The following is a 267,267-nucleotide window of genomic DNA, read 5'->3' as shown; positions in this document are numbered from 1 at the left end:
TTCTTTTGCATCAGTTCATACAAGTCTTACCATGTTTCTATGAATTCTTTCTATTTGTAATTTTCGATGGTCCAAGAATCTGTTATATTGATACACCATAATTTGTTCGGGCATTTCCTTAATGAACGTGTACCCATTTTGTTTCTTTTTTTACTTTTTTTTTTTAACTTAACCCTCAGTCTTTTAGAGAGAACTCACTTTTCAAGATATTAGCTATGTACTATGTGCAACTATGATTCATGGATGAAATGATGCTGACCCTTTCACTGGGTAGTACTCAGCAAGGTTCCTGATGCCTTCCAATTGGCAAGTTTTCCTATCTGTGATAAGAGTTTTCTAGATCTTGTTCTAGGCTTAACTGTTTCATTCTAAGTGAAACATAGTAGAAAGTATAAATTTAGAGGAGAGTAGCGTTTTTGAGCTAAAAGAGGCCTCGATATATCTAGTATGATCCCTTCATTTTACAGAAAAGGAAACTAGTGCTTGAATTGGGGAAGCTAATGAAATTCACACAGCAAATCAGTAGCTCTCTCGCTTCATTAACTCTTATTTTGATTTTTTCATATTAAAAGTGCCAAACAGATTTACTCTGAATCACAAAAGCATTAAGGACATTAAATATTTCTATTTCTTAGGTGGTATTGGAAGGTTATCAGTACAGTAAGAATGGCTTTACATCAAGACAATAATTACCATGTGACACTGGAAGGATGATACTTAGATGATGTGAAATTGGATACTTTGAGATCTAGGCCAGTAGTTCTCAGTAATCCCTGAGTAGCCCACACAACAGGCCAGTGATGGCCAGCTAAATGCCTTCTTTGGGGCTGAGTTTTTAATAGGTCAGCTGGCTGAGGTAATAGGTAATACTTAAATGTTATGCTTTCCTCATTTGTTGATACAGTTCATGTTCATGTCATGCTTATAGTATATCTTTATCAGTTAAGTGGCCCCTGACCAATGAAGGAGAGGAGAGGAGATGTACTTGGGTGGGGGATTTCCTCCTTGGCCAAATTGAGTATTTCAGTTTTTACAATCACAGCAGTATATTATGGGTCATGAGCACTGGGCCTATGAAAGACCCATGGTTTTGATGAGGTTAATGGGTGATGGGAACCCCAAAATACCGACGGTCCGGGTCGTGCTCGAATGCATTCGACTCAAGCCTTCTTAAAGCCAAAGAAAACAAAGTTTATTAAGGATTCGCCTAATTGGGTTGCCTCTTAAGGAGCCTAAGCTTTTGTAACGCTTGTATTCACAAGCGGGCCAGACACAATCCCAGCTAGACAGAGTCTGAGCTGGATTGTATCTGAGTGCCTTCATGGAGGCAAGATGGGACTTAAATACAGAAAAGAGTATAGGAGGGATCTGGGGGGTGGTCTGGTAGCACAGGGTGATGGGAGGAGGGGTTTAGAAAGGGTCTTGAGAAGTCCAAAGAGGGTCAAAGATGGGAAACACCTGGAGGCTATCAGGAGATAGACAATGGAGGGTTTGGGTGGGAAGCAGGTAGGGCAATCAAGGGATAACAGACAATGATCACAGATCTGTGTATGAAAGGCCAGATTCTGTGAGGAGAAACAGAGAGCACAATTTGAGTATGAAAAGCCAGGTTAAGTGAGGAAATTCCAGGGGAGCTCAAGGAAGTTCCTAGAGTCTGAACCTCATCAGTTTTACTTACTTAATATGTCCCTTGTGGTATCATAGATTAAGAGCCCAATCTATTCCAACTCCTCTCACCCCCATTATACAGATGAAGAAAGTCCAGATTGATGAAAGTTCCATTTAATTCAATAACCATTTTTAAGCACCTACTATGTGCCAGGTATTGTGACTTGTCCGGGGTCACACAGAAAGCAAGGGATGTCCTCCCATTCCAAATCCAGTGCTTTTTCTTTCTTTTTAATAAATATCTTTTGTTTTTACAAATCCAGTGCTTTATCCTCCACCACTATACAAACCAAACATTGTACACAATTAAGAACATCAGGAAGATGTCGTGGGTGTTTTATAAGGCTGCCACTTATTACCTGTTTGACCTTAGAGGGATTTAGTTTTCCCATTGATGACCTCTAAGGTTCCTTCCAGCTCTATGTGTATGGTGCTATTATGTAAGCTCCTCCAGGGCAGGTACTATTTTCCACCTTTTGTCTTTATATTCCTAAGGCCTAGCATAGTGCCTTGCATATAGTAGCTACTTAAAAATGTTTTGTTGAATTGTTTGTAAGTTAATACCACCCAGGGTACACTTAGAAAAGTTCTTGGCAATGTCCGATGGGTCAGCTTGAGAAATTGGTTTTATCAACAGAAATGGCATGACAAGAAGAAGATGGATTGCGTGTGATTTCCCTCTTCACCCTAAGGACCATTGGGCCTTTCCATCTGCTGTACAGCAGAAACTTCCTGTATGTATTATCTGCTCTAATTAGAATGTGAGCTAGAGAGCAGGAACTGTTTCAACTCGGTATTTGTATCCCCAGCTCTTAGCGCAGTGCATTGCATACAGTAAGAACTTAATAAACGCTTTTTCATTCATTCATGTGCATGGCCGGTGTCAGTGTGGTTGCTCTCACATTTGAGCTGAAGGGTCCTCAGACTTGTTTGTGTATTCATTCTGGCCTCCACCTTCTGTCTCTGGAGATGCAGTCTGAGTCTGTCAGGGTGTCCAGGCCAGTGCTTGCTGGCTGAATGACTTCGCTGGTCTGGATGAATACTTAAAAGGGTCATGTTGCTTTACCCATTGGTTGACACCATTCCTCAGGTGCTTTTAGAGTATCCTTTTCAGGAGAATGTCCTTCATTTAGGTAAGCCCTGGCCAATGAAAGGGGGCAGAGGAAGAGGTGGGAATTCCTGGGTGAGGGTTCCTCCACTAGTCAAATTGAAATATTTGGATATTATAAGCAGAACAGGAGAATGTGTGTGAGAATTGGAGAACTTACTATAAACTTTATTTTCATTGACTCAATATAGCAGCAGAGCTCAGCCTGGACTCGATCTGACTCCTAGAAGCACCTTAGTTACGATGAATTTGGAGTCAGAGGACCTGCATTTAAATTCTGACTGACGCTTCTTACGTGTGTGACCTGAGATGGATGCCAACCTCTCTGAGTCTGAGTGTCCTCTTCTGTAAAATGAAAAGGTTGAATTAGATGACTGCTGAAGTTGCTTCCAGCAGTGAATCTATGATCAGTGAGAGCTTTCTACCTTAACTGATTCCTTACTCTTGTTGCCTCTACTGCCCATTTGAGCACCAAATTTTCAATTGAATTAAGGTTAGGTTGTCAAAGTACCAAACTTAACATGACAGGATTTTCTTCTCTGTCACCATTTGGAACCCAAGGGAGAAGAAACAAAATGTACTTAAAATTCACAGTAGTAACACAATAACTGGGGAAGCTTAGGACACAGAGGGAGAAATAACAAAAAAACAAGAATCATAGAGTAGATTGGGATGACTTTTTTTAAGTGGGTGTTAATAGAGGTCCTGTTCTTTTGTACTCTTGTGGGGTGTCGGTCTTAGGTTCTCAAAGACTGCCAGCAGCATACAAGTCCTGGCAGGTCTGACCAAGTTGGAAAGGCTTTGAAGATGGGGCCAATGATGGTCTGTATATCTGTTGTCCAAGTACCAGTCTCCCCAAGCCAAAAGAGCCTCATCTCCAGATTGGCAAGAACCAGTTTAGCTAAATTTAGTGAGGTTCATTACCAGGATGTCTACAGAATGATTTTTTTTTTAATCGTAGAAACTCCCGTAGACCTTTCCTATCACATTTTAGTGGGATTGTGATCTGTGTTGGCAGATTTGTCATGCTGACAAAAGCATAGATCCTTGAAATATTGGAAAAAGATAGAAGTAAAAATAAAAAATCCCTGTAAACATTAACTTAAAAACATTGAATAATTTGTGATATAATCTCTTTATGGAAGAAATATCTTCTCTCTGAGTTCATATGGTGGGTAACTGCTGCCAAACATATATTTACCACAAGGCAAAAATTATGAAGGTAAAAACCTAGGCTATATTATTATGGCCAGAGGCCTCAGAGAAAATCTGAACAGTCATTAGGATTCTAACCAGGCTTCTTTCAAACAAAATTACGTTAGAGTAACAAAGAAGTAATTTTTTTTTTTTTTTACGTATTGCAATCTGTATGTTCCTCTGAGGCCATCAAAATTAAAAGAGAAGATAGCTTCATAATCTCATACTTCTTTAATGTCATAAAAGTTAAACACTTAGTTCAGCAGAGTCATAATCTTATGCATCCCCTAAAGAAACAAACTTCATCCAACTATAGGTAAACTAAGTCAGATTACAGATTAAACTATATTTAGAAGATTCACAAATAGGTTAATTGAAGAGGAGGATTTACATGTTGCCAAGGAGTTAGGAATAGTTGAGAATATTCCTCTGGCTTCTTATCTAAGGAATAATTAAGACTTTTAAGTAAATTTTTATATCCTATGGGACAGATTTTAGTCAGATGAGGTTAATATTAATCAAAAGATGCAGGAGGAATAAAAGGAAATGAAAAAATCCCATAATAATCTCTCATTTTGACCATTTAAAGGTCTGTAATACCTGTCTTTGATCACTTACTTATAAATTATATCTATCTGCCCTGGGCATATTTTCAACTGGATTTATGCATGTGTTCCTAAAGGCAGACATTAAATTGGAAAATATGGGATATGATAGTAAACCAAGAGTAATTTAAGTATGATCATCAATATTAAATAATATTAATATTAAACATATTAAATAAGTATTAATATTAAATAATAAGTCTCTTTGATTCATCTTCTTTCTGGTGACCCACTCCAACTGTCCATTTAATAATTTTATTTCATCTGCCTTGGAGATTCTGCAATAGGCTTTGTTACCAGGGTGGTTCTGGAGAGGAGTTCCTCTTAGTAGATCTGTTTCCCTGGTTTCAGTCATTTGCAGAAGTTCCCTAGGTTAGCTAGTTCCTATAATGAAAACCAGTTTAAATGTTATGGAGATAACCTTATTAACAAAAGATCTATAAGATGAACATCAAACTACGAACCTATCATTCACTTGACAGTTCAGAAAATTTCAGTTTTTACATGCGGCTTACCTTTTTATCTTAAGACAAATGAAAAACCCAAAGAGGAAGTTTCTGAGTAACTAACAAATCAATTTATTATTTAGGCTAGCTGGCAATCAATAAATTGATGGTCATTAATTTCTCTCATAATCAAAGATGCCAAGGGAGACCCTGGGAAGTGAATCCATCCTGGGAAGGGGGAAGCCATCACCATTCAGATCACTAGCGGGTTTTCTCCTTCACAGTGTGGGTCACCCTAAGCTCTAATGGAGAGAATCAAGGACATGGGTTCCTTCCTTGAGGGTAAGAGCTCACCCAGAGTGGATTTTGTTTATACTCTAAACCAGACCTGCACAACATACGGCTCTCTGAAGCCCACCCAAGGATTTCTGGAGGCCCATGAAAAATGTAGGGTTGTTACTGCTTATGCTACTGTTTTTCACGTGACCCAAGGCAACCAATCATGATCAGTCTGTCTCTAGTCTAACCTATCTGTGGCCCAAAGGAGTCCAACCTTTTTTAATTTTGGCCCCTACCTACTGCCAAGTTTTGCAGTTTTGTTCTAAACAGAAATTAGGTCTCCCAGTTGAGTGAGGTCCTACCCCAAATTGACAAGCATGTTAAATCTCACCAATCAATCATGCCCTTTAGAGACTGACCAATCTTAGCAGGAGTTGGGCCTTTTCCTAGAAAGAAAAATGGGTGAATCACAATGACTAGTTATTAATATAATAGTATAATTTTAATTTACTCAATATTTACTTGAACCCTGCACCTGATATGGCTAATTCTATCTATAGGATGAAGGAAGAATCTTAAAAAGAATTCATGAGGTTCTGACTTATAAAAGGAGCCCTTCTGTCTCTTGATATTATCAGAGAAAGACTTCAAAATAGGAAAAAAGTCAATGATTTTAAAATTTCTTTATAATATGAATGCAATTTTATACGTAAAATTTTTAATCCAATTTTGAGAACTTATTACTAAAACATAATCAAAGAAAGTCTATTCTATCCCAGAAAAAAAAAGAAAGAAAATTTTTAATTCATCTGCATATATTCCATTGAACCTGAGGAATATTCAGTACTTTGTTCTACTTTTACAGTATTTTTCTAAATTACCATCAGATCAAAAGAAAAAATTTAAAAATATATGTCATAAAAATATATCATCCAGGAACATCACTTTTATGTGAACTTTTGCCATTGTTTTTAATAGAAATATCTAGGCACCATTCATATTACACACACACACACACACACACACATCCTAGTTCTTAGAGAAAACAATCTAATCTTGTTGTTTTTTTCAAATTTACTACTCCATTAAAATTGAAAATTTTAACATAAAATTTGAAACTTAAAACTTCTATGTCTTACTATATTGCATCTTTGAAACTATCCCCCTTTGAGAATATGTATGTCCTTAGAAATATATACATACTTGTGTGTACATATATATACATGTATTATACACACACATGCACGCACACACACATACACACACATATATATTCTCCCATTAATCTAGAAAAGAGGTGATTCTGTACAGACCTGATCATTCATAAGAGGATGGATGACAAGGCTTAGGATTTATTTAACTAGGTGCTAAGGTTAGGAAGTTCAAAAAACAGAACAAATTAAGAAAAATAAAATGTAAAACATGAAGGTCTTCCATGTTTGCATCCAATTATAGTAACTCAGAGATGTTTGAATATCCAACAACAAGATTCATCATTAAACAAACAAACAAACCATCTTTTACAGCTCTCCCACCATGGTTTTAGAAGTTTGCTTTGAAAAGTAAGGAGGCACATTGTTATAATAAAATCAAGACTGTCCCTTCAAGGGCACAGATCATCCTAACATAACATCCTAACATAAGCATAACAGGATAAAGCTTCCTTAAGTTTGTTTAATTCCAAGTGATAGTCACAGTTAGCTTTTATTTTTAAACAGTCATTCATGCAACAGTGTTCCATATTATTCATAGGGTATCAAAGCCAGGCTCAGGTAAGAAAATTTCTTGTTCAGAAAGGAAATAGTACAATAGGGAAACTGAGTAACAGGCTCCTGTTTTTGCCTATTCAAAGTCATTCTGTCTACTTTCCCAGGCACAAGCATCCACCTGTACCAATTCTTAAATCATTCTCTTTTGAATGACACATAGCATTTCCCATGAATTGTGGATTACTGACTTAATGATAATTCAGACAAGCCTACCTGAAAGCAAAACTGAAAACAATATCAAAATACAGCCCCAGCAGTGCTTATGTCAAATTGTAAGCTCCCCTAATCACAGCTTAGGGCTAGGTGTGGTCATTTTTCTTATTGTTGCAATGGGTTAGTTAACAATAAGCACATAAAAAGAAGGCCTTATCTCATTTGTCCTTTCTAGTTTAAATCCTTCCTGAAGCAGAAAACAATTAGAAATTAAGAAAACAACCACTTTCTGTAATTATATGCTTACAGTGAAAACATGATAGTTCACTCAAAACCCAGAAAAACACCGGTCACTATAAGCTTACACTTTGACAAATAGCTATTATCTTAAGAAATTGCATATTAACCCCAAAGCAAAAATAAAACCTTTAAATCTGGAGTCTGTTGAGACTAAGCTGGTTTAAGGGTATGACTTCATTACGTATTCCAGGTACAATTATGAAACTTTCATAAACCGTAGCCAAAAGTCTATCAGATAAAAAAAATCATTCTTTATAAAATAAACTTGTAAACATTCTTATTTCAGCTGTGAGTGGTCCTAGTTTCTCAGACCACTTCAGTATTTTAGAACCTCACGTTCCTTTAGTAACTTCTCTCAGAGTTGATAAGATTTTATGACCTCACTAAAACTGAAGATCTGAGGGTCTGAAAATCTAGCAAGCCCTCAAAGAAATTTACAGAAAAACTTTTGTACTATCCCCAAACACTGAGTAAGTATTATTATCTGTTTCAAAGCAAAATATACTCAATTAAGTACTTAAGTTTTTAAACATCATGAGCACATCCTAATAGCTCAACTCATAATCTAACAGTATCCAGATTAGAAAAGAAGTTAATTTCCTAGTATACAATTATATCACTCTCTAGGTATCATTTTTCAAATTCACAGTATTTCATATACAATGATTTCTCAAAAATCACAATGCAAATATGAACAGGAAGTTTTCAGAAGAAGAAATTAAGGCTCTCTATAGTCATATGAAAAAATGCTCTAAATCACTATTGATTGGAGAGATGCCAATCAAAACAACTCTGAGGTACCACATCACACCTATCAGATTGGCAAACATGACAGAACAGCAAGATGATAAATGTTGGAGAGGATGTGGGAGAGTTGGTGGAGCTGTGAGCTGATCCAAACAATCTGGAGAGCAATTTGGAACTATGCCCAAAGGGTTACAAAAATGTGCCTACCCTTTGACCCAGTAATATCATTTCTAGGACTGTATCCCCAAGATTTCATAAAAATGGAAAAGGGTCCCACATGTACAAAAATATTTATAGCAGCTCTTTGTGGTGGCCAAAAACTGGAGATCAAGGGAATGCCCATCCATTGGGGAATGACTGAATTAAACTGTGGTATATCAACGTAATGGAATACTATTGTGCTATAAGAAATGATGAACAGGAAGACTTCAGAGAGGCCTGGAAAGACTTATATGAACTGATGCTGAGTGAAAGGAGCAGAACCAGGAGAACTTGGTACACAACAACAACCACAGTGTGCAAGAGTTTTTTCTGGTAGACTTGGAACTTCATTGCCATGCAAGGACTTAAAAAAATTCTCAATGGTCTTTTAAGGCAAAATGCCTTCCACATCCAGAGAAAGAACTATGGAATTCAGTCACAGAATGTAGCAGATCATTTTTTTGTGTGTGTATTACATTTTGGTTTGTTATATGATTTCTTCCGTTCATTTTAATTCTCCTACACAGCATGACTATAGTGAAAAATGTATTTAATAGGAATGTATGTGTAGAACCTATAGAAAATTGTATGCCATCTCGGGGGGGGAGGGGAGAGGGAGGGGAAAAATCTAAATTATATGTGATTGTATATAAGTGATTGTAGAACACTGAAAATAAATAAAATTTTTAAAAAATCACAATACCAGAAAAATTAGAAGCCAAGCAATATTATAGAATTGAAAATATAGAACAAAACTTATTGGACAGTCAAATGACATCAATTCATTTGAATGCATTTCCGAATCATCTTAATATAGAAAATCACTTCTTCCATCTATGAATTTAGTATTCTATACTAATTGCATTCAGAGGCCACTATAAAGTAATTACATCTTTAATTCTTGTTCATGAAGTTTCCAAGCATATTGCCTTAATGCCAAATATCAAGTGTATTTTGCATTAAGATGTGGTCTGCCTATTGAGGGTCACACATCACAATTATCCAAATAGAACACATCTCATTTTAAATGAGACCACATTATAATTTAGTCTTAGGAAAAATTCTGTTGAATCTGGAATTACAATCAATCACAAGTAGTATCATTCAAATCTCGCTTTCCCCAAAAATCATTAGCTGCCAGCACCCCAACTTATAGTGCCCACTGCTTTCAGTTGGCTTGGTTGTAAAGATTTATGACAACAGTCCTACATTTTCATTCCTTTCTTTTGGGGTCCATAAAATTCTCCTAAAATATGGAAACTGTAACATAGTGACATTATGACTATATATACCACACATAAATATTGGAACACCCCCTTCAAATGGTCCTTCAAGGACAGAATTTTAGCATGATATATTCAAATAATTCCACACTGCAAAACAATATAGTTTCCATTTGGTAAATGTTGTAATGTGACAGAATATTACTGAGCTCAAATTGCTTACAGGTACTTCTTTAAAAAGTTTCTCATATCTTTGTTTCTCAATGAGATAAAAAAAAAAATCTCCTCAAACCTTCTCTTTCTAAAACTCCAAACTCTTTTCTTTCTTTTTTAAATTAAATGAATTGGTTGTGGTTTATTTTTTAAAAGTTTACACAAGAGGGCCTCATAAAGTTCCATTTTCCCTTTGAATTTCAACTACATGCAGAAGAGCTAGCCTTTAAGAAGATATACTGAAGTATAGCACATTACCTGGGGATATTCTGCAAAGAGTAGTAAATAATTCTCTGATAAAAACCTCTTAACAAGGAGAACTTCTTACAACATAAACCACTTCAGTTCACATTTGAATTTACATGCTACAAATTTCCCCTTTAGAGTCTACCCTTTTTTCTACAAATAATGGATGTTCCTACATAAATATTATCGATGGCTAAATGTAAAAACCTTTAGCTACCAAACACAATGTTTTGAGGGAAAGAAGAATAAACTATATTTAATTGGTTAACCAACAGACTTTAAAATAAATATCTGCAATGAGACAATAACTTAGTAGAACTATTTTTAATCAAGCTCAACAAAAAAATTGTTCATTTTCTTTGGTATCTCTATTATATTGTCTCAGTTTTTATTCAAGTGACATTACTTAATAAAATTAAATACAGGAGAAAGAGAAATGGAGAATTGAACAATAAAACTACTCTTGCCTTAGTTTTCTTATCAGCTGGGTAGCTGATAAAATAGTCCTACACATGGGAGAAGAATGTCAGATGATAGATAAGGATTAGTTCAAGTTTATAGTTCAAAAACTGTGAACTAGAATTCTAAGTATGGAGAACTATGATTCAACGTGGCCACATTTGGCAAGGCTAAGGTTGAAGAGGATTTAGAATTATATTTTTCTCACATGGTTTCTTCTATTTCCATTCTAGCATGATTTTTAAATAAATGAATGTTGAACATTATTTTGGTCTCCTGTTTGTAATTCTTCAAAACATTACTAAGAGAAGCCAGTGAAAATGATGGCAGAATTCAGGTTAGAGAAGAGACATTGGAAAGATAAAGAAAGTAGGCATTAAGGATAGCATGCTTAAATAGCTCTGTGACTTATTAATGCTACAAAAAGAAAAAATAAATTTGTTGTGCTTAATGTCAAAAACTGGTAGAGTATCCATGGTCCTAGGAGTCCCTAATAAGGAGAACTAAAAAAAGAAAAAACCAAACCTTTAGGCTGAAATCACTGGTAAAATCAATCTACTAACTCCCTAATGATCCATGGAGCAAAAGACAACTGATAAACCCTGAAATAAAGACCAATGGGGAAAAATGTATATTGTTTCTCATGTCGATAAAGATTTATTTCTTGGATTATAAAACTTGTGGAAAATCTCAACCTACATAGGCCATTCACCTTTCAACTCACAAATTTTCCCTTCTATCTGTCACAGACATGATCTTGTAAGACATATTTCAATGCGCTTATGAGATTCAGAAGTATTGGAACACAAAGGTTTAGAATCAATAATATTAAAAGTCTGTATTTATATGTTTTGCATGACTGCATATGTATAACCTATTTCAGATTGCTTGCCTTCTCAATGAGGCAGACAGAGCAAGGAGGGAGGGAGGGAGAAAATTTGGAACTCAAAAATTAAAAAAATGTTAAAAATTGTTTTAACATATAATTGGGGAAAAAATAAAATATAAAATTAAAAAAGAAAAATTCTGTATTCTTGATCTAGAAGTTATTAGAGGTTTAGGTTTTTTCTTTTTTTTTGTTTTTTAGCAATTCTTGCACAACAGAATAGTATATTTAAACTAGAATAACTTCAAGCCATCAGCTAATATGGAAAGTAGATCATTAGAATATTTAAAAGTTTAAAGTCTTAAGAAACAAGTTGGGTAATAAAATCATGACATTAAGTCATCGAACATTTTATTTGAACTTTCAAAATATAGGTCATGTGGAACTGCTAGATGACTAAATTCAATGGGTTTTCAATTACTTGAAAAAATTATTTCAATGTAATTCCTAATCAGTAAACTAAGTCTAGACTCACATGACAAAGCATATGATTGTATAGGGTACGAGACTGAAATTTTATATTGTGGAATATATAGCTGAAGCAGCTAGGTGGCAGAATGGATAGAGCACTGACCTAGAGTTAGGAGGACCTGAGTTCAAATTGAGACCTTAAACACTTACTAGCTGGGTGACCCTGGGCAAGTCACTTAACCTCTGTTTGCCCCAATTGTCTGAAAAGATAAAAAAAAAAGAAAGAAAACTGACCTCTAGGACATATTTCTTAAAGAGACATACTTAGAAAAATATATTAACACTCTTCATCCTACAGAAAAAGTTTATGCTTAATTATGTTTTGTTTTGTTGGTGAGGCAAACAGGGGTTAAGTAACTTGCCCAGGGTCACACAGCTAATAAGTGTCAAATATTTTTAGATATTCTTCCAATATAACAATGATAAAAATATCTAAATGTGTGGCTAATTGTTGTAAAGTAGACCTTTAACTAGCCAAAAAAGTATTCCATATATTAAGAATTTATACAATCCAGGAAAAAAACAAACACAGAAGTATAGTATCTTTTGTCTCAGCAAAAAATCTTAGAAAGGCTCCTCAAATTCTTGATTGCCACCATCATACTGAAATGAAATGCTTCTGTTCTTTAATGTATGGCTCACCTATTTCACAAATTCTGCCTCAAGGAAAACTGCACACTTTTCTAATGAAGGATCTTTATCAATCAGCATTTTCACAACCATCCCAAAGTTTCAATCTTATTGATAAACCTGTTCAATTTCTTGGTCTTTGATGCTACTGCTTTTGAGTAACTGGCTACCTGGTTGTCTTCAAACAATTTTATATTAACCATGTCATTGGTCTCGGGTTCTTCTGGGAGGTCATCATATAATGGTTCCAAAGATCCACCATCATAATCAAAAATTTCTGGTAAGTTACTCTCATCAGTCTTCTCTAATTTTTCTGCAGCCCACTTGTTTGCAGTCTCAGCAAACTCCTTTTCAATTAGCCTGCTAGGTTTATCCAAGACATTTGATGAGGGAACTACTGTAGAACTCCAGGGAGTTTGTCAGATTTATGGAGAATGGAGAAATTTTTGACCAAACAAGAGATAGAGAACATTATGAAGTGCAAAATGGATAATTTTGATTTCATTACATTGAAAAGTTTTTGCACAAACAAACCTAAGGCAACCAAGAATAGGAGGGAAGTGGAAAACTGGGAATTTTTGCAACTAATGTCTGTGATAAAGGCCTCATTTCTACAATATATAGAGAACTGAGTCAAATGTACAAGAATACAAGTCATTCCCCAATTGATAAATGGTCAAAGGATATGAACAGGGAATTTTCAGAAGAAGAAATTAAAGCTATCTGTAGTCATATGAAAAAATGTTCTAAATCACTATTGATTAGAGAGATGCAAATCAAAACAACTCTGAGGTATCACATCACACCTATCTGATTGACAAACATGATGAAGCAGGAAGACGATAAATATTGGAGAAGATGTGGGAGAGTTGGAACACTAATTCATTGTTGGTGGAGCTGTGAGCTGATCCAACCATTCTGGAGAGCAATTTGGAACTATGCCCAAACATCTACAAATAAGTGCATCCCCTTTGACCCAGCAATAGCTCTTCTAGGATTGTATCCCCAAGAGATCATAAAAATGGGAAAGGATCCCACATGTACAAAAATATTTATAACAGCTCTTTTTGTGGTGGCCAAGAACTGGAAACCAAGGGGATGCCCATCAACTGGGGAATGGCTGAACAAGTTGTGGTATACGAATGTAATGGAATACTATTGTACTATAAGAAATGATGAACAGGAAGACTTCAGAGAGGCCTGGAAAGACTTATATGAACTGATGCTGAGTGAAAGGAGCATAACCAGGAGAACTTTGTACTCAGCAACTACCACAGTGTTTGAGGAATTTTTCTGGTAGACTTAGTCTTTCACAGCAATGCAAGGACCTAAAAAATTCCCAATGGAATCTTGAGGCAAAATGCCTTCCACATCCAGAGAAAGAACTATGGAACTGGATCACAGAATGAAGCAGACCATTTTCTCTTGTGTTATGTTTTGTTTTGTTTTATGGTTTCTCCTATTCATTTTCACTCTTCTATGCAACATGACTAAGGTGAAAATGTATTTAATAGGAATGTATGTGTAGAACCTATATAAGATTGCACACTGTCTCAGGGAGGGAGTGGGGAGGGAGGGGAAAATATCTAAGATATATGGAAGTGACTGTAGAAAACTGAAAACAAATAAAATATTTTTAAAAAAAGAACCATAAGGAGAAGTTATCTCTTGATGTTTTCAAAGACTGAATAGAAGGTCTCTCTTTACTTCTATGCTGAAACTGGTGGAAATAATAAGATTTGCTATGTTCTGGAGAGTAACTTCTGCGCTGACACTGGAGCAGATCTGCTGTGTGAAGAATCTTTGGAATTTATAGGAGATTCCTGAAGTAACAGATTGTCCCTTTTATAAGGACATTGTTCTCTCATGTAGTGGAAAGAGTAGAAAACTTTTCTTCTAAAATCATCTCTAGTGTCCCTATAGTCAGGCTGTCTACTTATGGGATGATCATCCCTTGTTCATCAATAGGTGGGTTCATAGCTGTATCAGTAAGCACCCTGACATACACAAGAGGGCCTACTATCACAGGTTGTTAAATCTGCATTTATAAGAGGAAAGGCAGCTTTTGAGGAGTCAACAATCACTTTAATTACATTCAACATTCAGAAAAATATAAGCAGAGAGATAAAGACCAACAGACAGGGCTCTTACTGCCTGAATCAGAGCAATATTGACTTATAATTTACATCCATTCCCAGACTGAGAGAGCCTTTACATCTGAACAGTCCAGGAGTCTGAAGATGCAGCCACTCAGAGTCTTGATCAGGTAATCACAAGATCCTTCTCATAAGTGAATCCCCCAAAGTAAAATACTAACCTCCCAGTATACATAATGAATACTTGGCTTCTGATTGGTTCAGAGTCAGCAGGCACAAAACCCACATGACTCAATACAGCTGTGAACCATCAGGGCTCAAAGGGGACTGAACCCTCTGATGCTCACAATCTAGCCTGAGCCTGGAAAACAACTCCAAACAAACAAATCCCACCCCACTTACTCCCAAAATAGCCTCTGTGGGGTGGACCACTTCTTTGATCATGAGAAAAACTGCAGCCCTCATTATATTCTTGGTAATCAACGTGACAATAATCATATTTATTATAGCCTCTTTCACCAGGTCTGTCTAGCAGTGGGGGTTTCTTGGGTTACAATATTAACTTCTCTATGATAGTTACCCTCAGGATTTCTTTGTGGAGGAAAGCATTCTCTTGTAAGTCTGTCATACTCAATAGTGTCCTTTAGACCACATACCCTCTCTTCTATATGCCATTGTATCTTTTCAGGCATGAATTTTAAAGGGCTCAACAAGCTCCTGGGGGAAATTGCCCCATGCACAAAGCTACTTCCCTCAAAAGCTGAGAACCTTCACTGCCTGTGGACCCACAGGAAACTTCCAAACCCTCTTCAAACCCTATATTCACATTGTTGGTACAAATAGAACCAGAATCTGAGTGATCCAAAAGAAAAATTATTTTGGAACCAAATTTTCCTACCAAATCAAAATTACTGAAACCAATTAACTAAAACCAATTTACTGAATGCCTCAACATAAATTTTTTTCATGTTGAGTCTAAGCTGTGTTGTTGTTGGCGATAACAACACTGAAAAATAGATAACTGAGACAGTTAAACGGAAGGAATGAGATTTCCAGATGAATTCTGACCTATCCTCAATATAACACTGAGTCATATGCCAGATGTGCATTCTTACCAGGATCACTTAACCAGTGATGAACCAGAACCAGACCTGAAAGGGGATATCTAAGTAACACACTGTAGTACTTTACAGAAGACAAGAGCTGCAGAACCAGGACCATTAAATCAACAGTCAGAACCACAGCAGCAGATGCTACCCAGTTCCAATCAAAACCAGAACCAGAAAGGCATTCTCTGAGTAAACCATTACAGAGCCCCTGAAGTAGGAGCAGTCAATACCAGGATCACTCAATCAGTTAACAGCACCACAGTGCCGGACTGTACCTGGGCCAAACCAGAGACAATAGCCACAACACACAAATAAGAGTCTCACTTATGTACTTGCAAAAAAACGAGGTTGAAAAAAAGGCCTGTTCAAACCCATAGCTCCTCAATACAGCCCCTGCTTTAGACACCTAAGTGACAGTGGCTTGCTCATCAGAATGTCTGGGTGGCTCCTAGACTAGGCACTCCAAAAGTTTCAACAGACTGATTATTCAAATGCAAGAGACAAAAAAAATATACAAAATAAATATACAGGACACATATAGAAGGTCAAACTCATCCCCCTTTCTGTGATTTTTTTTTTGAACAGTAGTCTCTATGGTCTGGGAGGGTTTTACCCTTCAGAACTTCTCCAAGGTAAATGTACCTTTGTGTAAACTGGAGATTTTCTAAAGTGGCAACCCTGGATTTTCCCACCTCACTGCCTGTTCCTTCTGATTTGCCAAATTTGTTATGGGAGAAATATCTTCTCTCTGAGTTCATGTGTTGGGTAACTATTGCTGTTCAATTGTCTGATTTTTCAGGACCCCATGGACCATAGCACAAGAATGCTGTTCATGGGGTTGTATTAGCAAAGGTAGTGCGGTAGTTTGCCATTTCCTTCTCTAATGGATTAAAGTAAATGGAGGTTAAGTGACTTGTCCAGGGTCACACAGCTGGTAAGTGTCTGAGGCTGGTTTGAACTCAGGTCTTCCTGACTTTAGGCCCAGTTCTCTATTGCTGTGCAACTTAGTTGCCCCCTAAGTAAAAATCTAGGATTTATTATTATGCTCAAGCTTAGGTTCAGGCCTCAAAGAAATTCTAAACAATCATTAGGATTCTAATCATGCTTCTTTCAGACAAAATTACGTCAGAATAACAGGAATAATTCTTTAATTTTTTTCAATCTTGTACATTCCTCTTAGGCCATAAAAGTTAAAAAGTAGATCCATAATTTCATACTTCCTCCAATGCCATAAAAGTTGAAGAAATTTAGTTAAACAGCGCCATAATCTCATGCATCTGCTAAAGAAATAAACTTCATCAACCAATAGGTAAACTAAGTCAGATTACAGATTAAACTACATTTAGAGGATTCACAAATAGGCTAATTGGGGAGATGGATTTACATGTTGCCCACAAGTCAGGGCCAGTTGAGAATATTCCTCTTGCTTCTTATCTAAAGAATATTTAAGGCTCTTAAGTAAATTTTTACATCCCATGGGACAGGTTTAGTCAGATGAGGTTAATATTAACCAACAGATGAAGGAGGAATAGAAGGAAATCAAAAAGTCCCATAACAAATCCAATGATAAAATACATATAACTTCTTACCAACTATTTGATTTTTGATACTTCTTTATTAGAATTCAGTTTCTTACATAGTTTTTTTAAGTAAACAAGGTGACATGGAAATTCATAGCTTTATAGTGAATCCTCTTTTTATATTGTGCTGTGTACATGGAAATGTTCTTTGTTTCTTTTTGCTTAAGTTCCTTTCTTTTTGTTTTAAATTCAAAGTGAATAAAAAAAATTTTTAAATTAATCTTATTTATTTTCCATGTTCCACAATCACTACCATACAACTTAGATTATTGTTTTTCCCTCCCTCCCGCTACCTCCCCCCTCCCTCCCCGAGACACCATACAATCCTATGTATGTTCTACACATACATTCCTATTAAATACACTTTCTCTATAGTCATGCTGTGTAGAAGAATTAAAATGAATGGGAGAAATCATCTAACAAACCAAAATGTAATACACACACACAAAAAATGATCTGCTCCATTCTGTGATTGAATTCTATAGATCTTTCTGTGGATGTGAAAGGTATTTTGCCTTAGAAGACCATTGAGAATTTTTTTTAAGTCCTTGAATTTCAATGAAGTTCCAAGTCTACCAGAAAAACTCTCACACACTGTGGTTGTTGCTGTGCACAAAGTTCTCCTGGTTCTGCTCCTTTTGGTTAGCATTAGATTGTATTAATTCTTTAAAAAAGAATTAATTTTCCATGTTTGGTCAAATGCTCAAAGTATCTGTTACTATAATGGGCATAAAATATATTTGAATGATTTTTTTTAATGACCACTTTTATTTCTTTGTTTCACAAATAAAACTGGCTCAAATAATTGTTTCTTATAGAGCAATCAAACAGCCCAAATCCCATATTGTCATCGGATTCCTTTGACTCTTCTTTCACTTCTACCTTGGCCTGAACAACAGCAGGAAGTGCTTCAGCAGCTGGAACTGCCACTGCAGATGCTGAAGGGTCAGCCAGGAAAGCCTTAACCTTTTCAGCAACTGGAAAGGTATAATCAGTCTGCACAGCCACAGTCAACACCTGCTTGTACCTATTGATGATAGAATGGGGTATGGATGCAACAACTGGGTAACCGATCTATGAGGGAGAGCTGTGCAAGGTTACCAGCCTCACTTTCTCCTCCTGAGTCATCTGGATCCAATGACCAGATATTCAACAGGATGACTGGAGACAGCCCAGGATGCAGTGGAAGACTTTGACTTTTTTTGACTAAGCCCTGTTCACGTACTCACTTAGAGTGAGGTGATGCCCATTCAGTGAATAGGCCTCTTTAAGAAGTAATCAGGGAATGGCCCTTTTAATGAGCAAAAGAAAAAAATATATAAGTAAATCAAGCTGGAACGGAAAGAGCAACAGTTATTATTGATAATCACTCTTAAGCCAGGAGAGTCCAGAAAACAGCCATTAAGTGGAGTTTGGGCAGGGATCTACTGGGGTACAATCTATGGGCTTCAGAGTGAACTGGGTTTAAGGTTTGGGAAAGACAAGAAAAAAAGAAACAGAGAGAAACAAAGAGGGGAGGGAAGGGAGAGAGAGAAAGAGAAAGACAGAGAGAGAGAGAGAGAGAGAGAGAGAGAGAGAGAGAGAGAGAGAGAGAGAGAGAGAAATTTACCTTTCTTTGGAGAGGAGAAGGAATGGGGTAGGGGACAGAAGGGAGAAAATGAGCTGAGTTACCCAGCTAGCTGGATCCCCAATCAGGCAGCTCGATCTACTCACAGGTTTGTGTTGGTCCTTCGTTTTGTGAGTGGAAAGGAAGTCTTGAAGTAGAGGAGAAAGAATACTAACCTGATCCTAGCTTTTTGATTTGGTTCAGTATCTTATTTATTACCTGTGTGACTTTGGGCCAATGACACCATCTGGGTCTCAGTTGTTCCATCTCTAAAATAATATACTTGGACTAGAAGATCTCTTGAGATCCATTTCAGTTCTAAAATTTTATATTTCCAAGTAATCTTCTAAGTATATGATTTAGGAATGTGCTTCTGAAGAAAAATAGACTCACCTGTCTCCAGGATAGCAAACTACACAAAGAAAGATTTGTTTTAGTAATTTAAATAAAAAATTTCCCCAATACTTTGACCATCTGATTCGACCATCAAATCAGATGTCTTTCCCACTGCACACAAGTTCTCTTCTTACATTATGAAGAGTCTTAGGCATTGAAGCTTTTTAATAGGAAAATCGGTTGGTGTCTCAGAGCTAGCTCTAAGTTAGATAATGTTTATTTCTCATAAGCCAGTGGGAATTCAATTAACGATGAGATTTTTTTTTAAGAAGGAGGAGGGATTCTAAACTTAAGAGGATTATTTCATAATTGAAACATTTAATACATTACTCTTCCATCTACTAATCATTTAAAAAGTTGTTACTAGCACCAACAGGGTTGTGCCAGGCTTTTTCCTTCCTAGAAATGGAACTACACAGTGCATTTTTATCTCAATACGATTATGAAGTATAATACAGAAGCACAAAAACTAGCAAAGGCCCTGTACCTCTTTTTCTTATAAAGTACAAACTCTTTAATTGTGAAAGATCAACATAATCTAAGCCAAACCCATCTGATAATTAGCTAACATCATGACCAACAGCAGAACTAACTATTTTTTATGCCTGGGGCAAGTTGTAATCACACAAATAAGCAAAGTTAGAACCAAGCAAAGGGTACCCCCTGTCCACTTCCAGCACAAAACAGCACATCCCTACCTTGATCTACTGCCACGGAGATAGAAAAAAAAGTGGATGACCTATGATTTTCTATACCAGACTAACCTACCGTATCAGAAATAGTACAGTCTAAAAATATTTGACCCAGGGTTTTCATTTATGATCTCCCTATCTCTCTATCTAAAGCATGCAAAATTAGGTTTCTTGATGTTCTAGAATAACTTTTTGGCTAGGTCTGAATCTAACAGACAACCAAGGTGACTCATAATTCCTAATGAATTAGAAGAAAAGTAAGGTGTTTTACATATTAAATAATCACAGTTTCATCTGAATTCCCCTTTTTTGTGTTCTACCATGTATAAGGAATTTATTCTGTAAGTACATTCCGAATTTAAAAAAAAACTAATTTTACAACAAGTCAACATCAATAGTTGTTATCCTCCACTAATGCCTCCTCATGGAGTTTGGGGTGAGTATGGGTTCTCAAAAGCTCTACACATGGAGCACGAGTCCTGGCCCAACTTATGAAACTGATAGAACTTTGAGCCAAGCTGGACAACAGACTATGGCTGCAATCTGAGGGACAAGAAGGACTAAGTAGAGAGTGACTCGTCATAAGGTTGGCCATAGAAACTCATAAAATTGTCTACTGATGGATGGCACAGCAGGAGGCTTTAAGGCACTTATAATAGTGTTCAATATGCATTTTGCCACGTGGCAATTTCTTCGGAGTTTAGCAACCACAACAGCACTTTAAGGTTAGCAATATGCTTTACAAATATTATCTCATTTGATCTTCACAACAACCCTGGGAGATAGGTGCTAGGGTTAAGTGACTTGCCCAAGGTCACATAGCTAGCTAGAAAGTGCCTGAAGACTTTTTTGACTTCAGATCCAAAGCTTGATCTACTCCACCACCTAGCTGCCTCTTTATACATGTTTTTATGCTGAATTCTAAAATGCAAACAGAATTTCTGTAAATGTTTAAAGGATCATGAATCTAGAACTAGAGGGGACCCCAAAAGCTAACTAGTCCAAGGACTTCATTTTATAGATGAAAAAATTGGGATGGAGGGAAAGGATGTTCCTGGGTCAAGGCCAGATTTGAACATCAGACTCCGGTGACACAGCTACCTCCAAGCCTTGCATAGAAGAGCAAGTGATTTTTTACATCAATTATACATTATGAGGCAATAATAGAATATATTTTTAGTTGGGGTGGGGATAATGAAAAGTTACTAGTTGACTTCCATACATACTGTGTGTAATTCTAGCTTCTGTGCCATGTGGCATGGCAAGGGCACATTCACTCATGTTCAGTCATGCCATGAAATCCCCAGTTTGTAGCAACTGTTTAGTTTGTATACAGGACATAATTTGGTAAACTCCATTATTGCTTCTAATCTGGTTTTGTGAAGTGTTTTGTACTTTGCAGATACTGGTTTACATTACTTAAGTTCCACAGTCTGCTTTTTTTTTCTTTTTTTTAAAAATTTATTTATTTAACTTTTAACATTCATTTTCACAAAATTTTGGGTTCCAAATTTTCTCCCCATTTCTCCCCTCCCCCCACCCCAAAACACCAAGCATTCTAATTGCCCTTATCACCAATCTGCCCTCTCTTCTATCATCCCTCCCTTCCCTTGTCTCCATCTTCTCTTTTGTCCTGTAGGGCAAGATAACTTTCTATACTCCATTACCTGTATTTCTTATTTCCTAGTAGCAAGAACAGTATTTGACAGTTGTTCCTAAAACTTTGAGTTCCAACTTCTCTTCATCCCTCCCTCCCCACCCATCCCCATTGGGAAGGCAAGCAATTCAATATAGGCCATATCTGTGTAGTTTTGCAAATGACTTCCATAATGGTCGTGTTGTGTAAAACTAACTATATTTCCCTCCATCCTATCCTGCCCCACGTTGCTTCTATTCTCTCTTTGGATCCTGTCCCTCCCCAAGAGTGTTGACTTCAAATTGTTCCCTCCTCCCATTGCCCTCCCTTCCATCATCCCCCCACCCTGTTTATCTCCTTCTCCCCCACTTTCCTGTATTGTAAGATAGGTTTTCATACCAAAATGAGTGTGCATTTTATTCCTTCCTTTAGTGGAATGTGGTGAGAGTAAAATTCATGTTTTTGTCTCACCTCCCCTCTTTTTCCCTCCACTAAAAAGTCTTTTGCTTGCCTCTTTTATGAGAGATAATTTGCCCCATTCCATTTCTCCCTTTCTTCTCCCAATACGTATCTCTCTTACCACTTAATTTCATTTTTTTAAGATATGATCCCATCCTATTCAATTCACCCTGTGCTCTCTGTCTCTGTGTGTGCGTGCATGCGTGCGTGCGTGCGTGTGTGTGTGTGTGTGTGTGTGTGTGTGTGTGTGTATGTAATCCCACCCACTACCCAGGTACTGAAAAGTTTCAAGAGTTACAAATATTGTCTTTCCATGTAGGAATATAAACAGTTCAACTTTAGTAAGTCCCTTATGACTTCTCTTTGCTGTTTACCTTTTCATGCTTCTCTTCATTCTTGTGTTTGAAAGTCAAATTTTCTTTTCAGCTTTGGTCTTTTCATCAAGAATGCTTGAAAGTCCTCTATTTCATTGAAAGACCATTTTTTCTCCCGAAGTATTATACTCAGTTTTGCTGGGCAGGTGATTCTTGGTTTTAGTCCTAGTTCCTTTGACCTCTGGAATATTATATTCCACGCCCTTCGATCCCTTAATGTAGAAGCTGCTAGATCTTGTGTTATCCTGATTGCATTTCCACAATACTTGAATTCTTTCTTTCTAGCTGCTTGCAATATTTTCTCCTTGACCAGGGAACTCTGGAATTTAGCCACAATGTTCCTAGGAGTTTCTCTTTTGGGATCTCTTTCAGGCGGTGATTGGTGGATTCCTTGAATACTTATTTTGCCCTCTGGTTCTAGAATCTCAGGGCAGTTTTCCTTGATAATTTCATGAGAGATGATGTCTAGGCTCTTTTTTTGATCATGGCTTTCAGGTAGTCCCATAATTTTTAAATTGTCTCTCCTGGATCTATTTTCCAGGTCAGTTGTTTTTCCAATGAGATATTTCACATTCTCTTCCATTTTTTCATTCTTTTGGTTTTGTTTTGTGATTTCTTGGTTTCTCATAAAGTCATTAGCCTCCATCTCTTCCATTCTAATTTTGAAAGAACTATTTTCTTCAGTGAACTTTTGAACCTCCTTTTCCATTTGGCTAATTCTGCTTTTTAAAGCATTCTTCCCCTCATTGGCTTTTTGAACCTCTTTTGCCAATTGAGTTAGCCTATTTTTCAAGGTGTTATTTTCTTCACAATGTTTTTGGGTCTCCTTTAGCAAGGTGTGGACCTGCTTTTCATGCTTTTCTTGTATCTCTCTCATTTCTCTTGCCAGTTTTTCCTCCACCTCTCTAACTTGATTTTCAAAATCCTTTTTGAGCTCTTCCATGGCCTGAGTCCATTGAATATTTATTTTGGATGTTTGGGATACAGAAGCCTTGACTTTTATGTCTTTCCCTGATGGTAAGCATTGTTCTTCCTCATCAGAAAGGAAGGGAGGAGATATATGTTCACCAAGAAAGTAGCCTTCTATGGTCTTATTTTTTTTCCCTTTTCTGGGCATTTTCTCAGTAGGTTACTTGATTTCTGAGTGTCTTCTCCACACTCACCTCCCCTCCAGATCCATCCAGCCTCCACCCAGCCAGTGCTTGGGGTCCAAGATTCAAATGCTGCTTCCCAGCCTCAGGGCTTTTGGCGGGGGTGGGGCTGCTATTCAGTGTGAGATCAAGTTCAGCTGCTTGGGTGGGGGCAGGGCTGCTGCACGAGGCTCAGCTCCCTCAGGGGGTTTATGTGGAGACCTTCAACAATGGATCCCAGCTCCTGCCTGCTTTGGGAGCCCCTGTCCTCTGCTGCCTCCTCTGCTGCTGCCTCCTGAGGGAGCCTGAGTTATGGGGGTACCCCTCTCCCCTCTCTGCGAACTGAAAAGCCCCTTTCACTTACCTTTGGTGCCTGTGGGTGGAGGGACCTTTGCGGTCACTGGAGATTCTGTCCCTGAATCCTGCTCAGATCTGCTCCTCTCAGTGCAGTGGGGCCAAGGCAGGGCTGGGCTCTGCTCTGGGTCTAGTGCACGACGGACCTTTCAGGTCAGTTTTTCAGGTCTCTCTGGAACAGAAATCTCCTCTGCTCCATTGTTGTGTGGCTTCTGCTGCTCCAGAATTTGTTGGGAGTTCTTTACAGGTATTTTATGGGCTGTGGGTTTGGAGCTAGCATATGTGTATCTTTCTACTCCTCCATCTTGGCTCCTCCTCTCCCCACAGTCTGTTCTTAAGTATTTTTCCACATAGTTTTTGTTATGTATGTAGTGAACTAACTTTTAAATATCAGATAAGAAACTTTATTCCTCTAGTTAAGAAAGCATATGAACTCTATGTTAGTTCAAAAATAGGTGATCAGAATAAGGTTCAGGCACACCACTTCTGATGTGTCGCTTATGTAAGACCACTAACTGGATGGATACATGTGGAACAGGCTGGAGCCAGCTCAGACCAGAGCTGGTTATTACATTTTCTGGATGAGCATTTAAACTTTGAAAATCAGCAAATACCACAAATCATAGTTTGATTTATTGTCTTGTTCATTGTCTAGATTTAAGAAAGAGAAAAATGTTAATAATGTAAATTAAACTTAAAAGTGTATCCTATGTACTTTCCCCCCAGAAAGCTGGTTATTGGACATTTGTGACACTCTAGATACATGAATCTTATGACGTGCTATTTATGATTCCTTATAATTTGAAGATAAAAAGTTCATTGGACAGAATGCTATTTTTGCTTAACACATATAGCAGGGACTACCTCTACATCTCAATGTAACATATAAAAATACAAGTTTACCATTATCTATAAGGTTTTATACTTGTTCTAAAACCACCAGAAACCTGGAATTTGGATAAAGGTGAACTAATGATTCAGAATGAAATGATAAAACTCAGTATAAAAAGATAAAAAACTAGTAAGGTAGTGATTCCTTTTTTGAAGGAACTTTTCTGTCCTCAAATTCTCATTTAATAAGTAAAGCAGCTTGAATTATTAAACTCAATTAAGTGACCTTACTGTGAATTTCAGTTCTAAGAATTAAGCCGAACTGACTAAAGGACTTAACTCTCTTGCCAGAGAGCACAAAAATATATTTAAAACATGAAACGTATCTTAAAGAGAGCATGAAAAATAATTGTTGAATATCTATGAGGATCTGAAAAGGATTGCTTTTTTTTTTTTTTTTTGAGGATTACAATTTGGCTATATCAGAATCCACTGCTTTATTTGTAAATGAACTGGCAGAGATTTTAAAAACTACAACCACCAAAATACTACCACATTAAAACAACAACACTGGCTTCAAAACAAAGAACCAATTCTGAGAAAGAAAAATATATAAGGCAATCATTAGTTAGTCTTGAAAAAAATTTCTTACCACAATTGCACATTAAACTTGGTTTGATTAAAAACAAAAATTAAAAGTGATTGATCAACATGGATGTTTTTTCTATCTGAAAAATAAACTTCCAAGAAGCAATGAGTCAAAAATCAGAGGAGACATTAGTGAGTCCAGAAATAAGGGAAAGTGATGAAGTTGAAGCTAAGAGCTGCACTAAAAAAATAAGTCACTAAAGAAAATTATCAAGAAATTATTATAGTGATCTTCTCCAAGCCTATAAAACCTGTGTAATTCAAAATCTATTTGTTAGATTCACATTTGGACTTCATCCTGAAAAACCTAGGAGTTACTAGAGATGAGCATAAGGAACAATTCCATCCAGAAAATCTCTGCAATTGAAAAGGGATTGATACCAGAGCTCATGGAATCCAACCATACTTGCTAACTACATTTGAACACTGAGGCGGCCTGTCCCACAGGTCAAAAACAAATCATCAATAGACATATGTAGGTGATTCAGAAAAGTACAGTTTTGTTTAGTAACAAACATTTTAAAAAATATAAAGCTATGATTTCCATGAAATCATATGGATGATAGACAAAATCTTAAGTTGTATATGAAAATTAGTACAAAAATACTGTAAAATTCACCTGGTTTTATGGGTGTGACAGAGTACTTTGGCTTTCTGTTGTCCTCTGTGAGAATACCTCAGATTTCAACAACTTTAACCAAAGTCAATAAACCTTTGACTGCTGAGTTAAAATCCAAATACATAATTACTTTCACTCTTTTCTGTAACTCAACATTACCATTCTCTAACTCAGACTTTGGTAAGTAGCTAAAGTGTGTCTATCTTTAGCCATTTAACTGTAATAATGTTGAAAAAACTCATTACATTTTTCAGATGGATAAGATAATGCTCTCATGCTTTGAGATACTTTGATGAAAGATACTAAGAACACAACTCATTAGTTTGATATATTCTAGAAATCCAGATTTTGGCAGAGATTTTTGGCTAGCCTCAAGGGATTCATCTTGGGTTACAAGACAGAAACATAGTGCACTAGGGAGAGTGGCAGTTTGCCCAAATACAGGAGATGAATTGCTTGAGTTTTGCCTCATTTAACAGGCTGTACCATTGTCACCTGTGAGAGTTAGAGTCCTGCTGAACAACGGTTCTTAGTGTTCTTTTTAAACTTACCTTGGTAACTTCAGAAATTTTGATATTTCAGCAGTTCTCCCCTCTGCACCCTTCAGCTGGGTAAATTTCCTAATTTCTTTTTTCTCATCCTTTGAGGTTCACTCAACCTATATCTACCAACCAATCAGAATTTCAATTGGCTGTTGCTGACCAGGCTTCAGAATGTTAACTCTTTTTTCTCAATAATTTCAGTGTTTGGCTCACAGTCTGTTCCTCCCCATCACACATTACCCTAAATGCCTTCTGCCACTATCTCCTCCCTCACTCATGTCTCACATGAAGAGGTAGTCCTTCTCCTTGCCAAGGCAAACCCGTCTACATGACAAAGTGATCTGGTACCATCTTGTCTTCACCGGCAGATTACCCCCTCCATTATCCCCACTCTCTCACTTATCCTCAATCTCTTTTTGACTATGAGCTGCTTTTCTACTGTCTATGAATATGCTCATGTCTCACCTATTCTCAGAAAACCCTCACTTGGATCCCTCCATCCCCACTAGCTATTATCCCAAAAATCTTCCCCCTTTTGTGGTTAAACTCCTGGAGAAAGTCAAATAAAACATATTCTTCTGCTTCCCTTCCTCTCACTTAAACCTTAACTTTCTGCAATCTGACTTTAGACTTCATCATTCAGCCTAAATGGTTTTCTTCAAAAATCACCAATGATCTCTGAATTGCCATATTTAATGGACTTTTTCAATTCATATCCTTCTTGGCTTCTTTGCAGCCTCTGACTTTACTTGTCACCCTTTTCTCCTTGATACTCTCTACCTTCTAGATTTCCATGCCACTACTCTATCCTAGTTCTCCTACCTGTCTGAGTGCTCCTTGTCAGTCTTCATTGCTGGATCTTTATCCAGGTCACAGCCTCCTAAAGGTCGGTGTCCCCTAGGGCTCTGTTCTGGACCCTCTTCTTCTTCTATACCATTTCACTTGGTAATCTCCTTAGCTCCCATGGCTTCAATGATCTTCTGTCTGACGATGATTCTCAGATCTATTTATCCAGTCCTAACCTCACTCCTAACCTCCAGACTTGCATGTACAACTAAACATTTTTTTTAAACATATACCACTGTTTAATCATATCAAAACTGGGTGTGTACACACCAAGAGTATATATGAACCCTATTTCAAAGCAACCATTAGAGAAGGTAGTGTATCAATTATTTGGATGGAGAACATAGGGTCAACTCTAGCTGTAAACATTTCTAAAGCATTAGACACCATTGTCCAAAGCACAAGTAATGACAAAGAATTTAGAACATGGATAATATTATATGAATTTTAAAAATTCATATAATTTAGTATATTTACTCGAAAGAAATTCAAATGATTCAGAACTGAAAATAATAGAAACCCACATATAATTTTTTAAAAGTAAATTAGCCAACTTCAAGGACATTTCCAGTTAAGCATTCATCCAATTAATATTCAGTTTTTTATATTCCCACACACACACATACACACAAAAATTCTGGCAAAAATCAGAGAAAAACATTCTCAAGTTTTTCAAATTGTGAAATAGGTTCCAAAATCAATATTCTATATGACTGTAAAACCCCTGATTTCATGCCTGTATGCATGACTGTTTTAAAAGATATAAGGAACATAGTATATTGACTTTTTCAAACACATTAATAATTAAGGCTTCTTGCTTTACACAGTGTCTCTGTGAAAAAATTATCCATTATTTGTTAAATTGTCTTAAAAAATCTTTTTAAAAATTATTTTATTTGTTTTCAGTTTTTACAATCACTGCCATATATCTTAGATTTTTTCCTCTTCCTTCTTCTTCCTCCCCCCCTCCCTCCCCACTTCCTCCCTGAGACAGTGTGCAATCTTATATAGGTTCTACACATACATTCCTATTAAATACATTTTCACCTTAGTCATGTTGCATAGAAGATTTAAAATGAATGGGAGAAGCCATATAACAAAACAAAATGTAACACAAGAGAAAATGGTCTGCTTCATTCTGCAATCCAATTCCATAATTCTTTCTCTGGATGTGGAAGGCGTTTTGCCTCAAGATTCCGCTGGGAATTTTTTAGGTCCTTGCATAGCTGTGAAGGACTAAATCTACCAGAAAAATTCCTCACAAAGTGTGGTTGTTGCTGCATACAAAGTTCTCCTGGTTCTGCTCCTTTCACTCAGCCTCAGTTCATATAAATCCTTCCAGGCCTCTCTGAAGTCTTCCTGTTCATCATTTTTTATAGCACAGTAGTGTTCCATTACATTCATACACCACAACTTGTTCAGCCATTCCCCAATGGATGGGCATCCCCTTGATCTCCAGTTTTGGGTCACCACAAAGAGAGCTGCTATAAATACTTTTGTACATGTGGGACCCTTTCCCATTTTTATGATTTCTTGAGGATACAGTCCTAAAAGTGATATTGCTGGGTCAAAGGGTATATACATTTTTGTAGCCCTTTGGGCATAGTTCCAAATTGCTCTCCAGAATGGTTGGATGTCTTAAAAATCTTTAAAGTATTTTCAATATGATTGCAAAGTAGCTGCACACATTTAGTGTTTTCTCTTTTTTATAAAACATAGTCTTAAAAAATATTAATAGTGATTGTTCTTTGTGATTCCTAGCAAAATGTCTTGCCCATTTTATCTTTTCACATCAGTATAAATTACCTTTTTATGCAATGTGAAGTACTGCAATAAGACACAGAAGCACTTAAACAACTATCCCCCAAATAACCACACAATTCCCAAATGCAGCAAAGGTGTACAATTTTCATACCTCATTGAAGTCAGAGATGCTCCTTGTGTATATTTTTCCACTTCAATGCGAAGTAGATTGTTAGGATTTCATTAGTGGTTTCATTAAGTGGCATTTTGGAAGATTTCACTTCCTTCTTTGGTTCATAGTTCTCAGAAGACTCCTCTTTCTGGAAGCTTACAAAGTCCAAGAATGTTTTGAGTAAAGAAGTTCTCTTCAGGTGGTGATACTTCTCAATGTAATTGAAATAAATAAGCATCTACATCCTTAGCTATATTACCAGTGTATCCTGGAACCAACGTAAGATGGTTTTCTTGTTTCCACAATCCACTTACTTGCTGTTTTAAAATATGAACATTTCCATCTTTTGCAATTTCTGTATTAGCAGAACATATATATTTATGTATATATATGCATATATATATACACACACACATACATATATATATATATATATATAATCACCTACCTAACAGATTTCCATTTCTATATATTTCAATAGAGCCAAATCTACTGCTGGGACATATGCTATATAATTTCCTCAAGGGAACTCACTGTAAGACCCACGTCTGGTGATCACAATTAGGAGTGGAGAAGAAAAATTTTAAGTGGAAAACTAAAGAAAATAAACAAATCTTTTGGGGTTAGGTAACTAAAACTGCATATACGAAAGTATAACATTCCTCTCCAGGGTTATTTCCCGAACTCTCCCTTGCATTGGCAAGTGGGACCCCCAAAGGAAGCTACTTTTACTATTCTCAGAGTTCTAGGAGCTAGTAACTGTGAGGAGCTAGAGTTTCCAGTATTGTTGATCATGAGCGTCTACCATTGTATTTCCCATTGATTATCACCCAGTAGCATCAATTAGCTTTTACAAAAAAGATTTGACTAGGTAGATGTAGAAAGGACAGTTGTTACTATTTTTCTTTATAGTCCTTTTAAAGCATGGTGCAGAGGTAGAGTAATATAAATGACCAAGAAAGTAATTGGAGCAGCAAGAATAACCAGCTTCTACAAGGAAATGTAGAGAATGCCCAAATGTAGGGAAGGACTTAACTGTGGTGAGGGCTGAAGTAGTATGGCTCATAGGGAGGCACAATAGACATCCCTAGCCTCTTCTCCCTCTCCCCACCAACCTTCTCCAAAGGAGACTTTAATTCTTGTCAGAAGAGGAAGCAAGAAATTGGGACTGGTGGCCACCCTGATCTCCTCAGAAAGAGGGGGAAGAAGGCTAGAATTATATCTCCTCCCTTAAATATTATTAGTCTAGGGACTATGATCAGGTTCAATATAACTTCTTTTTTTGGAAGCCATATTTAATTTATTTTCTCTTGTAGATTATATATTTTGATAAATATTTACTTTCATCTGAATTACTACTAAGCTTTTGTGGTTCTAGTAAGCAATTTCACTATGAAACTACCTTAAGTCAGTAATTAAAGACACTAAATAATATTGTCATTTGACAGTCATTTTGTTGGCAACTCCTACCACTCTACCTTGTCTATGAGGCAAAGCGGGTCATCAAATACAAATATATTTAATTTAGCGTTTATCCACATACTGACAGGACTTATTTCTTTTCTTAGTCTTCGTATGAATGAAGCCCTTATTAAGCAGTTATTATGGGCAAAGCTCTGTGTTAAGCTCTAGACACATAAAGAGAAAACACAGTTCCAGTTCTCCAGGAGCTCACATTCTAATGAGGAGTATATTTAACACATATAGAAGGTTTCAGCTGCAAGTCAGTCCATCTAACTTCTGATCACTCTGTCTCACTGTTACTGAGGGAGGAGAAGGATGACTCCAAGGTTTATATCCAAAGCTTGGCCCCTTTTCCACCTGATACCAATTCCACAATGAATAACTAATGGCAAAGAAAACTCATTTATTCAAATCAGTAGCAAAACAGAAATCAAAAAAGGCATATATAGAAAGACATATACCAGACAATACACAATGAAGGAATTCTCATATTGGGAAAGAGATATCTCAGCTCAACCAAAAGAGAGTTGTGGATCTCACCCAAGGGGAAGTTCCCCCAAGTCTCTAAGGTAGCAAACTAGAGATAGGAATATGATGGAGACTGCCCACTCTTCACATGTCTTCCCAGTGTCTATTTCTTCAAGCAGGGGTTGAGGTGGGATTGGCTTTGTCTATCTTTTCCCTCAAAGTCAGAAGCATTTAAGCTACTGGATGCTTGAAGATTCCTGAAGAGGACTTGCAAAGGTTAGAGCTGTCCTATTTGTTCTATGAAGTTTGGATTCAGTCAAAGGGCTACACTTGAGGACTTAGAGGCCTCAAGACCACAGGGTCCTCACTCTTGCTCTATACCACTTCACTTGGTGATCTCATTAGCTCCCATGGATTCAATGATCAATTCTCTGATGATGATTCTCAGATCTATTGATCCTGCGCTAACCTCTCCCCTAACCTCCAGAATTGCATGTCTAACACTCTGTTAAATATCTTGAACTGGTTCTTCAACAGACACCTTAAACTCAACATGTCCAAAACTGAACTTATTGTCTTTTTCCTCAAGGTTTCCTCTTTTCCTAACTTTCCTTTTACTGTCCAGGGCACCATCATCTTCCCAATTAACTAGGGTTACAATCTAGGCGTCATGTTATTCCTCATTCTTCCTCACACCTCATATCCAATTTGTTGTAAAATCCTATCCATTATAACTTGACAATATCTCTCATATATGGTCCCTTCTCTCCTCTGCCACTGCCAACACCCTGGTACAGACTGTTATCTCCTCATGCCTGGACTATTGCAACAGACTTCTGGTTAGTCTACTTGCCACAACGTTCTCCCCACTCCAGTCTATCCTCCACTTGGCTGTCAAAGAAATCTTTCTAGAGATCTGGCCATGTCACACACCCTCCCTCCCCCCAATAAACTCCAAAGTTTCCCTATAACCTGCAGGATTAAATATAAAATACTTTGACATTCAAAGACTTTTATAACCTGCTCCCTTCTGCCCCTATTCCAGTCTTCTTACACTGTACTCCCTGCCATGTACTCTGTGATCCTGTGTCACCAGCCTCTCTGTTGTTCCTTGAACAAAATACTTAAATGTCCTGACTGGATAGTTACACTGGTTCTAATTCTTTAGAATTCTCTCCCTCCTCATTCTGCCTCCTGGCTTCTCTGGCTTCCTTCAAGTCACAAAAATCCCTTCTATATGAAGACTTTCCAGATTCCCCTTAAAGCTAGTGTCTTTCCTTTGTTGTTTGTACATACTTGTTTGTATGTTGTCTTCCTCCCACTATACTCTATTGAGAGCAATGACTTTCTTTTTGCCTTTCTTTGTAGCCCCAGACTTATTACAATGCCTGGAACATAGTAGGTGCTTGTGAAATGCTTACTGATTGACTCATTTTTACAGGCTTTAATATCTGTGTTAGAGATTTTTCTAACGACCTGTCCTCAGAGGTTTTCAGCCTCAGATTCTGTGCTCTGTGTCTGAAGTGCTGCTGGAGAGCACCAAAACTGTACTGATTGAGCCCTCTAGAAATTCCTGCTACTTAACCTCATATGAGCTCTCACTGCCATTCAACAATCTTGTAATTCATTTCAAGTTGCCTCTCTATCATATTCCCCACAGTAGCTGCTTCAAATAGGCACTCTCTTCAAGTTCCTAAACTCATCCTTGCCCTGTACAATAACACAAGATCTACTTGACTGAGATGCTTGAGATCTTTTGATCCATGGGCAGGCACTTAACTTCTCTGTAAAATGGGGATAATAGTAGCTGTAGTACCAACTCTCATTTCAGTGTGCCAATTTCCAGGGCTTTCTGGAGGCTCAAATAAGATAATAGCTGAAATGTGCTTTGTAAAACTTGAAAGTGCTATTATAAATCTCAGCTATCGCCTATTTAAAAAATTCTGTGTCTTTGAATCCTCCATTTTCCCCTTCCCCTCCTCCCCTACTATTCTAATCTAAATCCTGTCAATTTTATTCCAGTAATATGTTCTGGGTCCATCCCCTCCTTCCCATTTCCACTTCCTAGTTAAGCCCCGCCTTATGGCTCCAGTGCATTATAAATAGGTTCCTAAAATGTCTTCCAACCTCCATTTTCTACCTCTTTCAATTCGAAGTGTGTACTACTGCCGAATTCCTCTGCCTAATGCACAACCCCTCTTCATCCCTGCTAGTGCTTTAAGACCTTCCATGGTTCCCTAATTGGCTAATAAGTCCAATCTTATCCTGGCGTTTGAGGTTCTACCCAATTTGGCTCTAATATGCTTTTTCAGTACTCTCTCCCTTATTTTCCTTTCACACATCCCAGGAAAACTGCAGCCCATCCCCTGGTTTCTTCCCTGTTCCATTCTCTGATTGCCCATCTTTCAGTCGCCATAGCAAGAGTAGCGACTTCTCGAACGCCCCTCCCCCCCCTCTCTGATGCAGAAGAGATTTTTCCCCTCCCCTCCCACCCATCCCCACCCCCACCCCCGCTTCCTTGACCCATTGGAGTCAACATTTCGCATTACACTACATACATTCGCATGCATCTGCCATCTTCTCGCCTAGATTTTAAGTTTTGGGGGGATTGAAACCCTGCCTATCCCTTTTGTCTTTGCGTCACCCCCTGAGTATCACACCCCTAGGGCCTTGGGCTGATTGAATGCTACAGGGATAAGAATGTTGTTGGCCTTAACACATCACACTGTTAGGGAAGGGGACGGCAATGAACCGTCAGGATGAAGGGAAGACACGTCATTACTACTTTCAGGCCACTGTAGACTGCTTTGGATCCTTTTGAAAATGGGTGGGGCAACCAAGTGACAAGGCCAGCCCTAGCAACAGGCCCCAAAAGATGGTAAATTGTGGGAGCCAATAGGAATCTATCCCGGCCAAGGCGTTAGCCAATGGGCGGTGTCGCAGGGCGCGGAGGGAGGACGCGCCAATTCTTCGGCTCGAGCCTCGGCCCAACAAAATGGCGGCAGCGGCGGCGGCGGCGGCGCTTTGTTTCCGCGGCTCCTGCAGTGGCTTCTGAGCTGTGGGACGGGAGGCGGGGCGGCGACAGCGGCGGGGACGGTGACGACGACGACGACGACCACAAGCAGTCCTGCGCCTTTTGAGCTCTCCCGGTCCGGCCAGGAGTAAGAGCGGCGCCCTGCGGTCACACAAGCCGGCGCGGCAAAGGGGAGACATGACCATTGAGTCCCTGAGGTAGAAAATCGCCCGGGCCTCGGCGGGAAGCGCCCTGGGTGTCTGGGCGGGCGGGAGGCCGGGGAGGGGGGGGGGGGGGCTAGCGGGGAGAGACTGGCGGGGGGGGGAGAGCGAAAAAGAGGGGGAGGGCCGATCGTCCGTTGGAGGAGCGGGAGGAGGGGGAACGGGAAAGGGGGAGGGGGAGAGGGAAAGGGAAAGGAGGAGGGAGAGGTGGGTAGTTCCGGGGGCACGGGGGGGGGGGCGGTTAGCGTTCTGGCCCCTGCACTGCCTGTGGGATGCGGTCCCTGAACTGGGGGCAAATCCATTCGTAATTTCACCGGGGCTCCTGCGCGCGAGGGGAAAAGCCCCCGGAACGTGCGCAGAGCCGAGGTACTTCCGGACCGGGAGCGAGCGGGGGGCCTCGCCGGCGCCTCAGTCTCCCGAGCCCCTGAGGCGAGGGCAGCCGCTCTGCGGGCTTCTGCTGCTCGCGGCGGCTCTATCCTGGCCGAGATATTGAAAGCGACCCCCGGGTTGTCCAGATTCGAGCAAGGTGATGTTTGCTTAGACTTTTATTCCCGGGGGACAGTAAGAACCTTCTAGTTGGGGAATTTTGGTCAAACCCACGCTCCCGTGGTTGGGAAAGGGCGGCCATTCCCCAATGTTTACCCGCTCCCTCTAGGTAATCACCAGCCCAAATTCCCTCCCCCTAACCCCCGTTCTGTTATTTTCCTCACGTCGGGGCAGGTTTCGTTGTGGGGGGGGAGGAATCTGGGTTAGCTCGATCGTGTTTATCATTGTGGAGAAGTTAGGTTTTTTCCCCCCCAATGCCGCTGACCATTGTCCTGCAGTTCAAAAAGTTGACCCAAAGTGGACTCACGTTGACGAACGATTATGCCCAATTTTCTGGGCAATCCTTAATATCGATATTTTTTTCCCATCCCATCAAATAGTTTAGTAGCTTGGATTGGAACCTCTAGTTTATATTTGTTAAATCTAGAAAGTTGCTGAGACGATAGAGTGCCCCTCCCCCACTAACTCCACCCCTTCCCCTGCCCAAAAGTTGTATATTTTCTAAATTTATACTTGGAGTTAAGATTTTTTAAAAAAATAACAGTAGCCATAATATGTAACTGAAAAACAAGCATTTAAGAATGTTTACCAGGCCTTTAGTAATATAAAAGTTCTTAAATATTTGGCCTATTTCACTTCCTTAAGAGAGGGCTAAAACTTGAAGTTAGTTCATATATAGGCTTGGGTGAAGAGATGGGGGGAGGCATTGCTTGGAATTTGTGTTAATAAGTATAAAAACGCAAAAGTGTTATAATTCTGTACGGAGTGTGTAATAATAGCTAAATAAAACTTGTTTGGTTATTGGGCACCGCTTATGCTCACATGCATGTTATGTGCCTTACAGGTAAATGTGGATTCCAGTTTTTGCAGAAAACTGAGGAACAAGTGCCATAATGGCTGCTCTAAAACCTAAGTAAGCAAGCCCTTTTTCTTGGGCCATCTCTTTTGCTAGCCAGTTAACACCTGTTTCTAGAATTTAAGCATAAGGTTCACTTAATCTCAGAGCCAGTTTTTTCTTACAATCCTGTGGGTGTTTGCAGTGTCCTTTCAGCTGGTGAGTCTTACTCAAGTAATAATTTTGGTGATTGTATTGCTGCCAATTGTTAGAAGTTCATGATTCCTTGGCTCACTGTCATATCCTATACCTTTTGTGCCTAGAGACCATTTGGGTCAAGCGTTTGAAGTGTGTTCTTTCCTGAATGAAAATATAAGGTGTGTGTTCATTTACTGGACAAGAACTAGAAGCAGTCCTCTACTCAAACATCTTCTGAGGCTTCCTGCTGCCTGTAGGATAAAATTCAAGCTACTCTGGCTGGTATTTAAAACCCTCCACAATATGGCTTCCACCTATGTTTCCCAATCTTACTTCATAGAGTCGAACAAACCTGTTAGTTTTTTCCCATCTAGTACGTCTTCTGCCTTTGTGCCTTTGTACAGAAGGTCTGCATTTCTGGAATGCAATCCCTCCTTCTGCCTTTTACATAGCATATGATTAGTAAATATTTGTTGAATTGACTAGAGGCAGTATTGTTTGATATTAAGAGTGCAGGAATTACACTTACATGGGTTAGGACCCTGAGTGGACAAGTCACTGGATCACTATGATCTGAAGTTTATAAATGTGTAAAATGTGGATAATAATGCCTGTACTATCCACCTCACTGGGTTGTTGGGGAAATGGATTTGTAAACCTTAAAATGAGCAGAAATGTGTAGTCTCTGGAAGTAGAGGTAAAGAGGAACTCTGTTAGATTTTGATATTACTAATTTTAAACCATAAACATAGTGAAGAGTTGTCCATTGGGACCCTTGAGTTGACTAATTTTAGAACGCCAAATGCTTAGATTTATAGTAAGCTCTTGATTTTGTCCATGTGGAGGACAGGAATGGCATGGATAATTTTGTTAATGCCACAATTTACATTTTGTAAGGTAGGAGTTAACACTTTTTTCTGAACCTGGCTACTAACTAGTACCACAATTGATGAATGCTTATTCTTCTTTATTTTCTCCCATTATGCTCAAATGATGCATAAGTAAGTAGCCCAGTGGAGAAGAAGTGAATGGCTTAGCTAATTCACAAATTGTATCTTTGAATATTTAGTCTCTGGGGTACAAGTGAAAAAATTCTGCATTTGGGAGTCAGAATTCCTGGGTTCAAATCTCAGCTTTGTTATTTAGTTCCTACGTGACCCTGGGCTATTCTCAAAGGGCTTTTTTCCCCCTTTTTAGATGACACTAATTTGTTTACTTAGATTTTTGACTATAAGAGTCATACTTTTGAGTTGACTCTATCCTTATTCCTGGTAAGATTAATAGAAATCGTAGAATTAGGAGATTTTATAAACCTGTTAATTCTAATCTGAACTGTAACTGATGACTGTTTAAACGTTGAGCTTAAGCATGGTTTGACAACCCCACTCATGTATTGAGGGACTATATTGAGGAGCATCTGATAAAAGTAATGGTTGACAAACACTTGATTGTATTTTCTAAGGACTTTTTAATGAAAAATCAGTCACATTTATTAATGTGACTTAATTTCCTTTGGGCCAATCTTCAAGGTTGGATTTGCTCTACTATACTGTCCCAAACAATGGGTTAAAGTAGCCTTAGTAATGGTAATAATATGGAATTGTGTATAGCCTACCCTCTGGACTCTGGGAAATGTTTGGATTATTATCTCTTGACCTATCCATGATTTTTCTGTCTTCAGATTGGTAGATGGAAATCACTCAAGTACATTATTTTCATCAGTACATATTACTCAAACTTCATTTAAATTTGTTAATATTTATTGACTTCTAATAGAGTGCTAGGTTAGATTCAGAATAGAGAATATTTAAAAGCCAACCACATATTTTTTTGTCCCAAGTCATGGTCAAATCCGTTTTTATTGTTAACTTTTTGGATGTGATGACCTTATGTGTGCTAATTAATTATTGTGCTAACTGCTATGAGATGAACAAAAAAAGACCTATTTAAATAGGAGTTGGCCTTGGAAAGCAGTTACATAGGTGAGGGATGAGAGACATTCATGCCCTTGGATTTTGATCAGGATCTGTTCCCTCCTCTGTCTCTCTCTCTCTCTCTCTCTCTCTCTCTCTCTCTCTCTCTCTCTCTTACTCATATTAGCAATCTTAATGTGATTAGCCATCACTTTTCTAAGAAGGTTTTTTTTTCTTTTTAAAGTGGAGGGGAAAGATGTATTCTTACCCCCAAAATGGGGAAAAAAAAGATGCATAACACTAGTATTTTTTTGAATCATAAAATCTTTCTTGGCAGTGGTGAAACTGTTTTGTTGCTAATTTAATTGTTAATTTAATCTAGCATGGTTTAGGTTCCAAATAATTATTGAAAATGAAAAATAATATCTTAAGTGAGATTTTACTATAGCTCAATAAATGTGCTAGTTTATGGGACTGTTTCCATATCCCGAGTTCAGTCTATATTGTTCTTTTGCCATTGAAGATGACACTAATGATGATGAATACTGAAGAAAACCAATATGAGACCTATACAGCCTTTATCACACTGAGGCAAGGGGGGAGACAGGGATGTCTGATTTGTGGCTGCAGGCCACCTCTCTATGTGAGACTGCCTTCTTTTCCTTTGGGCCAGTCTTCAGGGTTGGATTTACTCTACTATACTGTCCCAAACAATGAGTTAAAGTAGCCTTAGTAATGGCAATAATATGGAATTGTGTATAGCCCCTCTGGACTCTGGGAAATGTTTGAATTATTATCTCTTGACCTATTCATGATTTTTCTGTCTTCAGGTTGAAATCACTTATGAGTACATTATTTTTATCAGGACTTGTTACTCAAACTTTATTTAAATTTGTTAATATTTGTTGACTTCTGATAGAGTGCTAGGTTAGATTCAGAATAGCGAATACTTAAAAGCCAGCCATGTATTTTTTGTCCCAACTCATGGTCAAATCCGTTTTTATTGTTAACTTTTTGGATGTGATGACCTTGCTCCAGCACATGTGCCCTTGTGAATGAGGCTTGATTTATTTTAAGTTCTCTTCAGAAGGACTTCCGGCAGTGCTGCTTTATTGTTTGCAGATTTTGCAGAATTTAGCTCACTGATTTTGAACAACTGTGATTGTTGAATATCCACCCTGGATCCTCTATTTTTGGTACCTCTGAAGTGGTGAGTTGACTTTGAGCTGATTCCATTTGGCTTTTGAAACTCAACAGAATGAGAAAGAAATTAATTAGAAATAAGACATGAATCTTACACATGACTCCTTTGAATGTGAGTTTACCATATTTGTTTGCTCTGTAGCCTTTCAAACCTAAAGGCTATTTTTCTACTTGGAAAATTAAATACTTGGGTGTCTGAAAAGTTTTTTTTAATAGTATAAATATAGGTCAACTCCATCTGACCATTTCCCAGACTGGTTAAATTCTACTTATTTCAAGCAGTATTTCATAGAATCATGACCCTTAGTCCTGGAAGGACCCTCCAGATTATCTGATGTGCTTTTATTGATTTATTTTATTTTGTCTTTTAAAACTACATTAACTTTGCTGTACTTAGGATGTAAGCTCCTTGACGTGTCAGGGACTGTTTGCTTTTTCTTTGTATTATGTTTAACTTTGTATCTTTCTCATTCCCTCTTCTTTCTGCCCTGCCACTACCCTCTTACTGTTGTAATAATTTACTTTTATATTTGGCTAAAGAGTGACCAAAACTGCTTCCAGCTTGCCTGGATCACTTAACAAATGCTTGTTGATTGGTAATAAGACGGAGAGGCAGTGTGACATCATGATTAGAGAGTCATCCTCAGTTAAGACCTGGACTCAATTCTAGTTTCTGGCAGAGTGACTCTGTGCCAGTTATTTAACCTCTCAGTGCCTCAGGCAACTTGCTAAGTCTAGAGGTTACAGAACAGTGCCCATTTTATGCTGCTGGAGGGGCTTTCCTCACTAGGATTTCCCTACCCAGGTGAAATCACAAATTGGGTCCAAAATAATCACTTAAGACTATTGACCCAGTTGTCTAACATAGAATTGAGAGGTCAGGGGCTGGCCTTGATTAAATCACAGAAGGAAGACTTCAGATACTTACTCTGACTGGGAATGCTTGTGTTCTTATCTTATACCACTGCCCTCCTGTCCCCCCAATATGCTTCAAGAATTTCTGGGCGAGGAATGACCAAAACTTCAAATGACTCATTGGAGAATTGGGATTAATAATATATTCTGCATTTATTAGACTTTTAACATAACTGTTATTCTAAACTCAGATCTTGATTGCTTCCTTTTTGAGAAAAATGTGTTGATTTTGAAGAGAAGGCAGCAAAACTTAATGAATTTTCAGGTACTAGAGACAGCAAAATGCTTGGAGATACTAATGAACTTGAGGTTTGTCTTTTTCATTGCCTAAGCAACACATATCACCAGCGTTTATCGAATGACTCATATATAAGCAGTGCTAGATATTGGGGATCCTAGGTGATTTAGAACATGAACTTTTCCCTTGAGGAACTTTTGAGTATTGTAAGGAAGCTATCATGTAAATTCATAAAAAGATATTTAAATACCAAAATGCAGACTTAAAACCACAGAACAATCCCTGCCTATTAAGAGAGAAAAAATATCACAGAGAGGTCAGACTTGAAAGAGAACATAAAAGGTGACACCAGAACCCTGTGTTCTCCCCTCAGATATCACAGTGAAAACTTGATAAGCTATTTCTGGTAAACTAACTCAAACATCTCCCTTGAATGAGTCCTTGTCTCCCAACATCTCTGTTTCTATTGATAGGACTGCTATTCTCTTGGTCATAGAATCTAGAAGAATTTCAGAATTGGGAAGTAGCTTAGCAATCATTTAGCCTAAGCCAGACCGGAAAAGAAGCCCCATTTTAATACATACACCCAACAAGTGGGCCTTCAGCCTCTTCTTGGAGAACTTCCATGAGAGTGACTATATCACCTCCTGAGGCAATCTGTTTCATTTATGCCTGGCTCTAAATCTAGGGAATTTTTTTTGTGACACTAAGCCTGAATTTGCTGCTTTGCAGTTTTCACCTATTTTCCCTCTGGGGCCAACTAGAACAAATTTAATAATCCTTCCATGTGTTAGCCCTTTAAGATACTTGGAGACTTACTATAGCTTCCTTGAGTCTTCTCCAGGCTAAACATCCACAAGTTCCTTTAACCCCACCTTCTTCATTTTTTATGGACTTTCACCATCCTGATTTTTCTCCTTGAGGCTCTTCATCTTATGAATGTCCTTCATATAAAGGTACACAAAGCTGAACAAAGTACTCTGGATGTAGTCTGACCAGGGCAGAGGCTAGTGGGATTTAAAACTTCTTATTCCTTGAAACTGTGTCTCACTCAGTATAGTTCTAGGCCTCATTAGCTTTTTTGACTGCTATATTATACTGACTCAGTGATCTGGCAGTCTACTAAAACCCTCAGATCTTTTCCATATAAACTAATATCTAACCAAATCTTTTCCCTTTTCATACTTGTAAAGTTGACTTTTTAAAATCTAAGTTTAAGACTTGACATTCCTATCAAATTTCATCTTAAATTGAGCCTTTAGTAGTCCTACAAATTTTTTCTGGGTCCTTACTCTATTGTCTTAGCTGTCCTTCTCAGGTTTCTGTCATCTATAGTTGTGATAAAATTATTAAATAGCAGAGGACCAAGCACTCTGTTGTACATACTGCCAAACTGTTCAAACCATTAATAACTAGTCTACCTTTTGAGTCTACCTGGTGCAGCTAAGTCACGTAGGCTTGAATCTTAGAGCCTTCTTTTTAATATAAATTTTTATTAATGTCCTCTTTTTTTTTTTTTTTTTAACATTGCCTGCATCTCTCTCAGAGAACCATCCCTTAAAACAAAGAATGTGAAAAAAGAAAAAAAATCAGACTTTTCCCTTTATATTGTACTTGGGCATATTGTTCTGTATTTGCTTCATCAGTTTGTGTGTCTTTCCAAGCTTTTCTGAATCCTTCAAATCCATCATTCCTCCTAGTAATACCAACATAATAAAAAAAACAAACCTTAATTTACAGATTTAGTGCTATCATAAATTACCAAGGAAATCTTTTAATGGCACTAAACAAAATAGTAGCAAAATGCGTTTGAAGAAGCCAGAGGTCTAGAACCTCCAGGGAAATAATGAGAAAAAGTGAAAGAACCTCAGAACTCAAATCATTCTTTAAGGCTGTGATTATCAAAGCTATTTGGCCCTGGCTGAAAAATAGAGAAGTAGAACAGGTAAGATAAAGAACAATTACAAATAATTGAATTCAACCCAGTGTTAATAAACCCAAGATCAAAAATTGTCAAAACTCCTCTTACTTGACAAGAACTTCTAGGAAACCTGAAAAGCAGCTAAGTAAATATTAATTTTAGTTAATATCTTATACCATATACCACAAGAAGCTCAAAATGGAAATATGATCTGAATATTAATAATATTTATTTGAAATTTTCTACTTAAAAAAATAAAATGTAGCCATTAAAAAGTTAGAAAACTAGATCAGGTACCTTCCCCCTAGTTATCTTAAGGAGCAAATTTTAATGATCTGAACTCTTATATAGCCACTTGCTTCTACCAGTTTCTTTCCTCTCCACACTACCCATCCTATTATTAATTTTTCTAATCCCCACCTCCAATCCCTACCTGCTGAAATTCTCAAGTGCCACTCAGGTGCCATCTCTTCAGCAAAGGCTCCTCTGATGTCTACTTCAGAATGGTTTTTCTTAAATCTCTTATGCTGTTTTGTTCTTATTTCAACTTCACTCATGTCCCTTACTAGGTAGTCCCTGTCCTCAAAAGAATTTCATCTTTGATATGAGAGAGACATTATGGTGATAAGAGTGCTGCATTTGGAATAGGGAAGACCTACCTCAGACACTAGTTGTGTAACTGTGTTTAAGTTATGTTGCTGAGCCGCAATTTCCTTGTCCATAAAATGGGGATAATAGACATACTTCACAAGTTTGTGAAGATTAAATGAAATAACAAGTGTAAAATACATTATAAATGTTACCTATATTAATTTTTGTATTACCTGTACTTACCACATCATAGGTGATATTTAAATATTTGTTGAATTATTTTCAGACTAGGTCGACTTTTCTTTTGGTTTTCCTGGAATTAGTCTTAGACATGCAGGTTTCCCTGTTGCTACTTCACTTTTTCTTCTCCAGTCCATCTTCATTCAGTTTCTAAAATGATTTTCCTAAAACACATTAGGTCATGTTGTTCCCTTTTTCAATAAACTCCAGGGGCTTCTGTGACTTCCCAGATCAAAGTCAGAATACTGTGGCATTCAGAGCCCTTCATAACCTAGTCTCCTCCCACCTTTCCAGACTTCTTAAAACTTAAATCCTCAACACATACTCTTTAGTCCAGTGACACTGGCCTCCTGGCTGTTCCACAAATAAATGCTGTGTCTTTTGGGAATGCTCTCCCTCTTTTAAGCTCTACTGTGCTCCATGACTTTTCCCATCTAAAATCCCACTTCCTACAGGAAACCTTTCCCAACCCCTCTTAATTCCAGTACCTTCCCTCTGTTAATTATTTCCTATTTAATGTGTATGTGTGTGTAATACATATATATATATATATATATATACACACACACATATCTATTCTGTATATTTGTGTATATATATTTATATTTATCTATTTAACCTATACATATACTGTATATATTTATCTTTATATATATAGATACCATATATATATATATTTGCAGTTGTCTTCCCCATTAGATTGTAAGCTCCTTCAGGGTAAGGGCTGTCTTTGGCCTCTTTTTGTGTCCTTAGTGCTGATCCCCTGCCTTGCTCTTAGTAGTTGCCCAAGAAATGTTAATTGCTTGCTTGCTTGCTTGACTGGTTCTGCCTAACAGGAATTCAGTGAGCTGAGGGGTAAATGGGGTCTCTGAACATCTTCTTTCTTGCCACTGGCCATTAATTCCCTAATTTTCAGGAAAATGAAGTTCCTTCCTATCTAAGAGTGATACCCACCCAAAGTCTCTAAAGCTCCCTTTGTCTTATACCATTAATGACAGGAACATGATCCTTTCCCTAGTCTTTTATTTGCCGTTTTTGACTTTGAGAGCTCTGCTCTCCCTCAGTAATTTGGAAAAAGGTAGATGAAACAAAATCTTAGAAAAGATAGAAAATTATTAGAACAAATAGAAAATTACTTCAGACACTTTGTACTTATTAGCTGTGTGACCCCAACAAGTCATTTAACCCTGATTGCCTTGAAAAAAGAAAAAAGGAAAAAATAGAGTACACAGTAACAACCCCAGTGTTACATACCCCAGTTTGCAAGGCATTTTTCTGGTAGACTTAGCCTTTGACAGCAGTGCAGGGACCTAAAACATTCCCAAAGGACTCTTGAGGCAAAATGCCATCCACATCCAGAGAAAGAACTATGGAATTGGAAAGCAGAATGAAGCAGAATATTTTCTCTTATGTTATGTTTTGTTTTGTTTGAGTTTTTCTCATGGTTTCTCCCATTTATTTTAATTCTTCCATGCAACATGACTAATGTGAAAATGTGTTTTAAATGTATGTGTAGGAAAAAATAGAAAATTATTTGGGGAAATCATGTGCTAGGACACAGAAATTACATGTAAAACTAAGAAAGTAAAAATCCTAAGCACATTCTTTGTAGAGCATCATGTAAGAAAAACAATAATTAGTAAAGGCAAATGGTAGGCATTATGGCAGAGTGGATGTTAAGAAAATCAAAGTACCATACGAAAATGAAAAAGGTGAAATCACAGCAGGGAAAAACAAAAAAGATGCAGAACCTACTGTGTACAGTTATAAATCAAGTAAACGGAGAATTTAAAAGAAATGGAGGAATAGTTGCAAAAATAAGAAATACCCAAATTAACTGAACATGAAATAGATATCTTAAATCTATATTCAGAAAAAGCTTTAAGAATTTTAATATTCCCTTTCTACACTAGCCAGTTTTGGTCTTTCCCTTTGAATGCTATGGACGAAAAATAATTTGTGTATTTTTTCAAAATGGTACTAAAACTTAATGTTGTATATAGGTTATATAAAAACAAAGGTTTTCAGCTTCCCTTTCTATTCCTCGACACATCTCCCAGAGAACCATCTCTTATAATAAGGGATAAAAAAGAGGAAGAAAAAAGTTTAGCAAAACTGGCTAAATAAAATAAACTAATAAAAAAGCCCATGGAAAAAAATCTGATGTTTGATGGGCATCTGTTTTGTTTTCTGTTCTTGGCTAACACAAACATGACTGTATAAACATTGGTGTATATGGAGTCTTGTAGTCATTGACTGTTGAATTAAATGCATAGCAGTTGGAATCTCTGGGTTGAAGTGTATAAACAGTGTAGTCACTTTTTAAACATAATTTACACCTTCCTTTCCAGAATGATTGTCCCAGTTCACAGCTCCACCAAACAATGTGTTAGTATGCTTGTTTTTTTAGCAACCTCTCCAATTGTTTCCATCTTTTGTCATAAACTGCCAGTTTATTGGGTTTGAAGTGAAATCTCTGGATTATTTTGATGTGCATTTCTTTCTGTTTTAAAAAATAGATTTTATTCATTTCTTTTGTTTCTGCATCACCTAGATTTCCCCCTGTATCCCTGCCACCCAGAAAGCCATCTCATATAACAGAATTTTTTGGGGAAAAAAAAAGAGGAAGACTAAAAATTCATCAAAAGTGATGAATACATTGAGAAATTCGACATTGTATGCATTGTTTCACACCTGTGAACACCCCTACCTCTGCAAAGGATTGGGTGAAGTATTTCCTCATATTTCTTCTGGGGGCCAAGCTTGTTCTTTGTGATTTAGAAACTTTTATTTTCAGTTATTTTTGTTGCTGTTGTTTTTGTGTGATGGTTGTCCTTTCCATTTACATTGCTGTCATTTTGTATATTGTTTTCCTGGCTTTTGCTTTACTTTTCATCAGTTCATAAAAGTCTTCCCATGTGTATTCATCATATTTCTTGGAATCCAGTAATCTTCCATTACATTCATATGCCAAAGCTTTTTTTTTTTTAGCCATTCCTTACCCAGTAGACATCTACATTTTCCAGTTCTTTGCTCCCACAAAAAATGCTTTTATAAACATTTTTGTTGTATACAGAGCTTTTCTTTTTGTCATTGACCTCCTTGGGATATAGGCAGCATGATGGTGGTATAGTGGAGCTGTATTTGGGCTGGATTTGTAGTCAGGAAGACCTGAGTTTGAATCCTGCCTAAGACATTTAATAGCTATGTGATCCTGGGCAAGTCAGTTAACCTCTCTCAGCCTCAGTTTCCTCATCTATAAAATGGGGATAAACATAGCACCTACCTCACAGGGTTGTTGTGAGGATAAAATAAGGTAACATAAAGTCCTTTGCAAACTTTGAAACACTATATAAATGTTATTATTATTATTACTATTTGACCAGCAGTGGAATCTTTAAGAAGTTATGGATATTTAAACTACTTATTTGTATAATTTGAATGGCTTTTCAGAATGATTGTTCCAGTCCACAGCTCTGCTAGTAATGCATTTGTGTGCCTCTCTTTCCACAGTCCCTCTAAAGTTGAATTTTATTATCTGAGTTAAAACCACAAAGTTGTCTTGATTTCCATTTCTTTTTTTATTGCTGATTTGGAGCATTGTTTTATGTGTTTGTTAATAGTTTGGAATTGTTTTGAGAAGGGTTTGCTCATCTCATTTGACCATCTATCTATTGGCAAATGGCTTTTGGTCTTATGTATTTCTGTTATTTGTCTATATATGTTGGTTATTAGACTCTTATCAATGATATTTGCTGCAACATTTTTTTTACCAGTCTACTGCCATTTTATTCTTGTTATATTAGTTTTGTTTACATATAAGTTTTTCAATTTCATATAATCAAAATTGTATATTTTATGTTTTGTAATCAGCCTTGTTTGGTTAAGAATTTGCTCCCTAGTCTTAGCTTTGAAAGGTGAAAGAAGATGAAAGCTGTGAGAAGGGTTTGCTTCTCTTCTAGTTTTTTTTTGTGATAGCATTTTTAATATTAAGATCATGTATCTATTTTGATTTGTGGTGTATAGTATAAAATTCAACAAGGCATTTTTTAAAATGGATTTTTATTGATATCTTGTTTTTATGTCACCTAAATTTCCCCTGTATCTCTCCCCCTGCCCCCTTCCAGAGAGCCATCCATTATGACAAAGAATTTAAAAAAAAAAAAAGGAAGAAGAGGGGGAAAAATGAGCAAAACTGATTAATGCAACAAAAATTGACATTTTATTATGCAATGTACCACACTTATGGAACCCCCCTTCTCACCTCTGCAAAATGAATGTAATGGAATATTACTGCCCTATAAGAAATGGCAAATATGATTAACCCAGAGAAGAATTGAAAGACGTACATGAACTGATGCACCGTTGAAGTAAGCGGAGACCAGAAAGCAATATATTTGATGACTACAGCAATGTAAATGGGAAAAAAAACCAACTACATAACAGTTGAAAATGGATGTTCCAAAATTACAAAGGATAAATTTGTTCTCAAAGAAGAGCCATGAGAAGACATGAGGGATTTTTAATGAGAATTTCTGAATGATGTTTGTGAATGGTGCTAGGTGGTATATCTAAGGCAAGCCTTTTCATGCTTAGCTTTAAAGTGCTTATGAGTAAAAAATATAAGTTCTTGAAGTCAGGAATAGTGTTTTTCTCTCCCCTGTAACATTAGTACAGTGCTTGTTACGTGATGTTTCCTGAATGAACAAACTTAGGAGATGCAAATATTAAGTGAACTATTTAAATTGATTTCCTAGTGGTAAAAATGTCAGCTTGGTTTATTTGAATATATCTACAGAGCTTCGAAGGAGATTTAACTGTTTTTTAAAAGGCATTTCTGTGTTCTTATGAGTGATGGACAAAAATGAGAAAAAGTCCACAGGAAAAGTAAGAGTTGGATACATGGGGACCAGAAATGCAGTTGAGGTAATAAAATATTTGAAATATGGGCAGAAGGGAAAGTGATTAGGAGGATTGGGTAGGGTGAAGCCCAGAAAATAGAAGATTAGGTAGTAAGAGATATGGTATGAGAAAGTAAAGATGAAGAGAAGGAAGGGCAAATTCATTTGATGCCATGGGAAGGGAAAAAATAGACTCTTGCTCAGCATTTTCTCAGCTTTGATGTCATTTCCAAGCTGTTGCCACTCCTGAATCTTGGAGGTCATTAGGGTTCAGAGCAAATGTCTTTTTATAGTGCTCTGGTCTCAACAAATATTGAATGGTTTAGAGAACAATCTTCTGAGAAGAAGACATGTGTAGGTAATCTAAGGGCTGTGAATTGAGAAACAGGACCATTTTCTTAGCTTCAGATTAATTTTTCATTCTGAAGCAGGATACTCTTGCTAAAGTGCATAGTAATTACAAACCTCAAGGATCTTAGGTTTCCATTTTAGAATTGAAACTCATACAACTCAAGTTAGCCAAGTTACCAAGTACGTTATTGTGAGTTATTCTTTTACATGAGGAGAGTTATTTTGAAAGAGACTTCTGTAGTAGACATTCTGTAGTGGAAAGTACCTGAAACAGGTTTTGCAGGCAGTTAAGATAGAGTTGTGGTTCTGTGATTCATTACTAAATTTTAGCCTTTGGTTCAATGCCATTAGGATGTAGTTTAGAAATATTTCAAGAATGGAACATAATTGAACATAGAATGTAAGCTCCTTGAGGGCAAGGATTTTACAGATACACACACATACACACACACACACACACACACACACACACACACACACACACACAAATTTTATTCCAAGTCCTGGCACAATGTCTGGCACATATTAATGGTGTGAGAATTACTTGATATAACATGAAATAATGAAATTTATTGCTTCATACAATAAACCTTACAACTTTTGACACATTTAAAAATTTTTATTATGAAAAATGTTTTACTGTAGTTACATGATTTGGCATTTTGTTTACAAGATTTTGACACATTCTTTAATTCATCATACAGCCACACATCACTTGGGATATGAAGTATTTCCATCTTTCTGTTAAATTTTCTATCATTTTGTAATGTGTTGCATTGCACAAGCTTGTGTTGCAGTGTTCCAACTCTTATTTGGGCATTTTTGTAATTCTGGAACAATTCTACTCCACATGTCAGTATATTTAACAGAGTTCCTCATTCTCTTTATTGAAACCAAACTTTGAAGTTAAGAAGTTAAGAAAAAAAAATCTACAAACTGCTTTTGGTGGATGCAGTCTGAGGCCTTTCTTGGACTTGTTACCATAGGTTTTATATGGCCTTCAATGTGAAAGTAAATTTCATCAGTGAAATTGATCTTTTTCTAATCTTCAATAATACAGTCTTGCTATCGATAAGCATTTTTTTTCTTCATAGTAATGGTAAATAGCTGTTGTTTACTAGTCTTATCACTTTTTTTAACTTCAAAAAGCTTATGGCTCACCGTAAAGGAAGTAATAACCCATCCAACTGTCAGGTCCCTCTGAAGGTCTTCGCTTGTTTTCTTTGGATTAATTTACTTGTTTAGAAGCAGTAGTTTGTCACTTCTTGGCATTTGCTTTTTGTTTTGTTTTGCCTTATATTTCCCTTTCCAACCACTATTCTCTTTGCACTTCCCATATAGTTGATCCTGCTTAATTTATGGACTCAAGTGATCCTTGAAAAGCTAGACTTCCCCACACTAACAGCCATTGCACTATCTCTAATGGTCATTCAGATATACTCTTTAAAATGTCAACTTTTGCATATTTCTTTGGAGTGGTATTCATTTTTCAAAACTTCAGAATTAATATAATGAGCAGTAAACTGAAAGAGAAGTAGCTAAAGTTGGGGAAACAATCCCAATCTTGTTTGATCTGGTCTGTGCCAGAAGTTCTGAGTCCCTTTAATATCAATAGACACATGTACATGACCATTGCTATCACAAAATGAATCTAAATCTGAATTATTGTTGGTCATAAGTCATGCACTGTTTGGTGCTGTTTAAATGTTTGTTGAATGAATGAATCCTGGATTTGCTTATTAATTGCAAAATTTGGTACCCTGAACTCAGGAATATACATGTATGGGTTTTTGTTTTTAATTTTGAAGGGACATTAACAAGTTTGAGAAGCTAAATATCTGACTGATCATTAAGCACCCATTTATCAAACACTAGCACTAGGTGCTGAAAATACAAAGACAAAAAAGCAACATCTCCTGCTTCCAAGAAGCTTACATTCTATTGTGGGATATATACAAAATCCTGTTACGTAATAATTGCATGATGATGTGGGCTGGAGTGGCACTAGCAGCTGCAGCATCAGGAATGGCTTCATTTAGAAAGCCAGGGTGAGAAGGGGGGGTATGGAGGACTGGTTGGTATAGAGATATGAAAATGGAAGTTTTATGTGTGAGAAAGAGCAAGATAACTAGACTGCAGTGTGCAGAAATGAGGACTAATGTTTTATAAGACTTGTAAGGTAGGCTGAAGTCCTGTTGGGAAGGGCTTTAAATGCCAAACACAGTAGTTTGTATTTCAACTTAGAATTAATAAGGAGTCATTGGAGTTTATTGAATTGGGAAGTGACGTAGTCAATTCTGGGCTTTAGGAAAATGACCCTGGATGCTATGTTATGTGGAGAAATACTAAAAGCAGAGAAGCCAATTAGGAGACTGTTTTAATAGTTCTTATGGGAGAGGGCCTGAACCAGAGTGGTGACTATATGAATGGAGAAAAGAAAACCAGATAGATGGTTTGTGAGGAAGATTAAAAAGTAAGTTTAGAATTTGTGAGTCTAAATCAGTGTTAGGATGATAATATTTTAGACAGAAATAGGGAAGATTGAAGGAGAGAGGTTGGAGAGGGGAAAAATAACATGTCCACTTTTTGGATTTGTTGAATTTGATGTGTCCTTGATGTATCCAGTTTTAAATGTTTAATAGGCAGTTTGTGAGGTAGTCCTGGAGTTTAGTTAAGAGGTTGCGACTGAGTCTTCTGCTTAGACATGATGTCAGCTGATTGGGTTAGCTAGAATTGAATGAGAAAAGAGGGCCAGGGACAGAGCCTTAGGATACACCCGTAGTTAGGGAGTGTAGCATGGGTGATGATCCAGCAAAGGAGTCTTAATTCAGCAAAAATTTATTAAGTTTATGCAAAGAACAGGGCATACCAAAAGAGGCAAAAGACAGTTCTTCCCCTCAAGGAGGCACAGTCTAATGGGGAAGACAACAGACATATATACAGGAAAAAAAAAAGGAAATAATTAACAGAAAGCACTAGATATTAAGAGGGATTTGGAAAGGCTTCCTATAGAACTATGATGTCCAGCTCAAATAAAAAGGGAGAGGGCATTAACTGGCCCTAAGGATCCCTGAGGGTACTACATTGACTTAGAAAACCACATGCTAACATTTATGGTCTGTTGTATTCTTGATTCTGTTAAATATTTCTCACATTTTCATCTGGTATGTATTTGGCTACTGAAGATGGAATGTTAGTTGGAATGTAAAGCACAGGAAGATAGGTAGGAGAACCAAGAGACAACAGCAATGATGCCAAAACCAGTAGAGAAGAGGTTACCTGTAAGGTGAGGGGGTGGTCAGTAGTGTTGAATGCTGCAGCTACTTTAAGGAAGAGGAGGAAGGATAAAAGGCTATCAGATTTGTTAAGAGATCACTGATAATTGTGAAAACAGCTTCAGTTGATTGAGACCAGAAGCCAGATGGCAAAAGGTTGAGAAACGAGTCAAAAGAATAGAAGTGTCTTTTTCCAGGAGTTTAGTTGTGAAAGAGAGATAAAGATAAAGGCTAGGTTGAGGTATCAATTGAAGATTTTAAGGCTCCTGGAGTTCTAGGTAAACAAAACGCATGGAACCACAGGATAAGAGGGAAGGAGATGAGATGATTTGGGGAGGAGGCTTGGGATTAAAGGCATAAGTAGAAGGGTCACCTTTTCATTGACAAATATGGAATGATGATAAAAGATTTTGAAATATAGAGAAGAAAAATCTCCTTTTCCCTTTAGTTTTCTCAATAAAGAATGAGTAGTGGTTTTTCCTTAATAGGGAGGTGGGAGGCTTGAGAAGAGATTTGGAACAATGTCTGGGAATATGATAAAGAATCAATTAGAGAATAATAAAATGATTGCCTCGCTGTAATGAGAGCCCAGTTCATATTTGGTAATGAATCCATGTTGGACTCAGTCTAGTTATTGTTTTTTTTTTAACTTTTTATTTAGAGCTTATATGAGCATTTCCATATTCAAAGTACAACAGAAAGGAGTGCACATAAAATTTTCAATCTCATTATAATACAGCTTGCTTTCAGGTATATATAATAAATTCAACATGTAATTTTCAAAGTTGTCCTGTTTATCTGTTTTTCTTTTTGGCCTGCTGTTTCTGTGCATTTAAAAAAGGGTCCAATGACTATCCCCTCCTCCCCCCCATTCATATTGCTTACTCCCTTTCCCTCCCAAATTAAACAACAGAGAAAGATAAAATAAAAGCCTCATAACAAATATGCACAGTCAAGCAGAAGAGATTTTTACACATGCTGTGACTGAAAATGCACACCACCACCCCCACCCCCCCCACCACAGAAAAAAGAAAAAGAAAAAAATGTACATCTTCTACACCTCTAGTTGGTCACCTCTCTGCCAGGACTTGTGCAGTGTGATTCATCATTGACCTTCTGTAGTTATGCTTGGTCGTTGAATTGATAAGAGTTCTTTAAGTTTCAAAATTGTTTTCCTTTAAAATATTTTGGTCCTTGTATAAATTATTCTATTGGTTCTGCTCATTTTATTTTGTAACAAACAGTACATTCAAGTCTTTGATTTTTTTGAACTATCTATTTCATCATTCCTCAATTGATGGGCACCCTTTAGCTTCCACTTCTTTGCTGCCATAAATTGTTTTATGCCTCTGGATCACTTTATTCTTTTGTAGACATCTTTGGAGTATACTCCTAGTAGTGCTGTCACTTGATATGAACAGTTGAGTGAATTTGGGGGGCATAGTTCAAAATTATTTAACGAGTTCCTGTACCAATTTACAACTCAGCCAGGAGTAAATTAGTGCACTTATTTTCCTGTAGCCTCTCCACCATTTATTTGTCTTTTTTTGCCCATTTGAAGGTTGTGAGGTGGAACTTCACAGTTATTTTAATGTTCATTTCTCTAATTATTAGTGATTCAGAGCATTTTTTCATATGATAGTTGGAAGCTTGGCTTTCTTTTACTACTGTTTGTGCAAATCATGACTCTTGTTATGAATTTGAGTCATTTCCTTATATATTTTGGAAATTAGTGCATTATCGGAGAAATTTACTACATATTTATATGGCTTCTTCCAACTCAGTTGAGTACTTAGTATTTTCAGCTCAATGCAGGTTTTGAAATTCTTTTTAGCCTTCTCTCCCCAACCCCAGAAAGCGTATTTTATTTATGATTTAAAGAAGGATTAACATCAGTTGTTCAGTGTGATGAAAGCCAACTTTCAATGATTTCAATATATTGTCTTAATTTTTTTAAGTTATAATTTTTTTTTTTAAATTAAGTGTTTACTAATGAGACAAAAGAATGTTGGGGAATGAAATTGGGAGTAGTCCCTATTTCAGCAACTAAATATCATTGGCTGGTCATGCTGTCAGTCAACATCTGACCAGTCTCAGTAGTTGTAACTGGTTCTGTCTGGCCTGTTTGAAAGCATAACCAGTCAGGTGTTTTCTCCTGCTTCCTTCTGATTGAATCCAATAAAGACCAAAGCCTTAGTCTAAAGATGCTGAGTTTGTTGCTGCTTTGGAAATGCCTAAACAACACTGGATAGTATAAAACAAATCCTCATATTACTGCCTATCATTCAGGTTCAAATTCCTTTCCTTTACATTGCAGAGTCCTTTGTGTTCTCCCCTCATGTTCCAGTACTAGAGGTTCAGAGAGTTGAAAGACTTGCTCAATCCCTTAATTTTACATAGGAACAAACTGAGGCCTTGGGAAGTTAAGTCCAAGGTCTCACAACTTAGTAAGTAACAGCTCCAAGATTCATACTCAGTGCCTAATTTTTCCACTGCACTACAATGTACCCTTCCTTGAGTCTTTGCATAAATCTTAATTCTCAACATGGACACTCCAGTCCTTCACACTGCCCAACCATGTCATTTCGTTTCTTATCTCAATAACTTTTTGTTCATATTGCTTCCTCCTGTCTCCTGGAAAGCCTTCCTCTTCACTTTTCTAGGCCATGGTCTGATATAGTGGAAGAAACCTGAATGAAGAGTCAGTAAATCTGCTGTTTATTTCTACATCTGCTAGTGAGTGATACACTTGCTTTGGATAAGTCATCCAACTTCTTTGGTCCCTCCAGTTCCCCCTTCATAAAATGCTGGGATTAGACCAGATGATCTAAGGGCCATTTCAGTTCAATAATTCTCAGATTCCTTGATAAATTTTTCAAGGCCTATGTGAATAATAGTATTGTGAAGTCTTCCATAAATAGTCTAGCTTACATTTTTTTCCTGAATTCTATAGCATATTTAGTACATATTAAATAATATCAGCAGTTTGCCAATCTACTTGAGTATAGGGAATTTCTATATACCAGTGAAACAATATGCACCCTCTCTTTGTTTTTTTACCCCATTTTCTTGAAGACCTTGTCTATGCCTTCTGATACATTCGTCAGTTAAAATCAGACACCAAGATGTAATATTAGCATTAGAATGTTATTTGAGGCTTGGATTGAATCTTAATTGTAGTGGAAATAGTGTTGGATTTGGAGTCAAGTACCCTAAGATTGAAAACTATCTCTTTTTTTGTGTGATCTTGGGCAAGTTACACTCTTTAGTAGTCAGTTACTTAAGTGATTCTCTCCTCTCTTTTTCTCTCCTATTCTTCCCCCTTTTTTCCTCCTATTCCTTGTATGCCAGCATACTTTCCAGTGAGCCTCCCATGCCAGTCTCTCATTTTGGACTATTACTGTCTATTTCTAACCCTGTGGTATAGAGTGATTTTGAAGGAAGAAAGTATTTAGATCTGGCCTATTAGAAATTCATTTTGTTCAGTTTCATCTTATTCCTTGCTGCTGCTTCATGCTTCATAATCCTTCATTTTCTAAATGAGGAGATTGGTGCCCAGGGAGGGGGAAGTAACTTGCTTAACATCCCACAGTTCATTAGTGGAATAGCTGAGACTAGAAGTCAGGTCTCCTGATTCCCAGCCCAGAGCTCTTTCCATTCTGCCAGCTGTTTCTCCTACATCAGTTCTGCTTGCCCTGTAGTTTATCTTTGTTCTTTCTATCTTCTGTTGCCTCTTTTTCCTCCTTTCGCCCATCAAGAGATCAACAGAGCAGAATCCACAGGATCTTCATAGAAGTGCCATAAAAATGGGTTGGAGGAGAGGATATAGAAACCATGGGCTGGACAGTTCACAGCACTGCAGTTTATAGATCTCACAGGGCAATTGCCTCTGCTTGTAACAGGTTTAAGTTTGCTGACCTTCAAATGCTATATAGGGAGAAGTTACAGGATGAGGAGAATAATTAGGCTTTCTGATCAGAAAGAGAGCAGGGTGTAAGAATGGTAACTAATATTTCTATAGTATTTTAAGTTTTGCAGAGTTATAAAATTGTATTATCCCATTTCATCCTCATAGCAGTCCCATGAAATATGTGCTGTTATGATCCTCATTTTATAAGTGATGGAAATGAAGTCCTTGCCCAGGATCACACAGCTAGTTTGTGTCTTTGACAGTATTTGAACTTGGGCCTTCTTAATTCCAGACCTCTCAAACTGCCTCAGTAGAAAGAACGTTGGGTTTAGAGTCAAGTTTTAATTCCTTCTATGCTACTTCGAAGCTATGTTATCTTGGGCATTGATTTCTTTTTCTTTCTTGGAGTATGGGCTGGGTTGGATTAAATCTTACATTCTCTTCCAGCTGTAAGAGCTTTCTGTGTGTGTCTATCCCTTTTCGTTGTCTTTTTGTTGCCATTCTAGCAAGTTGAGCTGATTTTTCCTTTTCCATTGAGTTCTTTGTCTTGCAGATCACATTGGCTTCTCCTCTCTAAAAACTTTTTGTTTAATTCCTGCTGCCTTTTTCTAGCTACTGACTTCTTTTTATTTGCCATACTTCTTTTTTTTTTTTTAGTTTTCAACATTCATTTCCACAAGATTTTGAGTTCCAAATTTTCTCCCCCATCTTTCCCCTCCCCCCACCACAAAACACCATGCATTCTGATTAACCTTTTCCCCAGTCTGCCCTCTGTTCTATCACACCCCTCCCTTCAGTAGATATGGTTAGGATGAAGATAAAAGTAGGGTGGTGTGGACTAGGAGAGGTTCTGGTTTTTAAGGAGCAAACTGGCAGGCTAGACAGGAGCAGAGGGTACTGGAGCTTCAAGGAGAAGGCTTGATTTTGGCAAGAAAGGCTACCTCTTCATCAAAGACTGGAGGAAAGAAGGAGATGATAGGAGATAATGTGGAGGAATTTTAAGAGGTAGGATGGAAAAAAAAGGGAGTTCATTGTGAATGGCCTATGTTTCCTTAGTAAAGTATGAGGGGGTTAGGGGGAGGGGTGTTATGGGAGGATACAAGAAAAGAGAGATCCAGAACAGTTGCTATGGGAAGTATTAGTCAAATTGAGAAGAGTTAAAGGATTTTCTTAAGCAGGTAGAGCCTAGCTGACATTATATAAAATACATTTTTAGGGACCTAGTCTTTATGGTTGTATGATTTATATGACTGCCACCATCTGAGTTTAGCAGATCTTAAGTCAGAGCAGAAGAGATGGATGGCAGGGGTAATCCAGGGTTGGGTTTGTGAAGGCATCAATAATGGTAAAGAAAGGGATCTAATAATAGAAAATAAATTGAACTGGGTAATTGGTCTCAGGATTGGATAGGGAGAAAAGTGAAACCAGACCAAGGATTGAGCCTAGGAAAGCACTTGAGGGATGATGAGATTGGAGGACTTGATGAAAATTCAAAAGAGGCTTAGGAGGATCGATACATGAGGACAAATTGATCTGCTTGTGGGCAGAGGTATAAGGTGTATGTTATGTGATGCCAGTGCTCAGTCGTTGGTAGGATGGAATTTCATTGGGCACAGTGAAGCTGGCAGGTGGATGGAATTAGATTGGGACTTTTGAGGGTCAGGGTTAAAGTGGATAAGAGATGAGAAATCAGGGAGTAGGAGTAGGGGTTTAGGGGTGGCTTTTGCTTAGGCAGTCCATTCGGCATCACTAGGATTTTAGAGAGGCAGCCAGGAGGAGGAAATGTTTTGATGGGATTCCTGCCCTTGATTGAATCCTGTGAATGGCAAAGCATGATATCCCTTGTCTTTTTTCTAGGTCACTTTTTGCTGTAAGGTAGCTTAGATTTTCTTCCATATTTTTAGTCTTTTGACTTTGTTTCACATTTTTTTGTTGGCTTGTGCAGTCATTGACACCTGTGTGGACCACCATTTTAATTTTTAGGGAGTTTGTTGCTTGGGGAAATATAGGTTATTTTGAAATTGAGACTCCTGAAAGGACAGTGCTTAATAGAGTTGGTGTTGAATCAGCTCAAGGCTTGGCTAAACATTGAAAGCCCTAAGTGATGTTACTAATTCTTTAATACCATTTTTTTTTTTTTGCTAGTCAAGAATAATGGGGTGATCAAGAGTTGGTCTGGGAGAAGATATCGTGTTTCATAATGAAAACTTTGTAGAGTTTAATTATACCAGGATGGGATATGTAAGAGGCTCTATTCAAATTTTAAAAATAATTTTTTTCACTTGTTTGTAGACAGTGAAAGTCCTTGGTAACTCTTTAGCAAATTATTGTAGAGGGGCTTAGGTTCACAGAAAATATTATGTCATCTTTAGTCTGCAAATTCTCCAAATACTTGATTTCTTTTTGATTTACTGATGCATCTTTTGGTAGCTCACTGCCTATTTTGTGTTCCTTTAGTTATGTCCATTAGATTAAATGAGATAATGTATAAAGGGCTTTACAGACCTTAAAAAGGTCTATGGAAATTCAGGTGACTAGATGGCAGTGAAGAGTGATGAACTAGAAGTTAGGAAAATCCGAATTCAAATCTTGCCATATATACTTAACTTGCTACGTGATTCTGAGCAAGTCACTTAACCTTCCCCAAACTTAGTTTCTTCTATAAAATGAGAATATTACTACCACCTACCTTCTCAGGTTATTGTGAGGATCAAATGAGAATTTAGTATTTGTAAAGCACTTTGCAAACCTGAAAGTGTTATTCATACATATTTATTATTGTACTACTTGCCAGTCTGGGATAGACTCAGCAAGTTTTGTTTCCTCCAGATTGAATTGGTACATTTCCAAATTTCCCTAGGTTGGCTCTTGTGAAGTTAGTCTAATACAGTCTGAAAAATATGAGTGTGATGCTTGAGATATTGGGAGTATTCAAATATTCTATCCAGATCGACGACTACCTGGTTCATTAGGTATTGATAGATGCCATTAACAAAATGTGGATTGTGGATTTCATAAACTGTGAAGGACTTGCCACTGTATATTCAGACTACACATACTAGATCTGAAATGTGGTCTTTGACCTGCTTCTTCTCCCTTTCACGTACATTACATTTCCCCTGTGGGATCAGTTTCATAATAATACTGTGGAATCTTAGTAAGAGAAAGGGATGTTTAGATGAGCTCCCTGTAGAAATGTCTGTTTCTTTAGGGAGAATAAGGGAGTATGGGTTCGGGCCCCTGGCACACTTATTTGCATCTTGCAAGGGAACAGACTTTAATGACATTAGCCAGATGACCAGACAATGTCTTTCTGAACTCATGGGAGCTGTATGGAACTGACCATTGCATTGCTAGGCACAACATTGCAGTGCTAGCCATTGTTGACTGTTGGTGTGATCATATATGCTGTTCTTTTGGTGTTCTTTCTCTTGTTTTGCATGATTTCTTATGTATTCTCTTATTTCTTAGAATTCTTTGTATTTATGGTTGATGTTACAACAATATTCCATTCTATTTTTATATCATAATTCAGGCAAACTTTCCCCAACTCATCGTCACCTAGTTTGTTTGTAGCTTTTGCTATTAGAAACAATCCTGTATTCTCAAAAGAAAAATTGGAAATTATTGATGATATGAAAGAATGCTGTAGAACAAATTATATACACAATAAAGAAAAAACGAATGAATATGGTAAACTGGTGTTTGATAAACTCAAAAATTCTGTTGGGGTAAGAACCTACTATTTGGCAAACACTGCTGGGAAAACTGGATAGAAGTCTGGCAGAAATGTGGAACATACCAACATCTCACAGGATATACCAAGATAAACTCAAAATGGATATCATGTTATTCATGACAGAGGGTGTGATATCATAAGCATGCTAGTATGGAAGAAATTGTCTGTCAGATTTATGGATAAGGGAAGAAATCATGCCAAGTTAAAAGTAGAGAGGTTCATAGCATATAAAATAGATAATTTTGGTTACATAAAATTAAAGTTTTTGCTTAAGCCAAAACCAATGCAGAAAAAAACAGAAGAAAAGTGGAGAAAAGATCTTTGCAGCAAATTTCTCTCACAAAGATCTCATTTCTTAATCATATAGGATATGGAGCCAAATTTATAAGCATAAAAGCCATTCCCCAGTTGATAAATGGTCAAGGGATACAGAAAGACATTTTTCAGAGGAAGAAATGCAAACTAAAAATGTTCATGAAAAATTTTCTCAGTCACTAATAATTGGAGAAATGCAATTTAAAGGAATTCTGAGGTACAATCTTATACCTGTCAGGTTCGCTAGCATGACAGAAAGGAAAATGGCAAATGCTGGAGAGGATGTGAGAAATAGGTATACTAATGTGCTGTTGGTGTAGCTGTGAACTACTCCTACAATTCTGGAGGGCAATTTGGAACTATGCCCCAAAGAGATTAAACTGTTTTGACCCAGTGATAGCACTACTAGGTCTATACACCAAAGGGATAGAAGAAAGAGGAAAAAGACACATGTACCAAAAAATGTTTAAAGCATTTCTTTTTGTAATGACAATAATTAGAAACTCAAGGGAAGCCCATCAATTGGGGAATGGCTGAGCAAATTCTGGTGTGTGAATCTGATACGGTACTATTGTGCTATTTAAAAAAATGTTTTAAGGTGATGGTTCCAGAAAAACACATATGAACTGATGCAAAATGAAATGAGCAAAAGTAGGGAACTATTTACACAGTAAAAAACAATATTATAAAGATAATTAACTATGAAAGACTTAGTCATTCTGATCAATATAATGATCTACCACATCCAGAAATACTCATGATGAAAAATACTATCCATGTCCAGAAAGAAAATGGGTGGACTCAGAACAAATTGAAACATTTTTTTTCTTTTTTTGAGTGTGTGTGTGTAAGGGAAGACATGTCTAATGCAGAAATATGTTTTGCATGATTTCATAGATGTAATGAATTTTGTATTTCTTGCCTTTCTCAGTGGGTACAGAAAGGGGTGGAGAGAGGGAGAGAATTTGTATTTGAAAATAAAATAAGTGAATTTTTTTTTTAATGAAAGAATGTTCCAGTCCAGTGGTTCTCAAATGTTTGAGTCTCAGAACCTTTTTACACTATTAGAAATTGAAGATACCCCAAAGAGCTTTTATTTTTGGGGTTACATGTATTGATATTTGTTGTATCAGAAACCAAAATGTTATAGTATTATCATGAAAAATTTTGGCCTTTGGATCTCCTGAGATACCTTGACCACACTTTTAAGAAGTTCAACTGTAAACCACTAATACTAACCCAGGAAATAAGCAGTGATGACAAAAGATAGGAATAGTCCGTGTTGGAAGAGTTGTCGAAAGACAAGCACACTAATGTATTGCTTGCGGAGCTATGAATTGATTGAGCTGTTCTGGAAAACTATTAGAAATTATTGTAACAGAAGTGAACAGAATGTCCATAACCTTTGATTCAGAGATTTCACTATTAGGCATATAGTCTGGGAAAGTCACTGACAAAAAGGGAGCCCTTCATATACTCTAAAAATGTTGATAACAGCACTTTCTGTGGTAGCAAAGAACTAGAAACAAAATATTTGCCCAGTGATTGGAGAATGGCCAAATTGTGGTACGTAAATATAGTGGATTAATAATGTGGTATTAAAAAAAAGCCCAACAAGTATGATGAACACAGGGAAGCAATGAAAGACTTAAGTGAATTGCAAAGTGAAGTAAGCTGAGCCAGGAAAAAAATAAAGAAAATGACTACACTAATGTAAATGGAAGGAACAGAAACCACAAAGCAATTGAAAGTGAATGTTTTCATAAGGGATGGGTGTCTGAGAAAGAAAAGTTAGAGCATTGTATGATAAAAATCTTTAAAAAAGCAGTATTACAAGTAAATTTTTCTTCTAGAATGATCTTTTTTTCTTACCATAAGTTTTCAGTGTGATTCCAATGGTAGGACCACCAGATTAAAGGGGCTTTAGAAGTTTTAAGATTCAATTTTTTCCCCCTAGAATAGATTATATTAATTCACTTCCCAACAGTACATTTTACAGCTAATGCTGCACTAGTGTTGAATTTCGTAATTTTTTTTTTTTTATCTTTACCAATTTGGTAGAGTAAATATCCTAGTTGTTTTTAATTCACCTTTCTCTGGTCATGGGACAGCTTAAACTTTTTCATGTGTAGATTGCTAAATGGTGATTAATACAAGTTTCAACATCGCAGAATATATTTTAGTGCAAATTATAAAATGAAGCAACAGCTAAGTGATATAGTGGGTAGAGTGCGAGGCCTAGAGTCTGGAAAACTTGTCTTCCTGAGTTCAAATCTGGCTTCAGATACTTAGTAGCTGTGTGACACTGGGTGAGTCACTTAACTCTTTTTGCTCAATTTCCTTATCTGTAAAATGAGCTGGAAAAGGAAATGGCAAACCACTCCAGCATCTTTGCCAAGAAAACCCTAAAGGGAATCACAAACTGGACACAGCTGAAATGACTGCACTACAACAACAAAATGATACCAGGTTGCATTTAATGTGAGCCAAGATTAGTTAATGTGAAACGTGCCAGCTATTTTAGGGTTTTAATACTTCACTGTGTCATTGGCCTGCACTTGACTATGGTTGCATGTGGATGTGATGTGCTGCTGCATGCCATGTTACCAGTAGTTGTGGTTTTTGGTTTTTAAAGAACCCTTAACAAAATGGACAAAAGGAAAAATACTTCAGATAGAAGCACTGCCAGCAAAATAAAGAAGGCTCTTTGTTATTACATTACAACAAAAATTTGATGCTATTTAATAGCACAACCATGGTTATTGTAACTTTAAAAGAATGGAATATTATAAAGCATGCAGGCAAAATAAAAGAAAAAAGTGAAATTATGTCCACCTTTTGTGGCTTGCAAACAGCTACTAGGAATAGAAGTGAGACAGTAATAGAAATGGAGTGTTTTTTAGCTGTATGGATTAAAGATTGTGATGAAAAACATATTCCTCTTAGCAAAGCAATCATGTAGACAGGAGCTTCAAGGTTATTAAAGGCAATGCAAGAACATGGAAATGAAGTGGAGTGAAGAAACTTTTAAGTGTTAGTTGGTTCAGTCACTTCTAAAATTGAGTTCAGTTGCATAATGTTAAAATTACTGAAGAGGCAACCAGAGCAGATGAGGTATCCTGAAGTTTTGAAAAAATGAAAAAAGGTGGACACACTGATCAGCATGTTTTTAATGTGGATGTGACTGGGTTGTTCAGGAAAGGATTCCTTTAAAAACTTAAATGTCCAAAGGAAAAAAAAAAAACAGTTCCATCTAGATTTAATGTATTTAAGGAATGTTTAGCACTTGAAGAAAGGGATTGAAAATTAACATTATTGCTTGTTTATTGGTCTCAAGATCATTGCACTCTGAAAACTTAAAACCGTTGATCACTTCCATTTCTTTGGTGTTCAGATGAAAAAACTGGGGTGGACAATGCTGTTTTCAAAGACTGGTTTTCAAGTTATTTTAGCCCAAGTGTTGACATCCTGTTTAAAGCATGGATTTTAGATTTTCCTTTAAGTTATTCAACTAGATTTGATTCATTATGTGAGAATATGAGCATGGAAATTTGCTGAGATGTGAATGAAGTTTTCTACATCTGCCAGCTTATGTAAGTCTACACTGCTGAAATATTTTAACAGACAGCAGTGTTTTTGTTATATCTTCAATGTAGCTTATCTCTAGGTAACATTCAGTAGTTCTTAATTTTGTAAATTTTGCTTTCTTGAAGTATCTTATTCTACAATAAACTTGACTCAGAAAGGCATTTTTCTTATCTTTAATTTTATGTTAATCAGATAAAATACTTATTTAAAAGATTTTTATTGCATATTTCCATTGGGCTAGAACCAGTTACCATAACTTTGAATAATATAAACGTGAATGTTGTGACCACTTTAACCGGATTCATTATTATCTCTAAATAAGACCTAACTACTTACTGATGTTTTTTCTTCTTTGGAAAGTGACCTGTTCATATTGTTTGACTACTTATAAATAAAAGAATGGCTCTTATGTTTTCAGCATAAAATAACCGGTCGTAGTTTATTATGTGAGCATTTTGGTTGTATAGTGACATGTTTGTTGTGTATGTGTGGTGTTTCAATTTCCTTTAATGACTGACCCCTTCACTTCAGGGAAGGATGTAGGCAGCTAGATAGTAGCATAGGGAGTATTCATTTACTGAAGGCCCCCAACCTGGAAAAATACTCTCAGACCATTATATCAGCCTCCTCACTGCCAGGATCCAGTTTATGCCATGTATGGGACTTTATCTGCTGGTCTGGACTTCACATTCTAGAAATGGTGACATTGTTAAAAGCGTTCCTCCATGGTTTGGTAGCTGGAATGCTCTGGTGATGAGATTATAATTCAAGAAGGACCAACTGAGCTCCTAGGTGAAGAAGAACTCAGCATACCATGGGGACCAACTGTTTACTTCAAAATCTTCCCATATGGATATGGCAGATTTAATCTCAACCAACATAAAAGGCACTCTAGGGCAAGTGTGCAAAGGGATCCTTGACCATGTGCTCTGCAGCCAGAGCATTCTTGAACTCATTCAACTCCTCAGGGCCAGGAACTGTGATTGTTCTCCTCTTCCTTTTTCAAATGGGCCTCTTTATCTTTTTGTGGAGTTCCCTTAGACTGATTCTAGGTAATACTTTTGGCATCACATTGTACCATCTTCTCAGAGTTTCACTTAAGTGCAGCCTGGAAATGAGGCTGGTGAATGCAGCTTCAATTGAAGCTTCACCCCCAGGTGAAGAACTTGTGATTTGTGTTGAAAGTTTGCCAGACTGAGTACTCTAGGAACTCCTTAAAGAGCCATAACACACTACAAACAATTGGAATGTCAACCAATGTTACATCTTCTACCAGACAAAATCCTAGTCTTCAGGTATACATCTAGTAGCCCAAGGATTTGCTTCGTCACCTCCTTTGTATTTATTTTCTGTAGCCTGTTTGTTAGCTTGCATAATTCTGAATGTGGGGGTCTCCAAGGTATTGACTGGGAAGACTATATCATTATCAGCAGACTTCACCGACTGGACCATACGGGATGCTACATCTGATATGTAGCTTACAAAGCTAGCTTATCATTTCTCATCTAGTGAGTATTGCTTTTGAATACACAGAATATTTTATCACCTTAAATGCTAGACATTTGTCAGCAGGAAATTTTACAAAGCATTCAGGATGTGGTCTAGACTAGAGTGGAAGTGGGGAGGAGTGGACAGTGTGAGGATTCTACTTCATTGTGTAGCAGTGTGGGCCTTCAGGGTCTGCCTGTTTTCAAGATATCTATATATGGTCCAAGTCATCATGATGATTCTGTAGAGAAAGAATATTTGTGCTTATTAATGACTAAATTTGCAATAAAAAAGAAAAAACCCAACCTTCTGTTGAAGTTGCAAGGCAGTTGACCTTTCAAACTCATTTTCCTCATCCTTGGTGGTGGGAATACCATTTTTAATAGTTTCCATAAGCATGAAAGGATATAAAAAGAGAATTGTGTATGAATCTATGACTCTCCATTTCATATATTTTACTTTTTTTTAAAGTATATAGTAATTCACATCTTATTTCAGAATTGTCCTGCTTGTCTGTGCTTCCTTGTAAACTTTTTTCTGTTCACTTTTATGCAGTCGTCATCTTTTTTTTTTTTTTTTTTTTGCATATGTGGCATCATTATTACTTCCGTCCTTTAGCATTAGGAAGTTTGTTTTGTTTGCTTGTTATTTCTGAGTTCAAATTAAGCCTCAGATATTTACTACTTTTGTGACCCTGGGAAAGTCATTTAACCCTGTTTGTCTCAGTTTTTCATTTGTAAAATGAGCTGGAGAAGAAAATGGCAAATCACTCCAGCATTTTTGTCAAGAAAACCCCAAATAGGGTCATGAAGAGTTGGAGATGACTTAAAAGATTCAACAGCAGTAACATGAGTATATTGATTTCCTCCTCTCTCCCCTTTTCAGGATAGATTCAATCCACCCGCAGGACCTCTAGTTCTCATTTAACTCCCTCAATGCCTTTCAGAAACCTCCAGGTTCTGAAGGGACACTTATTTCTTATAACCCTACTTGGAGTGTTAGTACTACATCATCATGTAGCTTCTTCCAATTGCTCAAGTGAATTTATCTTTCTCATCTTTCTCTCAATCCTTGTGTTTGTATTTCTTCCTCAGATCTTTTTGTTAGAAATGCTTAAAAGTTCTCTATTCAGCTAAAGGTTCATTTTTCCCTTTAGGAATGATGCTCAGGATTTCAGGCCAAGTTATTCTGAGTCATAAATCTTTTATCTTTTTCTTTTAGAATAGTGTATTCCAAACCTTCTTTGGGTTTTGGTAGAAGCTACTAAGTTGCGTGAGATCTTGTCTATTGTTCCTTGTTACTTGAGCTGCTTCTTTCTGTGTGCTTTCAGGTTTTGTTTTGTTTTTCCAAATGTGAGATCACTGGATTTTGGCTATGAAATTTCTGATATTTTTCCTTTTCGGTTTTCGTTTGAGAATGGCTTCTTTCTCTCTTCACTTTGCCCTCTGGTTCTAATAGATCCAGGAAGTCTTAATTTATAATTTATTGATATATAGACTCCAGGACTTTTTTCTGTTTTCTGTTTTCATGGTTTTCAAGGAGTACAGTAATGTACTCCTGGTTGTTGCTGCTGGAAAATGGAGTTACCTTGAAAGTGTCATTCTCTTTTGTGTTTGTATCTTCAGCATCTTTGCCCCTATGTTAACTTATGCTGTGCTTCTTTTTTTGTTTACCCGTTCTTCCAACCTACTTCCTAACTTTGGATTTATGCTAGGGCTGACCTCTGCCACTCTTTTGGAGGGAGGGTGTGGACTGGACCTGTTGCCGCTTTCTTTGAGTTATTCTAGGATGTGGGGCACACGCTAGGGACTTTGAAAATTTTCCATGCTCCCCAGAGGTTCTACTTCAGGGCAAACAGTCCGATTGCTGTCCCTCCTGGTGAGTTCTGCAAGTTGCTGACCTGTGTTTGTGTCTGTGAGCACACAGCTCTGCTAGACTCTGCCCCTGGCAGCTAACTGGAAAACACTGTTGGTTCAAAGTGGCAGAATTGTAGATTCCCCTTTGATTTGGGTTTCTTAGCTTGGTTATTCCTTTGCAGCCTGGGTGAAGTGCTGGAAGTACAACCCTTCTCTGAGCTTGAGGTCTGAGCTTTCCCACTGCAGCTGCTGCCATCTGAACTTCTCCATTTCTGTATATCACCCAGGGTCTCCATACCTGGAGCACTGCTATTTTGCACAGGTTCCCTTCTCATTCCACCCTGGACCTGGGGCCCAGCACTAGGTGACAAAGCTTCCTGTTGCTATTTGTGCTGTGTGCAGTGCCCCATATGTATCTTGAGGTGTCCCAGGATGGTTCTGGAGCCACGTTTTATGCTGGTACATAGCCTCTTCCTCAGCACTGAAGCATTCTGTGAATGGTATACTCCTCAAACCCTGTATTGCCAGTGTCTGTAGACCTCTTTATTCCTCCCCATGCTGAATCTGGGTCAGACAAGGACTCACTGTGACTTTTTCTGAATTTCTTCCTTCACAATTCCATCTGATACATTTTATAGATTGGTTTGGATCCAGTGAATCTTAGATTATTAATTCTTGACATTTTCCAGATCACTTGTTTTTGATACTACATTTCTTACATTTTCTTTGTCTTTTTCATCTTTTGATTTTGTTGTAATATTTTTACTGTTTCATATAGTAATTGATTTTTCTTTGATCTTATCTAGTTTTTAGGGAGTCACTAATCTTGGAAAAAATTTGTCATTTTTTCTTTCAAGCTATTCTCCTTCCAACTTTGCTTCAGGAGGTTTTATTCCATTTTTTAATCTCTTGCTTCATTTTACCTAGGTATTCCTGTTATCCTTGCAGAAAACTCACTTTTTCCTTTGGTTCTATGCTTATATTTGTTAGAGAGTCACTTTCTTTTGAGGGATCTCTAGATTTACAATTTTTTTTTTTTAAATACTGATCAGTGTGTTCTTCACTTACTTGTCTGTCCAGCTTTAGTTACCAAATTGGGGCTTTATTCTAGGAATAGGCACAGCCTTCTGCTGCCCTTTTGGATAAGGTCATCTGGCCTGCTTGGTCTTGACCAGCTCCCCTGTATTCTTGGCCTGACCTCTACTTTCTGAACTTGGGCCCCCATGAATCTTTGAGGGTCTGGGTACTGGATTTTGCAAGGCCCTCTTAGGTGCCTCGAGGCAGTATGCTCTGGACCTCAGAGTCCTTGGGCCTGGGTTGTCTCTCAGCAGAGATATGCCAGTCTACTGCTGTAGTTCCTGCCATTCCCTGGGGCTTTCAAGACCTCCACCTTTGGGGCTTTCTTCTTTTTATCTTTTTCAGGGTGCCCTCTATCACAGAGCCTTTCAGGCTACATTCTTCTCTGGTCTTTCCTATTTCCTTCATTTTATAGATGTTTCTGATATAAGGATTTCCCCTCAGATTTGTTTATTTGCTCATTTTGAATGTATTGCCTTTTCTTTTATAAAAGTTTTAAATTTACATAAAATTAGATTCATGTATTTTCTACCCTTTTCTGTTCTTCAAGAGTTTTTTCAGCACTACTTTCTCCTGGTCCTCCACTTACATCTCAGAGTCTCCTCAGACTATTTTTTCTGGCTCATCATATATGTGTCACCCATAAGCATGGACAGAGATTAAGGTCTATCCTGGGGACTTTGAGTATGTGTGAGTTCAGTTCCCTCTGTGCTGTTGCCTCCCAAATCTGTCTGTCTGTATGTATGTCTATTACCATCAGGCTTTTCCTGAGCTCTTATTTCTTGTTACTAGCTTTCTGTTGTACATTTTCATATGGGTGTTATATAGACCTTGTAGCCTCAGCATGTTAGAAACAGTTATGGCCTGTTTTCCCCTAAACTGTCTCCTTTTTCAAACTTCTCTGTTTCCAGGGAGAGTAGGGAAGCACCATCATAGTCATAACAGTCTGGCAGTTATCCTGCTCTTTTACCTTTTCCTCACCCCTATAGTCAAACTGTTGGTTTCCCATATCTTTCTCCTCTCCACTTAAACAAAACCACTTCTCTTCAGAGCCTTATCACCTCTCTCCTGGACTATTGCAGTATCTGCTAGTTGGTCTCCTTACCTCCAATTTTTCTTCCCTAGTCCCTCTTCTATAGAGCTGCCACATAGCTACTCCTGAAATACGTATTTGACTATGGAAACCTCATGCTCAAGATTCTTTATTGACTTTCCTAGTGCTTCCAGGATAAAATATAAACTCCACTGATTAACTTAGTACCTCAATTTATTTTTTGTTGTCTTATTGCTGTAGTTAGCATTTCAAGAACTACATTAAATAGTAGTGGTGACTATTCACAATCTTACTTTATCCCAGTCTTATTGGAAAGGCTGCTAAAATTTATCCATGACAATTAATATTTGCCCTTCTTTTTAAGAAACACACTTAGTCATATTAAGAAAAAGTATATTTTTTTTATTTTCAGTATTTTTAGGAGAGATGAGTGTTTTTTATAATTTTCCTAAAGTTATATCAACCTGGAATCACTGATAGAAGTACAAACTCATCACAGTGTGTGATCTTCTTAATGTGTTGCTGTAGTCTTTTTGCAAATATTTCATATTTTTGCATCAATATGGTTATAGTTTTTTTCCCCCTCTCTCTTGGATTTGGGTTTCAGGACCACATTTGTTGCAAAAGGAATTTCATAGAATCCCTTCTCCCATTTTTGCAAAGACTTTCTATAGCAGTGGAATTGTTTTTTGAATGTTTAATAGAGTTCACTTGTAAATACCCTTGCTACTGAATTTTTTTGGGGGGGGTTCCTTTATGACTTGTTCATTTTCTTTTTTGAAATTGTATTACTTTTTTTGTCAGGGGGGGTGGGTTCTGTTAATCTGGGTATTTAGTATTTTTGAGAACATTCACTCATTTCATTTAAGTTACTGGATTTGAGACCAATAGGGAAATAGTTTCTATTTCTATTTCCTTTATTTCCCTTTTGATTTGTTGTGAATTACTTTTAAATTTTAGAATTTCGCCATTTATTTTTCCTCATCCAATTAGCTAATATTTCGTTTTATTATTAATGAATAGTTTTTTTGTTTTCACTTTTGCATATCGATTGAATTTTCAAATAATATACCATTTTGTGCATATATATTAAGTATTGATTCATTATCTGTTCTGCCGTTAAGCCTAATGTAGTTTCCCTGCTTATCTCCTCTAACTGTAGTAATTTTTTCCTCTTCCTTGTGAGATCATGATTGCCACCCCTACTGTGAATTTGCTGGAGGCATTATAAATCCTCCTGCTGATGGTTTTTGGTGGAATGCTATGTTGACAGCTGTTTAAAGGACTGATCAGAGATAGGAAAGACTGGAAACAGGGAAACCAGTTAGGTGGGTCTTACGACATCTGAGTAAGGGAGATGAGGGCATGAACTGTGGTGATGGGAATATGTGTGAACAGAGAGAAGGGGAATGATATTGGATCTGGAATGAAAATTATTTGACCACTCTTTTCTAATCCTCTTTCCCCAGTCAAAAACAGCTCTTAAGGTGGTATTCTCAAAATAAATTGTCACTTTTGAGAGTAAAAGGCAGGTTTAAGGGACAGCCTGATTTCAAACTTTTCCATAATGAATTCAAGTTGTCCGTGGGAACCGTCTTAGAATTCCAGGTTGACATGTTCAGCAGGCAGTAGGAGGTTTGGGTTCCCTGGAGAGAGTAGTGTTAGATACAGCTGTGTGATGATGTTTGAACGAATTGAACGAATAGGCAAAGAGAGCATAATAAGACAAAACAGGCATCGAGTAACAGGAGCATTTTAACATACAAAGAAGAACACAAAAGAGAATTTCTGACACTACCCATATAGAGGAGATGTGACCTATTGAAGTTATTACAAGCATTTGACTCTGATATTCTGTTTATCTTCCATTTTAAATGGAATTTTTCTATCTCTTGCAGCTGAACTTTTTGGTAATATAAAGGAATGCTGATGATTTGTGTGGTTTTATTTTTATCCTGCAGCTTTTCCAAAGTTGTTAATTATTTCAACTAGTTTTTTAGTTGATTTTCTATTTTATATTCATTTTCAAATGAAATCTACTCATTGCTTTTTTTCCTTCCCTACTCCTCCTCTACTTGAAAACCATTTATTTCATTTACTTATTTTTTTAAAGTTTCATAATCCTTTAGTTTAGATTTCCCAGCGTTTTTTAGACACTAGGATTATGAGTTTGGTACTTCAAGTGTTATTTTCACTCTTCAAAGAAGAGGAGGCTGAGTCTCAATTCCAAAGGGCTAAAAGCAGGATTTTAGTCCTGGTTCTTCCTGTCTCTAAATTCAGCATTTTCTCTACCATACCAATTTAGTGAAGTCAGGACTTGAACCACAGCCTTGAGACTGGAAGTCAAAACTTACTGCACAGCACCTCCATATCTTTTTCTTTGTCATATTCTACAGGCTTCTCTCATGAGGACCTTATTGATTTTATGAATATAAAGAGATATTCAAGAAGAATCACTTCCATCTTAAAGTCCACCTCCAGGCCAGTGTTTCTGCCTTAGTGTCCCCCTCAGGTCATTCATGAACTCCACTCCATGAAAAGCCATTTATTTTAGAACAACACTTCAGTAACAGAACCATTGTTCTGTTAACCGTGGAAACTTTATATGTGACACCACATTATAAATACTCCCAACTAATGAATAGATATTCCTTTTAGGTAACAAATGAAATCTGTTTAGGAAGGTAATTTGTATTATAACAATTTGACTCAGTAAGCAAAAAAGTGGCATGAAGTACTTTTGAATTATGGGGATAATATGTCTAAAAATAAAAAAAAAAGTCCTGAACTATGAAAATAAGGAAAATATTCGTAGGATTGCAGATTTATCCTTGGAAAGAACCTTAGAGTTCTTTGAGTCCAAGCCTCTTATTTTACAGATGAGGAAAATAAGCAACAGAGAGATTAAGTCACTTGCCCAGGGTTGTGTAACCAGCAAACATCTGAGGAATTATTTAAATCCATTTCCAGTCTGCAACACTGCCTCTAGATCTATCGCTTAACAGAAACTATTAAATCAATTTTAAAACTTGAATTAAACCTGAATTTCAGGATTGATACCGAGCCAATTTGTATTGAGGTCTTGCCCCTCTGAACAAGTTCTTTTCATAATGGAGGTGCACCAGAAAGCTTCTCTTGGTATGGATGAACACTTGGGAGTACACCTCCCATTGGCTCTTAGATCTTAGCTTCATTTAACTTTAAGATTTTTTTTTCTACTTCTTTGCTACTCACTCTCACATTTACAATATTGTTATTTTCCTCATTTCACTATTTCTGCATTTCTCAGGATTTCCTTGTGTGTAGTCTGATGGTTACTTCAGCATTGGCATTTGGCAGTGTTCTGAAGTGAGGCAGTCTGTTCTTTGAAAAATTTTTAGCTATTCTAGGAATTCTTGTTGAACTTGTGTCCAATTCCCATTTTTTTCTTTGAGGCTTTGCTTGTTACTGGTTTGACTTCATTGTCTTCCTCAGAATTTGTGTCTTGATTTTTCCTTGCCACCCTAGTAGCTTTTTATGGTCAGGTCCTCTTTTTGTTGTTTGCTCATTTTTCTTTTTCTTTTTTAAAAAATATTTAATTGCTTTCAGCTTTCTACAATCACTTCCATGTATCTTAGATTTTTGTCCCCCTCCTGTTCCCCTCCCTCCCCGAGACAGCATGCAATCTTTTTTTTTTAGCTTTAATAGGGTTTTTTTTTTTAACTTCTAAAAAGCCTGGTATTTAAAAAAAAAAATTATTTATTTGTTTTCAGTTTTCTACAATCACTTCCATAAGTCTTAGATTTTTCTCCCCCTCCCTCACCCCTTCTCCCCTGAAGTGGCATGCAATCTTACATTATTATTAACCATATTTTCACATTAGTCATGTTGCATAGAAGAATTAAAATGAATGGGAGAAACCATGAGAAAAAACAAACTAAAACTAAACATAACACAAAGGAAAATATTCTGCTTCATTCTGCATTCCAATTCCATAGTTCTTTCTCTGCATGTGGATGGCATTTTGCCTCAAGAGTCCTTTGGGAATGTTCTAGGTCCTTGTATTGCTGTGAAGGACTAGGTCTACCAGAAACATTCCTCACACACTGTGACTAATACGGTGTACAATGTTCTCCTGGTTCTGCTCCTTTCACTCAGCCTCAGTTCATATAAGTCCTTCCAGGTCTCTCTGAAGTCTTCTTGTTCCATCATTTCTTATAGCACAATAGTATTCCATTATATTCATGTACAACAACTTGTTCAGCCATTCCCCAGTTGATGGGCATCCCCTTGGTTTCCAGTTCTTGGCCACCACAAAGAGAGCTGCTTATAAATATATTTTGTACAAGTGGGACCTTTTCCCATCTTTATGGTCTCTTTGGGATACAGTCCCAGAAGTGATATTGCTAGGTCAAAGGGTATGGACATTTCTGTAGCCCTTTGGGAATAGTTCCAAATTGCTCTCCAGAATGACTGGATCAGCTCACAGCTCCACCAACATTGAATTAGTGTTCCAACTCTGCCACATCTTCTCCAAAATTTATTTATCTTCCTGTTGTGTCATGTTAGCCAATCTGATAGGTGTGATGTGGTACCTCAGAGTTGTTTTGATTTGCATCTCTCTACTAATCAATAGTGATTTAGAGCATTTCTTCATATGACTATAAATAGCTTTAATTTTTTTCCTCTGAAAATTGCCTGTTCATATCTTTTGACCATGTATCAGTTGGGGAATGACTTATATTCTTGGAAACTATTTGCTTTTTTTTCCCTCCCTTTATCTTGATTTGGAACTTTATGTTAATGTTGCACTGTGTCCCAGGTGTGTGGTAGGAAGGAGCAGTGTCTCAAGTTGCAGGCTTTTTGGCACTGCTGTTTTCAGAGCTAGCTCTAGGGATTTGGAAGTTTTTGGTGATTCCAAGGTGATGGGATCTGGGGAGATGTTTGGTTACTGCTATCTTATTCTGCACTGTGGTCCTTATCCAGTAAGGGCCCCTGATCCTTTGAGATTTCAGTCAGTTAGTTGGTCATTTAGAGCTAAATTGGGCTTCAGTTATGTACAAAACAGGTGGTTTAGGATAGTTTTAATTTTCCTTTGCCAATCTATGAGGAAGCATGTCCAATGTGGGGCTGGCTTTTATCCAAACAAATAATCCGGGGAAGAAAGTTTGAAGTTTCTTTAAGGGAAGTGTGAGATAGCTCTCCTGCCTCTGGGAAGTTAACTTTGTTGGGCTTAGTTATCACAAAAATGTAACCTCCATCCCAAGTTGTTTGACTTGCATTTACAATGAATTCTGTACTTGAGAACTAAATTTCTAGGCCAGATTTTATCCATTCCTCTCTTATCCCTCTTCCGCCAGACTGAAAATTGTAGTTGCAAGTTACAGTAGGTAATTTCTCACCTCCTTGGAATTGTTAAGGGATGTAAGAGTGAGGTAGCAAAGGTCCTAAAATTGAAACTTAATGGAACTGAGATTTGTAGTTTATAAATAATATAGTAAATATGTCAAACACAATTGTTTTCCATTTTAAGAAGAACAAAACCAAGTGATAATTTAAATATGCACTAATATTGCTTAACTTGTATATTTTGATCTAGGATTTATGTTAGATGTGTGTTTTGTTGTCACTTATTCTCTTGGAAATTGTCACTGGTAATGGTTTTGTTTGGACAATAAGATATGTAGAAACATTTTCTAGAGCTCAGGACCCAAGGCTATTTTAACTTTTATTTTTGTAGCATGTATACAATGAAAAGGAAAGAATTACCTTACAATTCTTTGTAGTAGTAATAAGAATTGAAGTAGGGCTCACTCTCTCCTCTCACCAGTCTCCTCTGGAAGGTTTGTAAATTAGGAAAAGGGAAGAGTAGATTTAAAAAGCATGGAAGTTAAGAAGCAGGTAGTTTTCATATGAAATGTGGTTTCTAGAAAGTCACGGAATTGTGATTGTCCCCCAAGGCTTTGTCCTAGGCTCTCTTTTCTGTGTTCTTACTTGGTGACCTCATTATCTCCCCTGGGTTATATTTTCTTCATAGTTGCATGTTGTCTTGTCCATTAGATTCTAAGCTCCTTAAGAGCAGGAATTGTCTTATGCCTTTTTTTTTTTTGTATCCCCAGCACTTATCACAGTGCCTGGCACTATGTTTAATTAATACTTATTGATTAATTGCAGGCAATTTCTGGATTTATTTATTTACTTCTGATCTCTCTTCTGAGCTCCCTTTTCAATTCACATTTCCAAGTACATTTCCTCTAGGCACTTTAAATGCAACATACCCAAAACAGAGCTTAATGTCTTTCTCAAATTCTCTAACTATAATTCTAACACTAAACCTTCCATCTTCTGAACTCTTCTATTATATATATGTATATATATTATTATTATTATATCCTTTCAGTCATCCAGGTTTGCACTGTCACTCACCTAACATTTTAGGAACTGCTTTTGATCTCCTTTCTATCTCCTGCACTGTCTGACCCATTTTTGTTTAGTTGATTAATCATGTCTACCTCTTCATGACCTCATTTGGGGTTTTCTAGGCAAAGATACTATAGGCATTTGCCATTTCCTTCTCCAGCTGATTTTACAGATGAGGAAACTGAGGCAAACTGGGTTAAGTGACTTGCCCAGGATCACAGCTAGTGTGTATGTTTGTCCTTCATTGCCGAAGAAGACCATGCCATCAGAGAAATGATGACATGACTTGCATTTGACTTTGTTTTGAGTGAGGGAGGGCTGTGCAGGTCACCATCCTTACTTCTCCTCCAGAGCCATCTGAATCCAGTGACCAGATATTCATCAGGGTGACTGGAGATGACCCAGGATGATGCAATTGGCATTATAAGTGACTTGTCCAAGGTCACACAGCTAGTGAGTGTTGAGTGTGTGAGGTGAGATTTGAACTCAGGTCCTCTTGACTCCTGCACTGGTGCTCTATCCACTGCACCACCTAGCTGCCTCACAGCTAGTACATATATACATAATAGGTGTGTGTGTGTATCATATGAAAAATATGTATATATTCATATACATACATATGTAAGTGTGTGTGACTATCTTATCCTAGTTTTTTCTACTGAGCTACAATTCCGTAATACTAGCTCTTTTTCACTTCTTGAACTAGATGTCCTATTAATATCTCATACTCATCATGTCCAAAACAGAATTCAGTATCTTTCTCTTCAGATATCTTCAATATCTTCATCTTTCAGTTTTTTTTATTATCTTCCAGTCATTTAGACTAGCAACCTCAGTATAATCTTTCATTATTCATTTGGACTCCTCCCATATATCTGTTGCCAAATCATGTCGTTTTGGTCTTTAGGCATTTTTTGTACGTATCTCCTTTCCCCTGTCTACGTAACAGTCACCAGTCCATTTTAGACGCCCATCACCTCTCATTTCGACAACTGCAAGACCCTTCTATTTCTGCCTCAGGTCTCTACCCCATTCAATCCTCCACTCAGCTGTCTAAGTGCAGGTTTGTCCATATTACCTCTACTCTGTTTGATATTTAAAGCCCTCTACAACCTAGCCCTTTTCATTCCTTTTATGCTTTATTCCTTTCTGTGTGCCCTGTGTTCCAGCTACCCCTGTCAGCTTGCTGTCTTCATCTCCTCCCCCAAAGCCTTTATCATCACTATTTCCTATTCCTGGAATATTCTTCCTCTTTACCTCTGGCATTCTGCCTTCCTTGACTTTCTTCAAAGCTCATTTCAAATCCTACATTCTCAAGCATATCTTTCTTAGTCCTCCCTACTTCTTCTGCCTTACCCCTGATACCACTTTCTATAATTCTGCATCTGTCTTGTGTGTACCTGATCATTCATATGTTGTCTCTCATGTTAGAATGTGAGTTCTTTGAGGACAGAGACTATTTTCCCCTTTATTTGGACCTCATTTGCTGATCATAGGGCCTAATGTAGTGTTTAATAAATGCTTGTTAAATGGTGCCCTGCCAAATGTGCTAGAATTTATCCAAACTGATATTCTCCCCTTTCAGTTGGTACATTGGGAGGTTGAATATAAACACTTGTTTTAAGACATTTTTTTCCTTTCCTCTTTTGGACTAGGTTTCATAATCTACATCATTCATTGGGAAGGCAACATGATGCAGTAGAAGTATTGCTGGATTGGGGGTCAAAGGACTTCAGCTGAAATCCTGGCTCTGTCACTTAGTAACCATGTGACCTTGAATAAATCAAATTTCTTATCACAAATGATCATTTGTCTACAAATAGGTTTTTATTCCTGTTAGTAGCCTCCTTCAAACATAGTGAGATATGTGTTTGACCATATCAAGAGTTTACTAACTTTTCTTTCATCATTCCAAAGTTGTTTTGTTGTACAGTTGAACCAGTTACTTTTGCCAGCAGTGAATGAATATGACTTTGTTTCCATAGATGCTCTGATGAGTTTTCTCATCTTTTTTCATCTTTGCTGGTTTGATTGGTGGTGAGAGGTAGCATGGCATAATGAATACCAAAGTTTAAATTTTGTCTCTGACACCTACTAGATTTTGGGCTGTAGTCAAGTCACTTAGCCTTTCGTTGCACCAATTTTACCTCTGAGATGGTAAATTTAGGGGCAGGTACAGGTACACATTAATGGAAGTTTTCCACCAGGACTTCAGACGCTAATGAAATCACATATCTGCAGTTCCTTGGGATTTAAATAATTTTTTTTTTTAGGTGACTATTGGCAGACTATTTCTTGTTATGGAAATTGCCTCTGTCCTTTAATCACTTGTTTAAGGGAGGATAGGTTTCAGTTTTCTATCAGTTTTGCATAGCAAGACTTTTGTCAGTGATATTTAATGCAGAGGTTTTGACCCCAGTCTATATCTTTTTCTTTTGATTTTAGATGCATTGGTTTTTATTTTTGCAAGAGCTTTTAAATTTTATATAATTGAGATCCCGTATAACAAACATATATAATTCATTTATTTTTTCATGTATTCTTGTCTATGCGCAAATTTTTCCTCTAGTCATAATTGTGAAGTTAACCTTTCAAGTCCCTATAATTTTTTTATGGTGTACTTTTATATATTTACATCTTATATCCACTTGAAATTATTATATGATTTGTCCAAACTAACTTTTGCCAATTTTTCCTAGTGGTTACTGTAAAATGGAGGTCCTTTCCCAGGAATTTGTCTTCATAAAATTTGAAATTTATTGCAGGAAGCATCCTTTAGAGGTCCTTAAATCCTATCACCTCATTTTATTAATGATGAAACTGAGATCCTAAAAAGGGAATGAATTTGTTCCTATCACATAGGTTATAAGTATTTTAGGCAGGAATCAAACCTAGATATTCTTGACTCCCAGTTTTACCTCTGTTTTTTGTTTTTATTCCATAGTAATTTCCTGATATCTTCCTGTGTTCCCCAGCTCTCACTCTTAGACTATATCTTGTATCAAAGAAAAACATTAAGCAAAATTAATACACACAGTGACTAGTAGATATTCATCATTTCTGGTTTAGATTCCCTATACCTGTATAATGGAGAAAGTTATATTTTTTATCATTTTTCCAGGACTGATATTAGCCATTGTAGATAATCTTCTCTTTTTTTATTATTTCTGTTTACCTTATTGTAGTTACTAGTTGCACTCTTGGTTTTGCTTGTTCCTCTCGATGTCACACCATACAGGTTTTCCCATGTTTCTTTGAATTGCTCATTTATGTCATTTCTTAGGGTAAAATAACATTCTATTACATTCATATAATCACAGTCAGTGGTTTTGTGGGCCTACCATAACTCAGAGTAGTCTTCTGTACTTGAGATCTAATTTTTTAAATTTTATTTATTTTTATTTTACTTATTTTATTTGTTTTCAGTGTTCTACAACCACTTATATATATCTTAGATTTTTTTCCCTCTTTCCCCCCTCCCTTCCTGAGATAGCGTGCAATCTTATATAGGTTCTACACATACATTCCTATTAAATACATTTTCATTTTAGTCATGTTGCTTAAAAGAATTAAAATGAGAGAAACCACAAAACAAAACAGAACATAACATGAGAAAATTTTAAGTTCCAGATCTTTCCCCCCCTTACATCTCTCCTTCCTAAGATGATAAGCAATTTGATATAGTATATTATGTCCACTCAAGTAAAACATATTTTTATATTAGTCATGTTGTAAAAGAAGAAACAGACCAAAAGAAGAAAATAAAGTGAAAATAATGTTTTGATCTGCATCTCTGAATGTGGATAGCATTTTTCATCATGAGTCCTTAGGAATTATCTTGCATCATTATATTGCTGAAAATAGCTAAATCATTCATAATTGATCATTGTATAGTGTTGCTGTTACTGTGTATAATGTTTTCCTGGATCTGCTCACTTCATTGTGCATCAATTCATGTAAGTCCAGGTTTTCCAAGACAATCCTGTTAGTCATTTCTTATAGCACAGTAGTATTCCATTACATTCATATACCACAACTAGTTCAGCCATTCTCCAATTGATGAACAGTTGATTCAAGTCTTCCCAGATTTTTCTGAAACCATCCCTTTCATCATTTCTTACAGCATAATGGTATTCCATCATGTGCATATACCATAACTTTTTCTAGCCATTCCCTAATTGCTTGGTTATATCCTCAGTTTCTAATTCTTTGCTACCACAGAAAGAGCTGCTATATATATTTTTGTATGTATTGACCCTTCTTTGATTTTTTTGAGGTATAGAACTGGTATATTTTGTTTGGTATAGTTCCACATTGCTTTCCAGAATGATTGAACTAGTTCATAGCTCCATGAAAAGTACATTAATGTTCCTGTTTTCCCATATCCTCATACTTGTGATTTTTCTTTTTTATCAGCTTTGCCAGTCTGATGATTATGAGTTGTATGAATAGGCCTTTTTTGCCCATAGGTAACCCGGAAACCATGTCATCAGGTGGTCACAAGGACATTTTTGTGGTCACAAGGAACCTGCCAATGGCAAAGTTCCTTGAACCTTAGTCCTCCGGGACAATCAAATCTTGCGGACATCTTCCTTGCATTTTAGGGAATGATCCAACTTAATCTATAAAGTCACAATGGGATCCTAAGAGATCCTGATGGTTCTTTGTCACAAGATCCTTCAGGACTTCCCGAGGACCTTCCACCCTTTAGTATCCTTTACTTTAGTACCCTTATGGAACAGCCTTATTCTGGGTAATGTACAGAACCTGGTAGGCAGTGCTTTTGGAAAAAGAAGGGAAAAATTGATGGCCTCCTGAAGAATTGACCAAATGTGGAAGAGAGTAAATACTAGGCATCCAACACTTCCTCTGCCACTAACCCTTCACTGAGAACTGAATCCTGGATCTTAATGATCTGGTACTTATGGTTGGTCATGCTGATAATCTGGACCAGCATCAGGAACATCAAAGCCCCAGCAGAGATGATAGCACCTGCAGCACAATCACCAATTTGGATCACTGCCTGGGTCATCTTTAGTAAGATTGTTAGAAATTCCCCTTTTTCATACAATCTGTTTGAGTGCCAATGTTAACTTTGTAACTTGCTCTGTATCACTACCCTCTCATTTTCATAGCCCACCAGTCAGGATGCTCCCTTCTCTGGGAGCACCATTGAAGGAGTGATAACAAATTTCCATTCCTTTAGAGGCCTCAGCTGTGACAGACTGGCTCCTTCTTTCTCAGAAGTTGAATAAGGTCTCTCTCCCTCATCTTCTTCCCAGAACTCAGGATTGCTAATTTAACAAGGTGATCTTCTTTCTTCCATATATGTAAACATTCATCATAATTATTTAGTGACAGTTTTACTTCCCCCATGTATCTCCAAACAATATCACCCTTTGATCCTTTAGACCTTTTATGGGAAGGAGTTGTCCACATATTATTCCAGAGAAGAAAGAACTGCCAAATAAGAGGGACCCAAAGCTGTTTTCCCTAGGTGTGTGGAGCCTCTTAAGGTTTTAGGAACCTCAAAGCACGAATGACAGTTCTGTGGGGAAAAAAACAAAACAAAAACAAAACACTGTCCAAAATCAGTCTTTAAGAGGTTATTGGAGGTTGGATCTGAGAACTGTCAGACAGGAGTGCATCTCCTCCCCCGCTAAGGTGGCATTGATTTTTCCTGGATTTGGCTTCCTGGAGTTGGGGCATATGAATCTGGCAGTAAGAGGTGGGATGATGAAGCTTTGATTAGCAAAGGCAAAACTCTTTCCCTGAGGTGGGGTTTAGAGGTCCAATTTGCCCACCAGGGACTGTTTGATGACCTCATAGACTAAGTTGGTCTTATTAGCATTAAGAACCCAGTTGGGTAGTAAATAGTTACCTTGTCTTTAGGAATATCATGATCCCATTGGTAGGACAACATAGCATCATGGGCTCTGATGCCCCTGTTTTCACTGGACTTCAGCTTTGACAATAGCTTCAACATGGTTTTAGTTCAGTAAAGGGCTTTCTTTAGCCATTATGATGTCTCTTGTCCAATTCAAAATTAAGGTATCAATATTGTTATGTACATCATTTCTCTACATCTGTTTTAGGTCTCTGTCCCCTTCAGTGTGGCAGTGAGGGAGAGTTCATGTAACCTAGTGGAAGGATGGTGAAGGCATACTGTATTTTCTCTAATGTACTGCAAACTGTCGACTGCCACCTGCCTTTCTCATTGGATTGTTTTGTGGGGAATTGGTATAGCAAAGTACTCCAGCTTCCTTTTCACCTTCCTGGGGACCTGATATTATTTGATGTTAACTACAATTCCGTGACTCAGGGAACTCTTAAGTTTTTACATTTTGCTTTGTGCATTATAACTTGCACAGTGGTTGCTAAAAGGTCCCATATAGGTACTAATTTCTAAAACCTCCTGGTGCCTTTTCCCTCCGTGGCCTGCCCTTTACCACCTCCTGTTGAAGCTGCAGTTCCCTGGTGGGCCTTTTGCAGGACCCTTGCTGTGATAGTAGCTTGGCTAACAGTGTTTTGCAGTCTCATATCCAAATGGGATGGTGCTTAGGTAGAACTAGAGAACCCCTACTACTTGAGTGCTAGATTTCATGGTATAGTTTTACTAGCACTCCTGGAATCTCAAGATTAATTGCTTCCTTACTGTTTTATAGGAGCTACACTCATGACACTCTCTCCAGGAGGATGTTTCTACTCTCCTCCCACTTAGAACTTGGGCCTCTGCTTCCATCTGCACCCCTTATTAACTCTTCACTCTTACAGCAAGCAGTATTTATTTATCTCTTCCATCTCTGTCCTGATCTCCTATTTTACTAGTTGATCTGCCCATACCTAGGTGGTGTTGGGGAGATGCAGAGCTAAAGCATGATACCATTTGGGTTGCTCTTTGAGATGAGGATAGGATCTTGTTGTCATGTGATGTGGTAAGCTGGGGAGAGATCCAAATGATCAAACCATTTCATTTAGCAACTTGACCCCCTTCCTTAACTGCTATCTGAGAGCCAGATGCAATGGGAATTAATATTTATGGAGCCAGGTAGACACAAACTTAGCCCTTGATGAACATGTCTCCATCTGGAGTTTTTAACTGATTTACCTGCATTTGCATGAGTAATTCACCTGAGAGCTCCCCTTGCAGTTGGAACTCTACATTAGCTTCAAGACTTCGGTAGCCATCATTCTAATGCAGAAGTTCTTAATCTTTTTTGTGTCATGGACCCCGCTGGCATTTGATGAAGCTTATATATGTCTCAGAAAATTGTTTTGTTTCCTGTGTTCATAAATGAAAGAATGCAAAGTGACCTGCCCAGAATTACACAGCTAGTGTCTGAGTATTTGAATTTACGTTTTCCTTACTCTAGGCCTCGTGTTCAATCCACTGTCCCATCTAGCAGCCTCTAAAACGTTGCTGTGAGTGTTTTGGTATGTTTTTGTTTTGGGTTTCTTTTTCCCAGTGGTGGGTTGCTATGACATCTATTTCTTTTCATTTTTGTTGTAGGCTGGATAATTTTTTAAAATTATTTTTTCTTTTTTAGGTTAACATATGTTTTGAAAACAAACAACTGATCATCATTTTCCCTGTGACTGAGACTTTGAAACCTCTGAGCTGTCTTTTTATTCATCTGTCTCCCTGATTTTCCATATTAAGTCAGTTGACAAGTCCTGGCCTCAGGTGTTTTCTATCAGTACTCCCTCTTTTCCATTCCTATTGCATCTATTCTATTTTAGGCCCTTTGCTATCTTCCAATCTAATGTGATATAAAGCCATCATAATTGTCTTTCCTTTAGTTTCTCCCTTGTCTAATCTGTGCCTTCATACTGCTCTCTTAATGCATATCTCTTAGCCCTGCTTTAAAAATCTTTAGTGGTTCCTCTTGCTCTATTAAATAATACAACTTCTTTGTCCTGGCATTCAGGGTCCTCCAAATTTCACTTCTCAACTTGTGTATTTTTCTCTGCCTTCTAACTAAAATGAAATCTTTTTAAAATTTTTATTTATTTATTTATTTTTAGGTTCTACACATACATTCCTATTAAATACATTTTCACCTTAGTCATGTTTCATAGAAGAATTAAAATGAATGGGAGAAATCATAAAACAAACCAATACGTAATACAAAAGAAAATGATCCGCTACATTCTGTGATCGAATTCCATAGTTCTTTCTCTGGATGTGTGGAAGACATTTTGCCTTAAGAGACCTTAGGGAATTTTTTAAGTCCTTGCGTTGCAATGAAGTACTAAGACTACCAGAAAAATTCCTCACACGCTGTGGTTGTTGCTGTGTACCAAGTTCTCCTGGTTCTGCTCCTTTCACTCAGCATCAGATCATATAAGTCTTTCCAGGCCTCTCTGAAGTCTTCCTGTTCATCATTTGTTATAGCACAATAGTATTCTATTACGTTCATATACCACAATTTATACCTTTCATTTTGTCATCATTCTCCTTGGCGTTTAAGACTAGTAGAATCTCTTTGTCAAAGGGCATGGACATTTTAGCAATTTGTGAAATTGAAATTGATTTTTAATTCTATTTTGTTAAGAGTTAATTAATCTACAGTTACTATTCAATCAGTTTAGTCAAGCTCATCATGGTAGCAACTTTCATTGCCTGTGTGTCATTGCTTGAAGACTAACCCCCATCATCTGAGAAACGATCTCATCTCCCAATGATAAATGGGGAAGAGTTGGGATGACACTTATCCCACCTCCTCATTCAAATATGTACCAATTAAAATTGTCTTCCCTTTATCTTGTGATCTGAATCATATGTCTCATTTGTGGTTAAGGGGGTTTTAGAAGGGAAGGTCCAAGCAATCATAGCACACTGAAATTAGAGGGTATTTTTACTTTCTGGTCAATTATAAAAAGACATACCTTTGTTGCTGAAAATGTTGCTCTGTCATCCTGTTCATCTCCATAAAAGACCCTGCCCTCTCCGACTCTGGGTCTCTGACTACTGAGGAGTCATTGATCCACTCTATTGGCTACTGCTAGCCTAGCTAAATAAATTAATGGTGCTGGGGTCTTTGCTACCTTAGTCTACCTTCTTTTCCATGGAGGCAAACTCCATAATAGTTGTACTAATTTACATCACCAACACTGTATTAACATGCTGATCTTTTCTACTACCCTTCTTGTCATTGATTAGTCCTATTTTTTTTTATCTTGTTCAGTTTCTAATTGTGAGGTACAACCCTCCAGGTTATTTTGATTGGTTTTATCATTGGTTTGGTACATTCTGTCCTATTATTGTTCATAGTTTGTAACGCTTCTTTTGTTCATATCCTTTGACTCTTATCCATTGTAGTGCAACATTAATAGTATTGTAGAACTCAACCACCACTTTGTTTATTGGGAGCATTTCTTGATGTAATCCTGGCCCTGGCATTGCCTGGTGCTGGCATTGGGTGTTTCCCCTCGCTCCACCCTGTCCCACCTTGCATGACCAGGCAATGTAGTTAATAGATGAAACTAGTGGTAGTTTCCTTGGTTTGGGACAAGTTTGCAGCCAACATGATGTCTAAGTTCCCGGATCTGGAAAGATCTGAAGATCTAAGGCCTATTGCCTGTATGAATCCCCAGATGTTGATTTGCTGAAGAATTATAATAAAGAAGTTGGTATGTGAGTATTGCAAGATGTGAGACCATTTGGTATAAAAATCTATGAATTTGAGGTCACAGAACCTGGATTAAAACCCCATCTCTGCTGCTTCTCTTATCTGACCATGTACCAAGTACCTTTGCTTCATTTGCTCATGTGTGAATTGATTTTAAGATCTTTTCCAAGCTCTAAATGCTCTGATTGTATTTCAGGGGTGTCTGTAATTCAGCCATGAGTTTAATACTACTTTCTCCCCTCAATAACGCTCTTGATTTTATCATTGGATAATAGGATCATGGATTTAGAACTGGAAGAGGCTTTAGTAGCCATACAGCCCCGTTCTTTCATTTTGCATTGTAAAAAAATTAAGCAAGAGAAGTTAAATGACTTCCCCAGGGTTACTCAAATAACCAGGTTAGTAAATATCTAAGGCAGGATTTGAACCCAACTCTTACTGAGTCCAAATCTAATGCTTTATCCTTTATACCACCTTGCCTCTCCCAGTAGTTTCTAGTATTGATTTTTTAAAAAGTGTTTTGATTAAGCAATGAAATAGGAGGTAGGTTGATGGTTTGGTAGATTCTTGCTTCCACTTTTCACAAAATGAATAAGTAAAATTGGTAAATAACTTTATTAAATTGTTATTGAAAAACTTCCCATGTTAAAATAACCAGTTATGTTAAATATTTTAATATACATTGCAGTCTAAAAAGTGATTTTTAAAAAGAAATTTAGACAGCTTGATTTCAACACTTAGCACTATCTTTTGAGAGCTAGTATACTTTTATTTTAGCATCTTAATGCGTTGCTTTTGGTCATTTTGATTTCCTTTGTGAATTAAAGGGCTAAAAAGTCCTTAAAAACCTTTTGGGATATATTTGGATATTCAGGTTTTGAGGAATTTTACTTATTTTTGATAAATCTTAAGTGTTAACCTCAGAGACTAAAGTTTTTTATTTTTGACAGTGAAAGCAAGTTGAATACATTGGTGCAGAAACTTCATGACTTTCTGGCACACTCTTCTGAAGAATCTGAAGACGCACATTCTCCTCCAAGACTGACTTTGAGCAAGGTTATAGGTAAATGGGAAAAATCTGACGGGTCCTATCTTGTAGAATCTTGGAATATTTTCCAATAATTTAACTTTCTGTTTGCCATTGTATGTTCTGTTAACAAAGACTTTACTTTTAGTTGAGTGTTCCTGGTTATTCAGAAACTTTCTCAAGAAGCTCAACTACCGTGAATAAATATGTGAAGTATATAACATTTACATTAAGAAAACTTTCGATGTGCCATAGGGTTGATGGTACTTATAGATCACATAGGCAAAACTTTAATCACTAAAATTGTAAGAGTCAATAGAATTTTTTACAGAAGTCAAAGCTGTACCAATGATAGAATAACCTTACTCTGACGGTTCTCACCTTCCCTTTCTTAACAAAAGTGAAGCAGCCAGAAACACTTGGCTTTAGTCTTCAGAAATGTTTAAATTCACCATATGACTTTATTTGAATAGCGTAGAAATCAGGCATTCCTACTGCTTATTTTTTTATCTTCCTCTCTTACTGTACAGTGCTAGAGGGAATTTAGTTGTCTTTTTTAAACTTTGTAGTTGACTTAGTCCTACCTAGAATTATAACAAGAGATGGTCATTGAGACCATCTTTAGTAGGAATTCTTAGCCTTATAAAGAATACAAAAGAAATTCAAAATAGAATTCTAGTCCTTTAGTCCTTTAAAGCCTTTTTGAGGATGTTAATCTTTGGGCTTGTGTGTAACGAATACCTCCAATATTGTCTGCTGTGTCCTCTTGCCTTTGAGATGATGCTCATTATCCTCTTAGGTACAGAGTTCCCACAGTAAGCTCCTAAGACTCAATTAAGTCTTAACCTTCCCTGACAGATTTATATTTCTGTAAAGGCAAGGATTTACTAGCAAGATCTGATCTCATAGGCAAACAATTCCCTTTTTTACTAGTGTCCTTGCTGTTAATGTTTGGGAAGGACCCTTCTGCTCTCCCTATCCCTGGCCAATCCCCACAATTCCTTGAGAGAGCTCACTTCTGTTACCTTTGGGCACAGTCAGTCTTCATTCTAGTGATTGTGCACTCTCTTTTTCTCTGATCATAGAAATTTGTAGAACTTTCCAAACAACTACTGTTGCTGGTGCTGTATGTACATATTTAAAAGTCTTTAAACCTATTAACCATTAGCTTTTTATCCACTAAAACCAAAAACACCCTGTCATTGTTCAATTTCTGCTTGGACCTTAGAGATGCTGTCTTTATTAGGATTTAATTTTTCTTATTTTCAACCAGAGCTTTACCCTAGTATAAAGTCAGTTTGACATTAGGTGTTAATATCACAGGTAACTAAAATTTTTGGATTTTAGCATCTTTTGATAAAATTATATGATTTTTATTGTTATTACTATGGTTTATTATATTGATTGTTTTCCTAATATTGAACCAATTTTTTATTCTTGGTATAAATCCAATCTGATAATGGTATATCATTTTTGTGATATGTTACTATATTCTCCTTAATATTTTATTTTAAAATTTTGTCTCATTTGTGCGTAGTTTCCTTCTTTCCTCTCTCCTTCCCACCCTCTCTTTGGTTGAGGTATTCTCTAGATTTTAGTATAGTTCTTCCTATATATTCATTTGCCTTGCATTTAATAAGTTAGAGCACTGAATCTGATTGAATGACATTTTTAGGTTTTTGCTTTGCTAGATCCCAGTGAAGTTGTGCTTCAGAGACTTGCTTAGGGGAAGTCAGTCCTTCCAAATGTTTATTTGATAAGTTCTTTCTTACAGCATCATGAGCACCCAGAACCTCCAGGATCAGAATTTGCATATTTTGTTTGTTTCTTTTTTGGGCTGATCAGTGAACTCCTTTCCATATTTGACCTTTTGATGCTTTTTATCACTTGATGATTTTCATATTTTTATAGTCCAGCTTTAGAGAGGCTATTATTTTCTCCTTAATCGGTTAAATTTGTTCTTATAGGGTTAATGGTGGTACCTTGAGAAAGGCTTACAGGGGCCATTCTCTCAGGTTTTTGTATGTTTCAATAGCTGAGAGAGTGGCTTTATAACCCATTCCAGTCAGTTATTCTTCTTTCGGCAAAAATAAGTGTTATTAAAATATCAGTAAAATATTACCCAGTTTCTCATTATTAATCACTTGTATGTATTTTTCAAAAAAGACTGTCCAATTGAATGAGATATGTACCAACATAGAGCTAGAAATTAAGTACCTTGCTAACAGTCTACCTAATCACTGCCTACTTTGACCCTTCTTTTCATAAATAGCTTCACAATAACTCTGCTTGGTAGGCTATAACTTAAGAGCTTGTCTTCCCTAGTATTCAACAAATAATTAATACTTATGTACTATGAACAGTACACTTTGACAGGCTTTTAACATGGTATAGAAATAAAGAAGATTCAAGTCCCTGCCTTAAGGAGCTAACAGTCCAGAAGCTTGATAAGACACGTCCCCAGAGAGGGCCCTGCTTGAATCTTAGCAGTACTTAAGAGGAGTATAAAGTGCTATGTGATCTCTCTTCCCCTTTGGGTGTATTAGGCATACATCCCTTCATATAATAGGGGACATTTGAGCTGATCTTTTAAGTATGGTTGTCTTTCAATTGGTAGAGATAGGAAGAAGTTACTTGAGGAAGTGGGAACAGTACAACGTGTTTGGGAATGGCAAGTTACTCTAGACTAACCGGGCTTAAATATTGTAAGGCTTCAGAGATAGGTTGGAGTTAGGCTGTTTAAGGCCTTGAATTCTAGTGCTATGGAACTTGGACTTGATTCTTTAGATTATTGGAGGCCATTGAATGTTTTTGAACAGTAAATTGACCTCATGAGAGCCAAAGGATAAAATACATTTGTGGAAAAGGAACCAGTAGGGTTGTTGCCCTGTTGTGGGGTTGCCAAACAGTCAGGTAAGACTCAGGGAGGGCCTGAAAAGTTGGCTGGTAGTAAAAATGATGTCCTAGAGACAAATGAAAGAGACATTGTGGAGATGGAATTACTTGGACCTGATAACTAGATTTGTGGGATGGAGGAAGAGTCAAAGCACCAGTGAGAAAGGTAGGGATATCATTAATAAAATCTGAGCATTCTTTCTATGGAGCAATTCTTTTTATCAGTTTGAGCTTTTATATTCCTTCAGGTTTAAAGATTCTGGGATTCTGTTTGGCAAAATTTCCTTACTTGTGTTCCATGGAACCATGGAATTCTGGGCTAGAATTTCTATATTTGCGAGATATGTCAATGGTATTTATTGTCCCTACTTTCCCTTGAGAGACAATGAGACAGGCAGGTACTAGCTGCCCCATATTTGTACAGGCTAAGGATGTTACAATAAGAAGTCGTCATTCTTCTACCCCAGAACTGTACTCCCACCCCCCCTCCCATTCTACCCTCTTTTCTCCCACCTCACCATATTCTGAACCAAGAGCTTGCCAATCAGAAAACATAATATCACAAGTAAAGATGAGACATTGTGTCTCCCAGCTACTTTTGGGCGGATAATTTGAAATGTTCTCTTTCTTTCTCCCCACCCTATCTTTTTAAATTCAAATTGATATAAAAGTTACTTTGGATAAAATTGGTCAAAATTGAACATTAATCACTCTAGGCCTTACTCTTCTCTTTTTCTTCTTGTGCTTGCTTGGGGACCCCCCTCTCTCCCCCTGCCCCCCAGCCAAGCAATTAAACTATTTGAGCTGAATAATTTGGGTTCCTCACATACTGGGAGACACATAAGGGGTAGAGACTGGATCTGTTATTTCTCTGGTATAGAGAACTCTCAGATAAGGAAGCACCCTTGACCAGTACAAGTTGACATCTCTGCAACCTTAGTCTTAGAGAGCTTGACTAGGCCCTGAGAGTAGTGACAAAACTACTTTGACTTTCAGTTCCCTTAGTGACAGTTTCTACAATAGGAATTGAGTTGTAATATACATTTTACTTTTTTGTACTTTTAGTGACTGTGTAGTTTAATGGTCAGTTTTTTAAACAGTCATTTAGTCATATGAGAATATTAATTGTGTGTGTGTGTGTGTGTGTGTGTGTGTGTATTACATTGACAGGATTTTTGAAGGAAATGGTAAGATTCATGAGCTTAAATTGTGGAACTGATGGTTTTTTCTTAGTGGAATAAAGTTCTCATAGTTTTAATGAAAGTTAACAATCATTTGCTTCAGTATTCTTTAGGAATCTGTCATTTCATTCCTGTGAGTACTTCCTCCACTCATGATATGATATATATATATCATAGATCATAGATAGATCATTACTCTTCAGCACCTCTAATGTAGATGATGTTTCTGAGTTCCTTTGGCCAAAAAAAATTCCTCCCTTAAGAGTAGTCTTGTGGCCATAGGCCTTTCCAAATTTAGCTAGGCCAGGACTCATACTTGGCAAGAATGTCCATTGAAATGCCTAGGTTTGAAGCCTTTCTTACTTGTTAGGTTAGGCCCTGCTGTACTCCTACTGCTCTGCTTGTACAAGCTTTATGAGAACAGAGTCACCTTGAGGGTAAAGTATCATTCATTACAGTTTCACTGTACTGGGAGATTCTTTACATAAAAATGACATCACTTTTTATGAAATTATCTAATGCTTACACCATAATTAATTTTATGGAGGAAAAGGGTGAGAGTAGCCTGCTAGTTGGTACAGGGGTTGTATTAACTTTAAATCTAATGTGGTCACAGCAATATCACCTAAATACCACACTAATTAAAGAAATCAGAGCAGAAATTAATTTTTGTATTGGCAATTGTATTTATTCTTTTGTAACATTATTGAGATAATGCTTTTGAAACATAAATACTGTACTTGATTGGTTCTTTTTTCTAGATAAAAGCAGTAGGTCTGGAAATAGTTCGGATCCAATGGAAATCAGCAAGGAGGAGGTAAGAATAATTTGAAGTATTTTTGAGATAGTTATATGCTTCCAAGATATTAAGTAGGAACAACTTTATACTGAGTGCAATTAATGCAAATCTTTCCAGATATAGAGTATTTAACATCTTATAAATAACACTGTTTACTAATGCAATTCAGAATATTTTATTATTTTTTTCTCTACTTTTATTTTTCCCTTTCTTTTAACATTGTACCCATTTGGGAAGGAAAGGAAGCAAATGACATTAGCTGTCCTTTTTTCCATCTCTAGCAAATAATTATGCTAGCTTCTTCTATTTGTGTAAATCTGTAGACCTCTTGAAAATGGTGACTTTCTTATGTCCTTTATATCAATGTTTCTTAGTAAATATGTAGAATGTCTTTTGATTTTATTTTGCAAAAAATTTGCTGTGAAACTTTTCATGCCTAGAGCTCTAAGTGCCTTCCTCTCAAGCTGTCATTTTATGTATGTCCTCCTTTTCACAGCCAAACTACTGGAAAAAGTTTTCTACATTCCTTACATTAAATTGCTTTTTTAAAACTTACATTAATCTCCTGCATTCCACCTCTTTTACCCCCCCCTTCCATATTCCACATTCCTTGCTAATACTTAGTGTATCTTGAGCCAGTCATTTGCGTGGATCTTTGCAAGTATAGCATTGAGAAAGTCATCAAGAAAAGAAAATGGACATTTTTCTTGCCCTCCCTTTTCCCTCTTTGAAGCTTTCTGATTGTGTGTAGTCCTCTTCTCTAGTAAATATTGATAAGTATCTGAATCAGATTGTTGGATAAGGTAGGATGATTTGCATAGTCTGAACAGATACACTTTCATTTTAATCAATTAAGCTCAGCAAATGCAGCATTTGTTGTTATTTATTCATTTATTTATTGTTGTTTAGTCTCTTCTGACTCTTCATGACCCCATGGAGCATAGTACATCAGGCCCTTCTATCCTCCACTATTTCCTTAAGTCTGTCCAAGCTTGTGTTTGTTATTTCTGTGATACTATATATACTTTTTATCCTCTGCTGTCTCCTTTTCCTTTTGGCTTCAGTCTTTCCCAATGTCAAGATCTTTTCCAGTGAGTCCTGTCTTCTCAATATGTAGCCAAAGTTTGACCTTCTAGTAAATAGTCTGAGTTAATGCCTTTCAGTATTGACTCAAGTATTGATAGTACTTAATGAAAACATCTCATTCTGCACACTGAGTCCTTCACATCTGAACGTAGGTGGCTTGTTTCATCATTGGTTCTTTTTCTGATCAAGAGTACCTTGTTCATTCAGCATTGTTTATCTTTACTGTATTGTTGTCATTGTATAAATTGTCTTGGTTCTGTTCATTTCATTCTGCATCAGTTCAGGTAAGTCTTCCCAGGACTCCTTGAAGCCATCTCCTTCTTCATTTCTTACAGCACAATGATATTATTTCACATTTGCATGCCATAATCTTTTTAGCCATTCCCCAATTGATTGACATCTCCTCAGATTCCCTTTCTTTGTCACCTCTAAATGGGGTATAAATTTTAGTGTGTCCTAAGAGTTTGTTTTGCTTGGAAATAATTCCTCTCTTAATCTATGTTTTATTCTCTAATTTTCCCTTTTCTACTTTCCCTCTTATTTCCTTGTTTACTGAAATGTAGTTCTATACCCAACTCTGTATGTGTGTATATTTTTTTCTCTGACTAGTCCAGGTGAGAATGAGCGTCAAGTGGCAGCTGCTCCCCCATCCTTGTTTGTAAGGATTTCTGCTTTTATGCCATGGTTATGTGAGATAATTTTCCCTGATCTTTTCTCCCTCTACCTCTTCCCCACCATATTCCTTTTCCCTTCTCTTTCCATTCTTCTCTTAAGATCATTAAGACATAGATTAAGCACACCCTTGTCTTTTCTAATTAGACTGCTTTAACCCCTGAGGATGCTAGGGTTCAGAAGGAACACATTTTTTTCCCCCATAATTGAATGTAAGTAGTTTATTCTTGTTTGATCTCTTATGATCCCTTATGCTTGTTTTTGTTTAACTTTTTACGTTTGTCTTAACTTCTATGTTTGAACTTCTGAGTTTCTCTGCAGTTCTGGTCTTTTCACCAAGAATGCTTGGCAATTCTTTTTCATTAATGGTCCATATTCCCCCTGTAGCATTATACTAAGTCCATGTCTTTTATACTCCAAGCTCTATGTTCCTTGATAGTCCTGACTCCAGGAGCTTCTGTTTTCTTGGTTTAAACAGTGTATGTACAGACAAATAATTGCCAGATATATATACACAGTAAGACTAAGTTAAATTTTTTGTGATTATTGGGTAACAAGTGTTAGCTTGCTAAAAGCTAGAGGAATCATAAACACAAGCACATAGTGAATGCAGAAATCAAATAGAAGTTTAGGGCTTTTGGCTCAAAAATTTGGTTTTCTTTCCATTGTAGGCCATTGCTTAACATCTCATTGTTCTCAGGGCCCTGGTATGAGGGGCCACGGAACTTATCTGCATTGGCTGCTGTAATACTGTTTGACCAATTGACCCTTCTATTATCTTCCTCTTATGGAACTGATTGATAACTATAATGTCATTTTTCCCTTAATATTTTGTTTGAAAGTTTTAGGGTAAACTGGAACTGTCTGTTCATTTTTAAAATATTCAGATACAAGGCACTAATGAGGTAAAGTATTCATAGTTCCTGGTTTCCTATCTTAGAGCAGTTTCTAAGTGGTTTATCACCTGGGAGGCATTGCTGGCAGTGAATTTTGGAATACAGCTTAATGATTACAACCCTCTCCTGCTCTGGTTTACCTTTTATTCCCACAGCAACAATGCTCATGACTGTCTTCTTTCTCCCTCCCCCCCCCAAATAAATAACAAATTAATTTTTTGGGGCTCATTGTTTATTTAAAGCGACATTACTACAGTAAAGGGATAACATTTATTGAAGGATATTTTTTCACAAATTATGTTTGTTGTTTAGGCACATACCTCTTCAGAGAAAGCCAAATCTGTAGGACCATCCCGTTCAAAAAGGTTAGTTGATGGAAAAGAAATCATTTTAAGTTCTTTTTCATTTTGAAACATTTTTGAAAACCAGCAAAAATTAACGATGAAAATTTTGACTAATGTCATTCTAAGTAAATTATCTTTACAAGTTTTTAGAATTATGAACTTTATGAAGTTGGTAGTTATTAACTCATATAATCCCAAAATAATTTTAAAACAGTAGTGCTTTTCAGACATTAATGTATAAAATGTTGCAGTGTGGTACATGTGATGTATTGCTCAGCTCTGCTATTGATTTTAATATTCTCAGGACAGGTGAGTGATGGGAATCAAGCCCCAAGTTTTGTGAGTGTACCAACTCTAGGATTTCCATGAATGGTAAAATGTTTCCTTTGTCAAAGGAGAGATGGGTAACAAGGTTATCTAAGTACTACAAAACATACACAATGAAAATCAGTATCCAGATCAGGACTGAATCTTAACTGGCCCTTAGGATGTGTTTGACCACCAAAAGCTTCTCTTCAAGCCTATTTTAAAGTTTATTTTATTTTTAGTATTGGAGCCTATGTGGACTCCTCTGTCTTCTAAAGCCCAACGATATCTGTAGCTAAAACTATGTTTAGAGGTGTTCAAAATATTTTCACTTTTAACAGTCTGTTCTATTTTACTTGGCTTTATCAAATTTCCTTATTTTTCTTACAGGAAGCCTACAGTTGTAACAAAATATGTAGGATCAGATAGTGAACAAGGTTTTGATGAGACTATAAGTACCGATGTTCCCATTGACACCACAGAAACTGATATAGCTATGCAAAGCTTGCCTAAAGGTAACATATTATTTGTGTGTGTATAGATGTAAAATAATTTCTTTTCTTCAAAAAATATAATATCTTCAGTGTCTCCATAATCAAAATACATGAAATTGTTTCTATGAAATGACCTGTTAGAGCCATTTTACTACTAGATTGTATCATATTACCAGATGTAGCATTTTAATAATTGTGTTATAGTTCTTATTGTTCCAGATTTGTCCAGTGCTATTATGCTCAGATAGCTTTAAAGAACTTTATATTTACAATCATTTAATTCTCCGTGTACTTCCTAGCAGATTCAACTTTATTTTCTTGTTATAGTGCTCAACTCCCCTTATTATTTGCCTGGCTTTCCACCAAATGAACTTTATTTCTCTCTCCCTTCTTCCTTTAGTAAGGATTTATTGTTTGTAAATCTTGTTTGAGTACCAAAAGTATGTTACAAAGGTTACTATTATTTTACTGAAGATTTTGGTTTACTAAATATTTTACTAACAGTTTTAAAATTTGGTCAGCTCTTTGCTTTGGTATGGATATGAAGAGAATTAAATATATTTGAAATTACTTGTTTTTATCTTTGTTACTTAAAATCCAATGAATTTTTATTATTAGAAGATTATTGTTGCCTGTATTATCATCAGATTTATTATTTCTAAAAGTTTTTAGTGGTCAACGGTTTTTGAGAGTTAGATTTCAGATTATTATCTTTTAAAAACATTTTAGTTTCCAATTTGAACTGTTGTTCACAAATGAAATAAATATAATTATTAGAGCAGAACCAACTGAGTTGTTCTTGCCTTGTACATTGCTGATGTACATGAAATGATGAACATAATAAAAACTTGTGGAAGCTTTTCAGATATTTTGATTTCCCCCTTATGTTTGAGTGAATAAAAAGTAGAGAAACATAAGTGTATCAGTCAAGGACCATTGTTTGAATGATGAAAGAAAAACAGAGGAAAGGCTAAAATCTTGAGATGGATTTTAAAAAAAAACTAAAATTTTATTATTGTCCCATTGTTAAATATTTAATTCCGTTCTCTTCAGACATCCATACTCAAGTTCTTCTATAGCAGTTTTTCCCAACCCATTTCCTTCTGTTTACATACCTCCTAGATCTCTGAATTCTTTTTGATATGCTTTAAGTTGTAATACTTGTAAACATGTTGGTGAAGGGTGGGAGATTGCTCTTAGAGCTAGGTATTGGAAATGACCTTATTTGACTAGAAATATTAAGGAAGATGTCAAGGGACCAAGAATGGAATAGGGAAAAATAATGGCTGAGAGGATTTAAGGAGATAGAAGAATGGATTTTTCTAAATAGCTGAAGATAATTCTCTGTAATGGTTTTGATGAATTAAGTGTATGGGTAGTTGATTGAAGGGTGAGATTGGGTCCCCAGGGGAAATGGACCCCTGGAGATTATATTGTTGTTGAGCTATATTTTCTCTGTGGTTGCTTCTAGGAAGACCCTAGTGGGTCAGTTTATGATAAGAACTAGGAGTTTGGAAACTGCAGATTTTGAACACCATGATAGATGTGGCATTACTAATAAAATCAACTGCCACTGCTCCCTTCAACCTCAGATTCCTACTTTCCCCTATTTGAATGTGTTTCAATTCTAAAGCAAAACTTAGGAAAGGATTCTCTTAATCTTTGTTACTGATGCAGAGATATATTCATAGTTCCTCTAAAGTACAGGTGTGTTTTGAAGAAAGTAAAACTGACGTCCTGTAATTAAATGTCATTTTATGAAGTTTAACCCCTGCCAATATTCTTATTCCTAATGTGTTAATTGGGGGACATTTCAGTTTACTATATTCTTTATTTCCCTGGTAACTCTCAAACTCTTTAAAAAAAAAAAAAGCTAACTTCTATCATGTACTGCCAATTATTAGCTGTTTCCCTTGAAAAGCACAAGAAAATATCAAAAAGACAACAGTCCCTGCAAATTTCCTTTTTTATTAGACTTATGTGCTGTTCTAGGAGCCCCTGCTTCCTAAGGTGACCTTATATTGCAAAGGAGTCCCTTTCTAAAATTTTGTCAGGGACACAATTTAACCCTATAATGTTTACCTTTAGCTTACTTGGGCTTCAATCTCTTAAACCTTGCTCAGATTTCACCCCTCTGTTTATGGCACATTGAAACCTTTGAAGTATGTCAGAAACTTGGGCCACCCTTGTTGGGATATGCTGATTTACAGAACAGTGTAAGCATCTGATAGCAGTATACACTACTTCAGTGCCTGTGGAATATAAATCTTTTCTGAGTTGATCACCTATAAGTGCAAAAGAGGAATTTGGTTTCCAGGTTGGATCATTTATTTGGCCTCTTTAATATAACTCCTGTAAAGTCCATTTTTTGTGATTATTTTGTGTGATATGAACAGTAGAGTATTAAGGATTGGACTCAATTCACACGTTATTTTATGTTCAAGTCATAATTAATCATTTTATTCAGTCTTTGTGAACTGTATTCTAACAGGTAACCTGGTTGTTAACACTTGGCCCTTTTTCCATTGCCCTATTCCACTTGTTTCTAAGTTCCTCATAAAAGAGTGTTAAAAACTTGAAAGAACAAAGTTGTGTTAACGGCAATGTTAGCTTGATCTGAACTGAAGTCTTGCACTTCACGTGCACATTTAAGATGTGTAATGGTTTTCAATTTCTAAATGAAATCATTCTAGGTACAGTGGTTGTACAGCCAGAGCCAGTGCTGAATGAAGACAAAGATGATTTTAAAGGGCCTGAATTTAGAAGCAGAAGTAAAATGAAAACTGAAAATCTCAAAAAACGCGGAGGTAAATACAACTACAAAAAAAATAAAAACATAAGTTAAAATGGCTATTTATGACCACATCGGGAAATCTCTGTGCTTCCTTAAAAATACCTCCCATTTTCAGCTGTGTTTATTAAAAACATCGCTTGAGAATAATCTCTATTTCTCTCTGCACTTGGAAGCACAGAATAGAATGGTTCATCTTGTGTCAGAATTCCTTGCCTTTAATGGCTAATGGGTTACCTCTTGCCTTTTTGTATTACCTTCTTTCATCTTGGATTATTTTAACAGTGGTCAGCCCTGGGAAGGGGTTTCAGGCCTGTTGATAGTCTTCATGTTCCTTTAAATAAGGAGATACCTATATAAATATGTCTTTATACATATTGGTTCATGGGTTTACCATAAACCAGAATGGTTTTTAATGGTTCATAGGGAAGCCCCAAGTTTTATGTAGTTCTGGGGTCTTCATTCTGGGCTTTTTCCTCATGTCATCAATGAAGTATTCTGATTGAAGATATTTACCAGTGTTGCCTCAGTCCTGATAATAGAAGAACTAGGCAGACAGGGAAGGTTTCTCTATCTTAATAATTTCAGGAAATATCCTCTTAATAATTAAAGAGCAAGAATGAAATTATGAATTGCCTAGCAGGGGCTTCTCTTACCTAAAATGATAGCTCTCCTGTACCTACCTGCCTTGTACCATTAAAAAAAAAAAAAGACAGCTAATTAGAAAGCATTTACATTAGAAGATAGCCTTTTCCTTTACCTGTAGATTGACAGGTAGATGAGTATGTCCATGAAAATGTGCAACCAAACAATTCCCCAAACCCTAGCACCTCTCACCACTCTCTCACCAACTACTCAATCCATTCCATAACTGTGATTTAACCTTTAAAGAATAATAGCTTGGCAGAGGCTGGGTTCATTATGAAACTTATGACTGTGGAGTCTGAGTTGTGTAGGGTGTGGGGTATTTACATAACTTCATGAGGGGCGGGGGAAACCTCCTTTAGCAAGTGTCATCTCTAACCCCCCCATGAAGTTATACTGTCTCTAAGTTTTGACCATCTTAAAGACAATATTTAGCTTTATCAGATTTTTTCTTTAAGTATCACTTTACTATATAGTACATCTTATGTTATGTAGATATGAGTTATTGAAAGAAAATACTTTATTAGTGAAATCATATTTATTTGGATTTAAGCTATTGAAAGCACCTGCCTCAATGGGAAACTAGCAAAATGTATTTATCAAAAGGGTACAGTACTAGTTGTCTAAGTAATAGCTTCTGTTGAAGAATGGCAAGGAAACGGTTTTCATTGTTCATGTTCACAGAGGGCTGCTATACCCTTGTTCTAATTTTGATGGCATTTGTAGGGAATCCAACACAGGATGATATATTAGCCCCCATTTGGTGCCAGTGAAGGGGAAGTGCCAGTAGCAGCAACTGACCAGTCATAAACACAGTTCCCTAAAGTGTAAGAGAACTGGCAGGTTGCCAGCATGGACTAGGACTTGTAGGTCTCTGAGCACTCTTTTCCCAGAATACTAATGTAGTCTTTGCTTTTGGTTTCCCAACTCTGAGACTGAATAGTTGGCAAAGATGAGTAGAGAAGCAATAGTTGGAAGAGATCTGGGACAAACACTGCTAGAAAGAAGTTTTAAGTAGGGATTGTTACAGGCAGGGGGTAAAATAAAATGGTTGGTGATGATGGTGTCACTTTCTTATGCTCCTGGTGGTAGGCTCAAGCTATCCTTTCCAGCCCTATTTTTATTGATAGATTCATAGCTCTGCATAACCAATGCTGTATACATTTGTAGTTACTGTGGTGCTTAGACATCTCATGTTGGTTTTTAATGTTTTCAAACTCAAGAAAGGTAACAAAATTCACATGGAATTCAACTTGTGGCTTCTGCAAACACTTACTAATATTTACTTTAATGCTCAAGGATTTTTAAATTCATCTTCTTTCAGTGATGCAGGTCAGGGTCTCTGACTTGCTGTGGCCAAGAGATTCGTCATCTTATGGCCAACATGGTGATGAACCACTTGAACTTAGCTAGCCATGCTGGTCCCCAGAAAACATTTTGTTGTATGTTAAAATAGGTTTGGTTGTTGCCACAGAAACTATTAGGTGTATGAAAAAAGGTCTCCTTGCTTTTATGTATATCAGCAATAAGGCCTTGATTTTCCATGCCTTGTTTTACAGAGTAGAGAAGATTTTTCCAGGGGGTCACTGACAAGTTCGTTGCACATATCGTCGTTTGGTAGTATGCAAACAAAAATCGAATATTCGTTAGAAAAGTTTATAATAATATTTGACTTTTGAAAATAATTTAATTTGATTGCTATTTGGATCAGCATGTTAAGGATGGTTCAAACATTGTGTGGGTCAATGTGCTTTACTATATTTCATGGTCACAGGTTAAATTTAGCAAATGCATCCTTGTCTATAGACTGTGGTTGATTGTTGGGGTAGTGTTTTTAAACATCATTTTGAGAAATGATTATCTGTCTTCCTGGTTACTGGTTCCATGATCACTTCATTATTACGTTCACATAGCAGTCTGATCATTATGCCTATCCATGATTTGACTCATGATTTGAGGATTTGGTGTTTCTTTTTGGATATTGTTGCCCACTAGACTTGCTCATATTAATTTTAGTTACACAGAATACATTTTAGTCTTTTCTTAGTATCTCTTATATATCTGGTTTCTTCCTCAATAATCTAGTTTGTTTTACTTTTATTGAAAAATTAAAGGTCTTAAACTTAATACAGGTAGTATCTTATTTTAATGATAGTCATTATAATGCCTTTTTAAGCTATTTGACATTTTGCCGGCTAACACATGACTAATTCTGTTTTACTCATGTGGTCCCAGTGAATCTGTTATACACGAAATCCTCTATAGGAGATAACTCTTCATTAATTCCTATTTACTTATTGTAGATGGTACCTTTTGGGATCAGACCTATGTCTCTAATACCTATGTTTGAGTACTTGTTTAAATATTATTGATACAATTTAATTTGTTTATATAAATAAATATTATTGATACAATTTAATTTGTTTATATAAATAAGAATTTCTGATATTTGTATTATCAATCACAAAATGATAGACAAGACAGCCCAGATGTAGTTGAGTGTTGGCCTCAGAATTGGGAAGACTTGTGTTCAAGTCTTGCCCCTGACAAATATTGGCTTTGTGACTTGGGGCCAGTCATTTAACGTCTTGGTATCTCAGACAATTCTCTATGAAAATAAGTTGCAGAGAAGGTGTCCATGTACATTGGCAGATGAATGGAGCTTCCTATACCAGCAAAATCACAGGTCCTAATTAAAAAAAAATAAGATGGTACTCTCCTTGAGAGGGAAAGCAACTGTGGTGTAGAGTTGATTGCTTTATGGAACCCTATGAACTCATACGGTAGCAAAATGTGTGAAGGATGCTGAGTACTTTCCCATTTCCCTTCTCTGGTCTCACAAGTGACAAAGCAGTGAATATCATGCCACAGTTTGTGTTCACTGTGAGCTGTCTTTGATCTGAGCTTGAAGAATTAAGAAAGAAATATCTTTGCTGAAGAAAAAATCACAGTTATAGTATACTAAAATTAATAACATTAATATGAATTTTATTGAGAAAGTCTTATAGTGCATTGAGACCTGGTACAGCCATACAAATAGTTCATTTCTTATGGATCACTACTTCCTTTTGCCATCCTTCCACTTATCTTATTGTTGCTTTTACTCAATGTCCACCTGACATTCAATTTCCAGAAATAATTTTTAAAGCTTTCAAAAAACATACAGTCTCCTGTATCTTGTATAAATTGTGATGTTTCCATTTTTATGGGACTGATATTCAGTATGCCCTTCAGGGTCATTAAAACATCTGGACAAATGGTCTTCTTCACATGAAATTCTTGAATGATAACATCTGATGGGCAGGCAATTAAAAACTAAATTTTGTAGGGAACTTTTGAATTGAATCACCTTACTTTTCATTAAACTTTCTTAACATTGAAACTATATTTTTTGTTTCTAATTTGTTTGGAAACTCTTTTACTGAGACAAGTTAACTAGTTTTTGTATGTCAAGTGAAACTCGTACTTTTTTAAAGCAATGATTGTTACATGAATGGTAGCAATCTTTTTTTTTTTTTTCTGAAAAAGAATCTACTATTTAACTTGAGTTAACCTAATAAATACAGGGAAATAGTTTGCAAACTGGATCTTGAAGCTTTCGTGAAAGTTGATAATCACAAAAGACAATTAAATTGGGTGATATTTTGACCATAACATTAAGTAAATATACTGGGTATACCAAAGCGCCACTAATTATTCCTAGAATAGTTTATGCTCCTCCTCAGAGCTTGCAAGTCCAAACAGTTTGCTCTGATTGATCATGACTGTGCATTAAACAGAGGATCTTGCATTTTTATGGACAAAGATGTAGTGATAGGTGATTCCTTTTATTTATATTTGTTGCTGCTTTGAGCCAGTTCCCTTGAGGTATTCCTGAATATAGTTTATTTCCTGTTTTCCTGGCCTTTATGAAATAGTAGTACTAGTACACATTAAGCAGCTCCTTCTTTGGAATAGAGTAATAGTCAGCAATGTTGACAAAATTGTTTGACTCAAGGAAACCATTGATTTCAGTTAAAGATACAATTTATTAGGTAATTTTGGGGGCTCCATGTGGTTTTGTAGCAAGAGAATATTTGTAGCAAAATCTAAAGGAGCATAAAAGTACGATGATCAGGAACCCCTCGAGTTTTCTTAAAATCATTTGAAACAATTTTTGAATTCGTTTTTATAATTACTGTTAACATTAGAAAGTAAACATAGAAAAAACAGAATCTTACTGAAAATCTTTGACAGATATAACTGAACAGATACCTAAAAGGCAAAGAAAATGCTTTTATTTTGTGACCTTTACTTGCCAAAGCTCTGTCAGCTTTGGCCTTTTCTTTGCTCCCTTCCCCATTTCCCTACTTTTCTCTTTCTCCCTTACTTTGTTTTTTCTACACCAATTGATGTAGTGGATAGAGAGCTGGCTTTGAAGCCTGGAAGACCTGTCCTCAGGTTCCATGTCTTTCTAGATGTATATCCCTGGACAAGTCACTTCACTTCTCAGTGCTCTAGGTAACTAAGACTATAACAGGTGAGAAAAGTGCAGTCCTACATTGGCGCAAGGAGTTTTTCTCACCTCGGGAGTTTCGAATACCAATGAAACCCCTATCTTTTCCTCTTAATTTAAAAAAATAAATTTCCGTCTCTATACATTTAGATATGTATACATTTCTGTTTTTGCCTGGTTCATTCTGAATCATCTCATTGAATCTTCCTGTGTTTCCTTGTGTGCTTCATTGTCACTGTTTAATTGCCATGCAATATTTTGCCATGTTAATAATGCTGTTCAGTCATTCTTCTGTTGTTGGGCAGATGTCATCCCCAGTTTGTTACTAGGAAGACAGAAGTCCTTTATTATGATGATTTTGAGATAGCACCTCATTGAAGGAATTGCTAGCTAAAATGGGATGAGCAGACTTTTATTTGTTCTACAAAACCATTTCACTGTTCAGGAGTCCTATCAGCAACAGAGTTTAGCCTCTGCTCATTTGTTTCTAGCCTTGCCAACCCTGAATCCATAGCATTATAAGACTAACATTGAGAAACTTGAATAAATACTTGTATGTTTGGGGGAGGAGGGAATATAACTTGATATCTCCAGTATTTCTGTAGGAACACAAAGATAACTAATACATAAATTTCAATTTTAATAGGGCTGGGGAGGGAGGAAAAAAAGTATTTGTTGCTATCTTGTTAACTTATGAATAGGTTTGGCATAGGTTTTATCCCAGGTTTCAGCAATTTTAGAGTATTATAAAAAGTGAAAGCGTATATTTGTTTTGTTGTTGCCACCCTACTTCTAAGAAAATATGTTTTATAACATGGCACTAAAATTTCAAAGTTTAGAATGGTCATAAAACAGTGAATTCTATGTATTCAAACATCTTATTTGTGAGTGATGGGAATGTTTTTGTTCTAGAAGAAGGGCTGCATGGAATTGTGAGCTGCACAGCTTGTGGACAGCAAGTGAACCATTTCCAAAAAGATTCAATTTATAGACACCCTACACTGAAAGTCCTGATTTGTAAGGTATGTATCTGTGATTAGTGGAGAGTGATTTTTTAGAACAAATGTTTAAAGAGTTCTATGTTTATCATAAAAGTTACTAAGGATAAATCAGTGAATTGCCCTCTCTGATATTTTAAAAAGAGGCAATTACACTTATTTTATCTACATCATAGGGAATTTAGGTAGAAAGGATTTTGTAAATCTTTTAATTATTTCTTTGGATTTGTGATCTTCAATATGAGTATTTCCTTTTGGTGATAATCTCATCCATCAACCTTTTCAAAGGAATTTGGATTAATAGAAGTGACTTTTAAATTATTAATATTCAGTCAAGTAGTCTGGAACATATTTTGTTGCATGTTTTATAAACCTTTCTGCTTTAAAATAGAAGGCTTTACCATATATGTTATATGAATAGTATTACTTTGGGAGAAGTGAGCCTGATTTTACTTATCTCTGAATCCCTTATACTTCCTCTTCTCAATTATCTGCAATACACATGTCATTTTATATAAGATATGGTAGAATTTCAGAATTTTGGAACAAGTTTGGTATAGCTAGACTGGAAAAACTGTACTATTGTTTTATATTTTGAGTATGTTGGTGGCTATCCATAGCCACCATGTATATTAGGTACATTAGTTTTTCTTGTAGTCTGTTGGGGCAGCTAGGTGCTGAAGTGGGTAGAGCACTGGTCCAGGAATTCCAATCTGGCCTCAGACACTTAACAGTTGTGTTAACCTGGGCAAGTCACTTAATCCCAATTGGTTCTCTACCCCCCCCTCCCCCAAACAAAACAAAAAACCACCAAGACTCTTAAGGCATTTTTACTGGACATAGCAAAATCTTTTAATTTCTGTTAGATTGGATTTTATTACTGATCTAAATTTTGAAGGGAAACTGATGATTTTGAAATAAATGAAAACTTCACTAAGGGAAATCAGCTATGGAGTGTGGATATAGAACCTCAGGTTCCCTTGGTCAAGTAGGAAAGGATGATTTTTTAGGGTAAAGACAGATCAAATTATGCTGTTTTCTAAACTTGTTTTTTATCTTAATATAAAGGGTAGTGGTGTTTTTCCTTCTGTGGTACTCATACCAAAAAAAAAAGCACCTCCTTTGCATCTTCAATAGCATGATAGAGTTTTCCAGATGAGAATTAGAATCATTGAACTTCATCCGAATGAGACCTCAGAGGTCTTGTGTTTCAACCTCATCATTTTTCACATGAGTACACTGAGGCCTAACAATGATAAGTAAATTAAGAAGACCCAGACAGAGCGAACCTATAACTACAGCTAGTTTTTTAACATTCCGAACTTCATCTCAGGAATCTTACATTTGGGAACAAAAAAGGTCCCCAATAGGAGTGTAAAAGGACTTTTTCCCTTGATTTGGGCATTGTGAAGTTTCTTCTGTAGTGTTAGATGTGTTTACTCCAGGATGATATTGTTTGCACAAATCTATGTGTACATTTTAATTACAGCTGCTGGTTACAGCTGTCAGATGAATGGATGGTTCTTAAAACTTAGTGTTTCTGACCTATTGTTTTGTTTGTTTTCTAACACTTGATTCTGTTGTGTTGAGGAGACCCTTAGTTTCTTGAAGGCTTTGAGTATTGAACTCAGGATCTGACTAATTCTACTGTGCTCTGAGTTTGGGCCAAGTGACAGATTGTGTGTCTGTAGTAACTTAGCTATGTTTGTTGCGACTCTTCAACCAAGTTGTCTACAAGATGACTAATATTTTGGCCAAAGTAACTTGCTAACACAATTTGTTGTGTTACTGAGGGATGCAGTGCATAGCAGTGGAGGGAATACCTACAGTGAGGAAATTACAAGATACATGAAATACTGGATTATGAGAAATTTGCCAACAAGTAGAATCCTGAGATTTTAGAGTGTGTGTAGATGAGGAAAGTGAAACCTAGAGTGATTTGTGCAACTTCAGAACTTGTAAATGGCAGTGCTTACAACTCCATCCCTCATCTTCAGATTCCTCTTCCAGTATTTTTCACCCTATTATGTCACCATCTCACCTAATACTTGTTTCAACATTCCACTTGTTTTGATTATGCTTTAGTTGTACCAGTTATTTATTAATTTGAATCATTACCCAGTGAATAGTTTGGTCTTCAGAAGTCAGTCAACAAATATGCTAGAACATAACCTGGCAACTAGATGGTGTAGTAGATAGAGTGCTGGACCTGGATTTAGGAAAACCTCAGTTCTAATTTGGCCTGAGACACATGGCTTTGTGACTTTGGGCAAATCACTTAACCTCTGTCTGCCTCAGTTTCTTCAGCTGTAAAATGAGAGTGATAACAGGACCTACCTCAGAGGGTTGTTGTGAGCATTCAGTGGGATAACATTTGTATAGTCCCTAGCATAGTGCCTAGCACATAGTCAGCACTGTATAAATGTTTATTCCCTTCCCCAGAAGGCTTTGAACTCCACTTTGTTTTCTTCAGGGTTTTTTGCTCCGCATGTGTGCAGAAAGCTCTTCCCTAAAGCTCTTCTTTACCTTGTTAGATCAGTGATTGTTCACAATTAACCTGTCCTACATGTTGCTCCTCCTTATCTGAGAGTGTGGCACTAGCTGCTATTGTTGCTGTATTCTGTGTGTATTGGATTGTCTTTTTTTTCCATTCTCTTTTTTTCATAGTTGATGCCATTTTCTTTTTTCTTTTCTCTTTTTTGTCACTTTCAATTTTATTGATGTATTTTATTTTTATATTATATACATTTAGAGATTACTCAACTTGGTGAGAGATCTCTTGTAACTAAAGAAAACAGTTATGTAAAACTAATAATACAATGAGTAACATCACCTGAAAATGGGAGCAACATTTCACATTTGTAGCACCCTTCCTATTTAAAGAAAAAGATTAATTAAAAAAAGTTCTCTCCCACTCCCTTCATTGAAGGAAAACAAACAGAAAATTTCTCATAACAAATATGCATAGTTAAGAAAACAGATTCCCTCAACAACTGTATATGTATCTCATTCTGCACCATGGATCAATACTTTCTTTGTAGTGAATAGCATGTTTCATTTTAAGTCCTCTGGAGTCCTCAAGGCTTATTGTACTGATCATAGTTCTCACAAGCTTTCAGAGTTGCTAGTTTTTCCAGTGTGGTTATCATTGTATAAATTGTTGTCCTGATTCTTCTCATTTCGTTGTTTATTAGTTTAAAAAAATTCCTCAGAGTTGTTCATTTTAAAGACATTAATATTATAGTATAGTTTTTCTGGTTCTGTTTCTTAATCAGGTTATATAAATCTTTTCCATGTCTTTCTGAAATCATCTATTTCCTTATTTCTTATTACACAATAGTACTCCAGCACATTCATATCCTACAACTTATTCTGCCATTCGCCCTTGTTGGTCATCTTAATTTCCAGTTTTTTTGGTTGCTATAAATAATTTTGTATGTATTGGACTTTTACTCTCAGATTTCATTTGGGTGTTGACTTATATCTGGGAAACATGAATTCTGTTCTGTACATGTTGAGTTTGAGATGCTTAAAGATATCTACTTAGACCTGTCTAAAATGCAGTTGGTGGTATGGGACTGAGACTCATGAGGGAAACTATAGCTGGATATATGGATTTGGGAATCATTTGCATAGAAGTGATGTTTAAATACATGAGAGTTGATGAGATCATCAAGTGAGATAATATAGTACGATGTGAAGCGGGCCCAGGATAAAGCATTGGGGGAAACCCTGGTCAGTGGGTTTGGTATGGATGAAGAACCAGAGAGAAGTGAGAATCAACAGCATCACAAAAATTTAGAGAGGAGAGAGCAAGTTGATGCCATTTTCAAAGACCTACTGCATGAGTTGCTCTTTCCTGTCCCCAGTTTTTATCCTTGGGCAGGGAGCTACTCCCAAATTTTCTTTGAGTGTTGGACAATAAGATAAGGGATTAAAAGGGGGCATGGAGTGGTTATGGTTGGTAAGATGGATCTTAACATCCTAATTTCTTTCCACAAGACAGCTACATTTTATGCCAATTCCAATATCTACACTAAACAAGAGAAAGTGACTATTTGCACACCAGTTTAAATGATTCTCAGTGGAACCCTCCATTTTGTCATTCAGTCAGTAAACATTTAAGTGCCTATTGGTTGGTTGGTTTTTGTCCTTTTTTTCGACGGGGACCAAAATGTGCTAAACCTTGTCTGAGTGAGAAAATATTTGCTAATCTTCACCCCATTTTAGTTCACTGGTCAGCAACTTGTGGTCCTTTAAGTACATATGTATTCTCTATATTAAAATAAATGGCAAATTATTTACTCGTAATTTTAAAGCATTTTACGTTGGCAGATATGAACTGAGTAGAGCTCAGGCCTAGCGATGTCATTCTCTCTATGCCATTGCTCCCAAAATATAAGTAGCAGTGATACCTTACCCATCTCACTTCTTAGGGCTTTTATTTTAGTCATCGTCCCCGTTTTGTAACTCCTCACATCCCTAACTAGTGCTTAGTTAGCACAGCACCCAGAACATAATAGCTGTTTAATAAATGCTAATGGACTGACTAGCTTTGGAGTTTCTATGCTTCCTTTCTTTTGCTTTGGCGTAGGTAGGTTCAAAGGTCAGATTTTTTTTCAGCTCTCTAAGGTATTTCAGTCTGATAAACTCAGTAACAGCACCAATGTCTGACATTTGTCTTGCCCCTTTAAAGGGCTTTTGTGTACCCATGTGTTCTACTAGCTTTACTCCCTTTGCCAGTTTTTAGGTCCTATGTGCATGTAAAACAGCGCTTTTTGATAAAATTATTTGGCCTTTATTAATTTGTGTTAGATAATCTTCTGAAATTTGAGGAAGGCAACCTGGGAGTCCTCATGGCTATTTGGGAACTAATGGCAACCTTGAAATCCAAACCTGAGTCAGGAAAAGTTATCCATTCCACCACAGCATATGTAATAGGGTAAACTGGGGAAAATAGTCACTTTCTGTAGTTTGTGGAAAGAAATTAGGATGTTAGGATGCATCTTACCAACCATAACCACTCTATGCCCCCTTTTAATCCCTTATCTTCATCACCCAGAGCCATATTTCTGAACATTACACTTTAGAAAGTGAAATCTTTTCTAGTTGACAGCAGGTTTTTTTAATGCACAGACAATTTTCATTCATCTTTGCATTCCCAGTACATGAAACAGTCACTTGAACGTAGTTGGGCCGTAATAAATTCTTGTTGAATTGAATTACAAACAATAAAAAACCAAAATGGAGTAAACCAGTATAGATGAGGTTAGTACAAGTTCCCTCCTGAATCAGTTGAAAAATAAATACTATAATGTCATTTTTTTAAAAAAAGCACATTCTAAGAATTTCACAAAAATGTTTCCTTTTCTTTAAAAGATTATTTATTGACTTCTGTTAAATGTCAGACAAGGAGCTAGCTAGGTGGTGCAATAGATAAGAGGACTAGCCCTGGAGTCGAGAGAGACTGAGTTCAAATCTAGCCTCATACACTTACCAGCTTTGTGACCCTGGGCAAGTTATTTAACCCCAATTGTTTCTCTCCAAAAAGTATAATTGTTTTCCATACACTTTCATTTTCTTAAATAACTTTTAGCTTTTTAGACAATATGATAATAAGCGTATAAAGAAAACTATAATTTATGATTTTGCTAGCAGTTCTCTTTTTGTCTTGTGTTCTTGATGTTAAACTTTTGACATATACAAAATATGTTGAATCGATATGTAAAATTAAATTCCAATTTTGGTTTTAGTAAGTTCAGAGTCAGATAAGGAAAGATAGGAGAATGAAATGAAGGAGTAAACAAGCAAGGCATTTTGAGGGGCGTACATATCCTTGGTACTAGAAATTTCCAGTTCCTGGTGTCTGTCTTATCTGTGTTTCTCTTGTCTGACTTTCTGTCTTGACTGGAGTCAGGAAGAGAGTGAGAGGCATTCTTTCTTTTAAAAAAAAATAAGTTTTTTCATTCTTTCTCCATGGTCTGATAAGGCCCCCGGACAAGGCTAGTTTGACTTTACAACAAGGTAGACACAAAAGCACTTGGTAACAAAAAACCAGTACACAACAATGAACGTCTCCTTTTCAGGTAAAATTCTGGGAGTTACATATCTTTTAGACTAATAATGTTGGTTTCCCCTTTTCCTTTTCCAGCTGAGAAGTTTCCTCTGCCAGTTTGTCAGTCATTTGCTAGCTTTGTTTGTTTGTGACTGTCAACTGTGCCACTCACTGATAATGGTTACTTGTGACATTTACTTCCTCAATCCCTTCTTCAAATAGGAAGTATCCCTGTTTCTTTATTACCCCTTCAACTTCCTGGAAGTGGGCAACTCTCTAATAGGTCTCCCCATGTTACAGTACTTCCCTGAAGGGATATTGGCCTCCCACCGGTGAACTAGAAACCCTTTAAGAGAAAAAAAATTTTTTTTCAAGCATCTTAATCCCTAATTCAGGTTGCTGGGTTTACTATTACCACTTATTAACAGTTAGTCACACTTAAACACAGACAGGAAGACAAGCACAGCTGCAACTTCCCCAATAGTATGGGGGCTTACCTGGCTCAGAAAGTCTGGGATTGGGTTGAGTGGGCAGGGGGCGAGATGTCAGGTATCTGGTGCAGCCCTCTCTGGAGAAATCCTCTTGGTGACAATGTTACCTGAGTACTTTGAGAGGACCCTCTAAAAGGTTACTCTAGGGACTCGCCTACCATCCCCCTAATCCCTTCATGTTTGTCATTCTGTAGCAGGTAAAAATAAGGTAGACTGAGGCACAAAGTTCTGAGCACAATCAACTTATTAGTAAAATGTGAATTTACCAATAAACAGGATCTTGGCTTCCCCAGCATAACTAAGACTCAGAATGAATATTTTATAGTTTCAGGGAGTACAGAAAATGGGAAGAGTAACATCATAGATGGGAGAAAATATGATTGGATGGAACTTGGAAATGAGGGGTAGGAACAACCTCCTCCTTCCTTTATGTTCGTCAGAAATGTTCATTGTTCAAGTCCAGTTGTATCTTCAAACCAGACTTTTATGGATAACAAACCAGACATCCTAGAAGGATACCTTGGTGGTATGAAAATACTAAACCAGACTCCTTGGTATTCACCTGCCTCCTTTAAAGGTTATTTCCTTGATACATGAATAGAAAAGTGATTAACAAGAGAACTGAATTTCTAAACGTAACTCATTACAGGCCAGCTGCATTCTGGACTAAGTTCAGAGACAAAGAACCATGACTTAGACAGTTACAGGAGAAAATAAGTTAACTGTAAATAGGATCAATTAAAAAAAAAAAACCACAGAATCAGTCTGATGAATTTCACTTCCTTTTCACCCATAACATGTACTACCAAATCTTGTCTTCCATTTATTTCCTTCCATTTCTATCATTGTTTCTTTGCTCTTGCTAGAAGTTACAGGTGAGTTGTTCCTTAACCTTAGCTCAGTTTTGCCAAGTCTTTACCTTCCTAGTGAGATTTCCATGTGGAGTGGGGAGGACTTGAGTCAGCTGAGTTCACCTGTAACTTAGGATAGGAAGGTCAGGATCAGAGGAGCTCCAAGTTGGGAATATCATCTGTGCTTCACTACACTGTAGTTAGTTACAACCCCTGAGTTGAGAAGTATCAAACTAATTTTCTCCCTGTGGCCTTCTACTTGGAACCAAGGAACTTTCATCTGGACACTAGGAAAGCAGAGGATATATAACTCAGTGGGATTGGTGTGTATGTTTACCAGCAAGACTTTGAACACACACTGCCAACAGAAGTAGCTTAGAGGCTCATCTACTTCAGAAGACGTGCAAAACTTCTTTCTACCATTACAAGGTTTACTATTGGACAGATCTGATCACATTTTGTATCCTAACAATTACTGGAATATACTTTTCATGTATTCCAAATTAATACCCAACTCATAACAGGAATAAGGAACAGATAGGAAATAGAATACCCAGATGATTCTCAAATCCTTATTCGCAACAATTAATTACAGTTCTTTCTTTTGAAAAGCCTTTACAAAAGGCTTATGAAGTATCTTACTTGTGAAAAGACTCATTCTCTGTTCTCTTGTAGAAGTGCTAATAACTAACAAAGTTGCTAAAAATGAATAAGGGAAAACATAACAGCAAAGCTTGTATTTAAATGACTTTCATTAAAGGCATTTCAGCACTTGCTTACTTATTTGATATTTAATTTACAGTAATTTGATATTTAATAGTTTTAGTAAACTTGCTAATAGAGCAGTATGGCATAGAGGCCAAATGACTGAGGAATGTTTGGGTCTTTTAGGAGTTAACTTCCTGTGTAAAGTGCTTGGCCAACCTTAAAGTCCTGTATAAATTCTTGTTATTTTTATAATACCATTCCTACTGCTATAATAGATGAGTGACTATGGGCAAGTCACTTAAGTTTTCATCTATACATTAGAGGTATATATTGCTCATTACTTATTAATAAATAAATTTGAATGAAATCATTCATTTGGAACCCAAACTATCTCTCATACAAAAACCTTCCATATTGTTAGCCTACAAAAATTTGTTGCTTCCCAATTTTTTTCTCTTTTTTAAAATTCTTAGTTTTCAGCATTCATTACCACAAAGATTTTGAGTTCCAAATTTTCTCCCCTCTCCCCACCCCGAGACACTGTGCATTCTGATTACCTTCCCCCAATCTGCCCTCCCTTCTATCACACCCCGCCCTTCCCTTATCCCTATCTCCTCTATTTTCTTGTAGGGCAAGATAGATTTCTGTACCCCATTACCTGTTTTTCTTATTTCTCAGTTGCATGTAAAAACAATTTTTAATATTTGTTTGTAAAGCTTTGAGTTCCAACTTCTCTCCCTTCCTCCCTCCCCACCCATCTCCACTGAGATGGTAAGCCATTCAATATTGGTTATACATGTGTAATTATGCAAAAGACTTCCATAAAAGTCATGAAGTCATGAAGACTAACTATATTTCCCTCCATCCTATCCTGCCCCCTATTTATTCTATTCTCTCTTTTGACCTTGTCCCTCCCCCAAAGTATTTACTTCTAATCACCCCCTCCTCCCATCTGCCCTTCTTTCAGTCATCCCACTCCACACCCCACTTATCCCCTTGTCTCCTATAGTGTAAAATAGATATTCATACCAAACTGAGTATGCATGTTATTCCCTCCTTAAGCCAAATGTGATGAGAGTAAGCTTTACTTTTTCCCTCTCACCTCCCCATTTTCCCCTCCATTAAAAAAGCTTTTTCATGCCTCTTTTATGAGAGATAATTTGCCCCATTCCATTTTTCCCTTCCTCCTCCTAATATATTTCTCTCTCATCCCTTAATTTTATTTTTTTTAGATATCATCCCTTCCTATTAGACTCACCCCATATATCTATCTATCTATCTATCTATCTATCTATCTATCTATCTATCTATCTATCTATCTATCTATCTATCTATCTATAGATATATTCCCTCCAATTACCCAAATACTGAGAAAGGTCTCAAGAGTTACAAATATTATCTTTCCATGTAGGAATGTAAACAGTTAAACTTTTGTAAATCTCTTATGATTTCAGTCTTTGCTATTTACCTTTTCATGCTTCTCTTGATTCTTGTGTTTGAAAGTCAGATTTTCTGTTCAGCTCTGGTCTTTTCATCAAGAATTCTTCAAAGTCCTCTATTTCATTGAATGACCATTTTTTTCCCCTGAAATATTATACTCAATTTTGCTGGGTAGGTGATTCTTGGTTTTAATCCTAATTCTTTTGACTTCTGGAATATCATATTCCAAGCTCTGAGATCCCTTAGAAGCTGCTAGATCTTGTGTTATCCTAATTGTATTTCCACAATACTCATACTGTTTCTTTCTGGCTGCTTGCAGTATTTTCTCCTTGACCTGGGAACTCAGGAATTTAGCTCCAACATTCCTGTGAGTTTTTCTTTTTGGATCTCTTTCAGGAGGAGATCAGTGGATTCTTTCAATATTTATTTTACCCTCTGATTCTAGAATATCAGGGCAGTTTTCCTTGATAATTTCATGACAGATGCTATCTAGGCTCTTTTTTTTGATCATGGTTTTCAGGTAGTCCCATAATTTTTAAATTGTCTCTCCTGGATATATTTTCCAGGTCAGTTGTTTTTCTAATGAGGTATTTCACATTGTCTGCTATTTTTTCATTCCTTTGGTTTTGTTTTATAATTTCTTGATTTTTCATAAAGTCATTAGTTTCCATCTGCTCCATTCTAATCTTTAAGAAATTATTTTCTTCAGTGAGCTTTTAGATCTCCTTTTCCATTTGTCTAATTCTGCTTTTTAGGGCATTCTTCTCCTCATTTGCTTTTTGGATCTCTTTTGCCATTTGGGTTAGTCTCTTTTTTAAAGTGTTATTTTCTTCAGCATGTTTTTGGGTCTCCTTTAGCAAGCAGTTGACTTGTTTTTCATGATTTCCTTGCATCACTCTCCTTTCTCTTCCCAGTTTTTGCTCTACTTCTCTTACTTGATTTTTCAAAATCCTTTTCGAGCTCTTCCACAGCCCGCGACCAAGTCATATTTTTCTTGGAACCTTTGGATGGAGGAGCGTTGACTATGTTTTCTTCTGTTTGCATGCTTTTGGTCTTCCTTGTCACCAAAGTAAGATTCTATTGTCTGATTCTTTGTCTGGATTTTGTTCATTTCCCCAGCCATTCACTTGACTTTTGAGCTCTTTGTCAAAGTAGTTCTCTGCTTCTAGTGGGGGTGGGGGATGTATGGTGAGTTGCTGGATCTCCTCACAATTTGTGGGCCTAGAGCTCCAGAAACAGTGGTTGCAGCTGCCCCTGCTGCTGTAGCTGCTGAGTGTTCCTCTGTCCCTTCCTCCCTCTGTCACCCTGGGGCTGGACCACTCCACTCTCCTGCACTGGTCCAACAGGCTTTTCCCACTGACCTTCCAAATTATGCTCAGTGTTTTGGGGTCATGAAGTCTGGAAACCACCACAGGTGTGAGAGATTCAGTCTCCCCAAGGCCTGCTCAGGTTCCCTCTTTGTACTTGCGGCCCACACTGTACTGCACTTTGCTTCCAGTGTGGTGCACACTTTTTGGCAACCTTTCATTCTGTCTTGGGTTGGAGATTTGCTTCACTCCATCATTCTGTGGGTTCTGTAGCTCCAGAATTAGTTTAGAGCCATTTTTTACAAGTATTTGACTGGGCTTGGCGGGAGTGCTCTAGAAAGTCCATGTTGTTACTCCTCCTTCTTGGCTCCATCCTTTCTATTTATTTAAACAATTGCTGACATATTTTTAGTGAACGTCAAGATAGCATGTTGTAATGGTTAGAAAATTGATACCTAGGCCAGAAACACCTATGCCCACTTGAAACTAGTTTTACGACCTTCAGCAAGTTAGTAATTCACTTAGTGCCTTCTGCAACTTTCTTAAGACTATTTTGCAGAGAAGGTGCTGATCTACATTCATAGGAGGAATTTCTTCACTTGGGACCTCCCCCAACAGAATAGAATCATGGATTTATCCCTTTCCCCTTGTTTTGGAAGCATTGACACTTTGCAGTGATCAAAACTTGTTCCAAGATGCTGCTGAATTAGAATATTATTAGCACTAGTGAATATATTGTATAGCATAGGAGGGATAAATCCATTATTTAGTGTCCTTTCAAAATGTCTTTTCTTTTACTAACATTGTTTTATACAAAGCAGATCCAAAGTATTTTGCAAATTGAATGCAATTGTTAAGATTTATTCAAGTTGGAATAAAGTGATTTTTTTTTTTTTTAAGAATTGCTACAAATATTATATGAGTGATGATATTAGCCGCGATGCAGATGGAATGGATGAACAGTGCAGGTAGGTACATGCAGACAACTGAAAGCATTGTTTTGCTTTTTGGACTCATAAGGGAAAGTATTATTCTTCAGGTACATATTTATGTATGTATCTTTTTAAGTGAATTTTGGATTTTTGATGGTAGCTATAATCTTTATTGAATTTATAATTTACATTTTAAAATACAGGTCATTAAAATAACTTATTCAAATGTGATAATGTACATAAAGTACTTTGCAAACTCTGAAATGTCAAGATAGTTCTCTGCTTTTTTAAGTCATCATCATAGTTATAACGATTGTGTTCATGGTTACAAGCCAGATCGGTGAATGGTATCAGTTAGTACGTAGACAAGAGAGTTCTAATTGGATAAATTGTCTTCTGAAAGGAACTCATTTCTCACTGGTAAAATTAAAATCAAAATACAGAAAATACACTATTATTCTGGTTTTACAACTAGTTAGCCACCAATCTTTAGGGCAGTTTGTTGGGTTCCAGTTAAGCTATTAAGTCTGTTATTTGTGTTGGGAGTCTAAGACAGAGTAAACCTTGTTGGGGTAATGAAAGGCATAAATAGTATAGGGGTTAACATGGGACTGCTTTTTATCCCTGAAATGGAGTGTTATTCTAAAAGAACTTCACACATTTCAAGAATGCCACCTAACTCCTTGCCCCCTCCCCAATAGTGAATTTCATGTACTAACTTGCTAAGTGTAAATTCACTCTAGTAGATAAGCTAAGTTGCTTTAGTCTTCACACTAAATTACTGTTTTATAAATTTTAAATTGTTTTTATAGTAGTGTAATTAGGAGTAACATTTTATTCTTTTTAAAAATTTCAGATGGTGTGCAGAAGGTGGAAACTTGATTTGCTGCGACTTCTGCCATAATGCTTTCTGCAAAAAGTGCATTTTGCGCAACTTAGGTCGAAAAGAATTGTCTGCAATAATGGATGAAAACAGCCAATGGTATTGCTACATTTGCCGCCCAGAGCCTTTGTTGGACTTGGTCACTGCATGTGACAGTGTATTTGAGAATTTAGAACAGTTGTTGCAACAAAACAAAAAGAAGATAAAAGTTGAAAGTGAAAAGAGTAATAAACTGTTTGAACACACACACAGATTTTCTCCAAAGAAAAATGTTTCAAGTTGTAATGGAGAAGAAAAGAAATCAGATGATGCTTATTCTGGATCTGTAACTTACTCTTTTACAGCACTGATGGTGCCAAAAGACATCGTTAAAAAGACAAAAAAGCTGGTTGAGACCACTGCAAGCATGAATACTAGTTTTGTAAGATTTTTGAAGCAGGCATCTGAAAATCCAGAAGTAAGCCCAGTGACAAAGTTACGTCAACTTAAAGCCTTTAAATCTGTGCTGAATGATGTTAAAAAGGTTCATCTTGCATTGGAAGGTAGTCTGAATGTGGAGATTCGTACTTTGGAAGCTTTAAACAAAGAGACTGTTACCAAAGAGCATAAAGCTGAGGGTGTTAAACCAGATACTGAAGTTACAAAAGTAGAAGTATACTGTGAGCCTAAAAAGAAGGACTTTTCAAAATGTGATACTAAATTATCAGTAAAACAAGTTGACAGTGAAATTGTTGGTCAAAGTCTTCCAGTGGTGGGGCAACCAGTACATAAAACTACTAGTGCTGAAGATAAGAAATCTAGTAGAAAAGACCCCCACTTTGAGCCTGCCAACACTTCTGAAGCCTTAGACATGGATATTGTATCTGTACCTTCTTCAGTCCCTGAAGATATTTTTGAGAATCTTGAAGCTGCTATGGAAGTTCAGTCTTCATCTGACCACCAGCGGGATGGCAGTAGTGCAGCAGATCGAGATGTAGAGAATTCTGTAAAATCAAATGTGACTTCAAAAGACCACAAAGGAGGTACCAAATTCAAAATAACAGCTAAGGTAACAAAAGAATTGTATGTTAAACTCACTCCTGTTTCCCTTTCTGATTCTCCAGTAAAAGCTGCTGATTGTCAGGAGGCAACACAAGAAAAGGAAGAAAGCAAAAGTTCTGGTCTAACTCCTAAGACAGAGAGCCATAGCTCTCGAAAGGAAAGAAGTGATGATGATCTTGTTGATAATGACATTCCATTAGTTTCAGAAGAAGCTGATCTTCGAAGATCTCCACGTGTGAAGACTACCCCTCTAAGGCGACCGACTGAAGCCAACCCCATAACATCCAATTCAGAAGAAGAAAGTAATGATGGATATAATGAGAAACGTAAAAGAAAGTCATTAGTGCAGTCAGTAAAAAAGGATAAACGGACTTCTTCTGATAGTGCTATTGACAGTCCTAAACCTAATAAGGTGCCTAAATGTAAGCCATTGGAGACTGTGGCTGCAAGTTCAGACTCTGATGAAATGCCTGCAGTTCTCAAAGAAGTAGCTATGTTGAGTCACAGTTCTTCAGATACTGAACATAATGAAACAAATGAAAATGTTCCAAAGAAGTCTCTATATGATATAAAGGCTCAAACATCCAAAGGTGAAAAAGGAAAGAGAAAAAGAAAAAACTCCACTTCAGGTTCTGATTTTGATACAAAGAAAGGCAAAGAAGTTAAAAGCTTCACAAGTTCCAAAAAGAAACGCCAAAACCATTCAGATTCTTCCAATTATGATTCTGAATTAGAAAGAGAGATAAAAACTATGAGTAAAATTGTAGCCAAAAAACCTCATACAAGACATTCAAAGAAAGAGGATTATGATTCTTCTGAAGATGAAAAGCAAATAAAAAAGGGAATGGGCAAGCAAAAGAAAAAAGATCCTAAGTTTGTAGTACATGAATCATCTGATGATGATGAAGACAAACAAAAGAGTTCTTGTTTTTCAGAAGATACTGTTGATAAAGAAAAGATGAACATGGAAGTAGGAGATCAGATATCTAAGAAAGACGCATCCACTTCGGCTGATGCTAACAAATTTTCCGTGAAAGAAGAACCTTGCCCTTCTCCTGAAGCTAGTAAGGAGACAGAAGGTAGTGAAAAAAGTAGCCGTCTGAAAAAGAAACCTTTTAAGAAGGCACAGGAGAGTTCATTTGATGATGTTGCTGAGAAGTCCTCACAAAGAGAGGAAAGTAGTGATTCTTCTGAAGATGATAAGAAACAGACAAAAAGAACTGAAACAAAAGAAAAGAAAACTACATACCTGAAGGAGATTCCCCAGGAGGAGAAGGATGAAACATCATCAGATGGTACTGAAAAATTACTTGAGAAAGGAGACAATTCGCATTTGTCTGAAGATCTTGATCCTAATAAGCAAGGTTCAACTGAAATGGAAAAGAAAAGTAAAAAATTAAGAGAGAAAAGTTCTAAAAAGAAAGAAGAATTATCTGATGATACTGAAAAGTTACCAGGGAAAGAAGAAAGTGTTGATTTTTCTGAAGGTAAAAAAGGAGTGTCTAGTAAGGAAAGGAAAAAGGAACACTTAGGGGAGAAAAGTTCAAAAACTGCTCAAGATGGTTCATCTTCTGACATTGAGAAGTGTCTCACAAAAGAAGAGTGCTATGATTCTTCTGATGAGAAGAGAAGGAAAAGAATAGAGTCTCGGGAAAGGAGAAATCTTAGTACAAAAAGAAGTGTAATAAAACAAAGTGGTTCATCATCTTCTGATGCTGAGGAGATGTATTCTGAGGACGGTAAACGAAAGAAGAAATTATCCCTGACCAAGAGTAAGAAAAAAGAAAATATAAAAGACAAAAAGAAAAAATCCCCCAGAAGAAGTGCTAAAAAGCCACAAGAAATTGTGAGTTCTTCTTCTGATGAAGTGGGAGATGATGACCATAATTCCACAGGCGAGGGAAGTGGTGATGAGCAGAAAATTAAGCCAGTGACAGAAAATCCTGCAATTTACCACTCTTCAGGTGCGGAAAAGATAGATTTGTTAAGCATTTCTTAATCTAATTAAGGCATTTTTTGTTGTATTATAATAGTAGTAGATTATTTCTGGTAGCTTTTTTATTTCTGCTTATAGCTACTCAGTACTGCAATACAATTTTTCCAGGGGAAGAATTTTTTTTCCCTCAAATTTCAGAATACTTTTTGTTACTGTGTTTTAGAAGAGATTACCTACCAACTTTTCCTTTTGCTACACAAAAGATATTTGTGACCCTGTTGCTATCTGTCACAGAATCAAGTGTATTAGGATAAATAAGTTCATTTTTGTTATGTTTAATGCCTGGGGTGAGTAAGTGTGAGCTCCTTGAGGAGGATAGGTACTCTTTGATTTTTGTTTTGTGTTTTTAGTCTCAATGCTTTTGCACATAGTATGGCACTTAATGGCTACTTTTTGAATGAATCAAATGATTGCTCACAGAAATTTTTAGTGAAAATCAAATGCACTCAGACCTTTTTAGCATATGATTGTCGTAGAGATGAGTGTGGAAGTTTTCGCTTCTGTTGGGCACTGTTTAATTTGTTAAAATTAATTTGTTAAAATTAACTTGTAATGACATGAAAAATCTTCAGCATGATTTGGTTCAGTTGTATTGATATCTGTTAAAAGTCCATCATTAGTTTGCTGATGACTCAAACAGATATTTCTGCCTTTAAAAAAAACTAAGCAAGAAACAGTGAGAATGTTAGGAAGTCCTTAAAGTTCTTTATTTTCTAATCCTTTCACTTAGAAACTCCTTAAAGGTTCTTTATTTTCTACTTCTTTCATTTCTCCAACCAGATTGGAATACCAGTCTAATTCAGATTTGGACAAATGTGTACATGGTGTATTATTGTTGATTTGGATACCCTTACTAAGAAATCAGACTCTTGGTTTCTATAGTTAAGGCATTATATAATTAAGAAACTGTATACATACTGGTTATTCTCTTTTGGTCTTTTCAAAGTTTCATTACTTATGCTATTAGGTTTCACACATAATTGGTATGCTCCTAATTCTGTGTTGTTACTTTTATTATTTCTTCTTGGATCTTGGTCATTTAGATATCTAATGTGATTTTATATGACTTGGTTTGAATATAAATTAGAATTGTAGTTTCTTTCTCAGAGATACTTCTGTAGCCAAAAGTTTGAATTTAAAATAGTTCTATTGTATATTGTGCTCCTAAACTGATGACTGTTTAGCTTGAATTCATTCTTTTGACATCTATTTAAACTTCTCTTGTTTCATAATGAGCAGTTTTTTAGGGCATGGCATCCAATTGCATAATAAGCAATCACCTCAGTTAGCTCATTTTAGGTAATCATTATCAACTAAGGTTTAGACTATAAGCAAACTAAGCTATATTGAGTGAGGTGTAGGGTATTATAATTGACTCAAAAGGCATCATCATAGTGAAGCTGTTTAATCATTGTTTTGGCTTTATATGTCCATTTCATAAACTAGATCACTCAATTTGGTGCAGAATTAGGTTACTGCTGAAATTTGCAGCCCCTTTGTGTTACTATTAATTGTTTTATATTTCATAGCAAAATTTTGGTTGTATTTTCCCTAATTGGCTTCTTAATCTGTTTTAGCATCTATATATTAGTGAGTTATCATGATCCTAATCTGTTTCCTGTCTGGAGAATTTTAAGGACTCATGTGTTACAGAGTTATTTCTACTAGGGAGTAGGCTTTGGTTCATCTTTGAGACCTGAGCTGTGAAAAGATTCTAACTTTATTGAGTGTTTTACACTGAAAATAATCTTGGGCATACTCTTAACAAACATATGTGAAATGCTTAATATGCGAACATTTATTTACTGAGTACTTACCTTGTGCAAGATGCAATGCTAGTTTGGCATTTGGGATCCAAAACCAATAATGAAATATTTCTTTTCATGAAGAATTTACATAAAAAATTAAATGGATTTATACTGAAAAAGGACCTTTGTGGACATCTTGTCCATTCTCATTTTCCAGATGAGGAAACTGAGGCCCAGAGACATTAAATGGTTTGTCAAAAGTGATATACCTGGACAGATGCTGACTGATGTACACTTTTGATTCTAAGAATTAACTTGGCAGTTTGCATTTTTCTGCCTTATCAAAAGGAAATTTTTAGTATTTGTCATCTGTACCTAAGTAGAGTTCGACCACTTTGTAGTCTTACCAAGTAGAGATTGTAAAGTCATAAGAGAGGGAGACACACGGTTTGCAGGTCGCAGTTGAGCAAGTACTTTATATTTTCCTAAATAGACATAGCATTCTTTCCCCAAGGAACACATTTCTCCATAATTTCTTCAGTTTAACACTACCTAGTCTTCCCACAGGCCTCTGCAGGATTGTCATACTCTCTAGAAACACAACAATATGGATGGACTTAGGATCTTGATTACACAAAATTCACATTCTCTAACTCTAAGTATAATTTTCCTTAACCTATATTTTGAAGAGAAAGAGAACACCAACAACTAGAGGTACATTAGAGGAGACTTTCTGAAGAAGTGTCCTCTTTATTTGAGTCTTGGAGAAAGATAAGGATTGAATGCTTTGGTGATGAGGTGTAAGTACCTTCCAGCAAGCGGTTAGTTGTTAGTTTGGAGAGTAGTACAGTTTGAATAGAGTGTGGAGTTTTCAAAGAAGAGCCAGGTGAAATAAGACTAAGTGGGGAGGGAGATTAGTGCCAATCTTGAGGCTCTTAATATGCCAAGCTGAGTAGTTAAAATTTTGTTTGTAGCCTTTAAAATTTTTAAGCAGTAAAGGACTTGGCTTGACTTTATTTGGAATATTGTGTTCAATTCTGAGTTGTTTTAAGAAATATATTGATACAGGGCCTTGTGAGGCCATGTCATATGAGAATCTGTTGAAGGAACTAGGCATGTTCAGCTTGATAAAACGAAGACTAGGGGGAGCTTGAGAGGTACATTCAATTATTTGAAGATTTTTCATTGGAAGAGAGGTTAGACTTGTGCTTGGTCACCAAAGGCAGTCCCAAGAAGGGTGGGTAAGAGTGGCCAAACAAAAAAGGTTATTTAGACTTGATTAAGAAAAAAAAAGACTGAACAATTAGAGCAGTTTAGCCTGCTTTGAAAGTGTTGGTTCCCTCTCTTTGGAAGTATTTAAGAGGAGGCTGGATGACCACTTGTCAGGTATGTTACAATAAGAATTCCTTTTCTTTCTTGGCCTTTCTTGCCTCTCAGGTCCCGTCTAATGATCAGAATTTGATATTGTCCACATGATTGTGGCAGTTACTTTAAAGATAGATTATAGAAAAGAGAGACTGGATCACTTAGACTACTGTATGTGAGAAGTGATGAGGACCTAAACTAATAATAGCAGGTGTTGGGATATGGATTTTGCTTATGCAGTGTTTATAAATGTAAATTCTTTGATAATATATGTAGATTTAAGCAAGGACAACATTACTGGAAGCCCTATTAGATTGAACAATTTTTAAAGACTTTTCTTTTACAAGAAAGCATCATAATTGCTGCCATTGAATAGTTCATCTCAAAATACACATTTTTTTATACATTAAGTGTTTTTATAGTCTGTTCTACAGAATTATCTCTATATTGTGTATTTTTCATTTCAATAACATTATTTGCACTTACTCTGAAAGATACTTGCATTCCGATGTGCCTCATCTTGATCACCTCTTTGTTTTTGGAACATGTACATCTATAGCATGTATTGAAGTTGGAAGTAATTTATTTAGGAAGAATTGATACTCTGTCCCTATCTTAGAAGAGTGTTAGCTGTAGATATTTCATGAGTTGGCTAAGATTCAAGGGGATTGTTTTATCTTGTCTCTTCACATTTAGCCAGTTTCCATTTTTTTTATCACCTATTGATGGGGAAAAGATGTGAGGTTTCTTTCTAGATTTGGAATTTTTGCTGTTGGTATATGTTGCTGTATGTAAGTGACACACATTAGGGAAGATAAGAATGAGAAAAATTTATTAGGAAAACTTGCGGAAATTTTTTGAGATAAAAAGTTTTTGAATGCAAAAAATCTATTGTCTTTGAGCAAGTTCTCCATCTGACAACTAGTCTGAAAATGAATTATTAACTCTTGATCCTCTAAACACTTGTGGCCATTTTGTTTGTTCATTTAAAACTTTTGATACAGTTTTGTTTTTCAAAAGTGTATTGATACTTTTGTTTTCTTATCTCCTTCATGGAAAGTGAAGCAAGTAGATAGGACGGCAATCTACATACAATGAAAGGCAGTGTAAATGGAAAAAACAATAAAATGTCAGAAAGTAAATGTTGAGAAATTCAAAAAACGAAGCTTGACTTCAAAGAAAAAAATGAAGAAGATATCCCCTAGTGCTATTTTGAAGATGTTGAGATCTGCAGATTTGGAACATAGCATTTAATGTCAACGTTTTTGTGTGCACTTTTACTGAAATCTTCCCCACTTTTTTTTTCCTTCCTTTTTTTTGTCATAAGGGACGATTCTTGAGGCAAATGGGAGGAATTTGGGGAAAATAAAGGTAATGTTAAAAAGAAAAGATCAGTAAAAAAAAAATTAAAGTTTTGTTTTGAAATTGTTATTGATAACTTTAATTTTTATATCTCCTTTATTTCTGAATATATTACTTCTTCCATCTTTCCCGTATGAATCATCCCTTGTAACAAAGAAGAAAAGGAAACCTGTATTTGACAGTATATGTAATGTTATACTTCCATAGTTATTTTTTAAAGAATTGTTATTTCAGTGAGAACTTTCTCATCCGTTGGTCAGCCATCTTACATATGCAGGACAGAGCCAAGATTGTAGAAGTTAAAAAATAAAAAATTGGACTGTGGCAAAATTCTTTCAAACGTAGGAAAGGCCTTCAAGTATTTACTCACATTTTGATTCTTGCTTTATGCATAATTTTAATTGTTTTGGTTATCTTATTTCTCAGTGCATAGCAGATTGGATGATCATTTTTAACTAGAATATGTAGTCAATATCTTCCATTGTTTGTCAGGTCATAATGGTGAGTGTGCTGCCGTTTGGACAGCAGTTCCTTTCTACCTTGGGTAAGGTGCCTTGGACCTGGTGTTTTGTTGACATAATTTAGAGAATCCAGGGTAATTCTCACCATAAATAGAGCTTGATTATACATGTTTTTTTAAACAAATTTGAAAATGAGAGCTACTATAGGTTGGAACACTAGAAGAGGAAATTACAGTTGAGAGTTAAGTAAGAAATGGCGGAATAATAAAAAGAAATATAAGAACTATGTACCAAAGCACAAAAGACTAGCTGGGGTAGCTTTAGGGCCTAGCTGCCTCTGACTCCTAGATAGCCCTTAGGAGGAAGATCACTGGCATGCAACAGTTTAATGATTGACAGACCTATTGTTTGCCTTTAGGCATTAGGAAAAGGTTAACTTATTATGTTCATTGTACTCTGAGAAGTATAAAAAGTACCCAGGAAAATTTATAAAATATTTCTAAAGAAATTTCATTAAAATTATTAATGTTCAGTATTTTTAATCCTCAACCCTCAATGTGTGCTGTAAATTTGTTGCCAGAAAATTTGTAGAATATTGGAGTGCTAGTTCAGTGGTTGATTTCCCAGAGAAGGATTTCCTTACATGAAATTCCCTCATTTTTTGACAGGAAAGGATAGATATTACTTTGTTTCAAAAGTCTACAGAGATGTTAGCTTTGATAAAGAACTTGTGCATGTGTAAAGGTCAGGTAGCATTATTAATGGGCTAGCGGTTGGGCAGGTCCTAGGGTGTGGGCCTTGCAGTCAAAAAGGCTGGATCATTAGCACTTCTTTGTGTGAACCTGAGCAAATCACATAATGTCTCTCACCTTGAATTTTGTCATCTATAAAATGAGGAAGTAGAGTGACTGAGTGGAGTAGCCTCTGAAATCACTCATATTTCTTCATCTCTGATCCTATGATTGAAGAATGTCCTGATGATATGTTTCTTCCCACTGGTTTATGGATAGCAGTCTCTCTTTTGTCCCAGAAAAAAGCTGTTAAATCTTTTGTCTCTTCGATTTGCTTTGTAACTTGCATTGCACGTAGATTTGCTCCTGTGCATGCTTTTTATAATTATACAACTTTTTCTCCTTCTTTTTAAAGGTGAAGAAGCTGACAGACCAGGTCCTGTCACCTTGGATGATGATGAGGATGAAGATGATCCTGAGAATAGGTATGGTTCCAACTCTAAGGACATTAAACAGATTATAACACACCCTAGGCGTGGGCGCAAAGGAGAGCAACGGAGCAGCAAGCAGGCTATCAAAACCAGGTCGGCCTGCCTTGTAAAGCCACGCTCACAATCTTCATGCAAGTTTGAAAGCGAGGCCCCAAAAGGGCCAACATTCAGAAACACAAAGCGAAAATAAGTATATAGAAGTGTTAGCACACCTTACACAGGCTGTGTTATAAATGCACTGTAGCACTTTTTGCGTTTCTGTTCCCATGTGTTAACTGATAAATTGACTGAGAATTACTTAATCCTTGTAGTTAGACAATGGTCATGATAACTGTGAATCACAAGGCCCTAAATAGGTGCCATCACCCTCATTTGTCATTAATCTCTGCTGTATACCTACTGTCAGTTCTGGTGGTGCTAATTTTTTTAAACTTTGGCTTTTAGAGACCAAAAATGCACAAATTCATAAGATGATTATTTTAAAGCTAAATTTCAGTTCATACACAGATATATGACCTCAGCATGTATGTGGTGATTGAATATTCTTTTGAAAAGAGTTTTTAGTTAAATTGTAGTAGATACAACATTAACTTGTCATTGAAATAATCCAGGTTGGTTTATCATCTGAAGCCCTGGCATATAAGATGAATTCAGTAGTAAAATGTGATGTACTTAATATTCACACAGTATTGTAAGTCATGGGTGCTTTCTTTTCCTTAACATTTATAAAGCCAACCCTAAGTGTCCCTAGCAGAAAAGATACTAAATACACAGCAGGAAAGAGGTGGAGAGTGTGGAAAGAGGAGGATCTGGAAAGCTTTGCAGCTTAAATAGGTTTCCTCAAACATCTGAGTCTTAGTTTCTTATCTGAAAAATGAAGGGATTAATTAACCTAAATAATTCTTTATGTCCCTTCCACCTTTAGATTGTTGTTCTTTGTGTTAACCATAGTAAGTGTAACACGTTAAATGAAATATGTAGTAAGATAGATAGGTTTTCATGTTTTAAGGAGTTGAGAAAAGTATATGCAATTTTTTATAGCATCTTATTGTCAGAAACTGACATTTCCCAGTTAAGTAAATGTGAAGCCCACTTATATTGTAGGTGTACTTTACATTTACTAATGCCATCTCCTTTATTTTGCTTCAAAACCTTATTAATTTTAGCATAGAGCACAGTCTCCATTCTGTAAAATAATAGGTAGTTTTCTTATCAAAAGAGAGACTTTTATTTTGCACCTTAAATTGTAATTATTCGGCATCAAATGCTGCTAGCCTTTTTTTTTAATTAAATATTTAAACAGACATATTGCTATTTTAAGATGAGGGACAAAGAAATAATTCAGGGATTTCACAATATCAGATTTCAACCACATTATTCAGTCCACTAAAATTGCTTTAATTCTTTTCCACTTTAATGTTTACTGCTTCTCGTTTTCCAGGAGAGCACAACCGGAAAGTCTTAGCATCAACATGTTAATCAACACTCACACCATACAAACATGGCTGTGTATCTATGCACACCTACCTACCTGCTTTTCTAAAAATGCAGAAGAGGTTTTTTACCCCCCTCATTTAACCTTGACTTCTCTAATTTTACAATTAGTCACAAAATCAACTTTCCTTGAGGTGCTTGTTTTAAATATGTATTCTGGTTGGGTCGAGCTTTATTTTACTTTTTGTACTTGAAAACGTTTAAAGTGCTCTGATTCTCCCCCTCCTCTCTGTAATTGGCAAGTACTGAAAAAGAACTACCACTGCATGTCAGATGGTGCTTAATTGAAAATGCAACTGTTTGTTTGGGTTTTGGAGGGGTTTTTTTTTATCAGAATTGAGTATTTTGTTATGTTCTTGGTTATGCAATTGATACCGTAACTCAAACTGTCAAGAAGCTTCTTGATTTACACCATACCAAAGAGGGCACCCTGTGCCCACCAGTATTTTGTTTGTACTGTGGGTACGTGAGTATCAAACTGCACACTTTTACTGTAGATTTTGTGTTTAGGCACATCTGCATATGTACTGAATGATTATAAACATTTGTTTTGCAGATCTTAATTGATTTTTTAAAAAAGTATATTTTCCAGTTTGCTATTTTGAGTGAGTCATAACATCAGACGGTGCTGTATGCTTTTCTTAATTTGCTGTATTTATTTTTTCATTATTTCTGCTCCTGCTTTTTTTTAGTAGTATTGTACTATGTTCTAAGTGTTTATGTTTCTTAAGAGGTAAATAGTGTATTAATGCAGAATGCCTAAGTATTTGTTGGATGCAATAAATTTTTGTAAAACATTTTTCTTGTTCAAGCATTTAATTCAAGTTTTAATGCCTCATTTAAGGGTTGAATTATGGTAAAGAGGTGTCATCTAATTTGTAGATAAAAGAATTTTGGTAGATCACTCTCTTACAAAATCAGATGAACTTTGATCTAACTTGTGACAGCATCGTGTAGTGAAAGAAGTGTTGGACTAGGAATTATGAGACCTGGCATTCCAGTCCCAATGTAAAGGGTTTGAACTAGGTTATCTCCAAGGTCCCTTTCAACTCTAATAGCATGTGATTCTCTTGATTGAAAATGTATTTGTTTCCTTATCCATATTATTTTACTAGATAGATAATTCCAACTTTAAAGATGAGCAATTTCCAATGGTTTTGAGATATTAAATAAAACATCGCATTTTAATTAGACTTTTAATTTGATTAGTGTACTGAAATAGATGAATTTAAAATATATTGTTTTGGTTACATTCCATTAATAAGTAGGTACAATTTATTCATCATAGTGAACCATAACATTTACTCACTTTAAATGCACACAACTGAAATGTTTGGAGGAAAAAGGTACAGTAATATCCTCACCTAAGGTTATGTGATCAATATTCTCTATTGTGCTTATTTCAAAATCTTACTTTAATCTTCTATCAGATTTTATCATTTGAAACTAGCCAAAGAATAGTGATTATCTAAACACTTATTGTGCTTTTAATCCATTAAAAAAGTCACTCTTAGGAACATTTCATTCCATATTTCTCATTAGTTTGAGATTTGTTGTGATATTCTCATTCCTGTTAAAATATTTGATTGAAAATATTCATGTTCCTCTTTTATCTTGGTTGGTGACATATCTTCACCAACTTTTTTCTGTTTTATATTATCAACTCTGAGGATGTCAGATGTGATCAAAATTTGGTTTTTTAGTCAAAGCTCACTTAATGCAATTGGCCTCAGTTAAAGAGGATTTAAGTCCCTAATGCATGTTTTCCCCCTATGAACTATGCTTTACTGGGTTGTTTCTCTTTTTTATCTGTCAGAAATCAAAAACATTATGAAGATTGTTAGGAAAATGTTATACACAAATCATTTACTATGTATTTCATTGTAATATTGTATGTCTCAAGCTGTTTTTTAAAATTTGCTGAACATATTACAAGCTAGTATTTTGATAATCGAATTGTGTACTCCTGAGGAAATTTTTAAAAATATTTTTCTTAAAGTTGTTAAGTGGGTATATCTGATCACATTTCCTCAGGCTGAGAGAGATTAAAATTTTTTATTGAATCTGGAATCTAGATTGAATCTAGAACTTTGCAGAAATTGATTAAAAAAATTGCTCAAGAGTTGAGTTGATGATTATATTGGGAATTGCCTTGAGTCCTCTGAATTCAAAGTGAGTGAGCTATGAAACTCCTTTCCAGCCAGAAAACATTGCGTTGATTGTTTTGTTATATTAGCTGTAGTTTTATTTTCTTTTTCAAATTGGTAGCAGTTTTCATATTTTGGGATAAGAAAGGGCTTCTGATGATGGTCCAATATTCTGTGGCCCCAGAAGTACTTTGTGAAGATGTTGGATTCTCCTGGAATTGTTCATTTTAATGAAGATGTTTTGCTAAATGTGCATCTGATTTTCATAAGCATTAAAGACGTGAGTAAATCTCAAATCCTCTTAAATAGTACAATTGTTGAGCTTCCCTTTTCGATACTTTACCAGGTATACTCTCTATACACTTGGTTAATCTGTAGTCCTTTGTGAAGGATACCAATTCTTTCCTGTAATGAAAATTATTCATGTTGGTGCCAGTCTTTTTTATCTATCAAATCTGTTGTTTCCCTGTTTAATACACTTGAGGAAACTGATCCCTCTTTTCCACAGATAAATCTATATTCACTCTTCTCTTTTTCAGTAAAATTTTTGAATACCTGGCCTATTTTTAGAATGACAAAATTAAGATTTCTTAAAATAAGCTCTGATTCTTTAAGGTTCAGGTAAGTATCTGGTTAACTTTTAATAAAACTTGGGAGGTCCCAGTCAGTAGATGGTATGTGTAGCAAGCAGTGTGGCACATAGTAAGCACTTATACTCTTTTCTTCTTGTGACAGGAAGGTAACTAAGTACTTACCATTTTTTTGATTGACTCAGACATCCCACTGTTAGCATAGTCCTCCTTTCTCTGCCCAACTCAGTGTTTTAAGAATAATTGAAAAAGGTTAGAAATTCCTGGTTTAATGAAGTTATCTATAAATCACTCTGAAGATTGTGTACTTTGTTGCATTCTTTATCTTAATCCCAAACCTTCCAAAATGAAATATGGACTTTGGTCAAATTAGATCTAAATTTTTACTTGTCTGTAATCACTGACCTGGTAAAGATTGGTGATCTGTTCTTTTAATTTGATTGAGCCACATTTCTTGATGTGATTTTTTTCCCTTTTTAAAACTAATCATTCCAATATGTGGGAGTACCATACACATCACTTTTTTGAGAAATACTGAGTATTACTTATTCAACTGGATACTTGAAAATACTTGAAAATGTCAGATCCCCTCATTTTGTATATGACTCATTACATTTTTCTGCTCATACTTTTTTGCCTTAGTCATTTGATAATTGTTTTCCCAGTGCCCTTTCCAGAATAGAATAAGGAAAGTGCAATTAAAAGGCTTTTTGATTATTACATATAATATTGCAGAACAATTAGTTTTTCTAAATATTTTCAAATGGTGATTTATCAAATTAAATTTAGCATGAGATCTTATTATTTTTATTAACTTTAGAGGAAAAAAATTCAGCAATATTTTTAAAAGAAAAGAAACTTGTCAAATATCTTAGAACCCTTGTAAAGTGAATATACCCAAACTAGTATACATTTTTGTAGTTTCAAGACTTGGACTTCTAAAGCTTAAGAAAGAACAACGTATAGGCCATTTGTGAAATTCACTTATTGGCATTGAATCTATTGGTGATTGATTTTATGAAGTCTGTCTTAGGTTTCTGGCAGGAACTGCATTATATAATGAATACAGTGAGCTCTCTTATATAAGTTTTGTTGTAATAATCATCTAACCATGAAGTCAGATGAACACTTTCAGTTAACATTGCATTTAGCATGAGTTTGGTAATATAGGTCATAAAAATTAGTGCTTTTGATTTTTAAGTGGTTCCAGGAGAATCTTTTGCAGCTCCCATCGAATCAGTTATATTTATGCAAGTGACTCCCACGTTTCTATATTCAGCCCTTTTTCATGAGCTCCAGTTTCAAATCACCGTCTATCTTTGGACATTTCCAACTAGAAGTCCCACAGCTATCTCAATCTCTACATGTCTACATTAGAATTTGTATTAGAATACACTTCTTGCAAATTTCTTTTCTCTTACAAAACCACCATGTTTCCTGTCATCTAAGTTCTCAAGCTTTGAGTTCTCTTAAACCCTTTGCTCTTCTTCATACTAGGTATCCAATTATTTTCCAAATCTTGTCAATTCTACCTTGCCTAGATCATTCACATTCATGTCCAGCTCTCTGCCCATTTTGCAATTACCCTAATTCAAGATCTATCACCTTCATTCTGAATTATTACAATAGTCTCCTGATTATATTCCCTCCTTCCAGTGACTTTTATCTCTAATCCATCCTTCATTTAGCTGCCAAAGTAATATTCTTAAAGTACACATTTAATGTTTTCCATCTCATTACACTCTAGTGACTTCCTATTCCAAAATCAAATGCAAACTCCTGTCTTTGGCCTTTAACTGCCTTAATAACCTGCATCCAGCCTAACTTTCCAGCCTTATTTTGTACCCTCTGTACACATTATGGTTTAGCCAAATTTGCCTTCTGGTTGTACCTCATTCATGACACTGTCTCCAATCCCAATGGCTTTGATCATTGTATTCCTCATTCCTGGAATATACTTCCTCATCCCCTCTACCTTTTTGAATCTTTTGTTCCTTCCTCAGTTCAACCTTTGTTAACTGAGACCTTTCCCGATTTTCCTTCCCCTTGTTCCCTTCTACTAGTGTTTCCCCCAGAAATTACTCTATTTTGTATATGTACTTATGTATATGTGCCTCCCCAGAAAGAATGTAAAAACTCCTTGAGGGCAGAGATTATTTCACTTTTTTCTTTGTGTCTCCATTACCTAATACAGCATCCAACACATAATTGACATTTTCTAAATGCTTGTTCCTTGATTGAATTTACACTCTACTGTTTGAAAGGTATGTGAAGATAGCTCTATTCTTCATTTTTCCTACTATTAGAGTTTTGACTTAGATATCTTGTAGCAAATATCATGTTGTATATAATACATATATTTTTAGGTTCCATGTGCTTTTTGATATTAAATACTATAGTCAAGGTTACTATAACTTCCAAAACCAAAATTTTGTATTTTAACTGTAAAGTTTGTATAGTATAGTGAAACAATCTTTTTTAAAAAAATTCTAAATAGCTATGTGATTATTGAAGTGAAATTGCTTGAGCTTCCAAAACTGTGGTATCTACTTAGTGCTTCACTTCAATCCTGTTTTCAGTGCTTCTTCAAAGAAGTAGATTTTAGGCTTAGCTAGTGCCAGCTAGTGCACTGATTTAGGAATGGAGCACTGGTTTAAATGTTGTAGAACTTTTTAAACATATCTTTTATTTTCCAAATTCAGAAATCGAGCCTGAGCAGCCTTACCTATGAATTTATTGTTGCTACTTAACAGATTTCACATCCTTAACTGTTTTTTTTGTTTTATTTTTTGCCTGTAGCAAATCCATCACTTTCCATGTCTTCTAGAAAAGACATTATTTGGTTGGAAATGCTATATAGTGGGATAAACCCAAGACTCGTAGTTAAGAGAACTTTTTCAAGTTTGAGCTCTTCCACTACTGCCCTAAATATGTCACTTCTCCTCTCTGGGCCTCAGTTTCATCCTCTGTTAAGGGGGTTGCACTAGATAGATCTGTAAGATCCTTTTTAGCCATGAAATTATATAACACTCAAATTTGACTTTTTCATCTGAAGTCACTAAGAGGCAAATGATCACTCCTTTTCCTGATCTTCTGCCAGTATGAAAATTCTTGACTTTTGAAATTTTCAGAGTTTTAACCTATCCTATGGCCTATTTTAATTTGCTTTAGTTTCCCTGCTGCTTGTTTAAGTGTATAACAGCAACCATCCCTCATTTACTTTCTATTTTAAATCAAAATCTCTTGGTGACCTTCCTATCTTTTCCTCATTGTTTGATGGTTTTTGTTTTATTTGCCTCAGTTCTTTCATCTTTTATTTTTTCTTTGTTTAATTCCAGTGAGGTGGTTATGTTATGGTATTAATTTTCTTAGTGTTCTAGCTGTTCTTCATGTACTTTTTCATTTCACTTCATGTTTGTTTTTTTGGGGAAAGGGCTATTGTTTCCCCACCCTACCCATGCTATTTTGCTTTCTTCCCTTCTCCTTTCCTCCCTTTCAGGGCAATGGAGTCCCTACAATGGAGTAATGATTCCATTTCTTCAGAATTTCCATGTTTAGCTGCCACGAAAATAGAACCACCTATCCTTTTAAAGCTTGTGATAGAATCATTACTGATTTGGATGGTATAGTTGACCCAGTACATAATCTCAAGCAATGAGAATTTAGTGGTAGTGGTAGTCACCTCAGTGAAATTTCCTATAAAGCTTCAAAAAAGAACACTTCAAATAGAATCTACTGAAAAATCATACCTGTGCTTCCATTGCATGGATTCAACTGTAAGCTCTGGAAGTGATGGTTTACCATACTCTTGGCTGATTCTTGAATGATGATGATGATAACCTAATTTTAAGTCTTTGGCTTGAAACTGCAGAGCTAAGGTGACAGATTTATGGCATATTACAGCAGACTTCCTGGTGAGATACCACTTGCTATTTCACGAATAGCATCTTTTTTTGTTTTGAAGATCATCCTGAAGTCTTTGGTTTTCTAGATGAAATTTGTAAGATATGCCAGTTAAGCTCTGTTTTTAAAGCAGCTGGCATGCCCTAATGTGGTAATGGTATTTTCTTATTCCTTGACAGTTTGGAATCAGTCATTCTGTGCTTTTGTTAAAGTCATTTCATGTGCCTAGTATCTTTATGGCACTCTGTATATGTAATTTTCTGATTTATGATCATACATTTAAAGCTGGAGGAGACGTGAAGGGTCATCTGTGTCAATCCCCTCACTTTGTAGATCAAAAAACTGAGGGCCAGGGAGCTTAAAGGACATGTTCAAGGTCAAACAATGAGTAAGTTCAGAGGTGATAATTGAATTTGGAGTCTGCTGACTCCAGGTCCAATGTTCTTTATTTAGGTGAGTTCCTTCTCATCATAAGGCATTTTGATAAAAGCAAGGTCATGTCAACCAAGTAATCCTGAAGAATCTTCATTCCTATCCACATAGTTATAAGTAGAACATGACCCTCATCTGAAGGACATTGGTTTCCTACTTCATAAGCAACCTAGGTTATTACTTATATTAGGTTGCTCCCCAAAGCTACTTAGATCTATCTGGCTTCCATTCTGTTGCACATGAATATGGTAACTCTGTAACTAATTGCTTCATTATGTTTCCTCATTTTTGTTAAACTGGAGCTAGTGATAAATTAAGTACATTGAGTGATATTGTGTTACAATTTTACATCTTAGGAAGTCAAGTCTTAAGAGGATAATGTATATATGCTGGCTATTAGAATTATTAAGTAGAGCCAATATAAATTGGAAATATTTTTCCTTCTGGTTTTGGGGGTCAGAGTGAGGAGGAATGTGTAAGCTTCTCATAGGAAAGATACTTCATAGGTCCACCCAAATATTTCTGTTTCTTTTCTCATTCTACCCAACCTATATCAGGAAAGCAACCCTCAACAAGGTAAAATCACAGGTAAACCCAGGATTAGTATTAGCCATCATTGGTAATCTGGTTTTGAAAGCATTTAGTAATAGTAGCCTATCTTTTTGATGATAAAGTAATCATAAGCCTCAGATTATAAATATGTATGGAAATGAACAACTATCCTGCCTTCATTTTTTCATTTGCATTGAAACAATATTTGGTGCATAGTTTCAAAAACTGGTGCCTCACCATCATCCTACCCTTGAGTATGTGTTACTTCTCTCCTGCATTCTGAGTGCATGCTATCAGACAATGGTTGTAAACTTAGGACCAATGAAGATTTTTATAATTCCAGTTGTAAATTTTCACTCGGTAAATTAGCCCCAGTTGCTGGTGCTTTTTGATCCACTGCAGGCTGTAATGGAATCATCCTGCCGTTGCATCTTCTTAGGGGATGACCCCTTTTGTGACTTTGGAACTTGTGCAGATGGTTTAGTGTGTTATCTTGTGAATTCTTTGAGTTTCTTCTTTTTGAAGTTGTATGGAAATATTTTGACTTACGTCAAAATAGAGAACTTTACTTTCTGGCGTTTGCTATTGAACTGGCTTTAGTATTCTATTGTTCTAAGACTATAGTTTTTGTATCTGTAGAGCTTATGGTGGTTTGTTTATTTGCTTGGTTGCTTTAGATATTTAGCGTGTTCAAATCTTCAGAATTTTTTGTCAGAATGGGAAATCTGTTACACCAAGTTTTAATAAAAATTCGAGATGCCGTCTCATGACTTAAGAACCTTATATGGTTCTTAGAATATATGTGTGTAAATATCTTTTGTCTATTTTCTGGTTCATGATACTGAAATGTAATTGATTTAATTTATTCATGATTGTTGAAGCACAGAGTTTGGGTGCTGATTACTTAGGTATCAGGTTCTGGGAAAAAAAATATGCATACACACACATCTCCCCTGAGATTTGTTTTGGTCTTCATTTTTGACTAGATTAGTGTTAGGAACTCCCTGGTTTGGAAACTGCCTTTGAATAGCACAGATCAGTGGTTTCTCTGTAATTCAGTCTTCAAACGTCAGCTGGAGCTCAGATAGCCTAATGAGCTGGCTGCTCATTCTTTGTGTTTGGATCATAAGTATCTGGCTCATAGTAAATGCTTTTAAAAAATGCTTGTTGATGATGGATTGACTAAGTCTAAAAATGGTTTGTGTTTTTCAGCTTGGAGAAATGGTCCATGTTATGGTGAATCTTAAAAAATACCTGTTATCAGAGACTTCTACTTTATTGCTTATTAATTTTCTCATTTGTTCAGGTTGAGAAATGTCCTATCATTTTTATAAGTGTTTTGTCTGGGTAGCCTGTCCACCTTTCCAGTTATTAGGATGTGGTGATGGAATAAGGAAGAAGGATTAGAAGGAAATTAAATTTCAGTTTATATGTTGAAATTACATGGAGAATTTTGTTCAGACAAGGTCTTCAGTGTGTAATTCAATTATATAAAATTGGAAAATGTTTACTGTTAAATTCATTCTAAAACTTTTTTTTAAACTGGTATTTTCTAAACCACAAGAATAGCTTATTAAAATGTGTATTTTTAGTACAGTTTGTGCTTATTAATGTAATTTCTCTTAGCATAATTATTCTTAGTTCTTTTTCTTGATATTCTAATTATTTGATTCCATTTCAGTCTCTTACCCACAGACTACATAGTTTTGTTTTGTTTTCCTTTCTTTCTTATTTTCAAGAATCGCCAAGAAGATGCTCTTAGAAGAAATCCAGGCTAATATTTCCTCCGATGAGGATGCATCTTCAGATGAAGAACCAGCTAAAATTAAAAAACGCATTGTAAAGCAAAATGAAGAAAACACAGGCGATGAGAGTGAGCCCCTAAAAGGTACAGTATATGTGTTGATTTGGTAACTTGCAGAAGATTATTTCAAATTAAGCTGTCATCATGTGTATTTATCTTCCTGTTTGAATTGTGTTACTTTTATTCATTATATTTAATGAAGAGATGACTTTGCAAATTACTTTTGATTCTTAAAAGTTTACCATTTTCCCAATAGTAATACCACATGTGTATGAAGTGTATAATTAGCAAATAACAATTATCCCTGATCTCCAGGAAAATACATATTTCTTTTTTGTCATGTGATATTTCAATGGAATCTTTTTTTTTAAGATTTTTTTACCAATGATATTTTAAAGAAAAGCAACTTTAAAATATATATTCTCTTATCCACCTTTCCCTGTTTAGATGAGAATGATGAGCGTGGCAACTCTGACACTGATTCTGACTCTGAACAATCTAAGAAGCCGCGATACCGTCATAGACTATTAAGGCACAAACTGTCTGTGAGTGATGGAGAATCTGGAGAAGAAAAGAAGGCAAGACCCAAAGAGACAAAAGAAACCAAACGCAGAAATAGGAGGAAAGGTTAGAAATCAGATTTAAAATATGAATCCCATGGGGTGAAATAATAGAGATAATATTGTGTCGTGGTTAAGAGTACTAGGCTTAGAATTCAAGAGACCTAGGTTCTTTATATCCTGCTTGTGACACCAGCTCTGTGACTGGCAAGTCATCCATCATCCATGGGCCCCACTCAGCTGGTAAGTCAGACCATCTTGCGATCTGGATCAGTGTTGGGAATTGCAACTTGGGGAGGTTTTGTGCTGATGGAATCCCAGATACTTCCTTCACAGTTTTGTGGAAAGTCATATAGACTACCAAATTAGAAAATTACATTGCTACTCCATCATCTTCAAAGATTTTGGTGCATGTGTGTATTTGGTTTCTCTTGACGAACTTCTCTAGTATTACTATCCTAACTTCACATTTTTTTTTAGTTATATCAGGAATTGTGAAGTTCAGTTTGTAAGTGTGAGTCACATTTTTCAAGCAAGTCACAACTTTTTTTCCTTGCCTTCCAAATTTTATTTTAATTTAAAATGGATTATATTTAAGTAGAGGTAATTGATAATTATTTCTCTACTACTTTAAGATTTGCAGAGTGCTTTACATATGTTCTGCCCTTTGTTCTCCATGACTACTCTCTGAGGTAAACACTATTCCCCTGATTTGTCTAATGTCAGCGGAGAAAGCTGAGACCCACCAAAGTTAAGTGATTTACCAGGGTCATTCAGCTACTCATTTCCAAAAATAGTAGTTGAACAAACTGAAGTTTCCAAGTCCAGGCAAGGCTCTTCCTACTTCATCTTACTTCATTAGTGTTGGTAATTGTGAATTTTAGGAATTCTAAATAAGAGTTAAAGGTCTCTTTTTGAAAAATTGTCCTGTTCTCCAAATATGAGCTTTGAAATAAATATCAAGGCTGTTTAATGACAGCTTATTACGCTTGTTTTTTGTTTTGTTTTTTTTTTTTGTTATGTGCTCTGTTCTACTCTGTTTCCTTGAGCGTTTTTTTTGTTTTGTTTTGAGGAAGGTTGAAGGGATTTTTTTACTTAATATAGCTTTCTCTTTTACATTCAAAAATCCTACTTTTAGTTCATGAAGAAATCCTCCTGATTTCTGTTGTTCCATAAATAGCACCATTGGGAAAGTGCCTGGCCTGAAATTTAGTTTTGTCCTAGCTCTCAGAAAAAGTTATGTGTTAAACAAATTGATAGTGTAATTAAGTATTGTGGGGGGAGGGGGTTATTGTGTTGCTTCAGTAAGGAAGTGAACTATATTCAAATACTTTAGAAATTTTTTTTTAACATCAAGAATCTCTTCTCAGAATCACTTTTGCCTTGTCCATCTTATATACTTGAAACTAATAATACGTTTAGTTTTAATATTCTGAACCTTTCGTCCCAAATTAGTATAAAACTGTGGTTCTATTCATAAAATGTTGCTGTTACCAGACCCTTGCTCCAACCTTGTTTTTTTGGTAGCAGTTTTCTCCTCTTCTTTTATATCCTTTCATAGTTAAATATACTCCAGAACAAGGCAGTTGGTAAGATGTTTGGCATGGGCAGTGGATGGCTAGAGGGGATATGACCTATGGTCTGGGCCTAGCTCTATAGGGGCCTACTTCAGTTGGCACTCACTCAGTCCCTCATCCATCCAGGGCAGGAATCCTAAGAGGAGTAACTTCATAACTCAGTAGTAATGAGTTAATGTAGATGTCTTTAATTTTTATGGTCATAGATGATAAATATTTGTGGTGCTGTCACCTTCATAAATTTATGTATTTTTCTCCAAAGAATTGTAATTTTTGTATTATGTTCTCTGTCAGTATGATGTTATTGAAGAGTTGGTTATGCTACTTTTCTGTCTGATTACAGTTAATAATTCATTGTTTCAATTTTTATAAAGTGAGCAGTGAAGATTCAGTTGACACTGATTTTCAAGAATCAGGGGTAAGTGAAGAAGTCAGTGAGTCAGAAGATGATCAACGCCCTAGAACAAGGTATGGCTTGGAGCTTATTTTTGCTCTCTTTGGGTTTTCTCTCATGGGTAAACATTTCAATAGTCATTCCTACCTTGATTTCTTCATATTTTGTGCTCTTTGATTTTATGAGGCACAGCCTATAAACTATTGTTCAGAACCAATATCTTGACTGTTTTTTCATAGTGGTCTGTTTGATCATAACTTTGATCAGAACAGCATGGGCTGTAGGAATCTAATTATGATTCATGACTTTCAGTTATAATTTGTAATTGAGTTGCACTTCTAACACACTGCCTGTCGGAACACCCCCTAGAGGTGGTCTATCAGATTGAGAGCTATGTGATAAACTATATAGATATCTATATACTATGCTATAGATATCTATGTATAGATATCGAGTATCTATCAGATGGAAAGTATGCTGGAGGGTGGGTGGGAAGACAGGGCAGGGAATCATTCAGGAGGCATTTAGCTGATGGACAACCTTTTAGATATCTACGTCCTTGAAAATAGTTTGGAACCAAAGGAATAAAAGTTTGTCTTCACATAGATGATAATTTTTTCGATCAAATTTAGAGGGAGTACTGCTGTATCAAACAGCATATTCTAAATCAGAGTTGTTCCTTTTTTCTTCCTGATTTCTGTTGTTCTATAAATAGCACCACTTTCTTCTAGTTGGCTATGTTCAAATGATCACAGTCATGCATTATTTCCCTCCCACCATGTTAAGAATCAAGAGCTGTCATTTCTCTTTTTAGCAATAGTATAGATTTATATGTTCCTGCATTGTTTAGTCTGAATGTTTATGTAGAATTAGCTATGTTGTCTTCATTAGGCATGGACACCATTTATAGGGAATACAAAATGACAGACAGTTCTGTCTGGCCTCAGAGCTTAAAATCTACAGAGATGGGATAAACAGGCTTGAGAAAGCCGCAGAAGTATGCACAAGTGCATTGATGATGATCTTGTATAATTTGCATATCTAAAAACAGAAGGAACCTGACATTTATTCAGCAAACATTTATTAAATACCTACGGTGAGCACTTGCATTTTGAATTTCAATTCAGTAATAAATGAAAATTTGAGTTAGTCCAAGAAGACTTTTCTGAGGAGGTGAATGTGAGAGACCATGTGTTTATGACTTGAGTGATTGTGCCTTTGTGGACAGAAAGGAGGGCATTTCAGGCAAAGGCACCAATGGGAGTGATAAAGAAAGAGGCTGGTTTGTGCAAGGGACAATAAAGACTAGAGGGATTATATTCATATATCCTTCCATAATATATGCATTTTAATCAATTGTAAAATCCTAGGATTTAGAAAGATAGATAACCTATACCTATAAACTTTTTTCTAGGTTATTGTTATATCATAATGCTGTTATCCATTTATTGTAAAGCCTCTTTATTCTTTTACTGTTTTAGCCATATGCACAAATGAAGATGTGTTCTAAATTGACACATACTCCAGGAGAATTTTTTTGAATCAACAAGAAATTTTTTAACTTTTCAGATCAGCAAAGAAAGCAGAGCTGGAAGAAAATCAACGGAGCTATAAACAAAAGAAGAAAAGACGACGCATTAAGGTTCAAGAGGATTCTTCGAGTGAAAATAAGGTAAGTGATAAAACATGTATGACATGCTCTAGTTATAATTGATAGAGCATTTTCTCCACTAAGAAGAAAGTGTTCTTTCTGCGTAGTTGATTGGTAAATCTCATTTTCAAGGTAGGAATCTGCAAAACTACAGAACTTTGATTTAGGTAAATTGCAGAAGAAATTGAGATTAACTAAGTCATTGGTTCATTCAGTGAGTATTTATTAATCATATATACTGATATGCAGTATATTGTATTAGGCACTTGGGCAGATACATAGATAAGTAAGACATGGAAATTTTAAAATTCTTTTTTCACTGGGGCCACCAAGTTCATTGTCCTGTGTTTTCAGTTTTTAGACAGCTGTGTCATCTTACAGTAAAAATGATTGAATTTCTTGAATAGTAGTTGAACAGTACCAAATAGCTGTTTATATTGTTTATTTACCATTCTCAAATCTGTCATATATTTCATAACATATTAGGCTTTCTTGATTTTCATAACTAGTATTTTGAATTAATTGAAGAAATAATCAACAATCCTTGTAACTTATGTAAAATGATATATCAATTTCTTTACTTATGATTTTATATACTTCTTTAATTTCATAGCTATTTATGTTCATTTCATTTTAGAGTAATTCTGAAGAAGAAGATGAAAATGATGACTCCAAGTCTCCTGGAAAGGGTCGGAAGAAAATTCGAAAGATTCTTAAAGATGACAAACTGAGAACTGAAACTCAAAATGCCTTGAAAGAAGAAGAAGAAAGGAGAAAACGTATTGCAGAGAGAGAGCGAGAGAGAGAGAAATTAAGAGAGGTAATCGATGTATACTAATGCTTATATCCTAATCAAAAAACTTGGTCTGGAAGGGACCTTGACGTTATTGAGGTCATTCTCTTAGATTTTGAGGTGAGGTTCAAGAGTGACCGTGACTTGGCCAAGCCTCCAAGACAGTTGGTCTGTCAAAGCCTAGGAATGCTCTAGGGCAAAACAATATAATATTTAGAGTAATAATTTGTTTTTATTAATTACATTTGAGCCTATTTTTTGCCTTTCCTATTCAGCATGTTGTTAAACTAATTTAACTCTTCAACCTTCCCCATGACTGGAATAGACCTTCCTTTAACAGTAATATATATGTTTTGCTTCTCATTCAGGTAATAGAAATTGAAGACGCTTCACCTATTAAATGTCCAATTACAACAAAATTGGTTTTAGATGAAGATGAAGAAACCAAAGAACCTTTAGTACAGGTTCACAGAAACATGGTAACCAAATTGAAACCTCATCAAGTAGATGGTAAGAAAATAGAATATACATTTTGATGCTTCATTCACTTATCTCTCAAAATAGATGTACTTAACTTTAAATGTGTAGAAATCTGTTTATTCAAACATTTACAATTTGCCATTTTGAATATTTACTCTTACCCTACTTGGGTCATTACTTACTTTTATTCATGAGAACTTTTGCAAGTCTTGACACCTTCAGGTTTGTATACCTCTCCTCAGCCTGAAATATTGCTGTTAAAGTAAATATAAATTTAGTTCATAAACAGTTGGTTATGCTGGTCTTTTTCTATAGAATCCCACCTTCTTAGGTTGCAGACAGTTATGTTAAAGATGGTAGATTTAGACCTGGAAAGAGTCTACAGAGTTCAACCAGTCACCTGATTTGTTTTTCCCAAGGACCTCTGTGGCTCAGACATAAAGATTTTGGTTAGTAAGCGAAGAATGATTTTTCTGTACCTGTTCTTTTTATTTTATGTTGCTGTTGATTCTGAATGAAATGTGAATTCTTTGCTTCATGTATTTTTGATAATCTAAATTTTGTCTTGAAGCAGTCCTATGTTGAGCTTTCTCATTTAAAATGTTTTATTTAGGTGTTCAGTTCATGTGGGATTGCTGTTGTGAATCTGTGAGTAAAACCAAGAAATCTGCAGGTTCGGGATGCATTCTTGCCCACTGCATGGGTCTGGGAAAGACATTACAGGTAGGAGGTAACAAAGATGAAAGGCTAAGTGGGCACTTGTGAGGATGATGATCTCTAATGTTTTTAGTTCTGGAAGATAAATATGCAATTGAATCTATATACACACATATATGTATATATATGCATATGTATGTGCACATACTTACACAGTCATTAGAACTTTATCAGTACTTCTGCATTTTTCATCCTGCAAAAAATAGATACACAATATACTTATTTCAAAACTTCTAGAATTGATAACAATCATTAAAATATATGTGTATTTTTTATTACAAAAGTGAAATAAGTGCACATATATTCATAGCCCCTATAGGACATTTTTTAAAATTGGTGAATACTATATTACAGGCACACTATGCATAATATTGCCCTGATCTCTATCCTTTAATCATATCTTTAATACAGTATTACCCAGATCCTCTCCATTTATAAAACCTGTGAAAAACCGAAGTCACTGGAGTTTGAAACCAGATGGCCATTGACACTAAAGCTTGTTAGTGTGTTTTTAATTCCATTATTGTTCCATTATCCTGTGGAACTAACTGCCCCCTATGAGAGCCTACCATGTTTTAGTTTCCACAGAACGTGTAATGATGTTAGTTGGGGGAAACCCTGTATCCTATTCCTTTAGAAATGGTTATTGGGATCCTATGGAATTTTGCCACAACATTCTGAGATTTTAGAGGTAATTGGTCTTTGGCTTTTGTCATGTATTAAGAGAGGAAAATAGGTTGTTTACTTAGCACTACCTGCTCCTGTCATGATAGTTACTAGTTATCTTTTCTAGTAAAGGAATTGTTTCCTACCTCTTCTTCCTTAAGAATCATTGTGTTTCTGATTTATACTTTCAAAATGTAGACTCCTATACAAATTGAATTATTATTCCATGTCTTAACACTTTTTTGGATGCTTAAGGAAAAAAGTAAGGATTTTCAACAGTATTGATTTCTCATAAATTTTTTGAATTTAAAGAAATATTGTAAATGTTTTTGTTTGTAGGTGGTGAGTTTTCTTCACACAGTTTTGTTGTGTGACAAATTGGATTTTAGTACAGCTCTGGTGGTATGTCCCCTTAACACTGCTTTGAACTGGATGAATGAATTTGAAAAATGGCAAGATGGATTAGACGATGAGGAGAAGCTTGAGGTATATTTTTATCACTATTTGTGATTAGGGCCACTGTAGGTAGTATTCATGATTCATTGTTGGGTTGGACCAAATGGCCTTTTCCCTAACCTTCCTTCCTCATTTCTCTTCCAAAGGCTGACCATATCACTCCATACCCCACCCACCCAACCCCCCCCCCCAAAAAAAAAAGAGCCATCACTTGCTATTGATGTTATTTTACAGTTATTTATAAGAGAAATTCTGAGGAAGGGGGCGTGTAGAGGGAGGTAGTATTGTGAATAGAGAAGAAAGAGTAACAGGAGTTGATGACTAGGTAAAATTTACAAGATTAGTATCTATATGGATTTTAAGATGAGTAAAGAATCCAAAATGACTGAAATTTTGAGTAATTGTGACTAGGAGCCTGACACATTAAGGAAATATCAAAATTGGGATGGCAAGCAGACATAGAAAGGAAAGTGATGAGTGGAAATCGATGCACTTGTGTGGGACTAACTTTCAAAGAAGAAAATGGGAATGGAGATAAATTTGGGAGAAATCTGTGGAGTTGATACTTCCAACTACTGAGTAGAACAGATAACCCAAGGTGAAGAGCGCAAAGAGAGGTGAGAAGGCTTAGTGTAGAATGTTGGGAGATAATGAACCAGTGAAAAAACTGGGTGTGATAAGACAGGCTTGAGAATGAGGAGTAAATATTCAGAAGAGGGGGTTGTCAGTACGATCAGGTGTTGGTTAGTTGTGCAGATGAAGGATATTAAAAAGAAATGACCATTTATAATGCTATAACTTAAAAGTTATAGGATGTTGCAATGAAAACTTTTTTCATTTATTGTTAAAAATATCTTTTTTTTTTTTTAAATATCTTTTTAAAAATCATTTTGTACCTCTCCTCCTTGACTCTCATGGAAGGTCTCAGAATTAGCAACGGTGAAACGCCCTCAAGAGAGAAGCTACATGCTGCAAAGGTGGCAGGAAGACGGGGGTGTCATGATTATCGGCTATGAGATGTATCGAAATCTTGCTCAAGGAAGAAACGTCAAGAGTAGGAAACTAAAAGAAATATTTAACAAAGCTCTTGTTGACCCAGGTAAGCTATTTACCTGCGTTGAGATAAAGAAGCAAGTTTTATTTTTGAATATATATTCTATTATTTTAATGTTCTACTCACTGGTCTCCTATTGTTCAGTTATGCTTCCCCCCAGTCTTTGCCTGCTGGCAGCATGGTACAGAGGCCCTTTGGTTTGACTGGCTGAGAACCTAGGGTCACATCTTGCCTCTGCCACTTTGTGCCTGTATAGCATTGAGCAAGTTACTTCTCTGCTCTGCTGCACCTAATTTTTCTCACTTGGAAAGTGAATGTGATAGACGAGATAGATGACCTCTCACCTCTCTTCCACCTGTAAATCTGTGATCTGATGACCCAGCACTCCATTCTCAGATTAGGTTACACTTTACTTTCCTGTTCTCAGAAACCTTCAGTGACTCGCCCCTGCGATTAAGCAACATGACAAAGGCTGTATTCCTTTGCCAGGCACTCTTGAAAGGCCCTCTGTTTTTTCTCATACTTTCTTGCCTTTCCTGTGTACTTTTGACCTAGAAAGCTTTTCCACACCATCTGAACCTTATTGAAATCCAAATAGTACTGAGCACTCAGCTCAGTTAATGCCTCTTCTCTCCAAAACAGTTCTTGGTCCCCATGTGAAAAATGCTCTGAACTCCTTAAGTGTTTCTTTCATGTTACTCGTAGTTCACTGCATTCTTACACATATTATCCTTTTGTCTCCATGACTTATTTTCTATTCCTTAATAAGCTCCTTGAAGTACAGGAGCCATGTCTTATTTGCATTGCTTCCAGCAAACCTCTTTTTCCATGATTGTAAAGGGAAACATAGTCTTTAAAAGACTATGCAAAAGGAATATTTTTTGACCAATTCTGTGTCTTGCTTTGGGGCTTCAGAAAATATGGCACCAGGTAAACAGTTGAAGACTGCAATGAATCTGTGATATCAACTCATAATAGATACGATAGGCTTTTATTATATTCTCTGTTCCAACAATTGTGAAACTTTTTTGGTCTTAGAACTCTTTTATACTTTTAGAAATTATTGAAGGACTCCTCCTTCCCCTTCACCAGAAAAAAATAGTTTTTTATGTGGGTTTCATGTGCTGATATTCACTGTATTAGAAATTAAAATGTCTTAGTATTATTATGAAGTTAATTTTGACCTCTTGGCCTCCCCCACACATACACAACCCCTGAAAGGATTTCAAGGACCCCAGTTTGAGAACTACTACTTTCAGTACTTTCATTGACTGTGATGACATGATCTGTTCTAGAGAATTTTCTGCAAAACCCTGCATGTTTCTTTCTCATCTGCTTTTGCTAGACATGTAGATGTGTAGACCATTCTGATAAAATTTCTTTTGAGCTAAGAAAGTAGGCATCTGGGTCAAATAGGTACTAATGTCTCCTTAGTTGCCTTATTGTTGATGATATTACATTCTAGATCATCTCTTCCCCTCCATTCTTCTAGTTCCTCTCCTTTATGGTTTATTTTGAAGTCATCACTTTTCAATGCTTATGAAGTTGCTTTTGTGTGCCTTGCTGTTCAAGTGTCATTTGCACTCCTTCTTATGATGCACAGGGCCTTGGTGGGTGATATTTCCATCAAGGATAAGACAAGCTCATCATAGAAACCTTGGTGGATCTATTTGGTTTTGCGTCTATTGTCCCTTTATTTATTTATTTATTTATTTATGTATTCATTCATTCATTCATTTATTTATTTATTTTGCACCTATTCTTCCTTCCATTTTCATCTTCAAATGAAACTGGCCTGATCTAGCTCACGTACTTCACCCTGTAAGCTTTTTGCATAATTCATTTTACTCTCTACTACTTTTTGTTATTTTCTAAGGCTATACCATTCATCGTCCTTCATAGTGTTCTGCAGAATAGTTGCTTCTCTGAACTGGTGTTGCTTTCAGCTTTCATTTCTTTCGACTTCAGCTAGGAAACCATGTGTTTAACTAGCTGTAGACTCTTCTGGTTTCCTTGGATCCTGGTGACAGCTTTCTCTCAGTTAATTGTCTCTAAGAAATGATGATAATGGGCCTCAATTTCTTCCATTTCCAATTTTTCAGAGTCCACAATCTGGCCTAATAGGTTAGTCTAGAGCTATTGTCATTACCGTTCTTATCTTAATCCTTCTCTTCCACTTGGATGTTGAATTGACATTTCTCCCTAACAGAATTGAAGGTATTGATAGGTGATTCAGAAATGATGTGAACAATTGTTTCCTCTCTGTTAGTTTCATTTTTTTTTGGTGATGTTTTATGCTTGTGGTATCCAGTGGCATTTGACCCTGTTAAGGAAATACTTGGGCTAAAACAAGTAAGAAGCTTTTCAGTTGCTTAAGCCTTTGGCCTCTTTGATTTCTTAATCCCAAATCAGAGAATCTTCTTTTTCAATGTATTCTTCACTGTCTTCTCATGCCTATTTTTGCTTTGAAGTCATTGTGCATTAAATTATATGTTGACTTAGTTTGGAGGACCATGGCAGAATCTTTATAGGGTTTGTCTTTTCATCCTCATCAATGTACTATTGCATTGTTAGATATTCAAGTGGTTCCGTTTTCTCAGTAGTTTGGATATTCCCTTCAGCCTTTGCCTTCAGAGAAACAATCAGTTGAACAATTATCACATGCATTTGTTTTGGTTGCATTATAGAACCAGCTTTCCCAAATTCTTCATTCTCCTCTGTAAAGACAATCTGAGTTGTCCTTCCATTTTGTTGCTATTCCTTTTTATCTTCTCTTTTCTTAGAAAATCAGTATTCATGCATTTTCATTCTTCGAGTGGTATATCAATTTTTGTTGTCCTTTTAAAAAATCTCTCTCATTTTGTATGCCAATATCTAAATTAGTAGTTATACTTGGTCTAACAACTGTGTGGTGTTTGACATCCTGATTCGCTTTTCCTTAATTTGACTTATGCAGAAGCAAAAGTAGAGTACTAGAGGACCAAGGTCCATTTTGTAGTTTTCTTTGTTTCCTGAATTGATGTCACCAAAGAATTCAGTACCTAGTGCCCAATTTGCAGTGGTGAGCCTCGTTCTTTGTACATGGGCAGGCTATGCTTCAGATAGGAGCCAAAAGTTCTTTCTGGGCCTCTTGCTCAGTTGACCCTGCCAGCATTTCCCCAGCCTAGCCTTAATTCATTTCAATGCCATGATGATGCCAGTCAGCAGTTAATACTTGTTGATTGAGAGGATAAAAGACTTGCCTAAAAAGAAAAAATCTGTTCAAGGGCTCCTCAGAAATAAAGCGGTTTGTTTGAATATTTGATTGGGAGGCGGAGCCAAGATGGGAGAGTAACAGTACACATTTTCTAGAGCACTACCCCTAAGCTCAGCCAAATATCTGTAAAAAATGTCTCTAAAGAAATTCTGGAACTGCAGAACCCACAGAATGATGGAGTGAAGCAAATCATCAGCCTAAGACAGCCTGGAAGTGTCTATAGTGCCATGCAGGGGTCAGAACGCAGTCCAGCATGGTCCATGCTCGCACAGACAGAACCTGAGCAGGCCTTGGGGAGACTAAATCTCTTGTCCTGTGGTAGTTTCCAGACTTCATGACTCTAAAACGCCAAAGACAAATTGGAAGGTCAGTGGGAAAAGCTTGTGGGACCAGTGCAGGAGAATGGAGTGGTCTGGTCCCAGCCCCAGGGCAGTGGAGGAGGAAGGGCACAAAGAAACCTGCAGTAGTCACAGCAGCAGGGGCAATTGCATCCACTGTTTCTGGAGCTCTAGGGCCACAGATTGTGGGGAGATCTAGCAACTGACCATACATCCCCCACCCCCACTAGAAGCAGAGAACTACCTTGACAAAGAGCTCAAAAGTCAAGTAAATGGCTGGGGAAATGAGCAAAAACCAGAAAAAGAATTACTTTGGTGATAAGGAAGACCAAAGCATGCAAACAGAAGACAACAAAGTCAAAGCTCCTCCATCCAAAGGCTCCAAGAAAAATATGACTTGGTCTCGGGCTGTGGAAGAGCTCGAAAAGAATTTTGAAAATCAAGTAAGAGAAGTAGAGCAAAAACTGGGAAGAGAATGGAGAGTGATGCAAAAAAATTATGAAAAGTGAGTCAACTGCTTGCTAAAGGAGACCCAAAAAATGCTGAAGAAAATAACACTTTAAAAAATAGACTAACCCAAACGGCAAAAGAGGTCCAGAAAGCCAATGAGGAGAAGAATGCCCTAAAAAGCAGAATTGGCAGGATGGGAAAGGAGGCCCAAAAGCTCACTGAAGAAAATAATTCCTTAAAGGTTAGAATGGAGCAGATGGAAGCTAATGACTTTATAAAAAAATCAAGAAATTATAAAACAAAACCAAAGGAATGAGAAAACAGCAGACAATGTGAAAAAATATCTCTTTGGAAAAACAACTGACATGGAAAATATATCTAGGAGAGACAATTTAAAAATTATGGGACTTCTTGAAAGCCATGATCAAAAAAAAGAGCCTAGACATCATCTTTCATGAAATTATCAAGGAAAACTGCCCTAATAGTCTAGAATCAGAGGGTAAAATAAATATTGAAAGAATCCACTGATCTCCTCCTGAAAGAGATCCAAAAAGAAAAACTCCTAGGAATATTGTAGCAACATTTCAGAGCTCCCAGGTCAAAGAGAAAATATTGCAGGCAGCCAGAAAGAAACAATTTGAGTATTGTGGAAATAAAATCAGGATAACATAGGATCTGGCAGCTTCTACATTAAGGGATTAAAGGGTTTGGAATATGATATTCCAGAAGTCAGAGGAGCTAGGATTAAAACCAGGAATCACCTACCCATCAAAACTGAGTATAATACTTCAGGGGAAAAAAATGGTCATTCAATGAAATAGAGGACTTTTAAGCATTCTTAATGAAAAGACCAGAGTTGAAAAGAAAATTTTACTTTCAAACACAGGAATCAAGAGAAGCATGAAAAAGTAAACAAGAAAGTGAAATCATAAGGGACTTACTAAAGTTGAACTATTTACATTCCTACATGGAAAGCTAATATTTGTAACGCTTGAGACTTTTCTCAGTATTTGGGTAGTTGGAGTGGTTATATACATATATTTAGGGTGAGTTGAGGGCACAGGGTGAGTTGAATAAGAAGGTATATATCTAAAAAAGTAAAATTAAGGGTGAAAGAGGAATATATTGGGAGGAGAAAGGGAGAAATGGAATGGGGCAAATTATCTCTCATAAAAGAGGCACGAAAAAGCTTTTTCAATGGAGGGGAAAAGAGGGGAGGTGAGACAGAAAAAGTAAGCCTTACTCTCATTACATTTGGCTTAAGGAAGGAATAACATGCACACTCAATTTGACATGAAAGTAAGGGAGAAGGTGATAAGTGGAGTGTGAGGGGAATGATAGAAGGAAGGGCAAATGGGAGGAGGGAGTAATTAGAAGTAATCATTTCAGGGGAGGGACAAGGTCAAAAGAGAGAACAGAGTAAATGGGGGGCAGGATTAAATGGAGGGAAATATAGTTAGTCTTCCACAACATGAAGGTAATCAGAATGCATGGTGTCTTGGGGTGGGGAGAGGGGACAGATGGGAGAAAAATTTGGAACTCAAAATCTTGTAGAAATGAATGTTGAAAACTATAAATGAATAAAATGAAAAAGAAAAGATTTTTGTTTGGGTTTGGGATTTTTTTTTTTTTTAAGCATATGAAATGCAAACACTTCGCTCACCCCCCTTCAAATTACAGACAGGACACGTATTTATATAAAATAAAGATACTTGGAGACATATTAAATTTCATATAATGGGACAGGTTAGCATTACTGAGGAGGAAGAATTGAGAAAAGGAGAAAAAATAACTATTAGTGGAAGAGGACTGGAAATAGATCACATTAAATGGAAGCAAACTGCTCTAGTCAGATTTATGGCAGAGTACTATCATGGGAATTTCAAAACCTGGGTTCTCTTTTTGGCAACCTTGGGCAAATCACTATTTTTTACCTTAGTTCCTTTTCTCAAATGATGAGAGGCTAAGACTGAATGGTTAAAAGGTGCCTTCTATTTTCATGAGAAGTGGGCTGATGTAGTGCAAAGGTCCCTGGTTTTGGAGTTTAATGCCCCATGTTGTAGTATTGTCCTGTTGGTCATTAGCTTCATGACCTTAGAACAGTCACTTCATACCTCTTGGTATACAAATGATCTTCTTTAAAATTGGAATACTGTGTTCTCCTCTCAATCACTGAGTTGTTAAGAGGGAACTTTTTTTTTTTACTTTTTTAAAAAAATTTATTAATTTAACTTTTAACATTCATTTTCACAAAATTTTGGGTTCCAGATTTTCTCCCCATTTGTCCCCTCCCCCCACCCCAAAACACCGAGCATTCTGATTGCCCCTATCACCAATCTGCCCTCTCTTCTATCATCCCTCTCTGCCCTTGTCCCCTTCTCTTTTGTCCTGTAGGGCCAAATAACTTTCTATACCCCTTTACCTGTATTTCTTATTTCCTAGTAGCAAGAACAGTACTCGACAGTTGTTCCTAAAACTTTGAGTTCCAACTTCTCTTCCTCCCTCCCTCCCCACCCCTTCCCTTTGGAAGGCAAGCAATTCAATATAGGCCATATCTGTGTAGTTTTGCAAATGACTTCCATAATAGTCGTGTTGTATAAGACTAATTATATTTCCCTCCATCCTATCCTGCCCCCCATTGCTTCTATTCTCTCTTTGGATCCTGTCCCTCCCCATGAGTGTTGACCTCAAATTGCTCCCTCCTCCCAATGCCCTCCCTTCCATCCTCCCCCCCACCCTGCTTATCCCCTTCTCCCCCACTTTCCTGTATTGTAAGATAGGTTTTCATACCAAAATGAGCGTGCATTTTATTCCTTCCTTTAGTGGAATGTGATGAGAGTAAACTTCATGTTTTTCTCTCACCTGCCCTAAGAGGGAACTTTTGCAATGATGAAGATTCTGTTTTTGAAAAAGGAGAGTGGTTTCCTTGAAAATAAAGTTCCTAGGAGGAGCCAAGATGGTGGAGTAGAAAGACACACATATGCTAGCTCCGAACCCACAGCCCATAAAATATCTGTAAAGAAGAACTCCCAACAAATTTTGGAGCAGTAGAAGCCACAGAACAATGGAGTGGAGGAGATTTCTGTTCCAGAGAGCCCTGAAAATAAAGTTCCTAATCCCAATATTTTGTAATTCATAGATTTAGTGTTAATAGGTTTAGTTTTTACATGGTGCATTTTCATTTTTAAGATGCTAAATTTTGTTTCAGTGAGTGTTAATATGTCATAATTCATAATGATGTCAGACCCCAGTTATTGAGTATTCAAGCATTTCATCATGTCCCAATGATAATAGGCCAATTACAAGTGACTTGATGATTTTCAATGGTGTAGATACGTTCAGGGTTTATTCTTGATTAAGAATGAGTAGGCTGAACTTTAACAAGTAACAGGTGGTTATTGGGTTATAGATGTTGGTTTCTGGTTCTAACTAGCACTTGGTCAACTGTTACCTATAGAGGCCATTTTAATTTTTTAAGTGGCAAGAGTAGAATTTAAGTCATATTTAAGATGTGTTCTTGTGAACTCTGTTTTCCTGGTATAGAACTTTACTTTTTATCTGATCAACTTCTTAATGAATACATTTATAAAGTTGTGAATTTTATATATACATATAATACATTTATATATACATTTATATATATACATATAATACATTTATAAAGTTGTGAATCCCTATAAAATGCTGATTTGTGATGATGATAGTTGGAGCACAATCTTGCTGATTGTGCTCTGAAGAAGTTTAGGATTTAAGGGGTTTGGAGGGGCAGGGGGGTGTTAGAAGTGAGAAAAGACATGCATATAACTGAACAGAAAGGACATCCTTGTCTAAAAGCTGTCTAGTTCCAAGTGCTGGTTATTTCCCAGTAGCTAATCATGTCATCCTGTTTTATTAATGTAGTACCAGCACAGAACTGATATTTATACAGAATTTATATATGACCTATTTATTTTTGAGAAGTTCTTGAGTATGACAGTATGTTTGAAGGATAATTTGAGGGCTGAAAATACATCCCCAAGTCAATGTCGAAAGTTCTTTGAGGGCAGCTTTATGTGCTCTTAGACTTTTAGCGCCTTCCCTTCTCTGGCTTTCAGATCTCCAAGTCTAACCCTTTCTCTTACAAATGAGGAAACCAAGCCACAGACAAACAAAACATCTTTCCCAATGAAGGTCAACCTGCTTTGCTGGGTCTCTTAACCTGGGATCTAGAGGACTCCTCTTCCCCCACCAAGGCTCTGTGTGAACTTGGAGAAGAAAAAACTCAGACCTCTATCTTCTCTCTCCTCTAACTGAATTTCAGCATTTACTTCAGTGATTTCAAAAACCTATTCTGAGAAGTGGTCCCTAGGCTTCACTAGATGCCCACGCTGGTCCTGGACACAAAAAAGGTGAAGAAATCTGGTACTAGACTGTTCATGTGGTTCTTCAAAAAAAATCACTGTCATGTGGTTACTGGCTTAGTGGGGATTTTCTCAGATAAGAACTCACTAACTTTTATTGGCCAAAAGTTTCATAGCTGGTGGACAGATTTCAGTAATACAGTATTATATTCTGGCGGAATTTTTCATATTGCAATAGTTGCTGTCAATTTATTTTAAATGAATTGAGGGAATTAAAAATATTATAATTAAAATATATGTGAGGTTATGAGGAAAAGCACAGGCATTAATCTAAATTTTGTAGATTAAAAAAAAGATAACATTAAATCCTCAGTTCTGGTGGTGGTTTTCATCATTTCATACTATATAAATGAAAAAGCTTTAAATAATGTTGTGTTGCATAATGTTGCGAACTTTAATTACATAGAACAATTCTCCTGGCTGTGTCATTGTAGGATACAGATATACTGGGATTATTAAAAGTTACTGTCTCTCATAAACACTGGTATGTACTCAGTGAACTTCTAAACGGTTTTTTTTTTTAATTTAAACCACTTAACATTAACCATGTATTTATAATCTGCCTCTTGCTTTTGGTTATTTTTCCAGAGTATAAAATCTTAGCTTGCAGCTGTAGTAATAGGTGCTTGTTAGTTTCTCCATTTTAAATTGTCAATGAAATGGCCTCATCCTGTTCACTTTATGTCCTCGTTGTTACTGTTGTTGCTTTTTGCTAATGGCATCTCTCGGTTAGGGATGCTCACCTCTTGGGGACATTGCCTTTATACTGCTTTGTACACCATACTACCTTAGGTGCTAGAAGAATTTGATAAACTGGAAGTGACTGCTATTTCTCCTCCCTCCTTACTCAAGGAATGGCTCCTTGATAACTTTCATTTGTCTTGCCATTGGTGGAAGTTAGAAGAACCTAGAGAGTAATCCTATAAATCCTCAGATACTGAGATAATATAGTTCTCTGTAGAGGAGGGTAGACATTGAGGATGGCTCTGTCCCAAGTGATAAGAGAAAAGCTGGAGAGATGAGCAGAAAGAAAGCAGGAGGTAAAACAGAAATGTTCTCAACAGAAAGTGAGGAAAAGACAGATTCAAACAGTAAAGAAGGGTATTGACTCTTCTTTCAGAAAAGACAACCCAGTATTTGAAAAGGAGTATATTACAGAAAGATTAGTATACCTCTGTTGGTCAGCTCAACAGTGTCAGAATGAAGGATCAATTTTGCTGATAATTATTCATATAACTCACCATTGAGTTGTTCCTGGTCCCCTAAAGTTCATGTTGTATAGAATAAAAGTGCTGTTTAATTCTGTAACTTATGAATTACACTTTTAATTTTCTGGCACATTCTTAGGAATAAAGTAGTAGGAATCTAGCAGTGAAATAGAATGACTTTATACATTTAAGGGGAATAAAAAGCATTGTGTTTCCTCATTATGGAAGAGACTTCTGCAGAATCTTGTTGGTGATTTTTTTTCCTAAAATCAAGATAGTTCAGTTCAACATACATCACATTCATAATAGGCATAATGCCACAAAACCAGAACAGTACTATACAGTCCATGTGTAAAGGATAGAAAAAGTAACTTCAGAAAGGGAGATACCAGTAAAGACAAGGCTGGGAGTAGGGGGGGCAGGAGAGACTTGGCTGAGAGCATGGCAACTTGGTCAACATTGATATAGTCTGTGTGGAGGGGCATTCTGGGCATGGGGAACAGCTTATTTAATAGGCTCATAGTTAATGTAAGAACAAATATTTCAGTAAGAATTTGATTTTGGAAAAGGATAAAAGGCCCAGAGGTGATGTTAAAAGAAAAGAGCAACAAACATGTATGTGCGTGCATGTGTGTGTGTGTTTTTAAGAAAAAGTCAAAGGCAGATGAGATGTTGAGTTTAGGGGACAGCAAGTAGGTCAAGTTTGACTAGAATATAGAGTGTGTTAAGGAGACTAATACAAAAGAAATCTAGACAGGAAAGTGAGAAGTGGGTAGATGGCTTTAAAGGCCAGGCTGAAACATTTGTGTTTTATCCAAGAGGTAATAGACATCCATTGAAAATTTTTTAATAGGGGAGTGATGAGGTGAAACTTGTATCCTAAGAATGTTAATTTGGCAGCTCTGTGGAGTAGACAGAGAGGAGGAAAACTAGAAGCAAAGAGCCTGTTAAAATAGTCCAGACAAGAAGCAGTGAAAGCTTGGATCAGGATGGCAGTGCTATGAATGGAAATATGGGGCCAAGTGCAATAACATGGTGTCAGCCACTGAATGGATTTGGAAAATGTGGAAGAGGGAAGAATTGAGGATGGCTGCTAGCTTGCAAACCTGGGTTTTTGAAGGGAAGTGGTACCCTAGACTGAAATAGGAAAGTTAGAAGCTTGGGCTAGTTTAGGAGAAAGAACAGTGGGTTCTGTTTTTCGGCTTTAGCTTGAGATCACTATAACAGCAAGTCTGGAGCTCTGAAGAAAGTTATGGGATTACCAGTATACTGGGGAGGCAGCTAGGCAGCAGCGGATAAAGTGCCAGGCTTTAAGTCAGGAGGACTCCTCTTCCTGAGTTCAAATCTAGCCTCAGGCACTTACTAGCTATGTGACCTGAACAAGTCACTTCACCCTGTTTGCCTCTGTTTCCTCATCTGTAAAACGAACTGGAGAAGGAAATGGTAAATCCCTCCAGTATCTTTGCCAAGAAAACCCCAGATGGGGTCACAAAGAATCAGACACAACTGAAATGACTAAACAAGCGTCTTTGGGAGTCATCTGCATTAAACCTTTGGAAACTGATGAGATTGCCAAGATAATAAGTATAGAAAGTCCAGGCCAGAACACTGGGTACACCCTTACTTCAGAAGTGATCTAGTGAAGGAGTCTAAGGAATGCTTAGATAGGTAGGAGGAGAGCCAAGAGAGAGGAAAATCACAAAAATATGAGGAAGGAAAAAATATCTAAAAGAGAAGGTTCTCTGTCATTGTTGAAAACTACGGAGAGGGCAAGATAGGTGACTCAGAAAAGGCTATTGGTATTATTTTATTTTTTTTTATTTTATGTTAGGGAGGCAGTTGAGGTAAAGTAACTTGCCCAGGATCACACAGCTATAAGTTTCTGAGTCCAGATTTGAACTCAGGTCTTCCTGACTTCAAGGCTAATGTAAGGCTATTGGTTTTAGCAGGTAATATTGGTTAGCCTGGAAATAATGGTTTGTAGTTAGGGTAGAGGTCAGATTATAAGGGCTTCCAAAGTGAGTGAGAGGTGAAGCAGTAGAAGCAAAGGGCCTCCCCTTCTTCCCCTTTTTAAGAAATTTGGCTTTAAGAGATGAGCTATAGGATGATGATTTGAGGGGATGGCAGCATTAAGGATGGCAAGACCAGACCTGTTTTAGTTAACAGGGCTCACTGGATACAAAGAACTTGTAAGATGTACAATTGCCCAGGCTAGTCCCTTGGATTTGATGGTCGAGGGCACAAAAATACATAAAGGTATGATTTCATAGGGGTTTGTGGTGTACAATATGAGGGAAGATGCTCATGTCGGATGACTTCTATCTTCTTGATTTTGTAGGAGGTAAAACCTCTGATGACAGGGAGAAAGAGGGGGGAGACAGTTGTACAGATAGTTTGAGGAAGGAAGTAAAGATCTGCTTATTCATCTGTAATCATATATCACCATTAAATCCCCCCAGATTTTTATAGCGTTGAATTGTGACTGTCCGTTTATACTATTGTTTATTTTCAGGTCAGTGCCCTTCCTAGGTTGCCTTTACCTAGCATTTGGGAGAATGACTTTGTTATGCCTTTTTCCCTCTGTTATGTAACGTTCCTGCCCCCATTGTATGAGAAGTAGCTCTGGAATAGTTTTCAACTTATTAGAAAGGATCAGTTAGTTTTCAAAGTTTCCACATCAGACTCCCTTTTTCTTCTTTCCTATCCTATGATGTATCCAGATTGTCAACATATGTTTTTAATTTATATGTACCTCTATGGCAAAGGAATACTAAATTTCATGCTTCTGTACTTAGAGGATCTTGATTTCATTGTGAAAGAGGTACTTCTTAAACTAATGTGATTCTTAACCCCTTGAGGGCTTAGGAAGCTGGCCATCATCTTATAGCCACCCTTCTCTATTGATAAACCTAACTGGGCTGATCCTCACATGATACACCTATGGTTTATACAGAGTCATCTCAGGAAAAAAATTAGCTATAATTTTATTGTAATGCAGTTTGGGAAACTTTGAAACCATTCAAATTATGTATTGATGCAGATTAATCTCAGTAGTATGTAATACATGAAGGAAAATAAAATCTTCATATTTATGTGCATATGTATGTAGAAATACATATACACATGTATGTGCGTCCCATTTAAATGACCACCTTCAGTTTTCAAATTTTTGCCTATTAAAGCAAACCAAGTACTGGAGCTGGAGAAACCTGAGTTCAGATTGTGTGTTTGTCATTTATTTCCTATGTGACCTTGAATACAGTCACTTACCTTTACTAAGCCATTTCTTCTTTCTGAAATCGAGAAGATTGGAGTCTATGAGCTCTTAGGTTCCTTTTTAGTTCTAAATCCTTTGATCTTAAGTCATCTCTTTGGGTCATAGGAATGTTCTGGGATGCCATAACTATCTGATTTCTTACTTTCTACCAATAGGTGGCAACATAACTCATCTAAAAGTTGGCTTTTTAATGTAATCACAGTTTCCAACAAAATTAATGAACTTATATTGAACAGTAGATTTTATTTAAATCGTTATTCTCATGATTAGATATACTTGATTATATCTTCCTTACAACTCTCAGAAAAATGAAGGCTTGATTTTTAAAAGATAAAACAGTGATTTCTTTTTATATTCATATTAATTTTGCAGCTACATTAGAAGATTGAATGATGATTTGATTACTTTATTTGCCAAAGAAAATAGAAAGAGGGATGTTAGATGTTATTGTAAGTTGAATTTCTTCCAATTCAGCAGCTTTTATTATGAATGTTCAGAGGGTGTTTTTTCCAAGCTACAGAGTAAGCAGAAATGTGGATATTGAGATACTTGGTATTTTAAAAAAACACAACAAGCAAATCCCCAAAATATAATTATACTTTAAAAAGTAGACATAATTAATTGAAGGAGCTTAATAGGTATTTTTGAATTTTTCAATCTCTTGTTACTTTAAATTTGGGGGATTTAAAAATCCAAGTAAATAAGTTGCTACAGCCTTGACCACCTGTTGTCAACTAGAAAGCATTTATTAGACACTTGCCTTATGCTAGTTTGATGGTAAGATTTTCTTTATGAAATATGTTTGCATAAGCAAATGTATTTCTTGATTGGTTTACTTCTACCCCTGGGAATCATTGGTATTGGAAAGAAGGTATTAGGATAGCTAGGTGGCACAGTAGTTAGAGTACTGCTCCTGAAGTAAGTAGGACCTGCATTCAAATGCAGCCTCATGCACTAGCTAGCTGTGTGATCCTGCGTAAGTCACTTAACCTCAGTTGCCCCCACCCCCATAAAAAGAGGATATTAATGAATGACACAGTTTTGTATAATGAGCAGGGAGTAAACCCTGGGGTTGAGTCCTGCCTCTGACCCATTTACTAACCCTGGGCAGGCCATAAGTTTTTCATTTTTAAAGAATAATTTATCTTTACAAATTGAATGTAAATTTTTAAAAATTCTAGCTTTCTTTTTTACCACTCTGGTGTCTGCTTATATTCCTCAGCCCTTTTACTTTTCTTTAATGATACCAGTTTTTGTTACAAATATTTCAGCTTGGTTGTTGTCCTTCATTCTTGAAGAGGACCAAAATGACATCACTATGATAAAGTGAAGTTTTAATGTGTACAACTGTGGCTGATCAGACCAATACAAGTTCAGAATGCTCTACCACAGGTTGGGCACAGATAGTCTATTTGGGGTGGATACTCCAAATTTGCACATCCTACATTTCCTTTGTGCCATTTCAATTCTGCTTTGCTCGTAGAGCACAGCACGCCATGCTGAGTGGTCCTGTGCCAGCGTCTCCCATGTCGCACAATCAATTCCAAAGTTCTTTTTTTTTTTTTAAATTGAATTATTTTATTTCTTTTCAGTGTTCAACAGTCACTTCCACGTATTTTAGATTTTTTTTCCACTCCCTCTTCCCTTATTCCTCACTCCCTCCCTGAGATGGCATACGATCTTATATGAGTTCTACATGTACATTCCTATTAAATGCATGTTGAATAGAAGAATTAAGATGAATGGGAGAAAGCATAAAACAAAGAAAACACAACATAATACAAAAGAAAATGGTCTGTTTCTATCTGCAATCCAATTCTATAGCTCTTTCCCTATATGTGAAGGGCATTTTGCCTTAAGAAAATTTTTTTAAGTCTATGCATTTCAATGAAGTACTAAATCTACCAGAAGAATTCCTCACACACTATGGTTATTGTTGTGTACAAAGTTCTCTTCTTCCTTCTGCTCCTTTCACTCAGCATCAGTTCATATATGCTGTGGTAATCAGGCCAGGGTTGGGTAAGCAGACAATTTTTAGGGCACTTTTTCTAGCCTTCTTCCTCACACCAGGAGGTGAGCAACGCAATCCTTCAAAGGCTGCTCAGACACCCAGGGGGCTGCCAAGGCCCAAAGCTGCTTCTAGTGAGAAACGACCCTATGACCTGGGCCTCCTGTGTGCAGGGTTGTTACTACAACTCCCAGTGTATCCGCACCTGCTACTTCATCACTTGCCTGTCGCCATAGGACTGTGAGGTATAATAGTAAAGTGGTATGGGTGATGTCTTTTGATTCGTTAGTAAATTGAAATCAAGTGAGGCAGAGTTGCACAAAGTCGTCAGCCTCACTCTCTCCTCCAGAGTCATGATAATGCAGTCACAGGACAGAATCAAGATGACTGGTGATGGCTCAGAATGCAGCGGATGACCTTGGTGTCTAACCAAGCTCTAAGCGCTCCACAGCTGCCTTCATGGCCATTGGAACAATTCTTATCTGACCATTCCACCAGGGGAAGTCTTCACATGCTTGGGGCAGATACCCCCCCAACTCACTAATGGGTTTGAGACTCCTTGGTTACCCTCAATCTGGTTTGACCCATCTGCAGAAACAGTTTAGCAGAGTGTGTCTACTGCGCATATTGCAACTTCTTGGAGCCACAGGTTAGAATTGGGTGGAACAGGTGGATGCCAAAGGTGGAAAGCAGCCCTGAAATGGGCTCAGCAGTCATCACACCAAAGGTACTGGTCCTCCCTAAACACATCCTACATCCCAAATATTTCAGTATAATTCCACTGAAATGCACATCCTCCACTTTATAAGTTATCATAAAAATTGAGAGGTGTATTTATGTTTTATCCCTGACACCAGCATTGTAAAAGGATTTTTTTTTTATGACTTACATTTTTCCAGCATCATAGGGTATGTGTCTTGTTTATTAACTAAATGATGGTCATTGACACATTTTCTCTTAGGTCCAGACTTTGTTGTTTGTGATGAAGGCCACATATTGAAAAATGAAGCTTCTGCTGTTTCAAAAGCCATGAATTCTATACGTTCAAGAAGGAGGATTATTTTAACAGGAACACCGTTACAGAACAACCTAATAGAGTGTAAGAAAATCTTTCTTCTATACTTAGATGACTTGGAAGATGAACATGGCCTTGGCCCATTTTTATTTTTCTTGTCTGTCAACCTCCTGACAGCTATAATTCTCCTTTCTTCCTTTCTTTTCTTTTTCTACTTAGATTATACTACGCTTTTTTCATTGGTTCATCTCATTTTGACATGAAAGAGTACCTCAATTCCCTACGCGAATGATTGTGAATTTAGTAATGTTGGAAATGGCGTCTTTTAAAAAAGAAATGTGAAATTTAATGTAATTGACAAAATGTTTATTTGTAAGCTTGAGCTCTTCTAGTATCTACTTTAACCTGATTTAATCGCCTGAAAAACTACACTAATGTTCCTCAGTTGTGTGTCTGCATGCATATATACATGAGCTACTGCTTAAATCCCCATGTAATTTAGGAATATCACGAGGTTTTAGGAGGATAAATCGCCTTAGCTTCTACTATCTATGTGTATGTGGCTCTCTCTCTACATCCATCTGTGTCCATAGATAGCAGAGGAGAAACTGATGGTCCTCCACAAATTACCTTGTGCCATTAAACCTTAAAAGAGTATGCCCAAACTGTATATAGGTACTGGACTGGAGCCATCAACCTAGAAGATGGTCACGTCGCCTGTGAAGCTGGAGCTGGTGAGGTCAGGATTGGGAGAGAGGTGGTGATTTAATTCGGGTCATGGGCTTTATTGAGACATATTGTTCCCCCACTTTTACCTGCTGAAGGTAATGGTAGCGAAGAGGGAACAAGAAATCCTCCTTAGGGGTAACAGTAAGAGAACAGTCCTGGGCTGTTGGGCCATAGCCCCTCTGTTGACACAGCATTATTTCAATCTTTTCTCCCTTGGGAATAACTTCTTCTTGTTTTCATCCCTGTTTTAATTGTATCATCTTAACTTCATATTTTATTCTGCTATTGGTCATTGTTTAAGTTTTTAACTTATCTCTTTATCCATTTTGTTTTCTCATTTTATAGTCAATTAACATAAATGTATATCATAGTATATTATCAGATTTCATTTATTTGATTAAAGATCTGTGCTTTCAGTAAAAGTTGCCCCACTGTTTATGAACACCTTGGAATTATAGATGCCTGTCATCACACCACATATCTGAGTTGTAAGAATAATGATTTTGGGTGAAGTCCCTTGTTACTAGCTGTATTACTGTGACTTGTGACTAGTATTAATAGTGGCTATTTTTGTCACAAGATTCCTCTGGCTGCCTATGTTATATTAGATTTGTAGCAAATGTTTGTTCTCATTTTATTTTCTGTTCTTTTCTGGCATAATAAGCCTAAAGTCTCCTTATTGTGGTGTTAGCATTTGAAATAAACACTTTGTTAGATAATTGTTTCCGGGAACTTTTAACCCTTTGAGGGACAGATTTTGTTAATAAATAAAACTACTATTTTTTTCTCTTAGATCATTGCATGGTTAACTTTATCAAGGAGAATTTGCTTGGGTCCATTAAAGAATTCAGGAATCGATTCATAAATCCAATCCAGAATGGTCAGTGTGCAGACTCTACCATGGTGGATGTCAGAGTGATGAAAAAGCGGGCCCACATTCTCTATGAGATGTTAGCAGGATGTGTGCAGGTACAAATTTGTTTCACAAAAGTAAAAAAGAATGGTTATATTGAAATATTTTAACAATCCAGAAATATGAATGAAGTCCATATACCTTGAAATATGGCATAATTGATACCTTTCTCCCCTCGTTGTACTACGTAACTTATATTTATATTTGTTTTACCCCATCTTTTCAAACTTTTATGACACTTGAATTCTTAATTTTTTTAGATGTCTTTTTTGGAAGGGGGATGGTCAGGGTTGCACAGTACTGACCTAGGGATTCACTAGTGTGGGGAATTCTTGGTGTTGAAACTACCTATAACTATGCAAAGTAGCAACTCGACTGTAACCTAGAGTCCTAGAAGGTTGTTGTGTGGGGGCCCTGTTGGGTTAAGTTTATTGCTCAGGATCACAGAACCAGGATGTGTCAAGAGGTAGGACTAAAATTCTGAGCTTCCCAACTCCAAGGTTAATATTTTGTGCACAATGCCAAACTGTCTCTCTTTTGTCCTTTTGAGTTAAATTATTTGTTAATATTAATTTTCTTAAATCTATATTTAAAAAAGATCTGATACTCTGTACTTAAATGTTCCATTTGAACACATTTATGGCATTTAGAAAATATGATTAGAATCTTTTTCCTTTAGGAATTATAAATTAGGTAACAGTTGCTGTATGAAACATTTAATTAGTCAGCAAGCATTTATTAAGCTCTTACTTTGTGCTAAATATTACAGATATAAAGAAAGGAAAAAAATAGTCCCCTCCTTCAAGGAGCTTGTGTTTTATTGGGGAAGACAGTATTTACGTACAAATTATATACAAAGTAGATGAAAGGTAATATACTAGCAACTGTTGGGAACAGGCCTGCAGGAAATGGAGTCTGAATCAACTTAAGAGGTGGAGCTGAGTATGAAGTGCATTTGTTTTCATTTTGCCTGTGTATAGGAGGCACTCTAGCAGTGTAAATAGATGGCTGACTTCAGCATCAGGAAGGCCTGGCCTCAGGTCCTGCTTCTGACCCATTCTGGTGCTCTTACTTAACCTCCTAAGCTTTCCCAGCATCTAAGTTTCAGAACTGCATTGGTCGAAGGAATTTCCTCACCAAAAGGTCCCTATACCAGTGAAACCAAATAGAGAGAGAGAAAGAGAAGGAAAAAGAATGATTGTATAAGCTGGAATTTAATTGGTGAATACCTGATGTTGTGTTGATTAAATAAACTTCTATATGTTTTTAAGATTTAGAGGAAGAAATGGTTAGGAATATAGTCAGATTTACAGAATAGAGTATAGTGTGAGAGAGATTACAGCTTTTTTATAGTTGGGAAATTGCCTACTGTTGTTAATCCTCTGATTCTGTAAAATCTCACTAATTTGGAATTATTGGAAATACTCATCTGAGTTCGACGTGGTTGAAGATGTACCTAATAACAACAACAGCAAATTTTATCATTTTTGAAGTCCTAACTTAGAGTCTTCCAGTGTTGCCAAGGAGGGATTTGCTTTTCTCATGTAACAGAGCTTCTAGTTCCTCTCTATTCCAGGAACAGTTTCTCATCTCAACTTCCCCCCACCTCTCCCCCCAAAAAATATATATACATATACATATGTATGTATTTATGTATATATTCCTACATAGTACAGGAGCAGCTTGTTAACTGAACTTAATTCCATTATATCACTTTATGTCTGCCCCTCATGATAATGTTGACCATAGCTGAAGTGCTATTTCCTTTACAAAAGAATTTTATGTAATTTGTATGTATTTGTTTGCTAACAGTTTTAAGTTGCCTTCTGAGTGCTGTAAAACAGTCTCCTTTGTTATGTAGAATAAACATATCTCTTTGAATCTTACCTATTTCTTTACATTTTTTTAATCCTTTTTGGTCAAGGCAAACCTAATTTTTAATCAGTTGAAGTTAAATTGTGTTTACCTTAAATGAAAAGAATTCACCAAATATTAAGCCTGGTGTGCCAGGTACTGTGTTGTGTCTGTGAGAAGGGAGAATTAAAGTCAAAAACCAAGCAGTGACTGCCCTTAGGAGTTTACTTGGAAGATAAAGAATTGTTTTCCATTCGTTTGGCTACCTTGTTTGTATGTGGAGACCATTGTAAACAGTCCTACTACTGTATCAGCTCATTATTTATGTACCTCAGTTGTAAGTAAGGGTTAAAACTGTTGTTGGATAGTCACTAAGGAAAAACCTGCCAGACCCGAGTGGACCTTTGTGCAATCGAGTTATTCCTTTGCTGTTTCTTTCCAGGGTGCTCTTGAATGAGACTTCCATAACATAAGCTTTTCATTTTATAGCAGAAATGGAGGTAGTTAAACTGTGCACTGAGCATCATCATAGACAAGATGCCAAAAGATCTTCAGGACAATGGTGGGGCTGGGGGAACAGAGGCAGTCACTGACTCAAGTTTTCCTCAATGTTTTGCAGTTTTATCTTCAGACTTCTTGCTGCAAGATCAGCTCATCACTACTAGTGACTTACTTTTATTGACTCATTTCTTTATTGACTTTTTCTTATTTCAGAGAAAAGATTATACAGCCCTAACAAAGTTCCTGCCACCAAAGCATGAATATGTTTTAGCCGTAAGAATGACACCTATTCAATGTAAACTTTATCAGTACTACCTGGATCACTTAACAGGTAAATGAAAATTTTCGAGAAGTCAGAATGTTTCTGAAATTTCAAAATGCCTCTTTTTAATTTTCTATATTTTGCATGTGTACTTTATGTGTATATGTATGTTTATGCAAATTCATACACAGAGAAAGAAACATAAGCATCATAATAGAGTACAGATGTTTTTTCTTTGTAAAGTAGTGGTTTTTTCCCATCATTTCATCTTATTTTTTACAAAACCTAATATGAAGGGCTGAATTTCATTAAATTATACAAGGTAGCAGGTAATTTGCTAACAAATTGGCACTCAGTTTGCTAGCATTTGTGGTACATGAAAGATGAAAAGTAGCTTTCCTCACTTTCTGGCCTAGGCCCTTTCTCTGGGCACACTCCAAGTTAAGCAGGATGACATAATGGATTGAGACCTAGCCTTGATGTTCGGAAAACCCAGGCTCAAATTCAGCCTCTGACACAATCATATAACCTCTCGGTACTGCAAGACTAAATTGTAGAGCTGTGTTGGTAGGCATTTCATCTCCAGAAGTTCCTTGTACTGATGAAATTGCAGGTTTGGTTTCTACTGCCCCAATGCCGCATCCCCATTCCCTTCCCAAAAAAGTAAAGGTTAAAAATGAATATTTGGCAAGAAGCATGGAAGTTCAGAGTCAAAAAGGACTTCAGGGGCCATCTAGTCCCACCCAAAAATAAACAAAAATTTGTTCTACAACATCAGAAGTATTCATCAAGCCTTTCTTTGAACATCCCTATTGAGTTAGACTCTTCTGAACCAGCCCATTGCATCTATGGGGAGTTTTCCTTGTTAGAGGAGGCTTTCCTTTAATCAAACCTCAATTATAACTCCCTTTTTCTCCTGCTTTGCCCTGTGGGATGAAATAAAATAATGAATCCCTCTTCCATGTTATGATAGCCCTTCAAAAATTGGAAGACAGAGACCATCAATACCAATAGTTAGTATTAATTTTTCTATGCTAGAATATTTATTTCCAATTAATCATTGACTATTACCTAACATTGTTGTCTATTAGTAAGTTTTCAGTCTATTAAAACTCCCTAAATGTGCAATTTTTTTTTGATGAACTGCTTTTTGCCCACAATTTCCTGCTCTTGTGATTGTCAAGTTAATTTTTTTAAGCCAAATGCAACATTTTATAGTTATCCTTAATAAATTTCATCTTAGTTGATTTGTTCCAATATTTTAGCCAATTAAGACCTTTGTGATTCCTGTCAGAATCATTGATTAAAAATGTTAGTCACCTTGGTGCCAAACATAGGTACCTAGGACACTTACTCAGAAACTTCACTGGAATTTAATATTGTCTCAGTGATTATTTTTAGTGGGACTAAACATTTAGCCACTTGTGAATCCATGTAATTATACTATTACCTAACATACATATGTGTCTTTTATATAATAATAGCATGCCTTTTCTATAATAATATGGAATACTGTGCTGAAAATCTAAGTAAACTATGTACAGCATTATCTACTAGCTTAATAATAAGGTTAATTTGTATTTCATATTAAGAAGCTGTCCTCACAACACCTATCTACATTTCCTTCTACATCCTGGACTTAGATTCCTTCTTTGTAAAGCTCTAAAATCTTAATCTTCTGCACCTTTCTCTTCTTTATCCATTATTTTGGGGTAAACAGGGGTAGGACAGCAGAAAAAAAGAAATACACAAAAAGCTCTGAAAGGTATGTCATAGCAACAACCATAGATTTCTAATAATTTTCATAATAGAGTGTAATAAAGCCAATAACTTTGATGTTGTTTGTCTTTGAGAAAAGGCCCACTTTGGAAAAAATGTTTTGCTTTTTTGCTCCATTGGGAGAGCAGAGTTTTTATTGTTTTCTTTCCATAGAATACCCCAACCACTATAGTTTTATCTTGATTTTTATTTGTAAAATCAAGCAGAAGTTTTAGGTTTCAGAACTTTAGTCAGTTAATAAACATTAATTAAGTACCTACCATATATCAGACACTGTACTTTAGGCTCTTTCTTGTCTTCTCATTTCCCTAAACCATTTTGCCTGAATTTCTCTTTTGTTTGCATCACTTTCTACCTTGCATTATATTCAGTGCACAAATAGAGAAAGAAAGAATGAATCAATAACTATCCTCCATGACCTCCAGTCACCATGAGCGTCTCTAGGGCGGAAACTTTTTTTTTTAATTATATTTTATTTATTTTTAGTGTTCTACAATCACTACCGTATAACTTAAATTTTTTTTTCCCTTACCTACCCCCACACCTCTCCCCTCCCTCCCCGAGACGGCATACAATTCTATATAGGATCTACACATACATTCCTATTAAATACATTTTTGCTATAGTCATGCTGTGTAGAAGAACTAAAATGAATGGGAGAAATCATATAACAAACCAAAACATAATACACATAAAAAAATGATCTCCTGCATTCTTCAATTGAATTCCATAGTTCTTTCTCTGGATGTGGAGGGCATTTTGCCTTAGAAGACCTTTGGGAATTTTTTTTTTTAAGTCCTTGCACTGCTATGAATTTTCAAGTCTACCAGAAAAAACTCTCATACACTCTGGTTGTTGCTGTGTACTGTGGTTCTGCTCCTTTCGCTCAGCATCAGATCATACAAGTCTTTCCAGGCCTCTCTGAAGTCTTCTTGTTCATCATTTCTTACAGCACAATAGTATTCCATTACATTCATATACCATAATTTATTCAGCCATTCCCCAATTTATGGGCATCCTCTTGATCTCCAGTTTTTGGCCACCACAAAGAGTGCTGCTATAAATATTTTTGTACATGTGGGACCCTTTCCCATTTTTATGAAATCTTGGGGATACAGTCCTAGAAGCACTATTGCTGGGTCAAAAGGTATGCGCATTATTGTAGCCATTAGGGCATAGTTCCCAACCACTTTCCAGAATGGTTGGATGAGCTCACAGCTCCACCAACAATGAATTAGTGTTCCACCTCTCCCACATCTTCTCCAACATTTATCATCTTCCTGTTCTGTCTTGTTTGCCAATCTGATAGGTGTGATGTGGTACCTCAGAGTTGTTTTGATTGGCATCTCTCTAATCAAAAGTGATTTAGAGCATTTTTTTCATATGATTATCAATATCTTTAATTTCTATCTCTGAAAATTGCCTGTTCGTATCCTTTGACCATTTATCAGTTGGGGAATGACTTGTATTCTTGTACATTTGACTCAGTTCTCTATATATTCTAGAAATGAGGCCTTTACCCCCGAGATTAGCTGTAAAAATTCTTTCCCAACATACTACATCCCTCCAAATTTTGGTTGCATTGGGTTTGGTTGTGCAAAAACCTTTCAGTTTAATGTAATCAAAATTATCTGTCTTGCACTTCATAATGCTTTCTATCTCTTCTTTAGTCAAAAATTCTTCCCTTCTCCATAAATCTGATAAATACACTATTCCTTGTTCCTCCAATTTGTCCATAGTATTAATCTTTTTACCTAGATCATGTACCCATTTGAACTTTATTCTTGTGTACGGTGTCAGGCATTGGTCTATGCCTAGTTTCTGCCACGCTGTTATACAGTTTTCACAGCAATTTTTGTCGACCAGTGAGTTCTTATCCCAGAAGCTGGGTAGGGCAGAAACTTTTCACAGAAGTTCAGAGTTTCAAGGAAATTCAATCCAACCTATATTCAAGAAGGAAGTTCTACTAAAATGTATCCAATAAGTAGTTGGTCATCCACCCTGTCCTTGAAGAACTTCACTAGCTCTTAGAGCCACTCATTCCATTTTTTGAAAGTTCTAACTGAAAAGAAGGTTTTTCCGACACGAAGCTTATGTTTGCCTCTGTACAATCCATCCATCTGATTGGTTTAATATCAGGAAAGGTGTTTGACAAGCCTGTATAGTGTCTCCTTATTTATTTAACTTATATAAAGAGTACATCATGCAAAATGCCAGGCTGGATAAATCAAAAGTCAGAATTAAGGTTGCTGAGAGAAATATCAACAGTCTCAGATATGCATGATAGCACTCTGATGGCAAAAAGTGAAGAAGAATTAAGAAGCCTCTTGATGAGGGTCAAAGAGGACACTGCAAAAGCTGACTTGAAGCTTCACATCAAAAAAACTAAGATCTTGGCAACTGGTGCCATCACTTCCTGGCAAAAAGAGGGAGAACAAATGGAAGAAGTGTCAGATTTTATATACTTGGGCTCCAAGATCACTGTAGATGGTGACTACAGCCATGGAAATAAAAGAAGCTTACTCCTTGGAAGAAAAACCAAAGCAAATCCGGACAGTGGACTAAAAAGCAGAAATATTATCTTACTAACCAAGGTCCATATAGTTAAAACTGTGGTTTTTCTAATCAAAATGTTTGACTGAGAAATGGGATATAAGGAAAGCTGAGTGCTGCAGAATCAACACTTTTGAGGTGTGGTGCTAGGGAAGAGTTTTAAGAATCCCTTGGACAGCAAGGGGATTAAATCATTAAGTACTTAAAGGTATTAATTCAGACTTTTCACTGGAAGATCAGATACTGAAGCTGAAGCTTAAGTACTTTGGCCTCTTAAGGAGAAGACAAGATTCATCGCAAAAGATTCTCATGTTGGGAAAAATTGAAGGCCAAAGGAAAAGGAGACTACAGAGGATGAGATGGATAGATAGTATCACGGAAACAATAAATATGAACTTGGACAGATTTCAGGAGATGGTGGAGGATAGAAGGGCCATAGTCCATGGGGGTCATGAAGAGTCAGGCATAACTGAAAAATAATAACAAAGACTCTGCATGCTTCCCTGTTGAATGTCTTTTTTTTTCTTTTTAAGGCAGTCAGTGTTAAGTGACTTGCCCAGGGTCACACGGCTTATAACTATCTGAGGCTGGATTTGAACTCAGGTCCTCTTGACTTCAGGGCCAGTGCTCTATCCACTGTTCCACCTAGCTGTTCCAGATGTCTTAATAGATACAGCCCAGTGTTATCACTTATCAAGTTCTTTTTGTGTGCTGCTTCTGTCACCCAGTATGTTAGCTCATCTGTCTTAGCTTGTCATTATCTGCAAAGTTGATGGGCATGCTATTTCTGCAGTTATCTAAATCATTGATACCACACTGTACAGAGCCATGTGTGGATCCCTCCACTGGAGACTTCACCATGTTCAGCCATTAATGACTTTTCTGATTTCAAACATTCAAACAATTCTAATTCTGTCTACTTCTGTTATTATCACGTCCACATCTCCATCTTTTTTGCTAGAATAAGAGGAGATGCTTTGCTAAATGCAAAGTAAGAAAGTTTCTACAGCCTTTCCTTGTTCAACTAGTTTAGTAACCCTTTCCAAACAGGCAATAAATAGGTCTGACATGACCTATTTTTGGAAGCCTGCTGGCTTTTTGTGGTCCCTTCTTCCTTTTCTAAATGTTCCCTAACCTCCTCTTAAGTGATCTGTTCTAGAATTTGTCCAAGAATACGAGTCAAGCTCATTGGCTTTTAGTTTGTAGATTGCATTCTTTTTTGTTGAAAATGGATAGCTTTTCCAGTCCTTTAGTATATTTCTCATTCTCTGTGATCTTTCAGATACCATTGACATTAGCTCAACATTCCCATCCACCTGACAATATAGTTCTTTTGGACCAAGTAACTTGAATTCATCAAGAATAACTAGGTGCTCTCACCATTGCCTTACTTGTCTTATATCACCAGTCACTGAACTGGTTTCTTTCCCGTTGTTGCCAGTGCAGTCGTCATTCTCCCTGCCAAGGAAAACAGAAGAAATGTAACAATTGAACAAGTCTCTGATCTTTCTTGTCACTTATTATCCCATCCTCCCTAAGCAGTGGTTTCAGCCTTTCTTTGATCTTCCTGTTTTCCTCAGTATAGCTAACAAAAACCCCACCCTTTTTCTTGTCTTTAGCTCACTTTTCCTGCCTCAGCTCATTATGAGCTTTAGCATTCCGAACACTATATTTACAGGACCATGCAATGTTCTTATATTTATCCTCTTTTACTTACCCTTGCTTTCATCTTCTGTGCATATCTTTTCAACAGTCTGTGTGGGTTGATTGATTCCCTCTGCATCCACATTTGTTTCAATTTGGTCTTTGTATTCCCAGCCCACCGTACTTGCACATAGTCCCACAGTACTTGCACACAGTAGAGACGTAATGTTTATTGAATTGAATCCTGTGCCATATTAAGGTAATATTAATGATAATGTAAGACCGGAGTTATAAAAAGGGAGCCATTTGAAATGATTAGTCATTTTTGCTATGTAATTTAAGTATCTGAATAATATCCATGTGAAAATAAAATGAAAAGCCTTCTGATATCTTAAATTCTTTTTTTTCCTTTATTATACCTTAGATAATTTGCCCTCTGCAGTATTTTCAATTTTTATGAACACTGTTTGCTATATAATAGCCAACACCAAAATGTTCATCACTCATCAAATACGTATTGCTAAGACCCACTGTCTTAAGAGCAGTCAAATATTTAAGATTTGAAAATAAATCCAGCCTTCATTCCTTTGTGAGTACAGTTAAAAGGACTAAAACTTCTAAAGCTCTAATTGCCAAGCTTTCTAAGCTCTGAAAGAAGGGCTTGTTACAGCCTCATCTGGTGCCATAAATCTTTCCATTTTCAGGTGTGTTTTAATGAATGCTACCTTTTATTTTCCTCACAATAGAGTGGGCCCTTTGAAGAGGTTGCCCCAGAAGTTCTGTTGATTATTGTATAGGCTCCTCTATTCAGATCCTTCTCCTAACTTGTTGTTCTACTATGTCAGCTCTTTGTTTGATTAGGATTATACTTGAATACAAATAGAAAATATTAAGCAACTTTAAACAGTATAGTTCACCATATACCTGATCATCCCCTTCGTGTAGAACTCCAATAGAAATAAGGCTGCTCAGCCCTACATAAGCATCCCTCCAGGTGTGTATCAATTTAGAAAGCCATATAGTAACATTATCTATGGTTAATAGTATTTATTTTTATTTATTTTGTTAAATGTTTCCCAATTGAGGGTGTGGAGCCAAGATGGTGGAGTAACAGCATGCACTTTCTAAGCTCTGCCCCCAAGCCCATGTAAAAAATGGCTCTAAACAAATTCTGGAGCTGCAGAACCCACAGAATGATGGAGTGAACCAAATTGTCAGCCTGAGATGGCCTGGAAGATCACCAGGAAGTATCTACCGCACCATGCTGGGAGCAGAGCACAGTCCAGTTTGGGCCACAAGTACACAGAGGGGATCTCAGCAGGCCTTGGGATGACAGAATTTCTTGTCCTGTGGTGGTTTCCAGACTTCATGACCCCAAAACACCAAGGACAAATTCGAAGGTCAGTAGGAAAAGCCTGTGGGACCAGTGCAGGAGAGTGGAGTGGTCCAACCCCAGCCCCAAGGCAGCGGAGGGGAAGGGGACAGAGGAACCTGAAGCAGCCACAGAAGCAGAGGCAACTGCAGCCACTGTTTTTGGAGATCTAGGCCCACAGATTGAGGGGGGTGGAAATCAAGCCACTGACAGTACATCCCCCACCCCCACTGGAAGCAGAGATTTACCTTGACAGAGAGCTCAAAAGTCAAGTGAATGGCTGGGGAAATGAGCAAAAACCAGAAAAAGAATCAGACTATAGAATCTTACTTTGGTGACAAGGAAGACCAAAACATGGAAACAGAAGACAACAAAGTCAAAGCTCCTCCATCCAAAGTCTCCAAGAAAAATATGAATTGGTCTCAGGCCATGGAAGAGCTCAAAAAGAATTTTGAAAATCAAGTAAGAGAAGTAGAGCAAAAATTGGGAAGAGAATGGAGAGTGATGCAAAAAAATTATGAAAAGTGAGTCAACTGCTTGCTAAAGGAGACCCAAAAAAATGCTGACAAAAATAACACTTTAAAAAATAGACTAACCCAAATGGCAAAAGAAATGCAAAAAGCCAATGAGGAGAAGAATGCCCTAAAAAGCAGAATTGGCCAGATGGAAAAGGAGATCCAAAAGCTCGCTGAAGATAATAATTCCTTAATGATTAGAATAGAGCAGATGGAAGCTAACGACTTCATGAAAAATCAAGAAATTATAAAACAAAATGAAAGGAATGAAAAAATAGCAGATAGTGGAAAAACAACTGACCTGGAAAAAAAATCCAGGAGAGATAATTTAAAAATTATGGGACTACCTCAAAGCCATGATTAAAAAAAGAGCCTAGACATCATCTTTCAAGAAAGAAAACTTCCCTGATATTCTTGAACCAGGGGGTAAAATAAATATTGAAAAAATCCACTGATCACCTTCTGAAAGAGATCACAAAAGAATAACTCGTAGGAATATTGTAGCCAAATTCCAGAGCTCCCAGGTCAAGGAGAAAATATTGCAAGCTGTCAGAAAGAAACAATCTGAGTATTGTGGAAATACAATCAAGAGAACACAAAATCTAGCAGCTTCTATCTTAAGGGATCACAGGGCTTGGAATATATTCTACAAATCAAAGGAACTAGGATTAAAACCAAGAGTTACTTACCTAGCAAAACTGAGTGTAATACTTCAGGGGCACAAATGGTCATTCAATGAAATAGAGGACTTTCAAGTATTCTTGATGAAAAGACCAGAGCTGAATAGAAAATTTGACTTTCAAACACAAGAATCAAGAGAAGCATGAAAAGGTAAATAGCAAAGAGAAATTATAAGGGACTTTCTAAAGTTGAGCTGTTTACATTCCTACATGGAAAGATAATATTTGTAACTCTTGAGACTTTTCTCAGTATTTGGGTAGTTGGAAAGATTATATACATATAGACAGAGGGCACGGGGGACTGAATAGGAAGGGATGATATCTAAAAAAATAAACAGGATGAGAGGAATATATTGGGAGGAGAAAGGGAAAAATTGAATGGGGCGAATTATCTCTTACATAACAAAGGCAAGAAAAAGCTTTTTCAATGGAAGGGAAGAGAGGGGAAAAAGTGAACCTCACTCTCATTACATTTGGCTCAAGGAGAGAATAACATGCACACTCAATTTGTTATGAAACTATCTTCCACTCCAGGAAAGTAGGGGAGAAGGGGATAAGCAGGGCATGGGGGGATGATAGAAGGGGGGAGGGCCAATGGAAGGAGGGCATAATTAAAAGTAAATACTTTTGAGGAGGGATAGGGTCAAAAGAGAGAATAGAATAAATGGGGGGCAGGATAAGATGGAGGGAAATATAGTTACTCTTCCACAACATGACTTTTATGGAAGTCTTTTGCATACCTACACATGTATAACATGTATTGAATTCCTTGCATTCTCATTGGGGATGGGTAGGGAGGGAGGAAGGGAGAGAAGTTAGAACTCTTAAGTTTTAAAAAGGAATGTTAAAAATTATTTTTACATGCAGCTGGGAAATAAGATATACAGGTAATGGAGTACAGAAATCTATCTTGTCCTCCAAGAAAATAGAGGAGATGGGGAGAAGAGAAGGGAGGGGTGTGATAGAAGGGAGGGCGGATTCGGGGAAGAGGTAATCACAATGCTCGATGTCTTGGGGTGGGGGGAGGGGAGAAATGGGGAGAAAATTTTGGAACTCAAAATCTTGTGAAAATGAATGTTGAAAACTAAAAATAAATAAATTAGAGTAAAAATATAAATGTTCCCCAGTTGCATTTTAATCTCATTTGGGCTGCACTGGGAAGTGATAAAGGGCCATTGCAGCCCTCAGGTGGTATGTTTGACTTTAGTTCTACAACATACACAACTCATATCTTTAGATATCTGAGGATTAGTAACCCACCACCTCCTGTGATAGTCCATTACTCTTTTAGGTAACTTTAACGTGGAGAGCATTTTTCTTCCCGCCCTATCATATCTTATACCCACTGCTTTCATTTCTACCTTCTAGTTTTGAAGAGTAAATCTAATGTATCTTGAGCATGACAGTCCTCTAGATATTTCTATACAGTGATTATTTGTCTCTTCTTCTCCTCCCCATTCCACTGCCAAAGTCTTCACCCCTGTAGGCTAAATATCCATACTCTTGCACCTGAGTATGAATTCTAATCCCTTCGTCATCCTCGTCCCCCTACATTTGGGGACTGTTATAACACCTTTTTATCTCATGACCTGACCTGATGGGCCATATTATTGATTTTTTTTTTTTGAGAATTATCTATTCACATAGTGATGGTATCAGTGACACAGACGGAACAAACAAATGGTATTCAACAACAGACTGCATCCTTACAGTCACATAATCAACTGGAAGTGCTGGCGACAAATGATTTCATTTTCTTACTGTTGTTCCAAAAAATAGAAACATGTAGTTTGGTAGGCAACGTGCCACCTCAGTGTCTCTCTTCTGTGAACATTAAAATCACCAAAGAGTTCTTGAAAGATATACTAATAGAGATAATTTCACTACATGACTCTGATTGTAGGCATCAAGCAAGGTATCCAAACAACCAGGAGATGTATTCTCTCCAAAGAAATTTGCCTACATAATGGAGGTCATCTGGCATAGAATTGAAATGAAGATGTTATTCGTCCAGATGATGAGATACTCCAGATGTTTCTGTTGGTGGATGATATTGTGCCTATTGCATAAAGCCCAAGAGTCTTGCAGACCCTCTTAAATGAGACCTATATTCAAGTTTTCAGCCCATCCATCCACATATGAAAAGCAGAGCTGGCACCATTTGTCCTGACTGTGATCCACACTTGGATGGACAGCCTGGAGTTACTAAACATCTTAGACAGATACTGCATGTTGACAATGAACTAGACCTATATTTGAACAGGAGTCGAATTGTGTAATGCATTCATTTTGAGAAGTTGTGCCATCAGTATTATTGTGGTGATGCTTTCTGACAGGAATTCTTGTTCTTTTCCTATTTATCCGGTATATATCTTGTTTGTACTTAATTGTTTGCCCCTTATCTGTTCCCCTTTTTTTCCCCCACCCCTTTCGTTGGATTGCTGTGAGCAGATGATGTTTTTTCTTTTCTTTGTATTGCCAGTGCTTAGCACAGTGCCTGGCACATTGGCACTTAATAAATGCTTTTTGACTAATTGACTTATATTCCCTGATGAATTCATGTTATGGGTCATTCTTTGGCTAGTATCAGCAAACTATATCACCTTTCTAACAAAAAATTACCGTGAAGAAATAGCATAAAAGATATCAGGAAGAATATATGATTTTTAAAGGTAAGTCAGTTATGCAGCATGAGCAAGGGTGGTCATGAGAGACTAACATCTTTTTTTTTTTTCTTTTGACTAGGATAACTAAACTAATTGATGAGGGGAATACTGTGGATATAGCTTACCTAGATTTCAGCAAAGCTTTTGATAAAACACATCATTTTTTTTTATGTAGAAGATAGAGAGAGACAGATTAGTAGTATAATCAAATAGATTCAAAACTGGTTGGATATCCAGAAACCAAAAATTAATTTTTAAATGTTTCAGCATCAGTATGGCAGGAAGTTTCCAGTGGAATACCTAGCTATCTCTTATTGGCTGTATGCTTTTTAACATTCTCAGTGACTGGAATAAAGGCATAGTTGGTATGCTAATCCAATTTATAGATTACACAGACCTAGGAGGAATAGTTGATAAACAGAGTCAAGACCCAAAAGGATTTTGACAGGATAAAGCACTAGGCTGAATCTAATAAGATGAAATTCAATAGAGAAAAATGCGAAGCCTTGAACTTTAGTACAAAAAATGAACTTCATATGTACAAGATCGGGGTGGACATGAATAGATATCAGTTGTTTTCAAAAAATTCTGGGGTTTTGTGAGCTGCAAATTCAACCAGTCTGTTTTCTGATAGGGAAAACAGAAAAGGTAAATACAGTCTGAGCTTCATTGAGAGAGGGATAGCTTCTAGGAATAGGGAAATGTTAGCTCCCACTGTACTCTATCCTTGTCAGACATCATATGGAATGTTGTGTTGACTAATGGGCACCACAGTTTCAGGTGAACATTGATAAACTACTGTATACAGGGGAGGGCAACCAGGATGGTGAAGGGCCTTGAATCCACGATATAGAAGAATTGGGTGTGTTTGGCCTGGAAAAGAAAGGATTCTTTCGATATGATAGCTTTCTCTATGTATTTTAAGGTCTTTGATGTGATGGGGAAAATAAACTGCTTTGCCCTCAGGGGTAGAAACAAGTGGGGTAGAAGTTACGGAGAGGCAAATTTACGTTCAGTAGCAGTAAAAACTTCCTAAGAATTGGAGCTTTCCAAAAGTGGAATAGGCTGCCTCAGAGAGGTTGTGAGTTCCCCTTCCTTGGATATCTTCAAGGTGGGCCTGGACGAACATTTGTCAGAGACATTATAGAAGAGATTCCCTTGGCATATAGGTTGTAGTAGATGGCTTCTGTGGTCCCTTCCAGTTCTAAAATGCTGTTTCCATGATTCCTCTGAATACACTTGGTCCAGTCCAGTTGCTTTTCACATCTTTATTCCTTTTGGTGTCATTTCTATCTTCTTTGCAGGCAATTTAAGGACTGACATGTTAGGGCACAGGTGTAGTGGTTCTGCCATTCTGTATGGAGAAAAGTTTTGTTCAGATGGCTTTTGCAAATCTTTTCCACTTTTATTCTGTTTTTAGATCTTCCATTTTAATCCTTAATGTTGCCTAATTGAGTATCTTGCCACTTTTTTACCCTCCACTTCTTCTCTGCTTTTTGAGACAAATTTAAATAATAATTAACATCTTTTTTAACATTTACAGGTGAACTTAATTTTGTAACTTTATATTTCCTTTTGGAGTGATCCCTTTCCATTTGGCTAGTTGAGTTAGATGTTTATTGAATAAGGCATTTTCTGGTCTCTTTTATCTTGTGACAGTTTTTGTTGGTTAAACTTCTTGATGAAATTATTCTAGTCAATGTCCATGTCAGTTCTGTTGTCTATGCCCCACTTCTTATTTTCAGTAACTTGTTTAAATAGTTCAGAGTGTAGTCATTTTAATTGGACTATATATATTTTTCTCATTGTTCCTCTATGTTTTGTTATGCATTCTGATTTTAGCTCTGATGACCTCAAATAACTTCTGGCGCATCATGTATTACTATAAAGAATGAAATAAAATTTATTTCAACAAACAGGAAAAAATTTCTTATTGATGTGGAAATTACAACTGAGAAAGGGGTCAAGAAAATAATATGCCTTTTGTGGCTAAATTTTTGCTCAAACTGTGGAGTGCAATGTTGGGAGGCAAAGTATATTCTCCAAACCAGTACCACTTAAGGCTCAGTGCATTGTGGGCAATTGCTAACACAGAAGGGCATCCTCAGTAGAGAAACAGGATAGAAAAAGTTAATTATAACAAAGTCCTGTTTCTCTCCTGATGACTGTTCCTCTTCTATGTAAGACATAGGCTGGCTCTCCTTCGATGTTTGATTTTCCTGTCTGATCCTCACATTGGAGCAGGAAAGAAATACAAGGTTTCGATCAAACATCCCTACCATAACCAGGCAATGGGACCCCTCTGTTCTGTAACAGGTCATAAAATAAATACATCAAGGTAAACTTGAAGCACAAGAGTGACTGCTTGCTATGACTGCTGCCAAGTATGGCTTTTGCATCTTATTGATAAGTACCTGTGGTGCTGCATTTGGAAATGATTACAGATGGTTTGCATTGAGTAACAAGAATTATTATTAACTAGGAAAAACTCAAAATTGAATGTTTTGTTAGGTTAGATGTTTTTTTTTTTTAATGCTCACCTTTTATTGTCAGGTGTGGGTAATAGCAGTGAAGGTGGAAGAGGGAAGGCAGGAGCAAAACTTTTCCAGGATTTCCAGATGTTAAGCAGAATCTGGACTCACCCCTGGTGTTTGCAGCTGGATTATATAAGCAAAGAAAATAAGGTAAATCAATTAAACTGACATTTTATCCTTATCTGCTGAAAATTTACAATAAACTGCCAAATTGCTAGCTAGATTTCTGTGATATTAGGTGTCCTATTATTGATTAGCTCAATTATTTTACCTATTTTTTTATCTCCAGTGTACCTCTTTATGGGTGCATCTTAATTATGAAAGTTTAACATGGTGATCCCTTTAATTGAACCCCATATTCTTTTTTTAAATATATTTTTATTTCACTAAATTTTTCCTAATTATATTTTTTAATTATTTTAAACATTTTTAAAAAATTTGAGTTCCAAATTCTCCCTTCGTTTCTTCCCCCACCCCTTGAAAAGAGAAGCAATATGATTTTGATTGTACATGTGAAGTTAAGTCTCATGTTCTTTAAGTAAAACACACACCTGTCTTTTGAAATTTTCACTCTAGTTTATGGTATTTCATTAAAATCTAAAAATAGTAATTTTTTTTTCCGTAGGGATATTTTGACGAAGATAGTATGGATGAATTTATAGCTTCAGATTCTGATGAAACCTCAATGAGTTTAAGCTCCGACGAATATACAAAGTAAATTGAATTTTTTTTGCCATTAACCATATTTGTAAACCTACCATACATTTATTTCCTTACATTATATTTTTATGTATCTATAGGAAAGTAATTTATTTTTCAAAACTATTTGCTTATTGACACGGGAATTTCCACCATTTCATCTCATGAGTTACAAATAAATGTTTGCTATATTTTGTCTAACCACTTGAATTCTTTGTTATCCAGGAAGAAGAAGTCAAAAGGGAAGAAAGGGAAAAAGGATAGTAGCTCGAGTGGCAGCGGCAGTGATAATGATGTTGAGGTGATTAAAGTATGGAATTCAAGGTCACGAGGAGGTGGGGAAGGAACTGTAGAAGAAGCATCGAGCATCCCCACAGTTTCTTTAAAACAGGAAGAAAGTGAGTTTGATGAATAAATGTCATTTCATATAGACTATTGACTCAGAAAAACTTACCACATGGGTGAAGAGTGGTGGAGTATGTCCTCTCTTAGTCTTAAATCTCAGTCTTAACCTTACTGTTTGGTTGAACTAAATTATCTGTGTTTTGGGTTCACCAAATTGAAATTGATCCAGAGTTGGTGTTTACTCAGTTTTTTTCTTTTTTTTGTCAGCAACCTTACATTATTGAGTTCCCTGACCTCAGTTGGTGGCTAAGGCTCCTTATACTCCCTCCTGGTCTCTACCATTATTCAATCCCTGAATAGTGTTGGTTTGTATTTCTTTTTGTCCTGGGTGTCTAAGAGCTCAAGGCATTATTTCCATCTTACTGAAGGTGGAGTAGGAAAGACCCCAACCTGAGCTGGATATGAACTCTACAGGAAGAGCGTACCATCATTGGTCCTGCATACCCAGTATGGGGTGGGGGAATGGTATGGCAGAAAGGGGCCTGTCAGATAAGTTCATCTTAGCTGGAGAATAGTACTCTCTACATCCTGGGGGTGACGACTGAGGAATCAGGTGCTGCTTAGACATGTGCTCTTTTACCTGCAGCATTTCTCAGGATTAAAACTCCAGTAATCAAAGCTAGCAAGACCCTGGTTCATTGTTCCTAAAGTTGTTGAAAGTTCAGGTTTTGATCTCTTCCCTGACCTTCCTGATGGGGAAAGGTAGAGGCGGAACAGTGGAAGGATCTAAATCTAGCTGTTCTCAAATTTGTTTTTTCTTTCAGTAGTATGATTGTAAGAATAACTAACTCTCCTATTAAATCTCCCCTACCTTCTTGCTGATGCCATGAGACAAAATTCCTTTACAGTGCTTCATTCCCTAACTAGAGATTAAAGTATGAAGTTTATCATATGTACTTCAGTACAAGTTTACATGTTGACTGTTGGTAAGTGACTGATGTCAAGAAAACCTCTGGGGTAGTAGACCGATGTGGTAATCCATCCCCTTTACAACATCTCCAACTAGTTGTCATCTGGCTTCCAATGAAAGACATAAAGTAAGGAATAGGTGCCATATTTAACTAAAAGTTCTTGATTCAAATGCTAAATTTCACAAGACCAAGCATAGATACCTGTAGTCCTCCATTAGACTTCATTCTCCGAGTTGATACTGAGACAGCTAGGTGGCTCAGTGGATAGAGCACTGGCCCTGGAGTCAGAAAGTTCTGAGTTCAAATCCGGTCTTAGACACTAGCTTGTGACCCTGGGTGAGTCACTTAACCTGCTTGACCTAATCTACTATAGAAGGAAATGGCAAACTCTTCCAGTATCTTTGCCAAGAAAACCTCATACAGGGCACAAAGAGTCCAACACAACTTGCAACCCAGGGTCATTATGAGAATCAAATGAGGTAATATTTGTTTTTTAAAGAGCATTTAGCACCTACTGTGTATCAGGGCTCTATGGTATATGAATGTTTATTCCCACTCCATAATCCACCAAAAGACTTAGATAAATCTTAGGAAGTTGCAACCTGAGTCAAGTGATTTTCCAGGAGTCAAGTCACACAGCCAATGCATGTTAAATGTGGGTTTTGAACCAGATCCTTTTGATTCCAAGTCCAGTACTACCTACTGTTCCCCACTGCCTCTTGTCAAGCTCATGTCAGCCTGTGGTCAGATCATTCACCAAGTTCTGAATCCACCCAGACCACACCTTATCTTTAAGGATGGGAAAGAGACTTTATTGAATCATGGGATCTTGGATTTTGATCTGTATGTGACCTTAGAGGTCATCTAGTCCAACCACCTTCTTTTCACAGATGAAGAACAGAAGCCTAAAGCAGTTAAGTGACTTGCTAAGGGTGACATAGGTAGTAAGTCCCACAGGCAAGATTCAAACCCAGGTCCTTTGATTCCAAATATATCATGCTTTCCACTGTAGTCTAAGTCAACTAACATTCCTATCTGGTGACTTCTTCAAAAAAGCAAAGGAGGTTACTCTGGCCCAGTCTGTTCTTGGGGAGACATGTTGGCTCTTTGGGGTGACTGTTTGCTTCCTTTTCTCATAATGTGTTCTAGAAGTTATTTAATTTATTCCTTAAAATTGAATAAAGGAAATTGTAAATGGTTTCTGTAATTTTCTGTCTCACTTTTTAATAAAGGCAACAGACTGTCAACTTCTTGCTTCATTGAACCGTGTGAACTTTAGCTTTAATCTGTACTTTTCTTTTCCCCTTGTGGTTTTCCTATTGCAAAGTTAAATTTGTGTTAGCAAAAAGATGGCTAAAATTTTTCATTATGAGGTATCAGTTTTCAAAACATCTTGTAATCCCCTCAGATCTCACTGTTGATGGGTGAGTTCTTTGGTATGCTTATCTGAAGGAATTGGCATTAAAAAGAAGAAACAAATGCATTGCCCCGAATAAACTGAATGAAGTCTCTCTTTTTTCAGGTAAAACTTCCTCTTCCAACCCAAGCAGCCCAGCTCCCGACTGGTACAAAGACTTTGTGACTGATGCTGACGCTGAGGTTCTGGAGCATTCAGGCAAAATGGTGCTTCTCTTTGAAATCCTGCGCATGGCTGAGGAGCTTGGAGACAAAGTGTAAGTTCTGCCCTAAAGTGATTTTGGTAAAGAGACATTTGCATAAGCTTGCCACCTGATGTCACAGTTTATTTTACTCCTTTACTTCTCACCTCTGGAAGGTGACACATAAGACAAATTGTATTTAAAATGGTGATAAAATCTTCTCTTAATGTGAAGCAGGGTTGGCCCGGTGAATTTTCTCAAGCTGTTCACTTTTCCTCTGTGTGGTAGCCATAGTTCTGTTTTGTCCCTGCAGTAGCTCAGAAACAGGTAGGCCGGGCCTCTCCTATTGCATACCTTACTTCTGCTCTATGCTTATAACTTGAAAGAACTCCATGAATTTCTTCAGAAGATGCCTTAAAGCCTCCCTCACCACCTTGACCATGGTGGAGGATCAAAATTCATACGATATTCAGTCTTTGTCTCCTCTCTTTTCTGTGCTTAACTTCAGGATTTGTCACCTTTTTTTTTCCCTTTTTACCTGGGTGTCATACACCCCGTTCAAATTGTTAGGCTTATAATTGAAAGAAACTTGAGGGGTTGTCTGATTTATCTTTCCACTGAATAAAGGAATCTTTCCAACATCCCTGGGAGTCCTTTAGCCTTTGCTTGACTGCTTCCATTGATGCAAATTTTACTGCTTCACGAGGCATCTCATTTCATTGTTGGGAAATCGCATTGATAGGAAGTTCCTTATGTTGACCCCTAAACCTGCCTCCTGTAACTTCCCAATCAGTGGTTCTAGTTTTTCCCTGTAGAGCAATGCAAGACTGTTTACTCTTCCATTTGCCAGTCTTTCAGTTGTTTAATAGACTCGTTAGTATCTTCAAGGTAGAAGGGACTTCAGTCATCATGTGGTCAGGACTCCTCATCTTCCCTTATTCTTCTCTTCTCCTGCAGTAAATGTCCTCAGTCCCTTCATCTATTTATATAATTTGGATTCCAGACTTCTCGCCTTCTCTGGTTTGTCAGTGATCCCCTCAAAATGTTCGTCCCAGGTTAAACAGTATAGTGGTTATTTTCTAACCAACACTGTTGTTTCTCATAATGCAGCAGGAGAGTTAAGAGAAACACACACACACACACACACACACACACACACACACACACACACCACTACCATTTTTGCTCATCCTGAGGTTGTGATCAACTAAAACATCAAGGATTTTCCCCCAAGAATTGCTGTCAAGCTGGAATTCTCCCTTCCTCTTCATCTACAGTCTGTTCTCACTTACTTGCAGTACTTCACTTTTATCCTAATTGAGTTCATTTTGTTAGTTTCAACCCAGCATTCTCTAGCCTGTTGAGATCATTTTGCATTTTAATTCTTTTATCTAATTCAGTGTGCAAATTAGATAGGTATGACTTCTATGTCTCCCTGTAGTCGTTATTAGAAAAAATACCAACATGTTTAACAGAACAGAATTAACAACAGTATTGTCCTTTCCCACCTGTAAATGAAGAAAGCTAACAGAGAATCACAGTTTATCAGTCAGCACTTCCTGCCCCACTTGAGCACACTTACCAGCCCCTTCATTGAGCCTCCCCCACCTCTTTCACAGCAAGGCTTATTTGACCTTGTTTGCTCCCCAGAGCTAGCTTGGCTCTCTGCCTGATTAGGATCAGGCCTTTTCCAAGATGTCAGCTTAAACTCCAGATCATCTTCGGTCAAGCAACTAGCATTTTTATCAAATTGTCTGGCTCCTTGAAGTCCGAAACCTCAACTTTGTATGTATCTCCATAGCACCTAGCATGTTGGTCAGGGTACTTGATAGATACTCCATAATGCTTGTTGAACTGCGTTGAATTAAGGCTGTGGTTCTGGATTAAATGCTTAAGAGATCAAAAGCTATGAGCACAGCTCTAGTAGGTGCCTCAAAATTTATTGTCAATTTTGAAAGGTTATAAAGCTGTTTCTGCAACTTTATACAGCTCTTTGTGTAGTATATCTCCCCAAGCTTGGTGACTCCTAGAGCCACAAGCCAAACATGCATGTCATGTTTTGCCAACTGGTAGTCTGTGTACTCCTTTGCTTAAGTGGGACTTTAAACAAGTGGAATATACCCTTCCTGTGAAATCATTGATTCTAGACAAAGCTCAGACACCTCCCCCATACTTCCCAAAATATTATGAGTGGAATAGAAAGTCCAGAGCTTTGCAGGCATGTTTGGAATTGAATGACGTGGTTATTTTCTTCTGTGTTTGTCATTTTAAATATTAGTAATTTTAGTAGGAAGCATTTATATCTCTTTATATTTTTTAGTCTCGTTTTTAGCCAATCTCTCATATCATTGGACTTGATTGAAGATTTTCTTGAATTGGCTAGTAGGGAGAAATCAGATGATAAAGATAAGCCTCTTATTTATAAAGGTGAGTTAGTTTTTCTATATTTTAAATTCGGAGTGGGATCATTGGATGCCTGTTGTTTTGTTTTTGATGGAGTTCAGACGTTCATACCCAATGATTGTTTTAGTTATCTCGTTCCCCAATAATAACTTCTTCAGAGTATCCTCTCGGCTTAAATGATAATTTGAAGACATGACACAAATCTCTAGAATACCTCAGAATATTATAGATATTTAATTTTCTTATTTGAAAATTTAAAATGGCTGGATATACATACTTGAGCACTAGGAATATGTATTGTAATTGTTGCTGTGGGAGAGAGACAGACTCCCTCCCAGTGGGATTTGGATCTGAAATACTTTTGCTGTATGGATAACAGTGATCACACTTATTTCCTAGGACCAGCTGATAACTTTTGTTTTAGCCAAAGGAATCCTATTAGAGAGAATGTTATTCTGGGACCTTGTTTGTCTTTGAGTATTTCTGTGGTACCCTTTACACCAGTTCCATCAAACTTCTAATACAAAGGGGGAGCACTAATGGATATGTAAGGATGCCTGCCAGCACATATTGACTTAGAAAACCACATAGTAACATTATCTATGTTCTATTGTATTTTTGTTTTGTTACATATTTCCCAACTACATTTTAATCTGATTCTGGCAGAACTCGGGAGTATTGTGGGCTGTGTGTTTGACATATCTGATTTACACTGTCTCAGTTCATTTTGGCCTATTTAAAAATTGTTCAACAATGGCATTGGACAGCCTTTATATTAATATAGCAAGCATTTATAAGGAACAGCTGTTTTAATAGTGCCTTTTATCATTCATATCACAATATCCTTGTAAACGTAGATGAAATCCTGCTTTTTAAACAGGTGAAATAGACTGACTGTAAGTAGAGGTTGGGATTGAGCAGTGATTTTATTCATTCCTTTGCTGTACACTAGACTGGGTGTCAGCAGGCTTGCAGCCCCAAGTACTGTTCACCTCCAAAGCCAGGCAATCCTGACAGATTATAGTGGCAAGCATATAGTGGCAGGAGCCAAGTGGAGAAAGGATCAAGGCAGATCGAATGGAAGAGCCCTGCCTCAACTGCCTTACTTTGCCTACTTCTGGACTAGCCATGCTCCTTTTCATAAGATAGTTAAGAGACAAATTAGTTTTTATTTTCTAACATGTGACTTTAATGTGGTCACTCGATTTTTTTCTATTGGATTAGTCATTATTTTTCCCTGCTTGCATGTCATTTTAAAAAATATTCTACACTTAATGCAACAACAAAACCCAATAAATGGGCATTTAAAGCTATTAACAAATAGCATTAAAAAATTTTAATAGCTTTAAAAAAATTTCTGTGTTCAGTTTGTATGTAACAGATTATTCCTTATCATCAGTCCAGCCACACCTTAATGTCTCAAAAATTTTTGATATTTTGTGTTTCATTTTTTTATGTAATGTTTAGCAATTTTTAATTAAGTTTCAGTTTCTTTAGTTTGACAAATAAAAATAGTGTCCTCTTTGATTAGATGTTACTAAGTATTTGCCTTAAAATGAAAATTTCTGGGGTTAAGGGAGGAGTTTATTGACCCTAATGAAATGTGCTACACTTGGTTTTGCCCCTTATTTATGTCCTATTAGTCTTGATTCATTTCTGTATTGGTGTGTATTTTTCTCTGTGTCATTAAATCATTGTGTTAGTGATGCCTCTTTCTTCTTTCTTCACTTAACATGTCACATAAGTTTTCCTAAATATCTTTATATCTCTCATTTATCATTCGTAATGGCACTGCAGTGTTCCATTATGCTTATAACCATTTTATTCAGCCATTTTTCCAACTGTTGGACATTCATGCTGTTTCCAATCCTCTGTGATTACAAATACTACTATTATGTATATGTTTACACACATGTATGATTTTTGGACAGATTACATTTTCTTTGATAACCTATTTAGGGTATCTTTACAGTAATAAAATTATTGAGCTCCAAAGGTATGACTTTTTATGATCCCACTACAATATTTAATCTACAGATTTACAGGAATGTCATGACAACTGAGTTAAGCTTTTTAAAACCATATGAAAGTACATAAAAGGTATAATGTACAAAGTAATATATTAACTAATGCTTTTACACAGTTGTCACATTTCACTGTGTAGGTAGAAACCTATTTGTCACATGCCATTGTAGGAATTGGTGACACCCTACTTTTTGATCTCTTTTCTTATTTAAATTATGTCATCAAAGAGAAGATTATCTCTTCACTTTAATTTCTCATATTTTTGTGTGCAGTGGTCCATTTTAAGTTTTATGAAAACAAAATTTTATGTAGCAACTGAAATGTAATGGGGTTTTTTCCTATAACTTACAAATCATTGAACTCTTTTAAGTGCCTTATATTGTATGAAGGAATAGCTCCCTTCCTAGGTGGATATCATCTCTTTTTCTTTCTTTGTACTTAAAATATTTTGGATATTGTCAGACTGTAGAGACAGGGTCCTGGAAGACCATTCCCCTGCAGGCAATCATTTTGGAGGACATGAACATTTGAGATAGTTCTAGGAATTTGACCAGGGAAAGGTTTGTTTGTACATTGGGCTGATATTGGAATGTGTATGGAAGCCAGTGAGAAGTGCCTTTTGGATAGAGAATAGTGTCTGTGAAAGAGTTTTGAGAAGTCTAGAGCAGTGAGGCTGAAGTCAGATCATTTTAAAGCCTTGCCTAGTGCATTTTACATACTACACTTAATGCAACAACAAAACCCAATAAATGGGCATTTAAAGCTATTAACAAATAGCATTAAAAAATTTTAATAGCTTTAAAAAAATTTCTGTGTTCAGTTTGTATGTAACAGATTATTCCTTATCATCAGTCCAGCCACACCTTAATGTCTCAAAAATTTTTGATATTTTGTGTTTCATTTTTTTATGTAATGTTTAGCAATTTTTAATTAAGTTTCAGTTTCTTTAGTTTGACAAATAAAAATAGTGTCCTCTTTGATTAGATGTTACTAAGTATTTGCCTTAAAATGAAAATTTCTGGGGTTAAGGGAGGAGTTTATTGACCCTAATGAAATGTGCTACACTTGGTTTTGCCCCTTAAGCGCTTAAGAAATGTTAAATGATGTAGCCATTTCTATGGGGGAAAACGGCACCTACCATAGAAGCCTTGGTGATGTTTGACACAGCTATTAGCTTAGAATCATGGTGAAGAAACTCGGCTTTACTAGCTGCAATCAGCCTTAAGCTATCTAATTAATGTACATAAGCAAACCAAACTAGGCAGCAAAATGGGTCGGGGGATGGGAGGCAGAGTTTGGAGTTTAGAACCAAGTATACTACCAGGAGTCCATAAAGTCCATAATAGACATCTTTAAAGAGTCAGATAAGGATGTACTGTACTGTGTCTTCCTTATTCATATTGTCAAGCCATAATAGACTGTTACAGACTAGTGGAAAGAGCCAAGGATCTCACGTAGTGATTAGACTAAGAAACAGGTTCTGGAAGGGACCAAGAATCCCACTGAAATTGCCACCTGGCACAAATCTTCCTCAGACTAGAACTCCAAGTAACAGTCTAGCTTCCCTTCCTGGCATCCACCCCACACAGGGTTGAGATGGAGAAAGGGACACTAGATTTGTAGGCAAATGTTTTGCCAACCAGAAAAATAAAGGTGATAATTAAGTTAGCATAAAATCTTGTATCAAGTACATTTATTTCCTTCTCTTTGTTTTTCTTTCCTTTGTATTTCTTTTAGTTCCATAGCAAAGCTCCCTTTGCGAAATTTCAGCCATCTTCCCTAAAGTGACTGGAAAAGGTATTTTCTCACACTTTGGTACAGTTAGAAAGGGGAAGATCACTGTCCCCATAGAGATATCAGGTAACAGTGACAGGAGGAATGATTCCAAGAAGGAGTTCAGGCCTCTGCTGGTCAACATTCAGGAGGGGAAGAGTTGAGCATTGCTGGGGTCCTTGTTGTTTTCTCTCCTTTTTTGGATTTATACAATGGAAATTTGAGTGTTCCAAAGAAATCCTTGATATATATCTCTACACAAGTACCCCCCTGTTCCCTCTCCTCATCTTTAACTTCTGAATCCTCATCTTCATGGCACAACCCCTCTTTGAACCCTTCACTGATTTCTCTCCTCTCCCCAAGGTGCTAATGCTTATCTCCCACTTCACATTATCTTAAACTTGCTGCTCTGTGTCCATACTGTATTTTCCCCATAAAATGTAAGATCCATGAGAGCAGGTGACTTTTTATCTTTGAATTCCCAGCACCATCACAGTAACTTCCACATAGTAGGTACTTTAAATTTTTTTTAGTTGAAGAATGCAGAAAGATGAAAGATTATAAAAATAGTTTGAAAAAATATTCAAACCAATGACAGCGATTTTGTGTGTGTGTGTGTGTGTGTGTGTGTGTGTGTGTGTGTATTTAGCACTTTATTGGTGTTCGTTCTGGTCTTTAATTGGTTTAAATTTCACTATGTAACAGCAGTTCAGAGAATTATATTTTACATGAGTGAATAGTAAGTAATTCATCACAGTAAGCTTTGCTATTTCATCTAAGAACTACATCGGTTTTCTTTGATGGCACAGTAGAGTTTGTTTTGTATAAATAAACCTTGACCTTTAGTAGGGGAAAAACAGTTGAGTTAGTTAAAGAGTAATTTTTTGCTTCTTTATTTCTGGCACGAAGTAACCATAGCCTAATTAAGCTCAAATAGCTCTTATAAATTTTAAGTGCCACATGATTAAGACCTTGATTTTTTAAAAATTCTCTTTCAAACATTCATTTAAGCATGAACATTTGTAAGTGTCTGCAGTTACAGTATCTAGAAAAATGCAGACTATAAAGATCAATTAGAGAATTCCAGTTAGTGATGTATAATGCCTAAAGATTAGACAACTTGAAGAAATTACCTTTCCTGCTAAACTTGATAAATGATGTTATTGGAAACATGCTTGAAGATCCTCTCCTCCAAGAATACGAAAGCTGTCCAGTTTTTGAAATGCTAACCATATATCCTAGTGTTACTTTGGCTCAAGGCCATTAAGTGGATTTGGCATCAGTAAAACCTGAGTTTGAATCCTGAATTAGACACTTGCTAGCTGTGTGACCCTGGGCAAGTCACTTAAACTCTGTTTGTCTCAGTTTCCTCATCTGTAAGGTGGAGATAATATTAGCATCTGCCTCCCAGAGTTATCATGACGAGCAAATGAGATAATAATTGCAATGCACTTTGCAAACTTTAAAGTGTTGTAGTAATGCTAAGTATCACCATCCTCATCATTAAGAGGTATAAAATCTTCTTTTGATCATGTTTTGAAAATTCCATAAGTTTCTTTTCCAGTGCCATTCAGTTATTATAGTGTTAGTTTGGTTTGGTTGGAATTTAGGAGCAAATTTAGAGATAATTTTAAAAAATAGATCAAAGTTCAGTTTGAAATACAAGGGGTAGGAGAGTTCAAAGATCTTTAGATGAAAGAAAATTAAGGAAAATGGACAGGACAGTTGTTTGAGAATCTCACTATTTGAATTCTGAAGGTTTTTTAAACTGATCAAGTTTGACTGGATTTAAGAGTTTTGCAGGTTTTCCAAGTTAATTGAGAAGGGAAAATACAACATGGAATGATAGATACACTCCTGCAGTTGTTCCAGGATGTAGATTCTTTTCTGGCCTTTATCAGGGATGTTCCTATCTTTCTTCCCATTCCCCCAGCCATACTGTCCTGATTCACATGGTACTTCTTTCTTGCCTCCCCATTGACCAGACCATGAGATCCTTTGGACTTTAACCGTTTCTTCAATTAGACCTTGACCAGGGGTGGGGAACCTGTGGCCTCATGGTCACATGTGGCCCTCTAGATCCTCAAGTGCGGCCCTTTGACTGAATCCAAACCTCACAGAACAAATCCCCTTAATAAAAGGATTTGTTCTGTAAAACTTCAACTCAGTCAAAAGGCCAAACCGGAGGTCCTAGAAGGCCACATGTGGGCCTTAAGGCTGCAGGTTCCGTACCCCTGGTCTAGATCCTAGCTAACCTGTGACAGGGCTATGCCTGACAGCTGTGCTAAGTTACTTGAAAACTACCCACACTGCCCAACCCCCCTGAGGGTTTATGTATTGGCATAGAATTCATAAAGGCTTTGAAGTTTTAAAGCTCACTGTATACCAGGAATATTTTCCTTATCAGATATTTCATTTTATCCTTTCAGATGTTCTAGAAAGTGGCACAAACCAGTGTCAGTAATTCTAGTGCTTCCAGCTGAATGCTAAACAATAAGGAAATTAAGTTTTGTTCTGGCATTCCTGAACAACTGAAAGTGGAGGTCATGGTGGGCAGTATTCAGAAAAGCTTTTCACTACATATCAAATGGACTAATAAGCTAGAAGAATGACCAGTGGCCATTAAAAGAGTAGCTCTAAACCCTTTTCAAATGGATCTAGCTTTTCTCACACCCTTCTACATCCTATCTTTTGTTCCTCTCCCAGGACCCTTCCCCTCTTAGGAGTAAAGAGGAACACCTAAGTTGCTGCACACTGGCTCACATTCATGGACATGTCTTCTCTTGTGGCCATTTTGGGCAGTTGACTTGTTGGGGGCGGGGAAGCGGAAGGGACAGGAGCTGTTCTCCCTGAAGTCAGCTTTTCGTAATTTAGGTATATCCCAGCTCCCCTTAGTAGTTATTTATGGCTCTGTCGTTGTAAGTTAATCTGTCCAAGCCCTTTTCAAATTCATTTTTGTTTCTTGGCCACATCTTGTATTAATGCATTCCCCATTTTGTGAAGTGGTACTTGCTCTTGTTCTCCCCCAAATTCTGTTTGACCTGTTATTACATTGCAGCACCCCTGCCCCTCAAATTTATTTTTACATCCTTCCATCAGAACCTTTTATTATCTATTTCTTGAAGTGGGGCAAAAAAGAATTATACACGACTGCAGTCGAAGGCATAGCATGTTTAATACAAAAATTGTAGAATGTTTTCTCTTGGTTTCCTAATCTCCTTCCTGACTTGGAAGGCTTTTTTGGATACAGGATACATTGGACCAATCCAGTTTAGAATATTTAACTCTATTTGATACATTGTACTTGCCCAGTTAAAATTCATGTGCTATTTTCTTGTTCATAAGTTCTCCCTATAGTATAGCAATATAGGCTTGACTTTTCAGTATTTGAAAAATTTTAATGTCTTCCTTGGAGACACTTACAAATTTTGCTATGTCCCTCACACAACCCTTCCCCCACTCCTCCCATACCTTCCCCTTCGATCAGCTCTTGGTGATATAGGAGAAGTAGACTTTTGTTACCAGTACTAGGTGATGAAAGAGAACTTTGCAGGCTATCTGTGAATGCTAGAGGGATGAGAACAATTAATTATCAGATGGAATTCATGGAATGGAGTAATGGACAGCGCCCCCTAAACTCCTCCCCTTGGGAGCTTATAATTGGGCTTGTGGTATGAGGCTCATATCAGAGCAGCATATGAACAGGGTGACTGGTCCAAGAGTAGACTTGTGCCTTTTAGTTCCTCAGCACATGTCTAAAATGGGCATTAACCGAAGTTGATTCAGTTATTAAACATGCAAAAAGTACCCTTTGTGAGATGGTCCTCCAGTTGTGATCAATATCAAGGAGAGAAAAACCATTGACCTTGTGATAATAAAAAGTAGGACTGGTATAGGCATCAATCCATGTCATTCATATATATATATAGTATGTATATGTGTGTGTGTGTTTACTGTGTGTGGGGATATATATATTTCCTTTTGAAGAATTGTTGGAAGAATGATGATGTATGGTTGCTTAAAAAAACTTTTAGAATTTTTAAAGAGATATTTTCTTTTTTCCTAAAAGCGTTCCTATCAAATAAAAATTGCTAATGTCACAAATATTCCATTCCTGAACGTTATGAGGTGCTGTCATTAAGTTTGATTACCAGAGATACCCATGTGCTGTATCACAGATAGGTATATGCTTTTAAAATCTGTATTTTCCATTTATCATTATTTCATTCATGTAGATAGGCATGTTTGTTTTGGAATGTTGATAAGCATTCTGTTAAAAAAAAATTATCATAAGTCTGTGCTAGGCCACCACTGCATTTTTCTTCCTCTTTTCCAACTGCCCAAATTCTTCATTCTTTAAGCTCATGTCATATCCTTCCTTTTTTTGCCCCAAGAAAGAAAGAAAACCTGAATGGAAAAAAAAAAATTTGGATAAAGCGAATCACTGAGCAATCAAGCAAGGAACATGAATATGTTCAGCAGAAATAAATAGGAAATAGACATATAGTATAATACTAATGGGTCTCACTGCCTCAGGTCTCTCCCCATTCTAACCTTTCCTTACACATAGCTGCCAGTGATCTTCCTTAATTGGAGATCTGACCATGTCACTCTCTACTCCATCAACTTCCATGACTGCTCCCTATTGCCTAAGTTGCCTAAATTCATAAAATATAAACCCTTCTGTTTAACCTTTAAAGATCTTTACAACCTGGTCCCACTCTATTTTTTTTTTAGCCTCATTGTGTATTACTCCTTAAGTACTCTGCGATTCAGCCAAAATGGCCTTCTCTCTGTTCCTTTCACATGACACTCCATCTCCTGCACCTGTGTTTTTGCCTTGGCTGTGCCATATGCCTGATATGCACTCCCTCCTTTCCTTTACCTCATAGAGTGTCTCTCTTCACTGTTTATTCTCTTTATATTTATTCTGTATCAACTTCTATATGTATTTCTTGTTTCTGCAATAGAATGTAAGGTCCTGGAGAGTAGGAATTGTTTCCTTCTTTCTATTGACTTCCCCAGCACCTAGTACAGTGTCTGCATGTAGTAAGCAATTAATAAATGCTTGTCTGTTGATTGGTAACTATGTTAAATGTAAGTGGCAACTGCAAAACTATTTAGATAGCAATTACACTCATCAATTAATGATGTGCTGCTAGTAAACATTTTCTTTTGGTTTTCTTATACAATACATCTGGCACTAATAATGAAGAAAATACTGTCTTGAGAGGGGAATACAGATTTAAGCCAAAGCAAATACAACATTAATAATGCTCATTTTTTGATGAGGTTCAATATTCTATCTCAGTAAATCTTGCTTTATGGAATGCATATATTCCTGTAAAGCCATGTGTACATTGAATCTTTGTGAATGTATTAGGGGAGTTCACTATTTAAAGAAGCCCAGTGAATCCTAGAATTCTGGGATTTAGAGCGGAAAGGGATCTTAGAAGTCATCCTGTCCAACGCCCTCATTTTACACATGAGAATGCTGAGCCACAGAGTGGTAAAGTCACTCAGCCAAGGTCACACAGGTGGTAAGTAGCAGAATCAGTGGAGTGGGTTAAATGCAGGATCTCTTTGTAATTAAAGAAAATGTCCCACCCCTACCCCCACCCCAATTTGTCTTGAGTTGTACACATTTAAGTTGTATTTGCATGAGCTACCATTAAGGATCTATATATTTTTAGGCCAACTCTTGTGAACATATAAAGTAAATATGCTATGACTCCTAGCCTAATGACTATGTAGTTTCACTTGTTTTCTTGTTTGTTAAATTACTAGGGGAGGGAAAGTGGTTTCGAAATATTGACTACTATCGTTTGGATGGCTCTACTACTGCACAGTCAAGGAAGAAATGGGCTGAAGAGTTTAATGATGAGACAAATGTGAGGTAAGAAATCATTCATGTTGATGAAATTGTGGTAAAGTAAGTTACTTCTCTGTATACTTCTCTGTATTTAGGAGAATGACTTGTATTCATATCAGCTGCAGAAGATTGACTTATAGCTACTAGAGATGTATTCTTTATTCATAGTAAGTAGCATTCAGTTATTTCTGAAATGGGATAAACATACTGTCAGAAAAACCTGGACTTACATGAGCTGATGCAAGAAAGTGAACAGAACCAGAGCATTGTATGCAACAATATCAATATTGTACAATGTATAAATGACTTAGCTTTTCTCAGTAATACAATTCAAGACAATTCTGGAGGACTTTTGCTGAAAAATGCTATCCACCTCCAGGTAGCATCATCTAGAACTGATGGAGTCTGAATGCAGATTGAGGCATATTTTTTCTTTACTTTCTTTATTTTTCTCAGGTTTTTTTGTCTGTTTCCTTTCACAACATGACTAACATGGAAATGTTTTGCATGACTGCACATATATAATCAAATTGCTTGCCTTCTCAGTGAGCAAGGATAGGGAGGGAGAAAGGGAAAGAATTTGAAATTCAGAAATTTAAAAAAATGTTTAGAATTGTTTTTACTTACAATTGGGAGAAAAAATAAAATATTAAATTTGAAAACAAAAGGAAAACAAAAGAAAAAATTTCAAGGGTTAGGGAATAATAACTAAAGGGTTAAGAAATACCCTTTGAAAAGGTCAGTGGAAATTGGGTTATTTCATTTACAGAAAAGGTAAATGAAGACCATTTCTTTGAGTATCTGAAGTGGGTATTAGACTGAATATATATGTTGAACATGCTTATTATCACCATTTAGAAGGGGTCTACATGGGAATAAAAGTATTTTTCAGCAAGAGAAATTTTAGATAGCTCTCAAGAAGAGTCTTTGTATTAGGGTTTATGCTGTAACAAATCTTTCAAATAGCCACGCCAGAGTAGTTTTTCCAGGCTTTGTGGTTATACATCCCACTGGATGTATATTTTTTCTTTATGATGATTCCATTGTTGGCCATGCTTTTTATTATTATTTTTTAATTATCATACTTTTGCAATAGTCATTGCACCTACTATAGCTATAGTAACCTTATTCTGACTATTCAAAATCTAACTCATTTAATATGTGCTTTAATTTCTATAAAATGCTATATGAATGTAAGATTATTATTTTTAGCTAAAAAAGTCTTGGGGTCACTTTAAATTGAGGGCTATAGTCAATCTGTATTCACTAAAGCAATTGCAAAGGCACTTTAAGGATAAATTTCTTCAAAAATTGGAAAATAAGGACAGATGACTTAGGTAGTCAGTCAACAAATATTTGTTAAGTTCCTGTTGTGTGACAGGCACTGTGTTAAGCGCTTAGGATACAAAGAAAGGCAAAAGACAGTCCCTGCTCTCAAAATAACAAGGGAGACAACATGCAGATAAGATACAGACAGGATAAATTGATGATAATCATCAGAAAGAAGACACTAGCATTCAGATCAGGAAAGATTTCTTGTTGTAGCTGGGACTTTAAATGGCACTTCAACAATGCCAGACGTAGAGATGAAGAGTGAGAGAATTCTAGGCATGGAGGACAGCCAACAAATATGTTTAAAAGTCAGAAGGTAGATTATCTTGTATAAGGAATAGCAAGGAGACCTATATTACTGTTGATAATTAAGATGTAAGGTGACTGAAAAGAGAGAGAAGAACAAGTTATAAAATGATTCAGACTTCAAACAAGATTTTATATTTGATCCTGGACGTCATATGAAGTCACTGTCATTTATTGAGTAAGAGCATGACATGGTCTGGGAAGATCACTTTAATGACTGAATGGAGCATGGATCGGAGTGAGGAGAGACTTAGGCAGGGAAACTAATCAGAAGGCGTTTGCAATAGTCTAAGCATGGGGTGATGAGGTTGCAGTATCAAAAGGTAGAAGGAGACATGTACAAAAGATGTGAAGCTAGAATCAACAAGACTTAACAACAGATTGGCTATAATGAGGTAAGAATGTGAGGAGTTGCCACCTACGTTGTACATCTGAGAGATTTTGAGGATAGTGGTGCCCTTGACAGTCAGGAGAAAGTTAAGAAGAGGAGAGAGCTTGAGGGGAAAGATTTAAAGTTCCCTGAAAAGCTGTGACAGTAATTTCTCCAAAGCATGTATAACATTTTGCCCCTTTTTCCATCCAGCCATAAAAGTTGTCAGAATTCAAATTCATGATTGTGAGGATGAGAGAAACTTGGCTAAGGCAGGATTTCATCCTATCCTGTGAATTGCCTAAATTGCTTTCTAAAGAAGTTTGAATATATTACTCCATTCCTTTTCCTAAATGCCTACGTTGAATAATTCCCATACCGACTGCTTTAGAGATGAAGTTCTTATGGTCATCAGCCTTGACCACTGCTTCTGTTCTTTTTTATACTTGGATAGCTAGCTACAACTTTCGAAAACTTGGGGGCCTCCTATTCAAATCAATAGTTCATTTTTCAGAGGAATTTGAGGTAGAGGGTGATGGGTAGGAATACCACAAAGCTTTTCTATTAAATCATCCACTGTGTATTAGAGTATGCATTTGTGCACAATTGTTTTAATTAAATCCCATATTTAAATCATATTACACATTTCAGTAATTCATTTGATCATTTAAAGATATTTTATCAGTTTTCCAGGTGTTATCTGAAACATCACATGCATTGTATGCTATTATTTTTTAAGTTAAAGTACTTCAGGCAAAATATGTATAATTTGGGTTATAATTTAAATATTCAGAAATTGCACAAGGAAATTACCAGATAAAATCTTAAAAAAAAACAACGAAAAATGCCTTACCTCTGTGCATAAGCCAGAATGTACTTTATTTGCCAGGTGTAAGCCTCTTCCTGTCCAAAACATTGGTAATGTAGACTATACTACAGTATTTCATTTTTAGATTTAGCATGCTTCAAAAAGTGATAAATGAAATTTCCAGAGCTTCTGATCTTTTAAAAGACTATGTTACAACAAAATTTCATTGCATAAGTAATAATCTCACCAAAGAAATTACTAAAACGCCTTTGTCTGTATTTGTTTCTCTAGAGGTCGATTGTTTATCATTTCTACCAAAGCAGGATCTCTTGGAATTAATCTAGTGGCTGCTAACCGAGTGATCATCTTCGATGCGTCTTGGAATCCATCCTATGACATCCAGAGCATATTCAGAGTTTATCGCTTTGGACAAAATAAGCCTGTTTATGTGTATAGGTTCTTAGCTCAGGTAAGTAGGAAATGCATCTTTTTTAAACTACCAGGTTCATAAAAACCAAGTGTTAGAAAGACATGGATAGCATGCAATCAGTAAAAGGGAACAGAAGAGAAGTGTGAGTGTCCATATGTGTAAAATAGTGATAAATGCTCCCAAAATACCTCACATTTGACTGTGAGTACTTTTCTTTGTATGCCCAGTGCTTCATGCAGTGCCCAGCACATAGTAGGTGCCTATCAATAAATGGATTTTGACTGACATCTGTTGTATATTTCAGTAGTTTTCTGTGGTGTGCATGCTCATTTTGCCAGTACAGAGCGTTCTTCTGATCTTGTATGACTCTTTTCAGTAACTTTCATGAATTCTCTGGGGTTTTAGTTTTTGGATTTTGGGAGGGGTTGTTTTCCATATCAACTTTTCGGAAGTAGGATAGATGACCTACCCAATGTACTGGATGTTTTCCTCTGCTGCTTCTAGTGTCATATGATTATCAATGTAGCATTCAGGTTTCCTGCTCACCTGTTATCTTTGACTCTAACAACATAACTATCCTATCTCCTGTTTCAGTCATACGTGTTGGTGATGACTAGGAAAATATACATAAAATTGAAAAAAGCACAAACATATATCAAAGCTGCAAAAGTCAAAAATTGATCTTTGTGACCTTAGGTGAACTTGATCTACATATCATTCATACTTAGATTGGGCCAGTGGGATGGCTAGCATAGGTAAATTATTTTAAAAGTTTGAAAATTCCTACATATTCAGTATTTGTCTTCTTGTTTGTGCAAGGTTTCTTACTACTTCAGAAAAGCTAAACACTAAAGTGATATGAAAAAAGCAAAGAATTCACTATTAATTATTAAGCAGTAGCAGGGTGCACTCTTAATCCCAAGAATAAAAATGAATATGGAAAAATAAATTATTATAATTAAGAAGGAAATCATTTTATAGGCAATATAAGTACACAGTGAACTGTGACCTATAACATTTGTGAGTATCAGGAAAAATAAGCACAAATTTAAAGACTGAAGTGACACTGTAGTATAGTCTTGTAGCCTGGATGTATCCCCGTTAGAGTTAGCCTCTTCTCACCAAAACCATGTCCACCTCTCCCTGTGCCAGGCACCTCCAACCAATAAGTCTCAGCAATTTACATGGTAGAAATTTAAGCAGTTGCTGGGTACCAAACCTTCTGTTGATTGGCACATCACATTCCTTTCTTTGGCTTTTCTGGAGTTTATTTCTGGGAAGTGAACAGACATTGCTGGATCCTAATGAAAACTAGATTTGTTTTGTTTAATGCCTAACATCTTGAGAGTTATAACTATGGCTATTAACCAGAAACTCCTTGCTTCTTTGTGTCTAATATTGATTAAGATTTTTTTTGCTTGTTTTTGTCTTCTGCATACTTTTACTTCTTCCTGTATAGGGAACCATGGAAGATAAGATCTATGATCGGCAGGTCACCAAGCAGTCTTTATCTTTCCGTGTTGTTGACCAACAGCAAGTGGAACGTCATTTTACTATGAATGAGTTGACTGAGCTTTATACCTTTGAACCAGACTTGTTAGATGATCCTAATTCTGAAAAGAAGAAGAAACGGGATACCCCCATGCTGCCAAAGGTAAATGAATTTGTTTTGCTGTTAACTTTTTTTTAAAAAATGGTCCCAAGAATTTTCATGCGTATATAAAAGTAGTGGTCATATGATTAGGATTCTAGTTTCTTCAGTTTTCCAAAGAAGATACAGTTGGATATAAAACAAATGGGATTTGTGCTTGGATGATTCGAAAAAATAGAGGGACTAAGTCTCCACTATCAACCGAGGAGGCAATACAGAAAGAAAGTTGATTTTGGAGTCCAGTGGTCTGGGTTTGAATCCTGTCTCAATCACTTATTATCTGGGTGTCCTTGGGCATGTCACCTAACCTCTTTGGAGCTCAGTTTTCTCATTTGCAAAATGAGATTGGACTAGATGACCTCCAGGGTCTCTTCTACTTTTAAGTGTATGGTCCCATAATCCTCTGACTTAGCTTCCTCCCCACCATGGTCTTCTGTGGCCAAAGATGTGTTTCCCCAGGTATTATTGCTTTATAATTAATATTTATACCTCCTCCCAAGAAACCATAGTTGTGTTAAGATGTCAACAAAGAAATGCCCTCAGCACAGGTCATTTATGGCATAACAACATTTGAAATACTTAACTTTTAAACTTCTTACCAGATTAAAAAAATCTAGCTTTCTAATAAAGAAATTTGTAAGTAGAAAGAGGAAAGGAAAAACAGTGCACTCTCATTAAATAGACTCCCAGTAGGGGGCAGAAATCCTTCTAAAACAATACTCTGAAACTGAAGCAGGCCTTCTTCAGTTGTCACAGAGCAGTGAAAGCTGATAGATAAAACAAATGTCAGCTTTTGTGTAGTGATCAATTGCATTCTCTCTAAGATTGCCTGGGAAATCATAGATGAGACTGACTTATTTTTAATTCGTTGTGTTTTCATTTTGTTTCAAATTTTCATAGAATAATTTTCCCCAAGAAAGTCCAGACTTTACACACTTTTGTCTATTGTGTATTTTTTTTCCCTAAAAATTGATGTAAAAATAAGACCTTGCCTTAGTTCTAGTCCCATTTTCATTACAAAAGATGCAGGATGTCCTTGGATCCATCACTCCTCTGTCCTCGGTCACCTTAAATAGCCGTAGCATCCCACAGCAGACAGATAATGCAGCCTGTTTTGCTGACCACAGGGCCCTTCTACAGCACCCCTGACAAGTGATCATCTGGCCTCTGTTCAGGACTTCCCCCTTGAGTGACAGAGCCCACTGTCCCCCAAGACAACTCATTCCTCTTCTGGAGAGCTTCAGTTAGTGGAGAGTTCCTGCCATCGATCCTATTCTCCCACTTCACAACTCCAATTCATGTCATCAGAGGGCAGAACTAAGAGCAAAGTAGAACAAGACCCATCCTTCTTTCACGTGATAGCAGTTTATATGACTTGAAGGCAGTTCTCGATAGAAGCATACCTAACCCAGTTAACAAATCTTAAGTTGTGAACTTAAAGCTTTTTGCTATACTGGCTCCCCTCTTCTGAATTGTCTCCATTGGTTGATGCTGTTCCTTTAACTCCACACTGACCTGTCTTCTCGAATCCCTTAGCCCATTGTCTTATCTCCACTCTTCCCTTGCCAAAACTCCTGCCCTGAATTATTCTCACTCTCTGACTTCTCCATTCCTGAACAGAACTGGAGGAAGCCACATAACTGTTGGCTGAGTGGAGCATAAATTTATATTCTCCAATTTCAACTGGGCAGAAACTACAGCAAGGTAGCCCTTTTATTCCTTCCTCATTGACCTCCTAGCCATCACACTTTTCCCTCTCCCCAACTTCTCAGCCAAGAACTTTCCCTCTTACATTATTGAGAAAATTGAAGACACTCAGTGTGAGCCTCCTTCTCATTCATTTTCCGTACCTCAAAACCCTGGACATCGGCCTTCATTCTCTCCCCCTTTCTCACAGTCTCTAACAATGAAGTGACCCATCTCTTTATCAAGACCTATCCCTCTACATGTGCCCTTGATCTCAACCCACTCCCATACTCTCTAGCTTATTTGATTACTGTCTCTCATCTTCAACTTCTCCCTGTCTATTGATTCTTCCTCTCTAGTCCATCTCCATAGCCTGTAAGAAAACAAAAACAAAAAACCTTCACCATTTTCTCAAGGTATTATCCTATAGTTCCCCTCTCTTGTTCAGTCAAAGTTCTTATCCTTTTTTGATCTATCTGTTGCATTTGACAGTGTTAACCACTTTCACCTCCTGCTTACTCTCCCCTCATTGGGTTTTCATGACATTACTCTCTCCTAGTTCTCCTAGCTATCTGACTGCTCCATCTCACTCCCACTTACTGTAGATGAACTCCAAAGTTCAATCTTCCATCCTTTTCTCTTCCCTCTCTACACTTTGTCTCTTGGTGAGCTCATCAGCTCCCATGAGTTTACTTGTCATCTCTACACAAATAGCTCACAAATTTATATATCCAGCCCAATTCTCTCCCGTGAGCTTCAGAGCCTCATAGCCACTTTGTATTGGAGATTGCAAACTAGATATCAAATGCATCATTTAATTGCCACAGTATCTCTGACATCTGACCCCTTCTCTCTACTCACACAACTTTCATTTTAATTCAGTCCCTCATCATCTTTCACCTGGGAATTATTACAGCCCCCTCCTATAATGGATCTCCTTGTCCCAGATCTCTCTTCATCCCCTACTCTAATCCGTTCTCCGCACAGCTGCCAAAGTGATTTTCCATAAGCTTAAATCTGACCATATTACTCCCCTACTCAGTGAACTCCAGTTGCTCCCCATTGCCCCTGGAATAAAATATATAGTCTTTTGGTATTTAGAGCTGTTAATAACTTGGTCCTGACCTAGCCACACTCTTGGACACTGCTACGTTGGCCTTCTTTCTGTTCCCCATGAATGATAACTATTTTTGTACTCTTGCATTGACCCTCCCCCATGCCTGGAATATAGTCCCTCCTTACCCTTGCCTCATAGAATCCCTTCTCTGCCTTCAAGACTCAAGTAGGCATCACCTTTTCCATGAATTCTTTCCTGATCCTCTCAGGTGATTGTGTGCTCCCTCTCAAACTACCTTATTTTTGAGTCTTTGAGTCTTTCTCTTCCTGGGGGTTTTAACTTAAGTCTTCTTCCTTGTCCAGCCCTTGTCCTTATGTGACCTCCCAAATACAATATCTGATCACCTTTTTTTCCAGTACAAGTCCTTTTTGACATATATCTTATAACATTTTACATTAGCATTTTAGCCTAAGATAGCTTGGATTTTCCTTGAATGTAAGATAAACCATTTAAACTAGTATGAAACTGCATTAAGATTACATCACTTAAAAATGGAGGTCATATCTAGTAAAGTAGCTTTGGCATCTTTCTGCATTGCCTATATAAATGTGTGAAAATAGAATGGAAATAACTTTAGTATATTGTTTTTAATTATATTTCTGGAACATCTTTAAATATTCTGTGTAGATACTGATTTTTATGTAAAATGATTTTAATGTGAATTAAATCACTTTACTCATAAATAAGATATAAAATCTTTGTGCATAGAAATACATGTTTCATTTGAATTGATTGCTGTCTTTTTAGTATAGTAAAAATCAATCATGAAAATCCTTTTTTGCTTGTTGTTGAACATGAGAGAACACTTGCATATTTTCCCTTTCCATAAGAATTTGGTAATTTTATTAAATCTTGCTCATGTTTTTTCTAAGCTTCTAACTTGGCTTTTAGACTAGTTCTCCAAGAGCCCATTCCTGTCAGGATAGCTTTGGACTAGACCACCTACAATGCCTGTGCACCTGTCAAAGGGATTTAGCAAATGCTAAGTGGGTACAGATACTCTAAAAGAAAAGTCATTTGAAAGTACTTGAAAATAAACCTGAACAAGTGTATCTAATCCCTTTTAGTGGGAGAGATTTAATAGAAGCAGTATGTCATAGAACTAGACTTTGCCCAAATGCTGTCTATATCAATGAACTTTTCTCTCATTCAAAATAATTTGAAATTGTAGTGCCACCATCAAAGTAATTTAAAATAAGTTCCCTGAGATTTTAGATTATTAAAACACATCAAACAACTTTCAAAAGCAGTTTGTTTTGTATTTCCCTTTGCCTTCTGTTGTCTTAGTATTTACAGAATTGGCAGGATCACCACTTCTTGAGAATGCATATCATGGAAATACTCTTTCATGGGTTTTAGCCCTTTTTTAGACCAAACTCCACATGGTTCAGTTGATAATAGAAAATCATTTAAATTGATTTGGTTTAAAGATTATCACGTCTTCTAAGCTATTATTATTATTATTAAGCTATTATGATTATCTTCTACAAACTAGTCACAACCATTAGAGACCAGTGGAGAAAAATATAAAATTGTCTGTAATAACTTTAATTGTAATTGAATTAAACAGTCTAATAAACTGAAAAAGAGTGACAGATTTCATAAGAAAACAAAACTCCCTAATCTTTTACTTACAAAATAAACATTAGGGGAAGGGGGAAAAATTGACTGTCCCATGAATCCAAAAAAGCAGGAATTGTGATCATACTGTCAGACAAAACAAAAACAAACTTTCAGCACATTGGAAGGGAAAAATGAAGGAAACTACATTATGCCAGAAGGAACCATAGATGACAAACCAATATTGCTATTAAACCTACATGCTCCAAATGCCTTAACATCTAACTTAATACAGGAAAAATTACCTGAACTGTAAGGAGATGGAGACAATAGTGCAACAGTGGAAGAGTATCACAGTTGTCTTCTCAGTTTCAGATAAATCTTAACAGCGATAAACAAAAAGGAAACTAGAAAATTGAACAGATTGCTAGAGAAATTAGAACTAAAAGACTTACAGTGTCTTCTAATTTCTTACCACCATGTCCAACGTTTACATAAATTGACCACGTGTGAGGGCATAGACATATTACAAACAAAACAGTTGTTCAAGGAGAACAAACAAAAGATAACAGACCCAAACAGACTTAACAATAAAATACTAATGAATAAATGGATAAAAATTAGAAATAATTAATACTTACGTGCAGGAAAATTATGATTGAAACAACCTACCAAAATTTCTTCGATGCCACTATAGCAGTCCTCAGAAGAAAAATCATATCTCTATTAACATATATTAACAAACTGTACTCAAAATTAACTCACGATCTGAATGTGCTTTTTTTATTAACAAATAAACCTAAAGTAAGCACAAATGTGAGATGTTAAACTGAAAACAAAAAAAGCCATAGAAATTATAAAAGCAAAGTTATAAGTTATGAAACAAACTCTTAAAGATCATCATCATTTCTATATTGCAATAGTGTGAATATCCAAGAGGCAGTGAAAAAGGGGAAATCCCATTTCAAATAACTTTGCAGAATATATATACTATATGGGTATCAGTCTACAAAAGTCCACAAAATACTTGTACAGATTTAATTACAAAATCTTCTTAAAGAAATAAAGGATAAATTAAATAACTGGAGAAATAGGCAATACTATGAAAATTAATAAACAGCTTTAATGCTATACCAAATTATCAAATGAATATAGACTATCAGGGGAATATCAAGAAAAACATTGAAAAGAAAGGGCAGATGTGAGGGAATAGCACTTCCAGACCTAAGTATTATAAAGCAGCAATCATCAGTACCATCTAGAGAGTCAGAGCAGTGGAACAGACTAGACAAGGAAGAGTTAGAAAAATGAAACTCAACCCAATGTTTAATAAACCAGAAAATAGAAATTACTCAGGGAAGAATTCCATGTTTGATATAAACTGCTAGGAATCTCAATCTGGCAGAAATTAAGTTTAGACCAGCACTTTACACCACGTTCCACAATGCATTCTAAATAGATATAAAAAAGCTTAGAAGGGAATCAAGTCATATACCTCTCATGACTTTGAATAGGAGATGTATTCTTAATCAGACAAGAGATAGAGGCCTGAAAATCTTCTGTAGGCAAAATTAATACACCTGAATAAAAAGGGAAGTATTCAGATGGGGGGAAATCTTTGCGTTAAATTTTTCTGATAAGTGTTTTTATCCAAGGTATATTAATAATTCACATCTATATGATGTATGTGTATGTATGTATTATACATATATCACATTGAGATATGTTTGTATGCTATCCCACAAGGTCTCACATTATGATGCCACAAGCTGTTCCAATAGATATATGGTCAAAGGATATGAATGAATGAACCATTCTTAAAGAATTGCAGACTACTAATAATCATATTAAGAAATGCCCAAATCACTAACAGTAAATAGAAATGCAAATCAAAACAACTCTGAAGGTTTACCTCACAATCTGCAGATTGTCAAAGATAACAAAAAATAGGATTGTCTGCATTGGAGGGGGTGTGGAAAGATAGAAATACTGAGAAAATTGATGGATCAATGAATCAGTACAACCACTTTAGAAAATAATTTGGAATTATGCAAATAAAGTGACAGTGATCCATACTTTTAGACTCAGAAATGCCATTAGTAGGTTTATACCTCATGGAGAACATTGATAAGAAAGTTATGTGCATCAAAATATATTGATAGCAGCACTTTCTGTGATAACAAAGAATTGAAAACAAAGATGCCCATCGACTGGGGAATGGCTAAACAAATTGTGGTATGTGACTGTAATGGCATACTACTATTCTATAAGAGGTGATAGATGTGATCAGTACCAGGAAGCATGGAAAGATTGCTATGAACTGATGCCCAGTGATGAGCAGAGTCAGGAAAACAATAAACATAATGATCACCACAATGCAAAAAGAAAGAATACACACATACACACACAAACATACACACACACACACACACACACACATATCAGAATATAATTGCAAAATTGTTTTTAAAAAAGCATGGTTCAAAAGAAGAGATGAGACGAAACTGCTATCCCCCTTTCCAGTGCTTCCGGAGGACCATCAGTGTTGTGTACTGAAGGTATTTTCAGATTTCTTTGTGTTGATCAGTTACACCAAATTTTCCGTCTTTTTCTTTTTGTCTTTAAAAAATAGTATTTGTTATGGCATGATTCTTGATGCTGGGGGGGGATACTGAGGGAAATTATCATCTTTAAAAAAATTTATCAAAGATTCATTTAAAACAAAAAATTTCATCGCAAAGTAACCTAATGGTCATTAAACTATATCAGCTAGTTGATACAGTGGATAGATCATGGGATTTGGAGTCAAAAAGGCTTGAGTTCAAATTTGGACTCAGGAACTTAGTAGTTTTCTGATCCAGAGCAAATCACTTAACCTCCATCTGCCTTAGTTTTCTCATCTGTAAAATTGTGACCATGGTGTCTCACAGGGTTGTGGTAAAGATCAAATGAGATAACATAAAGAAAGTGTTTCACAAAACCTTAAAGTGTTATATAAATGTTAGTTAGTATTATTGTTCCCTATGCCCTTCTCGTTGATGTCAGCGTATAGAGATGGCCCATTTTTATAGCATGATGATCAGTGTTTATATAGCAGTTTTTTGTTCTGCTTTTTTCGTGTTATATTATGGTACCGGTCAAGATAGAGGCTCCACTTTTTGAGTCATTTCCTCTGTTCCCCCCTCCCCCATTGTGTGCCTATGTGTTTTTCACATCATTGAGATTTCATTTTAGGAGTACCAACTGTATTCAGAAATGTCTTAGATTTCACCTAATAAATATGGCCCATATACTTTTCATTCTTAATAGCTTTATAATATTATATTCTGTTAATATATCATAGTTTACTTATGTATTGTAGGCACTTGAATTCTGTCAGTAGGACTGCTGTGAACATTTTTGTAGACATCATCTTTTTTTTTCTTTTGGGATATTGCTTCTGAATCTGTTTCCCATAGTAGAACTATTGGATCATAGTATATGAGTGACCAGTTTTATAGCTCTTGTTATCTATTGTCAGCTTGCTTTACACAAAGATTGACTCCAATAAGTAATATCACCGGTAATATCTAAGTACTTATTTTTCTGTCTTCCCAATAACCTTGGGTTTTCTCCTTTTAAACTTTTTTTGTTTCTATGTAAGGATATCTTAGAGTTTTAATTTGCATTTCTGGTTCCTTCTGAGGCTATGGTCTTTGGGGCCATTTCCTAACTGACAGATTTCTTGGTCCCACATAACTTAATTACCTTGAGCCTCAGTTTCCTCATAAGTAAAATGAGAAGGTAGACTTGACTAGGTGGACCACCAACTAAGCTTATCAAGCACCTAACTTGGTGACTTTTATTTTTTTTCTGGCTTTTGCAGTTCCTCAAGAGAAGTTACTGTGTCTTGTACTTTCTTTTGTACCTGCTTGGGTGACTGGACACCTAAAACACACTTTTTGATTTCATTTACTTACAGCCTGTTTTGAAACTCTAGTCTTCTTTGTAACATTTAATAACACTTCTGTAGGTTTTTGTTAATCCATACAACATCCTTGAAAGGTACCGGTGGAATTAGACCTACTTTATAAGCAGTGAAGCCATAATGCAGAATAGTCAAGTGATTTGTGCCTTTCAATGGGCATGTGGAAAAAGGAGGATTATTAGAGCTTGAAGTTCCTGACTTGGAGCCTTTGTTCAGTCTGCTGGCTCACTCTACCATCTTAGCACCATTCACCCCCATTGCTTACTGTTTCTTAAATCCCCTTAGTATATTTTCTTGAAATTTAATAGCCTCCTACTCCTGTGAACTCCTTCTCTACTATATTGATTTCAGGGCTTCCAAAATCATGAAGACCATAGCTTTGCCCATCAGTAGTTGCTGAAAAAGTGTTGGGGGACCCAAACTTATTCTACTAGTATGTGTCTGGCTTTAGCAACCTGAAACCCAGATTTGTAGCAAATGTTTATGTATTGTCTAGCTCCTGACTGGCTACTTTTTAATAGGTAAGGTAATGCTTACCGTCTGTTAAAATTTATGTAAATTATATTGAGGAAAACACCTTTTCTAGTAATAGCACTTATGAATTACTTAGCAATCAGAGATTAAAATCTTGAGCAAGGTCATATTTCATAATATGATTAAGTGGGTGTTATACAGCCTAAGCACTATACCTTTTAGCAAGAAGACAAAAGCTAGTAAAACCAGTACAAAATTCTTCTCACACTTCCCCTTTTCCATCCCTGAGCTAACCTCCGTGGTTTTCACTGTGGTCTAGCTTGTTGGCAATTAGAGGGAAAACAAAATAAGGCTTGAAACTTGAAGTGGGGCTTTAGCTTTCCTCCCCCCTCTCCCCATTCAGCTTTAATGCCTCAAAGCGAGGTGACTGAACAAAGATGTGTTTGTGTGGTTTTATTGCCTTCCACATAGTAAGATAAGGTTTTTCCATTGGTAATTCTTAATACTAGTATGAAACACATAATAGTGAAAGAATTTGATATACGGTATAAAGCACCAAGCAGAATTTTTTAATTTCAGGAAATTTCCTCAAAGCTACTGAGAATAATATTTCAAAAGTCCCTATTTATCTGGGAACAACGTGGTGTAATAGAAAGATCACAGGATTAGAATCTCATTTCTGATACCTATGTACTCTTGGGCAAGTGACTTCCATCTCTGGGCCTCAGTTAGCCAACTTTTATTAACACTTGTTATGTGCCAAGCATTGTGCTAAGCCTTGGGGATACAAAAAAAGGGCAAAAACATGATCTTTGCCCTCAAGCGGCTCCCAGTCTAAAGGGGGGATACAATATGTACGTAGATATATGTAGATATATACAGGGTAGATGGAACGCAATAGGTACTGAGATGGGATAACTTTGCTAAAGGGGGACCAGGAAAGACCTCCTGCAAAAGGTAAAATTTGACCTGAGTCTTAAAGGAAGCTGGGAAGTGGAGAGAAAGACAGGGAAAAGTCATTGAGTCAGAAGATGGAGTGTTATATGAGAGAAACTCTTAAGTTATTGCTATAGGGGATTCTAGAGTTGAAAGTGTAAGAAGAGTGGAAAGGTAGGAAGGGGACATTTTACAAAAGATTGTAAATGTCAGATAGAGGGCTTTATACTAGATCTTGTATGTGTTCATCCTTCATTGCTAAAGAAGACCATGCCATCAGAGAAATGATGACGTGACTTGCACTTGACTTTGTTTTGAGTGAGGGAAGGACTGTGCAGGTCACCAGCCTCACTTCTCCTCCAGAGGCATCTGAATCCAGTGACCAGATATTCATGAGGATGACTGGAGATGACCCAGGATGAGGCAGTTGGGGTTAAGTGACTTGCCCAAGGTCACACAGCTAGTGAGTGTCAAGTGTCTGAGGTGAGATTTGAATTCAGGTCCTGCACTGGTGCTCTATCCACTGCACCACCTAGCTGCCCATACTAGATCTTAGAGGTAAAAAGGAGCCACTGGAGTTAATAGAGTAGGGGAATGACATGGTGTGACATACTCTTTTAAGAAAATTACTTTGGCAGCTATTTGGAAAATGGGTTGGAGTGGAGAATGATTTGAGGTAAGAAGACAAACCATGTGAGAAGACAGCAATGTGAGTAGAAAGTAGGTGTTAAAAAAAAAAGAAAGAAATATGCATGAAGAAATGTTGTGAAAGAAAAATGGCAAGACTTGACAATAGATTGGCTGTATGGAGTGCGTTCAGGTGAAGAGTAGAGGGTGACACCGAGGTTTTGACCCTGGTAAGTGGGAGGGAAGGGAAGGGTTGAGGGGAGGGGGATGAGATCAGCTTTGGACGTATTTGCTATGTCCATAGGACATGTAATGAAAAATATTTTAAAGGCAGTTGGTGACATGAGACTAGGGCTCAAGAGATACTGGGCTGGAGGGGTGTGTGTGTGTGTGTGTGTGTGTGTGTGTGTGTGTGTGTGTGTGATGAGAACTTACTTCATCTGTAAAATGAGGAGAGTCAGACTAGATGACTCTCTCAGTTCCCTTACACCTGTAAATTTGGGATCTTATGACTTGCTGGATAGAAATGCACAGTTCATGCCATAATCACTCTCCCAGCTCTGCTGCAGCATGGAATACTTCCCCAGTTCAAACTAGGGTTAGCCTGAATTCTACATTGGTTCCTATGAAGTAGCCAGACTTGTCCCCAAATGGCAACTCTGAATACCTAACCCAAATCACAAATCCAGAACTCAAATCAGTCACACTAATTTGCTGAACCAAGAACTACCTGAATTGAATCCTAAAATTCTCCCCATCCCCCAAATAGGATTTTCTTAATTTAAAAGTACCTCAGAGATTCATAATTTCATCAGGGTGAGTACTCCCTCCGCTGACCTATGTGGCTCCTCTCTGAATATTCTCTTCACACCCACTTTGCCTCCAGATCCGCCCATTGGGGTCTCAGATTCAAATGCTGCTTCCCAGCCTCAGGGCTTTGGCGGGGCGGGGCTGCTATTCAGTGTGAGATTAAGTTCAGGTGCTCAGGAGGGGGAAGGGCTGCCTCACGGGGCTCAGTTCCCTCAGGGGGTTTATGCAGAGACCTTCAACAATGGATCCCAACTCCTGCCTACTTGGGGAGCCCTGGTCTGCTCCCGCCTCCGCTGCTGCCTCCTGAGGGGGCCTGAGTTATGGGGGCACCCCACTTCCCTCTCGGCAAGCCGAGAAGACCCTCTCACCAACCTTTGGGGTCCGTGGGTGGAGGGGCCTGCGCGGCTGCAGGAGATTCCATCCCTGAAGCCTGCTCCGATCCGCTCCTCTCGGTGCCGCAGGGCCAAGGCAGGGCTGGGCGTGGCTCTGGGTCCGCTGCGCGAAGGACCTTTTGTGAGAGGTTTTCAGGGCTCTCTGGAACAGAAATCTCGTCCGCTCCGTTGTTCTGTGGCTTCTGCTGCTCCAGAATTTGTTGGGAGTTCTTTTTTACAGATATTTTATGGGCTTTGGGTTCGGAGCTAGCGTATGTGTGTCTTTCTACTCCGCCATCTTGGCTCCGCCCCCGTGGTGCCTCTCTATGTCTTAGTAGATGGTTTTTTCAGTTGGCAGTATCTAAAAAGGTCATAGTGATGAGCTATGTTGGGCTTAGCTGTCTGGCTTTCAGGTAGCAGGCAAAGTCAACTCCCTATTAAAAGAAGCCTTTCTAGCACATTTTTTTTCTAGTTCTACCTTTGAGAACCCAGGGAAACAATGATATGTCTATTAGTGTTCAGGGAGCACTAGCATGGCTGGTGGGAGGGCTTGCCAAGTCCTTTTCAGGGGCTCACCTACCTTTGGTGCCCACTTGTCCCCCAACTCTCACCTCTAGCTCCAAGAAGCTGGAGTTTGTGCAGTGGCCACATTCCATAAAATCGTCTCAGCAGATGGGCCATACCAGGTGGAGGGGAACTGACAGGTCTCAGATCTGTTGGTGAGTTAGGAGGCTGTCTGCCCCTCAAAGAGTGGGTGAATGAAAACCTGTGTCCCTCAACTCAACCAGGCCTATGTGCCAATCTAACCCTTTCCACCCTTTTCACTGTGTCTCTTGGAATTTCCATTCCATACTCAACATGTTGCCTTTCATCCAGCCTTCTTTCTCTCACATTCTTTCCATCTATTTACTGTCACTGACATTGTTCCCCTCTGACAACACTGCTTCCCAGCTATCCTCTCCAGCAGTGTCCTTAGCTTTTCTTATATATACACCGCATTGCTTTTATGTTCAGGGTCCTAGGCTGTCCCCACCATGGTGTGAGGGGAAATGATTGTCAGGGTGATGGTGGCGGCTATGGCAGGGGCAACATGCTGCCTTCTGTCTTTGCTTCAGGGTGCCTTCACCTGGAACCACAGTGCTTTTGCCTCAGCTGAGCTGACTTCCATGCCCTTTGTGTGACAGTTGGTTGACAGTTGGTGAGTTTGGCCGGCCCCTTCTCCCCAAGAGCCACCTACCTCCCCAGATGATGGCTGAGGGCTAGCTTAAAAATAGAACAGGTGGTCTTGGGAAATGCTGCCACTCCCAGGGCTCCTGTGCCTATCTACATGTTGGTGGCAGTTCATCAGCAATTATTATTGTGTCTTATATATATTTGATGTTTTCTAAAAGAGAATTGGAATTCCAAATAAGCAGGGAGATAGTAAAACAGCACCTAGCTACCCTTAAGGACTTCAAGTCACCAGTTCTAGAAGTACTACTTTGAGAACTTGTGGCCATGACTGCTGACATATGATCACTGATAATTCATATTGAGCTAACTTGCATCCAGTTATGCCTCTTGCATCTTGTACTTCTAAAGCTAATTTATATCTTACTAGACGTAGTCTGCCATTCAAGCTTGTTCTGATCTTTTGGGATCTTATCATCCAGCATATTAGCTCTCCACTCACAGAATTTCCTCTTGTAACGTGAACTAGCAAAAAAACAAACAAAAATGGAGGCAATTCCAGCAGCTGGTATTTAACAGTTTACATCCGTAGTTTGTGCCCTCTGTATTGTGTGTTTCTTTATTATTTCTGTGGAACCAAGATGATCTAAACCTGAAGGCGTAACCTGTACTTGATGAAGATGTGCTAGTTTTTCGTAACCTTTCTTTTCTTTACTGGATATTCACCAACCATCTCTTTTATAATTCACTCAAGGTCAGTGACCTAAGTATGAAGATGCCACTCTTCCCTTTTCCTGAGATGGGATATTTGCCCTTCTTCAGGCCTGTGGCACCTCTCTCATTCCATCCTGTGTTTCTAAGGTTGCTGAACATGGGTGCATGGTCAGATTCACCAGTTTTCAGTAGTAGTTTTTCTGGACCTGGTGACACGAACACATCAGGGGCAGCTGGGTTCTCTTTTACTAATCTTCCTTACCTATTGGAATTTCACTTCCCTCCTAGAGAATTTAATTTAGTACTTTCCAGTCCAAAGATCATTCTCCTTATCAAAGAAAAAAGAATCTTTTTTGAGTGGAATTTTTTTAGTTCTCAACCATCCATTTTCTCCCGCCACCATCCACCATTAGAAAAAGAAAAACCAAACTTGTAACATGTATGCATGGTCAAGCAAACAAATTCTTCCAGTGGCCATGTCCAAAAAATATATATCTAAATCTACACCCTAAAGCCATCACCTCTGTCAGGAAGTAGGTAACGTGCCATCTTCAGTCCTCTGCAATGATGGTTGCTCATTGCATTGGCCAGTTTTAACTCTTTCAGGGTTGTTCATTTTTCCATTGTTGTTGTTTAACTTGCTCTTCTGATTCTGCTCACTTCGCTTTGCATACAAGTCTTCCCAGGTTTTTCTGAAATCATCCCTTTTACCTTTTCTAGGGGGACAAGAATATTCCATTACACTCACATACCATGATTTGTATAGCCCTTCCTCAATTGATGGGCACACTCTTAGTTTCCATTTCTTTGACACCACAAAAAGACTGTCTGCTGCCATAGCTTGTCATTCTTGCCACATTTATAATCTTTCCTGAATCTCATTCTTTTCAGGTAGTCTAGACTATACTTTTATGTCAATATTGCTTTTGTCCATTGAATTTCTTTCACTCAAAGACACTCTACAATGCTTCCTACACCAGATTTCCTCATCAGATCTGTGTGTGTTCTTGGGTACAGGGAACTACTGCTGAGAAAACTTTCTACAACTGTTCTGCAACTCATAGCTGTAGAGAGTAGCCTGGGGGCACTGACAGGTTAAGGGACTTAGCCAGGGTCATATAGTCAGCATTTATTGGAGACCAGCTCTCTGTCCACAGGTGCCATACTGCTTCTCCATGTATCTAGCTCCTTTCACTCGTTGGGACATGAATTTCATTTTTTCCAGGTCAACTCCCAGTGAGTTTTAAAAGCAAGATTCTTCAGCTTATTTATTTGGAATCTAGAATCTTTCTTTAGAGTGAGAGTCATATAATATTTTTGTTTTTCCATTATCAGGGTATGTGCCTCATCTCCCTGGTGGAGAGATAGCTCATGGTGGCAGTCATTTTCTCATTTAAACCTTAGCACAGAGTTTTCTGGGAATAATAGGAGCTTAAGAAATGTTTGTTGAATAAATGAATGAAGGTATTTCTCAAATAAATGAAATGGTATGTACATACTTACATGATGTGTTCTAAGTATTAAAATCTTGAAGTTTGACGTTATGTCAGGCTTAAACATTTGTTTGTGTGGCAAATGTTTTTCCCTCAAGTAGTCCTCTCTTTGCCCCTGCCTTGCAGAATTCAATTTGAAATATTTGATAAGAAAATGCTGTTATTATACCAAATGCTTTAAAATATTACATTCATTCCTATTTGAATTTATCCTTAGTTCTGTTTGATTAATTGAATTAGTCACCTTTAAAGAGTATTAACTCTAAATCTGCCTTCCTCAGCTTTCAAATTTCATTACTTATTTAATATAAAATAAAGTTTGAACAAGGAAAGCAAACATACATATTTGGATGTAATATAAACCACATTTTGATGACTTTGTTGGCCAAGCAAGTATGGATTATATTCCATTTTGTTTTCAATAATATTGTTACTGTAGCAACTGTTGCATATGCAGGTCTTAAAGAAACTCTCCACATATTGTAAGTATTGTATATTGGACTAAGAATTTGCATTGTATGAACTTCCTTTTTGTAGCTTTTTCTAGGCTTAGTAATCTCCACAAAACTTTTTCTCTATATTCTGTTACCCATACTTTTCCTCTTTTAATTCCATTGTTTATTGTATCCTAAGATTATATAGGGTCATCACAGAAGTTGTATGCTAAACTATGGCTAAAAGGAAGAGACAAATAAGAATTGTGATTTGTATGTTAGAAATCCCGTAACTTTTTAAAAAAAATTTCTGTGTATGTGTGCTGAGAAAAATTCTGATTCGAAAGCAAAAATCATAGTCTTGGGGGTGGCAGGAAGAGCAGCTAGGAGGTTCAGTGGATAGAGTTCTGGGTCGAGTCAGTTCAAATTCAGCTTTAGAAACTTATTAGCTGTGTGACCCTTAGCAAGTCAGTTAACCTCTGTTTGCCTCTGATTCTTCCTCTGTAAAATGAGCTGGAGAAGGAATGGCAAACCACTCTACTATCTTTGCCAAGAAAATCCCAAAATCAGATCACAAAGAGTCAGACACGACTGAAACAATTGAGCAGCAACAAAAACCAAAAAAGCCTTAGGGACATTGTGTTTGTCCTTTGTTCTTGAAGAGGACCATGACATCAAGATGATGACATGACTTGCCGTTGACTTTGATTTGAGTGAGGGAGGGGCTGTGCAAGGTCACCAAGGTCATTGTCTTCTCCTGAGCCATCTGGGTCCAGTGGCCTGATATTCATCAGGACCGCTGGAGATCGCCCAGGATGCAATGGGAGACCCTGGCCCTTTCAGGCTAAGGTCTTATCACATTCTCACTTTGAGTGGGATATTCTCATTTAATGAATAGGCATCTTTAAGTAGTTATTCAAGGGATGACCCCTTTAATAAAAAAAAAAAATCAAACTGGGAGAGAAGACCCTCAGGGTTCCTGGGTAAACGAGAAATAATTACTATTTAGTAGTTACATTAATTCTGTGGTAGGTGGGTGGGGACTTGTTGTCTAGTCTGTAAGCTCCAGAGTGAATTAAGCAAGAAATGTAGCCAGTAAACACAAAGGCAAAAGGCAGCTTTTGTCCATGGAATGTACCTTCCCCTGGGTATAACACCAGAGGAGAGGAGGGGAAGGAGGAGAGAAGAGGAGTTTAGGGACATAGTATTCATCAGTGGTCAGACTTAATTCTGGAGCCACATGAGGTCCTGTTCTGTTTCTGTGCTGCTAACTTGCTATATGCTGCAAGCCTAGCCACAATATAGTATAATCATAACAATGATAATAATAACTAAAATCTATATAGCACCTACTATGTGCTAGGCACTTTTACAAATATCTTCTCATTTGATCCTCCAACAACCCAGGGAGGTAGGTGCTCTCATGATCTCCATTTTACTGATGAGAAAACTGAGGCAAACGGTGAAGTGACTTGTCCACGGTCACACAGCTAGTATATGTCTGAGGATGGATTTGAACTCAGTTCTTCATGACTCCAGGCCAACAGTGGTCCTAAACTGTGATCCTAGATTACTAGCTGCCTGTTGAACTAGCTGGGTGTCCTCGAGGTATCCCAGGCTCTCAGAGTATCTAAATCAGAAGTCATTATCCTTCCCCCTAAATCCATTCTGCCTTCAAATTTCCCTGTTTCTCTTGAGGGTTTCATGATCCTTCTGGTCACCCATTTTCATAGCTTGAGTCATCCTTTACTCTTCCCTTTCCCTCCATTCCCCACACGTCCAGTTAGTTGTAGAATCTCATCAGTTCTACTTCCACAGCTTGTCTTGCCCTCATGCCTTTGTCTTTACTCGTTTGGCCACCACACTGGTTCACACCTTGTCACCTCTTGCTGGAGCCATTGCAGTGGCTTCTTAATACGTCTTGTTTCCAGCCTCTTTGTCTTCCAATCTGCCCCACCTACAGTGGCAAAAAGAGAATCTTCAATGGCTCACTATTGCTTTTGGGAAAAAATACAAAACTCTTCACAGTCTGGCTCCAGCCTTATTCAGACCCTCAGCATTCCAGTCAAACTGGCTTACTTACCATTCCAAACTCTCCTGTGGGTTTGTACAGATAGTCTGTCAATATATCCCCTCCTTACCTCTGCCTCTTAAACTCTTCAGCTTAAGTACCACCTCTTTGAATCTTTCCTCATCCCCCTACTATTTAGCGCTTTCTCCTTCTTGGAATTATAAGATCTGTTTAAATTTGGGTTGTCCCAATATATTTCCTTGCCTTTTGTTTTTAGTTTTTGTAACCCCAACACTTAGCACCATGCTTTGTGCGTAGTAGGCACATTGGAAATGTTTGTGAACTTAGAATGAAAGCTCCTTGAGAGCAGGGATTGGTTTTGCATGCCGTGCTCTCCCCCCCCCCCCCCCCAACCGCCCTCGTTTAACACAGTGCCTGGCACATGGTAAGTTCTTAAATTATTAATAAAATATGTTACTAATAAATCTTGGTAAAATTTTGAATAAAAGAAATGCTTATTCAATAATAGTTTGTACATTTGTCAAATTGTCAAAAGTTCAAAAGCAGAAAAAGGATAGATGTACAGATATCTAGTTGAAAACTGTTAAAATTCAATCCAACAAGAGAGAATTCTTGTGGGAAATATAATGTGCCTTGCTGTCAATGAAGAGCCTGGGGGGTAACCACCAGGGAAGTCCTGCCAACAAACCACTTGACTGGAGGGAGATGTGGCATTTCAAGGTTTGCAGTCTTCTCTTCTAGAAATACCCTGACAAAGAGAGGATATGTTGGCACCTGTCACATTCTTTCCCTCTAATCTGAAGGTATTTTAAATGCCTGCTTGGGGAATAGCATGGACACTAATATCAGCCACTGTCCAGTGATCATTAAAGGACTTCTCATTCTCAGATGTGGGGAAAATCCCACATTGGACATTGGGATAGAGCTTTCATAGGATGAGGATTTTGAGAAGAAAAAGTAGAGACGTGTTTCAGGGTGTCATCATGTGGTGGAACGGTTTATGGATTTGGAATCAAAAGATTGAGTTGGAGTCCTTCTCCGCCATTGTATGCTAGAGGACAGGTTTTCAGCTTACTGTGACTGATAGAAGTACCGGACTCAGGGTCCTTCTGGGTTCTAAAACTGAGTCTGCCATCTCCCTGACCTTCAGTTTCCTCAGGGTTTTGAACTAGATGAACCAGAAGGCCCCTTTATCATCCTAGCAGCATTTTTTAAAATGCATTTGAATTTCTGTAAAATTGAGAGTTTGAGCTAGTGATTTATGGGTTTCCTTCCAGTTCTAACTTTTTGTGATTTTTTCTCCTTTAAGTTCTGTGCCTGTGTCAAAAGAAAAATCTTCATCTATCACAAACAATTCACTATAGCTGTCTGGTGGGTCAAAACTTTACTTTGACCAAATCTGTCCCCATCTTCCCCCGTCCCACAAATGAAGTCTGAGAGTAATAGTGAGGAAAAGATCTGTACACTTTGGAGTCAAAGGATCTGAGTACTGTCTTCGCTTTGCTCCTTTCTAAGGTGTGACCTTATCAGCATCTCTGGCAGGCAGGCCTTAGTTTTCTTATCTATAAATTAAGGGGATTGGACTAGATAACCCCTTAGGTTCCTTCTAACTCCAAGTCAGTAATCCTATGATGGTTGAGAAATTAATAGCACTTTGAATGTGTTCATTTAAAAAAATGAAATATTCAGTTTTAAATATATTAATGTTTTGTTTGAAAAAAATTTATTGATGCCTTTTGCCTTTACATCAGTCATTACACACACACGCATACACAAAAATACAAATATTAATATAATTCCATTACATTAGTTACATCCTGGTTTTTTTTTAGCTTTTTTCTCTATTCCCTATGTTCTTAAGTGTTTTATAAAAGAAATTACACTGTTATTCATGTTTACCTTATGGATACAAATAGACTAAGTCACAAAGGTTCAGTCCAATGACATAAGAAGGGAAGGAAAGAAGCATTTATTAAGCACCTACTATATGTCAGGCATGGGTAGCTAGCTGGTGCAGTGGATAGAGTGCCAGGCCTGAAGTTAGGAACACTTAACTTCCTGAGTTTAAATCTGGCCTCAGACAGGCCTAGCTGTGTGACCCTGGGCAGGTCACTTTACCCTGTTTACCTCAGTTTACACATATGTAAAATGAGCTGAAGATGGAAATGACAAACCATTTCAGTATCTTTGCCAAGAAAACCCCAAATGGGGTCACAAAGAATTAGAAGTGATTTTACACATATTTCAGGCACTTTACAAATATTATCTCATCTGATTCCCCACAACAACAACCCTAGGAGGCAGGTGTTTTATTATCCCCATTTTATAGATGAGGAAACTGAGGCAAACAGGTTCTGTGATTTGCCCATAGCTAGTAAGTATTGAAGCAGGATTTGAACTCAGGTCTTCCTACCTTTAGCACTACCTTGCTGCCTCCTGACAGTGAACTCAAATTCTGGTTTGTAGTAACACAATTATTTCAGTAGACATTGCTTCCTTAGTAATTTGAAAGATTTATCTTCTCTATTGTGAAATAAAGTGTGAGATTATAAGAACTAACAACAGAGGAGTAGACTAAGAACTTACTTATTGCCAGACAGCAATAAAGTTAGAACAACAAAATAATATTTCCATCAGGTGAGTTGTGGAAAGGACTTTGACCCTTACAATAAGCTTTTGTCTCTCTCTTTTTTTTTTTTTTACACAGTTATTATAAGGATATGGCCAGAAGTTAGCTGGCTTTATTGTTCATCCCCTTGAATCTTATTTGTGGGGAGCTGTTTAGCCCTTGAACAGACTGCAACCTATGAAATGATCAGTTAAATGTGCTGAATAAAGGGACTGTGCCAGTAATGGTGTCTGGTCTTTGTTGCTTTATCTAGTGGTATTGAGTATCCTTCTACCCAACATTGTACCAGACTGATGAATGAGAAAGTATTATTAGCATTTTAAGAGTGCTAAGCCATTTTTTTACCTGGTCCTGTCCCAGAAATATTTTTCCTTGTGCCTCCTAATGTGCTTGATTATATTGGGGGTTAATTATGTTATCTGATGTAATTAAAGCAAAAGTGGGTACATATGACTGTCAGAGTAAATAAAGGACAAATTACCCTTTCCTGTTAATAAAGAGTTCATTAGTTCATTAAGGTAGGAATTACCTGATGTATGCTACAGTTCTGTTCCTGAATGTTTGATAAAAAAATAAGTAGTTTTTAAAGTTAAATGATATTTTAAAGCCTACACAGGCTTCATCTCCATAGACGTAAATAGGAAGAATAAATGATTGTGGACACTACAGATATTCAAGAGAAGCGTTAAAAGGTTGGCATCTTGCAGGGGGCAAAAAAACAAAAAAACACAGAGGCTTTTACTTGATCTTCTCACTGATTATCTGGATCTCCTTGCATTGTTAGACACCTGACCAACTTTACCCCTATTTTACTTTCATTGTTAGTGTATGGTGACTTAATTTCACATTTTATGCAAATCTGTTTTTTCACAAATTGCTTAAAAGACCTTTTTAAAAAAATTTTTTTCAATTTGTATTGATACAAGTTTTCTTTTTACATCACTCTCATTTCTGAACATATTCCTTCCCTTACCCTCAGTGAGCTGTCCCTTTATAACAGAGAATAAAAATGAAAAAGGGTAAAAACTTTTCAGCAAATAGCAATCAAGCCTAACAGTATTTACAGTGCCTCACACCCATAATCCCCAACTTCTGCAAAGAATGAAGGGAGATGTGTTTTCTTATCTCTTCTCTACAATCCAGGCTTGGTCATTATAATTACATAGCATTCAGGGCTTTTTTTTTCTTTTTCCTTTTACTTTGTTGACATTGTGTAAGAGGCAACATGGGTTAGCTGAAAGAAAGCTAACCTTGAAATCTGTCCAACCTGGATTCAAGGCTTGCCTCTGAGATATACTGAGGGTAGCTCTCCAGGACTCTTAATGCTCAGAGCAGGTATAGATCTGCCCTGGTAATGGGAGTCCCTTAACAACCAGGAGCTCCCTGAATAAATGACGTCACAATCTAAGTCCAAATAGTAAAAGGATTTGTATAGATTGTCCTCCCAGTTCTGCTTCCTTCCTACTCCAACTTCCATTTGAGTCTTCTCATGCTTCTCTGAATTCTACATTATCCTATTTTAAAGGAGCAATAATGGTCCTTTATAGTCATCTACCACAATTTTCTTTCGTCATCCACCTCAATTGATGGACATCTATTTTTCTGTCCAATTCTTTGCTATCACAAACAGTGCTGCTATGAATATTTTGGTGTATATAGGACATTTTATTTCATTGACCTCCTTGGTTCAAAAGATATGAGCTGTTTTAGTTTTCTCTTAACTCTCTTGAAATTTATTTTACATGAGTGGTTGTACCAGTCCAGTCCAACAGTATATTAGTGTGTTGGTCACCTTTCAATATTGACTTATCCCTATCTTTAAGGGCAACTTAGCTCTGCAGTGGCTAGAGTGCCTGGTCTGGAGTGAGGAAGACTCATATTCCTGAGTTCAAATCTGACCTCTGACATTTCCTGACTGTCTGATTCTGGGCAAGTCACTTCACCTTGTTTGCCTCAGTTTTCTCATTTGTCAAATGAACTGGAGAAGGAAATGGCAAACCACTCCAGCATCTTTGCCAAGAAAATCCCCCAAAAATGGCATCATGAAGAGTTGGACGTGACTGAACAACAACATTCCTATCTTCTGTCATTTTTGCCAGTTTTCAGGGTGTGAAATGAAACTTCAGAGTTGCTTTGATTTGCATTTCTCTTATTAATTGCAAAAGCCTTTATGAAGCTTTTACTTTTACTTACTATATGATAAGCACTGTACTAAGTGCTAGGATACAAATAGTAGGAGCAAAACCAGTCCCTACCCTCAGGAGGCTTATATTCTAATATCAGAAGACAACACACACACACACACACACACACACACACACATGTGTGAGTGTGTGAGAGTGTGTGTGTGTGTGTGTGTGTGTGTGTGTGTGTATGGGATTAGTGGTTAGAGAAGAGTGTGTTTCTTGTTCAGAGCAGTGGGTTGACATGTCCTTTTCAGTCGGGGTGGAAAAGGGGGGGGTTGTGGTGGAGGTTGTACAGGAAAGGCAGTATAGCATGAAGATGACTGGAGAAGATGAGTGTCCTGATTCTGAATCAAGCAAGATAGAAAGAATTCATACCAATTATTACTGGTTGGGAGCAATCCTTCAGCCTTGCTTCATCGATCTTCTTTCCTATTTCTTTACTTGTTCCAAATAATTGGATTCCTATAGCCCAAGTAAAATCTGAGGTCTGGTGCTCTTCTTCCTTCATTCTTACTTTTTTCTTTAAGATTCTAGACCTTTTATTTCTCTAAATGAATTCTGTTATTTCTTCTGGCTCTAAAGTATTTAAAAGGGGAAGTATTCTTAATAACCTAATGACAAGGCGGGATTCTAGCCTGGAGCATGATCTGTTCCAGCATGGAGCAGGAACTGGAAGAAGGCTTACAAAGACTGACTTCTAATTTATGCATGATGCTTGATACTATAGATGAATGATAGGCAAACTAGATCCCAGTGCTTAAATTAATTTGAGTCCTTCCAACTTGATTTATGGTTGATGGGCTAGCTGACTTAAAGTAACTGAAATGTGAGGACTATATGTAACAGGACAACCCTTCTCTGTTCCATTTAGAATAATTTACAGCTCCAGTTTTTGGGATCTGTCAAATCATTGCTTGACAGAAGTGGACTCATTGAATCTCTAGTTAATTGTCGATAAAGTAGTAGTTGTTACATGTATGTAAACAGTCTTTGGAACAAGCTCCTAGGGTACCAGTATTTAGCAGTAGAATTATGGAAAACAGGGTTAGGGTATACTGTATGAGTACTGGATTGGACCTGTTCCTTCAGAAATACAAAGAAGGAACAGCTGGAAAGAGAGACCTGGGGGAAAATTAAGTTTTATATCTGAGAATTGAGGGGGAAAATGTTTTTAATCTAATTGAAAACAAACCCACAAGATATTTCATGATGAAATTCTCACATGACTCGGAAAGAATGATGTTACTACCTCTGCCAAAATTTTCCTTGTGCTATGGATGAGAACCTGAGTTCTCTGTGAGTGCTGGCATGTCCTATCGGTCTAGAAAAGCTTTGCATATTAGTCCCAGTGATGAACAGTGTGTCTATCATCTGGGGATTTTGCTAGCTAAGTTCAGATTCTTCAGCAGGTTAACCACAGGATGACATTAGACCTGGCCCAGAGCCAAATCAATGTTCTCCATGTGGATCTGGGTAGACCTCATCTCTCATGTAACTGCTGAGCTGGTGCCATATGCAAATTCCGTTCAGTCCCTGGGTACCCAGACCACTGCCCTGAATTCCCTCATGCACAACTCCCTGGTGTTTGGAGAGGAGACATTGAACCCAAAATGCCCTCCATCATTGAGACACCAAAAGGTAGAGGTTCCACACATTTGGTATCTGTAGGTAGGAATTTGTATCACCTGCTCCCTTAATCCCAGTGATGAAATGGGCACCTTTTTTGGCTACCTCTTCCCTACTCTCATCTCTATTCAGCTGAATCCTACCACTCCCTAGTCACTTTCCTTCTGTTTTCCCTTTCCACACTTTCTTTTAGAACTTTTTGTTGTTGTTAAATTAATGTATTTGTTTTCAGTTTTCAACAATCACTTCCATAAGTCTTAAAATTTCTCCCCCTCCTTCTGTCCTCCCTCCCCAGCATGGCATGCAATCTTATATGGGCTCTACACATATATTCTTATTTAACACATTTTCACATTAGTCATGACGCATAGAAGAATTGAAATGAATGGGAGAAACCATGAGAAAAAACAGACCAAAATGTAACAAAATAGAAAATACTCTGCTTCATTCTACTTTCCAGTTCCATAGTTCTTTCTCTGGATGTGGATAGCATTTTGCCTCAAGAGTCCTTTGGGAATGTTTTAGGTCCTTGCATTGCTATGAAGGGCTAAGTCTACCAGAAACAGTCTTTACACACTATGGCTGTTACTGTGTATAATGTTCTCCTGGTTCTGCTCCTTTCACTCAGCATCAGTTCATATAACTCTTTCCAGGCTCTTCTGAAATTCTCCTATTCATCATTTCTTTTAAAACTTCTGTTTAACCATTAAATTTCCCTCCTTCTTCGATCTCTCCTTTTCATTTTCCCTTCATCTTCTTGCACTCAAGGGAACTTGGCAATCCCCAGAAGACTCTTTTCGGTAATGGTTGCTCCTGTCATGTGTGAATGGGTTCCAAGAAGTTGTACTCCCTTCAGACCTCCTTTCCACCATCATTCAACAGCCTTTTCTTTGAGGTTCATTCCATCCATTTTTTCATCCCTTTCAAATTCTCCTTTTTTGTTATCTTTTTCACCTTTCTCAACAAGTTTAGCAATTGACATATCTTTCCTTATAATTCTATTCCTGCCTATGTATTTGGGAACTTCAATATACATGTTAATGTCCTCACTAACATCCTGGCCTCCCAGTTCATCAGCCTCAATTTCCATGTCCTACTTCTCTCAGCTGCCACCCAGAGGTTGTCTCACCCTTATTCTCATCACTGCCCATAACTACTACCCCTTGATCTTGCTGTTTAGTCATTTCAGTTGTTTCTAACTGTTTGTGACCCTGTTTAGGGTTTTCTTGGCAAAGATGTTGGAGTGATTTGCCATTTCCCTCTCCAGCTCATTTGATAGATGAGGAAACTGAGGCAAACAGGGTGACATGACTTGCCCAGGGTCACAGCTAGTAAGTGTCTGAAGCTAGATTTGAATTCAGGAAGATGAGTCTTTGTGACTCCAGTCTGGCACTTAGCTTCCCCTCCCTTTGATCTAGAACTCTGAAATTCCCCTTTCTGATCAGTATTCTCTCCTTCCATCTCTTCTTTTCCATCCTCACCACAATCTCTTTACATTATTGAACCTATAATTTACTAGTTCAACTAAGTACTCTCCTACCCTTTGACTTCCTTGTCCCCTTGTCCTACTCTCATTCATGGTCTGCCACTCACCAACCCTCAATCATGCCACCCTTCTCTGCTCATACTTCTGAGTTGCTATGGATACTGAAGTAAATTTCTTTATTCTGCTTTCATTTTGCTCTTAACTGCTGTACAGGGGCAGCTAGGTGGTGCAGTGGATAAAGCACCAGTACAGGAATCAGGAGGACCTGAGTTCAAATCTCACCTCAGACACTGACACTCACTACCTGTGTGACCTTGTGCAAGTCAAGTGACCAATTGCATCATGCTGGGTGATCTCCAATCATCCTGATGAATATCTGGTCACTGGATTCAGATGGCTCTGGAGGAGAAATGAGGCTGGTGACCTGCACAGCCCTCTCTCACTCAAAACAAAGTCAAGTGCAAGTCATGTCATTATTTCTCTGATGGCATGATCTTCTTCAGCAATGAAGGACAAATACACACACAACTGCTGTACAGCAAAGCTTTTATTCACCCTTGATTGCCTCTGTCCCATTGCCCTCAGTGTTGTTGCAGCAGTTCCCCTCAATTTAAATACCCTCTGGCTTCTGTTCCCTCTCAGCAGATGTCCATTCCTCTCTTCCAATAAGATACCGTCCCCTGTTCTCTCTCCCTTATCCCCCATCCCCCACTCCATGCCTTAAAGCCTCTCTAAACCTTCACCCACTCTCCCTTCATTCATATCTCTGAAGAAGAGGCAACACTTTTTCCTTGCCCAACCTTGCCTCTCTAGCTGGTCTTTCAATCCATACTCTCTAAGATCTTGCTCTATTAATCTCCCCCATCTGTTGGTTATTTCTCTGCTGCCCATGAACATGCTCAGATTAACTTCATCCTTCAAATAAAAGCCCACAGTTGTTCCTGCTATCATTCTCTGCTGGGGATGGAAGCTCAATTCCATGTGGACAGTCTCGGGCGGGTAAAGGTGGGAACTTCTAAATCTTAGAGTTCTCATGAAGCCCCCCATAAACACCAGGGAATCAAGGAGTGAGACCGAGCAATCTCGTGTATTTCCGCCTCTTCCCGTGAGAAACGTGATGGGAGGAGCATCCCCCTCGAGACTGTCCCGGATCTGGGCACACCTATTGTTATCTAACAGGCACAGTATTCAGGTGCAAACTATGCGGCCGGAGAGCTTAATTAGGAGCAGGAAAGCCTGAAGGCGCTCTTAGCGCGGGAGGGGCGCGGACAGGACAGAAGGCTCTGTTTTTCCTCTCTTCGCTCTCCCCACTTACACTTCTGCTTCCAATCTCTTATTATAAGATCTTTGCCTCCTTGGGAGATTCCTCGCTCCCTCCTAAGGAAGAATTCCCCCTGCACTTGTAACCAGGACCCTGAATAAAAGCTTAACCCTTGTTCGACTCCGGAAAGTCTCTTCTCTCATACGTTTATCCAGTTTGGCCAACCAAAGACCTGCGATAGAGGTAAGGTAAGACTCGGGTAGCCCTCAGGCCTCTAGGCCTGGCAATTCTCTACTCTTTTTCACTGCCAACCTCCAGAGAAATCCTCTGTGCTCTCTCACCTCCCACTCTTTTATCTGACCCTTGATGTTTGGCTTCTTATTCTACTACTCAGCTGAAACTATTTATTGTCAAATCCAGTGGCCTTCTTCCAGTCTTCATCCTACTTGACATCTACATAGCATTTGGCAATATTGACCACCCTCTCCCGCATACTAACACTTCTGGCCTTTTGTGATCCTCTTCCCATATTTTTCCTCTTATCTGTCTGACTGCTCCTTCTTGGGTTTCTCTGCTGGCTCATTCTTAATATAACTTCCCTTAGCAGTGACTATCCCCTCAGACTCTGCCATGATTCCTCTTCTTTTCTCTCTGTGTTCTCACTTGATGAACTTAATTAGTTCCTAGGAATTCAATTGCCATTTCTTTGCAGATGACTCTCAAATCTATATATCAATCCCTAATCTCTCTGCTGAGATCCAGTTCCATTTTACCAACTACATAGTGAACGTTTCCAGTTTGGTGGTCTATAAGCATCGCAAATTTGATAGAAGAGATTTGGAGGAGTCATGCTGGTTGCCTTCAAATATTTGCAGGATTTCTGTTTGACCCCAAAGGGTAGAGCCAGGGGCAATGACAGAACAATTCTAACAAATTCCCTCTCCATATGGTAGCTCTATCCCTTCTATAAACTTAACACACAGGCATGTCACAGTGTGTATCCATGAGAGGAGTGCCCAAACCCAGGAAATTGCAGACCGTTGAAGTGTCATTGAGTATTTCCTAGATTTGTTATTGCCAATCTTTTTTTTTTAATAGTACTACTACATATACAAAAATATTTATAGCAGCTCTCTTTGTGGTGACCAAAAATTGGATTCCCATCAGTTGGAGAATGGCTGAACAAGTTGTGGTATATGAATGTAATGGAATGCTATTGTGCTATAAGAAATGATGAATAGGAAGACTTCAGAGAGACCTAGAAGGACTTATATGAACTGATGCTGAGTGAAAGGAGCAGAACCAGGAGAACTTTGTACACAGTAACATCCACAGTGTGTGAGGAATTTTTCTGGTAGACTTAACCCTTCACAGTAATGCAGGGACCTAAAACATTCCCAATGGACTCTTGAAGCAAAATACTATCCACATCCAGAGAAAGAACCATGGAATTGGAACACAGAATGAAGCAGAATATTTTCTGTTGTGTTATGTTTTGTTTTGTTTAGGTTTTTCTCATGGCTTCTCCTATTCATTTTAATTCTTATATGCAACATGACTAAGGTGAAAATGTGAATAATAAGAATGTATGGTTAGAACCCATATAAGATTGCATGCCATCTTGGGGAGGGAAGTGGAGAAAATCTAAGTCCTATGGAAGTGAGTGTAGAAAACTAAAAACAAATAAATTAATAAAAAAAAATAGTACTACTAGGATTAAGTGCCAACAGTTAGCAGAAGCTCTGACTGTTGTGACATACATTTTATTCTGGGAACTTCATGCTTTATCCATTCTTTACATCTGAACAGGACACGATCCTTGCAGAATTGCTTCAGATACATAAAGAACATATCGTAGGATATCATGAGCACGATTCTCTTTTGGACCACAAAGAGGAAGAAGAGTTGACTGAGGAGGAGAGGAAAGCAGCTTGGGCCGAATATGAAGCTGAAAAGAAGGTAAGGCTGCCCTCTTTCCCAGTGGCAAATGGGGTCCTCATTTAGAATCTGACCACTTGGAGCAAGGGCCCAGTGAGGGGTATTCCTTGAAGAAGAAATAGAGATTGATAGGATCTACTATTAGAGCAACTAGGTGGCGCTGCAGTGGATAGAGTTCCAGGCCTGGAGTCAGGAAGACTTCCAATCCAGCCTCAGACACTTCCTAGCTGTGTGACCCTGGGCAAGTCACTTCACCCTGTTTGCCTCAGTTTCCTCATCTGTAAAATGAGCTGGAGAAGGAAATGGCAAACCCCTCCAGTATCTCTGCCCAGAAAACCCCAAATGGGGTCACCAAAAGTCAGTCACAACTGAAATAATGGAATCACCATATCTTAAAATTGGAAAGGGTCTCCCAGGCTATGTGGCATAGTGGGGAGATCCTGCTAGATCGGGAAAAGGGATACCTGAGTTTGAATCCCAACTCCTTACTTAGTAGTAAGGAAACACTAAGTAATTATAATAATGATAATAAATTGTAATATAATTAAAAACTAAGTAAGACTAAGCAAGTAAGTGTTAGGTATGATATTGGACAAGTCACTAGTTGCCTCCCTCTCTTCAATTCCTCTCTTTAAAACTATGGGGATTCAATACCTTCTTAAATCTCCTACAGCTGTAAATCTATGATCCTAAAAACTGAGGCCCATAGAGGTGAAATCACTTAGCCAAAATAAATCGAGTAAATAGCAGAATTGAGAAGTAACATGGTACAGTGGAAAGAGCATTGGAGTCAGGAGCTGGGTTCAAATTTTGCCAGTCACATAAAATATGCGTGGCCTTGGACAAGTCACTTCACCTGTGTGCCTGTTTCCTTATCTGTAACATAAGGGAGTTGGACTCAGTTCCTGTAAGGTGCCTTCCTGCTCTCAATCCATGATCCTCTATTTTTGAATTCCAGATCCTGTGCTCTTTCCACTACCTGCCTTTTTCCACTTTCCATGTGGTCCACTATCCTGCCTTTCCTAAATGTCATGGGAAAGTATCAGGGTCTCATGGGGCCCTAGTAGAAATTAGACAGGGTCCAAAGGAAGCCATGTTGGGGAGAGGTGGGTGGGCAGGCGGGGAGGAGAATGGGGTGGGGGTGGGAACAACTGACCCACCTTGAATCCTCTCAAGTTTATGTGTTCCCAGTTTGTAGACTGTTAGAATTTAGAAGGACTTTAGAGATGATCCAATCCCACTCCCCTCACCTCACAGATGAGGAGACTGTATAGGGTAAAAACCTGGTTATTCTCCATTCAATCCATGGTTTCCCATTGCTTGCTAACAGGAGAAGATTACTGCATTGAGGGGCATGGATGAACAGGTACAGCTATATATTTACTAATACCCTGACTCTAGTTACAGTAAGTCTCATTATTCAGGCCTTGGTTCATGTTCTGTTACTCCATTTATTGTGAAAACTACATCATTACAGAAAGTGTATCAGGATATGGCTGTAGATCCCATTATTGCCTACTCAGTCTACTCGAGTAACTTTCTTTTTTGAAAAACAAAAAAGTTTAAAAAGTGATGATTTTTTTCAAATCCATTTAAGAATGAATTTTAGTAAAAATGTATATGTCCAGTCATGGGAAAAGTTGTCAATACTGCATCCTTTTTAAACTCCCCCAAATTTGATGTGCCAGAACCTCTGTGGCTTTCATGTGATGCTATAGTTGTCATCAAAGTTCTCTGAAAAACCCAGTTCTATGGGAATCTCAAAAAAAAGAGGGGCGCGCTTACAGGTTAAAGCTTTCTATGTAATAAGATCTTGGTTTCGGCTGAAAAAGGACTTTTGTTTGTGTGTGGAAGAGTGTTAATAATTTGCTAGATCTGAGACAAGTAGATTCTTTTTCAAACACAATGGTGATGCAGAATTTAAAAGTTTAAGTATGTGAAAAATGATTTTGGGGTTTTTTTTAGGGACTCACCATGCGCTTCAACATGCCAACTGGGACCAGTTTACCTCCTGTCAATTTCAGCTCTCAGACCCCATATATTCCTTTCAATTTGGGAGCCCTGTCAGCAATGAGTAATCAACAACTTGAGGTAAGTTGTGGAGTTAGAAATATGGATATGTAAAAGCATCTTTTCCATGTCCTAGAGTTGAGTGTGTCTCAAAATTTTTCCTATGAATAGAATCATAAATAATGAAGAAGTTTTTCTTCTGTTCTTACAACAGTCCAGATTTCTCTGCTGATTTCCAGTCTTCCATCTCCATCTGCCTTTTAGACACTTCAGACTTGATGTCCAGCAGACAGCTTAAACTCAACATCTTGAAAACAGAACTCACTATCTTTTCTCCTAAGCCCTCCCCTGCTCCTCCCTTCCCTATTACTGTTGAGGGCAACACCATCCTCCTGGGCCCTCAGGCTCACAACCTCTAGGAGTCAGCCTGGATTCCTCTCTTTATCTCTCACCTCCTGTGTGCAAGCTGTTATCAAGGCCTGACAATTTCACCTTTGCAGTATCTCTGAAATATACCCCTTTCTCTCCTTTGACACTACCCCCATTCTGGTATAGGCCCTCATCACCTCATGGCTTGATTATTACAATAGCTACTGGTGGGTCTGCCTGCCTCAAGTCCCTCTCTGCTCCAACCCATCCTCCATTCAGCCACCAAAGTTATCTTCCTAAAGTGCAGGTCTAACCATGTTGTCTCTGCCCTACTCAATAAACTCCAGTGATTCCCTGTCACCTCCAGGAGAAAATATAAAATACTTTATTTGGTATTCAAAACCTTTCCTAATCTAGCGTCCTCCTGTCCTTCCAGTACTCTTATACCTTACTCCCTAATGTGTACTCTTGGATCCACTGACATTGAACTTTTACCTGTTTCATGAACAAGACCCTCCATCTCTCAGCTCTGGGCATTGTCTTTGGCTTTCCCCCATGCCTGGAATGCCCTCTCTCTCTTCCACTCTGACTATTGACCTTCCTGGCTTCCCAGATAAAATCCCACCTCCTACAGGAAGCCTTCCCTAAGCCCTCTTAATTCCAGTGCCTTCCCTCTGTTAATTATTTCCTATTTATCCTGTGTTTGCTCTGTGTGTGTGTGTGTGTGTGTGTGTGTGTGTGTGTGTGTGTGTTGTCTCCTCTATTAAATTATAAGATCCTTGAGGGCAGAGACTCTTTTGCCTGTTTTTTGTATCCCCAATCCTTAGTACAGGGCCTGACACATAGTAGGCACTTAATAAATGTTTATTGTATGAATGAACCAACCTAGTATGTTAAAACCTGTTTGTGAAACTTAGCTAGATTTGTATTAGCCAGTAGTTCCGTTATAGCCCAGTAGGGCAGCTGATTAGCTGGGGCAATAACACTTCAAATTCTGCAATTTTTTTTCTAAATAAACCAATATCGATTTGAGTTTTTCATTTGGTATGGGTTAGAATTTATGAATGAGTTTATGTTCTGATGTAGTGCTGCAGCAAATATGTAATAGGGCTGTGATGTTATGGAGCTGAACTGTTTTAAAGCTCTGGAGTAGATTGTGAAGTGATGGGGCTAGAACTGACTCTTTATATTGTCAATCATGTAATAGTTTTGTTTTCGAAGAAGGCATCCTGTTTTTGGTAATGGGGAGAGGAAATTTGTTTTAATTAAGATTTCCGTGGAGTTTGTTACCTTCCTCCCAAAGTTGCTCCTTAAGATTAGACCTTTTCTTCCATATCATCAGCCATGAATTTGGCCAGGACTTTCAATCGTAAAACAAATTTACAAAATAAATCTGGTAAATTGGGGAGTGGAAGTATCCCTAGTGTTTTGACTGCCGTACAGTGGTGCTTTCCTCACTCATTTTTTGCTTGAATAACTAACATACTGTTAGCTGTTGCATAAATGTCGGTTGGATTTAACATAACTGAATTCTTCCAGGACCTCATTAATCAAGGCAGAGAAAAAGTCGTAGAAGCAACAAACAGTGTGACAGCAGTGAGGATTCAGCCCCTAGAAGACATCATTTCAGCTGTAGTGAGTTACATGGACATTTTTCTCTTATCCTTCCCTTTCCACCCTGAATAGATTTGTTTGCTTGAGGACAAAGTAGACAGTTCACCTAGAGCCTCTGAAAAAATCATTCCCCTTCCCCCGCTTTAAAAGTTTGTCTAACAAAAACTATGATAAAAGACTTCTTGTGGTGCGTGCACACACATATTCTGTATAGTAATATAGCACTGGCACTTGCAGCCAGAAAGACCTGAATTCAAATTCTGCTCTAGGCACTCTCACTAGCTGTGGGACCCAGGGCAAATCAGTTCATCTTTAGTGACTGTCGGTTTCCTTAGTTGTAAAATGAGGCTAACTGTACCTGCAGCACCTACTTTTCAAGGTTGCTGTGAGGATCAGATGAGATAATAAATATAAGCACTTTCTCAAACTGAAAGAACTATGCAAATATCAGCTATTGTTGTATCTGAGGCTGGCCTGGCTGTACCTACTCCGAGAGGCGGGTCATTTTGATCTTTCTTCTATTGATTGAAGTCCATTAACTTATCAAAGGCACCTGCCGAATGGCCTGGGAAGCCCAAATGCTGGGGCCTTGAAGGACCTTAATCTGGTCCAGCTGGGGAAGGGGAGAAGCTCCCTTAAAGGGTTTTTTGGATTGTTGTTTGACATAAAAGTTGAAAACATCTCATAATTCACTTTGTTGTTTCTTTTCCATTTCCTATCAAATATAATTCTTACCTCTACCATATTAGTAACAAGAACAATAGTGTCGATATTACAGTTGTAGATTTCTTGGCAGTTAGGGCAAAAACTTTGGTGTCAAGAAAGGAAATGAATGGATCTGGGTCTATGAAAACTGTTACTGTGATAATTAATATTTGTATAGCACTTAAGGGTGTTCGTTTTTTCCAAAGTTCTTTAACTTCATAGCCCTGTAAAATAGTATTACAGATGGAGTAACTGAGACTCAGAGAGATGAAGGGACTTACCCAGAGCTAGTGTTTGAACTGGGATCTGAACCAGGACATTGGCCAGCCAGAGAAATGTATTCCTATTTTCTCTCACTGGTGCTTTTGTACATCTGGGTTGATCAGCCTAATTGAAAGTCACTATTTAAGTGAATCAGTGCATAGGTCTGAGACTCTCCATTTTTGAACCATTGTGGCCCCTGGGTCATTGCTCCAAAGGAATAGCTTTTTAAGTCCCCTGTTTTCAATCTTTGCGTTGTTAGAAGTGCTACAGATTGAATTGCTGTTGTCTAGGACTAAATCCAATCTCTTCCATTTAGTGGAAGGAAAACATGAATCTGACAGAAGCCCAAGTGCAAGCTTTGGCATTAAATAGACAAGCCAGCCAGGAGCTTGATGTGAAAAGGAGAGAAGCAATCTACAATGATGTATTGACAAAACAACAGATGGTAAGAGTTCCCTCAGTCTTTAAATTGTACTTTATTCTATTGAATTGAAACTGATGGATGTGGAAAAGTATATGCTGGGAAGATTATCATTGGGTCTTCCTGGGAGAGATCCCGGCTGCAAGTTGAAAACCAGGTTGGTTCTCCTCGATACTGCTTCGTTTATGAAATCGTGTATATCACAATTTTCCTTTGGTTTTTCTAACTTATACCATGTTAACCCCACCCCACCCCCACTTCTACATGTGTACTTGTTTGTAATTCAGTTCAGAAAACTAGTTGATGAGACCATTGTCTTATCCCCCTAGACCCCCATTTAAAACGACATTAGAATAATTTTTATGCCAGTGTGGTCTCTGGGAATCCTTTCTTGCCTGTCAGTCCTTACCAGGGCATCCCTTTGCCAGCCGTCGGCCTCTGTGAAACCAGTTGGATTCTTGGCTCTAGGGTATTAACTTCGGTAGCCCTGGATATCACTTAGAAAGCCCTGGGGAGCTGTGTGGTTTTAAGTTCTCTTGGGGAATTTGAGTCTTTGGGGTGATAATTATCCCAACTGGGAAGTGCTTTTTCTCTGTTGGTGTTTTTCTCTAGAAATATATATTTGTTCATCAATATGTGACATTTTCAAAGAGATGACAAAGGAGACCTGCTCAAATAAAAAAGACCTGCTGTAACTAATACTAGGGAGTAATTTCCCCCGCTGGCGAGCTGGTCACTATAGCAACTAAACTAAATGCTGCTTTGCAATACAATGGTTGAGTCAATAAGAGAACGTAGTCCTAAATGGTGTTTCTGAGGTGGTTTTTCCTTTGGGCTGGTCCTCGGGGGGGCCCCCCTGCTCCTCCCCTCCTCCCTTCTCCCTCTCTCCTCTCCTCCCCTCCCCTCCGCTCCCCCATGGCCCATGGCATCCCCCCCCCCCCCCCCCCCCGGGCTCTGGGTCTGGATGGTCACAGCTCCACTTTGTGTCCACAGTTAATCAGCTGTGTTCAGCGGATCCTGATGAACCGGAGGCTCCAGCAGCAGTACAGTCAGCAGCAACAGCAACAGATGTCTTATCAACAAGCAGCCCTGAGTCACCACCTCATGATGCCAAAGCCTCCGAATTTAATCATGAATCCTTCCAACTACCAGCAGATTGATATGAGAGGAATGTATCAGTCGGTGGCTGGCGGCCTGCAGCCTCCGCCACTGCAGCGCGCACCGCCCCCGATGAGAAGCAAAAATCCTGGACCTTCCCAGGGGAAATCGATGTGATTTTGCACAAAGAGCTAAAAGGATTGTTCAAATAAAAGAAAGAAAGATCTTTTATTTTTTTAGGAATCAATGGCTTAACAGAACTCAACTGTATAAATAGTTTGGCCCCTTAAATTACATGTTCCATATTAGCTTTTCAATTTTCTTTAATAGGACGGACCATTTCTCCCTGACATTGGTCAGTAATGTTGCCTAGAATCTTCTTACATGTGTTGAGTACAGGAGAGATTTCAAATTGTTTTCAGTGAAAACAAGCCCTTCCATGACAGTAGCAGCTCCCCAGGTTTCCTCTCTAAACTCCTCTGCCTGCTTTTGGCAATCAAGCCATCATTATTAGCAGCTTAAGCAGCTTAGGAAAGAATACAAATTTCCAAGTGTATACACATAGGTACATACATGCATACACACACATAGACACACACACAGCTGAGTTCTTAATTAGAGTTGATTCCTCAAATTAGGGATTGCTTTTTGTACCTAATCAATTTCTTGATTAAAGTGACAGAAATGGTTTTAGAGTCCTTTTGACTGAAGTCTGAAACTGGGCTTGTTTTAAGCCTGTATTTGATTCAACAATTTAGAAGCTGAGGGTTCTCTTATAACACACAGGATTGAGTGCAATATCTTAAATCCCACTGCTCTGACCCTTTCGAGTCCTGCACTTCCAATTGTTCAACAGCCTTAAGTACAGCTTCCGAAGAATTTAGTATTCTTCTCTAGTCTTTCTGCCATTTAAAATTTGCACTTATATGTGCTGGAATTATTGATAAACTTCAGGGTTATGGGTTATCTTCCATATGTTAATATTTTCTCTCTTCCTCTCTCCCTTTTCCCTCCCTATCCCTTTCTTCTCCCTCCCAATTTGTGTGTCTCCTCTTCCTTTATCTGTCGGTCTGTCTGTCTGTCCATCCATCCCTTTCTCCCCCTCTCCTCCCTCTCTTCTCTACTTCTTTTCTCTTTCTCTCTTCCCTTTGGCACTGACACAAAGCACACGCAGATCATGTATCTTCCAGATATTAGTAATTTTTCTTCCTCCCCTTTTCTCTCCTTCCCTCTTTCTCCTTTTCTCCCTCCCTCCCTTCCTCTTTCCTCCCTATTTCCCCTTCCCCTCCCTTCTCCCTTTTTCTTTCCTCTCCCTCCTCCTCTCTCTCTTTCTCTTTCTCTCTCTCTCTCTCTCTCTCTCTCTCTCTCCCCCCCCCCCCCCTCTCCGCGCCCCCCCACTTTGGCACTGACACAAAGCACACGATGATCACGCTTGGTGCCGGTGCTGGTGCTTCATCCTGTTGCTGGCAATGGGGTACAGGCCAAGAAAATCCAGCTCCAAGCATTTAAGGGTTAAGCCAGTAATGGTGGTTGTTAGGTTCACACCCTGTTTTATAAACAACATCAAAATGGCAGAACTGCTGCTGATGTTCAGTTCATAGGAGGAATGTGCTTAAACAATTTCCAGTGCTGTCAGTATTGTGAAATCATTCCTCTTCAAGATAAGAATCTCTGGCTTCCGTGCTCTTCTCCCTCTTCTCTCAACGCCACCTCCCCACTGTAGGAACAACCCCCTCTTAGGTTTTCCTAGGAACACGAGTTAATTTTTTTTTTTTAGAGGTGAATTTAGACCTTTGGATTCCCACTTTTACAAATTTTACTAGCTTAATACCCCATCATATGGTTTTTACTAAGAAATCAATCTTTTAATTCTGTTCTTTTAATCAGTATTGTAAACCTACCACCTTTTTTTGCATAAAATTTTGTTGATGGAGTGTTTACAAAAAATGATTATTAGAATATAGAAGTAAACAACATGTTTGAGATGGTGGCGGAATAGGTAATAAAACTACTAAAGAATTACAAAGGGAAAAAAGCTTGACAGCATAGGCACTAAGTGTTATTGGACTCAACATGAGTTGCCGACATTAGCTAAAACTGTTTGAGTTATTTTAATCATTCTTGAATGATTTCAGTTTTATGTTTGGAAAGAACTAGTATTTTGACATCTAAAATATTGTGAGTGACTTCATTTTTGTGAAGTTTTCAATTTTGGTTTGTGATAAAAAAAAAAAAAAATTTGTAAGGTCTGGTGGTACAAAAGCAGCTAAAACGGATTTTTTCAATAAAATTTCTTCTGTGGTGAAATGTCCCTGAACAAACTTTCATATATTGAGATGCTTTGGCCAGTTGTTCATCGAATTTAGTGACTTTGGGATATTGGGGCAAGTAGAACCCAACATGCACTTGGTTTGGAAGAAACGACAAGTTGAAGTGTGTGAGACAAATATTTGAAGATGGTCTGTCCCGTTGATGTGTCCCAAATACTGGATATGGGATCTAGCAGACTTGGGAATTGGTATCACAGTCTGATATTTTGGCTCAGAGACTTAGATGTGGAAGTTTTAGGCAACATTTAAAAGAGATGTTTTTCACCATGGATGCAATTTAGGTATTAAAAGAAGAATAACAGATAGGAGAAGGGATTTGGAAATAAAACTTGGACCACTTTACATGCAGTCTTCTCACTTGGCTTTTTAGCTGCATACTATGTGCTTTGAATAGAACACCAAGCTTTAACAAATATTTAAAAACAAATACACCATTAAGATAATAAAACTCATTTTTGTATTTGTTTTAGATGTTTTAACTAGTTGCAATGGCTTAAAAATGACAATTAAAAATGTTGCTTGTAATACAATTTTGCCTGCGAAATTCTCCACATTTTGTAACCTGTTTCTTCCTTTGGATGTAAAGCGTTTTTGCTTCGTATCGTGAGATTGTATATGTTTTGTCCCAGTTGTATAGTAACGTTTCAGTCCCATCCACCAGCTTTGGCTGCTGAAATCATACAGCTGTGAAGACTTGCCTTTGTTTCTCTTAGACAGCTTTTCAGTTCTGTATTCAATATCTTAAGTACTGTAGAAAAGATGTCCACCTCTTCCTCTAAGGCTGTTTTGTAATATATATATAAGGACTGGAATTGTGTTTTTAAAGAAAAGCATTCAAGTATGACAATAGACTATCTTGTGTTTTCACCATTCAAAGTGCTGTTTAGTAGTTGGACTTTAAACTATTTAATATCATTTAATAAAGTGACCAAAATACATCATTCCCTGAACTTCATTTTCATTATTTTGAAGCCCCTTGAACAGCATGGGCCATGGAAAATTGGCAGCCATCGGTGTTCCCATGGGATACTCAGTTACTGTGGGTTGGGGGGGAGGGGTGGTTGCAGAGACAATATTAAAATATCTAATTTTAAGGGGAATTTGCCTGAGGAAGCTAGCATGTGCATGCATATGCCCACTCACGCATACACACATGTGCATTGGCACAGTTCAACTCCCAGGTCTGACACTAGCTTTGCTCAAACCATTTACAAAGAGACTGATTTTTTTAAACCACACCAGAACTAGGATCCCAGCTCCCTTCACAATAAGTCAGCTTGGGAAACTACACTTATTTCACTGAGGGAGGCACCAAAGAAAATTGGGCTCATCATTGTAGAGGAAAGGGCCCTGGCTTAAAAGCCAGATGGTCTGATGACTTTGACTCAATTAGGTATGTGCCATCAAGTCATTTACCCTTTTTGAGCTGCAGCTCCATGTATAAAGTAAGGAGAATATGAGAAAGAACTATGTATGCCAAGAAACCTGAATACACATGGGCTGCATAGACTTAGCTGCTTTGGGGTCAATCGCAACTTCACTTGGTTTGAATAATGAATGTCTTCTTTCCATAAGAGTTTCAGTTTTTCTATAGAATTTAAGGCTTAAGTTTGGCAAAGTACTTTCCTCACAACCCTGCAGCACAGGCAGTACAGGCATTATGATCCTCACAAATGAACTGGTGGCTTTGTGAGGTTAAATAGGTTAGAGGCAGCTAGAGTTGGGTTCAACCTGCTTCAGACATCTCTGTGACCCTGAGCAAGCCACATAACCTATCTCAGTCTCAGTTTCCTCATCTCTGAAAGGGGAATAATATAGCACCTACCTCCCAGAGTCATTATGAGGAGCAAATGAGAGGGCATGAACAATGGTGATTTGCAAACCTAAAAGCCCAAAAGCAGAATTAAGAACTGAGATCTCCCTGCTTTGAGTCCAGTGCTCTGAATCCAGTGCCCTGGCCACCAGCTGCCTCTTAAATCCTTTCAAAGTATGAAGACACCGCCAGCAAGAAGGTTCCCAGGAAATTCTACGTATATATTCCCGTCCAGGAATTTACAAGTCTTATTGAGTTGCCTGAGAAATTGAGAGGTCAAGGGATTTGGCCAGGCTTAAACATGTAATGTGTGGCAGAGGAGGTCCTTGGACAGAGGTCTTCCTGGCCCCAAGGTAAGCTGTCAGTCTGCTACCCCTTACACTACTGCTCAGCTATACACCTCCAGGGCTTAACACACCTCCCCCCTCCCGTGTTTGGCACAGTGCCTAGCAAATCATAGGCACTTAAGGAAAGATTGTATGTATATATGTATGTATGTATACATCATTATGGGTGGTGGGGTGGGAAAATGGGACTTTGGCATTTATTTAAGACTTAGAAAGTCTAGTTACTAGTTAAGCCCTGAAGATCACCTTTTGCTTTGGGGCAAGGTAAATAGGAATTAACTCCCCATGGTAAATCACCCTGGTACCTTTTGAGGAGGGATAAGACAGTCTTACTGCCTGGCAACCATAGCCATTGGAGGGAGATTGCCTCCTTTTGGAGTGTCTGTAGGGAGGGTGGGGTAATGGGAAGCAGGATTGGATTTGAATGGGAGCATCCTTGTCTTGTGTCTGTTTTGAAACCCAATCTCAGCCTATGGAACACAGGGAGCCATATTCTACCCCACCCACATCTAGTCAGCCTGTGTTAGGATTGGAGGAACATGAAGAAAGATGGCTTAGCAGCCAACTAGGTAAGAGGAGCTTTGTTCCAGGGGTATGTAGTAGGATTGTGAGCTAGGGACAAAGGGGCTGACAGAAAAGGAGGGCAGGTGGAAGGCTAGGAAGAGGGAGACTAGAGTGGATTGATGGAAGGACTTGAAAGGTAAAATGAGTAATTTGATATGGAGGGTGAGAAGGGATTTTGGCAGAGAGTGATGTGGTCAAAGCAGCAGGTAATTTGGATGGCTTAGAGAATACAGGATGGGAAAGGGTTGGAGACAGGAAGGCTGCTAATGAGTAGTTGTCTAGGTATTTGATCTCTAGGCCCCACATACAGTTTTAAGGATGGAAAAGGAAGACTTGTTAAACCTGTACGAAGAGGACAGTAGCAGGCTATGCTAATGGATTGAGAGATGACCCCAGTTTGTGGGCTCTTGCCATTAGTTGTTTGACCTTGAGTAAGTCCCCTCTCTGCCTCAGTTTCCTCATCTGTAAAGTGAAGGAGTTAAACAAAAGCCAGCGTTCTTGACCTTTCTTTTATGCCACGGACCCCTTCTCAAAATAACATTTTAAATAAATGAAATCCAATCTATAGGATTGCGAAGGAAATCCATGATATTAAAATCAAAAAAAAAAAAAAAGATTCACAGAGCCCAAGTTTAGAATACCTGGAGAAGAACTCTAAGGTCCCTTCTAACTCCTTTGATTCTGTGAATCTCAAATAGTTGATTTGATTTTTGTTTACAGGCCTGGAGAGTATGAAACCTAAAGACAGAAAGGAGCAGATGGGAGTTTTGTTCAGCACTGAGGCTTTTATTCATTCTAATTGAAACCGCACACACCCTCCCCCGCCACCCATTCTTGCCCCATCTTGTATGATTATTCTCTCTAAGAATCTCTTCCCGAGTGTTTTTCCTTTCTCCATGTTTTGGTTGCTCCTAATTATACCCTTCCAGTGGCTGACATTTGTAGAAAGTGAAATGATTCCAGTGGCACTTAATTCCTTTTCTCTTGCCAGACAGACCCTTCATCATGGGCACTCCATTCCTGGTTCTTTTCCTAGAGACCCTTCCATTCACCAAGCTATTATCTCTACAGGTAATGCTATATTTCTAAGCTTTCCTTTTTTAGATGCAGTAGTAATGCTCAGCCTTCAGTATTTCCAAAGTGCTTTGTGGTTAGTAGCACAGTAAGGAGAAAAGCCAACATAATTGTGTCCCCCACTCCCATTACAGCTAAGGTGATAAGACCATTTCAATTCCATTTAATAGGCCATCTATCAGATATCAGGCCCTGTGCTAGGTTTTGGAGACACTAAGGCAAACAGGAAATTCCCTGGCCTCAAGGAACTTTTAGTCTACATATGTACAGAGAAGCAAATACAAGATTCCTATACAGCAAGGAACTTGTAAGGGGAGAAGGCACTAAGAGAAAGTGGTTCAATCAGCTGTACCAGGAGGCAAGAAATTTAGATTCAGGTGCTTCCCCCACCTCCCTCCCACCAAGGACTGCTGAGCTTTTCTGAGCCTGAGTTGCTTCATCTGTAAAATGACAACCTGGATATCCCTGGAGGCCTAAACTTCATGACTATGCTATTGAGCAAAGCAGGAAGCTAACCCCAAAGTAATCTAATTGTAGCCAGATTGACGCTGTTTGAGGTTGGAAGAAATCCCCAACTTGGAACTAGGCAGTGTGACCTGATGAAGGACAGAATACCATTCTTGGAAGGCCAGAGACACGGGTTCAAGTTGTGCGACCTTGGACAACTTTCCCTTCCACAGAGCTCCTCCATAAAGGAGGCATTTGGGGGCTCTGGCCTTGGGCCCTGGTGAGGGAAGAGCTTGAGAAGCCAAAGACATGGAAGTCCTTCTTATCTACTTTTCCTCTACATCCCACTAGGTCGTCTTCCTCCCATTGCTTCCCCAATTGAGAGCTCTGGGAGGTTGTTTAATAGCAAAGCGGATGAACCAAGTTGTAATTGGCTCTAATGAACACTTCCACTAGGTGTAGCCTCCTTTATCTCTTGCCCAGAGGCGCTCCCAAAGCTGTGTTCCTTCCTGCCCTTGGAACTCCGAGAAGAAAATAAATTTCAGGATCTGATCTGCATGTGCAAGTCACCCAAGCGTGAGTGCATAACAAAACTTCCTTGCAAAGGAAACTGACCAGCCAGTGCCCCGTTCATTGCCATTCCTTAGGTTTAAGAAGTTTTGTAAAGATCTCGAATTCAGGCCTTTCTCTGCTGTTTCCTATCCCAGCCCCTCCACTCTTTTGTGCCACTTTTCTCAGTGCCTAGCCCAGGCCACACTAGGCCAGCCTTCACCCCACAGGCAGATGATAAATTCCTAATTAGACCCTCTTCTACCATCATCAGCGACCTCTCTTTTCAGATACTTTTGAGGCTGCTAGGGGACACAGTGGATAGAGTGCTAGACTTGGAGTCAGGAAGACCTGAGTTCAAATCCCACCTCAGATATTTAGTAGCTCTGTGACCAGGGACAAGTCACTCAATCCCTCTCAGCCTCCATTTCCCCATCTGTAAAATAGGGATAATAATAGTGCTTTCCTCATAGGGTCCTTGTTAAGGGTCAAATGAGATAACTTGGACCATGCTTTGCAAATCTTAAAGCACTATGCTGGCTAACTACTCTTTCTGCCAGCTATGTGATCTTGTTCAGGTCTGCTTTGTTATAGCCCTCCCTAGTATCCAGATCATTCTCCCTTCTTGCTAATATGATAGCCCTCTTCCTTCCTTCCTCCCTTCCTTATCCCTCTCCCCTACCCTGATTCTGGAACTTCTCTGAGACCTGAAAGTATAATGAACACTGGGTCCCAGCCAATGGCACAGACCTGAACTGCAGACAGTTTTTTGAAGTTAGAATTTCAAGTGTAAGCATTACAAGCCACATGTGATACTGCCCTCAGGAAATCTGAGGCCTAGAATGGGGGAAGAAATGCATTCAGATCCTGATTTCCTTTTGATACTTACTAGCTGTGTGACCCTAAACTAGTCACCTAATCTCTATATGTCTCAAGCAACTCTCTAGGTTCTAAAAGTTTTTACTTGCCCAAGGTCAAAGAGTAGAGGACTAAGGGCAAATGACTTGGCCCATCACCCTAGATGGGCTTTATGCTGGTTTTACCCTGCTGTGCATGCTCTAGCTTCTTGGAGCCACAGGTGACAGTTGGGGGACAGGCGGACGTCAAAGGTGGATGAGCAGCCCTGAAAAGGGCTTGGCAAGCCCTCACACTAGAGGCACTAGTGCTCCCTCAACACCCCATTTGCCCACAATCCTTGGTGAGTTAGGAGGATGTCTACTTCCAAGCATGTGGAGACTTCCGCAGGCCACAAAAGCAGCTGAAGCAGGCACTATGGAGCTCTTAGAGCTTGGGCACACACCAAAGACACTAAGATCTACCACATCTTGGGCCAGCCCCAGTTGTCCTGACTTTTGTCCTGCCACTGCTCTTTGATGACTCTGGAAGAGACAATGAGGCTGACAACTTTGTGCAACTCTGCCTCGCTGAAATCCAACTCATTTACAAGTCAAGACTTCATCAATGGTGTCACTGGTCCTTTTTGAAAACAAAGGACGGACAAATGCTCCTAAGTCATAGACAATTGCAATCTGCCTACTTTGAGGGAGTTTCCCCACAGGGAAACTCCCCCCGACCCAGATCCTTCAGTGTTCTCATTAGGAATTGGTTTCAAGGTATTTCCATGATGGTATTGAACCACTAGACCTTATACTGGGTGAAGAATCTTTCATTATGAACCAGATCAGGCCTTCAAGCTCATCCAGTGGGCCAAGGACCAAGAGGTGCTGACCCCATTTATTGTGTCTGCCTTTGCTCAAACAAATGAACAAACAAGCAAAAAGGCATCAGAATGTTAACGCTTTAGCAGCTACTTCTTCAATGAGACTGCTCGCTGAAGTGCTAGCTTTTTTGTATCTGTCCATAGATGTGTCTGTTCCCTGATCTTCTCTTTCAAGAAAGGACTAGGTGTCTCTCTCTTCTATCATAACCCAAAAAAGGCACCAACTTTTGCTGAGGGAGTGAAGGAAGCCAAGGTTACAACTGGCCTAGCCCTTATTTCTTCCCAAACTTCCAGAGTCTGAAGAGGAAGAGCTGAGCTGGGCTCCTGGTGGCCCAAGAACCGGTCAGTGTGACCTTGGGTCATCACTGAAGCTGGGAGCAAGATAACTGTGATTTAGGACTAGGAAACTGAAAAGGAGTTCTAAGGAAAGAGAATAAACTAGAATTTCTTGCGTTTGTACAGTCCTTGGTGAAATTCCTTCTCAATAAAGGACACTTGCTCTGATGAGTGACCACCCTAGTAGAACCTTACTAAGCCTGGGTCAGCTGGATGGTACTGCAGTACTGAGCACTGACCCTGGAGTCAGGAAGATCTGAGTTCAAATCTGGCCTTTGACATGTCCTAGCTATGTGACCCTGAACAAGTCATTTTACCCTGTTTGCCTCAGGTTCCTCATCTGTCAAATGAGCTGGAGAAGGAAACAGCAAACCACTCCAGTATCTTTGCCAAGAAAACCCCAAATGGGGTCATGGAGTCAGACACAACTGAAAAACAACTGAACAACAACGAAACTAATGATGAACTCGGTCCCCCACCCCCCAAAAAAGGCAACACATACACATTTCCTTGTTGCTAAACTTGAAACCATACCCTGGTTACTGGGAATTTGCTTATTCGGAGCCTATCCTTTAAAATAAAACCAGAAGATTTTTGCCCAGGATTTGATTTCTAGCATCCTACAGTGGAAAGAGTAGATTCAGATTCTGAGGTTCTAGATTTGAATGGAGGCTCTGCCACTTAGCATTTGACCTTTTCCTTCTGGAGATCTGTTTCCTTCTCTGGCAAATGAGGGAGTTGGGCTCCATGACCTCTAAGGTCCCTTCTAGTCAACGAATGGCAAAGGTGGTGCAGCACTTTTCTCTATCTTGTGAGGTAGGTTGTGCCCATGAGGACACACAGTGGCTGTCAGCTCCATAGTTCTCCATATTGCTTCTCTTAATGCACCCCAAGATCTTGGGAAACCATTCTGGCCTCCTGTCCCATTGTTGCCTCATAGTGAGCTGGCAATCAGTGCAGGAGAATTCTTCCATCTTGTCCTAAATCTTCCTTAACAACACGTCCCTCATTTTGTACTTGTGAAGTAGATTTTTTTGAATCCTGAGCACGAGTTCATATTTACTCAAGTTGCATCCCAATAGTCAGCCCAAGATCTCTTCTGACAGATTGTCATTTAATATGTCAACTACCCTCTTTGCTTTGTGTCAATTGCACGTTTCATAAGCATTTCAACTATCTAAGACATTGACAAAAGTGTTCACTGTCATGAGGCCATGCATGGATCCCTGGGGCACTTCACTGGTGACCATCTTCCAAGATGCTATCAAACTTTCCTTTTGAAAAAAATCAGGACTCTTGCCCTTCTCCAGTACCATGGCACCTCTCTTTTTCCGGCTATCTCGTGATGGCTCAGACATCGTGTAAGGCAGTATTGTAAAGAGAGAATAGTGCTGGACATGAAGGCAGAGGACCCAGCTTCAGATGTTGGTTCTGCCACTTAGCATCTGTGTGATTTTGGGCAAACCACTTCATCTCCCTGGTCTTCAATTTGCTCATCTGTAAAAGAAGGGTAGGTTGCAGGTGGTTTCTGAGGGGCCTTCAAAATCTAAGTGTATGTTCAAGAATACATTCCATAATTCTTCCAGCAGCAGAAGATCTGGGTCTAGTTGCTCATGGTCATTTGAGGCAGCTAGGTGCCTTTTTACTACTTCCACCGGGTGTTAATTTCCCATTAACCATTCTCGTTCCATTCTCTTAAGTCTAAGATTATTCTCTCTGGCAAAGAAAACAAGGTCAGACACAAAGGAAGGTCCCATATGTACCAAAATATTCATAATTGCCCTTTTGTGGAAGCAAGAAGCTGGAAACAAAGATGCCCATTAACCAAGGAATGGCTGAACAAACTGTGATCTATAAACATCATGGGAGTATTATTATTGCACCATAAGAAATGACGAATATGAGGAATTCAGTGAAACATGAAGAGATGTCTATGAACTGATGCAGAGTAATTAAGCAGAACCAAGAAAATAGACATGACTAGAAAAATGTAAATGGAGAGAAAAACAACAAAAATTGAACATTGCATAATTGTAATAACCAGCCTTGGCCCCGGTGATGAGGAAACACATTTCCTTCCTTTAATTGGAGAAGCAGGGAACTATGGGTATGGAACACTGTACACTGTTTTTGCTGAAGTTTTCCTTTGTGACAAGGGAAGGCTCATTGAATGGTGGTGGAGGGGATTATGTCCAGAAATGATTTGGATGTAAAAAGATAAGGTACTAATAAAACCTTTTTTTAAAAAATCAGTAAAAAACCCCAAAAGTTGACCAGAGATCAGGGTTCACTCAGAGGAGTACCAGAATTCTCAGGGTTTATAACATTTAGACTCCAATGAATTATGATCCAAATCTATGCAGTCTCTGAACATTTAGGAATGTTAGTGCTAACATTTCTTGTCCACTATTTTGATAGATCTGAATATTTCTATTGAACTCATATTTCTCTTAAGTAATCCACTTGTGAGACCTTGGGTATGTATCTTTGATAAACATGCTCCCATTTTTGTTTTTTGGGGTTTTTTTGAACAGGAGAAAGTAAGAGCTGGGTAACTCTTACCTTTTTTTTCATCAATTATCATTACTGCCATCCTCCTTGGATCTTTCTTCCCCAACATAGCTCCCCTCTCCCCAGTTTGTTCTTGGCTTTCCTTGCCAACCTCAGCTCATTCTGACTTCTAGCACTCCTGACCTTCTTAGTGGATAGCACCATGGTTTTGTTCTAAGGTCTGGTACTTGCCCTTGTTTGTTCCTGTCGTCTTTATAGGCCTTTTGAAAATTAAGTTGGTCAGAGAGCTACCTATGCATCCGTATCCATAGATTACTTCCCATTGTCCTCAACAGGATTATTTCTCTTTGTGTATTCAGAATTTCATTCTTGAGAACTAAACATTCCACATTTCAAGCTGTGGTCTAGAAGCCCCAACCTATTTGAGAATATCATCTTTTCAACCAGATAGTCACTTCCTGCTCTGACCCATTATCCATACAGCAGTCAAAAGAACCTGACTGTGTTGCTTCCTGGACTCAATTAACTTTATTACCTGCCTCTCCACCAAGGTTGGCCTAGAATTCAAAGCCTTCTACAATCTGCCTCTGATCATTCGGGCCCCCACACTGCCAAACCACTTGTTCCCTTTTGATGCTCCCCACTTTCCCCATTCTCCTGCCTTGAAGTCTTTCTTCTGTTCCTTATTCCTGACTTTTCCCATTTTTTTTTTCCTTATTGGCTGATAGTCAAGCCACCCTTCCAGGCTGAAGGGATTGGACCCTTTGCCTGATTCTGTAGTATTATCTGTTTCTCCTGTACTCACAATGTTTTTTATATGTGTACATGTCCCATTTTTCCTAATAAATTGTAAGTTTCTCATGGGCTAGGGGACCGCATCTGATTTGCCTTTGTTTTCCTCCAGCCACAATGAAAGGGTGGGGCACATCATGGTGCTTAAATGTCTGATAAACTAGGAGGCAAGTGGAAGTGACTCTAAGAGTGCCCCTGTAACCTAAGGTGAGTGCCTTCACCTGCCTGGGCCTCAGTTTCCTGATCTGTAAAATGAGGGCGTTAGGCAAATGGCCTCTATGTTCCCATTTTGGCCGTAGATCTAGGATCTGAATGACCCCTAAAGGATTCACACAGTTAGTTTGTAGTAAAATGGCAAAAAAAAAAAAAAGAAAAGAAATGACTGGTTTTGTTTCCTGGGGACCTGGGTTTCATTGGGTAAACTGCCATGTATTAGCTATGGCAGTGAGGAGACTTTATCAGGAGAGTCTTTGAGGTGCCCTGCCCACCTCCCCACAGAACAGAAAGCTAGCAAGAATGGTGATCATCACCTGGTGCCATGGCCGGGTATTCAGTCAGCACTCAGTACTGAATAACGGGGTCACCTGCCTCTAAGCAGGCCAGTCCACACCACTGTTAAGGTGTTGGAGAGGAAAGGGAATCTGACCTCCTCCAAGAGAGTGAGCCAATCAATGAGGTCACCAGCAATCCACATCATAAAGCCGATTTTATTGCCAGTAAACCGTCAAAAACTCATTTGTTTCCTGTTTCAGTAGGACCTTATTCTTTCTGACTAAAATCCAGTCATAACATCTCTCTTAAAAATAAAATCTTTTGAAATAAATAAACATACAAAATAAATAGCATTTTTCATAAATAATTTTTGCCCTTACGCACAGTGTTCGTGCTTATATCTTAATAATATTTTTTTCCTTCCTACTCCCCTCCTCCCTCTTCCTACATACGGGGTTGTTGGCTCCCCAGGGATCTTTCTGGATGGCAGCAATCTCTGGGGTCTTCCTTCATGTGCTTGGTGTCAAGGTGTCTGTGTGGTTTTGTGTGGTGGGAAACCCCCCCAGCTCCCCTCCATCACCCTCCCTTCCCTCCCCTCCCCTCTCTTCCCTCCCCTCCCTCCCCCGGCTCTTTCCCCACCTCTGGGGTGATGTGCGGGTCGCATTCCCACTTCCCTCCCCCTCCCCCACTTGCCCCCCACACCCCTCTCCCCAAATCCCGCAACCTGTAAATACACGTTCAACGACAAGAGCTCGGCTGGATTGAGTTCAACTTAAGTGCTTCTCTGTTATCGAAGTTGTTAAAAAGGACCGGCTTGAAAGGCTATGAATATAGAGCTCAAGGACAGAACTGTGGCCCCCCCTGGGGGGCGGGGGAGGGGAAACAGAGGCCAGGTGATCATATCATCTATAGCGGAAGAGGTCTCTGGACATGGAGGGCAGTTTGGAGGAGTCAACAGGCCTGGGTAAAAAGTGGGTGAACTTCTGGTGCCGCTTAGTCCTGAAGCCCTCCCGGGGCGAGCCGTCTTTGTTCAGGGCCACATAATATTGTCTCTCCGAGTCCGAGTGCTTGTACAAGGTGGACGCGTACGTGTTGTACCAGTTCTCTTCAAACTGCTCCCGGAAAACACATTCTCTGGTGAGTTTCTTCTGCGAGGGGGGAGAAAAAGAGGCAGAGCCCATTACATTGCTTCAGAAATGGCCCAGAGAAGTTTAGATTCTACACGAGATTCCAGAGAATTGAGGACGTATACTTTCCTCTTTTCAGCAGAACTAGGAGAGACAAAGGGATGGATGTGGAGCGTTGCACATGATATCGCACTCATTTGGTCAACAAGTTGTCAATCAACAAATATGAATCCCCTGCTATATGCCAGGCCCTGTGCCAGGCTATGGAGATACAAGTACAAAAAATGAAACCATTCCTGCTCACAAGGACTTCCAGGGGGAGAACAGCATAAGCAAAAGCCTAGAGGTGGGAAAAAGTAGGTCCTGGCCTTAAATTCTGATAAAGTTAAGTTTGCCCTTAGCTCATCAACTTCTTTTCTGATTTCTCTCCCACTCCCCCTTCAAGTGCCCCCCTTCAAGCCTCCTCCCCTTCTAAAAACCCACCTCAGTAAAGAAACTTAATAGTCTTCACACTGAGGTGTCAGTGACAGAACAGCTTAGAACAAATATGAGGATGAAAATCACTCCCAAGTCTCCAATCATTTCCACTTTCCTCCCGATAGCTTGGAGGGGGTAAGTCAGGGGCTGTTATTTCCATTTTATAGTTGAGGAAACCTAGGCCCAAGGGAGGTTGACATGGCTGAGGTCACACAGTTGTACATGACCCGACCTGAGCCTCGGTTGAAAGACAGCCCCGTTTCCTCTACATAATGGGCATGGCAGCATGGTCAGGGCTTTAAGCCAATTTGTGTCTGGGTGAGGTTTCCTGGAAATGATATCCCACAGGCATCAATCACTGAATGTGTTGATTGTGCATACGAATCTCCTTCTGCTCTAGAGAAACTAGAGGAAGGGACAGCAGAAAGGTCAGGGGACCTGGGTTCAAATGCTGATTTTGTTACTTGCTCCCAGTGTGCCTTTGGACTCAAAGGTCTCTAACAAAATCTCTGAGCCAATGAGCAGGAGCCTAGAGCTATTGGCCAAAAGGATGCTGGGAGTGGGGGGAAAGGGGTGGAATTATTCATGGTCTTTGATTAGCCTGATCAGCAAAGCCAGGGCTATCTGAAGTATTAAATAGCTGAGAGGAGCTAGAAATGTGGAAAAAGAAACCTGAGAGGTGCCGTAGCAAGAGGGACTCTGGTTAGATGTGAGGAGGCACTTCCCATAACACCGATAGGCATTAAACACTAGCGTGGCAAAAGTGAAGGGAGATGGTGAAATTGCCTTCATCAGAGGGTCCCGCCTAGATGTAGGGATCTTGGATAAGTCATATTTTTCTTTGGGCTTTCCCTTCCTTGTGTATAAAATGAGATCACATTCTATGGTTTCTTAGTCCCTCTTGGCTCAGTCATTCTCTTTTCTAAAGTCCTTTTTTCCAGCTCTAAACCCTATGATGCAACTGCTTCACCCTGAGCCCCTTCTGGCTGAGGATGTATGCTAGCCTTCAGGTGGCCCCCTTGCTACCCTCTGGGGTCTCCTTGCTCAGAGAGAACTCAAGTTCCGTAAGAAGAGCGAGATTCCAGCCAAGTACACAAGCTGACAGGTAGTATGGCCTCTAACCTATAAGAGGTGAGCTATGACCTCTCCCAATGGAGGGCCCCTTGGAAGCACCTCAGCTTTGGTGGCTGGGAACTGCTTTCACCCTTGATGTGACTGCTGTTCCAGAAGGGGACAGTGATACCAAGTGCTGGGGACAGGCCTATCTCTCAGATGTCAAGAAAAAATGTCCTACTCCAAGTAAGGGTTTTAGGGGGGGAGGGGAGGTGTACTGGGAGGTAGGCAGTCTGAGAGGAGGACTGCCCTGCTGGCTCCCTAGTGTTAGAGGCATCTGGCACGGTGGGGCCTGAGCTGGTCACAGAATTGGAGGGATCCCTGAAGAATATCTAGTCCAGCCCCCTCTTGTTAAATGAGGAAGTAGGTCCAAAAGGATGATGTGATTTAGCTAAGATCTCTGGACAATGGATTTTCCCCAGCCTGGAATAGAAATTGTGACTGAAGGAAAGCCCCCCAAAGCACCTAGGTTAACAAGGGGAGGGCCCTTCCTTTCTGGCTGGCATAAAAGCTTGGGAGGTGACCCCACTCTTTGCCTGCCTCTCTCTGATGGCATTATGACCTGAGGGGGCAGGTAGCCCACAGTAAGCGGGAGTAGCACCGGTCACTTCCTTACCCTCCCTGGGCCTCTGTTTCTCTCCTCTTCAAAATGAGGAGCCAAAACTAAGTAGATGGTCTCTTTTTATCTCTGAAATTGGAGTGATCATCACCTACCTCCCTTTCTTTTTGAAACCATCAGCTTTAGGCCCAAACTGGGGAAGTATGTTTTGGAGTTAAGAAAGAATAGGAAATATTATAATCCTTATAATAAAAGAAAGATTATAATTCTTAATCTGTAAAACTGTGACTCAGTCAAAAGCTACACCTGAGGACCTAGAAGGCCACATGTGGCCTCGAGGCTGCAGGTTCCCCACGCCTGGATTAGGGCCAGGATCTAAGGATGTGTGATTTCCTGGATATTATAGAACTCCCAAATGAAGATGCTTTCTCTGCCAATGGAGATTGGCACTTTATCTGTCTAGAGAATTGACACATCAAGTGGCATGCCTTTGTGCGTCTGAGAGAAAGGCCTTGGACCCAGGGCTCCCCATTTCTGAGGCCAGGTCTCACCATTTACTATACCAGGTATCAAATACCCCACCTAACTCTAGTGTATAACCCAGACCAGAAGAATGTGGAGTTCCTGTTTGATTTTAATGTTGATGTATTAATTAAAAACAATCAATCTATAAACGTGTGGCTTTCTAAGTCTCTATGCAGTCTTTGGGGATCCTTAGGTCCACGTCCACTTTAGTGGACCCATTTCTATTTGAAATTGACATTGCTCCATCAGGCTGCCTCTCAAGAGTCAAGGAAACGGACCTCAAATCCTGCCAACTCATCTGACCTCTCAGAAGCCTGATGTGTAAAATGAGAGGACTGGAGTAAATGATTAGATGAGCCTGGCATCTCTGCCTTCACTCAAGTCACTGGCAAAAGTGGCTTAAAAGCACAAGGTCAAGCACAGATCTCTGGGATACTGTACTCATCTTCTTTCCAGGAGTCATGGGACTGTAATGGATTACTGTTTGGGTGGGGTCATTCAACCAGTCCCAAATTCATGTAACTGTATTATCAGACCCTAAGTCTCTCCATCTCATTGAAAAGCAAAGCATGAGAGACTTTTGTCAAATGCTTTGCCAATATCTAGGTAAACTCCATCTACAGTAGTCTACTGATCTCCTGGTCTGCAAACGCTATTAGAAAGAAATTGAGCACATGGGCATACCACCCATTACCACTGCCATCTAGCAAGGGTGGTTTACCAGGATATAAAATGAAGAAATGTCTTCTGTATCATCTTCGACCTCTTGGCCAGATACCTGGCCAAACCAAATGCAGATCTGCCCTGCTACCATCCCTGCCTGTGCCCTTAGCCTGAGGCATCGAGTAAAGGGTTGTGGGTTCTCTGCCAAGCTTGGCTGGGCTACAGTTCTGCTAGTAGCTGCCCTTGGGCCTGAATGGGTGGTGCTAGCCTCCCTTAGGGGCCTGCTGGCTGTGTTGACCCTGGGTTCCCAAAATTTTGTTCTCAACGCTTTTCATAGCTTTCCTTCTTTCTGCAGTTTGCAAGTGCTAGAAAGGGCACTGGACTTGGACCCATTGGGCCTGGATGCAAATCCCAGCTCTGCCAATTACTAACCACATGCCCTTGGGGACTTACTATCCCTTCTCTGGGCCTCAGTGTCCTCTTCTATAAAATGGGAGAGTTGGATTAGAAGACCCCTAAGATAGCTCTAAAATATAGCTCTAAAACTGTGACTCTGTTTCCTCTGGCACACCCTAGCAGGGTGCCCTGCTCTCTCAGGGTACCCACTACTTTCCCTTGTCCCCCTTATCCTATCATTCTAGTTGTGGAAGACAGAAGGAAAAAAGTATTTGAAGGGTAAGAGGAAAAATCTTGCTTTTGGAACCAACTAGCACATCCTTGCTCTGAGTGTCTCATCAGGCCTTAAAGAAAGGAGAAGCCTAAGCCATCACTCCCTCCCTCCCTTCCAAGCCAGTCCATATCTATCCCTGGATTGTTCTCCCAGCCTGAAACCCTGCAAGGTCATAGGATCAGATTTGGAGATCATCAAGTCCAGACCCATCATTTTACACAGAAGGAAGCTGAGATACAAAGAAGTCTGTTTAAGTGACTCGCCCAAGATATAGGTCTTCCTGACTCCAAGGTCCACCCTCTACCCACCACATCTCACACGGTCTCTGTGTGGCAGATAGCTGCTCCTTCAGAGCAAGTAGAGGCACACAGTGGGCAGCAGCCCTGGGAACCTCCCCAGCTATTGCTGGACAGAGGCCAGAGGTGTAGACACAATATTCCTCAACTGCCATCTCACCCACCGATGGGCTGCTCACCTCTAGGAAGAGAGATTGCTACCCACCCCCTTCCTTGATGTTCTAGGGGCTCTGCTGTGGTCAAAGGATGAGCAGGTAATAGCGGAAATTTCCAGAACTAAGAGAAATTTTATATGTAAGAAGAGTAGGTATCAGCCTGGATGGTACCAGTTGGCCCATCCCTCAGATCAGATCACAGCTCTGTGAGCTGGAAGGGGCTTCAAGAGATGGTACAATCCAGCTGTTTCCTTTCCTTTCAAAAAGGAGGCAAATGAGATTTAGAAAAATTAAATGACTTACAAAGGATTGCACAGCTGATAAATTACACCCAATATTCATACCCAAGTCTCCTGATTCCTCGTGCCATCCTCCTTATGCTGACTTTCCTTTGCCCCCTAATTTCTCTCTCTGACAAGCCTGTCCCAGAGCTTAGGACACTTTACTCTTAAGAGTTAATCCTTTGGATTAAATCATCCTCTATCCTCCAGGCTCCTGTTAAGGTTAAAAATGAAGCCTGAGAGAGCTGGCAGTACAAGTACTAACCCATCAGCACCCACTAGGACGGATTTGTTTGGCAGATAAGGAGAAGGGTAACTCACCAGGGAGCAGAGCCCTAAGTGGCTCTGATGGGGAAGTGAGGCTAGTCGCCTCTTACTGCTTAGGCATGGATCTCAACGTCACTCCTTACAACCTATGTGACCTTGGACGTGTCATTTAGGCCTCTCTCTAGGCCTATGATTTCTCTGTCACCAAATGAGATCCCATCCAGCTCTGACATCCCATAATTCAACAGATTTGAAGTTTGGGTGGGAAGAGAAGGTTGACAAAGAACTGAGGTGCTGAGCACTGCCTGGGCAGGCATCTGGGGCACTGGGGTGAGAATAGGGGATGAGTAAAGGCACTGGGTACCTTCATGTGGTGGAGGACAGGGGGCCTCTTCACTGATTTTGCTGAGCTCTAGGTCTATTTGAGAAGATGGGCTGGGGAGATGGGGTGGGCAACCCAGATGCAGCTACTAAGTTGATTCTTGGAAATGTGTTTCTGGTGATGATAAGAGAGATATTTTGAAATGATTTCATTGCAAAAAAAAAATTGTCCTGAAAAGGTTTTCTTGTGTCATTAGGGAAAAGTCAAAATCTGAGGCCTAAACAAACCATTCAGAAGGTATCTTCTTGTCATCTCTTCAGGAGAATCACCCCCCTCCTTTGCCAGTCCTAGGATTTCTACTATTTCCAGCTAGCCCAGTCTCAGAAGGTATGGCAGATCTTCAACTTACCGAGCCGTATAGCTCGCCACGTTCATTCATCCCTAGGTACAGGCCCGAGTCCACTCCCCGGATGCTGATCAGTCCCACAGCCAGGCTGATAAATTCCAAGATTCCTGCCATGAAGAGGGAAAACACAGTCGCCATTAATGATTCCAAGAGGAAACAAGGACCCTGGCCCTCCTCCCTTTCCTGGTCTTTCTTCCCTTCCATTATCAAAACACTTTGGTAGGTTACATGACCAAACGGTTTTTGTTTAGGAAATGGGCAAAGCCAGCCCTGGACTGAAGGGTGAGAGGGAATGGTTCAAGAGTCTTGGGGTCTAGTCCTGGCAAGGCCACTCTGTGTGCCTTCTGCCAGGGCCCTAGGCCTCTCCAGGCTTCAGTTGCTCCATCTATAAAATGGGAATAGTGATCAGTAATTTGTAGCCCTTTCCCAATCTGTTTCCTTTCCCAACTCTCAGAAATCTCCAAGAATAACCTAAAACCACACTGAAGGCATTCTTTATGAATAAGAAGGATAGAGGCAGGAGGGTCTGCACCAGAAACATTTCACAGCAAACCAGATCTTTAGAGTCACAACTGACTGTTGAGAGTCCCACGTTGCACTGTGCCAATTACAGCCTTTCATGAAGTATTTGATTAAGGCAGAGCCAAATGCCACCTTAAAAAGGCTCTCCCCCAACAGGGTGTCTCCCATGCACATGGCAAAGTCACGCAAAGTTTCTTGTAAGATGCTACAACCAAATAACTTTGTTGGGTGACCCTTCGCTTCTATTAGCATCAAATGAGAGACCAGATAGTGTCTTACCTAAAGGGGCTGGGCACTATTATAGATGACGTCTGGTACAGTCCAAATGGAAAAGGGTTGGGGGTAGGTCCTCCAGATGCTCAGGTCTGTGGATGATACTACTGACTGCCTCAAGCCCCAGAATACCACCAAGCCTCATCAATGAGCCTCTTGGTCACTCAGCCTAACTATTCACACATCAGAACCCAAGTGGATGATTGCTTGTTGTGCAGATTCCGATACATGCTTGAATGGAGAACTCAGGTTGCCTGCCCATTGGCACATATATCTTAGACCGACATGGACAATGGCTGGGGCTTACATGAAACAGGAATAGGACTGTGGGGCTGAATGCCAGGCTTTTAAGGACCTCAAACTTCTCCTAAAACAAAAGGTCATCTCCTTCACACCAATCTGTTCCTTGATGCTGGATGGCTGTGATCAAGAAATACCTGAAGAATACAAGTGAAGCTTTTGCTCAAAAGGCAATGGAGACACATTGGAGGAGAAGCAGAACAAAGGATTTCTGTCAGAGCAATATTCAACCATGAAAGAAAAGATGGTCCAGTCCCATAGTAAGAGAGACAGATAATCAACCCCACACTCCATTGGAGTTCCTAAAATGTCAAGAGAATGTGCAGAAGTCTCCCAGCAGTTGGGTTGACTCCCTGTTAAGGAGGCTGTGGTCAAGTCGTACAAGGTGGTCAGGAATGGATGGGCTGGGTTTGAGTCTGCAGTCCTGGAGGGATCCACATTAATGAGATCTCTAGCCCACTGAGTATTGACTGGGTCCTTGCCCAGGGGTACTGTGAGGAAGAGAAAGGGCTTTGATGGCAAAGCCATCATTGTGGTTAAGAATCTCAGAAGCTGCCTTTCCCGGCTGAGCACAGAACACTGGCTCACCTTCCTTTAGGGTGGCCCCTGCTTCATTTCTCCTCTCCTTCCTGGCCCTGCAGCTACCTCCAATCAATGAAAGCCAGCTGCAACACTGGGTGGGTGGGTGGGACTCATCAAATGTCAGGGCTAGCAAGGAGGCTAGACTAACATAGAATGTTAGACTGCTAGGTGGCAGAGTGAAGAATCCTGGACTTGGAGTCAGGAAGCCCTGAGTTCAAATCTAACCTGTCATTAACTAGCTGTGTCAGCCCCCATCTGTAAAATGGGGGGCAAATGGTAGCACTTACCTCACTGGGCTGTTGGAAGGATCAACAAGGCAACGTATGTGTCAAGTGCTTTGCAACCCTTTGATTGCTATATACATGCTAGCTATTAACCATTATTAGAGCTGGAAAGGACCTAGGAACATAGCATCTCATTTTACAGATAAAGGAGTGGTGACCCAGGGTGATTTGCCCCAGGTCACACACAACCAGTGGTCAAGCTCATCACTGCCATTACCCTCCTGAGAACCGACAAGTGACCTTCAAAACACATCTGGAAAAAAATGTCAGGTCCTTGGGGAGTCCATCTCACAATTCAGAGGTAAAAGGCCAATTGGAGGGGTCAGATTTACTCCTAATTTTTGAATAGTGCCTTTCTGGGCACTCTAGAATGAATATCCCTGCTTCTGCTGACATGGGTAAGGGAGGTGAGAGCCGAGATAATTTTTTTTGAACTCAGAGCTAGCCAAGCAAAGGTGGAAAGATCAGGGAGGCCCTGGGAGCATGGGAACAGAGGAAAATGGGTGGGGAGAGGGTGGGGGAAGGAACTTCAGAATAAGGCTATGGGCTGACCGCTGTTCCTATTAAGGGCTCTGGATCCAGGCTGGGTGGGCAGAATGGGCTTTTCCATGAGCCACTTCCCTCTGCCAGTCATGTGTCTCTCTTTGTTCCACATTTTCAGATGGCTAAGCTACTTTCCTACACCCTGACCCACAGGTATCTCCTGTGCTTCTACAAAGCACTATCTATGTGGTGGTCCATATTTCTAAGGTTTTTGATTTCCTAAGAACTTGGCTGACCCTGCTCCACTGACTCCTTAGGAAATCCTTGATATCCTCAGGAACCTTCTGAAATCACCTAGTCCATTTCACTGCTGCCTAGAAGGACACTGTGGAATGAGTATCTGTGGGTTTCTGGAACCTTCCGCCATTCTAAGGGTGAGGGAGGAAAGGGCACTATTTCCCCCCATAACCCATGGTAATCTCTAACAAGAGGGAGAGCAGGGGTCAAGTCCTATCTATGTCACTTATTACCTACCTATGGGTGACACTGGGCAAATCACTTGCTCTCTCTGAGTCTCAGTTTCCACCTTTGTAAGATGAAGGGCTGGCTTGCACTAGATAATGATGTCTAAGATTCTTTGCAGCTTTAAAACTAGACTTCCCTTAGCCTTAATTTAAGAATGCCTTTGTGCTGTTTAGTAATCTAACCCTGCCATTTTATGGAGGAGGAAACTTAGGACCAGAAGTTAAGTGACTCGCCCAAGGTCACACACCAAATAGCAGATCTTCTGATTCTCAATTCAGTACTTCCTCCCCTAGGCCCCCTGCTGTTCAATATAACTTGAATCCCAGAGGTGTGGGCCTGTCAGACAAGTCTTCCTCCATGTCCCTATCGCCCTATTCCTGAAGTCCCCCTGTCTTTGGGTGCCATGTCTGTTTGCCAGTTTTCCTCTTAGCTGGAGTCCACCCAAGGGGGGCCCTGCTGAGAGGCACGTGATGATGGGACAGGCATTCCTGGCACTTGACCAGCAGGAATGCAGGAGGAACAAGCCCTTTCCCCCCTTTTGGAGCTTCAGCTGGAAGTAGGTGTTGGAGGGCAAAGTTGCTAAGTGGGCAAAGTTTATCTCCAGCACTCCCTGTCAGCAGCCAGGCCTGCAACCCTCCAGGTCCAGGGCATCTGCAGACTGAAGTGGAAAGAGCTCTGGATATGCTGTCTGTACACATTGTCAAATTCAATTGCTGTAGCAACTACTTTGCTTAAGTGACTTATTTTTTTATATAAGGGAGGGGTTGGTTTGGCAGGGGGAGGGGGATTAGGTCTAGAAATGACTGTGCTATACAAACAAAAGGCAACAATTAAACTTTTAAAAAGACTAGAAGAGTTAGAGGATGTGAATTCAAGTTCAGATTCTGTTACTTCCTCCAAATGTGACCTTGGGCAAGTCTCTTCCCTTATCTGGGTTTTCTTCTATTTAAACTGAGGATCTGGATCAGCGATCTCTAATCTTTCAATCCTTCTCATTCATCTACCTCCATGATCAAAACTTAGATGTGTCCCATTCCTTCTGGATTCACTGAGGTGGTCAACAAATAATCCACACTAAACTTGAAATAACACCTTATTCAAAGAGGTTTCTAAAGAGGAAATGACCCTCAGAAGTAGATTGTTGGCTTGGAAGAGAGATTTTTGGAGGATGAGTGGACCTCTTGGTACAACCTCCAATCCAGCCATCTATCTACATTTAGGGTTCATTGTGGCCATAGCCACTGAGCAAAAGAACTCCTCATTCAGGAGCTTCGCTACTGATCCAGGCTCTCTCCCCACCCACAGTAAATAGATCCACTATCCCAGAAATTTCTGAGAAGCCTCAAGGAGAACTAAGTGTTCCTAAACAGAAGACCTGGGTTCAAGTGCTGCAGAGTAGGGGTGGGAAGTGGAAGGCAATCTTTTCTCTTCTCTTGGACTCAGTGGCTTCCTCTGGCTCCAACTCATCTTTACAGGTTTTCCACATGATATTCCCTTCACACGTCCTATGTTCCAGCCAAACTGGCCTGCCTGTGATTGTTCCCTGCCCATGGCATTCCATCTCTGGCCTCCATGTTAGTACCCAGGCTGTTCCCTATGCCTAGCATGCTGACCTTTCCCAGCTTGACCTCCTGAAACCCTTTAGGCACTGTTCAAGGCTCTTGTAATCCCCTGTCATTGGTACTCCCTGCCCTGTACCTCCAAATGACTTGATTTTACAGTTACTTATCTGGGTGAATGTTTCTCTCAGGGCATGGGTGGTTTCATTTTTGTTGCCTAGTACAGAGCCCGGCACATAGTAGGTGCCTCTTTGAATGCTTGTTGAATTGGACTGAAATGAAATGGGAATTCAGATGTTCCCATCACCTAGTTCAGGGCTGGCTGCAGAGAAAACAACTGTGTGGTCAGGCACTATATAGAACAGAGGGAAAAGTGGAGGAGCTGGGGCATCAGGGTTTGCCACCCTCCCTCCCCCAATCTCTGACCTTTCCCAGTGGCGGTATGGTTGGCACTGCCTGATGGGCATACCCCAACATCTCTGGGCTCCGAATCAGCTCCTGGCACCCTGCCCCAATGGCAGAGACTAGACTGTAACCCCCCCCCCCCCTCCATCTCATCAGCTGCCAGGCCCCTGGTGCTGCTGTCTGCCTCCCGGTCTCCAAGTACCCATTGGGAAGGCTGGGGTCCGAGTAGAACGGGCTGACTGGCCAGCCAGACAGAGATTTCAATCCTCCTGGCTACTGAATGCAGATGGGGAAACAGTCCCCCGTGCCAACACATTATTACTTGGAGTCAGGGCTGTGTTCGGGCTCAGCCGGGCTCTCTCTGAACACGCGGATTCCAGGGTAATCCTCGGGGGCCCTGCTCTCCAATTACAACAAATAGCTATTTACTTTACGGGGCCTTTGGAGACTACACCCCTTCCCCCAAAGCAGAAATCTATAATATTTTATATCTTCAGTCTGGTCTCCTTTACTCTGCTGGAATGTTGACTGCTAAAACACTTATGGAATGTTCAAGTTTCGATTTATTGAATACTCCGCCTGATTAAGTCCAAAAGGAGGGTGGGGTGGGGGGAAGGGCTCCAAAGCCTAAGCTCTCCCTCATCCTTTCCTACAAGCTAGACCAAGGTTTGGGTCTGTGTCAGGTTCAAAGTCGGCAGGGGAGGTGGATGCAAGACAACTTTGAGCAATGGTCCAGTTTCCTTTATGGGAAATCCACCAATCTGATGAGGGAAAGGCCACGGGAAGAGGTGATGCTGATTGTATCTGGGGCAGAGGTTTTTTTTAAAAAAAGAGGTAAGAGATAAGCTGGTGGAGAAGGGGAGGGAAAGACATGCTACTGGTGGTTTGGCAGGATTTGGAGCCAAAACGGATCTTTGAGATCCTCTGGTCCACCCCTCCTGGAATTTTGTGGATGGGGAAACTGAGGCCAAAAGCAGTTCAAGGGCTTGCCCTGGATCACAAGGATAGTTAAATGGAAATGAGGCATCAGCTCAGGTTCTTTGATCTCAAATCCCACTTTCTTTCCCTTTTAAATTCCCAGTTGAAAAGGAAGAAAGTTGGGTCTCTGGGGCCCTAAACAGGAATTGAAGATCAAACCCCTCCCCCAGTTGTTCATTTTGCCTTTATTTTGAGCTTGGGGATTCCTAGGCTTTAGGTACCAGGATAGCCACCCCCCAGGGCCTCAGAGTTCTATCCCTCTGTGAAGCTCTTGCTCACACACCAGCAGCCAGCCACCCCAGAATCCTTAGGCCATTCCTTCTTTGTGGAAAAACTCCAGTTCTGGGGGCAAAGGTGGAAGGGTTCCCTCCCCCGGAGAAGTGGGGAGAGCTGAGCTAAGCAAGCGACCCGCAGTGGGCCCCACCCCCTCCCGTCCCCCTTAGGGACCTGCAGAAAGTTTATACAGACACCTGCAGCCCTCAACTGAACTCCCCCCACCCCCAAACGTACTCTACTTCAGCTCAGAATGCATTTTTCCAAGATGACATAGGCCTCATTAGGGCTCCTGCCTGCTCTGAGCAGGCCAGCCCTGTCCCCAAAGCCATTTTCCAGGCTGGGCCCTGCCCTCAGACCCCTCTTGCTGTACCCCTACGCTCCTTCACGGTGCCGGCTTTTTGCTTTTCTAGTCTGGCAGGATAACTGCGGGGGGGGGGGGGGGGGGGAACGGGACGATGGGAGTGGGGGGGTAGTGGGAAGGAAGGTTTAAGGAAGATGAAGCTTGAATTTGCATCGGGCCGCTTGGGGCTAGGAAGGGTCACCTCTTCTGCTCAAGCGGATACAGAGGCTCTAGGAAGGGAAAGAGGGGTTACTGGGCCTGAGGATTGGGCTGGTTGTCACTGCACCTGCGGAATGACTTAGCACTGGGGAAAATAGGAAATTGAAAATAAAAATGGCCACATTGCTAGGGAGTGAGCACATTTGTTTAGAGACCTAATGATCTCCATCCTGGGACATGGTTTATATTAATGTGTAATTAGTTCTGTATGTGAGACAGGCGGCTGTGCCCTTTGAACAAACTGCCATGAGCTGGGCAGCCATGGGGCCATCCCATGTGCTGGGCAGAGGAGAGATACCTGTGTCTGGAGTCGGAGGGGGAGAAGTCCTTGCCAGCACTGCAGGCCCGGGCTGGGTACAGTGGGAAATGGCCTAGATTTGGAGGTACCAGACCTGACTTTGAAACCAGACTCCGTCACCCTAAAGTTCAGGCTCGGTCCCCGTCTTTGGGCAGTGCCGCCAGCTGGGAAGTTCCCACCACGCCAGCGACTTGCGGGTTCTTCTTACCCCACCCTACAAAGTGCGGTTTTCCCAAGGCTGAGGCAGAGAGCCAATATCGACACCCTCCCCATCCTCCCTCCCCCTCCCCCCTTCGCATCCCCTGGTCTGGGAAGCTGGCCTGGGTAGGGCGATCGATCAATCAATTGCCAAGCACTGACTAAGCCTGGCACTGTCAGGGGGCTCTCGCCCTCGGCTCTCCCGAAGGGGCACAGCACAGCCGAGCGCCCGAGCAAGCCAACGCAGTCCCGCCCCGACGGAGGAGGAGTCCTCGAAGGGAGCAGGGGGTTACACCTGCTTCAGTCAGGTCCCCAGGCGGGCAGCCCTACGGCTCTCCGCCACCCGGTGGGCCACCCCGCCCCCCTCCAGCCGACAGCTAACTATCCCTCCGGGTCCGGGCGCCCTGGCTCCGCGCAGTGCCCGGACTGTCCCCCCCGGCACACACAGTCTCGAGGGCAGCCAGAGGGCAGGCAGACGGCGGGTGTGCCAGTGGCCCGGCCCGCCCCGTCGCCGCCGCCGCCGCCTCCCGGAGGGCGCGGCCGCCCCCCCCCCCCCTCCGCCCCGGCCCCGTTCCCCTCTCACCGAAGCGGCTGTGGTCTTGCCGGGTGCCGTGCACGGTCCCGTTGGGAAAGATCTCCAGGTGGAAGCCGGTCCGGCAGTACAGCTGTCTACGCCGCAGGATCCCCTTGAGGTGGGCGAAGTCGGTGGGCGAGCCGCGCTGCAGCTTGCCCTCGATCTGGCCCAGCCGCTCGGTCAGGAAGCCCGGGGAGTCGGCTAAGGGCATGCTCCCCAGGGACGACGAGAAGCCGTGCACGTCCCAGTCCAGAGAGGCGCCCAGGGCCCCCCCGAGCTCGGCCATGGCCCCGGCCGCCGTGGGGGGGGTGTGAGAGAGCGTGTGCGTGTGCGGGTGTGCGAGGGAGAGCGAGTGTGAGTGAGTGTGTGCGCGCTCGGGTGTGTGCGCCGCGGGCTGGCTGCCTGGCTGGAGGAGCGGAGCGGAGCGGAGGGCGAGCGGGCGAGGGGCAGGCAGGGCGGCAGGGCTTCCCAGCTCGCGCTTCCCGACTCGCGCTTCTCCGGCTCGCGCTTCTCCGGCTCGAGCTCGGGCCGTCCCCGGGCCTCCCTCCGGGTCGTGGCCGGCCGGCCGGGGGACCTGCTCGGCTGGCTCAGCGGCGGCGGCGGCGGGGAGCGCGCTGCCGGGACGGCTGCTGCACGGCGCTGGGAACAAAAGTGGCGGGGCCCCTGGGCCTTGATCTCGGGCTGCCTTTCATCCCTCGGTGTGTCCGGCTATCGCAGGCGAACGCCACTTTATATACATCCGCACTCACTCCCCTTACATTGACATATTGGGTATTTAAATACAAGCCACACCTCACTGGCATCCCCTCCGAGATTGGTGTGCGTGGTTTGGGTTTTTTTCCCCCCTTCTCGGATCCATTTGGCTCTTTTTGGGAGAGGGGGGTGGAGAGTGAGTGAGCTTCACTCCCTCTTTTATTATGAAAAAAAAAAACGGCAGGAAAAAGCTACACATTGCAGCGAGCCATAACAGCTTTTGGCGAGTTCTTCTGAAACTGCTGATGAAATAACGGAGCCCCGTGCGCGGAGGCCGGCGGCGTCCCCAGGCATCGGGGCGTGCGTCTGATCGTCTGATGGCGTGCCTGATGGTGTGCCAAGGTGCCCCTCCACCTGGTGCTCGGGGCACGTCCCCGACTCCCCCTCCCTGTCTGCGCTCTTTTTTCCCAGGCGTCCTGACCCCAGTCGCTTTTGGACTCTCTGAGACCCAGAGAGAGAAGTCGGGCCAGGGCTGAAACATCTCCCACTCCCTCCTCCCCCCCAAACTCTATACTTGTATTTATTTAGACCTCTCTGGTCATCTGGCAGAGGACAGAACTGAGACCCAGAGGGGCCCAGCCACTTCAGAGACTGTGTGCTTCTGCTCCTGGGAGCGGGGCCTGTTTCACTTTTGCCTTTGTGTCCCAGCACGAACCACAGTGCGAGGCACGTAGTAGGCGCTTAATAAAACACTTGTTGATCGCTACACAGGTAGTTAGTGGCAAGAGCCAGGCTTTGAACCCCAGGTCCTGTGGCTCCCATCGTACCCACAGGTGGGCGGAGAGGGAGAGAGGAGACAATACATTGGGACTGGGGGATGCCTCTGAGCCCTCATGGTCACTGGGAGAGGGGCAGAAGGGAGGGAGAAAAATCTCTCAGAGGAGGGAAGATTTGCAGGGGGCGTTTCACTGAATATGGGGGGAGGCAGGGAGGAAAGTGATCTTTTTGAAAAACGATCTCGCCTGGTTTTAAGGCTGCGTTTTTTACAGGCCTCTTGAGAGCAGAATATACGCAAGGAGGCTGGAAGCCTGTTGTGGGCTTTTCTTCCACCTTTTTCATGAGGGAAACAGGTGTTTCCTAGCTCTCTCCTGTGTTCGGCTCCCTGACACTCTATCTGCAGCAGCTGCAGCCGCCACTGGCGAGGGTCGGGGAGGAGGAGGAGGAGGAGGAGGAGGAGGAGGAGGAGGAGGAGGAGGAGGAGGAGGAGGAGGAGGAGGAGGAGGAGGAGGAGGAGGAGGAGGAGGAGGAGGAGGAGGAGGAGGAGGAGGAGGAGGAGGAGGAGGAGGAGGAGGAGGAGGAGGAGGAGGAGGAGGAGGAGGAGGAGGAGGAGGAGGAGGAGGAGGAGGAGGAGGAGGAGGAGGAGGAGGAGGAGGAGGAGGAGGAGGAGGAGGAGGAGGAGGAGGAGGAGGAGGAGGAGGAGGAGGAGGAGGAGGAGGAGGAGGAGGAGGAGGAGGAGGAGGAGGAGGAGGAGGAGGAGGAGGAGGAGGAGGAGGAGGAGGAGGAGGAGGAGGAGGAGGAGGAGGAGGAGGAGGAGGAGGAGGAGGAGGAGGAGGAGGAGGAGGAGGAGGAGGAGGAGGAGGAGGAGGAGGAGGAGGAGGAGGAGGAGGAGGAGGAGGAGGAGGAGGAGGAGGAGGAGGAGGAGGAGGAGGAGGAGGAGGAGGAGGAGGAGGAGGAGGAGGAGGAGGAGGAGGAGGAGGAGGAGGAGGAGGAGGAGGAGGAGGAGGAGGAGGAGGAGGAGGAGGAGGAGGAGGAGGAGGAGGAGGAGGAGGAGGAGGAGGAGGAGGAGGAGGAGGAGGAGGAGGAGGAGGAGGAGGACTCGGGCGCCTGGGGCGAGGTGGGGGCCGGTGGGGGGTGGGCCTCGGAGGAACTCGGCTGGGTGGAGGGCTTTAAGCCTGGCCGAGCCAGAGCTCCAGGGCCCCGGGGATCGGAGGGGGTCTGGCCGGAGCTCCAGGGCCCCAGGGATCAGAGAGGGTCCGACCGCGTCTCCGAGGGTCGGAGGCGGTCCTGCCGGGGCCCCGGGGATCGGAGGGGCCCAGCGTGCAGCGCCGCCTCCTCTCCCCCTGGCGCCTGCCCCCTCCGGGCTCCGAGCGCCCCAGGCCCGCTCGCCGCCTAGACGGCGCTGTTGCTCGCGGCTTCTGCCGTTGTGGTGGGGCCGCTTTGGCCCGGGATACCCGTCTCGGCCCAGGGAAGGGAGATCGAGGAAGGAAGGGAACTTTGCTAGGCTGCGAAGGGCGCTAGAGGATGGGCGCCCGGTACGGAGATGTTCGACGTCGCGCACATCACCTGCACCTCCCCTTGTTAGAGTCAGACTTGGAAAGGACCTCGGAGGTAACACAGCCCGACCCCTCTCATGTGACCGGGGTGGGGGTCATTTCTGAGGTCCAGCTGAGGGAGTGCTGAACTCCAGAAAGATGAGTAGTTCAGGGTTCAAGTTTAAACCCAGGCCCAAAGTCAGTGTTCTTTACTTTGTACCTCGTTTTACCTTGACCTCAAGTTAAATCAATAAGCATTTATTAAGCGTCCCAGTCTAAGGGCGAAAGACCGGTCTAATGAGGAGACTACTGTGTACAAACTAAATCTAGTCAGGATAAATTCGAGGTAATCTCCCTTAAGGAAGGAGAGGGAAAGACTTCTTGCAGAGGTTGGGGCCTTAGTAGAGACGTGAAGGAATCCAGGCGGTAGAGATGAGGAAGGAAACAATTCTGAGCCTTGGGGGAGCCAGTGAAAATGGCCAGAGTATATGGAAATGGGGCATCCCACGCAAGGCCTCCCACTAGGCCCTAGACTAAGTGAGGTGTGAGAGGGATTCAAAGAGAATCTGCCCTCAAAGATTTATAAACTTAACAGTGAACAATCCACAAAGCTTTATTAAGCACCCCCCCCCAGGCATCAGGCATAGGGTATTACAAGATGCAAATCCAAGTTTCCCTCAAGGAGCTTATGGTTTACTGAGCCAGTACCGAACAAAGCTGTATGGAGAAAGTCCAGTCAAGGGACCAAGAGCCTAGCGAAGGTCACTGCTGAGGGGAGCTGCAGGAATTCACTGGAAGCCAGTCAAGTCCTCCTCATGTTTTCTCTCCCAATTAATGTTGGGACCAATGTTTGGAAAAGCATTTTTGCAATTATCAACATCACAATCGACAAACTGTAAGTTCCTGGCTAAGTGCTAAGCATTGGGGATAGAACGGAAGCCCTCAAATGGGAGTCCCTCTCGGAGCACCCATTTTAATGTAGGAGACAACATTCAAATGACTGTGAACACAAGAGTGGGAGGTGATCTCCAAGGGGGGGGGGGGGGTAGGTGGAAATGAGAAAGGCCTCCTGCCGAAGGTGGCATTGAGCTGATTTGGGGAGAGAGGTTAAGTCACTTGCCCAGAATTACACCCTTGGGCCTCCACTCCAAGATAAGCCTATACCTCTAAGAAATCTTAAAAAAGGATCTGAACCTAGGTCTCTCTGGCTCCTAAGACCAGTGTTCTATCTACAATGCCATACTGCCTGTGGTACATCTGGCCACTGGTGATGTGGGCCTGGAGATCACAAGAGAGAGAAGAAAAAGGAACCCAATTAAATGAGACCTTAAGAGGTGGCACCCTTGGGAGAAGGGAGGGGGAGGGATACACGGGGAAATGGTGATTTGAAAACAAGATATCAAAAATCTTTTTAAAAAGAGAAGTGAGGACTGAATAATATAAAATGCTTTCCTCATAAGAACCCTCTGAGGTAGCATTTTCATAATCCTCATTTTAACGATTGGGAAACTGAGGCCCGGATCAGTGAAGTCTGTATCACAGCCTGTCTGTGTCACAGGCTGGTTTGGAATCCAAAGCTTCCAGTCACTCAGACCAGCTTTAGCCACTGAGCAGCAAGGAGCCTATAGGGATGAAAATGTTTACCTCAGTGTTTCTAGGCTCCAGAGACTTGAATGGTGGGTGCTTCCTCCACCAAGGGAGAAGGCAACTCCCCCCAACTCCTCCCTCCCCATCCCACTCCTCCCCCCAGGCCCACTGGGCTGGGGGCCCCCATCCCTCAGTAGACAGTCTTTTAGAGTTGTTTTGTCTGAAAACAAATTCAATTTCCCATAGGCCCTTCCGATGAGCCTCTCTCTGCACTCAGATTGGCTGGTCCTCCATGGAGAGACCCAGAGGCCATAGCCAGCTCATTCATCCCAAATCACCTTGATGCCCCCCTGAGGCCTTGGAGGCTGATGACTATAGTTAAGGGATTCGGATTACTAATAGGCGAAAGGTATTGACAAGAATGATAAATATTCAACATTGCCCAGACCACCCTCCCCCTCCTTTTTCCAAAAACCAATTTAGGGAACGTCTTTATCTTCTTTATCTTCTCTCCCCCGAGCCCTCCAATCTCCCGGGCTAAGCTGAGAGCCCATTTGATCTAGGTTCTGGGAAGCATTTCCTGGCCCTCCCCCACCCCAGGAATATCCTGGGCTCCCCAGGCAGGGTGGGAATCTGCTAGAGTTTCCAAATTCTCTGCTCCCTCCCCAGCCCCCTAAGGAGCACAGTTCTGCTTAGGGAGGAGGGTTGCTCTTAGCGGATTCGTTTTAGGTGAATGAGACAATTCTCTCTACCTTATCCTGCAAGTAGCTTATCTGCATGGAGCTGTTTGTCTGTTGTCTCGCTAGTTAGTTTGAGAGCTCCTGGCATTTGCCATTCTTTGCATCCTCCCAGCACTTAGCCGAGTGCCTGGCACCTAGTAGGTGTTTAATAAACAGTTATTGCCTGACTAAAAGTAGATCATACGTTTCTCAGGAGCAGGGA

At 38.4% G+C, this 267,267-nt stretch overlaps 2 protein-coding genes and 1 pseudogene across 14 annotated transcripts; 1 reads left to right on the top strand and 2 right to left on the bottom strand.

The window, feature by feature from the left end:
• Positions 1-12,535: 12,535 nt before the first annotated feature.
• LOC140515420 (periphilin-1-like) lies at positions 12,536-15,372 on the bottom strand (annotated as a pseudogene).
• An 18,940-nt stretch (positions 15,373-34,312) lies between these two features.
• Positions 34,313-237,352, top strand: ATRX (ATRX chromatin remodeler). Of its 13 annotated transcripts, XM_072626952.1 has the most exons (38): positions 34,313-34,597; positions 35,991-36,059; positions 85,736-85,848; positions 90,650-90,705; positions 93,654-93,706; positions 94,382-94,506; positions 97,179-97,292; positions 103,329-103,438; positions 115,167-115,234; positions 116,055-117,103; positions 117,185-119,086; positions 125,201-125,270; positions 136,134-136,282; positions 136,646-136,825; positions 138,710-138,803; positions 140,299-140,401; positions 141,018-141,200; positions 141,542-141,683; positions 142,267-142,376; positions 143,376-143,522; positions 144,414-144,591; positions 160,445-160,582; positions 162,021-162,196; positions 164,709-164,826; positions 178,520-178,650; positions 179,126-179,214; positions 179,425-179,597; positions 182,038-182,188; positions 184,434-184,540; positions 194,102-194,210; positions 197,294-197,471; positions 198,892-199,086; positions 227,472-227,621; positions 228,931-228,966; positions 229,566-229,691; positions 231,519-231,614; positions 232,879-233,007; positions 233,977-237,352. In XM_072626952.1, the coding sequence occupies exons 2-38, from the start codon at positions 36,040-36,042 to the stop codon at positions 234,256-234,258; spliced, it is 7,350 nt and encodes a 2,449-aa protein (XP_072483053.1). In that variant the 5' UTR covers positions 34,313-34,597; positions 35,991-36,039; the 3' UTR covers positions 234,259-237,352. The 13 variants fall into 13 exon arrangements, 12 of the variants coding, with proteins under 12 accessions (XP_072483053.1, XP_072483051.1, XP_072483048.1 ...); XM_072626950.1 differs by having other exon boundaries at positions 103,332-103,438; positions 116,055-119,086; XM_072626947.1 differs by having other exon boundaries at positions 116,055-119,086.
• Positions 237,353-247,817: 10,465 nt separating this feature from the next.
• Positions 247,818-262,420, bottom strand: FGF16 (fibroblast growth factor 16). The gene is made up of 3 exons (XM_072627210.1): positions 261,743-262,420; positions 253,921-254,024; positions 247,818-248,204 (listed from the first exon to the last, which is right to left on the bottom strand). The coding sequence occupies exons 1-3, from the start codon at positions 262,017-262,019 to the stop codon at positions 247,959-247,961; spliced, it is 627 nt and encodes a 208-aa protein (XP_072483311.1). The 5' UTR covers positions 262,020-262,420; the 3' UTR covers positions 247,818-247,958.
• Positions 262,421-267,267: the final 4,847 nt, after the last annotated feature.

The sequence above is a fragment of the Notamacropus eugenii genome, chromosome X, assembly GCF_028372415.1.
Source record: "Notamacropus eugenii isolate mMacEug1 chromosome X, mMacEug1.pri_v2, whole genome shotgun sequence".
Lineage (NCBI taxonomy): Eukaryota > Metazoa > Chordata > Mammalia > Diprotodontia > Macropodidae > Notamacropus > Notamacropus eugenii.
The sequence above is the reverse complement of the archived record's forward strand: the minus strand, read 5'-3'. Positions and strand labels throughout refer to the sequence as shown.

What these genes read in the sequence shown, in the direction of transcription:
- ATRX (XM_072626947.1), top strand. Translation starts at nt 36,040, where the DNA reads ATGGCTGCTCTAAAACCTAA. An exon ending in TGCAATTTACCACTCTTCAG is followed by an intron (nt 119,087 to 125,200) that starts GTGCGGAAAAGA and finishes TTCTTTTTAAAG; the next exon opens with GTGAAGAAGCTGACAGACCA. An exon ending in GTCTGGGAAAGACATTACAG is followed by an intron (nt 142,377 to 143,375) that starts GTAGGAGGTAAC and finishes TTTTGTTTGTAG; the next exon opens with GTGGTGAGTTTTCTTCACAC.
- FGF16 (XM_072627210.1), bottom strand. Translation starts at nt 262,019, where the DNA reads ATGGCCGAGCTCGGGGGGGCCCTGGGCGCCTCTCTGGACTGGGACGTG. An exon ending in GCAAGACCACAGCCGCTTCG is followed by an intron (nt 254,025 to 261,742) that starts GTGAGAGGGGAA and finishes TCTTCATGGCAG; the next exon opens with GAATCTTGGAATTTATCAGC. An exon ending in GTGGCGAGCTATACGGCTCG is followed by an intron (nt 248,205 to 253,920) that starts GTAAGTTGAAGA and finishes CCCCCCTCGCAG; the next exon opens with AAGAAACTCACCAGAGAATG.